At 46.7% G+C, this 288,358-nt stretch overlaps 1 protein-coding gene across 2 annotated transcripts; it reads right to left on the bottom strand.

The window, feature by feature from the left end:
• Positions 1-86,639: 86,639 nt before the first annotated feature.
• FHDC1 (FH2 domain containing 1) lies at positions 86,640-264,899 on the bottom strand. Of its 2 annotated transcripts, none has more exons than XM_069631292.1 (12): positions 264,643-264,899; positions 210,699-211,239; positions 183,202-183,263; positions 182,358-182,460; positions 124,838-124,923; positions 124,637-124,737; positions 123,689-123,759; positions 123,488-123,595; positions 117,668-117,738; positions 109,670-109,787; positions 98,976-99,140; positions 86,640-91,124 (listed from the first exon to the last, which is right to left on the bottom strand). In XM_069631292.1, exons 2-12 carry the CDS (start codon positions 211,167-211,169, stop codon positions 89,106-89,108), a joined length of 3,375 nt encoding a protein of 1,124 aa, XP_069487393.1. In that variant the 5' UTR covers positions 211,170-211,239; positions 264,643-264,899; the 3' UTR covers positions 86,640-89,105. The 2 variants fall into 2 exon arrangements, with proteins under 2 accessions (XP_069487393.1, XP_069487394.1); XM_069631293.1 differs by lacking the exon at positions 264,643-264,899 and adding an exon at positions 262,366-262,489.
• Positions 264,900-288,358: the final 23,459 nt, after the last annotated feature.

Here is a 288,358-nt window from a genome sequence, read left to right as displayed (position 1 = left end):
ACACGGGTAAGCCACTCACGATAAAGCAAATGCAGAGCTTTTTGGGCCTGTGCAATTATGTTAGAGCATGGGTTTTCGATTACAGCACATATACCAAACCCTTGCTCCAGGCTCTAAAGAAGGCCCAGGTGACAAGGGAAAAGATTGAATGGACTGAGGCAATGGAAAAAGGATTTGCAGAACTCAAGAGAGCGATTTGTATGGCTCCAGTTCTTGGGATTCCTAATTATGCAGAGGAATTCTACCTGTTCTCACACACAGATGGCAGCGTTATGACGGCAGTGCTCGCTCAAAGAACCTTGTTGGGGTACAAGCCCCTGGCACATTACAGTGGGAACCTGGACCCAGTAATGAGAGGCCACTTCCCATGCGAACAAAGTCTAGCTGCCGCAGCGTTCGCCATAGAGAAGGCGACAACCATTGTGATGGGATGTTCTATGACGTTATACGTCGAGCACTCACTATTCGCTATTTTAGAGAAACCTAAAGGCACATTGACGACTCAGAGATCTTCTGCATATGAAGTGATCATATCTAATCCATCAATCAAGGTAGTTTGATGTAAAACAGTGAATCCAGCTACATTCATAGCAGAGCCAGTCACTGAAGGAGAGCCGATACATGACTGTGCAAACTACGAAGAATTCTATGATGAAATCCCCAGGGTGAAGGAAAATGCCCTGGCGCAAGGAGAGATCGTTTTTATTGACGGTTCTTCAAGAATTGACCAAGAAGATGGACAAAGATATACAGGCTTTGCCGTAATGAAGCACATAGCAAACAGAGAATTTCAAGTACTCGTCAGTGCGCGAATACATCTCATTATTCAGCACAGGCTGCAGAATTATTGGCGTTGATACTCGCCATTGAGAATCACGCAGACCAGGAAGTGACGGTGTACAGTGACTCCGCCTATGTGACGTCAACAGTGCACGCAGGCTTAGCGTGCTGGAAAAGGAGGGTCTACCTCCGAGCGAAAGGCATGCCAGTGCAGCATGCAGCCTTATTGGACAGGCTGATTAAGGCACTACAGCTCCCAGTGGGCATAGCAGGCGTGGAATCCGCCGCCCACATGAAAGGGACGGATTTCGTGTCACGTGGAACCCACGCAGCAGACACAGAAGCCAAGCGAATGGCATCCAAAAGTGAGACGATGGTGGAAGTGGCATGTACATATGAGAGAATGATGGTGGCACGAACCACACCTGAAGCTTATAGCGATATGGGGCAGACACAACTAATGGAGCGTCAAGGGGAGGCCCCCCCAGGATGAAAAGAACCTATGGAAACATCGAGGGTGTTCCTTAAAGCCCTCTGATGGATTGTGGTGGCAAGACAGCACTGGTAAACCAGTAATGCCTGTAGCCCTACTAAAAATAGCATTGGAGCAATTGCATTACCCCATACACATGTCAAAAGAAAATTTAGCAGGAACGCTCGCAGAAGACTGGTTCATACCGAATTTAGCTGAGCATGTTGCATTCTTTATGGTGAACTGCATAGACTGCCAGCAATTCACCGCTGGGCACACATTAAAAGTAGTGAGAGGAGTCATCCCCCGGCCAAATGGGCCTTTTCAGCACTTACATATCGACTATGTCGACATGATTCAAGTGTGTAACGGGTACAGGTACTTAATTGTAGTGGTGTGTCCATTCTCTAGGTGGATAGAGGCAGGTCCTTGTACACACCCAGACTCAACCTATGCAGCCAAATTCCTGGTGAGGGAAGTGTTCCCTAGATGGGGGGGGTGTGTGAGGTGATGAGATCAGACAATGGGGCTCACTTTGTAAATGCAGTTTTTGAACAGATTAGCTTGTTGCTTGGTATAAAGCACAAGTTCTCGTCGGCGTATTATCTGGAAGGTAATGGTATTTGTGAGAGGCTCAACGGCTTGTTAAAGGAAAGGATAGCCAAATTGAAGCTTACTCTAAAGAGGGGATGGTTGCACTGCCTTCCACTGGCATTGTATGCTCTATGGAACCAACCAGGCTCCGACCATCATTTTACGCCGCACAAGATAGTCACAGGAAGGAGAATGAATACTTCCCTAACCCCTCGAGAAAGAGCTAGATGTGATGCCCAGCCAACCCGAGAGGTCCTAGGATCCGAGTTACAAAAATATCTGAACTGCATGGCATCTAGTCTTACTGTAATTTCAGACCAACTGCAGCGACGACAAAAAGGATGCAGCGCGGCACAAAACACAGCTGAAGACACTGAAACAGACGCTGTTCAAGGTCTACGTGTACCACTCATCTTTCCTGGAGATGTGGCGTTAGTTAAAAAACCACACGAGGAAAAGGTGGGACGAGCCAATATTCAATGACCCATTCATCGTGGAGGACTGCACTCCGTCAGTTGTGAAACTACAAGGCAGGAGAGCATGGATTTTTCTCAATGACATTAAACCCTATATCGGAGAAAGCCCTCTAGTTGGGGCACTTACATTCTCCACCTTGTTTTGCTTGCGTGATGTGGAACTTAAAAGGTCCGGTCTGTTTCTTTCTTGACTTTTATTTTTGGCCACTACAAGTAGATCAGTTTTGTAACCTCTTTTCAAAATAAATTCTTTGGCTAATTTCAAATGCTTTTGCATTTCCTCTTTTTCTGTACAATTTCTTTTAATCCTCAAAAATTCCCCATACGGGATATTATTTTTGATGTGGGGTGGATGGTAGCTTCCTGCATGCAAGATGCTGTTCCCTGCTGTTGGTTTCGTATATAAAGTTGTATAGATTTTGTTGTTAAATATGTACAATTCTAAATCCAAATACAAAGTGGGGAAACACGTGTCGAGGATAAAAACATGTGAAAATCACTTTTTCTAATTCTGTGAAGATAACAGATATTTTCGAAATAACTAAAATCAAATAAATATTCATTCTGGAGCGCCTGTCAAACAGTGTTTGAAATTTTTTTTTCAAGACAAAAAGAACCCTTTTGCAAGTTGTGGCTTAAATTGGACATTTCCTCTGAGCAAAAAGGATAAGGACATAAAGCGGACATTCTGTGCATCCTAGTTGCAGGGTGAAGAAGAAAATTGTGCATGTAAGCCACAACACATTTGTTGACACGAACTTGTAAACCAAGCCACAATTAAGCATTGTTGAGAAACAAGACTCTAACAGACAGCGATCAAGGACTTTTTACTTTAAGAACAAATTACAGCACCCTGAATCATCCAATAGCAAGACTTTGTTTTGCAGCACTTATTGGTGTCTCCCAGCAGAAATATCACAAGGGATGTGCTAACCTACTGTCAGTTAGTATTGGAATCATATCCATCACTAGTAGGGAGGGTCACCAGTGTCTCAGACTTTATCCAAGACCCTGCCAACAAGAAGGCAATCTGGCAGCTACTCACCGTCATCGCGGAAACCTTCACTGTACTGCCTGAGTACAGCGAGAAGGACACAAATGCTTCCACCACAGGCAATTATAGATGAACTCGTCAATACGCTTTTCTTTCGCATCATAGAGGAGTGCCCACGTATTGTCGGGAGAACCACAGACACTCTCGCATTCATTCGAGATCCAGCAAACTCTGAACATTTGAACCAGCTGTGGACTAAACTAAGTTACTTAGTCGCAATCCACGCAGCAGGAAAGTGCAAGGACTGTTCACGTCAAGGGAAGGGCCGGTGATCCAGAAACCAGCAACGCAGGACAAATGTCCCTGTCACCCGAGGACAGCCGACTGGCACACAACGTCCTCTTTTGCCTAGTCACTGACTTTCCAGAAATGGTGGGGAGACCTATCAAGGTTGACGTCATCACCTTCATCAGAGATCCAGCTAATGTCGCACATATGGGAACGCTCCTCCATGGGATCATGCTCCAAGTAGAGCTATCCAACTTTCAGAGAGATTATATGAGGAGATTCCAGTGAAACTTTCCGCTGAGGGACAGATCGAAGAGACAGAGTCAAAACACTCCATCTTTCCACCGAAGGGACAGATCGAGGAAGCAGAGACAAGAACTTCACCTTTTATTTTTTTTAAATTTTGATTGTTTGCCATTTCTCCTTACGTCTCCACATTGACCAGACTCCAGCATGTCCTCTGAACTGAAGCTGATTCGGGGGATGGACTTGGAATTCGTCTACTTTGAGCATGCACAGTAAAAGTGACTCACCAAAGCATTAGTCTAATCTATTTTTCCAGGACACTGCTTCCTGTATCAAGAGACAATCGTCACCCACAAGAGGGGGGACACTTGTGAAGCACCAGACTCTTTATGATACAAACTATTTGAGAACAATAGTGAAGTGGGGGGGGAATAAAACATTGACATTTCTGTTATGAGCAGGATGGGGGCCCAGAACAGTAACCTGGTCCTCCCACAAGCAGAGGGGCACCCCCACTTCTCTGGAAGGAAATGCTGCCGTATAATTTACCGTACTATAATGTATCTATGCATTGTGTTTATCATTATTTTGCTATCTTTAACAATCAGAACTGCATTTTTCATTGGTGCGCGAAGTGTTCCAATTTCAGTGCACCCACCTGATGATGTGCGCAAAAGGCCCACAAAGGCACCCAGACCCTATATAGTTTTCCAGTCCTGAGGAAATCAGATGGTAAGACAAACAAACTGAAAATGAATGTAATTAGCAGTGATACATACACACTTGTGGTAGCGAATGAAGAGAAAAGCTGGAGACAGGGTCAGCACGGAATGAATGAAAACATAGCGCTGACAACTACACGCACCCACACACTGAATGCACGCAAACCAGGGCGAGTGTCAATGGCCGCAGAACCTCAAGCGAAGGAAACAGAGAGCACAAGACTGCCTACCGAACAACCTGTCCCAGCAAATGAGGAAAGAGACCGAAAAGAATCAAGTGAAAAGCCAACTAAAGAAGGCATAGCAAAATTCCTCAAGAAGACAGAAGTGGCTACGACAGAATTCACTGCAAGGACACAAATGTTGATAGATCATTTATTTCCCTTTATAGCCAGAGCGAAGAAACGGCAGGAGGAACCGAAAAATAAAACCGCAGAGACTGTATTGACAAGCACAAAAGGTCCAACACAGGGAACAAGTACCGGGCCCACGATGCAGCCATACACTGGGCCGATGACAGACGGGTGGTTGATAAAGGGACTTATAGAGGGCAGGAGAAGAATGCAAGAGGAGAAGAAGAGAATTATAAAACCTCCACCTACCACATCGATGCAGATAAAGAAACCTACTCCTCCGACCAGCATGCCCGAGAGACCCCCAGAAAGGAAAAGTCACACAGATGCGTTTAGAGATGTAGTTATAGCTAACTACAGGAAGACACTAAGAATCAAGAGAAGCCCACATGAAGATAACAATGAACTGAATGACTACCTGGACAACACAGCACATCTAGGAAACAACATTTGGTACCAACGCATGAAAGAAGTCGGACGAAGCCAGTCAGAAGGAGAATGCTTCGTTTGTGCACTCCTACCATACAGCATGGGAAAATCCAAGATCTTCATGGCTGTAGAGATTGATGTCCCAACAGCACACTGTCTGTCGCACGTAGCAATGTGCAACACCAGAGGAGAGTTTATGGGGAGGGATGCCTCGTTGATATGGGCAACTGAAACGGATTACCCCAATGAAGATGGCTACGTCCAGGACATTAAGACGAGAAATAGAGCTCATACTAGGAATCACGTGATCAGGTATGAAAAACCTGAAGTCAAAGGAACAGAAATAAGATGGGAAATAAACCCGAGACTGAACGTCCAGGGAAAGACTCCAGAAGAAGCTCAAATTTGGAAAAACAGAGGCCAAATGCAGATTTGGGGGACAGTGGTTTTCGCCAAATGGATGGGAAGAAGGAGTGGTGATCTGCCGAGCTTGGATGGTCCTTGGAGCCTGCAAGGAAGTAATAGAAAACTCAAAAGCTGTGCAAACCTTTATGGCCAAAACTCACAGAATTACTAACATGGGTCGAAGACAGAGGAGGACCCTTGCAGATAGTGCCACTGGAAAGCCCAAAATTGTGCTTCAGGAACAATGGCACGAGGAAGATGGGAGAGAATCAGAACTGCGGACGAATCTTTAAAGCTCCAGGAATTACTCATGGAACCGCAGTAATTATGGATCACTACTGGGCGTGTGGATCCAAAGCATACATAAGACTGCCAAAAAACTAGGGAGGCATATGCACAATAGTGAATGTCCATGTTCCTGCACTGGTGATCCCGAAAAGTGACCTGAATATTGACAGTTTCCCAAAAGCAGATGCCCACCTGAGGAAAAGGAGATCAGTGGAGCTGATATCCAGAATGAAGAGAGAAAATTATTTTTCTGCCAAATCAGAAGAAGCATTCCATGCAATCCCCTATGAGCACAGGCTTTTCAGCCTCACCTCATCTGTGTTCACAATGGTCTTCATGTCAAGAATCCAAGTAGGAGTAAATACCAAATGGTTGCAGATAACCAGATGGGAGTTATTGCAGACCATCAATACCACCATAAAAGGATTCAATGCAATTAAGGAAGAACTAAGAGCAATCTGATTGATGACTCTCCAGAACAGATATGTACTTGACATGATCACAGCGATGGATGGAGGTGTTTGTGCAAAAATCGGAGAATCATGTTGCACATTTATTCCTTTGCATGATGAAGAAAATGGAACTTTAACAGAGACCATAAGTATGCTGACAAATCTACAGAACCAGATGATCAATGAAACTGACGAAGTTCATGACGACAGCTGGTTTGGAACACTATTGTCATGGGTCCCACAATGGATGGCAGACATATTCAAGTTTCTGGGAGCCCCGCTACTGATGATACTACTAGGATTTTGTGTTATCAAGATAATCATCTCACAGTGCCAGAAAACTGCGAATAAAGCCATAGGGATGAAGATCATGATCGATGTCAAACCAGGATGGAAGCCCAGAGACCTGACTGATGAAGAAATAAGAGACTTTGTGAAGGCCAGCGAATATGCGCCAGAAGGAACAAAGTTTTTGTATCCCAGAAAACGAAGAAAGTATGAAGGAAAATGGATCTATGGCAGCCCGAATGGACAGTGCCAGCTAATGACCTGGAGCAAAGATGAACATGTAAAAACAGCAGGAAGTTTGAAAGGAGTGATACAAATATGGACTCCAAAGACACACTCCTTCGCACCATCGTGTACAAACCCAGAAGACGATGAACAAGATACAGAAGAACCAAGTAAGATGAATCCAAAGAAGGAAGCAGAAGTGGTAGATGAACCGACCAGAGAGGGGAGTGTAGAGGAGGTCCCAGATATGGCCTGCATGCCAGCCACCCATTTTGAAATACCAGGAACACACTCACCGAGATATGGGACGTATGAGGAACAAATAAACCAATAGAGAGCCACCCTAGGGCTCTGTCCAGTGTCCATCACAAGAGCAATACCTGTTGAAGTGCCGATAACCAGACAACCATGGACAGCACGGTACCCATTGAGACAACCCTAACAGCAGCTGGCACGAAATGAAGACTACTTACAAACTGTCCCTGAAGAGACCCAAAGGGCCTTAATGAAAGATGAATGGTGACGACACAAGAGCCCGGACAGGCGTACAGATGAACATAAACGACAATCGAAAGATAACACACAAGGAGGAAATGTAAAGAATAATGATGTAATGGACTTGGAAGAAGAAACGATGTTGACATATAAAGAAACGTTACCATGAAGTAAGATGAAAATATGCAACTAACGACTGTAAATAGGCTTGGAACGCAAGAAGCTAAGAAAAGAGTACGGCTTGCTATGCTTAGTAGAAGAATAGAGTGGCAAGCGCCAACTATATATATCTACCTCAATGAAGCATATTATACAAGTGTGACTCCATTTTACAAAAGCAGAATTAAGCCCAGGATGGTCAGGGTCAAATAGGCCTAGATTCATACTCCTGCTAAGCTAGAAGAAACAGTAGAATCGAAACTTAGCAAGATGCAGCCCATTCCTGGGAATTCGAGGCCAACCCCAGGAAGGGAGGAGAGCGGCAACTTCGAAGAAACAAAACTTTAGAGCATAGCAGCCTGCCCTGTGAAGGTCGAGATAAAGAGGGCCAGGCAGGTGGCGAGGCCAAAAGGAGAATCAAATACCCGAATAGAGGGAAAATGAAGCAGATTCACGGTGTACTAACACGTGACCAACCAAGCGCGAAGAGATACCAACGTCTGATGTCACCCGAACCAGAGGATGCCATAACTTTTCCTGATAAGAAGCTACAGTTTCGAGGCCAACCCCGGCCAACTAATTGACACATAGCCCTAAAGTACTGATTGATGGAAGGGAGGCAGGGTGAATCGTGGGGCACGCTGCATCTGGGTGAACATTCTGCATGCTGCTAATTAAAGTGGAGATTTATGCCTAGGGGTTTAACCGACCCAATCACAATGGACCAAATAATCTCAGGTCCTATAGCTAGTAGAACCAATGAGACATTGTACTTATAGTGACATCTTGCACGAGTGATGTAGAGGGATGGGCATAGACGCCCACCCGATAAGAGTTATCCAATCCTCACACTCTGTTACCATATACAGATATAGCACCTATACTTAAGTTTTCTCTGTAACCAATAGAATTGCATGACAAACTTTTGAGTGTTACACGTCAATGATGACGATAATGTACTATGACTATTGCTGTCTGAATGAAGAATTTGGGAGTTGCAGCAAGACGGACTTCGCACCACTGTTGATTTCCATTGTTTCCCCGTTTTTTTGTACTTGTCATTAAACGGACTCCCCTTTGCCAAACCATTGAGTTGTCCTTATTTCATTGGTGTTGGAGTAAGAGAATCCCGCACCCCATCCACCTCAAGGTGCAGCTATCTCGTCTTAAATTACTTGAGGGCGAGCTCTGATCCTACGGGCCCGTCAGAGGTCGCTCCGCCCTCCTGTACACTACTCGATCTCTCTTGTGCCTTTGACACGGTCAACCATACCATCCTGCTCAACCGTCTCCGTGATAACCTGGGTATCGCTGATCAGCCACTGGCCTGGCTGACCTCTTTCCTCTCTGATCGACCCTCCCAGGTTCAACTTGGGTCCTTCCCATCATCGATCTTCCTCTCTACCTGTGGTGTTCCCCAGGGGTCTAACCTCTCGCCCTGGCTTTTCAACCAATACCTGGCAACTCTCGCCCACTGCATTGCCATTTTCTGCTCAAACTTCCAGTGCTATGCTAACGATACTCAACTCATTTTCAGGCTTCCCTCGGCCACCTCCTCTCCCTCTCTCATCTATGATTGCCTAACTGCCATTCAAGATTGGTTTGCCGCTAATGATCTCTGTCTGAACGCCAGCAAGACGGAGATCCTTCTTATCTGCACACCTTCACCATCCTTTCCCCTCACTCTCTGGCCGGCCTCCCTTGGCCCGCCTCCTACCCCCACCTGCGAGGCTAAGAACCTCGGGGTCATTTTTGACTCCACACTTTCCTTCTCCGCCCACATCTCTGAGGTCTCTAAAAAGTCAAATTACCTACTGCACCTCCTCGGAGGTACTCTGTCTTTCCTCTCCTTCCCCCAGAAGCTCACTGTCTCCCAAGCTCTGGTTCTCTCTAGGCTAGACTATTGTAACAGCCTCTTTCTAAATCTACCTGCCTCTACTCTCCACCCTCTGCAACTATTCCAGAACAGGACTGCGAGACTTGTCCTTGGCCTCAAGCCCTGGGATCGTATCTTCCAGCTCTGAAATCTCTCCACCGGCTCCCAGTGGACGCTAGGATTAAATTCAAAACCCTCTGCATCGTCCACAAGGGTTCTGGGGCCTGGGTCCAAAATGCCTTCAGCTATCCCTGCACAAATACCTCCCCACTCGAGCTCTTCGCTCATCTACTTCTAACTCCCTCAGGGTCAGTCGTTTTTCAAAGAAACAAGCTGGGGGTAGATCTCTGTCTTCGGCTGGGGCTTCCCTCTGGAACAGCCTCCCTGCCACTCTAAAACTGGAGTGGAACAGGAGAACCATCTCCGGTTCCGGAAGCTCCTCAAGACCTTCCTCTTTGCTTCCGCTTTCACTCTCCCTCTCCCTGCTGAACTGCTCTCATGGCACCGTGCACCTGGCCACCCTCTGTCCCCTGGGCCCAGGTACCTGTTCACCTTGCCACCCTCATGCACTGCCTCCTGACCACCCCTTGCACTGGTGGACTGTATCTGTACCCATACAGTTCCCCACACCCCCCATTTTCTTCTTTTTTTCTGCACTTATCAGACTTACACAGTCTGCTGCCTTAAACACGGCACTTTCTGACTGCACTACCACTGTTTATTGCCTCTACTATCTATTTTATTTATTATTATTTATATGTTCTTCTCTGCTCCGCACTTCCCACTCTCCCCCTTCCTTGCCTTTCCCTTTCCCATGCACTTGCACGTTCTCAATGTCACTGGGCCTAGTAAGATCGTTTTGTTCTCCCCTGTTCCCCTCCCTTGCCTGGTCCCACTCTGAAACACTTGTGTACGAGCGCGATATAAATAAATGATCATATCATATCATTTCGCTTAGCATATTGTCAATTTGGATGAGGGAAAAACGAAAATGACATTCTTGAATTTATTTCACATGAAATACTCTGTTTCACTTTAGCTGCTTGGCGCACCATTCTAGTACCCCATAGAAGATACGGAGCACTGCTGTTTCTTTATATGTCAGTGCAGCTCTCCATGGATTGTCAGCCACATGTCTTCCTTTTCTTTCCTGAAATGCATTGTGCATATCTTCGCACCTTTGATTTTAAAGCACACTTTCTTTCCTTTTGATGTTAGGTTGCATAGGCCTTTTGTGAAACATTATTTCTGTGCTGGCCTTATATTTCGGTGAGCATTCACAAATGCCTCTGGCCTTATATTTCTGGCCTTCAGGGGCTACATTTCACCCGACAAATTCCACACTGGGTCTCTTCCCTGCTTCTTAAACTGTGGCTCTGCCTGGGGTCTTCCACACGGCCTGCCCCATTTTGGCCTGCCTCCCCCTTCAACAGTACCCTGCATGAGGGCTGAAGTGAGGAGATTTTACCGTCATCAACACAGGTATTCATTTCTTGCAATGTTTCCGAATTTTACATCTGGTATATTTTATCTACTTCTTCTTGATCCAGTTTATAAAGCTTAGTTTGGCCATACCATTTCTCTTTTTTTGGGTTTATTCCAGCAACAGCTTACAGTTAGTGTTCCGAGTTAGGTTGGATTGTTTTAGAGGCCTTGTGTATGTCTCTCTGGATGATTACATGTGTTGTGGCCTTATGTCCTAGTTCAGGTGCCCCGATTTAGGCAGGTTTGAGTGGCCTAGTGCATAGGGTTTTTATGTGCTGCTATGGCACGGGTGAGCCTGTCTGTGTTGTGGCCCAAAGAAGGATTGGGCAGATGTGTCTGTGAAGTTGTGTCTAGAAGTCAGGCAGTATTTCTCATTTTTAGCTTGGTGATCATTGGGCTACTTAAAGGTTTCTAGGGAAGTGGAGGGCCATGTTATAGCATTGAACTTGATATATGTCCATGTTTATGATCACGTTAACTCTACTACATTCTTTTCATGTGTATGTCATGCTGATGAATAGCTATGCTAGCACTGCTTTTTAAGCACTTTGGGTTGCCAGGATTACACTAGGTGGAGTTTTGCATTAGAGTTGTTAGGGCACCTGGTGCATTTATGTTTGTCTCAGGTGTTGGATTGTGCAGTTGGTGTAGATGCACTGTGATAATAGTCAACATTTTATGCAATTTTGTATGAGTGAGTAAGGCGCAGTGACTGGAGTGTGAGGCTGCTCGAATATTTGAGTTCTTGCCTCTGCGTTGCTGCTGTTGTGCTGCAGGTACAGAGGTGTTTTTGTGTTCCTCTGGGTTGCATAGCATGGCTTATTCTTGGGTGTGGCAGGCCTCGGCAAAATAAGGCATGTTCACATGTAGTAAGGTCATGGGGTGTTGACATATTTGCTCCTTGTTGTAGAGTGTGGGAATGGTATGCTCGACATAGGTATTGTCCCAGGTGAGAGGGTCAGTCACTGAGGTGTTTGTTCTCCAGTTCCACAGGTGGTACAAGGGTGACTGGGAGGCTGCACTCATTTCCCATTTTCCTATCGTGTGCTGGGTGCTTGGTTTTGTTGTCTCATGTTTGAATGTGTGTTGTACGCGTGGAGGCCACCTCAACATTGACCTTAAGCATGGATCTTCCGTCTCCCCTATCCACCTGATTTGTGACGTGACCATTCTTTGACTGAGAAGGCATGGTTGCAGACTCTTGGGATGCGCGTGGATGTCCTGCTGGGTGTGTAACTGGTTGCAGGAACTTTGCGTGAGAAATAGGTATTGTGTCCAGCCTTTTGTCCTGCTGGTTGAAGGTAGAATGTTAATGAATGCTCAGAGAATATTGAAAGAGTGCTTGAAAGAATGTTCCCTGGGAGTGTCATTAGTGGCTGAGCTGAGTGAGGTGGCCAGTGGCATAAGCCTGTAAGTCACAAATGACAGGAGTCACAGTGTCCATCCTTGAAACGTATGAATAAAGCCGATGTCAAGCTCTCACTGAAGGATCTGTCATGTTACAAACAATATATACCTTAGCTGCTAGTGCCACTATAAACATGGATTTAGACATTAGAACTATAGATGTAACAATTGCACTTGAGTGCCATCCCGTGGTACTTATAGACTGCTGACATTATAAAGAGATTTACATTCGAGGCAGGAGAGTACTGAAAGTCCTCCATTTCAAAGGGGATGTTTTATTCTGATACAGTCTCCACTTCCAATGGTGGGGAAGGATGGGCATTAATCTGATACTCACCCCTTCAACAGGAGAGGCTATTCTGATACTGTCGCTCATCCAGGGAGACTTATTACAGTATTTGAATACAGTGACTCAGTGGCATAACACCATTGAGCTGATCTACCTCTAGCCCCCTCCACCCCCGAAATTGTGGACAATGTTGACTCGACCTGGTTGACATCCGACAGAGCGGGACACAGGCATTAAACGGCGCCTGGGCTTCACTGTTGATGCAAGGCCCTGCAATTAATAGCATAACGCATTTCACTATCAGCACCTGCATTCATATGCATAAGCAATTGTGATGTGGGGTTAGCACCTGCATGCCAGAGGAGTGATTGGATAGATAGAGGGGACAGGAGACCACTCATTCTCACAGTGTAAAGAAGTTAGATGCCCCCACACAAGTAGGTTTGCACCTCCCCCACTTTCTCTGAAGTTAGTGCCCACCCCAACATTTGAAGGGTTAGCCCCTCCACCCCCTAAATCTTAACCTAGATGCATCCCTGGAAGAGGCTGATGTGCATACTTTCTGTTGGAAGAGAGGTAACAAGGGAAGCCTTTCCTGAAATGGGTGGCATTAAAGTTTTATTGTAGTTGTGCAGAATCAGAAAAATGTACTTGCTCAAATGCTTTGAAACTTTTAAGCTGCTACTTTCAAGACTTCCATCGCTCCTCTGCCTCAACAAAATCAAATGGTCACATCAGCCCCCTCCCAACAGATGCGAGCCAACTTATAACCACATTATGTGTACTTTGGCATCCAAAGGTAGGGGGCTCATGTGCACACTTTCTTTTTCTTTGGCATATGTGTTATGTGGCTAGAATAGCATTTTGGTACAGTCAGTCTAGTGACTTACAACTGTGGCATAACCATATACATTTCTTTTACTTTTTGTTTTTTAATGGGCATCCATAATAATGTAGGCATGGCATCTGCTATTACATGGCTACACTGGCATTTTGGTGCAGCCAGTCTAGTCATTTATCACTCTGTAATGACCTTACATGTACAAGTGTTATGGTGTACAATTTACTTTATCTCAAGAATATTTTTCAAACGTTGCTGTCCATGGCATACACAAATTATCAAAGTAAGTAAATGTGTATGTGGTCTTTACAACCATTAACATTTTCATTCTTACCTGCATATTGTGCTTTAAAATGTACCATTTGATGCTTGCTTCTTTCTCTTCGTCGTATTATCGAAGCTTCTCTCCCATCCGATGCATCACCCCCTCCCATGTCTATTCCTCATGCCTTCATCTTCCACTTTGCTCCAGTTGCCAATGTTGATGTCCTTCTTTTACTAGCCAAAGCCCACCCTACTGCTTCTTCTACTGACCCAATTCCTTCTGCACTAATCCCCAAGGTCTATCTTCTTCTTGTACTGTATCTCGTCTCCTTCTTTAACATCTGTCTTTCTACTTCCATTTTTTCTGCATCTTTTAAACACGCATCTATTATTCCTATCTTAAAGGAATACTGCACTCAAAAATCTTATTGTCCCAACAGATTGGCAATAATGAAAAACATGCATTTAAACATAATTTAAATGAAAGTTCCCATGTAAACCTTTGAGCAAACGAGGCTCAAAGCATTTACATGGGAGCATCCATTTTGCCATTTCAGGCAGCCTCCTCAGCTCATGTTAAGCTCTGCCCTGGCGACACTAAACAAGCAGCAAAAGCCCCCTACTGGGAGCTTTTGCTTACTGCAGCCAGAGCAGAGCTGTACATGAGCTTGGGAGGCTGTCTTCACTTTCATTTTACATTGTCGGTGCTCCCCAAGCCCAGGGAAGCACAGAACACGTAAAATGAAAGGCAAAATGCAAAGGCGCAGCAATAATTGGAAACCGCAGCAATAATTGGAAACCACAGCAATCACAAATACAACAACATTGTATTTCTGACTGCGGGGGCTTTCACTTTGAGTCTCCTGGGCTCCCACTGGTCAGGGGAGTCCAGGAGACTCGAAGCGAAAGCCGCCGCAGTCAGAAATACAACTTTGTTGTATTTCTAAATTCTGCGGTTTTCTTTCTATGTGTCCCGGGCTCCCAGAAACATAGAAAGAAAATTGCAGCATTTTTAAATACAACAACGTTGTATTTAGGTTTGCTGTGGCTTCAGCTTTGAGTCTCCTGGGCTCCCCCGAGCCAGAGCCCGGGGGAGCCCTGAAGACTCATAGCTGAAGCGGTCGCAGTCAGAAATACAACTTTGTTGTATTTCTAAATGCTGCGGTTTTCTTTCGACGTTTCTCGGTCTCCGGGAGACGTAGAAAGAAAACCGCAGCATTTTCAAATACAACAAGGTTGTATTTAGGTTTGCTGTGGCTTCAGCTTTGAGTCTCCTGGGCTCCCAGGAGACTCAAAGCTGAAGCCACAGCAAATATAAATACAACGTTATGAATGCTGCGGTTTTCTTTGTAAGTTAGAAAGAAAACCGCAGCATTTATTTTGCAGTGCTTTAAAAAAAGAATTAAATTTAAAGCACTTACAAGCAGCAGGTTGTGTTAATCTCTGCTCTCTGGCAATAATGAAGCAAGAGCCAACTGCTGGTAGCTTTTGTGTATTACAGCTGGCTGGCTTTTGCTTCATTAGTGCCGCAAGGGCAGAAATTAACACGAACACAGGAGGCTCATCCATTTCACTAAATGGATGCCTCCTAGTGCTTGAAATTTTTGAGTTGAGCCTCATTTGCTCAAAACTTTACATAGGAACTTTGTTTAAACATATTTTTGTATATATTTTTTTGATTATGGGCCATCTTTGTAGCCAATAAAATTACAGAGTGAACTATCCCTTTAATGAAACCCACTGCCGATCATCTGACTGTTTCTAACTTTCTCCCTATTTCTTTTCGATCATACCTTTCTAAATTCTTTCAACTTCTTGTTTACTCGTAGATTTCTTCATTTGTTGCTGACTCCTCTTCTTCCTCAATTTCAGTCCAGCTTTTATCCCTTTCACTCTACAGAAACTGTTTTGGTCTCTGTGCTACACCCTCTTCTCTCAGCCCGCTATTCTAAGCACTCCTATTTTGTCATTCTTCTTGACCTATCCGCTGCTTTCGACACTGTGGATCACTCTTTACTTTTGGCGTCACTCTCTTCATTCAGTCTCACAGGTCCTGTTCTGTCTTGGTTGGACTCAAATTTGTTGAACCGAACCTTTTCCGTCTCCTCGGCAGGCAAGTCCTCCACATCTTTCTCGCTCACCCATGGGGTACCTCAATGGTCAGTTCTAGGCCCCTTTCTCTTTTCCCTGTACACATCACATCTCGCAGCCATTATCTCCTCTTTTGGTCTCATCACGTCTACGCTGATGACACAACTGTTCCTATCCCTTTCTTCCTTTTGTCCAAACATCATCACACCCTTTCAGCTTGCCTTGTCACTATTAAATCCTGGATGTCCTCCCACTTTCTTACTCTCAACGCAGGGAAGACTGAGGGACTGTTTTTCCCTGCGAACACTCTTCCTCCTCATCTTCCACCTACCGTCATATCTTTTCCCCTTCCAAGCTCCCAATTTCAACTACAGCCTGCAATCTTGGTCTCCACTTTGATTCAAATCTCTCATTTTCCAATCACATTTCTCTAACCTCTCATTCCTGCCGATTTTATCTCCAGAAAATCATTAAGGACCGCCGGTTTCTCACTTTCCAAGCATACAAACGTTTAAATTCCTCTCTAGACTTTTACTAATTCTTCTATTGTTCTAACACTCTGCTTAGGCTTCCTAATTTTCATCTTGTTCCTTCAAGATCAGTCTTTAATTCTTCTATTCGTCTATTGTGTCTTCTCGCCTATCAGGATTCTATTTCTTCTTCTCTTGCAGCATTTGGTTGGCAGCCCTTTCACTATCAAATGAAAACTTTTTGTCTTGTCTTCAAATCTCTTTACGGTCTTGCCCCCAGCTATCTTGCTGCACTTATATCCTTCTACATTCCCTCTCGCTCTCTTCGGTCTTCCTCTCACTTTAGACTTCTGGTTCCTCGACCCCCATGTGCTCAGTCGCATTTTCGATCTTTTGAACTTCTTGCTTGCCTCCACTGGAATGCCCTCCCACTTTCTCTTCATTCCATCACTGTCTACTCTCCCTTCTGTGGTTCTCTAAATTTGCACTTACTTCAACACCCTTCAGCGAGCGCCTTCTGGACCCAATTGTTTATTCACTTTAATTGTACTGTGGTTCATTTTTATTTTCAGCGCTTTGGCTTAGAGCGTTCACAAAAGACAAATAGAATACAAATACAAAATACTTGGTCACCACACGAGATGACCCTTGGGGGTAAGAACAGATGGGGTGGAGCCTTCAAGTGCCCCCCCCCCCCAAATTTTTTAAACACCCCTCCCATCCCCATTTAGCTCCCCTGAAATGTGGATTTTGTTGCACCCCTGCAGTCACTTCCCTCACTGACTAGACTGGTCTAAAAGCTACAATGGAAGGGATGAAACTGTAAAAAATAAAACAAAATAAAAAGTGTCAGCTGGAGGATATAAAAAAGGGTGGAGATTAAGTTCTTGCCATGGGCGACAAGAGATATTTTGCAGGGGAACACTCATTCTGAAATAAAAGCAGAGCGGGCTGAGGGACGATTTAATGCAGGGGAGGTTAGATTTCCTGTCACCAACCCAAAGGTTTTAAACGCACTACACAAAGGTTTCCAAACGCACTACACAAAGGTTTCCAGGTGCACTCCACAAGCGGACGTTCTCCTCACCAAATAGCTCCACTGGTGGCGGAGGAGATAGACTACACCACAAATGCAGCCCTTTGCCATCATCTGTTTTTGTCGTTTCTTTAACTGTCCAGTCTTTCTTCACTCCCAGCACTTTTCTTCCTTTTATTTTTTATTTGTACCTGCTGCATTTTTCCTTTTAGTGTTTTAGATTTCTCTCTCGTTTGCATGCTAATGCGCTCTCGTCTGAGTTACTAACACTCAGGGCCTAATTCATGGAACTTTTTGCGTAGCCACTTTGCACTGCAAAAATACACACTGCTCTGTGAATCAGGGTGTTTGTTGGCAGTGCAGAGACGCATTGCACTGTGCTAAAAGTTCCATGCATCAGGCCCTCAGTCTCCACCACCCACCAATCCACAGCAGTAGCAGGCCAATAATGTATGGCTCAAGGGGGACAGAGTTAATGGAAGAATTGCCAACACTTCAAGCTTTGAGGCAGAGGTTCTAATTTCTGGAGGTGCTGACATTTTGTTCGTTTTCTTTGGCAATTCCTGTGCCACACCCACCTCTCAACCCCAGGGAAAAATCTGAATGTGCCCAGGTACAGGGGTGGGAATGCCTATTCTAAATAAAAATCTGTTTGTCTTTCTTTTGTGTAGCGCGTCAATGCCTGTATGGGGGTAATTGTTTGTGCTACGCATGAATACACACATTTATTAAAGAGCGTGCACCCGAGACCAAATTTGATCAAGCAGAAATGGATTTCAGATGCTGGGAAGGAGTGTATAGCCTGCAGCAAGTGCCAGTCATGGGTAAGGGTACATCAAAGCCAGCACATTCACTTCAATTTCCAAGATGTTCCGACCAGTGTGACCTCTTATATTTGCAGCAGTTGTTGAGATTATCAAGTACTCCAAAGCAATAATCTCTGCTCCTTTAACAGCAGGTTTGTACCCAAGACTCCACATTCCAGCATATCCTGCGTCATCTCTGATAAAGAGGTAACCATCTAGGTCCTAGTAGCCAGGGGGAAGCATGGATCACCCTGCGGAAAATTGCTTGTGTAAACCAGACCTACACTCTCTTTCCAAGTGTCATAGTGAGAATGCACTCCAAAAACCTAGGCCTCAAAAGTATTTGTGAAACATCAGAAGTAGAACATGTGGGGGGAAAATCCACCTTGCTTATTTGCCTAGGATGGGGCCTGCAACCTTTGGCTTTCCAGATGCTTTCGACTACAAGTCCCATCAGCCCGAGCCAACATAGTCAATGGTAAAGGGTCATGGGAATCTTAGTCCAAAACATCTGAAGAGCCAAAGGTTGCAGACACCTGGTCATGTCTACCAAAATACAGGCATCAACCTCAAGCATCTCCTCTGCACGACGTTCAGCAAAGCCAGGATAGGTATTATGTAGCGAAGGGGCCAACCATGTAGTCCACACTGCGTTGAACGTCTGGAAGAGGCTTAGGTACTACTGTAGCTAACTGTTGAAGTGTTCGAGGACATTTACAAAACGGTAAGAAGCCAACTCTATCCAGAGAATAAGTTAAACCATGGCTCTCACGCTCAACCGTACTCGGATTCGCCATCCTCCAGCTTTGATACAACATGCGAAGTAGGCGGAGCATCAGACTGTTTACATCTCTAGTGGAACCATTGGTTCTTCCCAGTACCTGATAAAGGAGGAGGGAAGCAGTCACTGGCGACTTCTTGTGACTGCTCTGTACAGAGGGACATCTGTTTCAATACTGCTAAGTCAAATTAAAAGATGGAGGTTATTGATCTCATCTGAGCCAATCGGAATGTTCAGAATGTAGTCAATGACTAAATGGTATGAACTCAATTCTAAGCATTTTGACTTCAGGGGCAGACTGGGGAACAGCAGAAAGATTCTCTACATTCAAGAAACCACAATTCAATTTCCCAGCAAAATTTCTTTGAAAATGACAATTTAACAAAAGTGAAAGACAACACATGGATCGCTTTGCCTTTCATATAGCAAAACCAATCACTTTTCCATTACACCTAATGCATGCTCAACTGATCCGGTTCAACCCACTTTACAATTAAAATGCTTGCCCTATGAAAATGCATTTATTTATTTATTTTGACATTTATATATCACACCAAACCATCAGGCGTCGGGGCGCTACAGGCAGACCAGACTGCCCAAAGTCAGATTTGATCATTGCAGGCAGGTTAAATGCCTATGCAATGATAGGTGCCAATCGTTTAAAGATCTATGCAGCGCAGGCTGCAGAAAGTCAAAACCAATAGTTACGGGCAGGTAAAATACATGTGCAGTGCAGGCTGCAGAAAGTGGAATCCGATAGCTGGATATAGGTTGAATATATACGTAGTGTACGCTGCAGGGTGTTAAATGCAATGGTTGCCAATGGGTACACAGCAGGAGCAACAATGGCTGCACTAGTGCCTCCTGCGGGGAGAAAGGTACATGATATAACTTGCCATTTATCGCGATGAGGTGTAGTGGGTGGCGTGAGGTACTGGATCCAGATAAGTGTGGGACATACCAGACGCTTGCGTGGTAGCTATGCCCTAACAGGCGAGAAGGTACTGACTGGGCGGTCTATGGTTGGTTAGTGAAAAGAGGTTGGGTGAAAGGCGTGAGGAAAGACACCAGAGGGTATAAAGGTACATGGTAGGGAGCCACCTGAGGTTAATTTACCTTACACTGCCTTTTGTTGTCGGATCCAGCAGTTGTGTGAGGGGATCTCCAGGAGGTAAATCATGGACGGAGCCAACGATAAGTAGGGACTCTCTGCATGGAATTGTAGCAAGATGTGCCGTACGCGTGCGGACAGACCCAGACAGGGGGAGAAGCCTTACATTTGTTAAATATACATAATAAATCCACATAACTAACACATTTCATGTAAATACTTACTAAAAAAACTACAATATTATCACCAGCATGTGCCAATAGTCTCACAGACGCGGAAGTGGGTCATTGTTGCTTGACAAAATCAGATTTCCCTCAACGCACGGTCGTCTGCTTTGCCTCAGGTCATCCATTGAGGCAAACAGGATACTGGCCCCTCCCTGATTTTATACAGCTAAATGATCCTCTTCGGACTCAACTAAGCCAAAAGGCAGCAATACCTTGACCTTATGCAGGGTTTAAACGTCAAAGAGAAGCCAACAGCAGTGCCCCTCTGCCTACCCACACCCGACGTAGGAAGCGAAGAAATGATCACCAGGGAATTCTCGTTTCTAAATACCGTCCAAGAAACAAAGGTCTATCTACGCTTTTTTTCCCTGCTATTCGGACCCCAGCGGCCACGTTAAGTGCATCTGTTTCTACGTTGTTTGTACACGTGTTGCAGTGATTGGCAGATGACAAAACACAGGCTGTTGTTGACAGGGCCTCCGTGTGTTGAATTGATTGGATTCATGTCTGTCATGTTCATCGAACACTCCCAACACATGAAGTTCCTTTGAGGATTGAGCCAGTAACTTTGAATTTAAAAAGCACATGCTTAGCAAGTGTGTCGTCGGAATTAATCTCTTTACCAGGAGCCTCGCGCTTTGCCCCCCAGCAGTCTCTGCAAAGTACAGAAGGGGCGAATCCGGTTACCACGCCAACAGACCCAGAATAGGTTTTCCCAGACAGTGAACAGGATGTAAACCAATGACGCCCCTTCGATGGAAGGAGTAGGCGTTACCAGTATTGGAGATTGGCTTGCCAACACAAGAAGGTGGAATGAATCGGCCAGGCGATTGGATTTCCACCGCACCTTTAATGCCGATATACAATGACCCAATCATGAAATCACAAACGGTGATAAATGCAAAAAATAACATAATAATCCAATCATTGTTTTTCAGCAACTATCCCAGAAACCCAAACTGGGCGTCATCAAGCAACTCGCAGTCGCCACCTCTTCAGCGACAGAAACGTGATGATTTAAATAAGACTTCAGTGCAAGGAACAGATGCAATCTGACATAATAGATTACTTGCAAATCAAATGGCTGAGTGAAAACTTGGCTACTTGTGTGTATGAACAGTGGTGGAAATGGAAAAAATGTGGTGAGGGATCCCACAAGTGCCGGGTGGGGGAGGAGTTGGTTGGGGGAGGAGGGGCAGAGGGGGCGTGGTGTAGAGGGGGCGGAGTTGGTAGTGGACATCGGATCAGACAAAAAATTTAAAAAAGAAAGAAAGAAAAAGCGCCCACCACAGCAACATTGCCTTTTACCACCGACCAGGGCTTTAATTGGGCAGGCTCCGAAATTTCTTTTTGAGGCGGAGCCCATTAATCTCCCCTGCCAGCCCCGGCCACTACACGAAAAGGATTTTTTTCTGAAGCCTGAAGCTCTCGCTCGTGTGCGAAAGCTTCAGGCTCCAGAAAAAAATGCCTTTCGGCCATAATGGTGGCGCCGCACCTGCGAGGCATCCCTTTGAGCAGGAGATACCCGTGGGCCGGCGCCACCATTATGGAGAAAATTTGAGGCCGCTGGAAGCTGAGGCCGTTTTCCTGAAGACTGAAACTCGTGGGAGTTTCAGTCTTCAGGAAAACGGCCTCAGCTTCCAGTGGCCTCACCCTTTCAGTCTTAATGGTGACGCTGCCCCTACCCAGCTGGCAAGGGGCAGCGCCACCATTAAGGCTGAATAGGCGAGGCCCTGTCCCCTGCCAGGCAAGCCTATAGAAAATAAATGCAGAGATCAACACCCTCTCCCCTATGGGGAGAGGGTGTTGATAACTAGAAAGGGGTGCCAGTGGCCCATTGAGCCGGGGCTCCTCGGGGGAGCGTGGCCTAATGGGCCAGCAGGACCCCTGCAGTTAGGCCACGTCCCCTTGATGAGCCCTGGCTCATTTTGTAGTGGCAAAAAAAGAAAGAAAAAAAAAAACGCCCGCGACAGCAGCATTGCCGTTTACCCGGCTTTGGTGTAATGCACAATGCTCGCTATATGTACAACTGATTCTTTTCAGTTGCACATGTAGCAAGCATTGTGCATTACACATCAGTGCCAAAGCCGGCGGTAAACAGCAATGCTGCCGTCGCTGGCGTTTTTTTTTCTTTTTTTTTTTTTACAGCGTGGTTCATGGGCTTGGGTGGCTGACTCTGGCCGGATCCCGAGATCCAGCTACACATCTGGTGCCGGACCTCGGATCCGCCGAGAGCCGGCCCAATGACCAGCACTGTGTATGAACTCATCTACAGCAGCTGTGTGCCCCTCCTCGCATTCCGTGCCCCTCCTAGCGGCACTACGCTGTGTTATTTCTGGTTTATAGTTGGCACTAAAGCACCACCGAATAGGCAAAACTAAAAAAGAAAAAAATTAACTCCCAACCCCTAAACGGCAGTGGGTCCCTTTTAGTCACATCCTATTGTTTTCAGGCAATGTTCAGTGAGATTAAATTATATGCCAAGGATCACACACTTTGGTAAAGCAGTGTATCTGCGATTCTGTCACACAAACTTCCAGTTTGTTATTCATTTTGTTAAGAGCGTTTGAATATCTGTATTAAATCAGACTTTCTTTTTTGTGTATTAAACTAGCAGCTACAGCTGTAAACTAAGCTTTAGAAGGGGAGTTTTATTATTGCTCGCTTTCATTGCCTAATAAGAAATTCGCTAGCTAAGGAGCTCTGTGCGTTTCAGTCAACAACGTCCCATCACAACTCCAATTACTTCAACATTTACATATTCATATTAGAATAGGCACTGCTAATAACTAAGAAACATCTTTAAAAAGTAATTTCTCAAGCTTTCCCAATCAATCCCTGCTCCATCAAAGGACACCAATGGTAACCGGGTAAGTCCACCTAGTGAAACAGTGTTTCACGCCTCGTGTGCTGAGACCACAGCAGATGCAGGTTTGTTTCTACTTTTGTTCTGCAGGGAGGGCCCTGAAGGAGACTATATGGTCTCAGTGGGTGGGGAGAGGATGAGGAAGAGGACGCTGTTTCCCTAGCAAAGGCTGCAGAAGCTTAATCCTTTAAGTTGCAATAACCTGAAATGAAACACTTTCATTTTCACCTTGCAGCATAGCGGAGTACCGGTACTCCCTTTCAGGCGTTGAGAAGTGCAGGTGCTCAAATGCTAAAAATTAAGAAGTGCAGAGGTACTGAGGGTACTGCGGTAGGACTAGTACATTTAAAGCACTGCTTAAGGGGTTAGGGGCCGATTAAGTCCTGTGCCCCCCACTGCCTGTTACCTGAAGCACCACCACTGGCAAGCACCCAACATCACAAACCGAGCGACCTTTACTGTTTTCCAATTGCACAACAACAAATAAAGCCGACTGCTTTTATATCGCTCTGAGTCCCAATATCTCCCCATCTGGTGGTCGCTCCAACAATATCGCTCTGAGTCCCAGTATCTCGCTCTGAGTCCCAATATCTCCCCATCTACAAGATGGTCGCCCCTTCTCCAACGGTATCGCTCTGAGTCCCAATATCTCCCCATCTACGAGGTGGTCGCCCCTTCTCCGACGGTATCGCTCTGAGTCCCAATATCTCCCCATCTACGAGGTGGTCGCCCCTTCTCCAACGGTATCGCTCTGAGTCCCAATATCTCCCCATCTACGAGGTGGTCGCCCCTTCTCCAACGGTATCACTCTGAGTCCCAATATCTCCCCATCTACGAGGTGGTCGCCTCTGTGCAGTCTTACACAATAGGGCAGAAGCTCGATTCGTTGCCATAGACACCGGGTTGGACTGCCAAAGGCTCAGCTCCAGTTAAACCGGGACAGAAAATAGATCCGAGCACCAAAAGGAAAGTTGCCCACCTGCACGTGGCAGTTGGGTAGTGCCCAGAAAAGAACTTGTTTGGAAAAAAAAACCGAATTGTGGTAAACTGTGCGCTTTTTAAAGCACACGGGTCTAGGAACATGGCTTAAAATTAAATTCCAGTGAAATAAGTCAACAGAACGACCCACATTAATCAAACCGGCCAAAACTAGTCCATTGTGATGACCCTTGCACCATTACATTGCTGGTCCAATGACGAGAAGGTGCAATGGGAGACCAATGGGTGTGCTTGGATGCAAGTATTTATTACGCTTCCTAAATAAGGGGACCGTTTCCACAGCAACTCATCTGTGCTCTGAGCAGCAGCAAGCACGTTTTCTCAAACGTAATACACTGGCAGGAAGCCCAGAATTACTGGTGGAAAAACGTTATGACAGGGAAGACACCCTCTTAGTAAAGCAAGGCCAGCAGTCCAACCAGCGACGAACTTACGCCCAACAACACACAAGGCCAAGGTTTGAAACCTTGTTATGGTCCGATTTCAACAGAAATTCAGCTAAATGCTTTAAGCAGTAGAATACTTTGTAGGGCAGAACCTAAGAGTTCCGGCGCATGCGCAGTTTTGGATTTACCTTAACACTGCACCAACAGTCTTGAAATGGGAGCAGAAGAGCAGGCAAGGTCTATGGGCGACCTCTACAATAGACAAAATGAACCAACAAACAGGAACCAGCCCTGCAATACCCACATCTCCTCTCACCTCTGTCCACAAACACCCATGCATAAAGAAGGGGTCATGGACTAATCTTGGCTAGTGCATCTAGGGCCCAATGTCTCCAGTGCGACACGCGGGGATCGGTCATTGACGGAAGCAACAAGGCAACTAACTCACTACATGGTGTGTGACTGGTGACGGTTATTTGCCCACCACTTCAAAATCCCTCCGCACAGCTGCTCTCTTAGAAATGGCAATGGTTGAAGGACCAGTGGGCTAGTGGCAGGGAGATCAGCAGAAATGAATGTAGCATCACAGAGCAGACAGTATGAAGGACAGACATGCATATGTTTGGCTGGCCCGGCTCATGCATATCAATGAGCCAGCGCGGATGAGCGCAACATGCACGTGCATTCGGCTGCGGCCTTGCTCAAACAGCCACAAGCACACATTGTGGTTTGACAGTGGATTTGAAAACTAGACCACACTACTGAACTCAAAACCAGCCTGAACACTGATCTGTCATCTTCAGGCTTTGGTCAAAGGCATGCTACGCCAGTCGGACCCTGGCCCTAATGTGCACAAATACGCACCCAAATCTGCGGCATCTCCCACACACCGGAGTCCTGAGCCTCATTAGCAAAGAGCTCTGCACTCTGGTGTAATGCAATGAGCAGCAGAGCACAGATTTACCCCCACCCCCTGCAAAAACTAGAAGGTTGGCTTCAGCGCCCCAACATGATCGGCAACACCTACCTACAAACAGACAATTTTGTCTCTGTGTAAGGAATGCTAGCCATGATAGACAACACAAGCGGGTGCAGGGTTGTTGGAGCTGCAATAGGTGTCCGGCACACGGAGGGGAATAGGGGATTGTGACTGTTGGCATGGAAACAGTGATGAGAAGATGCAAACATTCTGGCAGAGCTTTTAAGGCCAAGAGAGTTCAGACCGGGACACAGGGGTTGGTGCTGTGCACTGCCATAAAGCAGGAAAAAATATAACGACCCCAGACATAAGAGCATTGGGCAGCCCGCACACTGGGCCTGAAGACAGAGAGCCCCCACACAAGCCATTAGCGCAAGATCATTTTCATGGTTTCTTGGTACTAAGGGCTCTGAAAAGGAGGGCCTAGATTCGGTTAGCAGAGAGAAGGAACATGCAAGATAACTGAGGCTCGGTCGATGCATGCTGGTCAGAAGAAGAGAGGTAGCCTCTACAGGTCTGTTTCTAGGTGGTGAATCTGTTTTTGGCCCAGGTTACCTTGCGCTTAAGAACAGTAAAGAGTCTCGATATTGCGTTTTACAGTGGTTAGTTAAGTTTTAATATTATTGTGGTTAGCCATCACGTGCTTATGGCTCTTAAGTAACGTGCATGCAATGGATGGGATTGCAGATTAATTCTGAGTCCAGAAAGGATGAGGTGTGCCAACTGGCGGTGGCGCTCGAGCAATGATAACAGAAGATTGGATGATATTAAGGAACGGACACAAGCTGCTGCATGGTAGTGGAACTGGTAGGTGCCTCGGGCCTACTAGGTGAACAGGAAAAACAGGAGGGTATTTAGTTCCACTAATTCAATGTGCTGCTAGTTCAAAACTTCACAAGAAAACAGCAAACATATGGCAGTACAGAAGTGACTCAATCAACTGGCTACAAAATAGGACATTTTCAAAGAGTTCTTGTATTCTTGTTCTCAGAAGATTCAACAGTCTGCCGACACGTGTTTCAACCTAAAAACAGTCTTTTTCAAGGCAAGACTTTACATTTCACAAACAACGTATAGCCACAACCAATATGGTAATATACAAAACATAAATGAAATGCATGTGTGAAAGTGCCCAAGCATACATGAAATGAGATCAACATAAAAGGGAAGTCAAGGGCGCAGAAAACAGAGTTGGCATCAAACACATTTTCAGAACCAAAAAGAAACCAACACATTACCAAATGTAAAGTGACATTGCAAGTGAATGCATCCTGGAGTACGTCATCATGTGTCCACGTTGTAAAATGCCAAAGCAGGGAGCAAACAACAGAAAGCAAGGAATAAACAGAGAAGGCGCCATAAGCCTCATTAATGATGGACACCATGTCGCAAATGCAATTTAAAATGCTTGTAATTCAACTAACCAATAACAATCTATGTATACCAAATGGACCATGTACTGTCCTGAATGTGTTCAATAAATGTATTTTACGTGATTCATGCATGTGTGGATACACTGTGTACATAAATAACAAGACCCCGTGCAAAGGCCTGTTGCGCAGACCCATTTGCCTGTTTGAAAGACACGTTGAGTGGAGAAACCAGATAACAATTTAGGCTGACTGTAAATGGAAGTGATCCTTATACGAAGCAAGTGTATCAATAATAGAAAGATTGCACCCCGTGTTCGTGCCACCCAATAGTTCAACGGGTTATTACCAGATAAATAGTCTTAGTATCCAAAATCCTCATTGGAAACTACTACTATTCGTAGTGCTGGGTATCGATTGGTGGTCAGGTTCTCCTGCGGTAGGTAATGAAAAATATTAGTGCCAATAAATTTGGTCTGGAGTGTGGATACGAAAGATAATAGTGAGGACGTGCAAGTACAGTTAACTGATGCTAAATCCTTTAATCCCTATTGGACTCAGTATATCAATGCGGAACAAACGTCTCCCTTAACAATATGGTTTTCAGTCATTGTAACGATCTGACGGGTTAAAGAGAAAAAGAGAAAACAGAGGGTAATGCGGTAACTGCAATAAAGATACCGCATGTGTTGTAGAATCATATGGTTCTCCAACCCTCGTTGAGGCTGCGCATCCATATTCAGACCAGAGTTACCTGTAATATGCTCGATCAGACCAATCTAGACGAATACACCGAGACAGCGGATCAAGAGGTCAGATACTTCGATCGACCTGCTGCAGCTCGTAGATATGGGGAAGGGGAACGCCCGGGGAAGTTATTAGCAAGAACGATACGTGGAGAGAACGGCCCCACAACTATACCCTGCATACAGTTGCCTGAGGGCACGATGTCCACAGATCAGGACATGCTGAAGGGAACTATAAAGACCTATACTCCCCGCAATGCGCTGTCACAGATGCTGAGATTGAGAGCTCTCTCGCCCAGATACCTACAACCCTTTTAGCAGATGTCACTAGGGAATCATTGGAGGCACCCATCACCAAGCCCAAAATACTTGAAGCGATAAAAGCACTCTCTAACAGGAAAGTGCCAGGCGCGGACGGGCTGGGTGCTGAGTTTTATAAGGAGTTCAGTAGTGAACTGGCTCCCAGGCTTCACGCTGTATGGATAGAAGCACTAGACACGGGTGAACTCCCCGAAACCACCAGGGAAGCTATAATTACAGTCCTGCTGAAATCAGGGAAGCCTCCTGAGGAATGTGGGTCATACCGGCCTCTGTCCTTAATAAACACGGATGCCAAGATCCTAGCCAAGATGATAGCAACCAGGCTCACACCACTGATGCCATATATGATACATGAGGACCAGGCTGGGTTTATATTGGGCAGGTCTATGGCAACAAATATAAGGCGATGTCACCAAATCATTGCCACAACACCCCCCAGAGACCCAAGGAATAGCAGTCTCCCTAAACATGCGGAAAGCATTTGACACTGTCTCATGGCCTTTCCTTTTCGGAGTGCAATGGAACTATGGATTTGGCCCAAACTTTATAAAGTGGATCCAAATTCTATAAACACGGCCACATGCCAAGATTAGAATTAATGGGTCCTTCACAGACATACTTGAACTACTGGGTGGTACCAGACAGGGCTGCCCACTCTCCCCGCTACTCTTCGCCCTAGTTATTGAACCCCTTGCGGACATTCTCAGAGCCCGTTATAGTACATTCGGGATATGGCTTGAGGGTAAATCGCATATTATAACGCTATATGCGGATGATATTCTGTTATATCTGAAGAACCCGGACCGCACATTGGGCAAGGTGCTGGCTGAAGTGAAAAAGTTTGGCAAATATTCAGGTCTACATCTGAACCCCAATAAGTCTGAGATATTCCCGCTCACAGACGCCACCACGCAGCTCCAAAACCTACACTGTCTCATATGGAGCCCAGTACACATTGTTTACCTAGGCGCTGCTGTTGCCAGGTCCGGTCAGCTGTCCCGAACATTGAACTACATTTCATTGGCAGACACACTTTGCACCAAGATGAAGCGCTGGAACGCCTTACCAATATCAATGATGGGGAGGATAGCATTAATTAAAATGATCATTTTGCCTAAGCTTTTCTATCTTTTCAGCAAAGTGCCGGTGTGGCCAGGTCGCGCTCTATTCTCCAGAATCAACAGGGCATGCATAGCGTTTGTATGGGGAGGCCACTCGAGACTGAGCTGGAGGGTACTAACTGACACATATCCCAGAGGAGGCCAAATGGCCCCCAACATGGAATTGTATTACCTGGCAGCGTAGGCGCAATATGCTGCCGGCTGGGCAATATGCTTCCTCAATCCTGGCCCCCCACACCACCCTGCGAGAGAGCGGGAGGCGACACTGGCTCTACAGAGAATCACTAGAACCACACACTGAAACAATACAACACTATACACCCATCCAATGTCACAATCACTGCATGGGCCAAAATCGCTGATATATTTGGAGCCAGTAAATTATACCACCCGAGCATGCCAATATGGGGCGACCCCCACACACCCTTCCCCATAGACAGTGCAGTGGCGTTGCACTGGAGTGCCAGAGGCATTACACAATGGAGGCAGTTGTTCCGGGATAAATGCTTTCTGAAGTGGGAAGAGATCAAAGACACGGTGGGAAATACACACACGCACAAACAGCAGTTTGATAGGGTTGTAGCAATTACACAACGGATTTACCCATCATTCCCGAATGAACCCGAAATAAACATGGGACTAGGTTACATATTCACAGGGGGGACCCAGAAAGTCACGGCCTCCGCTCTCTACAAAGCCATAATGCAAACACGCCCGAAGGTACCTCACACGGCAAAGGCCGTTTGGGAGCGAGATCTGGACCAACCGATAGAAGACCAAGATTGGTCCCAGATTTGTGCACTGACCAAGCTGATATCATGCAACTCTAGATTCAAGCTGATCCACTATAAAATTATCCATAGAACCCACTACACGCCGGTGAACCTCAATCAACTATACCCCGCTCTCTCGGGCAATTGCCCAAGATGTAATAATGAAAATGCTAATATATACCATATGTCGTGGGACTGTGTAGAATTGAGACAATATTGGGCTGAGGTCTGTGAAGCTCTGGATAAGATGGCAGACCAACTGGTCGAATGGACACTGCAGTTGTGTATGCTAGGTGCGATTGGGAAAATGAACCCAACTTGGCGAAAACTGCTCAATTTAAGTCTACTGTTAGCAAAAAGGGTCATATTGATGAGGTGGAAGAACGCTTGACCGCCAACAATAGAGGACTGGAACAGGGACATGTTGTGGGCCAGCAACACCGAAGAACTGTACATAGATTCAGTGATGGCCCCCTCTAAACCCAGAAATATATGGGCACGGTACAGGCAATATCTGGTGGATTTATCTGCCCTTGATGACTCAAATGCAACGCAAAACTAACCTGTATATGTTATATGCTCACTGAAATTGAATGTCTCGAATGTATCTGTGTACAATGTTAAATAAAGTTGGAAAAAAATAAAAATAAATGTCAAATGAATAAAACTTGGCACTCTGTGTTCTTTCCTTGCACCTTAACAAGAGATAATTCATCCTTTGTATGTTCGCTCCTTTCAAGAATAGATAACTGACGTTGGCTGCTTCAGTTTTGATACCAGGCCAGACAGCCTCGCCACATAACTCCACAATTTTCAGTGTACTCTTGCTGCAACACAATTCTCGCCTTTTCTCTTATTGGATCCTGGCTTACTAAAATTCATGACACCGATGTCCAGCTTCTATACAATGGTGGCTTTGCCTGCATTCTATTCACTACGTATAGCCAGCTTCTATAGTAACTTAATCTAGCTTGTGTTACAGCATCGGTACAATTATTGAACGGTTTATTCTCTGCAACAGTTCATGCACATGCAATCTTTTTGCATATGAACGTTTGCTCGATTCTTTACTTCATTAGCTTCTGTAGGATCCATGCATTCACTTTAGCCAACATCCTGGGACCTCGCACATATTTCGTGACGTCACAAGCGACTTTCCTTGCTCTTTTTCATTTTCCTTCAGGGTGTTTCTCCCTCAGATTGTCATCTCTTCGGGGATGCATTCGATAGATCTGTCTCAATGGGCATCTTCTTTCGAATATACGCTGCGGTATTGGCACAACTGCTGGTGTCAGACATGGCACAATCTCCGCTTTCCAACATTTAGGAGGTAGGGGGTGGGACTTCCTGCAGAGGCATGCAGCTGCTCCTCTACATTCCCCCTCTGGTCAAGTCCTCAAGCACCTCCTCAATTGTATCCACATTCTGATATTTTTTCTTGAAGTACTTCCTCCACGTCCATATCTACATCACCACCCTGAGGTGCCGGCTGATTTGACATGTTCATCTACACTCCAAGTCATGCAGTTGCATTGTCAATTTGGATTACAATAGACCCATTTTCCCACATACGTTTTGATTCTTTGGATGCAGGAACTGTGTTCCTTAAGGTGGTATTATGCTGGCCTCTATGTATTTTCTGACAGCTTCATCAGTCAGCTCTTTGGGTTTGAATCCTGATTCAACATCAATCGTGATCTTCATTCCTATCACCTTCTTTGTGGTTTTCTTGCATTGGGCAATAACTATCCTGATGACACAAAATCCGAACATCACCAATACTAATATAGCTCCAAGAATCTTGAATATGTTTGCTAACCACTGAGGAATCAATGAGAAAAGGGAGGCAAGCCAACTGTCATCCTCAATATCATCTGTCTCATCCTCCATCTTGTTATGCAGGTCTGCCAACGACATTATGGTCTTGGTCTAGGTCCCATTCTCTTCATCATGAGAATGTGCAACACGATGGCACGATTTTGGCACAAACTCCTCCTTCCATTGCTGCGATCATGTCAAGGACATATTTGTTCTGGAGGGTAATTAGTCTTATGGCCCTCAGCTCTTCTTTGATCATGGTGAATCCCTTTATGGTAGCATTGATTGCCTGCAGAAACTCCTACTTTGTAATCTGCAGCCACTTGGCATTGGCCATTGTTTGGATCCCAGGCATGCATATAGTCGTAAATATTGAGGCAGTCTTGCTGAACAACCCGTGTTCATCAGGAATGGAATCGTATGCTTTTATTCGATTTGGCTGAGAAGTAATTCTCTCCTCGGGGCGATTGAGAAGTTCGAGCAATCTTTCTCAAATGGGCATCCACCTTTGGAAAATCACCAATGTTATATGATATGGCATTTATAATACGCCTATACACAAGTGTTTCAAGGCACGATAAGGGAAGGGGAACAAAGGGAAGACAGACAACGGTCCTACTAGGCCAGGTGTCATTCAGATTGTGCCAAGTCGCTTTGTGGAATCACTAATGCTGGAACATGGATGAGCACTAAAGAACATATTCCGCCCCAGTCTTTGGGCAATCTTAAATATGCCTGAGATCCAGAAGCCCAATATCATTCCAAGAGGACGGCTGACCCATCTCCCATCATTGGAACTTCAACTGTAGTTCTGCATTCTTTGTTGTATCCCACATGATTCTTTCCATGTCTTGGAAACACAGTGTCGCATTAGCCAATAAAATTACAACTACTGGGCCTGATAAATCCTCTACCCATTTCAGTAGTTTGGCATGTTTAGCCCATGACTTCAAACACCCCTCATTCACCCTCTGTACTTCTTGTACATATTTGGTCTTCAGCAGGTGAGATGCACAGGACACCATTCCGTCTTCCCATCCATTCTTGGACCTTACTCATCCATGGATCAGCAACTGAGTTCATTCCCAACATCCAGGTGATCCAGCGATTTCTATTTTATCAGGGCAATTCATTCTCCATCTCATCAATGACCACTTCATCCTGTCCTGCAGCAGGATACACACACATGTTACTCTTCCATCCAGGCTCCTTCTACATTTGTGTGGTCTTAAAATAACCATCCTGATATGGGAATGACCATTTCAATCTACACCGCAAGTATGCCAAACTTCCCTGGAATTGTCCTTGAGTTGTAGAGGTGGCAAGACTGGAACTTCTCTGGCAATGTAAGTTCATACTGTACTCATGGCATAGGGTATGAGAGAGCAAACGTCGCAACCCTCCTTAGATGCCTTCTCCCCCACCTTTTTCATGTGTTGGTACCACATGTTATTTCCCCAAATGTGCTGTTTTGTCTAGACAGGTATTTACCCCCTCAATATCTTCATCTGCAACTCTTGTGTTTTTTTAGAAGCCATGTACCATTCATGAAGTAGATCAAAAGAAGTTCCCATAGTGAAGAGAACCATAGGTACTTCTTCAGAAGAAGTACTAACATGATAAAGACTGTGAAAGATGAGGAACAGAAAGACAAAACAATCAAGCAAGCATATATTATGCATAAGAACATAAGCATCCATTTCACGCGCCATCCTACTGCTCATTGCACTTGCTCCTCTAGAAGCATGCAATTTTCTTCTTAAATATTTTTAATACAACCATCAAACTTCTATATGTTTGTAACTGTAAATATGCTCAATTTTAGCAGTAGGAAGTCTCCTTATCACTGGGCCATTTCTAGGATCCTGGAAGAAAGTGTGAATATTAACTTCTCTTCTAACAAGAGCAGAGTAAAATCTAAGTATGAACACAAAGACAGCTAGCACAAGTCGATGAACATCACTATTGGTATGTATCGTATGTTTAACCAAACAGGAATTCTCAACAAAATGAATCCTGATACTGATCTAATTTCCAATTTCTCATCAAGAACTGATGTTTAGGCATAACTCTGATGTTTCAATAGGTACTTCTAAACGTTTATTTCAAATTACCGGAATCCTCCATAAGTCTTTTCACTCTCTGCTAAAATATCTATAAAGGAGTGTTCATTTGAATTCCAGTCCAATAGAAAATCTGTATGAATCAATCGTGGCATTATATTCCTTCTTCGTCATTGATCGAGTCTGCACACGCTACAATTCTTCTCGTCTGGCTTCTGGATTGGTAACATTGGGAGGGCAGGCCTTTCCTTTATAGATCTTCACATCACCCAGGTGCAGCCAAGCTCTTCTACCTGATATTTTGACAGCAGAAGGGAACACCTCCTCAACACAGAAAGGGCCATTGAAACACTGCTCATGCTACTTTCTTGTAACATTTTTAACTAGGAATCCAACATACAACTTTAGTGGTGATAATAGTTCATTCATATTGGTTGTCATATTATCTTCTTCTGTGTTCTTAGACCAACCCCCCTAATGCTTGACTTGATCTGAAATGGAAGAAATGCTAAGGGGTCATACAAGTCAAATAGCCGTGCATCTCATCACCTAAAGTTTTTGCTACACTCTGGGCATCACTTCTACTCCTAGACGAAGGTGTAAGGGACGTTCTCATACGACACCCGGTAACTAGCTTGTGCAGGTTGAGGTGGTGGTCTGATCCTGGCTGATTCTGAAGGGCTTATAAGGCTAGGGGCAGGCAATACAACCATCCCTTCTTCAAAGTTAACTTGATTTTGGCAATCCTTTCCTTGAGGCCATTGAGTCTCTCAAATATTCCGTTCACTTGTGGGTGACAAGCAGAAGAAAACTTGTGCTTTATACTCAATAGAAGTCCCATCTGTTTGAAATGTTTGATTGGCAAAATGCGGACCATTGTCGGATCTCAGCACTTCACGCACACCCGACCTCAGGAAAACTTCACGCACTAAAAACTTCACTGCGCAAGTGACATTAGGGTGTGTACACGGACCTGCCTCGATCCACCTGGAGAACGGACACACCACCAATAGATAGCTATATCCATTACATACCTGCAGCATATCAACATAGTCGATATGTAAATGCTGAAACAGACCATTTGGTCAAGGAATAACTCCCCTAATCCTTCTCAGTGTATGCCCAGCAATAAACATTTGACAAACGATGCAGTTTACCATAAATAGTGCAACATATTTTAACAAATTAGGAATGAACCAGTCTTCTGCAATTGGAGCAGCAAGACCCTCTCTAGTTGTATGCGCAGGGTAATGCAGCTGTTCAAGAGTGACCTTCAATAAAGTTACTGGCATCACTGGCTTTCCAGTGCTGTCTTGTCGCCATAATGCTTCTGTGGGCGATAAAGAACACCCCCTTGAATCTATATTAGTTGTGTAATTGCACTCATTAATCCCCTCTTGTACTTACATGGTTGTAACTAACTTTTCCTTAATACTCCCAGTAGCAAAACTCGAAATCTCTGGAGAATATGCAACGCTTATGGCCTCTACATCTGTGGCTTCATTCCTGCAAGAGATAAAATCTGTTTGCTTAGTATGCGCTGCACATTTAATGACTGCTATGGCCACTTGGAGTTAAGCCTTAATGAGCCTATCCAATTAGGATGCATGTTGCACTGGAGATCTATATGCAGAGAGGTAGCCCCTCTTCCAGCATGCAAACCCTGCTTGTACGGTTGACGTCCCATAGGCGGAGTCACTGTACACTGTCAATTCCAGTCCTTTGAGTTTCTCGAGCACAACAATAAGCGCTACTAATTCTGCTGCTTGTGCTGAAAAGTGAGACGTAGTCTTGCACTCGCTACTTCTTCAAATTTTCCATTAAACATGCGTCTTATCACTGCGGAACCTGAATGCCTTTCCCCACTGGTCTGATCAATTTTCGAAGAACTATCAATAAAGAGAATATCCCCTCCCGCTAAAGCATTCTCTTTCACATGGAGTATATCATCATAAAATTCAACATAATTAGCACAGTCATGTAAATTATCGACTTCTTCTACTGGCTCAGTTATGAACGTGTCAGGATTCACTATTTCACATCTTACAATTTTAATCGCTGGGCTAAAAATCATTACCTCGTAAGCTGAAGCTTTTTGAGATGTCAATGTGCCCCTCGAGTTTCTCCAAAATAGCAAATAGAGCATGCTCCACGAAGAGAGTCATAGAGCAGCCCGACAATTCTTGTAGAACTCGATTGCGAACGTAGCAGCTGCCAAAGACTGTTTGCAAGGGAAGTGTCCTTGCATAACCGGGTCTAAAATCCCACCATAATATGCCAAAGGTGTGTACCCCAATGTGGTTCTCTCTGTAAGCACTGCTGTCATGACTGCCCATTTGTATGCAAAAACAAAGAAAAGTACTCTGCATAATTGGGAATTCCTAAAACAGGGGCTTTTTTCAGCTCCTCAAATCCTTCCTCCATTTCTTCAGTCCATTTTATTTTTGTGTTACTCACTTGCACTTTCTTTAATGCTTGCAGAAGTGTGCTATAATCAAACAACCAGGCTCTAAAATAGTTGCATAAGCCCAAAAACCGTTGCATCTTCTTCACTGTGTTTGGTTTTGAGGTTTTCATGATCACCTCAGCTCTTTCAGGCGTCACTTTCTTTCCTTCATGCGAAATCAACTGACCTATGTATAACACTTCTTGACAATAATGTAATTTCTCCTGGTCTACCTTATATCCTTTGTCTGCTAAAATAGAATCCTGTCTGCACTCATCTTCTGTAGTGCTACAAATTAAAATGGCATCTACGTATTGTATCGCTGCGCTTTTGAGACCAATATTGCCTAGATCCAGCTGTAGGACTCCATTAAAGATCGATGGGGACTCAGAGCCCTTGAGGCATGGAGTATGTTTCAGTCGGGTTTGGCAGAACGTAAATGAAGTCCAGTCTTGTGAATCCTTGTGCAACAAGATTGAGAAAAATGCATTTTTCAAATCAGTCACCATAAATTATCGAGCTTCCACCAGGATACTACATAGTATCGCCAGATTAGGAACTAGAGGAAAAATTGCATCTACATCTGGTTAATCGGTCTCATATCTTGTATAAATCTCCACGACCATCCTTTAGATTTTTTGATCGTATACACCGCAGTATTGCACAATGATTCTGATGGCACCAGAATCCCTTGTTTCATCAGTGCTGAAATAGTCTGGAATATAGCTTCATCAGCTTCGAGAAATGGGGTATTGTTTTGCTTGAGGTAAAGGCGCTCCAGTTTAAGCTTTATTATAACCTCTCCTATCCCTTTTAATAATCCTACATCGTAAGGGCCTGTGGTCCATACGGTATTTGGCACCTTTTGCAAGTCTTCCTGAAAAAATGCTGGTCGTTGCTGCATTATCGCCATTCGCTGTGGGACTTCCCTTTTCTCTATTCTTATCCAGTATGTAATGCTCATGAAGAATATTACTTCATCAACTGGTCCTCCCTGAACATATCATCATCGGTTATGTCAGTCAATCTATACCCTTCCTCAAACAAGCGCTATCACTGTCCTCTATGGTCTACACTGATCATCTACTCCTTTGAGCATTGCTATTTCTCTTCATACTATGGCTACCTCCAATTCTATAGGAATGGTTTGTCCACCCTTCTCATCCATAGGTATTCATGGTCTAAACAAAAATTAATCCAGTATTCTCACAATTTTACCCACCAAGCCAGGTAGCCACATCAGTAAAATACACACTCCATATAGAAAAATGTCGGGATCTACCGGAACACCTTGTAGAGCCACTTGCCCTGCGAACATGAATATAAACTCTCCCACATTTAAATAGTGTATTCCTGGAGTGGAGCATACTATCACTTGATCAGTAAACTAAATGATCATGTTAGTTTTGTCATTAAGTCTCTTCCCAAAATATTGACTGATGTCTGTCGTGAAGAGAACAAGGGAACAGACATATCACATTCTCCTATGGAGACTGGTAATTTATCAGTAAAAGGAACTCAGCTCGTAGCTCCAGAGAACCCTTGAGAATTCATGGCAATTCCTGACATTGGATATTTTCCCTCTCGCATACACAAACAAGTTGCTCCAGTGTCCACAAGAAAAGAAAAGGATTTGCCTCCCATTGTCACATCAACCCTTGGTTCCTCTTGGCCTTCTGGTGTCACAGATAGTAGTGAACAAATCAAGTTACCTTGTGAGCTGTTCTATTGTGGATACAGGCTCACCCCCGTCCCTGTGAAAGGATTTCCTCCTACCATAGTGACACCTCTGTTAAGCAGAATTACATGCAGTACCCTTTGGGAACACTACACACAATGAATATTACAGGTGTAAGCACAATCTCACCTTTGGTACAAGCCTGTACTACAAAGTTATGTGGTAGCAGTAGCTGAGCAGCCAGACTTATCTCAAGAGGGATATGAGCAGTACAAGATGTTACACAAAGGACTTGCAATTACAGCAGTTCAAACAAACACTTACTCAAGGTTTCTTGGTAAAAGAATATACATTTATTTACACATTTAGTTAGAAAACATTCTACTAGCAAGAAGTAGCTCAATATCACACTATAATACACTACAGCACACAACCAAAACATTTCTGAACAATTTAGGCTCCCCTGAAGTGGGAGCAAAATAGCACTTCAGTAACTTTCAAAAGGGGTAGAAAGACAAAGGTTATAAGAATCAAAACACAATTACTTTCAGAGGCAGGGCAAATAGTTTCAGTTCAATACAAGAGGCAAATCGATTCAATAGGCCTGGGCCAAAGTCAATGGTTCAGTGTCTTGGATAGGATAGAACAGTTCTGGTAGTAAACGGTTAAGTCTTTGCCAATGTTCTTAGAAGTAGTTTGCCAGAAAAAGAGTTATATGTTGGATTAGGCACGAACAAGACTCCACAGTTGGGAAAGTTTCACAAACTTTCACCGCGTCAGAAAGTATTTCCACACCACGTTTATACAGTACCTTATGGATGAAGAAAAGCTGTAGCTGAGGCAGTTGTTCCTGCCAGTTGCTGCAGATCTCACTGTTCCTGAGCGTCTTGCGTGGGGACAAGGACGTCGGGAGGTTCCTGCATTGCCCAGGGAAGAAGCCACAAGCTTGGCTAAATGTCGGTTTTAAGATGCAAGTGCCTTAAAGTCCACAAACTGGTATCCTTCTCACTGGGTCTCCGGTTTTCAGCAGCACTCTGAAGAATATTCAACCAGTATGGAGACAGTGTCCAGGTGGCTTGTGAGTTGGTTGTTCCCACCAGCTCAAGGGAAGAAGTCGTCCTTGAAGGGGCTTCTCTGTCGAGGGAGTTTCAGGCAATTCGGACCTGCAGCAGTGCTTCACCAGGCAAACCAACGGTCTAGGAGTTGCAACAGTCTTCCTTCAGCTTGTCTTCAGTTCTTTTGTTCCAGTGGTCGACTCAGCCTTCCAAGTCCCAGAGACCTGCTTTTAAACTGTTTTTTTCTCCCATTATTTCCAGCCTAGCTGTCACTCACCCAGTCCTTGCCAGACAGTCAGCCAGCCAATCACGCCAGAGTGCATTCAAGTTTCCTAGGAGACTGAGCACAGGGAGTTTCAGGCACCTCCCTCACATCCTGTCCCCTCCAGACACCCTGGCACCAGAGGAGGGCTTCAGCACTGAAGCCTGCCAAAGACCATCGAACAAAGGGACCAAACCTGGTTTGGCGCGCAGAGACAAACACTAGAAGGACCTTTCCTAAAGGAAACAGCAAAAAAAGATGACCAGAGTTTGTTTTTACAGAGGGGTCTTGGGTGCCATATTGAAAAACATGGCTGACCCGATTTTTAGCTACCAGTGTTCGCGGTCGGGAAAAACCATAGTAGTTTGTTGTAAAACCACCCACCAGCCATTTCAAGAGGAAAGGGTAAAATGTGACTGTTACATGAGTGTTTAGACCAAGGTGATGCTAGGCAACCCCTCCAGAACTCTATGGGAAGATAGTGTGTGCTGGGTCTATGAATTTAAAAAGACTAGCAAAGTCAATTTAACTTGACATGCTCTGGGAGACAGTAGTCAGTCCCAGAGAAGTTGTTTAAACCATGGGAAGTCTGAAAGGCATCCCTGTGCCACTGCACTGAAGGTGCTGTGTGACACAAAAAAAAGGATGATGCCTATGGAGTTGTCTAAAACTCCATATCCAAAGAACAAAAAGTAAAACACACATCAAAATATATGAAAGAGGGGGGGGAAAAAAGGCTTGCACGCTTTCCAGGAGAAAATAAAAATCTTAGAAATCCAGAAAAGTTGCTGGGGGTCTCAAAAGTTAGGGAAATTAGCACATTCCTGAGAATTCTCCCCAACAACCTCCCATTCTGAGCGTCAGTACTTGTCCAGTGTTTGCAGATCGCTGTGTCTGCATAGGGGCTTCTTGCGACTGCCCTTGTGGAGGATTCATTTGTACTCGTTCTTGCGGCACTTGTGTCTGATAAGATGCATGATCCTGGCAAAGCCCTCTCTAATTTGTGTAGTATATGGTAGAGGATAAACTGTCCCCCTTCTTGAGAACTGTCCATATTGTACATTCCCTTGGCTCCCACATACGCACGCAATGTGTCCCGTCATCTGACAAGTCCAACATACTGGGGGTGTCCTAACAAGCCACCCTTGGTTAAATCTTCCCTGCGTACTCTGGTTCTCATTCTGTGTACCCTGAAACCCATCTCGATTATTTTGAAATCCACCTCCTCTTTCTCTGTAACCCTAACCTCTGCCTCGTGGGATGAACCCATATTCTCCTTGATCCATCGGGCGCAGATTGCTCGCCTGTGATGTACCCATTGCTTCCTGCATTGCCAATCCTTCTCTGCTGGTCAATACCGCCCCTTCTATGGCAAATTTTGACAATGTTTTCTGTACTAACCTGGCTTCCTCTATTTTCCTATTCTCATCTTTCTTTTTGTTCTTCTCTTGTAACAACCGACAATGATGTACTATCGTCAGCTGTATCTCAGCCCATGGCTTTGCTTCCATTCCTACTTGTTTTTTCATCTGCCTCTGTACTGGCTCAAGCAACCCCCGACAAAATGTGGTAAAATAATTCCACTATGTTTTCGCACTGCTCGCAAGTTACAAGCTGCAATTTCTCCTGAATGTAAGCAATAGGTTCTTCATCTTCCGTGTAATAATTGCACCCATATCTGATGTGTCAGGATACTGTACCCAGAGTGCCCTCCAAACATCTGCTCTACAATTATTAAACAGTGCTCCATCATGCGCCTTGTTTTGTGCGGTCACACTTGAATATCCCGCTCTCCTCCATATGTCATCCGCCCTTTCTCCAAGAATAGCTGCCAGGAGACCTTTTATGTCCCTGTTCTGTGGCCAGCGTATTTCCCCCTGTCATTTTTTCAAATTCATATATCCATTTCCCAATGCCCAAAGTAAAAGTCGGTGCTTGCACCTTAACTTAGCCTTGTCCATCTGTGGCCATGGAATAAATTGCGGTCTTGCTCCCCCCTTTTTCTAACAAGGGAAATTGCATAAGACCTGCCCCATAGTCAGATCCCATTATTAATCTATCCATGGCCGGGATGATCGTCCTCGTTCGTCTCCTTGTGGGGAACAACCTTAACCTGCTTAAATATGGCAGCGACTCTCCCTTCTCACTGTGCAATTGTCCTTGGGGATGCTCAGGATACGCTATAAGATCTGGTGTTCCATCTTTAGATTGTTCCAGATCAGACCATCTTGCTTCTTTATCCAATTGCAGGCTTCCTTCAGGGGCACACGCGTGCCCACCTTCTACCCCGAAAACCGGACTCTTTCCTCGTCTGACAGGTCTTGTCCCCAACTAGTGACCATCATCCCCTTCACCCTTATCCAAATTCAGTCTGCTTAAAGACAATGCTCTACGTCTGTTAAACTGATTTTCTTCTTCACTTGTAATTGAAATATGGGGATTGATCACTATTCTCTCGAATTCCATACTTGCTACCTTGCTTTAACTGTTGATAGACCTTGTCGATCATTTCTCCAATGCTTTCCGCATCAAATCTTTCTTCTTCTTCCAATACTACTCTCGATGCCGCTGGCGTTGCTTCCTTTATCGGAATTCTATCCTATCGTATTTCTGGGCTTGGCCCTACTGGTTCCTTCCGAATGAGACTGGCATCAAGACCTCATTGTCTCCTTTTCCATTCTATTTCTTCATCTACTTCTCCCCACTTTCGCACATCCCTTTTAATTCTTTCTTCCTCTTGCCTTCATTCTTCCCCTCCTCCTCTCCACCTCTAATCTTTTATCCCTTAATCTTGGTGCCTCTTCCTTTTCCTCCCCTTTCTTTCTGGTCTATCCCTTTCTTCTATCGCTCTGTTTATTATCGTACTCTTTGTACTTCTGCCTGTTCTTTTCTCTCTTGCTCCCAATATATCTGCTCTCATCGCTCCCTGCTCTTCCTTTTCTGCTATCTGTCCTCCCATCCATTTGTTCTGAACGAGTGAGCTCCTCAGCCTTATCCTTCATCTCCCTGTCTATTTCCGTCGACAATTTCAACCAGTCACTCTTCTCTTCCTTGTCTATGGATTGTATACATTTCTTCCTTTCTCTTATTCTCCTCCAGACTATCGTCAATGCTGTAAGCGGGGGGTTCATACATCGGATTACTATACCTAGTCGCTGCGTTCAACTCCTTTAAAGGATACACCCCTATTTCATCTGTGGCAACACCCTTTGCTTCTGGTGAGGTAAGGGGAGCTGAGGGCTCAACACCTTCCTCCTTATGCTGACTAAGCATCCACTCCACAGGTGTTGAGTGTTCTTTCTTCTTGGTACATTTTCCAGAGCTGTAGAAACGCTAACCTTTTCTCCAATTTCTTCTGCATGCAAGTATGTGGTCATATGTTGCAATACCGCCTTTGAAAATGATCCCCCTTGTGGCCACGGCATGAACATTTTATCTGCCGTGCCTTTTACCCTTTCAGCACTACACTGCTTGGGCATATGTTTTGGTAGTGTTTTGCATAGGTGCATGAAAGGAGCATCTCCCATAATAACAAGTCTTAATTGACTGTCAATACTTACCAGATTGTTTAAAATAAACTTTATACCTTTGCTTCAATCACTACTTTTCAACATCTTATGAGCACCCACCAGCAACCGCTGCTCAAGCTTCTAATTTTAATAGCCTAACTATTCTCTTACTTGATACACCTCTTCTTGATTTGCGCCAATCACTTACCTATGCTCAATCACTATTGCTCCTCAAGCTTTTCAATTATTTCACAACTTCTATCGCTCTTCGATAGTTTTACTCGACAAACATTTAGGGCCTCATTACACAGTAGGCGGTAGGAATTTAACGTTACCGGTAATGGAATACCGGTAACGTTAAATCCCCATTGAATTACGACCCGGCTCACCGCTGTTAGCGGCACCGCTAAGTACGGTGCCACTAATAGCGGGCAGTCCGTGTGCGCGCGACCCTCCATCCCGTAAATGACGCCATGCCGCTAATAGCACACCATCACAAGCCGAGCGGACATGCCAATAGCGGCATGGTAAAGCCCCCCTAATCCCTTACCGCCATGGCGCTAATACCGGCATTGCGAATCACCCGTTAAGAGAACAGAGCAGTGTTCTCACCTGCCACAGGTGGACACAATCCGCACAGGTGGAGGCAATGGAGACTCTGGCAGCACAAAAGGAGAACACCACACCCCTTCCCACACCAAGATGGTCCCAATACTAGCATCATTACATGGGCTGGAGGACTTGACTGCAGTGCAGCAGCAACTACAACAGGCAGCACAGAGGAGGCACAGGAGGAGGAGTAGTAGGGCAAGACAGGCACAGCAAGCACCACCACGGCACCTAGTTATACCACAGAGGCAGCCACCAATGCATCCCCAGGATCAGAGTCAGTCCATTTAACCTAACCCCTGAGCAGATACACACCCTGTACCGTCTGGACCGGGATACCAGCATCGTGGACATGATACATGACGACATCGTGAGCCTCAGACATCAGAACTGCCTTTCCCCCCCCCTACTAAAGGTGGTGACCGTGCTCCACTTCCTGGCCACAGGCACCTACCAGCATACAGTGGGGCACATGCATGGCATCTCACAACCAGTATTCGCACACAAGCTGAATCAGGTACTGGATGCCCTCCTGAGGCATGCACCTGAACACATTCATGCCACGGACTGCCCAGGAGATTGCAAACACCAAAGTTGGCTTCTATGCACTGGCAGGCATCCCAAGTTGCATTGGGGCCATCGACTGTACCCATGTGGAATTGGTGGTCCCACATCACAATGAAGTTGCCTACCGAAACAGGAAGCAATTCCACGCCATCAATGTCCAAATGGTATGTGACGCCAACAAGATAATCACACATTGTTGTGCCCGTTTCCCAGGATCAACCCATGATTCCATGGTCCTGCGGAACTCAACCATCCCACGCTACATGGAGCGACAAGCCGGACAACGTTCATGGCTACTTGGTGAGTAGCAGGGCAAGCACATGTCAGTGGGTGGGGGGGGGAAGAGATAAATACTCCAACTGGGTGTAGCTTGTCGTCCGTAGGACAAATGGACATACACATGTAGGCCCATGTACATCTAGGAAGGCCGCAATCTACCTGAGATGAACCCACATGCAAGTATAAGCTACACAACATACCGATAAATCTAGGCCTAGAAACATTAAGCAACCATCCACATCCACATTGCACAACATTCAACACCACAAAATACACCAATCTCCTACATGCCGTCCAGACAGTCATACAGAATCTGCGCTGCACAACCACAATAATGCAATGTGCCCTTGAGTGCATGCAAAGGGATCACCCCTACCCATGGCATTGTACCACGCACCTATAGCACCACTGAGGTGACGCCTCTCAGCATGGCAACATAAATTTATGAATGGCACTACACTAGCAGTGTGGTAACAATTCTACCTGGGCCCAAGGACATGTAAGACCTGGCCTGAATTCTGCCTGGGCCCCAGGACATGTCAATTACTTTAGGAGGCATTAATGGGGCATGTTCACTTGCATGGTCGAGCTCAACTTTGCACATTGCAGTCACACAGACCGTCTGCATGCATGCTGCCAATTGTGGACTACAATCACAATGCAAAGTCAATTTGTGTGATATGAACAGGCCGCTCTTGATGTGAACATTAACAAGAACCCATTCGTCCCCCCCATACAGGTGATGCTGGCTATCCCCTGAAGAGGTGGCTGCTTACCCCTGTACGGAACCCACAGAACAGGCATGAAGAGGACTACAATCGTGCACATACCCGTTCCTGCATCGTGATCGGGCAGACTTTTGGCCATTTGAAGACACGGTTTAGGTGCATTAGCAGGTCTGGTGGCTCTCTCCTGTATGGCCATGAGAAGGTTGCCAAGATCACCATGGCATGTGTCATACTGCACAATATGTGTATCAGACAATGTGCCACTGCCCCCAGACGTAGAAATAGAAGCACCTGACGAGGATGATGGTGATGAGTACAGAGTTGACAGGGATGCAGGTCATGCAAGATGGGATGGCCAGGAGGGACGTGCTGTGAGACAGCATCTGATCAACCAAATATTCTGAGTTACAATTTTTCTTTTTGTGGGAATGGATATGGGCAGTTATGCACTGGTGTCTGTTTGGAAGCGCACAATGGACCCTGTCGCCAATATAACACACATACACAATGAAGAAGTCCAAGCCTGTGTTTGGATCAAACACCAGTGTATTGAGAAATGTAAAGATGTAAAAGTGCATGTCCCCAAACATCTCACCAGCCTTCCCCCCACAACAGTGCAAAAACACCCTTCCCCCCACAACAGTTCAAAAACACCCTTCCCCCCCCCCAACAACAGTGCAAAAACACCCTCCCCCCACAACAGTCCAAAAACACCCTTCGCCCCACCCCCCAAAACAGTTCCTCATGTGTCTGCCACAATGTTTTCATCCAGCCATACACGCGGAAGCTTGACCATGCACTCCCTATTCGCCATTGCCACCACCAGCATTGGGAGGCTGCCTAGACGTGCGCCTGGTGGTGTGTGAGGAGCAGCATAGGGGGCTTGTCTGCCTCGAACTGGCAGTTGAGGAAGTGGCCGACTGTCCAGGTGGTGGTGGTGGTGGGAACTGGTGGTCCATTGCGTCCGCTATCCGTGTGAGGACCTCCCTAAGTCGGACAATCTCCCCACACAGCCTGTCTGTACAGGCCTCCATCCCCTCCCTGGAGTGCCTTGCTGTCTCCGCAATGTCCGCCCTGAGACGGGCAGCCTCCTCCACATGCTGCCCAACCAGCACAGTTATTTCCTGTTGTCGCTGGCTGATGCTGGCCAAGTCGAGGGCAGTGTTGCGTTCTGGTGGTGTGGCTGCTGTGCCCTCTGATGCAACCAGGTCAACAGGTGAAGCCACCGGAGGGCTACTAAAACCTCCCATGTTGTCCTCACCAGTGACACTAGACCCAGGTGTCTGCTGTGGTAATGCCTCGGGGGCTCCAGGGGGGGTTGGGGTGTGCATCCCCATGTGGTAATCGGTCGTATCCTCCACATCCGAGAGTGGTGCAGTGGCTGCCACCTCTCCTGCGGCACTAGTTGCAGCTGAGGGTGGGCCCTCTGTGGTTGGGATCGGTGGTGGTGGGTTCACCTCCGGAGGTGGGGCAGTTGGTGGTGTGGACACTTGCATCTTGGCAGTGGCGCTCCACCGATGTTTGCCACTCTGCATGTGGACCCTTCTACCTTTGCCCCTTGATGTCGTGGGGGTGTCCTCTGTGTCCTGTGCCCTTGATTTTTTACTCGCAGGGGGTGCCTGAGATGCAGTGGCAGCATCCTCACTGTCTGTATGTGAGCCTGTCGGGGACAAAGAGGGGGATGGCATTGGCTACGGTTATATGTACTTCATGCAGTATACATCAATAATGCAGTTGTGGGCATTTTGACTTCATTGTTAAGGATGCAGGTTATGTGTCAGTTCAGTGGCTCATCCATGCATGGTTGTGTGTGGCACTTGTCTCTGGTGATGTGTGTATGTGTTTGGGTTTGACACCGACATAGCCAGGGTTACATGCATCTGTGAGTGTTTGGCCATGCATGAGGTGATTCTGGCCTCACATTTAGGGGGGGCGGGGGGGACAGTAGATTCACATTGCATACTTTCATGTGTACACTCACCTCCATCTGAAGTGGTTGCCACGCCATGCTCCATTGTCCCGACTCCCTCTATGGATTCCACTCCAATGGGGTTGGCACAGGTCTCTTGCCATTCCTTCAATTTTATAGGGGAATCAGATCCAGCTGATGTGGCAATGTTGTGGTTTGCTGATAGGATGCTTCTAACCCGTAGTCGGAGATCATCCCACTGCTTTCTGCACTCACGCACATTGCGGGTGGTGGTGCCCACGGCACTGACTTTCAAGGCAACCTCAGCCCAGATTGCCTTCTTTCTGATTAGTGTCTCCCGACGCATGTCGCTGGCAAAGACCACGGCGGCATTGGCAGCAAGGGTCTGGAGGAGCATAATTAGCTCCTCTGTGGTGAATTTTTCCTTCCGCTGCCGGTCGGTAGTTTTTTTTTTACAGCCTTCGGCATGTCGTGGGTGTCCCTGTGGATTTACTACAAACTACTCAGAACAGGTCCAGGGGGCAGAGGATGGCAATGGATTGTGTTTTTAAAGATGGCCGCCGTGCTCTTTCCCGTTCCTGTGCGATGACGCTATATCCGGTTCCGGTATTTAACGGTCACCGCTAATAGCAGTGGCCGCTATTTGCATGCAGCTTGAGGGCGGAGGTGCTATCTGCACTTTCGTCAAAGCCGGTAAGGGACTTTTTGGGGACTTTGGCGGCATAGCAGTGAGGTCATTACCGGCATGGCGCTATGCTCGTGTCCGCGTACTCGTAATGGTACGCTATTAGCGCCCTTTTGCGAGGGCAGACACGTAAATAGCACCATGCCAGTAATTTGCGATTTTTACCGCACGTGTAATGAGGCCCTTAGACTTGTAAAACATTATACATTTATAAACACAGTGATCACCTTATTTCTCGCCTTTACTTTATACCCAATACCGGGTTTGAGACGTCACCTTACATAATCCTGATTATGTGTTATATATTTCACTCTACCCACACTGGGATTTGAGACGTCTCCTAACTCCCTTGAGCCAAGACTTCTAGGCGCTGCCTCTTCACAATATTTCCAGTTACTCAAATTATTACAATTTCATCCCCTTATTTGCCATTCCCCTTAGTCTACTCACCATTTGTTAACTGACTCAAGGGCTTCGGTATAGACTCTTCCTTCAATCCAACCACGTCACCTTCCGTCCGTTGAACGCCCATGGAAACCGGGCAGGAATTTCATCAAAAGGGAACATGCCCACCCACCCAGTTCTTCATGCAAGTGTAAACCCGCATTTGTGTGTGAATGGGCAGTGTGTCCATTTTTTGTGGGCATTTTTTTCTTTCTCCTCGTTCTCTCCTTTCACATTGATTTGTGCTCCCAGTGTGAAGAGATTGCCTAGCAGACATGGTATGCTCCACCAGCAGGGGGAAGCAGGCCTGTCTGAGGTGTTTTCATCTCAGCGATGATGGGAGCTCCCCTGCCAACAAATGCAGGTAGAAGGACCCCTGAGGCACAAAGCCCCGAGGGGATCCTCGTGAGAGACAGCACCGGGAGATACAAGAGGGAGAGAGCGCTCTGGAGAATCACAGAGGGCAGCCAGGCCCTCTGCCGTGTTGGGACATCCCCAGAGGCTGTCCACTTTCCGGCCCGGCATTTCTCTCTCCCCTACCCAGGTTTGAGAGGGTGTGCTGGGGTCGGGAGCTGTAAGAGAAAGTTGGCAGGTGCTGTACTAAACTAAGCACTGGCAGCGCTCTGTGAGGAACACAGCAGTCTCTCTCTCTCCTCGCCATGTGTTAGCTGCCAGGTAGGAGTGGGGAAGGGGCACCGCATATCACGTGTGCAGTATATTGTTATTGTTATTTTGCATTTATATAGTGCCTTATATACCATTGGTATGGTCTGAAGGCACTGGTAGGTTGAACGCCCTTGGGAACCGAAGTTCATATCAGTAGAGAGTCCAAAGGGTGCATGTGGGCACTGGGTATGTGTGCAGCTCATGCGGTATCCGTGTAATAGCTGCATTCTAGTGGTAGGTGTGCTGGTTGAGAGGACAGGAGTATGTGTTCGTTCTGGCAGGATTTATCCAGAGCGGATATGGCTGTGTTAGGCCTCAGGAGAACGCCTGGCTGGGGGGTGTGTTACCAGCAGTGATTACTTAGAATGACGTGGAGTGAGCGGCAAGTGTTGGTATGAGAACAGTTATACCGAATGGTGTCATAGTATCACTGTGTTCTAGTTGAGTGGTGATGTAAGGAGAGAGTAAGCTTGGTGGTGGGATAAGATGGGTTATATACCCTTTCAGATATTCTCCGCATTCCAAATCATACTATATTTGTTGCATGCTCCAGTCCGTTCCATGCACTCCTATCCACTCCATGCATCCCAGTCTGTTCCGCCGCGTGCGTTCGAGTTCGTTCTGTGCGCTCTAGTTCACCATGTGTACTCCAGTCGTTGTGGGTTAGATGCTCTTTAAGCGTTATCTGCGTTCCAAACCTTACATTGTACGTTACGCAATTCTATGCGCTTCTGTCAGTTCCATGCCCCCCTATCCACTTTGTTTGCCCCACACATGCACTCTTGTCGGCCTCATGCATGTACCGACTCATCCCCTCTAGCCCCTCACCCCCCTCTACCCACTCACCCGTTCTGCGCACTCACCCCTTCTGCGCACTCACCCCTTCTGCGCACTCACCCCTTCTGCGCACTCACCCCTTCTGCGCACTCACCCCTTCTGCGCACTCACCCCTTCTGCGCACTCACCCCTTCTGCGCACTCACCCCTTCTGCGCACTCACCCTCTCTACACATTCTTCCTCTAAGGGCTCAACCCCTCTACGCAATTCAACCCCCTTTACGCACTCATCCCCATTACGCACTCATCCCTCTACGCATTCATCCCTTCGACGGACTTATCTGATGCCTGCACTCACCTGTTCCCCACACTCATCTACTCCCCGCACTCATCTGCTCCCCACACTCATGTCTTTCATGCATTCAACATCAGTATCCTGTCCCATATATTCATCTCTACACTCATGTTCTATACCTTCATCCGTTCTGTACACTCATTCACTCTATACACTCATTCACTCTGTACACTTATCCGCTCATATGCTCTAACACTCATCCGCTTTATCCACTCATCCACTCTATTCACTCATCTGCCCAATCCACTCATTCTCTCATCCATTCTATTCTCATCTACTCATTCTCTCATCCGTTCTATCCACTTGTCCGTTCTATCCTCTCATCTACTCATTCTCTTGTCCGTTCTATCCTCTCATCCACTCATTCTCTCATCCGTTTTATCCACTTGTCCATTCTATCTTCTCATCCACTCTATTCACTCATCCGCCCTATCCATTCATTCATCCGTTCTATCCACTCATTCTCTCATCCGTTCTATCCACTTGTCCTCTCTGTCCACTCATCCGCTCTATTCGCTCATCCCTTCTACGCACTCACCCCCTCGGCGCACTCGCCCCCTCGGCGCACTCACTTCTACGTACTCATCCTCTACACATTCTTCCTCTCTACGCACTCATCCCTCTACACGATTCAACACTTTTACTTACTTATCCCCACTTCGCACTCATCCCTCTATGTATTCATCCATTCTACGCACTTATCTGATCTCCGTGCTCATTTGCTCCCCGCACTCATCTGCTCCTCAGTCATCTGCTTTACAGACTCGTGCCTTTCACGCATTCAGCAACGATATTCTGTCTTATATGTTCATCTCTACACTCATCTGTTCTGTACAGTCATTCACTTTGTACACTTTTCCACTCATACGCTCTATCTACTCATCCGCTTTATCCACTCATCCAGTCTGTACACTTATCCATTCATACGTTCTAACACTCCTCCGCGTTATCCAGTCTATTCACTCATCTGCCCCATCTACTCATCCGCCTTATCCACTCACTCTCATCTGTTCTATCCACTTGTCCATTCTATCCTCTCATCCATTCTATTCGCTCTTTCCATTTGTTCGCCCTATCCACTCATTCTCTCATCCGTTCAATCCTCTCATCCACACTTTTCGCTCATCCGTTCTATCCTCTCATCCACTCTTTTCGCTCATCCATTCATCCGCCTTATCCGTTCAATCCTCTCTTCCACAGTCACTCCTCCGCTCTATACTCTCCTCTCTATACGGTCCTCTGCTCTAAACACTCCTGCGCTCTATACACTCCTGCGCTCTATACACTCCTCCGCTCTATACATTCGCTAGGTCTACCCACTCTTCACACTTCCATATTCATGTGTTGTCCATATTGATTTGATTTGCTCTACGTACTCATCAGGTTCACATACTCGTCTTTTCGACACACTTATCCCATATACGCTCATCCGTTCTGGACATTCGTCTGTTTTACGCACTTCTGCGTTCTACTCGCTTCTCTGTATTACGCACTTATCCGCTCTACACGCTTGTCCATTCTATACATCCAGCCGCTCTACACACTCATCCACTCAACATGTTCATCCATTCCATACACTCATCCGGTCTACATATTCATTCGATTCCCACATTCATTCGGACTATATAGTTATCTGTTCTAAGTAATTTATCTATGCCATTCACTTTGTTTACTCTGCATGCATTCTATCCATTTCGGGAGTTTAAATCTCTTAGCTGTTCCCGTATGATTCATTCTTATTAACCATTTCACTGTTTTGATCTACTTTGTTAATTTAGTTCTGTTTGCCTTTCTAGATTACATTGGGGGGACGTTAGCTGTCAGTTTCTCGCCTCAGGAGGTTTGATGGATTGGTGTCATTGAGTTGCTGTTGGTCTGTTTGGTACAGGTTGTTTTAGGTGAAGAGCCAGGTTTTCAGCAGTTTGCGGAAAGCCATTAAATCCTCAGTCTGGCGGATGTGGGGTGGGAGTGAGTTCCATAGCGTGGGGGCCAAGGCTGAGAAGGATGATCCACCTAACCTATGAGTTTGTCTTCGGAATGACTAGGAGGCCGGCTGAGCTTGATCTTAAGGTGCGTGGAGGGGGGGAGGGGGGGTTGTAGGGTTTTAGCTTGTCTTGAAGATATTGAGGTCTGGTTTTATGCAGTGCTCGATGGGAGATGCACAAGGTTTTGAAAGTCACCCTGCGGGCTACTGGAAGCCAGTGCAGCGTCTTAAGGGCTGGGGAGAAGTGGTCTCTTGGGCCAAGCGCGAGAAGTAATTTGGCTGCAGCGTTTTGTGCCCTTTGGAGTTTATTCAATTGGTATGCGTGGACACCGAGTTATATGGGGTTTGCGTAGTCAAGTCTTGATATAACGATTGATTGGACCGCGGAGAGTCTGTTGGGAAAGGAGAGATATGGAAAGATGCACCTAAGGGTTTTAAGGTGGTAGTGGCAGGACTTTGAGTCGTTGTTGACTTGGCGCGAGAGTGTTAGGTCAGAGTCAAGGGTGCATCCAAGATTTTTCACCGAGTTGGAGGGGGTCGGTGAGTTGCCCATGGCGGATGGCCAGGGTAGTGGGTGTGGAAGAAGTTTGGGGTTGCCACATACCATGATTTCCATTTTGGAGGGGTTTAACAGGAGGTGGCTTTGGGTCATCCAGAGTTCTATATCAAGGAGGCAGGAGGTCAGGTCGGCAGTTGGGTTTTGAGTTCAGGAGTTTTAGAATTAGTTGAGTGTCGTCGGCGTAGTTGTAGCACATGATGTTGTGCGAACGAATTATTGGCGGGAGGGTGATCAAGTAGAGATTGAACAGGAGAGCGGATAGGCATGCTCCTTGTGGGTCTCCCGTGTCGACTGGTCGGGCTTGGGAGGTATAGGTGGAGAGTATTGTTATTTGGTACCAATCTTTCAGGAATTAAGCTATCCATTTAAGAGCGGTTCCACGAATTCCTAGGGAGTGGAGGTGGCCTAGGAGGATTGAGTAATTGATTGTGTCAAAGCAGCGGATAGGTCAAGAAGGATTAGTGCCGCGCATCCTGCAGAGTCTGCAGTCATTTTAAGGTCATCCCAAATTGAGGTTAGGGTGGTTTCAGTTCCGTGACGAGCTCTGAAACCTGATTGAACAGGGTATAGAAGATTGTTGGCTTCGACAAAGGCATTTAGTTGGGAGTAGGCAGTTCGGTCTATGAGTTTGCCAAGGAATCTGGTGTCTGAGATGGGGCGGTAGTTTTTGGGCTCGAGCGAAGGCTTTTTAATTAGAGGTTTGACATGAATCATTTTGAATGACTCGCAAAATATACCAGAGGAAAGAGGCATTTATGATGGATCTTGCGTGTTCACCTGCACAGGTGGAAGCGAAAATTTCTTTGAGGGTTGTGGCTGGGCAGGGGTCCAGTGGCGAGCCAGATGGTTTACGGGCAGATAGAAGTTTGAGAAATTGCTCCGGTGATTATTGGACTAAAGGATTCAAACGTTGGTTGCGTAGTGGTTGCAGCTGGTGCGGTGGCCGGTAGGGGGGGGGCAATTGCTTGGAGGACGTAAGATAGCCAGTTTGGTGGCTAGAGTATTTGTTCTTTCGAGAGCCGTGGTGAAAAAGTGGAAGGAGAGTGAGTCGCACAGTGATTGTGAGGGAGTCGGGACGGTCGTGTTGCAAGCTGGCTTGGTGAATTCGGAGATGATTTTGTGGAGTTCTTTGCTTGGATTTTTGCAGTTTAGGAATCTGGAGTTGTAATGGGCTTTTTTTGCTTTCCGGATTTCAGCCTTGTACTGATAAAGCTGTCGGGCCAAGGTGGCCCTATTCTCCTTGGTTTTGTCTTTTTGCCATTTGCGTTCTAGGTATTTATATAGTTGTTTAGTGTTCTTCAACTCAGGAGTGAACCATCTGGGGAAGAAGCCACGACGGGCTGACGGTTTGCAAGGGGGTGTGAGCCGCATCAGGGATGTGTTGAGCCATGAGTCAAAGGTGTCAGGGGTTAGTTGTTTGTTGAGTTGGCAGGTAAGTGGTGGATAATGGAGGAGTGCGTTGGCTAGGTCCGGAACGATTATTAGTTTTTTCCAGCATTTGCGTAGAATCGGAGGTTCAGATTCGAGTACGGGAAAGGGGTGGGAGGGGGGGTGGGAGGGGGGGTTATGGTCGGGCGAGCGAATGGTTAACGAGAGAATGAAGTGATCGGACAAGAGGGTGGGGGGCTTTAAATGAATCAGGGTGTTGGAGCTAAAGATGACATCAAGAGTGTGTCCTTTATAGTGCGTTGGGCCGTTTATGTGGTGTTGGAGGTTAATTGCCTCCAAACCGTCAACCAGAGAGTGTCATAGGGTTGGTGGGGATGTCGAGCCATATGTTGAAGTCTCCGAGAAGGGTGAGGTTGGGATGGTTTAGTTGAAGGGTGGCAATAGAGTCACAGAGGTTGTTTGCAAATTGTCTATTGTATCCAGGGGGCCTGTAGATTATTAGGAAGCTGTGTGAGAGCGACGGGGAGAGAGATAGTCTAACGAGGAGAGATTCGCAGGAAGGAATGGAAGGTTGGCTGTCAGTGATTGATGCGTGGAAGAGAGACTTGAAGACGAATGCTACTCCCCCTCCTCTGGAGGGACGGTTCAGTGGGATGGGTTAGCCTCACGGAGAGTGGTGCTGAGGTATAGTACCTCAGGCAAGCAGTGGGTGCCCATTCAGCGGACGAGGTGGAAGGCCCCAGTGGTATGTAGAGGGTGCTACTAACCCCGTTGTGGAGGTGTTCCTCCACCCTCCAGGGGCCCTGGTTTGGCCCTGCGTTGTTAGCAGTGCTCTGCCGGTTTGTTTTTTCCCCCCTCGTGTGGGGCAGATCAGCCCAATGTGGCATTTCACAGTCACGCACGTGTCTAGTGCAGCGGTATGGGCAGGGAAAACTGATGTGGGGAAATGGACGGTTCACCCGAGCAATACTGGTTTCATGGTGAAACAGGACTTTGTCTGCCTTTCTCCGGTTATATCAGCCCAGTTGGAAGGTGATATACCCATTTCGGACCTAAGAAAATAGGCGGCACTGTGGGGAAATTGGAGATTCTCTTTAGGACATATCAGGGAGCTCGGCTGTCTACAGATGGTGGTTGGTTACGTCCAGGTGTTTTGTCTGGTTGATTTGTGGGTCTGGTTCTAGGTATTGTGCGACCAGGTGGTAGACTGCAGCTACCAGAAGTATAGGCATTCTTGTGTGGGCTCAGGTTACCACCATTGCAAAGGGAGGTCAGCCCCCATCCTCACAGGGAACTAAATTAATACCATTTCATTATTTATTTGCCAAATGTGTATGAACCTGCTCCCAGGTGACCCAATGGATGCTGTTTATTTACCAAATGTGAATGAACTTGCTCCCAGGTGACCCGACTGAGGCTATTTAATTAGTTAATACCAGAGGTAATGGAAGGAGGACCTTTAAGTATGTATTGATTTTATTTACTAACCGAGAGTGCCTCAGCTAGGGGCCCAGTGGTGTAATATTACTCATGTATACCAAGGATCTGTTTTACAAATTCAGTTATATCAAAAGGCTGTCAAGCTATATCAAATTAAATAAGACCATAGGGGAGGGCCAATTCTCCCTCAGGGCAGCCAGCAAATATACAGAGGTCTGACATAGGCTTTCAGTGGAGGGTCCATCAATTATCCCCCTGGGTTTTCATTTGCAGGTGTGAAGTAAGGTGTAAGTATCCCAGCTCAGGTCTCCTACAGGTGGCTGCACACCCCTTCGTACAGAATCATAGGGAGCCACACCTTGCACAAGTTTATTTCCATCAGCCACTCTACACAGGAATCCCTGCGATCTTCCGACTAATGGCGGAGGACGCCCTATCGTCCGAAAACTCTGGAGCAGAACTAGTTTGGATCTTTTTGAACCATCTGCACCGCTACCACGCAAGCTTATAGCCCTTAAGTAAAGTCTATGTAATGGATAGGATCCCAGAGTAATTCGGAGTCCAAATAACCAAAACAACTCAGGAAGATTGCAAAGATACTGTTTTATTAACAATTTTCTAAAACAAGGAGTTTACAACGATCAACGGACATTTGCTCAGCCTCTCAATGATTTCTTCACAAAACAAACCTTATAGTAAAAATAAGTCAGAGGTGATGTCATACTACATGGCAAAGTACACAGTTTTCAATTGGTCTTCAAACTAGAAGGACCTTTATTTTATGGCCTTCTACAATTGGTTGGCATGCTAGCGCCATGTCTGGAACATTCGGTTCACTTAGCAGCATGCAAGTCCAGACCCAGGCGCAAGGAGGTGGACTTGACTACCTACCCACCCAATTAGCCCATCATCACCCAAGCCTTCTGCCATGAAGATTGTCTTTGAACTTGGCCTTGCAAAGTAGCCTTGTCTCTGGGAATATGTGGGAGTGCAGGCACTCGCTATCATTGTTCTAGGACTCCAATTTCAACTCTATTTTCATCCTTGGCTCACAAGACCACGATTTGGTCCATTTCACAAGGTTTTAAATGTCAAATGAATAAAACTTGGCACTCTGTGTTCTTTCTTTGCACCTTAACAAGAGACTATTCATCCTTTGTATGTTCCCTCCTTTCAAGAATAGATCTGGCTGCTTCAGTTTTGATACCAGGCAAGACAGCCTCACCATGCAACTCCACGATTTTCTGCTTATTCCTGCTGCAACACAATTCTCGCCTTTCCTGGGTCCTGGCGTACTTAAATTCATGACACGGATGTCCAGCTTCGTCTGCATTTTATTCACTACGTATTGCCAGCTTCTATGATAACTGACTCTACCTTGCGTTACAGCATCTATACAATTATTGAACCGTTGATTCTCTGCAACACTTCGTGTGCATGAAATCTTTTCGCATATAAAAGTTTACTCAATTCTTAACTTCATTAGCTTCTCTAGGATCCATGCATTCTCTTTAGCAAACACCTCAGAATATCACACGTCTCTTGTGATGTCACCAGCTCCGTTCCTTGCCCCTTCATATTCCTCAGGAAGTTCCTCCCTCAGATTGTCATCTCTTCAGGAATACATTTGATAGGGCATCTTTCGAATATATGCTGCAGCATTGGCACAACCACTGGTGTCAAGCATGCCACAATCTCCACTTTCCAACATACAGGAAGTAGGGGGGCAGGACTTCCTGCAGAGGCATGCAGCCGTTTCTTTACAGGTTGAAACGTGTCAGCGGACCACAATAATGATATTAAAACATAACTAACCACTGTAAAACGCAATATCATGACTTTACTGTTCTTAAGCACAAGGTAACCAGCCAAAAACAAACCCTCACACGAGGTGTGGGCAACACCTCAATCACCGGCAACCTCGCAGCTCAATTAAACACTCAACCCATGAAAACCCCAAGTGCAGCGCAAGTTGAGTCAGAATGTAGTGCCCAACCTACTTCTAGGTGGTTTGTGTCAAAAGCACCCAAGGCTAGTGCAATATGATGTTACATGGCTAGGCTTTTTTTTGTTGCTGAAATTGTTCCGCTGAAAAAACCACATGGGGCAGGTAGGGGAATACAAGGGGTAGCGGAGTGTGGGGAATAGGGACTAGATAATGAGCTGTGGGGGGGAATCCCCAACCAAATGAAAAAGTTGTTTTTACAACTTAAATATTTTGCCAGAAACTCCACAAAAGAAAACCTGCCGGTCTAAGAACATAGAACACTTAGTGCAAAGGTGCATTGGTCATGACTGATCGAGAAGGTGGTTGAAGAGGTTTAGTGTTCAGATTTTTTAAGTGTGTTGTGAGGGAGCGGCCAACTGCCATGTTTGATGGTTTAGGTATTAGCTGCAGAGCCGTGGTGGAGCCCTGTGTGACATGCCAGCAGTGTTGTGTGATGTCTTCTGCCATGAAAGCCGAGACTCTCATGGAGTCCATGAAAGCCGAGACTCCATGCCATGCCAGCAGTGTTGTGTGATGTCTTCTGCCATGGCATGGAGTCTCGGCTTTCATGGGTGCCCCGCTAGTAGAGCAACAGTGTTTTGTGGTTGGGCTGTGTTTCAGTGAGGATTGCAGAGTGAGTGGGTCACTCCAGTCTGCTTCAGCGTCTTATGGCTGAACATATTCATGCAGATAGGTGCAGCAGTAGTGGCTGGATGGGGTACCACTGTTGACGTCCAATGCTTGAATTGTAAAAAGAAAAACGAAGGCCCAAAGATTTTCTAGCACACTTCTTACTCATAATTCCAGTTAGCGCTCTGCCACTTTTGCCGCCACTCACGGCTGCTTCCCACAGTGACAACATATTTGGGGCTAAAGCTGCAACTACCACCGACTCATTGCTGGTGATGGAAGTACTTATTATGGAATATGTGATTTACAAATATCAAATCAACATAACATTTCTTACTAGTAGTCTTAAAATGAGACAAATGTTTAACTATTTCTTTAGTTACATAATCAAACCTTTTGCTCTGAATCTACAGATTGGAAGTGGAACTTATTAACCATCTAGCAACCAGCAAATAAACATGCGTCCCTTAGATGGTAAATTGATGGACAGATACAGGCAAAAATCAATGCCAAACTGATGAACTTCCTTGCTCAACATTACAAGATCTATTCACGAAAGATGCTCCTCCTTAGAAGTGTTCTTTTCCCCGACCTTACCCCTGTGTTGGTGCTGATAGCTGTGCCAATTTCAACCCACCCTGCAGTAGCACTGCTGCCAGATCTTACACTAGTGGAGCTGCACCAATGTCATGCAGCAGGAAGACTAGATCAGTGTGTGGGCATGGCCAGTACTAGTAACCAGCACTGTCACTTTCCAACTCATTGTTATTCATGTAAATGGGTAACTAACACTGCTGTGCCAGTGTGGGTTATCAGGTTCATGGCTTACAACGAGCTGTCCCAGGATGCAGAGACTCATGGGCAATGCACACTGGTGCTGGCTGTTGTGTAAAAATAATACAATGTCCAAAACACTAAATAATAATGAAACAGTCTGAGAAAATAAGTGCCAGGGCTGAGCTCTGGCAAACACCCCTAAAAATTAACTAAGCACTGGTGATGTCCTGTTAACTCATGGCCTTGATAACTGGTTGGGCTACTTGGTATGGCTCCTGTTTTGAATGCCGGCGGGACAGCAGTATTTTTGGGTGCTTGCTGCCTTGCATTGTCTGGATGCAGAGGGAAGAAATTAAGGCAACCCAAGTCGCCTAAACAGGAGGATCATTTAAGAAGAAAAAAAAAAACTGAACATGCGGAATTATGCATCAAAATCGCCATAGGAAGTTGATAGACTCCTAAATTAGATAACTGTAGATCTCGTTTACAAAATCTGATTGTAGCTCGTTCATGCCTTTCATGTATTCAGTTCATTAAGTTGAAGAAATGTGTGAACAACAAACCGATGCACATGGGTGCTTGTGTTTTTAAATGTGCTCAGACGTTTTCGATATAAACCATTACGGAACAAATATTTCAAAAAAGGTAGCAGGCGCTCCTCTCCAGAAAGAACATGGCATGATAACCTGTTCTGTGGTGCTCAGAGGCACAGCTCCACTTCACTGATGAGGCCCAACAAGGCTGAAACACGTGCATGGGGTTGCTGTTGGTACTCTTGTTCAGAAGGGAATTGCCATAGCATTTCAGTGCTGGACTGCCCATGTGGGCGCGGGACAAAGACTGATATGCAAATGAATATTTCCCATCTGTGAAAGTTACAGCGAGCAAAAAGCGTGTGCTGCAAACTCATCTCAAAGTGGGGAAAAAAAAAAACAAGTTTATCATGCCATGTTCTTTCTGGAGAGGAGCGCCTGCTACCTTTTTTGAAACATTACAGAACAAATATCCCAAAGAGGTCTGGTATTGCACTGGATTAAAAAAAAAAAAAAACTGTATTTTTCTAATAGCGGACTACTGAATGTATGGTTGTGATCAATGCATTATGCTAGAGATCCTTTTATTATAAACTTTTAAAGTTGAGAGCAACTCAATTTTCAACTGGTAAGTAGAATTGTGTCATGGTAACCTGGGGCAAGGTCGCTGAAGGCCCCAAGGGGCATTTGGAGAAACTTCCCATGTGGCTGTGCTAGTGTCCATGCAGTGGTGCAACTCAGATCGGGCCATTGTGCAGAGAAGTCCTGAAGCCTTTGAGTGGGACGGTACACCTGGCATTGATGGAGACCAGCAGTAGCAGCAGCATTCAGAATTACCTGGAGACACTAGACCCAAAGAATGTCACGTTGAACCAGTCCTGCTCAATTCCTACGATAGCCCTGCCAATGGTGATGCAAGTGTTTTGTGAGAGAGGAGGTCTAATTTGCAGCGTAATATGAGGTAATAGCCAGATGAAGCTATAGCATTAACCTGGACCTCAATGTAAGCGAGGAGCCAAAAAGAAATCCTCAGGGTTGCACAGCACTTTGCAGTTGCAATTATCTTCAATTGAGAAATACTATTAAGCCTTGACATCCGAGCATAGCCCATACCACAAGAAAGTAATACAAAATTGGTTTACAAAAAAACAATGCTGTGCCAAAATCACCAGATAGCCCCAAGACAGTTTGGATGCCATCCACATAATTCTGGACCAGTGCTTGTTGAGTAGACTAATCATCATATAGGGGATTTGTGTACACATTAAACAGTGGTGGCCGACAGGATTCTCCCCCTCCCGAGCCACGTCACATTCGGCAGGCAACTTGACTGACTGAAAAGACAATTGTAATATTTTGTTGATTGGCCCATCAACACAAACCAAAAAGGAGGAGAGCCAGATAGTCACTATGGGGTATAGGTTTAATATAACATTGACCACAGAGAGCTAAAGGCTGCGATCAGTAGGATCAAAGGCTGCCAATATCACCAGCCCCAGAGTTTAGTGTGCATTGGCAGGCCCTAAATAACTGAAGGAGGGTGAAGTAGCCAGAAAAAGAATGCAGAAGATGCCAGGTCATGAGGGACCTGTAGATAACAGGGTAGGGCCTCAGAGTAACCAGCAGTGTGAAACAGCACCGTGGAGCGATAGAACCATGGCAAACACACGAGATTATACAGCAATGGTAGTCCTAGTGGGGCAAACCGCAAAGACATCTAGGGTGGGCAACAGTGGCCATCAGGGCATTAGGTCACAGCACAATGTTGGCAAGATGACCAGTGAAGCAAAATACAGCAGCAGAACTTGCAATAGACACTAGAGGTTGCTCAAGTGGGAATCATTGGTGTGAAATGGGAAATCCAATCCATGGTGGGGCATGCGTGAGCTAGGGACAATGGGTCCCCCAGGAGTAGAGTCGAGGTGGACATCTAGGATCAAGCACACCAACATGGCCCCAAGTCCATATTCAAAGCCTCGAGAAGGCTGGCATAGGAGCCTAGGATTCTCTGAGGTCTTAATAGCCTTCAGGCTTTGCTAGAACGGACAGAGGGCAAGGCACGTCCACAATGAACTTCAACAGAGACTGAAGAGATTAGTTAATAAAGGAATATGAACAAAACCCAGCTGGATTAATCTAGATCAATTATATGTGGAAGCCAATTATATGTGGGAAGCCCTGTGGCAGGTACGATACCCAGAGTGCAACAGCACCTCGTTTCAGTGTCTTCAAGCCCCCTAAAACAACATGTGTGCATTGAAGACACATTGCAGAGGCAGAATGAATTGCATAATGTGATGTTCGTTAGAGACTGGCAAGCATCCCAAATAACAGACTCATCCAATTGTGCATGGAACAGTGTTTTGCCAATATGGATCTCTAAATTAACCTGCAGCAGCTGTGAACATGACACTAAATACAAAAATAATATATGCAAAAGCAAATTGTTTTTCTATGCTACCAGAAGCACGCAAGGCTTAGCTGGAGGCTCTACCACCTCACTCGATTTTCTGTGCAGTGATAAGAGGTTCATTGAAGAGCACACCCCCAAAATTCAAGTCTAATAGTGGCCGATCACTCATACTCGCACATACAAAAACATAGGTCTGCTATTGTTCAGTACAAAAATATAAAGCACAATTTCAATAAAAATAAAAAAAAATCACTAAAACATCCTTACACATAGAATTGATCCAAGGGTATTAGTAAGTGCACACTAATACACATTATTCTCTACCAAAGAATGTGTGCAAGATTTTTCAAACAATGACAGTCTGCATACATCTAGTAGCGATTAATAACCATGCATCACCTACACATCGGTTAGATAACTACACAGTGCAGGCAATCATTCCAACTCAATCCCAACTGCTTTGGACAAAGACACCATTGAACTTCTTCCCCTAATAACAGGTTTGACAAAATCCCATATGCCATTTTTTCTTTACATTTGCTCAAATAATTGTCAGCACTGTAGCAATATAAATGAATCCCCCATGACTTGTGTTGACACTACTAGAAAGGTCTAGATATCATGAATCCACAAAATGAACAGTTCACAGAATCCAGCTGGGATGAGTATTTGAGAGCTGTGCGCTCCCCGCTCCATTTTAAAAGAAACAAACATTTAGTGGCCTTTGCCACATCGTGGCTTATGGACCTTCCTTCCAGTCTTCTTCCTTGTTCCCTCCCACCCCACCCCCAAACTCTGATTGGTTGCGCTTTTTCTTTTATGGGAGCACAGTAGGACTGCCCGTTGCAGCCCCCTGCTGCTAAGGGCCCCAAGGCAAAGGGTACCTCCAGAAGAAGCAGCTCCAGACCATGTTAGCCTGTGGAGCCTGCAGCAGTCAATCAGCAGTGACTGACAAGGTAGGCAAGGTCTTGACAGGGGGACCAGCAATTACTGCTCCTCATTAGACTGACCGACACATCTTATTATCCCATTATCATATTACCAAACAGCCTGTAGTTTGTTGCACATTAGTGTATGGCGATTATGTTAGTCAGCCATATGTTGCATTCAGGCAGATTGGATGGCAAATTGTCCACTGTTGCACTCACAGCAAAGACATTTACCCCTCCACACCCTTATCCCAAACCTTGTAGCTACTTCCAGCATTGTTATACCCTCATCCAGGCATCTCTCCCGCTATCCAGCTGTCCCAAATCAAGGTGCTACTGTGTTTTGCAGTCTAATGTGGTTGCCCCCCCCCTTTTGGGCACCCCACCCCTCTAACCAGGTGCCCCAAAACCCACTCCTACTTACCCCACCTTAAACACTCCTCCCCCTTACCAGGTGCCCCAAGCTCAGGTGAGTGCACATCTACTGTTGTACCCCAGTTGGACGTGCCCCCCTCTACTCAGTCACACAATCCAATGTACCTTTCCACAGGCCAGACACCATGCCACATACTAACCAAATAAGCGCTGCATGCTGGTGCACCAGTAGGCCCGACTAGATCCACCACACCCTAACCCAGCCATCCCCAATGCATAGCCCATCATTGCAACCCTCGACCTCATCTCACAGTCACCCCCACCCACCCTCCAAAACTCAAGGTATACATCCCTCCTCTCTTGTTCAACCCCCCCCCCCCTCCCCAACTGCTACACCCTCCACGTAGAGGTCACTCTGCTCAATCAATAGCGACAAGATGGAGTGGGAGCTGAAAACAGGACCGCTCAGTGACCCAGTTAAAAATCCTTCCCACCCCACCAGATAGCTACTCACCTGCACCCTCTGCTTGCACCTCTCCCAAACAGCCTAGCACCGCCCCCCCCAAACTCACACCACTTCTCTTAGTACAGCAAGAGCAGCCCTGGCCAACCCCCCCCCCCCCCCACAGCCCCTCCGTCTACTCTCACCCACACCCCATGGGCTGCCCCAAAGTACAGAAAAGGCCCAGACCAAGGCTACCTCGGGCTCCTAGCATCACCAGTTCTGTAACCCAGATCCCAAACCCTGCCACCTCACTATAGGGCTCAAACCTCCCCACCAGCATTCATCCTGGCCCTAGCCCTATTCCCCCCTTTGCCTAATCCCCCTCCTCCTTGTCTTAAAACTCCCACCCCGACCAACCCCTGCCCACCCCCAACACAGGTTACACCCTCCCCCAACCACACCACTCCACTCCACTCCTACCATTCCCAACCCGACCAACACTTGCAAGCATACCCCACCAACTCTATTTCACCCTCAACACCACCACCAGGTCAGTCTCCAAAAATCAATTTCACATCTTTGACCTCATCACAGAAGAAAATCCAGATGTCCTTTTCATCACAGAGACCTGGTTTGCTGAGGATTACGAGCCCATTGCACACAAGGCCTTCAGACCCGGGTACGACCTTACTGTTTGTAACAGATCATGAATGGGCGGAGGACTTGCGATACTACATAAAAATTCCCATTAATAATGAAAGGACACCTCAGCCAACACCACAGACTACGAATCCCTTCTGGTACACTCAGCCTCGCACAGCTTCCTACTCATCTACAGACCCCCTGGGTGCAAAAACTTTGCAGACACTCAACCTAACATCTCCACAACCACCCACACTGGAGGTCAAACCGTCAATGCAATCTTCAGCTCCACAAACATATCCCCACTCCCCCCCCCCCCCCACGCTGCCCCCACATCATGGGCATATCACTCAGCAATCTTCTCCGTACCACTGACCACCACAGCCCTTGCCCAAGACCATGCCTGACCACCATTAACCCCCACACCTCTCACTCCGCTATGGAATAAAGTCATCACCCCAGATCTAGCCAACTCCCTCCTCACCTCTCTCCCAACACTCACTCCAGGAAGGGCCTCCCCCATCAGATTTTGACCTTGTTCTCCAGAGACCTTATACCCCTCATTCCAACAAAACAAACCTCTCAGATCAGGACCCACACCCAGGTGGTACACCACCAACCTCAAATCACTAAAAACCGGCAAGCACCGTCTGGAAAAGACCTGGAAAACCATACCTATGGCCCAGAACAAACCACCCTAGTAAGACTAACCAGAGCATACAGATTGGAAATCAGAAAAATCAAGCAAGCATTCTAGGGGAACAGAAACTTACACTCTGGCAACCCCAGCAAGGAACTGCACAGAATCATTTCTGAATTCAACTCCCCTGCCTGCATCCCATCTCCCAATCCCTATGTTTCAGCAGGACATCCATAGTCTTGGAACTTTTGGCACTGCACTGGGGTCAAGTGAGGAAGCAGGGGTGCTGGGTGGCAAAGAGGGGGTGCCGTTTCGCCCACCAGCCTTCGCCCCTGCCAAAGACAGTGGGGGGAAAACAGGCGAGGTTGGGTCTGTTGTGCTGGAGGACAGCAGCCGCTGGTTTAGAGCAGAGCAGACTAGCCTTTGAGCCAGCTAAGTGCTCTCAATGCCAACACAGCATCTAGGTACTGCAGTAGGATTTGTTTGAAGCAGAAAACCAGACAGGCTATGACGAGTTAGGGATTGTAGAAGCCTGGGCACGGCTCGGATGAGGAGCATCCTCAATAAGCGTTGTGGTGGGGTCTAGAGTCAATGTCAAGAAGTAACCAGTAGTTCCATTGCAGCAGCCTGGATGCATCAAAGCTGCCCAAATTGGCTTCTAGGCAGTATGGAGCTACAGGAAGAGCCAGGGGGTGCTCGGTGTGTTCTGTGGTTGCTGGCAAACAGTCCAGGGTCTCAGAGGCGTTGTGGGGGGCAAGGAGAGGCCTTTCTTCTGTCCATCCCAACCAAGATACTTTGTAGAGAGCACTTGGGTTCTGACACCACCAGTGTGGGTCCTGGGTACCAGTGTCTCAGTTGCAGAAGGCCCTGTGCAGCCAGTTGGTCATCCCCCAAATAGGCTCTTTGGAAAAATGGGGGAGTGACCTTTGCACTCGTGGTCTTTCCCTCTCTGGTAGAGGACATTGAATAATTCCCTGGAACCTGTTTGGAGTTCAAAGATGAATCAACTTAGGAGAGGGTGGAAGTCTCCCCACCCCCCCCCCCACAGCCCCACTAGTGTAGGCAAAATATTACAATAGATTGGGCTAGACCAAGCCTGTTTAAAGGTGCAATGCAGGCTGCTGGAAAAACGTGCCCTTTCCTGTTGAGGCCATACCCAGAGTGCCTAGTCTTTATGAAGTTGGGCAAGGGACTGGAGTCTTTGCATTAACCAAACGATAAGACCCTACCGTGCTCTTCTTTTATGCACTGGTAGCTCCCAGGGAGAGTTGCTGTTCCGTGGAGGAAGGGGACAGCCTCTTTCAGGAGGCTGAAAGTAGGCTTCCTCGACTGGACCTACCATGGTTGTTGTGGGTGCACCCATCCCAGAGAGGTCAAACCACATCAGGCACTATTCTGAATAAATCAGTGTCCACAAAGTGGACAATGAAATTATAGCTACCATGTCAAAACAGTGAAAACAAGACATGGTTTATTTAGATGTTAATCTGCCATCAGGTTTTCTGGGTACAAATATATTTTGAACTCGAGGTGCAGACTGTTCAAGGCCACTTCTGCCTATTGGCACCTGGTGCCCCAGCAGCTGTGCTCAGGAATGCACATGGCCTTTGAACCCGTTTAGTTGCCACTGCAGGGTAGCTGCTGGGGAGGGAGGTAGGTGTTCACAGTTGCATTGGGCCTTTGCTTGGGAGCATAGCCTGCCTCCTAGACACGGCTTTCAGAAACAATTACTTGCATCATTTTATTCAGAAAAATCAAAGCTCAAGATTTCCCACTCTCCAAGAGGGGCGGATACCTGTGGCAGAAATGTTACTGTTTTTCAGTCCCAAACACCGTGAATATTGTTTTAGGCCAGAAAATTCAGAGAGGGCCAGTGAATGATCTGGTTCAGAAACTAAAAAGGTCAGAGTGAAGTTCAGCCATGGATGTTTGACCTAAAGGCACTGAAGATCAAGCAAGGGCAGGCCCTTTTCTGAACAATCATAACCATGTGACTTTGAAAACAGGCTGGGAGCAAGACTGAAGTGGGATGGGAAAAATCTGGCGAGCTATGAAGCAATCCGGAAGAGCCCAGAGGGGTGCTTTGCTTCTTGTAAATGAGTAAATCAAGAAATTTTCAGTTTCCTGGCCCGAGTTGCTGGGACATGCCCAAAATATCGAGGATGGAGTAACTGCATGAAACCAATGCACAATTATGACCTGTTATGCAGCCAAACTCAAAACACAGCTAATTTGTGTGTGCTGGTCCATACACAGCAAGGGGAACACTGGACTGGCATATTTAGTCAACCTCATTTTAAACAAATAAACACCTGCCATTTAGAAGGATGCAGAATGGAAAATGATGGAGTGAAGGCAGTTTAGAACAAAGACTAGAATGTAAGCCTTTTATGCAGCGCACTCCAAGTGCACGAGTATGCTCCACACATGGGACCATAATTTGATGTGCATGGAACTCCAATTGCAATGTACCACTGACGCCCAATTAGGGCCAAAGACAGCTGTGTTTGATTGTGTTCTTGTGTCAAAGGGCTGCGACTTAGCAGTTCGAGTTGACATGCCACTTTTCCTGTAGTTTCCTCATCTGAAATGACAACACATTGGAAAACGAGGACCTAGATGTCGCCACAAAGCAATTCACATTGACAACGATGAACTGAAGTATTTCTAGCCATCGCTCTTCAGTGATGGAAACTGATATGCCGTGACTGAGAACGCCCATTCACTCCATGCTGTGCTCGTCACTGGCAATAAGGAGTTGGGGGCGTGCAAGAGATCATATAGTACTGACACTCTGCAACAATATAAACTCTTGGTGCCCACTTACCTATTCCATTGTGTTATGCCACTGAAACTCTTGAGCCTTATTAATACAATACGTTTTAAAGTAACAATGCACACCAGGTCATGAATTTTGATGAAGGTATCAAATCTAAACCGCATATGCAACTGACTTGCAGGTGTCTAGCACATGTTGCTTTTTAAGGCAACAGGACTGCAATTATAGTTCTGTGGTCAAGTGAATCTTGGTGATAGAAGTGTACCGAAAAAGTAGTGGAACTAGTCTCGGCAGGTGAGAGGGTCGGGCGAAGCATAGTGCGACATGCTCCTATTACCACTTTACACTTGCAAAATGACATGAAAGAAAAATCCTCTGTATAGAAAGGTGAAATAAAAGTAGTGTAGCACCGCATCCGCTCACTTCGATCACTGGTGATATAACATGCATTCGGTTTCAATGCAAACAGCAGTTTAAGTTCTTTGTGTGCCTTCTACTAAGAACATAAGTGCCATAAGAGAATTATAAAGTAACATGTATCCTCTTTTCTCATTACATCATTGGCATCATCCAGAAGCCTGCATGCCATGTCTGCCCCAAGCTGTTAAACAATCCTAGCTACTGACTGCACATGCACCTTCCGCCTGATCTACTGACCAGCCCAAATCAACAAGCCCTTACTAAATAAGTTACCACCACAAATGATCAAATCATAGAGCCAACCATCAAAGGCAACATGGCATTTAAACATCTCCAGACATCAAATCTCTTCCTCTCCCCAGTCTCTCCCCCATCTTTGGGGTGGCTAGACCACATAGCTATATCATCCCATCCTGCTCTACCATAACTCTTTCCCACACTAGGGAAAGCAAACTAACCAATACAACCATACCCTCCATTGAGTTCATGGGAAATGTCTTGAAAGAAACCTAATCACCTTGGCTTATGCATCCAACTGCTCAGAAAATGACAAAGCCGAGCTCATTCAGTCCACCGCACCCTAGCAGACCACCAACTACCATGCAACGCAAACATTCAACCAAACACTAGTCCTCCGCTTCTACTTCAATAAGGCAACACTCAATGTACCTTACTCAATTGAAAAGGTTGACAGATCCTCCCCCTCTGAAGGAACCTGGCCAACTATCACCCCATCACACATCCCCTTTCTAAAAATTGAGAAGACTCACCATCCAGTCGCATGAAAATTACTCAGGATAATCTCCAGCAGTACTACTAATCCAAATTGACCAAAATGCAGTACAGAGACCAACACCCATCGGGCTATTGTCAACACTGGACAAATGAGATCACTAAACTGTTCCTGTTCATATTCTACATCTCAGCAGTCTTCTATGCCACCCACTATGAAGCCCTCCTCAATGTTGCCTTTACATGAAATGTCTCAGTATACTTCGAGAACATGCACCAATACATAGATGCAGTATTGCCTAAAGATAAAAGTGCATCAATGACCTGCATCTACACGCACGGTTCATCCCCTCATGTAAGCCTGAATATCCAGTGCCCTTCTGGAGCTCAACAGCCAGATAGTCAAATTCATTGTCCTAGGAAACTTCACTAAGCATTCCAAGTACAGAGTTGGTTGACAAGAAGCTCAAGGTAGTCCCACCCAAACTCTCACCCAGCGCAAAAAAGGACAGACTGCTCCTTCAAAACACACATTGTGGGACCATGCCGTTTGGGTCTTGTCAGTTTGCACTCCTGCAAAGTAAAGCCTTTCATCGAAGTTCCAAACTCTGGGCTCAGTAATCTCCTGCCTGGTGGGAGGCAGCAAACTACTCACAGGTGTCCCATCCCCCTCCCCCCCCCCCCAAAGCCACTAACTTTACTACAGCACAACTTCACAGGATTAAGAAAGTTAGACCCTGCCACATCCATCCTCAAGTAGGTGCACTGGCTACACCTTTAAGCACACACCACGTACAAGAGAAGCTGCATCATCTACAAAGCAGTCACCCCAAACACTGGAAACCACAAGATCACCCAACATTAAAAATAAAAAAAAAAAAAAAAAAAAAAATGGAAGATGGGGGGGTGGGGTGGAGGGGGATTCGCTAGGAAACTGCCCTTCGCTGCTGCACACTCAATCACTACAACACGTTCCTCATACAGATGAGACTGGTCCCCTCCATCCTGAAAGCACCAACTTCAGAACAACTCATCAATCGCTTAACACTTCACGCCATTGGAGCTTTCCCTCCCCCGCAGCATTCCAGCTACCTATGCACCCTACATATTACTCCATGGATGCATTTCCTATGTGCAGCATTCTGTTGCTGCCCACTGGATGAAGATATACAAATGTCCAACAAGCAGAAAAGTTCAAAAACTCAAAGTGGTTCATCTAGTTTGCCACATAGCAAGAAACATTACAAACGACCCCCCCCCCCCCACCCCCTCCTCACCCGTCCCAACCAAGAGGCAGCACAAAAACCTTCTTTGCTCTCATTTAACACACCTTCACTTTAACTACTGAGGAGAGGAAGGACAATGGGAATATCCACTTATGATAACACCAAGGATGGATGAACACTTCAATTGGCATTAATAGACAAACAAAACACCAATGCCCTTTTACACTTCCAATGCATTACTAAAACCTCCAGACCACAACCACGGGTAACCTGGTTATTTGTTTGTTTATTTTATTTATATAGAGCGCCTTACTTGTGGGTATCTGGGCGCTAGTAGAGAAGAGTGGTTAATGTTACAGTCCTTTTGAAAAGTACAGCGGTCACTTAATATATGTTACAATCATTTTAAGAGTACAGAGATCACTTAATGTGGAACATACAGGATAGTACAATTACATCGTATACAAGGCATTAAATTCAATCCGTGCTGTGGTGCAAGCATAGGTAAAGTCATACATGAAGCAGGCTAAGTACAAGAGGCTAGGATGGAGATAAGGTTAGTTCTTATTGAGTAGCCAGGTGATGGCACAGCTGCTGAATTTTACGAATACTTGGATAGTTTATGTCCTGTAGGAGGGTGAACCACAGTTGGGCGGCCAGGACAGGGAAGATGGAGCCGCCAGCTCTTTTGAGTTTAAATCTACTCAGTAACCTCCCACCTCTATATCTTCAAGAACTGGATGCCACCTTTCAGAGCTGTGCATGGTAGGACAAGATAAACCTTCGTTTTGCTTGACCTTAATGTTTCCAAGCATTATCTGTTGCTGCACTGTTGCGCCCAGCTTTCAACCAGCCTCCCGAACGCACTATTCATTTTAGAAGACCTCATTTAAACACCACCCACTGGAGTCTTTCAAAGTCACTACTGCTCAAGAACTTTGTGCTATCACAAGCCAACATTCCAGTACTCCATTCTAGCAGCTGCATGGTCTGATTTAATGTCAAGGTGGGAACCATTGTAAGTGGTTACTCCAAGCATTCCTACACCATGGCTCACAGATTACCTCCTTAAGGACATGCAATAGGATTTTAGCCTAGTATACCAGTGCCATAGATAGCGGACATGTTTCCTTATACAATTTGACGCCATCTACATCTGGTGGGATTAAGTTGTTTCCATTTCTTTTTACTCGATTACTATTCAGAATGAACAAGGAGCCTTAGGACCCTCCAGAACCTCGGTAAGACCTGTAACCCCTTGGGAATCCAATACCCTTCCCAGGTATCTTTCCAGACCCAAAACCACCATCCACGCTCCATAGGGCCGGCCCTTGCCCTGCTCCTCACACCTCCACACACTCACTGATTGGCTGCCATGACCAGGAAGAGGTCTTGACAGAGAGGCAAAGGGGATCAGGCAAATAGCTCCTTCCATCCCCTTGTGCTTGTTCACCCTAGTGCACCAGCCATGCAAGGTAAAGCCGTTTCCATCAGCAGCAACACCAAGGTAGGACACTTGTTGTAGTACTGCATTTTGATTTTTGCTAGGGTTGAAGTACACCACATTGCATTTTCCTTCCACAGCGCCCTTTAAGTATCAAAATGAAGCTAAACCCCAGTTGCTAGTAATGTGTTAGACCAAATCACATTTTCCTTCCAAAGTGTCCCTAATTTGGTTTTGGTTTCCATCGATCTTGCCACAGTGCTTCGGGGTTGGGTTTGCATTTGAATCTTGCTGTTGCTTTGTTCCTCCACATTGCATTCCTTCCCGCAGTGCCTCCCAATGGCATTTGCTACTGCCCTTTCCTGCCACACGCCTTTTCTCTCGGGAAGGGTTGTGTGGGTCTCACATCTGTATCCTGCTACTGCCTTTCTCCAAAGTCACACTTGTTTGTTCTTCCCTCAGGGTTCAAGGTGTGGGTTTTGGAGCAGTGCTTTACCACTGGTTTCCTCTGCCACACGGTCTTCCTATAAGGACCCAGGCTGTAAGCTTCCCCATTGTGAATAGTGTTTCAGCTACACCGCACCTGCTCCCCATCAGCTCCATGATCAAAGGCACCAACTGGCCCTCCAGAAGAACAAGTTACTTACCATATCTGGTAACGTTCTTTCGATGGGATGTTCCTCCGACGTATTCCACATCTATGACCGGTAATCTCCACAGCTGTGCTACTTTGGAACATTTTCAGCAGAGGGTGCCCTGCGTCAATCCGTTGTCCCTCAAGGGCCTCCGTCGAGGGTCGACGTCACCGCATGTCATAGGACTCAAGGCGCCCGTAGCCTCAGTTATATTTTTTCCCCAGAATGTGTGGCACCAATCTCCTACCAGTATGACGGCAGAAAGCCTTGCGGAAACGTAAGCTGCAATCGCATAGGAAATTACGGAGGAACATCCCATCGAAAGAACGTTACCAGATATGGTAAGTAACTTGTTCTTTGAGGGGATTGTGTCCTCCGACGTATTCCACATCTATGACAGACTCCCAAAGCAGTACCAACTTATGGAGGTGGGGAAAGAATTTACAATTTTAGAATTTTAGAAAGCCCAATCAAACGGCTGAATAGAGGACTGCCTTCCCAAAGGCCAAATTCTGCCCATGGATGGAGTCCAAGGAATAGTGTCTCACAAAAGTACGAACAGAGGCCCATGTGGCTGCTTTGCAAATATTGCAAATAGGAACGCCCCTCTGTAGAGCAGTGGAGGCAGCCACACCCCTAGTAGAGTGAGCCTGTAAGCCTACTGGAGGGTCCTTTCCTGCCAAACGGTAAAACTCAGATCATCAAAATGATCGATCTAGACACGGTCTGTTCGGAAACTGCCTGGCCCAAGCGCCTTCCAGCATAACCAACAAAGAGCTGATCGTCCACTCTGACCCGGGACATCTGTGAGAGATAGAAACTCAAAGCTCTTCTAGGATCCAACTCATGGAGCCTCTCCTTTTCCTTACCAGGATGTGGAGGAGGATAAAACGCCGGAAGACTCACCTTCTGGCTCAAATGGAATTCTGACAACCTTCGGAAGAAAAGAAGGCAGCACCAGCAGGACAGCCCTGTCCTTATGGAACACAGTAAAGGGTGGCTTGGCAGAAAGTGCCTGCAACTCACTCTACGTGCGGAAGTAACCGCAAATAAAAACACAGTTTTAAAGGACAATAGTTGCAACGGACAAGAATGTAAGGGCTCAAACGGAGCTCCCATTAGGAACTTTAAAACCAAATTCAAATCCCATCCCGGCACCTGGAAAGGAGACAGTGGAAACACATTAGTTAGCCCCTTTTAGAAACGGAGACATCAAAGGGATCTTAAAATAAGAACATTCCTCAGACGAGCGCTTAAATAGGGACAGCGCTGCCAGGTAACACTAATGGTACCCATTTGCAGGCCCTTGTGGGCGAAAGAAAGCAAAAAAGACAAAACTAAATGGAATAGAACATTGGAAAGGATCCACATTCTCTACCCTGCACCAGTCACAGAACTTTCTCCAACGGCAACGGTACAGGGATTTCGTTGCGGGCCTACTGGCCGAAAGCAACACCTCCATCACGTCTTCGGGGAGGTCCCAATCCTTATACCTCAACCTTTCAAATACCAAGCATGAAGGCTGAGAGACTTGGCCTCTGGATGGAGAACCAGACCCCCCCCCCCCCTCTGCCCCCCTCCCATGAGAGGGGATTGTCTCTGTAGGGAAGATGGCATGGAGGGAAGATGGACATGTCTAGAAGGGACGGGTACCACGCTCTCCTGGCCCATGCCGGAGCAATGAGGATGATTCGGGAATCAAACCTCCGTAACCTCTGCAACACTTGCAGAATGACGTGGACTGGAGGAAACCCGTACAGCAGTGGGAAGGACTACTCCACTACGAATGCGTCCCCCAAGGCTCCTCTTGGAGGAAATTCCCGTGAGCAGAATCTCTTGCACTTCCGGTTGACACTGGTGGCGAAGAGATCCACTTGTTGGGTTCCCCAAAGGGCGAAGAACTCCAAAAGGACTTCCTGAGCCAGCTCCCACTCGTGAGAGACCGTGCTCTGCCTGCTCAGAGCATCCACCGCTGCGTTTTCATCTCCGGCCAGATGAACTGCCGAGATCGAAATGTCCTGCTGGATGTCCCAGACCAGAGCTGCATCGCCTCCCTGCCCCCCCCCCTTTTTGTTGAGGTAGTGCATCGCCACTGTATTGTATGTCATAATCAGGACATTCTTCCCCCGCACAGATGGCAGAAAAGCCTTCAGGGCTAGCCCGACAGCCCTCAGCTCTAACAGATTGATGTGGAGTCTGGACTCCGACAGAGACCAATGTCCGCTAGCTGTCAACTTATTGTCATGAGCTCCCCAACCTGTGAGGGATGCATCCGTCATGATAGTCACCTCCGGCCATGGCTGCCAAAATGGTGCTCCCTTCGTCAGATTGTCTTCGTCGGCCCACCATAGAAGATCCTGGACAACAGAGGTTGGAATCTGAACGGGATCAGACATCCTGCCGGAGAACTGCGACCACTGCATCTTGAGAGCCCACTGCAGATATCTCATCCGCAGCCTGGCCTCTGGCACCAGGAAAATGCAGGATGCCATGAGGCCGAGCAACCTCAAGAATTCAAACGCCGGGAGACTGAGCACGTTGAAACTTGTCCACCATCTGCAGAATGTGATGAGCCCACACCTAGGGAGGGTAACACTGCCCCAGGGATGTGTTGAGCACTGCTCCGATGTACTGGAGCCGCTGGGTAGGTGTCAAATGGGACATCTTTAAATTGAGGGAGAAGCCCAGCTTGTGAGGAGTGGCAGGTGATGGACAGATGATCCAGGGCTTGCTCGGGAGAACGCGCCCTGATCAACAAATTGTCCAGGTAGGGGTAGACATGATCCCCTTTTCCTGAGGTCCATCAGCTTGGTGAAGACCCTCGGGGCGGAGGTCAATCCGAAAGGCAGGACCCGAAACTGAAAATGCGAGTCGCCAACCGCGAACCTCAGGTACTTCCTGTGCTTTGGATGAATCGGCACATGAAAGTAAGAATCCTTGAGGTCCAGAGACATCAACCAATCCTGAAGTTGAAGGGCCTGGAGGATTAGAGAAAGAGCTTTTAAATTTTGCATTTATTTTATTGGAATCATTTTTTATTTTGAACTTGTCCTTCCTGAGGAGCTTGTTCAATCAACGCAAGTCCATGATGGGTCTCAATCCCCAATCTTTTTTCGGGATCAAAAAATAAGGGGAATATCACTTGTTCCTCTCCACTACAGGCACCAGTTCTATGGCACCTTTCTCCAGCAGGGATAGGATTTCCTGCGCAAGGAGCAGATCTGGATGCTTCAAAGAGCTTCCCCGGCGGATTGTCATGAGGCCTCTGCCAGAAGGGACGACAGTAGCCGTGGGCTATGATCTCCAGAACCCACACATCTGAAGTATTGGCTCACCATTCTCCAAGATGCTGCGCAAGTCTGCTCCCAACCGGCGAACCATGGGACATGGCCTCATGACTGAGTGGACACGGCTGCGGCAGTGCCCGAGGGCAAAGAGGCAACTGGCCGATCGGCTTTGGCACCCCGAGTACCTTGCTTTCCACCCTGGGTACTCCTACGCTGGCCCCTTTGACTGGCAGCTCCTCTCGATCGACCGAAGGAAGAGTAGTACCGAAAGGAACCTCCCCTCCATTGCGGTCCCCTCGGACAAAAAGGCAGAGGTTGACATACTGCAGTGCTCAAAGACTTTGCTGCAGCTTTTGAGGTCTGCAACCTCTCAAGGCTCTCATCAGCCTTGCTGCCAAACAGATGGAAAACCATCAAAGGGCATGTTCAGAAGACGGGATTGCACATCAGGAGCAAATCCTGACTTCCGCAACCACGCAGACCTGTGCATCACAGTGCTCGCAGCCATGAACCGGCTGACACAGTCTGCCGTGTCCAAACCCAACTGAACAGACACATGGCATCCGTGCCGTCTTGCACAAGGGCTAGAAAACCATCCTGTTCCTCCCCTTCGGGAATATGCTCAGCCGCCAAAGATGCACAGTTCCACAGAGTGTATGTAAATCTCACTAAGGCACAAGTGGAGTTGGCCGCCTTCAACGCCATACCCCCAGCTGAAAATACCTTCCTTGCCCAACCATCAAAGCGCTTATCGTCTCTATCAGGAGGGATGGTAGGGCATGCAGCCTGCTTCGAGGAGGCCGTAGCCGCCTGCACCACCAAACTCTCCAGAGTAGGGTGCATCGTAGTAGGGGTCACTACTAGATGTGCAGTATTTTTTTCGGAAGCTACTTATTAACTGCCGGTAGACTCTCGGGAGCAGTCCAAGCCGCCGCCGCCACCCTCCTTTGCAAAGCCATATGAAACAGCAACACTGAGTCAGTGGGTGGACCTTGATCCAGGATGTCAGTCAAATTGTCCTGAGCAAAATCAACAGGTGGAGCAGACCACACCAAGTTTTGTCACCCTTGACATGAGACGCCGATAGGAGGAATCCGCATGCGCCCTAGGAGGTGTCAAGGCCACTAGCGTCATGCAATGACTGACGGAGTTCCTCCATCTGACTATGCTCCGACAAAAGATCATCAAGGACATCAGGAGGCACAACCATCTCCTCAGACAGTTCCTCAACCTGTGAAATATCTTGTAAAGGTTGGAAAAACTCCGATCTAGGAAGAGGAACAGAATAGGGCCCGAAAACAGGCCTCACAGAAACAGAGAGCCTTCCTTGGAGGTTCCACAGCCCTCAGGAGCACCTCCGGCAAATCCTCCACAAACAGCGGCGAGGGAATCAGCATCGACCGAGGTGCCGACAACTTTGAGGGCGGAGCCTCGAGAGAGGCCCTCGATGGAGACAGCACCAATGGCATTGACGCCTTCTTCGAAGGCTTCACAGGTTCCGACGGTCTCGATGGCTTCGAGGACCGGGACCTGGATCTGGCACGGCTATGGTGATCTCCCTTGTCCGATTAGGACCTCGACAGCTCCCGATTATCGTGCCGACCGCCCGAGCCCAAAGGCGTGCGAGTGGTGGACCGAGCCCATTCCTTGCCGGCTTCTTTCGAAGGCGCGGACAGAACTGTGCCTTGCGACTCGAAAATCACCAACATCTGCTGGTGGAATGAATCCCATTCGTCCGGCGACGAAGACTTGGTGGGACAAGTCAACCGTCTGGCGGAGTCCTCCTCCGACGAGGAAGGTGACCAGTGACGGCACTTCCCTCAATTTGTTCTTACGTTCCCGCAAGGCCTTAGATGTCAGGGACTGGCAATCCTCGCAGTCAGTAGCGTGGCTTTTGCCGAGGCACCAGAGGCAGATGTCGTGCGGGTCCGTGATGGACATCTTTGAACAGCAGTCCCGACATTTTTTAAAGCCCGACTTCGGGGTAGTAGAAGAAAATGAAAACATCGCTTTAGCAGAGAAGAATCGATTGCGCCGAAATTCCGAAGCAAACACATTTGTGGAAAAAAACAGAACTGAGGCTACGGGTGCCGAGCGTCCTATATATAACATCCGGTGACGTCAGCCCTCCCTGATAAACCCTACACCTACCTCTACCCAAGGGCCTTCCACCACCCCAGGCCCATTCACACACCCCAACAACAATGCATAAAGCCACCAGCAGACCACCACAACATTTCCGGCACTGGTTCTTCCAATACTTCTGCCACATTGCACATGAAGCCTTCCCTCCAGGCTATAACCTCATTGTACATAACAGGACAAGCAGGGCAGCTGGCATTGCCTTCCTCCACAAACACCTCCTCTCGTACCTGCAACACAGACGGAAAATCACTCCTGGTAAAATTTCAGTTCACACCCACACATCCACAGCTTCATGCCCATATATAGACCCCGGGATACAATAGACTTTACAGAATTCCTTAGTGACGCCTTAGCAGCCATAATGGTCTCCACCCCTCCTCACAATACTAGGGGTACTTCAAAAATCGGGTTCCACATCCCACACAGCCCCATGACACAATCCCTAGTGGACAACCTGGATACCCTACATCGTGTCAGGTCCTACACACTTGCAGGTCACATCCTCTATGCACTCTTTAGCTCATCAGACCTCATCACTGCACTGCCACTCCACCCAGTCATCTGGACTGACCATGCAGCCATCGTCAAGGTTTCCACTGTGAAACCCCTCCACCCTCCCTCCAGCAGCTCCAGTGATTCTTGCCTATGGAAGAAAATCCTGATCTTAAAGACTCCCACTGTCCTCCCTAACCTCACCCCTCCACTCCGCTCAGATTGTCATCACCCACTTCTATCACTGGCTCTCTGAAGCATTCAGCCCCCCCACCCTCGCCCCTCCCAGATCCTTCTCTAATAAAGCCTCACCCCCAAATGGTTTACCACTACCTTCAAAACACTCAAATCGTAGAACCGCATCCTAGTACCCAGATGGCGTGCCAACCCTTCGCCCTCAAAAAGGCTAGCAGACATAGTTTTGGGGTTACTGGGCAGAAATACGCAAGCCCAAAATAAGACATTACCGGGATAGAATAGATGCATATAAGCCTTCCAGGGAACTCCACAAGTTTAACTCTGAATTCTATTCACCAGCATGCACTGCATCCAACCGCATGCCCTCTGGGACTGCCACTCGGACCACTTCCACAATATAGCACTAGAAAGAAACACCATTGCCTTGAAAATAGCTTTTCTCACCCCTCCGTCAAATGGGACACCAGTACCGCCTTCCATTTTCCCCCCCCCCTTGCGCCCCTCCCACCCTGAATTTACCAAGCTACTAACAGCCATGCCTTAGGATCCCCCACAAACCCCTTATCCACTGTCCTCCCACTCTACTTAAAGAACTCCTAACTTCCACCAGTGCTGGAGAGTTTGCAAGAACCAATGTTAACACATTTCATCTCTGGCATTTTCCCAGCAGAATTCAAAACCTGCTACATCAAGCCTCTCCTCAAAAAGCCCACTCACACCCTCATCACAACCAATTACAGACCCATCACCAAACACCGATTCCTAGCTAAACTAGCTGACCGAGCAGCATATTAACTATGCCAGTTCACAGAATCAAACCAGATCATCGGCCCAGCCCAATTTGGCTTCCTACCCAAACAAGGAAATTAATCTGGCCTAGTTTCCATCTGGGATGATCTTAAAAGAGACTCAGAAGGTTGCTCTGCCCTAATCCTACTTTACTTCTCAGCAGCCTTCGACACCATTGCCCCACCCACCTGCCCTCCACCCCCCCCCCCACTCATGGACAGACTTCACTCTTATGCAAAACAAAAGAGCTGATGGCTGGCATTGCTCTGGGCAACCCTGCAGACCATACTACTTTGCATGCCAAGCCATTACAAAAGGGGAAAGAATATGCAAATCAGGATTAGTCCCACCGCAAAAGGGGCAGTCCACCTCAAACTGCTTGGTAACATCCCTTCTGCTCGAGACCACAAGCATCCCCAAACATGTTTTGGTCTCATCAGTGAGTAGCAGCTTGGTTCTCTAGGCCCAGCAGGCATGTGACCCACGTCTGGGAATACCTGTCCTACTCTGGGTGACTTGCGCAAAAGAAGAGGTGATGGCTGTAAGGTTTGCAATTAATCCCAAACCTCTGGCATTGCCCTAAGCAACTATCCAGACCATCGGTCTTCACCTGCCAAGCCATTACAAAAGGGGAACGACCATATGCAAATCAGGCTTGGTTCACCCCAAAAGGGGCAGTCCAGCCCAAACTGCTTGGTCACAGGGACTCCACTCTGAAGCGGATAACCTTCTGCAACAGAGCTCAATTAATACACCTGCCTCCTTTCTCCTCTACCCCCGCCCCCCTGCTGAGTTGCCTACAGTGTGCATCAGGGGGCCCCCTCTCTCCTCACTGCTCCTTAAGCTCTACCTGAGCCCCCTTCCTGCACTCATCCGATCCATGGCCTTACCTGCTGCAACTAGACAGACAACTCCCAAATCTTCAAAATCCCAAGGACCCCTCCACCATTCCCACCAATCTCACAACATGCATCAAAGAAATTGAGCACTGGATGACTGTCAACCATCTCTAATCTCGACCTAGGCAAAAAAGATCAATCTGAAGAGGGATGGGGAATTCTGCCATCCCCGACCCCCCTACTAAATTCATAAGGAAGACAACCCTGCAATCACTCATTCTATTTCGGACAAATTCCTAATGGACCTATGATTGACCAGTACATCGAGAGGTATCCCCTCAGCCAGCCATACCTACCAAGGGACATACAGATCTATCCATACGTGGATAGAAGTGCCACAGGCCATGACATGATCAGAGACACCTGTATGGACAGCTTGGATTAAAACACCAAGAAGCCAAGTTGCTGACGTCATTAGAGACACCACGACATAGCTGCGTTAGACATGAAGCACAGGTGCCATCCACACTAGGGACACAAACACGCACTCAAATACATAAACACGAAAGGACAGATACATACTGTCATTGCTTTTATTAGTTTTGCCATCAGCCAAACTTTGTCATCAGCAACGCAGAACCGCAAGGCTCAAAAGATCCTGTGCAAAGCTTGCAGATGCTTACACGTGAATAACCATATGGAGCTGCAGGAGCACCTATGGGACCTCACTGAGCCAAGCGTGGCTCACCTATGGAAATGTAAAACAGCATGGACCCTCTAGAAACCGCATTAGGTTCATGAAAATTACAGCAGGCCTCTGAGGAAGAGGCGAGCTGAGCCATTTCAGGCTGAACAGAGCAAGACATGTGAAACAGAACCCGCAGTCAATGTCAAGAGATACGTACAACATTCCAATCCCCAGACAATAAAGGGACCAGCTGCAGAAAATAGAAATCAATCCTCATAATTCAGAGCTGCACAGCTCAAATTCGTGATCTCTTAACGCGTGACGCCACCAAAGCAGACAATGGACAGCGTACAGTGGTGGGAAATTAGAGCTGGTCCCAGGCAGCCAGACATGGACTGCAACAATATGTAACCAGTTTTGGGCCGGACAGGAGAGCACTCTCAGAAAGCAGGTTGGTACACATAAGTTACAGACACAATTGTTCTCATTGCATTCAAAAAGCACACAGCGAGCAGAGAATCCTTGCAGATCCCATGCCTGGGGATGTCGGCCCTAGCCAATCACAGTTCATTACCCTAGATAGAGGTGGGTAGCAATGGCCAAGAACCAATGTTAAGTCCACAACAATACAAAAATGTTATTGTTAGTGACTTGGGGATGGAACAGGCCAGCCACCTGACATGCGAGGGCCAGTAGAACAACATCAATAATGTCCTATATAGGTAATAGAATACTCACTTGGCACGATAGCACTTGGGCCCCTCTCCAGAAAATCTGACACCATCTGGGAGTAAAACCAGCCTGCAAGTCGAGGAAGAGCGAGACGTGCATGAATATTTTCAGTTCCTGTGCTGATCCCTGTTGGTTTTGTCTGTAATAAAATGCAGTTTGAACTTGCCGCTGACTGGGTCCTCTTTGTATCCTGGGGGAGGGTGTTGCATGACCACCTTGTGGAAGTTTTTCCAAACACATGTAGCAATCACTACTGACACACATACAGGTTACGCGTGGTCATATTTGACTTGTGGGGCATGCTTCAGGATGCTGAGTGTACGCTGAGAGGTGTCCATGGATGCTGAACCAGCAGCAGGTGAAGGAGCCAGGCGCTCATCCCTCTGCCCCTCCCAAAGTTCCTCCGAGTGTAGTATCCGATGACCCAGGTGAGCAAAGGATGACCCAATATGAGAATTAAGGGCACTCAAATCCGACATAAGACACCACCATATACTAAAGAGGAGAGGCAAAAAGGTGCAGGACAGCCAGCTACGGATGAAGAGGTGAGCAGCGAGGTGCAGAAGGGCAGGAGGGAGGGGCTCGAGAGCATAGGCACAAACAAATGGATAGGCAACATACTCCTGAAGCTGGAAGGGAAAACTGATGGAGGCAGAAGGGGCGACTAAGAGGGGCTGAAGAGAAGCAGCAAAGCATCAGACTGGGTGGAGATAATGGATGAGGACAGGGGGGGGGGGAAAGGAACAGAAGGATAAAAATTAGAACGAGACTATAGGGTGAGGAGAGAAGTGAAGTTGGAGAGGGAGGATAGGGAAGGAATGAGGAGAAGGAGCGCATGGGAAGGAGAGGATTGAACGAGACCTCAAGGAACAGAGCAGAATGAGAGCAGTGGTATAGTAAGACAAGGAAAGTGGAAGAGATCGAGAGGTGAAGGGAAGTAGCAGAGCGGGAAAAATGCAAGTTGCTGGAGCCGGAACAGAGAGGGCAGATGAGGGCAATAAGGGCTGTAAGGACACAATGGACAGAGGACAAAGGGAAAGGTAAAGTTGAGGACAGACAAACAGAAACAGCACAGGCTCACAGGGCGGGAGCACAACAGACGGAGCAGGCCAAGGACCTCGGGCGGGGGTGGTCCGGGGGGTGCCTGTGTGGAGGAAGCAGGAACAACTTCAGGGACATTGACCTCAGCATGAAATCCAACATGGACTTGACATCGAGGAGGCCGAGTTTCGCAGACAATCTGTAGTAACATGGACACAGGGTCTGATAATGAGAACAGGGACAGTGGAGGCAAGAAGTGGGAGCAATATCAATCCCAATCAACGGGGGCAGGGCAGACAAGTGAGTGTCATGGGAGTTTAGGACACAGGGAGAAGTAGGGGGCAGCTCAGAGGAGCAGGCACGGCAGGCGAACGACTTGCACACCCTACATGACACCAGTAGATACATTGAAAGGCTTAGAAAACTCCCAGGATGAAGGAAAGGGGAGACAGCAATGGCTTGTTCAAGGGGATGATTGACAAGGAGATAGGACGACAGCACCAGAGTACCCATACTAGAGCCAATAGATGTATGCGCAGGCATTGAGAGCAAGAGAGCACCGACAAGTTAGGCAGACTAGAAGAACGCATGAGTAGGAGGGGTTCACACAGATGCCCTTATTAGAGAGAGGAGGGGTGCAACAGTCTATAACATGGAAGCATGCGGACAAGGAGAATGTGAAGTGTAGGCTACCATCGTTGAGTGCTGGGGCTGGAAAGTGGATCTATGAGATGGAAACAATAACAGCGGGACGTAGGTTAGCAGTGGGAGATGTAAAGGGACTATTAGGGACGATTTTAGGGGATGCAGATGACATATGGAAAAGGACGGGGTTCCTGGGGGTGATGACAAAACACAGCACACGATGGTTCACCATTTGCAAACTGCAGGGCAGCAGTATGGCAAGCACACAATACCCAGACACATCAGACATTAGGGTGATTAAGTCTCGGAAACGAGGGAAGATGAAGACCCTGTGCAGTACATTCAGGATATTGAAGAGCGTTAGCGCATTGAAACTTAAGAGCCTTGGGACAAAACAGTAGCAATATTCTATCACATACCAGTACAGTTTAAGGCAATTGGTGGGAATCGAAGCAAAGGGGTGGCCAGAAATACAACTTGTGATAGTTCACCATTGTAAGCTATGGCAGGAGAAGATTAAGAAAAAGGCAGACGACAGGAAGATAGTTTTCTCTGTACTAGTTTCACATCACCTATCAAAGTATGCAATGGAAGGGCAGTCTTGACCAGTCCCACCCCACAGGGACAGCAGCCAAAACCAAAGCAGTTTGCACCGCCCATTGGTGGAGGGTTCATGGGGGCTAGTGGCCCACAGATAGGGTTTTGAGGAAGGGGGGCCAACAGAGGCCGTAGATTTGGACCACAGATGCATCACAACCAAGGGGCATTCCAGGAGGGTTTCGAGGATATGGGCAACAGGTGCAGCAGAACCCAGGTTATTTTTCAGGTGGTTTGCAAGGGCAAGGGAGGGAGCCCCCACAGTGTTCGATGTGGGGGCAGTTAGGACCCATTTCGAGAGTGTAGGTACAGGGTGATGCAGCAAAACTGGGGGGTGGGGTGCAGGGCCAACAGCCCTATCCAGGGGACCAGGATGATAACTAGCAACAGCAAGGACAGGTGCAGGACACAAACAGATTCCACAAGTACAAGCCCCACAAACATAAATGCAGGTACCACAGATGCTGGTACTGCAGTATGTACAAGCACCACATATTCAAGGGAATAAACAGCAATTAGCACAGATATAGAACAATGACGCAGCGGCACACATGGACTCAATGGTGACAGTTCCCATCAGACAACTGGAAGGAGTATGGTATGGAACAACCTTTAACAGGAAATGTGATGTACAATAGGACAGCCCACAGATTAACTTGATGTGTCCCATCCTGTTGATTACAACCAACCCTGCAGAGGAACCTCGCATAGGGGTGGCAATAGGTGAGAAAACTTTCCATTGTCGACACAAGGGCAATTAGGCCTAGCATTCGGGAAGGAGCATTTACATTGTCAAGCGATGCCATGAACACTCAAGGATTCTCTGGGGCTTGGGAAGTGGTTCCTTTTATGGACAACATCTCACTTTCTATGGGAGATCACAATCTATCACTGCCTTGACTTTACTCTCGACAGACACCTGTAAACATATTGGGATGAAACATTATGAGCAGACTGAACATGACCATCTAATTCACAGACAGGGAATAGTGTGCTCCATAGGAATACACATGTTCCACGTAAGAACGATTGTTCAAGCCTATTGCAGACGCAAGATGCAGAAAGGTGGGGGGGTGGCGGTGCCAGTGGACGCAGAAATGCTCCAGTATGGAACCGCCATTGCATGGCTTCCAGAATATCTGCAGCACAAACTCACACAATACAGGCCTAACGAACGTCCCAGGCACAGCCGCTCGTCAAACGGATGACAACAAGCAACATGAATAGGGTGTTCATGCTTCTCAGTTCAAGCACCCAACATCTGGAACTTGCTCCCTTTAACCATCCATACCATAGAATATCACCTAGCCTCTAGAAAGGCTCTCAAAACCTGGCTCTTCCCTTCTTCCCTCCAACAGCATGACCAACTCAGCACAACTCCTGGAAGAAACTCAAGCCTTAAAGGTAATGTCGGGGCACCAGAGGCGTTGAGATGGGGTGGACAGACATCACTTCCCCCAACACCCCCCAGTCAAGCCTTTATGACATGCTTGGCAAGATCCAAACAGGTATCGGTCTCTGGAACAAAACGCGCATCCACAACAAAATATATCCACATCAGCATGGGCTCGACCCACTCCCCCTGCAAACCCATCAAACTATACTCGATCACACACACACCAATAACACGCATTACCTTACCCCATCCTATAGAATACAGTAGAGACATGCGGAAATTCATACCACTTAGCATAATCTGACCCTTTAGACTATCCGACTCCTCTGGCAACTTGCCATAGCACTCATTCCCTCACAGGATAACTACAGGTAGAGCCGCCAGGGACCTAGCCACCCAGACCCACCTTCAAGCTGGCTAAAGAATGCACACACATTTTAGAAATCTTTCCTTCACCTCTTACATCTCTGACTGCAGTATTCCGAGGGGCGTTCAACCCCACAGCTCTTTGAGGCCATACCAATGGCAGTAGTCGCTATACAAGCGACATAATATTCATATAAGCCTAGTAGAGAAAGTAACAATCAACCCCTTTACTCCAGTGATACACAATTGTATCTCTCTCGTGAACCATTCTGTATCAATGAGCAAGGTCCAAAAAAGTCGACAAACTATTGCATACAAGTAGAAACCGGTGTGTTTTTAGTTAACTGTTTTCGTGTCTCGATTGAATGCGATTACACATTCATATTCTTGCTTCATCTTTACATTTTCAATACATTACTTTTGCATCCTAGGTTTGAAGTGACATTCATTCCAAAAATCAAGACCAATGTGATTCTTGATTTGAATCTAGTGTCAAATGGACAAGTATGAATATCCTGAGAAGTCAAAAGCCGACATTTTCAAAATGTGCTCACCCCACAACATGCTCATTGGCACAGCTATTATAGCTCAGTGGCAATGCGCTCGTCTTGAAAGCCGGGTCCATGCTTAGAAACCTCTTCGGTATTAAGCGAGTTATAAAAAAACTATTAGCATTATAATTTTGTACTCTAGAGCTAGCCTCTTGCACCATCAAGTACCCATATTCACAATGTACATCGTCTCGTTTCAAGATTACGGCATGCAACCTTCCATTTGGTCTATGCTGTGTGAGTATGCCCAATAGGTATGAGCAGTGCAGCAGTAACTATCAAGAGACGTTAAGGCGGTGTGGCATGTCAAATAGAGCATAACGAAATTATAGGTAGGCTCCTGCATAAACTAAGCACGTTTCACATTCATGAAAATCACTATATGTGTGGCTGGGTGGACAGCCATCACTGTGGAACTGAGTGGCTTTCTTCGTTTGAAGGGGTGCGGACTGATGGGTCACCTCCTAGGTGGACATGTCCACTGAACTAATGTAGACTCCAAGGATGTACACCAAGAAGCCAGTCTTTCCATTTGCTCCAATAAGCATGTATTGACCTCTATTTGGCATTTTAGCAAGTTCTATCAAACTCAGACAATGGACCACTGCAAAACTCCCTTTCAATGGATCACAAACAATATACTAGGAACTGTGTCCACTGTTCAAAAGGACACTTCCCACCAGAGTCATGCCACCATAGAGTGGTGACACATCTGGTTACTATCAACCGCTCTGAGCATCTCCTTTACGAGACATCAGAAGAGTGCCCTCCTTCTGGAGTGGTGTCGGACTCGAAGAGGGCCAGCGACCATGCCTCTTGAACTTCTTTGCTGGCCTTTTGGGGGCAGGAGGACTGTTTTTAAAAACTGAAGTAATTAGAAGGCAAATTCTCCCCAATCCTCTACTCCAGTTTAGTGGATTTTCAAATTGCAGACCATGCCATGACCTTGTCTAAATAGCCAACTTTGCGTATCCAGAATTTGAGAAGTCGTCAAAATGGTCTTTGCCAGTGAACAACTTTTAATTATTTAACTATTTCCACGTAGCACTTGGGTAGACTGAAGCTGGATCTCCACTGCCAGAGGAAAAGAAATCAGAGGCGAAGGCAAGAAACCTCCCTGCAAATAGGAACTTTATTAACAAAGGGCCAGATATACTGACACGTCAAAGGTATGTTAAATACATTCAGTTCATATTTACAGAGCATCTTGTGTACAAAATTTATTTACATGTTCCAACACATTTATGTACGTTTTTCAACGCCGTTATTTTTTCCAGTCTTTTACCAATAAAAAGGTAATACATTCAAGCACCTGTTCTCACAGATGAGCACAAATATTAGTGTACAACAATAAACAAAGTACCATAGAAATCCCACAAATAAATAGCTAGGATTGGGGCGGGAGCGCGCATGTGCTGGCTCACCCCAATAAGTCAAGGGCTCTTTCAGCAAGTGGGTTAAATAGCAACTCATGTTAGCGCATCATGTGGGCGAGTCAAAGTAGGCTCCTGGGAATGGCTGCTTTAAAAAGAACATGCTCTCCTTCTCTCCTACTGCGCATCCATTTTAGAATTTAAAAAGCCATTAGTGCGATTATCTGTTATGCAGGAATAATTCCCCAGACACCCCAAAATAAATACTCCCATCTTTCTCAGATTTCTGTACCTCCCAAATCCCACCTGAAGTGTGGAGCTTCGGGTCTTCATTAGCCCCAAACACTGTATTCATCTTTCCAGGAAGATGGAATGTGGCGGGACCACCATTTCTTTTGACCACTTCTGCAACCTAATTTACTAGGCTTCAAATACTCCTATTTTCAGAGGATTCTAATGTGGAGTGGAAGAGCACGGCTCTTCCACGTTTAGTAACAGGATCACTACCTACACATGATCATTTCTCAACAGTGCATTTCTTCTCATCACTGAAGACAAACTGGAATAACGCGAATGATGCTGAAAAGGTCCACCAGACGAGTGATACGTTCGCCACATGGGTCCTCCCCCCACGTAGGTAGCTTTGGACGTCACACCAAGGCAGTCGCATGGGCGAACCAAATGGGCTGTGTCAGCAAACACTGCACTTGCCCAAATCTATTCCAGCTACAGCCACTCTAGCATCACCACTCAAACAAGTGAGTAGGAGACAACTTGTGCAGGGCTTTAGTATACAAGCCTCTGAAAAAAAATGGAAGCGGTAGACCAGTGCCCAAACGCACTTTTTACCAGTTGATTCAACCAATAGGATCCAGCCACAGATGCGTGGCCTCGCGCCAGTTTGGGTAGCATCCAGATTGCTTAACGTCACTCTACAAGACTTACAAAAAAGGGCGGCAAGAGCGTACTACTTTAAAACTATCTGTGAACACAAACACCTTGTATAAACGTGTGACAAAATATAAAGGCTTTCTAAAACCAAAAATAGAAACTTTCCCTACAGTCCCCAGAACCTCAAACCAGAGGCTTTACGAGTAGTCAAGCAGGATTAAAAAAGTCTTCAGTGGAGGCGGTGGGCGGTGGGTGGAGGCAGGGTGAGAAGGTAGCGTTCTAGAGCAGTCATTCCTAGTTTGCCATCTTCTTCGCAAACCTTGGTAAAGAACAATAATGCATATTATAAAAAAACAAAATCGAAAACTGCAGAAAAAAAAATGTCTCCAAAACCTGGAGACCCTTAATGGTGGTACACTAAGCTTGAAACAGGTTAGTTGCTGTTATACAGTGGGGTGGGGATAGCGCGCTCCTACAAACCGGAGGTTGTACAAACATGCATAGCAGCATTCATGTAAACATTGTGGCAAGGGAATGTGACAGTACGAATGGGAATGGTAGAATGACTCGTTGCATGGATTCGACACCAGCGCAGAGCAGTAACATTGATATGTAATATATGGCACTTTTGTATTACAGAAATGGCCATTAAAGCGAGACCTATAAGACAAAACCGGGCTCTCTCACACTCTTCCTGCGGGGGTCTTCCAGTTACAGCATGAAGCCAAGATGTGCCAGTTCGTTCCTGGCTTGGAGAGCAGTTTTTTTTGACTACGTAGAAGAGGATACACTGTCCCAGAACACAATTCCTAATGCACTCATCTAGGATCTATAAGATCACATAACAAAACACACATCGCTGCAGAGAGGAACCATTCTAAGCAGAGTGGTTGCCACCAAAACACGTCATTGATAAACAGGTAAGCAGCTACATCAATGATTTAGAATCTTTAAGTCAAAAAACTAAACTGGCCAAAAAAAAAAAAAAAAAAACAATCGCTGGTTACAAAACTGAAATCCTGAATGGTAATTTACCAAGGAGTGTTTACCTGTGGTGCCACCTTAGAAGCATTTCCCAGAGAGCACAGACATTTCATTAAAGTTTAGCTGCGCTATGGAAGCTTTAAAGTCTTCTTTCCAAAGGATGGCAAGTGCTGGCAGGATTAAGACAAGAAATAAACTTTTTCTGATGTACCGTAACACGCGTCTAGAGTTGACCAGCAACATTCTTGTTCCGCACTGCTCCAGTGCAAGCAACATTTGTAAATATATATTTAATAATTTGTATAAAAAAATAAGTCCATTTGCACACCCTTTACTTCAGCAGCGGTTTTAATATTTTTCCTAGTGTGGCTTTGCTGGTGTCTTTCAGCTTAATGGAGGACTTTTCCATTATACCCTTTTCCTTTGGGGCAGTCAATGTTTTAACTCTGGGGTTTGGGCTTGGCTCAATTTTCTTTCCACTCACCCTTAGACTACTTGCCCGTCTTAGAGGGGTCATACTGCCATTGTCTTTGGTGGTTGGGCTCCTGATCAAGGGATCAGGTTTCCCTTTAGGTTGTGGGTGAGCAGGCAGTCTGGTGAGAGCCGTAGCTTTTGTGGGGGTAGAAGGCTCTACCTTGGTGTGCCTAGATGAAGAGGCCACAGTGTTCCTTGCAAAGCTTGGCGTATGAGCAGGGGTCTTTGGACTAGCAGCTGCTGGGATCTTGTTAACATCTGAATATGCCAGGGCTTTCATAGAGGTGCGGCAGATCTTTGTTTCTTCCGGTTTTTGCCTTGGAATGTTCCGGACAGGTTTAGCACTTGGCTTTTTGGCTGAACTCTTACGCTGAACCTGATCTCTGGTGAAATGGGAGCTACTGGAAGCCTGACTCCCTCGTCGCTGTGCCGGGAGCTCCTCGGCTGGCAAGCTGCGTTTATATGGACTTCTTGGCAGTGTGTCAGTCTTGTTCCCAACAGAGTTTCGGTGCACTGGCCTTCTCTCTGGGCTACTGGTTTCTTTGACATTTGTCCTTTTCAAACTACTAGCTGTACGGTTGAACTTAGAAATGGGAACTACCTTTCTCATGTTCTCGTGCTCCGAATCATTCAACATCCGCACTGGTTTGGAGGCCAGTGTGCTGCTGTTTCGAGTGCTGGCATACCTATAGGAACTGACTGCTTTATCCTTCATGGAATCGTTTCGATTTGTGTTCGGCTGTGCTTTACTTTTTGCTGGCTTGTCCCTTTGTAGGTTTGCCTTTTTGCTGGCATCTACCGATTTTGCGCCAGAGGCAGAAGGAATAGACCTAGTTGGCGATCCAGAATTCAATCTGGAAGAGCTTGTACTGCTCTGATCTCGCAAACTGGAGTCCACAGCAGAGCTTCCACTTTTGTTTTCATCCATCACCATTTTCAGGTCATTACTGTCTGAACAGTCCAACGTTAAAGAGCAGTCTGTGGCATCAGTTATGTAGAACAGTGGATCATGCTCCTTGATGTCAGAGATGTAGCTATCGGTAGCAGCGACAGGGTCTGAAATGCAGGGCCCAGTTTTGTTAGGTGGGCAGTCCGTTGCAAGACGCACAGCCGTGGGGCTTTTGCCGAATGGTATTGTATTGTCATCTGTAATGCTAAGGGACTGTAAACTCAAGTCATCGGACATCTCCACATCCATGAGAATAATATCTTCAACATTTATGAGCGGCACCTCTTGCGTGTTGGCTCCCTGTGAATCAAATTGGTGCAGTCCCATTATCAGTTCATGAGCTTCAATGTCAACCGCCAAAGGGCTTAAGCCAGACGGCTTGCGGTGGCGATGTTCTACCTTATTATTATTCTTGTCTGGTATCTCCTGGTTGGATGCAGAGAGAACAGCAGGGATGGTGCGAGTTGCCTCTTCATTTTGTAAATAACTTGTTTGGGAACTGGGTTTGACGTCAGTGCTCAGATTTAAGTGCAAATTATTGAAACTCGTTTCTCTGCCGTCTTTGGCCTCCATCCATGCCACACTGGGCCTTGGTTGTCGTGTGTTAACACGTGGGAGGCTGTTGAATTTGTTGGATTCCTCCACATTGGGAGTATCTAGGAATGTCCTGAGCTCTCGGTCTGTTGCAACCCCCAAGGAATGTCGTGAACGCCTAGAGCTGGGTGCTCTGCAAGAAGGACTTTGAGGTCTTTGCTGTAGGAAAGGCAGGAAGTCTTCAATACCATTTGTTGCTAGAAGAACTACATCATTCTCGCTGCTGCTACGCCCAAAGCCATGCTCTCCTGCTGTCCAGGAGTGGCGTTTCTCCTCTAGCTCCTTCAATCGCTGCTTCTGGCGGAGGTCTTTAATTTCCCTTTCTCGATTCTCCTAAAATGAGTAGAAAAAAAATAAATTTAACTCATCTACATCAATAAATTGCACAATATTCGTAAGTAGCCGAAATCGCATTAGTAAATAAAACCTGGTCAAAGTACTTTGATATGTAATTGCTCCACAAACAAGCTGGTAGAATAATTAAGCAGTAGGTTTGTGAGTGCTCTTCAATCTGCATATCCAGGAGATATATTTGCATAACCAATGTGATGGTTTGTGTCCATCAAAATTGGAAAACTAGGTCCCTGCAGAAAAACCTACTTCTAGCCCTCAGCCTTGGTCATTGCAATTGTTGGGAACACAGTGACTGCACTACAACATTTCAAATGGCTAATGGGCTTTGCATGCACGTTTAGCAGCAGGTCATAACTCTGGGGGCCTTAATGTACTTTCCTTTATAGCAGCTTGGTAGATGGGGCATACAAAATGGAGCCGAGGAAACAGTAGTGGATTGTAAAATAGGACAAGCTAGAACATACTATAGTGATCATCTTCTCTTTCTCCATCTTCATCTGTATTGTAAAACTAACCCAGTATCAGAAGAGGCACTCTAATCCTTGCTTTATATGATAATCCTACGATAGCGAGACATAAGCGCTGGTTGTGGTCACCTTTGCAAATTAAACTAAAGAAAGGGACAACGGTGGAGCAGCATAGGATCCAACCAAGGTTTAGAGAATTATTAAAAAACAGCCTACAGAACACAGCAACTCTGGAAGTGGATAAGAGAATAATGCCTACATATTGGCCGCAAAGTATCCCTGGGCTACCTGGTCAATCTAGATCACTAAACCGTACACATAATGAGACCCCAGGGATTTAAACCAAGTGGGTGCCACTGGAAAATGAATGAACAAACGATTCACTTGAAAATGTAATCTCAATTAGTATATGTATTAATTTTAGTACATTTTTATGGTTTCATGTCACTTAATACTTAAGGAAGATTTCCCTGGCAACACATCAACTTGTCAATATTTTTTTATTCAATTATTTTTTATAAAATTCATTTAAATTAGAAAAACATTCCAATTCACAAACTATTCCTATTCTGCACATGCTCACCAATCATACCGATCATAACTCATTCAATAAAACCCATGTAATAATTTACTTTTACTATAGGAAAAGAGGTAATTAAACTTCTGCCGGTCCTACATGTTTCGTTATGATTGGCACGTGAAAAAGCCACCAGAACTACTTCAGGGGCTAAACAAAGGTATAATGTCAGGTCTACATGCTTCCCAAAGCCCAGATTTGTTAAACAGAAAATTCCTCTGTGCTCAGTTTTTGTATAATCTTCTAAAACATTTCTGAATTGCAAGTCAAACTCTTCAACTGAGCAATTACAGCCTTACACAGTGCCAACATGTTGAAGTCTTTGCAACGAAGCGTCACATTTGGTCGAAGTTTAGCAACAAAACGTTTCTGCTGACATTCCAAGTAGGTTCAGAAATTCCCACCCTGCTCGATTTCTAAAGCAACCCATACAACAAGCCATTAGTCTAATACCATGTAGTTCAAATATTACATAGCTTCAATCTAACAATTATTGTTGAGACGCCTCACAGTGGTAGAAACAGTTCTGATCAATCCAAATTTCAAGTGACCGCTACATTTACAAGCGAGCATGGGGAGACAACCACAGAGCCGTCCACATAAGTTACGACCAACTTGAAAAACAGTATTTTATTTCTAAACTATCCACTTACTTGGTATTTACACCATTTAATTTTGCACCAATGTGCGGACTATCAATCAAGCAGTCCAATGCCCCATCACAACATCAGTGATGTTATGCTGTGAACAGAAACACCACTATTAGTACCATTTCCCCCATTTGGATCAATTTGATCCTCCAGTGTTGAACACCCTCCAAATCCTTTGAATGATCTTCACGCCATTCGAGAGATTCGAGAAAGTACTCCTAGCACTAATCTAGCCGAATTTCTATTCTTTAGGTGTATATTCTAAGAGTGCCTCCCGGTTATTGTTAAACCCTCTTACAAGCCTATTTGACCAAATTCATGGGGTACCATGGGGTACATTTCGAACGCCCAATCCATTTAAGTGCGACATATTAATGTCGCAACAATCCATTTAGGTGCGCTGCATTTCCTACCCCCGATAATAAGTGAGGTACATGGCCTACCTCTAACAATCCATGGTGTAGCGATACAGAAGCTACACCATGCCCATCTCAAGGCGCTGAAGGGAGCATAAGGCTAGCCCATACAGATGGGCCAGATGCTGAACATGGCTAATCTGCAGAACGTGGCTAATCTAGGCAAACAGGTTAAGTGCACATAGGGCTAATTTACACCACAAGGCTAAATGCAAGATCAAGCAGACCTAAATGCAAATAGGTAGAAGATATTAGGTAATAAGAGTGGTAGGGTTTTAGTGGAGTACAGTTTTCATCCTAGAAATGTGCACAATAATTAGCCTTTTGGTCAATTATAAAGGTTAAGGAGGAACAGCTCCAGCACACAACTGTTTCGTGACGTAGCTTCGCAGTTCAGGAAATTGATTCAACGATGTATGAGATGCTTTTACATTTAATTTTGTTTTCTTGAACAATTTTTTTCACTGCGTCACCGGTTGTGGTGAAGGTATTCATAGTGTGTGCAAGTAAAATGAGTGTTTCAATTAATGATGCATCTTAGACCAAGCTGGAGGTATTTGATATAGAATTGTGCAAAGGGACTACGCATTTTAATTACACATTGAGGGGATTCTTCTACAGTTTTGTGGTTCATTCCCATGTAATCTGCCAATATTCGGGATCACTTATTGAATTTTCGTTTTATGAACCATGCCAAGAATGAGAAATGCACCCCCACAGTTGATACCCTACCACTTCCCTTCCCCAATAGCCAAAACTGAAAGAAGGGACATGGCAGTACTTATTGCCATCTCTAAGGAAGGCATGGTATCAAACAGTGACGACAGACGCGCGATCACAGTTTAAGGGTGTTTTTTGAACTTTAAATGGGTTGGTTGAACGCCTATCTAAACCTAAAGCCAAGAATGGAAGCAAGCTACGACAATCAAATAATAACAGTCCTAGTCAAGTCTGTCAAATAAAAGGGCCTATACTAATGAACCTATTGCCAATCCTTACTTTAACTACAAGGGTGTATCCAAAAAAAAATAAAGTGCTCAAGAAATATGTAAGAACGTTGGAGCAGGTGGCTTCCCCCTTCCTCATGTTTTAAGCACGGGGCAAGGCGTCACGTTAGCGCTTGACACACACTGTCTTCTCGGCCACAGACATCGGGGCCTTCTGCTAAAGCTTGTTTTCCAGAAACAGTCTTACTGCAGAGGGTCTGTTGTAACAAAGTCTCAAAGTTGCATTCCTATCAGGATTTTCACATGTACAAGTCTTGTTCATCATGGGTCTCCCTCTTCAGGCTGAGACACCCTTTTTATCATAATGTTCATACTTGGTCTCCCTCATTCGGGCTCAGATCCCCTTGATAACTAAAATCAAATACTCAAATGTGTGATGTGTTTTGCTTAAACCCGTCGCAGGACCACTTCAATTCACAAAATTGTTCTCATCAATCTTGAGCTTACGTTTCTCTTGGCGGGATACTTCACAGAGACCTTCGATTGAGCACATTTACGATGCCGGACCATTGTCAACGGCATCCCTTGTCCATCCTCTTCAAGAAACCCACAGCTGATCCTTCTTGTCCAGCTAACCATCAGCCAATTTCCATTACTCCCTTTCTGGGCAAACGCCTGGAAAAGTTGGCCATCGCAACTTAACCTTCATTCTAATTCTGTTGGCTGTCTCCATGACCACCAGTCTGGCTTCAGAGCTGCCAGAAACACAAACTGCTCTCCTGAGCATCTGCATTCCAACCTTGACTAACATTCCCTCTGTCCTCATCCTCCTCGATCTTTCTTCTGCCTTTGACACGGTCAACCATACCATCCCTGCTCAACCGTCTCCGTGATAACCTGGGCATCACTGATCAGGCTCTGGCCTGGCTGACCTCTTTCCTCTCCGATCGACCCACTCAGGTCCAACTTGGGTCCTTCCTATCATCCATCTTCCTCTCTACCTGTGGTGTTCCCCAGGGGTCTTACCTCTCGCTCTGGCTTGTCAACCAATACCTGGCAACTCTCGCCCACTGCATTGCCATTTTCTGCTCAAATTTCCAGTGCTACGCTGACAACTCATTCTCAGGCTGCCCTCGGCCACCTCCTCTCCCTCGCTCATTGCCTAACTTGCATTCAAGATTGGTGTGCCGCCAATGATCTTTGTCTGAATGCCAGCAAGACAGAGATCCTCATCGGCACACCTTCACCATCCTTTCCTCTCACTCTGGCCAGCCGCCCTAGGCCCTCCTCCGACCCCCACCCACGAAGCTAAGAACTTCAAGGTCATCTTTGACTCCACACTTTCCTTCTCCGCCCACATCTCTGATTTCTCTAAAAGTAAAACTTCCTACTGCACCGCCTCAGGAGGTACTCTGCCTTTCCTCTCTTTCTCCCAGAACAGAAGCTCATGGCCTCCCAAGCTCTGGTTCTCTCTAGGTTGGACTATTGTAACAGCCGCTTTGTAAATCTACCTGCCTCTACTCTCCGCCCTCTGCAACTAATACAGAACAGGACTGCAAGACTTGTCCTTGGCCTCAAGCCCTGGGATTGTAGCTCTCCAGCTCTGAAATCCCTCCATTGGCTCCCAGTGGATGCAAGGCTTAAATTCAAAACCCTCTGCATTGTCAACAAGGCTTTCTGGGGCCTGAGTTTCAGCTATCCCTCCGCAAATGCCCCCCCCCCCTTTGGAGCTCCTCTAACTCCCTCAGAGTCAGTTGTTTTTCAAAGAAACGAGCTGGGGTAGATCTTGGTCTTCGGCTGGGGCCTCCCTCAGGAACAGCCTCCCTGCCACTCAAAGTTGAGGAGAACCACTTCAGGTTCCGGAAGCACCTCAAGACCTTCCTCTTTTCTTCTGCCTTCGCTCTCCCTCTCCTCTGCTGATCTGTTCTCTCTTGGCACCGTGCACCTGGCCACCCTGTCCTCCAGACCCGGTACCTGCTCACCTTGCCACCGACCCGCATAGCCTCCAGGCCACCCCTTGCACTGGGGTCTGCATCTGTACCCATACAGCCCCCCCCCCTTTTTTTCTTCCTGCACTTATCAGAACTACCCTGTCTGCTGCCTTAAACCTAGGACTTGCAAATTGCTGGCTGCACCACCATGGTTTGTTGCCTTAATATTTATTATGTGTCTGTTTCTCCTTTGCTTCGCACTTTCCACTTCTCCCCCTTCCATGCACTTTTCCCCCTCCCCCTTGCACTTGCGTGCTCTCAAGTCCTAGTAAGATTGTTTTGTCCTCCCCTGTTCCCTTTCCTGGTCATGCTCTGAAACACTTGTGTACGAGCGAGATAGCAATAAAATAACAAATCTTTCCTCCTCCTCTTCCCCCCCCCCCCCCGGAGGGCCTTCAGTATCTCCTACACAATGCAGGATTCTTCAGTCCGATTTCCTTGCCTTACACTTTCTGCCTCGATAGTTTCTTGAAAATAACAGTATCTTGCTGAAAAAGTCAAGGGTAATTCCCTTCTTGCTTTGCTGTCTTTCTCCCCACGTGCAGTTGCAGACTTGAAACTGCTGTATCTTTGTGTGATTTGGCTCGCTTAGAGTGTGCTTTTGTTCTCCACCTTTTATCAGTGTGGTAAGTTTAACAGAATCAGGTGTGAGCGGTTTTCAGCAATTGCCGGACCATAGTAGCAGGACACGTCAAATACACTGTTCAGGTGTGAGTCTAGCAGGCTGTCCATGTGAAAGTGCTGGAAAAGGGAAGGCGGGATAAGGTTCCCACGTATCCTACCTTGTAGGATGGGGTAAAGGTGTGCAGGGGAGGGATACTGCATCTCGCCATCTGGTGTCCCACTCCCTGAACACCCCTCACCCAGGTAATCCTCCCACACTGGTTAGACCCCCCCCCTCCCGAGGTCTGTATCAAATGGGGATGGCCATGCCCTGGCCACCTGAGAGATCTGCAGAGACTAGCGGGGAAGACACCTTCTGGTTTCTCAAACATCCCAATGGGTCATGAAATCTCCCATGTTGGTACACCTTCACGTTTGGCTGAACACTAATGGATTACCACAAAGGACTTCACATTCAAAAGGAAGGGCAAAACGCTTTAGCCCGTTACCCTCACAAATCCTGTAGATCACTTGAGAGCGAAGCCATGCTACAGTGGTTAAGGCATACCACCAACCCCAGCAGAGTTATTTCAAGTCACCAAGCTTTCTTTGCACACCTGATTGGTTTAGATATTAATATTGGACTTCACAAGCAAGTTCAGATAACATTGCTTGGGATGGTGGGTCTGCCACAGCACTCAGCAGAAGCAGTTACTTGGCTGCCTGAGTGCCCTCTCAAAGACTCTAATCTTCTGTCCCAGGAGTCTATAGAGTTAGTCATGGGATTAACATTTCAAACACAAGACCTCCATGAGTATCAGCAGAAGGTGTTGGCAGGCATGTCAGTACCTTTCATAGAATCTCCCAAGATATACCGGCTCCCGAGAAACACTTGTGTATAGGTGCGTTACAAATGCCATATCATCTCATGGCTTTGTTCTGGAAGACCAGGTCTGAGAAAGACTTTCCTTCTACTCAAGGGCAGAAGACTATATTAAAATGAGAAATGAGGGGCCGCCTAAACGGTTACATCTTTGGTGATTTCCAACTCAAGTCTCCCAGACAGAAAAGGCCCTTTGAGATTTTCAAAGCAAGTAACAATACTAGCCTCTTTTTACAGCATACAAACTGCTCGGCACATCCAGGAGAGCACATGCTGTGCTTATGCTGCACATACCTTGGTTACTTGAGCTAAGGGACTGAGCATTACTCACTAACAGTATTACACCATAGTCAGATCAACTGGTTCCTCCTCTTCCTTTTCTACTTAGGGGGTGGTTACTCCAATAGTGGGATGGGGGTGTCCTAACTGTAGACTGAAGTCTATGGTAAAAACTGACAAAGTGAAGTGCCACATTCACACACATTAGGACTATGACTGCATTTGAACATTGCATTTGTATTATTTTGAGCATTTGGACTTGAGAACGCTCTCAATACCCCAGCGACTTCTTGAACTTATGATGGTTCTATTCTATCAAGCCATTTGTGTAGATTTGCCCTTTGCTAGTGCGCTGCCTTTTCCTTTCCAATCTGAAAAACAGTAGGACTGCAGTGATTAATTGCTTTTTCGATTTGCAACCAAATCAAATGTTCACCTTTAGACTAGCAAACTAGAGGAGTGCAGCCACCTATTCAGCTACTCCCCCGATTTTGAAGTATGTGTATATAGTTCAACTCCACGTGCATGCATGGACATCCATGGAATCTAAGTCTCATACAAGCTTTTTTCTATATGGAGCCTTTTTATTTACATGGTCTTCTGTGGTTACTACCTTCAGCTTTGCAAATTTTAAGAGGCTAGATCCCCTCTAGAACATTCAGAAGTAATGCCTAATCGCCGGAGCACAATCTACAACTTCAGCCAGGTCTGAATCTGTGGCATGAACTACCCGCCATACAGCCGATGCCCCTAACTCACTGTTGATCTATACTGCAATACTGAATCCAAAACCAATTTATTATTTGTGGAATTTCAGCCAGCGACCGGAATAGCTTTAATTACCAACTTACTTTCCCCGGTCCACCTCAAATCTTCTCAAGTCTTCTCAAGTCTTCCAAATAAGCACAGAGAGTGCAGGAAAAGTAGCGAATGGTCGACATGCTGTAAAGCATATGGTCACAGGCCCATGCCAAAGTAGTCACATAGCATGCAGACTGCACACGTGTCCGTCCTTACCTTAACAGCCTTGTTGAATTTATCACAGAAATCCCGAAATATCTGGAAGCATTCATCCAGCTTCATGGTCCCCTTATCCTCACAGAAAAAGTCAATCAGCGCATGGCTCTCTTTCTTCAGCTCCACTTGCAGCCTTTCCAGTTCATTCACTTCCTTCAAAGCCAACTGAGGTGGAAGATTCAGAAAAGAGCAGGTGCGTAAATACACCATCGCACCAAAAAGCAACATGAAGACACAACGGGCTTAAGACTTCATTTCTCAGTTTACGGAACCATCAACCAAACACCCGACCACCTTATTCACCCTTTTCAGGTTGGACACAACGAGAAGGAGCAGAATATATGGACAACCAAATACATTTGCAAATAGGCGTTACGGCAATATTTGGCATGTGAAGAAAAGGGTGCAACACCATTTGATTGAGCAGTTAACATCTTCATCGAGGCCTTGATTGAGCAGGTGTCCTGAGAACCGATTAGTTTACAGTTTTCAGACCGTCTGCACAAGCGTCATTAGGTCTATACCACATCAAAACCAAAAAGGAACGTACACCTTCCATGAAGGGGTAAAGCAGTTCTTTTAACCGATTACAAAATGCACTACAACACAGGCAGGTTGCATGACTAATAAGCAATAGTGTAGAAAACAAATAATTCTATACATTCTTAAACAATGAAACTCAAAGTTGGGCCTTCAACCCTGCATCCCAAAGCCTGCAGGAGGTGTGGTTCTTAGTGAAGTAGGGCGAAACCTTATTTAAAAAAGGAATAGAGAAAAAAAATGGGGTTGCTGCCAATTTGAAAATGGAAGCGGTACATGAACAGGCAGACCGTGCAATAGGGAGGGATCGGCGCGCCACCTCCTACATGTCAACTTGGATTATGAGACGGTCATGAATGGAAATGTGAAACAGTCGCCATCAGACGGAGTCAGATTTGTGGGGCTGTAGGGAGGGTGCTGGGTTGGGGTCAGGAAAGGTAATTCACAGACTTGTTTTTATAATGGAAGTAACTCATGAAATTACCAGACTTTGCTGCCTAGCAGGAGATCAGGTTGAAGAACTACACTGCATCTAATTTTCCATAATGCAATCCTATTGGAAGTTTGATTTCGTTATAGCCAAATAATTTTTAGAGATGTGCACGAAAGTATTGGGCATGGTTTATCTGAAAAAGGTAGTAGGTCATTTATATAGTGCCTTTATCACATTAATATGGCCTAAACGAGCTGGCAGTGGGAACGCCCTCGGGGGGACCAAAGTCCAAGGTATGGAAAAAATGGCAGAGTTATTATAATGCATGTGAATTTCGCCAGGTTAGGGACATGGTTGGGTGAACAAGCTCATGGTTATACCTGGAATTGTAAAAAAAATAAATCTGCTATTGGGGATTTCAAGATGGCCACTGTAGGGAGAACACAGTGAGCAATGCTCTCCTGAACCTCTGGGCCTCCAGTTCTACAATTGAGTGTTGAGCCCTCCCCGGGCAGCAAACTTGGAACGTGGAGAGCCCATACAGACGGGGAACAATCTATTTAATTCAGTGAAGTGGAACAGGCTCCCTCAGAGTACAGTCGGTGCGGCTCCTCCCAAGCTTAGAGAGGAGGTGCATCATAAGCAATAATACTGCGCGGGCATTGACAGTGGAAGCCTCGGAGAAGATAGGAGAGAAACGAGAAAGGGAAGACCGCCCAGGCGATTTGTAGCTAATCAGGAGCCCAGCACGGAGAGAAGCCCCTGGGATTACCAGAGCAGGACAAGATAGTGCCGAAATAGCAGCGACGCAGGAGACGCAGAGATAGGAGGAGGCAACCTTGAAGGAGAAATCAATGCGGTAAGCAGAACCGGGAGAGGAGCCCCCAATCAAATGTATGCCTCGGAAGGGGCACAGCTGAGGTACCGAGGGAAAGAGGCATAAAGAAAAACCCCCAGAGGCGACCGGGGAAGGACTCGGGGGGACCCCTCAGAGACACCAAGACAAAACTCTGCTTTTCAAGTAGGTGGGGGGTAAGTGGGGAGCAGACCCAGATGCAGAGAAGGGGGAGAATGGCACAACCAAGGACATACCATGGTGGAGAGCGAGAGAATGAGACGTACAGGCCTGCATTAGGGCACAGAGCTTGGCCTGGAAATAACAGGGCAGAGGAGGATCTCACACTACAGAAAAGGTAGACCTGGGTTGAGCAATTGGCAACTGCAACTCACAATCTAGAGCTTCAGACCGCAGAAAAGCCAGAGGTGACAATAGACCGAATTCATAGAGTCGCCCCCTGAAAGAGCGGAACCAGGGGCAAGGCCCAGAGATGTTCTGGCTGCATTGTAAGACTAAAATCAAGGAGAAGATATTGCATCTATCGAGGAAGGCCAAACAAATAACTTAAAATGGTACTGAATTGATGCTTTTAAGACCTGTCCCAGATAACCTTGGCCAAAAGGAGGAAGACGGCCTCCAGCAACACAAGGATATTAGATACATGTGGACGTTTCCATTTGGTCTAGTGTTTGAATGGCAGGGGAAGCAATTTCGGATTCCTTCATACGAAGGTGGCTTGAGGATTTTGGGGATCGAGGAAGACGATCAGGTCACAAGGCCCTTCCAATCAAAGGTACAAACAGGGCTCAAGAGCTGGGAACAGTGGCAAAACCGAACCAAAATCAGAAGGGGGTACCAGCCCCAACTGAAAGGCCCAGCTACCGGAGGGGAGTGGGGGAAGAGGTCACCCTCAGAGAAGGGCCAAGTAAAACATAAGCCTGGGGAGGATGAACATTTGGAGGAATGCAAGAGGCTCCGAGGAGGTGGGGGGAGAGGAGGGGGTTGTAACCCGGAATAGGTTGGGGGGCGGGGGGCCCGCTGATGCGCAGGCAAAGAGGTGCAAGGGGCTCAATTCCAGAGGAGGCGGTTCGGGTGGGCTAGAGGTCAGTTGAGCCCGCCCAGCCTGGGGGAGGGGACAGGGGAAGGAAGGGGGAAAGGTAGAAGGGGGGAGGGGGTGTCCGACCACAAAAGAGGTGGTGGCACAGGAAAGCTAAACATGCCCTCGAAAATAGAAAGCCTAATTTCTTTGACTAAAAAGGGCCTAAACTCCCCACTGAAGAGGAACAAAATTGGAAAATTACATACAAAGGGGGAGCGGGGGTGGAGGCTACACAATAGCAACCCTTTACGCCCCTAATATGGGTCAAGACGCCTTCATTCAACATGCCCTGGTCAGACTAGAAAAATGTATAAAGGGCCCCATAATTTTAACAGGAGACTTCAATTTGGCTTGGGAGCCAGAAAAGCACCGATCCACGAAAGAAAAAGGGGGTCCATGGGAAACCATCAAAATAATTAGAGAAAGTGGAGAGGCTAGCCTTAGTTGACATATGGAGGGGAAGGATACACTTTCTTCTCTCATGCCTGCCAATCATGATGCAAAGACTGTGGCCATCCCTGAGGCTTTTGGGGTGGGTAAGGGCTATGGAGGTGGGGCAATAACCCTCTCAGACCATGCTCCCTGGTCATTGGAATTAGGTAGAAAGCCAGGGCACTAAGGACTCTGGAAATAGAGGTACCCAGGATTTCTGTTTAGGGATGAGTTGAGTAAGGGGGATGAAAAGCTTTGTCGAGGCCAATAATATAGAGATACATCAGAGTAGATGAGGTGGGACGCCTTCAAGGCTACAAGGAGGGGGAAAATAATTGCAATAAAACCCTGCAGAGATAGGGAATTGACTGGTAGAAAGATTTGGAGGAAAAACTAACACGCCTAATATCCAAGATGGGAGTGGGAGCGAGATCAGAAAGGAGTATAGAGCTATAAAAAGGTCAATTGGAAATGATGCAGAAAATTCATCATTTCTAAAACAGAAGTATTATATCAAGGCTAATAAAATCAGATGGACTTCTGGCCAGAATGTTGAGAAAGGAAGAGAAGGCCAAAACAATCACAAAAATAAAAGGAGGGGAGGGGGGGTAAATCAGAACAGACATTAAAGACATAATATCCGGGAGTTTGAGATTCTACGCAGAGCTGTACAGCTCTGCAAACCATGGAGAACATTGTTAACAAGAATATATAGGAGCAAGAGAAATCCCTCAAATATCCAACCATAAAGAGAAACATTAAAAGGAGAAATTACATCCAACGAGGTGCGAAGTGTCATTATGAACCTACCCACCAATGAATCCCCTGGCCCAGATGGTTTTAAAGCAGAATTTTATAGATCTTTCAGGGAAACCTATTGGTAAAAAAAGGGAAGAAATAACAGCAACAAGGCTAATGTAGTCCTACTGCCAAAAGATGGCAAAAGACCCGACCATATGTGGATCTTACAGGCAGATAGCCCTAATCAATGTGGACGCAAGATTTTTACAAAGGTCCTGCCGAATTGCCAAGACCAAAACCTACCAAACAATTGTCTCAGACCAGATGGGGTTCATCAGGGGCAGGCAGAAGCGTGATAATACAAGGATAGCTCACCTTATAGAAAAGGCCAACAAAAGAAAAACGCATCGATTTTAGTAGCTATAGATGCAAAAAGGCCTTTGCAGGGTGGAGTGGAGGTTTGTTCATTGCAATGCAGCAAATGGGTTTTGGGGGAAAAGGGTCTAAGGGTCAAAGCCAGAACCCATCTTTGAGATTAGCAATAAATGGCCAGCTATCCAAGCCCATTAAGTTCCAGAGGGATAGTAAGCACAGCTGACCCGTTTCCCCCATGCTCTATGTCATTTACTTGGAACCACTCTTGGTGGCAATAAGAGCAAATGGAGAGATAGAAGGGATACCATTTGGGGGGCAAGGTCAATAAGATACCTGATTTCGCAGAGGACATACTGCTGACTTTGATGAACCTGGAGGGCTCTCTTAGGGCAATGGAAAGTGAGATCTTACGGTTCAGGTCAGTAGCCAGCCTGAAAATAAACTCCCAAAAATCTGGCATTTTGAATCTCACAATACCAAGAGAGATAAAGGAAGGGCATAAGGCGATGCTCCTGTACAAATGCGTTGAGAAGTCCATAACCTACTTAGGAATAAAGTTAACTATAACCTTGAATGAGCTCTACCGGGCCAAATGCCTACCCTTGCTGGAAGTAGTAAGACCAAACTAATCAACTGGGGTCCCCCAACGATAATCTGGATGGGCAGAATCAATGTTATAAAGATAGTAATTTTACCACAGCTGCTTTATTACTTTATGGCCCTCCCCATCCAGATTGCCAACCTTTGTCCAGACAGTCCAAAAATATAGAAGATTTGTCTGGAACAACAAAAGACCAAGGCTAGCTAGAAGGGTTATGATGCCTAGAAGCAGAGAAGCAGAGGTAGAATGGGGAACCAGACATTAAATGCCTGCGGGTTGGGTGTGCTTTACAAATTGCAAAATAAATAACCTAAAATGACATTATAATCTAGCGTCCTGTGAATATTTATCATGTCTTTGTAGATGCGCAACTATGGAACCATTGTGCTCGTCTACTAAGACTAGCGCCCAGATGCCTGCGGGTTGGGTGCGCTTTACAAATTGCAAAATAAATCATACCTTATGGCAATACAAATAAGGATAATGAGGGAATGGCAGAAAGACTAGAGGGAAAGGTAATGGAGGGCAATGGATAAGGCCGTTATAGGGTACATCTAGAGGAGGTACTTTTGAAACCAAGGGGAGACCGATCAAAAAAAGATGTACTTCAGCAAGATATTGATGGTGCAAGGGGACTCCTGGAATGAGGCAATAGGCGGGCCCAAATCACGTTTCCATCTTCATTATACCAATTTTTGGCACCCCAAGTTTTACCCCTGGGTGTAGCGGAAAGAGCTTTGGGGGTGTGGAGGGAAGGAGGTTGCCAAGGATCTGGGACATGTTTGTAGGTCCGGACAAAAATCCCCCTTTGCAAGGCAGACTTAAGAGACCAAGAGGTTTTGATACTTCCAAATAAGGCACTGGCTAATGCAGCCAGCCATGAAGGAAGCAGGGACATGTTGCTTAAACCACTTCGAGAAATAGTTTGTCTCTGAATCTGGACATAAACAGGATATGATTGGTTATTTATAGCACGCTTAATACCCAGAGGTTTCCAAGTGCGGGCACGGGGATCGAACCTGTGTTGCTCTGTGTCTTGCTTGCAAGGTGAGCACCTTTCCCCCCGAGCTATCCTCCTAACATCTAGTGGGGGCTCTTTATAGTCTTATCAAACAGGCAAAGGAACCAGGGGAAGGAGATCCGACATCCCGGCAAGGAATCACGGGCCAAGGATTGAGGAAAGGAAGCAACTGTGGGCGAATATAACCAGGTTAACAAGATAGTTACAGATTCAGGAAATATGGGTTAAATTCATGCTGCAATGGCACCTAACACCAAATAAAATACACACATTGTATCCCTCAGCATTTACTTTATGCTGGAGGCAATGTGGAATGGTGGGAACCTGGAACCATACCTGGTGGGATTGCCCTTTAATTCAGGACTTTTGGAAGGTAACATGGGAAGCTCTGGGAGAAGCACTGGGCCTGAAGGAAGGCGGCAACAGAGGACTTTCTACATTGGGTATAGGGGGACAATTGGATGAGCTGCCCTCCAGAACAGAGTGTAAAATAAGTAATTTTGATTATGGCTGGGGCGCTGGGGGTTTGATGGAGCAAAAAATTTAAATCAAAGGATCCGCCAACTGATCATGAATGGGTTGGAAAAGTCTGGAATTTTGCAGGACTGGAATGGGCTACCTACTCGCTACAAGGGCATTACCAAGGTTTTTTGGAGGACTGGACCTGGACTCTGGAGTTTCTTCATAAAGGGGCAAGGGCAACCTGGTGCCCTAGGAGGATGAGACTTCTTGGCTTGGTGGAATGAGAGCCAGGCTATGTGACTGTACGAGGCAAAGTAAATTGGAGGGACGGCAAAATAAGGAGGTTCGGACTCTCGGGGGATATGCTGTGTTGGAAAATTGTGAAAATGCCAATAAAAAGTTAAAGAAATCAGCCATTTATAACATAGAAATTTAAGTGGTTAACGTACAAATGGTGGCCCCATTGAAACCTTACAACACACATGTATGGTAGACCCCTTTGAATAAAAATTGCAAATATGCTGGAGGTTGTTCATTCTGTCGCTATAAATGGTTCCTACTTCACTCGCCCATTGTCTTTGCAGGTCTAATTAAACTGGACCGCCCTGGGCAGTTAACCCTCTCCCAATTCACCAGCATTTTGAAATGTCACACCAGTCTGCCTTACCAAGAACAAAACAGAGTGGGGATCTACTGCTTTTTCATTCTGCAGAATATTATTGGGGTAAAAAAGGGTAACTTTCCTTTCTCCAAAAACAGATTTTCCAACAAGGAAAATGCATCGTAAAATTACTGAAGCCTGGAAAGGCAGCCAAACGAGTGTGCTCTCTAGTGACACCACAGTAAACCCAAACTTCCCCAACAAAAGCTGGCACCAGGCCATGTCTGGACAACACACGTAAATCTGCAATGCAAAATATGCTCTGGGAATGGACTATATGGAGTCCATTAACTGTTCTAAGGTTTCACTTCTCCGATATTAAAAGGCACCTCATCGGGTATCTACAATTTGCCACAGACACGGGGAAGCCCTAGAACTAAAACACGAACTGGCGCGTTTTACAAGTGATGGAAAAGAGCCAGATTAATTTCCAGCACTTCCTGAGATCCATGAATGAAAGCAGCAGGATTGCTTTACAAAAAGGAATTTCTACATGAACGCAAATTCCGATCACTCACAGTAAAACAGGACCAAGGGGAGGACATGTTGGCACACATGCCTGCCAATATCCTACAGAACCAAACCTTTGAGAGAAGTTAACCCCTAGAGAATTAAAATTAGAGACATTTTTAACCAAAAGGGAAATAGAGCAGTCAGATTGCCACTACGTCGTATACTGCCTGGTGGGGCTGCTCTCTAAGACGTTGAGGGATATTCACTATGCAGCGTACTCCAGAACATGTGGGTCAATGGAGAGCATCCGACCAAAGAATCTGCATTTTGGTAAAAATAAAAAAAAAAAATAAAAAAAAATAAAAAAGGAATTGGCCTTATGCAAGTTTCAGTGTCCCTGTACTCGAGGTGGACTTTAGGATGCAGAGAAAATCACAAATGGATCTCAGAGAAATGGTGTGCGTATAAGCAGTCCAAGCAAGCACCATCTTGATTCAAGAGGCAGAGGTCCACTGTGGTACTGTTGCTTAGGTGTCACAGCGGTCTAGGAAGGCAATAAACCAAAACGGTTGGTGACATTAGCATCTTCCAATGTCAATTCGCAGTAAATGGCGATCGAATGTGCTAAACGAATGCAAAAATTCAAGCAGTAGCCAGTCTAAAGCATGCGACTAGAATGCACATTAGTTCAGATTATATTTGCTGGCCATGCAGAAATTCAATAGGGACCTGCTCAAGAACGTCAAACGTGCTAAATCACAATGGAGAACTCTATAACAATGGGTAGCGGGTCTTTCTGTGCTGTAGCAGGTTCAAGCATGGTTACTGGAACACCCATGTCCATAATGCCAAACACGAAGGAAGACATCCATCTGCTTCAATCCTAACAACCTAATCTGTGCATTTATCATGGCAAGGGGTGATTATAGGACTTTGTTTTGAGGAAGGAGAGTAGGTAGGTTAAAAACTGCAGCAAGGCTCAGTAGCAAGACTCGAGAGGGATCTGTAGAACAGCAGCACATTGCTGGGGCATGGTCTAATGCAGGATGGCAGCTCAAGGCCATGAACATCCATTTCAATTTGCCACTAATTACACATTTGTTGAGGTGCATGCGCCTTGATAAATATGTACCATATGGCAAGAGCACATGCCTTCAGATGCACTGCACTCGAATCAAATCTAAGACTTCATTAGAGCAGGACCTGCTGGGGAGAGGAAGCTGGTCAAAGTGAACACGGTCCGTTTTTGGATTTTAAAAATATAGATCTTGTTAGCACAAATATTTGATGATACCAACAAACTTGCCCAGGAAAGATTTCCAAAAAAAGCATATACATTGAGGCAACCACTATGAAGAATGAACAGAACACCCATTTTAATGATTAGCGATAGCGCAGATCAACGCTTGTTGAAATCAGTATAATGGATGCGCTCAAGTGCTTTTTGTTGCAAGAACCGCACAGGTCAGTTCTCGTATAATAGAGGGCTGCTGTGAATGAGGTGTATTTGTTCAGGCTTTGTATTGTGTACGGAGGTAAATCCATTAGTACTGTAGTTTGTTCAGCAGGGTGGAGCACTACCACTGAAGGAGGGCACGCAATTCCCAGGCATGACCTAATGCAATGGCCCTGGTACGTAGCACGGCATACCCCGATGATTAGGTTCATGCAATAAGTCCTGCCACATCACAACTATGGACACACATGCAGCTTTCCTAGAGTAAGCAGAATGCGCCGGAAAGCTGAGCATTTGATAGTATGTGGACAAATCCTCCAAAGTGATACTACCAATTGTGCAGAGGCTGAAGGATAAGATTCAACCCTACTACCCTGGTAACATTTGTAGGTCAGAAAAAGAATCGCATTACTTCCTTGGGACGCATTAGATACATTACATTCTTACGGACCAAACGTATAAAACAAAACGTATAAAACACTTGCAAGTATGCTATTTTATTGATCATTGCATGGATAACCGACTTGGCATAATGCTGCAGTCATAACCTGGGCGCATTTATGAAGTCAGACTACTTAAATAAGGCTGGAAAGGTTTCAATACTTGCAACACTGTTCCAACTCAAACCTCAATGGAAAAAAGCTGGAGGGCGAGATTTTCTAGTCTTGAATTTCAATGTTTCCACATATGGTGGCAAATTCCGACATCCCTCCATCCTGGTGGGTTTCTGCTCCCATTATAGCCCACAAACAAAAGTCCATCCAAAAAAAGCAAGATGTCGTCTTATAAAACACAAGATATGCTGGTAAAATGAAGTAGATGTGACGTTAACGAGAAGTAAAAGGTCGCCATTTCTAACAGCAGTCGGTTGAGGTCAAAATTCAAGCAGTATCTAAAATACAGATGAAATAAATACCTTTCTAGAAACAATATATTTATTCCCATTTGCTCCCCAACCACCATCCAGCACTTTTCACAATTATAGGACTGAAGTAGATCAGTAAATGAACACATCCTAGAATAGGTGGGATTTTTCTTTTGGGGGCAGGAAATGCTATTTATTCCAGCAATATTATCACATAAGCCAACACTGAACAGTACTGCATTCACACAGACGTCTCCCAACTAAGCCTGTGGTGAAGGTAATTAAGCAAGGGTGCCCTTGGCTGAACACACAAGAAAAAATTTAAAAATATATATATAACAATTGGATAAATGAGACGACCACTCCAAATACAGCTAGCCATACTGATCTAATGCTTCTGGTGTGCGTAGGTAAGGAGGTTAGCAAACCACATAGCCGGGATGTTCGGGATATAAAATGGTTTCCTCCACAAGCCATTTGCACACACTTGTTAAAGGATAAGCAAAAGTGCAATCTGATTCTAGGAATGGCATGTCAGAAAGGGAACGATTGAGATAACCCTATTCACCAAGGAAAAAAAAAAATCCGCCATTCTGAGCCACGGATTTTACATTTAGTAACTATAAATCCCAGAACAGAAAATGAAAATATAACAAAAACGAAATATTAATATTAAGGACTATTTAAATAGTGTTTCAGTCCATCAGGTTTCTGTACCTGGAGAAACTCTTCCATTTGCTGCAAGAGTTCAGGATCCTTCCGGACGCTGTCCCTGAGCGAGGTGGTCTTCGTGGACAGTGTACTGAACTCCAACTCAAAGTTATCGATCGACAATCTAAAAGAGAACAGTGACAGGGACATGTTACAGCAACTTGAAGGAGCAGTGTGCGCTGGTGTGGCCTGCGGTGCTTCACAATACAGTCATCATTGGATGCAGACCAAGTCAAACAAGAGCACTCCTCCTTGGTAAACCTTGAAGCAAGGGACGCGAGCAAGCTCGAAGCTGAGATGAAAATACTGCACACAGAATACAGGACAAAACTTGTCCCATCCCGCTTTGTCTCCATCTATAGTGGCCAGTCACACAGTCTATCCCCTTGACTGGCACTATTGTCAGGACCAGAATTACTATGTTGGAGTTTGTTTTATGGGAGCAATTAAAAACATGCCCAGAGCAAGCAGAGCAGATCTGAAGTCCACCACACAGCCAAACACTTTTTAATAAGGCCTATTTAATCTCTGATAATGCCCGTACATAAATATTCCCCTTCTTCAGAGAAATGTACGACCTATGGCCTGACCAGTCTGGTCAGGGGTGCTATACTCACACAAGCCTCTGCAATTGGAAAGCGCTATGGTCGCGATTTGGTGTAGTGTGAAAGATTTTTAAGAACGCAAAAATGGCAGTTAGCAACACAGACTCCAATCTGATTTCACCAGCAACCTAGACCACCACCTCAAATTTTAAAAAAAGAACCCAAGATTGTTCTGGTAATCATTGTAGAGTATTTGTGAACAAATTACCACAAAATAGAATTAATGCTCATTGAATACTCGTTTATAAATCACGCTCATTAAACACTGGCAGTTTTTTATTATTCTGAAGCTTAGGTTATGGAGCAGCTGCAAAGCCAGGTGAGGGGTGGAACGTGGGACGGGAGTTGGAGGCTTGCGGGAGACACAGGGAAAGACTTAGAGAAACCATCAGAGATTCAGTCCCAGTCAGATAGCCTGACACACTGTTTTATGCAGACTTCCAAAAGCCCCCACTGAGCAGAACGCCTGAGCAAATAGTCAGGTTTGAGACAGCACTCGCCCATCCTACCTACATACCAAGGAAGGTGAAAGGGGTGCTTGGTGGGCTGCATATCAAAAGTAGCAGTTTCTCTAAAACAAAATCTGTTGGCATCTAAAACTCGGACCACCTATCTCATGGTAATGAGTAGGGGCTCCAGACTACCCTCTTTGCACATCTGCCATTTCCAAGATCCTTGGGACACAGGTGGTATACCAAGTCAAGGTCCGACAGGAACAATGAGAAAGTGAAATGGAACCCACGGGACCCATATACAAGAAGCTTGTGCTAGCAGAATGTTAAGGCCACAATACAGCCTTTTGCAGGAGTTGACTAAAGCATGTTGATTACATGTTTGTCTGTTCATCAGGGTCGCCAACTGCTCCCTGCACTAATCTGCTCAAATTCTGCATCCCAAAACAAAATATGCATACCAACAGAGTCAACCGCACATGGCTCCTGAACACCTCTACAACCAACTTGCATATCACACCTTAAGACAATGCCTACTAGCACCATAGGTGAGCAAGGCTCCCCTCCTAACAAAAATGTCTATGCTCTTGAAACAGAACAGCTAGAAACTGCCCTTCCCACAATGTTGAAGGCACTTCTGGCCTGCATGGATCAACGGCAACGTTAACTTGCATGTTCCCCTCTCCCCAACTAACTCCATCCCCTTGGCAGAGCCACCAGAGTGCCTTAACACCATGCCAAAGGCAGCAGAGTGATAGAAATCCCAATAACATACTAGAAATATAAATAGCTGTATGTACTTGTCGAAGGGAAATTGTGGTCAAACACTGTAGTAGTGGAAACTAATAGGACAATACATGCTTGACTAAGCAAGATATGAAAGAGCGAGACATCTGAATTGGCATTGGCCTTACAGTCAAAGAAAAGCCTAGTTTCCAAAATTGACCAATACATTACAAAACAACTTATTATGCTTTCTACATACCAGTGTAACTATCAATACTGTCACACGAGTGTGCGGTCCCCTGGCCACACCTCAAGGCTGCATACAGAAAGTCACCTCCCATACCTAGGTTTGTAGGCGGCACAGCCTGGTAGGAAGCTGGGAGACTGTGCAAGAGGACAGCAGGTAAGCCAGGGGAGGCACAGAGCAGGAGGAGGGGTGTGGTGGGAAACCTGCACAGTGAAAGGGTCTGGAACAAAAGGCCAACCATGAAGATGCAGCCTGCTGGGCCCAGGAATCTGCATGGTTTGACTTGTTCCTAGCCTTCATTCCTGTAACAGTCAGTTGCGATGGTTGAGTGATTACTACAAGAGGATTTAATGAGCAGCAAACAAGATTTGTCCAAGCCCGTGACAGTCACTCCTACCGATTTCCTGCACCTGCTGCACTATCAAACAATCGTGGCAATCGTACAGCCAGTCCACCAGCCACTGGTGCCAAGGTAATTTAGTTTCAGATGCTTTTGTGCAGAACTGTAGTCACTTATCCTGCTTTCCAGAAAAAACTCTTAGATCATGCTCTCGGAAAGAGGTTTAAAGGGGGCCGTTTCAAATGTGGTGTAGGGACGTAAAGCAAAATTTGCCACCTCACCAGGTTGAAAGGTTCGGCCTACGAGTACCAGACAAAGCTGAAGAGCCCAATGGATTAACTCAAAGTTAGACCGGAAGTCATTTTATAAATTGCATTATGAAGAACTTTCACCAAGTTGAATTCAATGGTTAAAATTATGTGAAGAAACTTGAGGAAGTACAGTTGGGAAATTACGCTATAAAGGACAATGTTCAATGTCATTTCATCAACCCCTGTTTTTATGACCGGTGTTTTTCTGCAGAATTTTTGCCGACATTTTTTTCCCAATTTTTTAATTCTTTTTGACTGACCAGAAGAAAACGATCACTAACTTTATAAGCCAGATAAAGGCTGCGTTTGGCATGCAGTATGTACTATAAAGCCAAGCTTGAGCCTGTTAAACCGAGCCTTGGTTCTTCATGTGCATGACATCAGTGGGAACCTCCAGGTACGGATCATACAATGGCAACTTGCCATATATTGTCAAGGTTGCAAGATGTTTTTATATGGCACTGCTGCCATGAACAGACATTTTACACTGCCAATTCCAAAATGTATTGTGCGCAGCCAGCATACAAATATTTTTGGACAGTGGAATGCTAGCATTTATTGGGCAATGTGGCACTGCATAGCCTGGCATGGATCACCACTCCTTTAACACACCCTAGTGCCAATTACTCACAAACTGGTTTCGGCTTCCTTGTGGGGATTCAGAGAAAGGTTTTACGCACACCTCCTTTAGAGAATTTCACCAGCAATCACTGGAAGGATAGCATTGGGAACATAAAAGGGGCAAACCATACGAGTTTGGCACTTGAGACTAGTAGTCAGTACGGTTATTGGGAGATTGACCAGACTAACTATGGCACTCTTCAGATACCCCACTGGTAGTAAATCAATAGATAGTTGTGTTTGGCGGCGAGACAAGCAGCTGATCAATTGAAAATTCTCTTAAGAATATTTGTACCCTACTGTGTCATTGCTGACAGAAGCAAGTTTATAACTCAAATGACGCATACCAGCAGCCCATCTGTTCACAGAAATAGGCTACATGCGTGCCACATCTTTGGTATAAATTCTGCCCCCGTGTTTGTGCCACTACACAAACACTAAACAAAAACTAAACTTCACATTCCACTTCCCCGGCAACAGTAAGTTACTTTGAATAAACATGCCTTCATTAGCAGACGCAACAAAATGACTGCTGAATCACAGGAATACATCCCTTCCCTCTCCCCAGCACACCCCTGTGAGGCTAGTGAGGTGAGCCCACTCTGCAACACCCTCTACAGGTCGAGGCAAGTAGGACCTCACCAGGAGAGCCTCTCCCTGTGGGGACAAGGACTCCCGTTCCTCCAAGGAACTCCCTGCAGAACCTTTCTACAGTACATCTTCAAAACCATCCAAGTATATGAAGAAAATGATATACACACACACACACACACACACACACACACACACACACACACACACACACATCTGAATAAATAAAATGTGGCAAAAAGCCCACACAAATGCACTCCTTCAATCCACACAAAAAAAAGGCAAATCCAATCCATAGGTTGGTAAACTAGGAACTTAAATGCCCTGTGAAGAAGCCAGAAAGGAGAAGGACTATGGGACTGCGCCAAGTCCCATGACTATGTAATTTGTGAGGGGAGAAGCAGAGAAAACCGGCAAGTTACGAATTAACTAGCCAACTTGGACGCACAGCATCCTGTGGTTGAGAGAAGGGAAGCAGCAGAAATAGACATAGCTGAAAAGGAGAGAGAGGGATAAGACGTCCGGCACAGGGTATTCCAAGAGCGGAATTAGACATTGACCGTCTTGAAGTTGAACAGCATAGAGAACCCTAGTGGTGTATGGGGCATCCCAGAAGAGGGAGAGAGACGGCAGAGTGGTGCCATCACCATTAGTCACGGCTTCCCTAATCTTAAATTGGCTGGATTACTATTAATTACTATTGTAATTCCTTGCTTTTGGCTCAGTCCCTTTATCTCTTTCATCGCCTGCAGCTCCTTCAAAAATGTATTTATTTAATTTATTTTATTTTTTTGTATAGCGCTAAAGCCTGCAGGCATCAGAGCGCATTCCAAAGAGACAGGACAGGTTATTACAAAAAAACGGGACAACAATAGACACACAAAAGATCATATCTTGGGGCGCTGAGAGAGGTCGCTAATCCTGTTTATTTAAAAGAGTAGGGTCTTTAACTTCTTTTTGAAGAGTATGTAGTTGGCTTCTAATTTCAAAGATGCGGGCAGTTCATTCCATTTATGGATGCTTCTGTTTGGAAAGGCCTTGCCCAAGCCGTTTTGCTTTTTAGCTGGGGTTGTCTGGAGAAGTCTTTTGTTGGAGGATCTTAAATTTCTAGATGGTTCATGCCACTTGAAGTGTTTTTACAAGTGCGCTGGGGCTTTGCCATACCAACATCGGTGGACCATTGTGAGGGATTTAAAAGTAATTCTCTCCCCCATGGCCAGCCAGTGTAGGTCTTTCCTATTGCCTGTGATGTGTTCCCTTCTTGGCTTACCCACGGTTGTCCTAACGGCATTATTCTGAATTACCTGGCATTGCTTCAGGCATTCTATATTTGCTCCCAGAAGCAAGGAGTTGCCGTAGTCCAGTCTAGACAATATAGTTGCTCTGGCTATGGCAATGCGATTATTTTGGTTGAGCAGGGGTCTAATTTTTCTCAGGAGTTTTTGGTGGTATTGACAGTTCCTTTTTAAATATGCTGTATGGGCCTCTGCTCCTAGTGAGGCTTGTAAGTAGACTCCCAGTGTCTTTACTTTCTCGGATATTGGAATTAGGGCATTTTTTAAACTGAATGCGGAGTATGAAGGTGGTAGTTTTTTTCCCGGCGTCAGTGGAACCAAAGATCATTAGTTCCGTTTTGGTCCCATTTAAACACATCCAGTTGTCTTTCATCCAGCCCTTGACGATGTTGTATATGGTCGTAAGTTTTTCACTGTCTTGTTTATAGTCTCCACTAAGCTCGAAGACCAATTGAGTATCGTCGGCGAAATTAGTGAAGAATATTCCCAGTTGCGTTAACATGGTACATAGGCATTGCATACACAGGTTAAACAGTAGGCACTGCTTATGGTGCCTGTGCATCCCTGATCCTCATGTCTTTGCACTGGCTTCCTGTCCTCCAGTGGGTCTGTTTCAAATCATTAGTGATTATTCACCGGGCCTTTTACAGCTCAGGTGCTGGGTAGCTACAAGATCAATTTCAACCTTACTCACCCGCTCGGGATTTACAGTGAAAGGGCTTTTGCCTTTTGGTTGTTCTCAGTTATCAGTTTGAGCGGAAGGGGGCTGCTCCTTTTCAGTGGTGGCCGCCAAATTGTGGAACTCTTTGCCTCTGCAGTTGAGGGCTACTAATAATCTTTTGACATTCCGACGCTTGCTAAAAACCTAGTTCTAGTTCCCTTCTGGATATTGATTAGCTCTTAATCCCTCCAGTTTTCCTCTTAGCGCCAAGATGCTTCAGCGAGCGCGCTCTACAAAAATAATTAACATAACCAGACCCCTGGTGGACCTTTAACACTGGTACCACTCCACTACAACAAACGCAGAACTTACCGTTAGGTGAAGTACTTAAGCGCCAGCTTGAGCAATGGAACAAAGGAAAGAAAAGAACGAGCATGAGAAGACAACCCGCCAAACCGGAGAGAAGATCTCATACGAATCACAAGCACAGTGATGTTATCCCTAACATCAAAAGGTAACAGGGAAAACGTGAGACCAGGGAGGGGGAACGAAAAATCAGTATTTGAAAAGCTCATACCCAGTCAAGATAAAATCTTTTACAGAAGTGAAATAATCGTTATTGGAACACTTACTTTTCCCAGTCAGGGAGTTGTTGATATACTGCAATATAAAAGAGTAAACCAGCATCAATATTGGAATGCTTATACAGATAACAGACAAGCTAAGGAAGGTCCAATTAAAGAGGAGAGACATCAAAGGAAAAGCCTGACGAGAAGGTTAAATCAGAGAATAAAAGTGAAGATAAGTTTCAGAGAAACCAAAGGCTGTGAACTACATGCCAAAGGCCAGAGAATTTGGGGCGAGAGTTGTATTTTACTGTGGAAAGAGGAGAACAATCATAAGTAAAATAGCTCAAGAGAAGAGCAAGAAAGGAACGGACCGGTGATATCAAAGAGAAGATACAGAAGTTACTATGAATGCACTGTATGACCTGATAAAAACAGTCATAAAGTACTTTAAGATCAGTCTATTGAACTGAAATGTGTGAGAAACAAGTCCTCAGGAAAAGGGAAACATTTCTACCGTCTTTAGTTATTATAATAGTGGTAGGGTCAGAAAGTGTACGTTCAGATGGTGCACAGGTTCTGTTGAGACTTTTCACCGACGAGCACCGCAGCTAGTTTTGTTAGGTAGGGAAGTACCATAGTATAGAGAAAGATGGGCATTGAATAATGTGTTTAATAAACAGTTCAGTGATATGGATAAACAGAGTCCACGTCCTTCGTCTGACTCACCACAGTACCTTTGCTCAGACAAACTGCCCAAATCGAGAGCTAATTGCTTGGAGGCAGAACACTGGCAGCATGTCTCCAGACGCTAGATTCACCTGGCAGCTTTTCGAACACAAATGCAGGCCCAATGTCAGCACAAGGTCTGGACTTGCATAAAAACACACACACCACCAAACGTGAGGAGAAAGGTCTGCCAGTCCGAAATTCCAAGACAAAGTCAAAATCAGCGAAAAAAGGAAATCGGAGCACAAGATTAGCCAAATTTACAGCAAATTTCAACTTCGATCTTTTTACAAAAATAGAATAAAAATGTTCATTTCTGAAATGCAATACTAAAACTAGAATTCCCTTTAGTGCAGTAAAAAAAAAAAAAAAAAAAAAAAAAAGATGCTCGATGCCAGCTTAATAGGTCAGAGTACTCCCTGCACACTGCTGTCCTCGGAAATGGGACAGCATCAATGTAAAGCAGCCAAGGCTGGCTCCGCCGGCCCCTCGCACCCAAGGCTGCGAGCTTTTACAATTGAATCAGCCCCAGAACCCTCCCCCCAGCTCGGAAGTGCAAGTGTTTGGCGCATCACCCTGGCCTTGAAAAGAAACGCCTGTGACGCCAGCCGGAAAATCTCCACCAATGTACTTCCTGCCAGGGAAGCGTTTTACAGAGCTCCAAGATTTTTACAGAAGGAATGTCTGAAGTAGCGCACTGGTTCTTTAATGCCTACTAAGTGTCCACAAATGTGCCCTGTGCCATAGCTTTGCAAATAAAGAGGAGTGCATGGGTACAGCGGTGTAGGTGCGGCAGTGAGGTGGTGATGGTTGGCAAGTGCAGAGGAATGAGTGTTCAGTAGCAGGGTTTGCTTGCTTACCTAGCCGCATCGTGGACATGTTGCAACTTCTCGGAAAAGCTTAGAAGAGCTGCATCTTTCTTTTGGGCCTCCTGCAACAAGAACAAGCATTTTATGAACAGCGAGTGCAGCATGAAAGCATTTTATAACAAGGGACAGCATCTGAAGACTTAGGCATGCGTGCAAAGCAGTGGCGCGTGCCCCTATGCAGCCAGAAATGTACAGTGCATGCGTGAACAGCGCCAGTTTTCTAATGGGAGAGGGTTCCAGCACTGCCAACTACATTAGTATCTAAAAGTATTTCCTGTTCTCAATGTATGCCTGAAACCAAAGACAACAATGGAATTCTAAATACTTGCTCTGGCTGCAAGACTACCCACACTATGCACTATCCGTTTCAAAATCCATGTCTCGCATCGAAACTGGAAAACGTTAATATGTGACAACTTCATGCACCTTTGTCAGAATTGGCGTGGTTTCTCTACACACACACTTCGCTTTACCCAGACCTCAATACTCTTAGTGGGCTTCGATACCTGGAATAGTTACTAAATTATATGCCTGTTTGATCCATGGCGTAAAAGGCTCAGACTTGCTATCCCTTGGGTAACTGATCACTCCTGTGAGGAATTCGACATTCCACACGGGGAGTATGCACTCGCCTGGGCTTTTTTCGAATTTTGTTTTTTTAAATGGATGGGAGATCCACCTCCAAATAGATGTGAGACCATTCTACACACATTTTCCTTTCTCACTGCACGAAACGCATAGTCACGTGTACTCCAGGAAGACACAGCGTACAGGCGCCGTCCTACCCCCCCCCCCATCATGTTCAGCTGGAATGTGACAGCCACAGGTACATCAAAGCATCTCAAGAAGGGGGGGTGCTCCTTCCTCCAGCCATGGGCAGCCTAATTAAAATATCAAATGCTCCATGGATCAGCCTTCCTATTGTCTCAACTTCTGGTGGCAGAGTTAATTTAGACAAGCCATTTAAAAGGGGCTTGTTTGCAAAACAAACATGAAGGTGGGGCCAACACCTCTTTGACGTGCAATGTGTCAACTTGAAGCCAATTCCCACCCCTCTGTATGAAGGCCAGTGAATAGCATGTCCGGGTCCACTATTTACTGTAGGCAACCCCTGCACAACCGACCACTTTCAGAGGGAGAAGTATGATTTAAGGGAGACAGTCTGCTCTTGTCACAAACTTCGAGGGAGACCTGTGCTTTGATCAAGAATTGCATAGGGCTCAGTTAACCAGAGACACTTTGATCTACAACAGACAGGAAGATGGGTGGGACTTAGGAGTACATGGTGTCACCCCCTCACCTTTCCTCTTGCAAAGCACTCTGGTCCTCACCGCACGCATTACACAAGATTAATGTTGGGGACCCCGGAGTGGTTCCTTAAGGTAGGCTTAGCCTGCACCAGTCATTCACTTACCCCATTTCGCTGTAAAAGAGGACTGAGCCCCTCACTTAGCAGATCATTCGATGACTTTGAAAGTAGTAAGACGACTCTGGCTGAGTGTACAGTCTGCCTTACATCTTCCACCAGTAAAGGAAGGCCATAATTTCCAAGAAGGAAGCAAGATCCCCTCCCCTACACATCTCCCAGGGACCAGAGGGAGATACCAGGACCGGTCCAGCAGATCCAGAACTGGAACACAGCCAGCACACAGGGTGCCCTGCTAGGTTCTGGTGGGAAGTGCGAGAGAGTCTCTGAACAAAGGAAAAGGCCATTGCCTGCAAGCACTCTCCTCAGCTTTGGGCTGTCTGCCTTGAAAGAATGCCACAAGCCCTGCGAAGAAGCTAGGAGTGCCACACAAGGATCAGCCAGCACCCATCTTTTAAATACATTTGAAGCAGTCGCGCCCTCGAACGACTGGCTGCACCACTGACTGTTGTCACTCTGCAGTCACTAAAGCTGTCCGAGGAGGCTCGACCAACGTTCCAGATCCGCCAACCAACACAGAGACCAAGATTGACCCTGAGCCGCCATGTAGTCCAGCTAGAACTGCCTGCCTCCTGATCACCGCAGCGGTCTCCAGTCTTGAACTCTGTCGCAGGAGCTGCAAAGCATTCTGGAAATGACCTGACGCTGTCTAGCATCAAGAACATCTCAAGCACTATGGGATATTATGGATCTGTCCCACTGGTCCTCCTCCGAAGGCCGCTAGGGACATTTATGAACCCTTGCTCCCTTAACCTTGAACAGTTAAGACTGATTGATACTGAGAGAAGGGTAGTCGGTAAAGCAGAGTGCATCCCTTTCCTTCGTGAAACGGTCCGCTGTGCTCCTTTACAGGGTGGGTTTTATTTTGTAGTGTGCTAGAACTCCCTCTTGTGGTAATAATAAAGTATATATTTTTATACAACCTTGACTGGACAGTCCCTTTTATCATTGGGTAATAATTGTATTTTCGTGTGTTGCAACAAACCAATGATCCACGACCTTGCAGAGATGAGCCTGCCGTTCTGCCACGTTACCAAAATTGGACAAGGTGGTTTATGATTTACTTGTGTTCCAATCTGTTCGGATCCCTTCTGGTGTACTAGAGGTGTGAGGCTGATTTATGGTTTAGAAACTGAAATTCATCCTTGAACCACTAGTGCCCTGGAAGTTGATGCGTCACAACACCAGTACTGCCTACATTTATCAGACCAATCTACAATCTTTTCAGCCTTCCAGAAAGCACGTTTTGTGACGCCCCCATTTGCGTTTTTTTTCCAAATTGTTTCAAATTCAAAAACTCATGGTTGTAATGGCTGTGCATGCGAGTGCAGGGAATTGAGGGATTGTGCAGATTGCGGTGGGGGGGGGGGGGGTAGTAAGAGGACAGTCTTATATGCTGGTATAGCCTCTCTCCAGATATTATGTACCTACAAAATGCCCTACCTTCGACGGCTTCAACAGATTTTACAGTCTTGGCCTGGTATAAGAGTCTGCCAGAGGACTATTGCCAGGAGAGGCCCAAAATCATCTGCTCCCATAGGGATCTAAATAACTGGCCACGGGTCCACTCCTGCTTAACTTGGGTATCTTAACAGACTATTACATCTCTTCCGGTTAGGGAGCCGGAAAGTAAAGCCGGCCCCCCTCAAAGGCCCTGCCATTACCCCTATCTGGGCCCGGAAGTCCTCAAATAGAACTGTGTGCCGTGTCTTTCTCCCGTGCATCAGGACATGTGTTCCATTAGCCTAATAGTATCTGCCTAGACCTGGCTAGTGTTTACAATGTCGCACTCAGACTTACATTCATCGTATTCAATGCTGACATAGCCCTAACCGCTTGGGTACGGCTTTTCCAGCCTGTGACTCAAATTGTTACGATTTTACCTGGTTGTATCCTTGCTACACCTCCATTCTTTATGGATTCATGTGGCTAGGGCCTGCCCTACTTTCCTTACTTGAGAAGCTAGCACAACTTCCTGCAGCTTTGTCCATCAGTGTTTTACATGCATTTGCTGTTTGGATCGGTGTACCATAGTTCTGCTCCTTAACCATGCAACGTGTAACCGACTCCTGCATCCATAGTATTCGCATCCTTGGATTTACAGGTTTTGGAATGACTACCTATATGGTCATGTTCTGTAACCGTGCAACTGATGGTGCATCACCCCACTGCGTCTCCTGCATCCATCGTATGCACCGCTGATGTAGCCCCCCCAACCGCCTGGGTGCAGCTTCTCCAATTGATTAGCATTATTTGTAGCTCGGGAGGATAGCTCAGTGGCAACGTGCTCGCCTTGGAAGTAAAACGACACAGAGCAACAGGTTCAAACCCCGCGTCCGCACCTAGAAACCTCTGGGTATTAAGCACGCTATAAATAGCCATGGTATTTTATTTTCTTATATTTGCCTTGCTGTGCTTTTGCTACACATCTGTACTTTGCTGGTTTTAGCAGAAAAGGCTGGTCTTACTTTCCTTCTAAATAAGATAGCACAATGTCCTGCAACTATCCACCACATTTCGTGTCCTGCATCGTGTTCTGCAACCGTGTCTCTTGCAACCGATTGACAATGAAAACATCCTAAAAACTCACTTTTCTTTCTATTCCCTACATTTAACCATTACGTCCCCACCAGACCACTGCACGTCAACTGGAAACTGAAGGTAGGGCTTGTCCGAGTCTCCTTCCAAGAGACACCACTAATGTCCTACACTTTACCACATCTTGATACTGAGGCTCTCTTGAACGACAGCCACATTTTCTACCTGTAACCTTACTACGTGTACTTCCCTGTAACTAGCGCCCAGATGCCCCAGGGCTTGGTGCCCCGCTATAAATGAAAGAAAAAAAATATATTACCTGGCTCCAATACACGGGGTGCTGCATACATCCACACGTGAAATTACACCCATGTGGGTCATTTGGGATGCCCACAAATGCGCATCTTCCTCAGTAATTGAATAGAAGCAAGGCAACATTTTGCAAGATAAACATGCCCGTGTGCTTTCTGGAATGTACAAAACCAGATACTTCTCCCTGCTGTCCATGAGTAGCTCCCACTCCATGGCTGACAGCAGATCGCCAGGGACTACTTTTAGCTGCTGCTTATTCTGAATGTTATTCCATATCTCGCATGATTAAAATGTGATGGTGGGGGGAAACAAACACTGGAAGGCATCCTAGAAACCTTGACTTTTCAATTCAATGTTGGTCCGTTCTGTGTGATTTCATTTAATATTATAAGCTCAGGCAGCCACATTCCAAGACCACTGGAAGAAGTGGCCGGGCCCCTTGGCAGGTCAGACTTTGGTGTACCTCAAAGATTCTTCAACAGAGGATGACGGGTCTGGAATGTGAGGTTCCAACAGCCCAAGTCCCCGATGAGGCAGAGCATGGATGTCTCCTGAGAAGCCACACGAGAGCACGGCATCCAAAGAGGAAAACTAAGGAAGGGGACCAGCATGCTTTAAGGAAGCCCTCAGCAGAGCCGCGCATCTACAGGTTACCCAACTTGGCCCCAGCAAACCTCCATTTCATTGTGCGCAAATACCACTGTGGGTCAATTGTGAAAACAACCGTCTACAATAGGAACAATTGCATACATAGTGGCAGGAGTACATTGAATGATGTTGCAAGGGAGGGCGTCCAGTCGGAACAGGAGCTAGCCATGCGAAGGGCATAGGTGAAGCCTCTGTTTAGGGGTTAGTATTTTAAGTAATGGAACACGGTCAGAGCACACACCCCATGTGGAATTGCAACTTGAAGGGAAGTACTTTATGTGGCATGCAGTTACAGCCTTTTCAGTTTGTGATCAGTTGCACTCGGCATGCTCTGAAAGGAAACCTCCACCCACCGGTTGCGCTGAATGTGCGCAGGCCTTTGTATCGCTTTTTTGGGTACAAAGCCATTCCTGCGGTTTGGAGACTAAGACCAGGGAGTTTGTATTCCCTCCAATCACTGCAGTTTATTTCAACTTTGCACTACGAGTAAGAACATCCAACAGAAAGAAAAACCAAATACGCAGAAACTGTTCCTGGACTAAAGTCTTAACTTTGTGACAAAATCGGTTACAATGTGCCCGGGTATACAGCAACTAGATAGCCACCTCCTGGCCCACATCTCAGAGCTTTGGAGTGCCAGCTACCAGAATGTGCGGAACTGATGCCAAGCAGACCACTCGGTGCATGCGCCATAGTGAGCAAACTCTGCTGTTCTAGACCCAAGGGACAGGGGAACCAGGCTGCACACTAGATGTTCGGTAACCACCCCTCCCCCCCACTCCTTCCCAAGCCCCCAGGTTACTAGAACATTAAGGAGAATGGGTCATCCACCGCTTCCTGGCACTACTATCCTATCCGCACTGCATATTCTTGCGGCATGTACCTACCAAAGCAACAAAATGCAGTAGGTTCATCCCGGGCTTGTTTGCCTTTGTGTCGGCCAGCTTCAGCAAGGACGACAACTTGAAGCCAACAGCATTGCCAGCATACCCGCCCTAGGGGGAAGACAGACAGGGATCACTTACAGGGTGACCGGAGGAACAAGTGTGGGACCAGCCCACCCCCATGCAACCTCAATAGATACTCACTGCATTCATAATGTTCCCAGCCTGGAGAACGAGGTATAAAATGGAATGTAGCTGCTCACACGTCATCAGCTCTAGGGGCAGCAAGAGTCAAAAACATAACATTTGTAAAAAAGACCTTTCATTTCATGAAACAGCACATTGACCATTTTATTATTCGGACAAAAAGGAACAGCAAAGCAAGCGAGGAAGAAAAAAAACGATGTATGGCGTGCTTTAAAAGGCAAGAGTGCCTGGGCTTCGTGTTCTTGCCAATGAAAGAAACCGTATTTCCAGGGCAACCAGCATTAGCTTAATAAACGCTTGATGACGCCAGCTCAAAGTTATAAAAAAAAGAAAAGGAATTGTCTGAATGAAGATGGTGCTATTTTCCAAGCACCAAAGCCCTCACTCGGGAATTGAAAGGCTCATCGGATTTCTGCATATAGACTCATTAAAGAACACTCACAATGCCGAACGAAAGGGCTGTGCTAAATGAGCTTTTCAAAACATGAGGGGTTTGGGGGTTTTAGCCTCCCTATGCTTCCACATTCCTTGCCACCCACACACACACATACCCGGTTTGTATTGCACCCCCGCCGCAACAGCACCACCGATTTTCACTGGCAGCATAAAACAGAGTGATGGGTAAAGGCAAAGTTAGAAAAGCAGCAGGGTTGTTGCTAGATTTGGTAGATGGCTTTTGCATAGTGCTTTAATAGTCAAGTGTGTGCACTCAATTCACCGAAGCAAATTAGCAATAGCGGGTGAAGATTTGCCGGTCTCCAAGTTAGATGCTATGGCAAGGGAATACTGGCGATTGCTAGAAGACCCCCAACCGCACCAGAGCCTCAAATTGGCCCTAGAAAACGCAACCCTTGCCCCATTACCAGGGAGGAAGCTAGAGAAGAGGGAATTCACCGAAGACAGCATAGCTCAGTAAAATCCCTGCCAGCAACGTCATACACTTACCTTTCATGGCAACCCGGATCACCGACACCTGCTTATTCAGGGAGGATAAGGAAGGTAAGAACTCCTTCTTAAGCACCATAGCTTCGATACGAAGGGAATAGCTGGAAGGAAGAAAACGCAAGTCAGACAACCCTACTACAAGCCCACTGGACACACCTTATCATCCGTCTCAAGAGACCAGCAGAAGATCATCTTCCTTACTTTGGCACCTGGATGAGCAAGCACATGAAGGAATCAGCTTGAGACAATTTCAACACATCTCCGACAAAGGCTTTCAGTTTCTTGACCTACAGAAGTTGGGGGAAAAGAAGGTGTTAAGAGCAGTTTACAGATCAATCGACGCACACAACAGCCAGCCATGGTCATCGACGTAACTGGGTAGGTTGAAACAGCATAGGAGTGTAAATAGGCAAGGGTCAACTACACAGCAGACATGTTACTGCTGACCCCGTAGTGTACATGTCCTGGAGATACAGCGTGGAGGAGGAATGTGCCAACATTGGGCAGAAGTAGGGATTCAACATAGTTTCTCGTTAATAGACCAGCATACTTGGCCTGCTTTAGAAGACAGGAGCAATATAAACCCACATATCTGGTAAAGGTTAGTCTCCTAGTTTCCCTCAATGAACCCCTTGAGTAAGGCAGTAAACAGAGCCCACGAGGTTTGTAAAAGAGCAGCACCACACAGGCCTGCTATTCAGCAGCAAAATCTACCATTAAATCGCAGCATGCCAAGCTACAGTTTCAGGCTTTTCACTCAAGGAGAGGCCCAGCAGAGGAGGGAGCCCAAGGATGGTGCCAAAATATAGAAATCCATGAGCCAAAGAACCTCAGCTACATTAACTTGTTAAAGGAGTTCTCGCTCATCGCAGAGCTAGACTGTATATCAAACCAAGCAAGCGTACCTTAGTAAGGACAGTTCATGGACACCAATAGGGAAGACTGCTGTAATCTCCAAGCGGGTCACATGTGCCTCAAAGGTCACCCCAAACAAGCCATTAGGCCTTCAAGAAGGTGGCCTTTCCTTCCAAACCACCATAATCAGAAACAGAAATATGATGTTCTCTTAGCAAATCGGTTTTCCTGACAAACTCCTGGAAAATCCGGCCATCTCCCATCTTAATCTTCACACTGAACTGGTTGTCTCCATGACCATCAGTCTGGCATCAGAGCTACCAGAAGCACGGAAACTGCTCTCCTGAACATTCATAAAGACCTGCTCAAACCTTGACTCCAATATGTCCTCATCTTACTTGATTTCTCGTCTTCTTTTGACACGGTCATCCATGACATCCTGCTCAACCGTCTGTGATAACCGATGAGGCCCTGGCTAGGCTGACCTCTTTCCTCCGTGAGCGACCCTCCCAGGTCCAACTTGGGTCCTTCCTCTCCTCTATCTCTTCCTGTGGTGTGTGTTCCCCAGTTTAACCTCTCTCCCTGGTTGTTCAACCAATACCTGGCACTTCTTGTCCACCGCATTGCCGCCGTCTGCCCAAACTTCCAGTGCTATGCAGATGACAGCTCATTTTCAGGCTCCCTTCTGCCACCTCTTCTCTCATTTCTGACTGTGTCCGCTATCCAGGAGTGGTGTGCCACCAATGATCTCTGCCTTAATGCCAGCAATACTGAGATTTTCCTCATCAGCACGCCTGCTCCCTCCTTTCCTATTGCTCTCTAGATGGCCCCTCTTGGTCCTCTTCCTTCTCCCACCTGTGAGGCTAAAAACCTTGGGGTCATGTTCGACTCCACACACTCCTTCTCTCCGCACATCTCCGTCTCTAAGAAGTCACACTACCAGCTGCACCTCCTCTGAGGTATTCTTTCCTCTCCTTCCCCCAGAAGCTCACAGTCTCCAGCCTAGAGAGAACCAGAGCTCTGGACTACTGCAACAGCCTCCTTCTAAATCTCCCTCATACTCTCCGTACTCTGCAACTCATCCGGAATAGGACTGCAAGACTTTTGGCCTCAAGCCCAGAGATCGTATCTCTCCAGGACTGAAATCTCTGCACTGGCTCGCAGTGGCAGCGAGGATCAAGTTCAAAACCCTCTGCATTGTCCACAAGGCCTTCTGGGGCCTGGGGCCTCAAAACCTTCAACTCTTTCTTCCCAAATATCTTCCCTCTCAAGTTCTTCGCTCATCCTCCTCCATCTCCCTCCAGATCAGTCGCTTCTCCAAGCAATGAGTAGGTGGTAACTATCTTTCTTCGGCTTGGGCCTCCCTCTGGAACAGCCTCCCTGCAACTTAAGAACCATCTCCGGAAGCACCTCAAAACCTTGCTCTTTGCTTCTGCTTTCTCTCCTTCTCTCCGCTGCTGAACTCACTGAAACTGCACTAGTCACCTGGCTACCCTCTGTTCTCAGGCCCAGGTCCCCTCCTCCGCCAGCTGCACACCTGCACTGCCTCCCGGGCAACCCACGCACTTGGGGGCTGTTTCTGTATCCCTACAGCCCCCCCACCAGCTCACTTGATGTCTGCACTTGCCACAAACTGGCTGCAGGTTTACCTATGGTTTTATTTATTACTGTTGATCCTATGTACTGCACTACCCCCTTTCCACCCCCCCCCCGCACTTTTCCCCCTCCCACCTCCCCTGCACTTGCACAATCTTAATGTCACCTGGCCTAGTAAGATAGTGCCCCTGACCAAGCAAATGTTTCACGCATGGCAAAAATGCTTTCCTGAAAAAGATACATCCGCTCCGCACCATGCCATTCTGCCCAAAAAAGGTACAAAGTGTCAAAATAACATATATGGCATGAAGCGAGAACTAGCCAGGTTTGTAAAAATCATAACCTAAGAAAGGTGGACATGTCAAACCCAAACTGCCAGGGAAAGGACAGTTCCAATTCAGTCCAAGTGATTTCTGATGGCCAATTGTCTGAAAGCACTGGCTTTCCAAAGGTTTTGGACTGGGACTCAAGTGATCCTTCACCATGGACTTGGACTATGCTAGTGGAGGTTGACGGGCGTTGTAGTCCAAAACATCTTCAGAGCCAAATGATGCAGACCCATGTTTAAGAGCAAGATTAGTAGCAATAGCCCTCCAACTCAAGAGCGGGTGTGGTGGGCGCCAGCACCAGGAGGTAACCCAAAGCACAGCAGTGACTTTACAGTAAAATTGGTCTTTAAAAAACATTTTAAAAGCCATGCCTAAACAAAAACTTCTAAATCTAGACAACTACACTTTCCTTATCAACAGAAAAGTTATAGATGCTTCATTCCAGTTTATAACAAATATTGGGAAGCAAACTGAGTAACAGCTTTACACTCTTGACGCAGTAGTAAAATTTCTACACTATTCTCTTTGCTTGTACTGCTGGCAGGGTTAGGCCTTGAGGGGAATCGCCCACACATTTTCTTGCTTCGACACGAAGGCATACCAAAAACATTGTTTAGACATTAAAAAAAACTTCACTTCAAACAGAGCAAAGTATGCTGCAGTTAGTAAAAGGTTAAATTGGCAACATATTAGAGTTGTGAACCCTGTCAAGTCAGATCTTTTAACCTTTGCCCATTGTGGTGGCATATTCTGTTGTAGTGACAAGCTGATCATGAGGGAGAAGAAACAGACGGCAGGAAGGGATACACCCTTGGCCACAGCAGTGGCACATAAGGGTTGGCCAGAGGTGGCAGAGCAGAATCATGCCCCAAGCCTGTGCTTATAATAGAGGGAGCTAGAACCTTCACACGGGAGCTGGTAATGCCTGAATTGGAGAGAAGGATATTGAGCATTCAGAGAGAAAACCAGGCCACGTCTCAATGATGTGAGGAGATTGAAACAGAGCTCTGGGAATTGAGAGAAGGAACACAAACTTTAATGTTCCGGGGCCTGAAAGTAAAATGGCCTAAAAGCATTAGTAAGAGCAATTCTCGAAACCTACATACATTCCTAGGAAGAGAACACTGTCCACGAGAGGGCTTCTGCAGAGCAGTTCTAACAGGGTATGCCCCAAAGAGATGGGCAGGCTTGAAGATTGAGGTGCCAAACGCATGCCTGCTTCAGTATGAAGATGTTGTGCCCAGAGGGAACAATCTGTAGCATCTCCAATCTGGGAAGCAGAGGCCGCAGTGCAATCCCATGATTAGTGTATATACCGCCAGCAACCAAGGTTGCATAACGAGACACTTACGAAAACACATAATCCTTGCCTGTTACTATACCAGGGCACCCGCCTCCCCCAGTTCGGAGAAGTCTTCCAATATGAGATGCTTATACAGAAGCACAGCGGGATATCCCTCACATACAACATGTATGGGTTATGTACAGCCATCACTTTTTCTTACTATCCTTGCATCTAACATGAAAAAGGGGCTTCCGACACCTGCACTCCGATGACGTGTGCAAAACAACAGCGACCACAAATCCGACTCCAGACATAGGGCCCTCATGCAGAAACAGATATGTTGAGAAACTGTTAGATGAGCTGGATGTGTAGCACTGGTTTCAAGTCACCTGGAGAAGAAACACTACACAAGGCCAACGATAAAGTGTCCACAATACATCATAGCTGCTCACCCCAAAGCACTACTGGCTGGCAGAAGCCCAGAAGTGAGTGGGTAGCTAAGCAATGCTAAACCCTCCTGAGTGAAGGGCAAACAATGAACTCTTCTACAAAAGGTCTGACTTCGGTCAAGCCACTAGTATACTCCTATATGACTGATTGGAACCTGGGGGTACTAGGGAGAACAATTACATTGTGTATGACGGAAAAGTGCAATATTAAAGACAAGGTAGGACTCTGCTCCCTATTACTACAAGAAAGTGATTGGGTGCACATAAGTAATTTAAAAACAATAGGGGAGGCCCACATCTTATGTAGAAGCTAACCTCATGTATGAATCTAGAATGCCGCGTAATCAGAACCCCACTAATCATTTTCCCAAATAGGCACTTCGAAGATAATTTTCTGAATAATTTCATATATTTGACTAAACATTCTTGACAACGCGTCTAGATTCAGCGAGTAGACTTTAAACCCTGCAAGACCTCGTTCACAAAACTATGCAGGACTAACCTTGCCTGCAGTCAGACCAACACAAGCTACAGAGCTGCCGAACAACTGACCCCGTCAAAAGGCCATGCAGAATCATCATGCCTTGTAACAACTGGTCTCTACTTGGTCTATCCCTTCAGGTAGTACTACTGACCAGGAAATCAGAAGGATGTCCAAGACATTTACAAACAGAGGACAATTAGAAAATAAAGGGCCTCAGGCTTTTACGCTCGTGTTCTGCTGGTTGAGGACAATCAAAGCAGCGTGATATGGGAACCCATGTTATTTCCTTAATTGGGCGCTTCACAATGGATTCTCTGGGCTGCGTTTGCATTTCCACTATGTCCAAGTGCAAGCTTGCTGCCTAGCGTAATTGGCTATTGGGCTCATCAGTAGCGCCATGGAGTAGATCCTTTTTAATTCTGCAGGCAGCAATTACTGTTACGTCCACTATGCTCCAGCAGTGGTGGACATCCTGGACAGTTGTTTGGAATGCTGGACGCAAGCTTCCACTACCTGCAGTGCATGGTATGGTATGGTATGGTACACACTGGAAAGCAAAAACATGTTGGTGGGCTAGAAAGAGATACATGGCTGTAGGATCACTACTACTGTTCCGTTTCAAATGCACAGAAGGGTCATTTGTATCCCATTTGGGTTCCCTCAGCAAATTTTTGTACAAGTTGAAGGGATGCATGTGGTATTTCACTGAAATATCGTATAAGATGAATACCTCATGACTTATAATAAGGTGGGCACAAATAGGTGGTGTTTGACCTACTACCTCTTAGCCGCTAGCACCAGATTCATCTGAAGCGTTGGATTGTTTGGATGGGAATAGTGTGGCAAGAAGCTTTCTTTTCCATGTTCTGCTAATGTCAAAGTTTAAATAGAAATAACAGACCGTGATGAAGATCAGGTGCTTGCACGTCAAGATTCGTATTCCTGCTAAGCACCAAGTGGTCAATGCACAGTCCCATACAAAAAACAGGCTACATTAATGCATACACTTAGCCACAGTTGCGATATCGCTTTAACAATGGGCAAAAGTTATTCTGTACTTCCACGGCCAGGATCACTAAAGTTAAATAGGTTTGGCATTGCACAACTACAGAAAAAAGTGGAAATTTGAATTAAGCACAGGACGAATTTTTTGTCCCCATAAAAATGGTAAGAAATGTGCCACGCCTCTGTGAAGAATGGATCACCACCATACATAGGCCATCTTGATGAAGGGAGTTTCTTACATCACCATTCAATTAACAACAATATTTCCAATGGCCTAATCCTGTAATTAGGAAGACTTCTAGCACATGCAACAATGTCTGGCGGTGCTAGTACATGTTCCTGGCAAGTGGAGCACTCCGTATTCATCCAAAATATTCACAAAAGCCTGCTGTGCTAGGATAGGTTTTCCAAACAGCTTCACTTCAAAAATGAGTACCATCTTGTATCCAGAAAGGAAAACTCCACATTATATGAATCATGTCATCCCCAGTGATCTAGTAGGATGGCATTCGTTCTGGCACAAGCAGTGCATGGCCCATTCACCTGTGCGCTACTCGCACTTCAATCTTGATTAAATGGCATTCTGATTAAATTATGCATATGCTGGTCAAGTCACCGAGCCTGAACCCCCTCCCCCCACCCTTCCCCACACACCCCGCTTTATCAGGCAAAGAAGGCAGCCAGAGACTTGAGGACAGCCTGCAGTGTGCTGCAATAAATAAAAGCTGCAGGTCGGTCTGTTGCCACCCTCTCTGCAAAGGACTTCAATCAAGACCGTCGTGCAGAGCCACGTGACATGGTTCCAGAATTCAGTAGCCCCCTCTTTGGGCCCCTTTCTACCTCTACAGCCACCTCCTGCTCTGCAGTGCCTGGTTCAGCGGAGGGCGAGGCTGCGTCCGAGGTCACGGTTCTGCCTCGACCAGCTCCCAGAATATGAACTCGGAAAGGTTGCAAAGACCGAAAATACTGCAATAGGTGCTTAAGAGCCAAGGCACAGGAGATTGCCAAATTCACTCTTGGCAGCGATACATTGGCGAAAACGTAAGCCGCGTAGCAATGCCGGGGCGTGACTGCCTTTCCAGATTATAAAACTATATCCACGCGACAATTATAAACGAGTCTATGCATAAACGTACGGGCAGCCACCTTTTAACAACAGTTATTTAGATGAGTAAGATGCCATTTAAGGAAGGTTGGTATCCACCCTCTTACCCAATGCCACTACCTACACCCCAATGGGAGGCAAATAGCAATAACCAACTCAGGAAAGCATCCCGCCACAACACAGCTGCGCACCATCAGCCCACACACACACACACACACACACACACCATGATCCGTCAGTTTCACGGTACACAAAATACATTTAGATTGAAGCCAAGCAAAAAGACTAAGCATACCATCAGGCACAAAAGAAGGCTCGAAAGCCAGCGCATAGAGGTCATCTTGTGTCCAAGACACAACTTGTTTTACATGCACATTTACAAGTCGGTGCACTAGTTAAATCGAATACACACCATCAGTGTGTTGCTTCATTGGTAAGGGACAGTAAGCATTGCAATTATTGTGCAAACGCAATCGAGGGTTACATTGCGAGGGCCTCAGTGTGAGCCCAGGTCTCATGCATTTCAGGGTCCTAGTTCATTTCGAGAGTGGGAATTGCACACAGGGGTTTTGTACGGGTGTGGCAAAGCAAAGGCACATTATTGCAAATAAAGTCGCTATCGAAGCGATTACTACCCCTAGAGTGAATGCTCAGAGTACTTTGGTCTATATTACATTGGCAATGAGTTGTGATAACGCCAATACGCGAAGAAAGCAAGGTAGCTACCATCATGCAAGGAGTCCTACCACCCCTCATTTTTACCGAGGCCAGAAATACAATGGCTACTCAGTGGTCGAAGTGAGCAGGAACGGTCAGGAGTGGAGTTCCACTGCTAATTTTTACGTTTAACAGTGCCACCACTTTTTGCAACCATTTTCACCATTCCGGAGCCGTTCTTTGTTAAAGCACATTTCTCCACTTTACAGCCAATAGCAGTTACAGCTAAACTGAAGTCCGCTTCAACTCGCTGTGAAGCAGCATGGCTGCACGCCTTGAAAAATGCGTTGCACCTTGCTCCTGGCCAGGTCAGAGTTCTACTTTTTTTGGTACACTTCCACCACTGGGCTACCTCCATAACAGCAATTGGAGCATCTAAATATGCTCCAGCAGGAAGGCAAGCAATGTTATATGCACTGGGAGTAGGACAGTCATTGCAGGACTAAAACCTGACCCTCACCACCAGCAGAGGATGACCATGTATTTGAGAATGTAACCAGAAGGTCGGCCAAAACAAAGAAAACCGCACTGCCTACACTTCTATACAAGTAAATATAGAATCATCCACAGGTTCGCACAACCTGTGGATTACAAGATGGAGGGTAAATGGCTCCACTATGAAATGGCTCCACTATACGATTTTGGTAACCACATAGAAAGCATCACGATACGAGACATGCAACCATCAAATATCCACAATAAGTACACAATCATGTAATTGGCACTGGACAAGGCAAGCCTGATTGCCAGGCCGTTAGAAGAAACCAATACAGATGCAAAGAAATGCGGAAATGCCAATGCAATACAGACACGGATAAGACGACTCTGCACCAAGCAAACGAGTGCATATAGAAGACCAATGAGAAACCTTTAAAACTTTACCACTGCGTAGGTACTAAGCACCTTGCTAAAGACATAGCAGAGGCTAAAGCAACATGGAAACTATAACAAATATTTTGCAAACTCTGCGAACAGCTACAAATGGCAGATATTTGTAGTGACCAATACAAAACAGAGCTCCCCGGGCAAAGAGGACCAGAGTATTTACAGTGCAATCAATGGCCCTAGAAGAAATATGGTAGGATGCCAAGGAACGTAGAAAAATGGCAGACTCTGGATCTGACCAGAATTACTATCGAAACCATGAATATTTGGGGGAACCACCATAGGTCTACTGGGCTAACATGTTGCATAGAATTCAAAATATTGACCCGTAAGGACAAGTGTGCAGAAAAAAGCCCATCCGTTCTGGGGGTGGATGAAGCTTCCCCTCACCACCCTACCCCCACAGTGAGGAGCAGAGGTGTAAATTAAAAAGCAACTTGCCCTCTTGTTCTAAAACACTAGCATGTCCGAATAAAAGTCAACTATACACTATACAACTAAAGGCTGGGGCAAATCTTGGGAATAAAGGTCCGCCAAGCACAGGCTAGCAACAGAAAAACCATACGACATCCCCTCAGTAAACTACTAACAGATGGGACAAGTGAAACCATAGAATCCTCGGAATGGCTGAACCCGGTTATGGAGAAGAAAAAAAAAAAACTCAAACGAAAGTTATGCATCAGGGTAGGGAGCCTGAACCCCTGATCGAGAGAGGACGGATAGTTACCCACTGCCCAGTACTGCCAAACGGATTTTGATATTAAATGAAGCCAAAGTGTTCTCAAAACCCTGGCACGCTTGATGCAGATCCTGAAAGGATCACTCCAAGGCCCTCCTAGCATTGATCACACCATATGGAGCCCATCCATTCATCCGCGTGCCACTTTGCTTTTCCGCCAATGCATCGCTCTGTCAAAGAACGAGCCCTACTGAGGAAAGAATTAAATAGGATTCACTTTCAGGGTAACATTTTGATTGATGGCAAGAATGATAAACACAACTAGGCACTGAAGAGAGCATTACAGAAATGTGAGCAAGCAGGCGTCACCGAAACAATGGAGCAAGATAGCCCAATTACTGGTAGGGTAAAGCTCCCTTGGCGTTATTACTATTAGTACCTCAGCACGTTATACCAGTGTACAGAGCCATTTTCGAGTTGAGATGGTGTTGCAACAGTTTCTTAACTTGAGAAAGAAATGGAAAAGAAATTGCCGCCAGGTATCGGGAGAAGGGACTACCTTCTCCCTTTCCATGAGAGCCAGACAGAGAAAGCAAAGGAACAGCGAGGGATGCAGCATTCGTCCCTCGCACAGGTCAGTCCTACCCTGCCAGGTGACGACCCATCAGATTGATCGTTACAATCAGGATTGTCCCTCGCTGGGTACTAATGAAGCATGAAAAGTGAGTCTTCAAAACTGATGCATGTACTTTGTGTGAGGAATTAGACCATGTGTGTGGCAGGTGTGCACTTGGCTGGGCTTTTGATATTTTTTCAAGAAATTGAACAATGGGATAAAAACCTCGGAAAAAGTGTGGGTCTAATCCACACACATTTTCCTATGCTTACAGCTCAATAAACACATAGGTACGTGTACTCTGGGTGGACACAGCCTACAGGCACAGTCCCCCGGTCATGTTCAGTTGGAATGCGACAGCCAGGAGTACATGAAAGCAGCAAGGGGAGGGCAACACCTTCCTCCTACCATGGCCAGCCTAATTAAATATCAAAGGCCCAGGATCTGTCCGATCCTTTGTCCACCTGCTGGTGGCAGTGTATACAGAGGAGTTAACTGAAGCAGGCCTGCGGGAGGCCTGGTCAAAGGGCTGACAAACGACAGGATAACCAACACCCTTTTGATATTCATCTGTGTCAACTTGAAGTCAGCTCCTGCCCCTTAGTATAAAGGGCAGTGGCGGTCATGTGTGGGACAACCATTACAGTGGTAATCTCCGCAGAGGGACCCCATTCAGGAAGGTGCGAGAATGTGATTTGATGGAGAGAACGTCTGTTCTCGCCATAACTTCGAGTGAGACCTGCACTTTGATCAGGGACCACAGAGAGCTCAATTAACCAGAGAATCTTTGATCCACGAAAGGATGATGGGTGGGACTTCGTAGTACATGTTTTGACCCGTTTACCTTTCCTGTTGCAAAGCACTCTGGTTGTAACAGAAGATTGTTGGTGGGGACCTAGGATTGGTTCATTAAGATAGGTTTAGCCTGCACCAATCACTGGGGCCCATTTGGCTTTAAAAAAGGCTGTGCCCCTCTCTTCGAGAATCTGCAAGGAGTAAGAAGGTGGACTCATTTGGCCCCTGGCTAAAGGTATAGTTTGCCTTACAGCTTCTGCCAGTAAAAGAAGGCCAGGCTTTCCGAGAAGGAAGCAAGATCCCCCCCCCCCTAAACATCTCCCAGGGAACACAGGGAGATACCACACTCTGAGGACCCGTCCAACAGCTCCAGAAACGGTACCCAGCGAGCACATATGCCCTGCTAGGTTCTGGCAGCAAGTTTCCTAGGTGGAAGTGCCAGAGAGTCTCTGAACTGAAGGAGGACAAGGCTGTTGCCTGCAACACTCAGCTTTGGGCCATTCACCTTACCTTAAGGACGACACGCGCCCAGCGAAGAAGGTAGGAGGAGTGCACCGACAAGCATCAACCAGCATCCTCTTAAGGACATTTGAGGCAGTCGAGCAACCAACTGCACTGCCGACTTGTCACGCCGCAGTCACTCACGCTATCCGAGACATCTCAACCAGTGCTTCCGACCAGCACAGAGACAATCCAGTCGCCAAACTGCCTGCTGCCCGATACCTGCAGCTGTCTCTCGTCTTGAACTCTGTCACAGAAGCTGCAAAGGGCCCTGAAACTGACTTGATGCCGTCAAGCACCAAGAACTTCAAGCACAAGGTACATTTTGGTTCTGTCCCCCTGGTCCTTTTGCGAAGGCCCCTAGTGACATTTACAACCCATTGCTCCCTTTAAGCTGAAACCAAGTATCCTTTAACATTGCGATTAATTACTTTACCGACTAGCCTCCTGTCAGCATCCAGAGTGCATCCCCATTCCTGTTTTAAACTAACTGTCCTCTACATTCCTTTACAGGGTGGGTTGTATTTTGTAGTGTGCTAGAACTGTCTGTTGAATAATAATAAAGTAGATATTTGTATACAACCTTGACTGGGCAGTCCCTTTTATCATTGGGTCCTAATTGCATTTTTGCTGTGTTGCAACCAACCAACGATCCACGACTTTGCAGAGATAAGCCTGCCGTTCGGTCTACGTTACCAAAATTGAACAAGGTTTATAAATTGATTTGTGTTTCCAATCTGTTTGGATCTCCTCTGGTATACTAGAGGTGTGGGGCTGATTGATAGAAACAGATATTCATCCCTAGACCACTGGTGCCCCGGAAGTTGATTTGTCACAAACAAATCAGTTATGCAAATACTTGCAGGGCATTGTACTGAAGCTGAACTTACAAGTGCAGATGTACACATCACGGGACCCAGGGACACCAAAATATTACAAAGTTTGTGGCAACCTTTTCAGAAAAAAACAACAGACATGAGAGCTTTGCTTAGTAAAAGGGTCAGTATGGACGACCTTGCAACATGAATTTGAGAAAATCAAGAGAATGCGCCAAAGTCCCATGCCTCAAGCCATTCAATCCTGTAGGGGAGACCTCCATCACCACAGACTTATGGCTTTGGGCTGGGAACAAAGCTAGCACAAAGGGACAGGACATGAGAATACTGTGGTGTTTGTGCCAATAGTCTTAACCCAAGATGAAAAAAGGAATTACTCTAATAGAAAAAGATTCTTGCCTGGGCAACAGAACACTTTCGAACACTTGTAGGGCACAAAGTTCTTCCTTGGAACAGATCAGAAGCCCACGATATATCTTCTGAACCCAGAAGGTGCACATACTGCCGCACAAAGGAGGCCATCAAAACTTCAAGATTATGCCTTTACCATACTGCCTATGCGGGAAACTCTGCAAGCCAATCGCAAGTCAGGGATGCCCTAAAAGAGAAAGTGAAGACATTCCGAAAAATAATGCATTGTGGCTTGATTGGAGGAATTGTGGCGAGGAGAATACCAACCACAGCATAGCTCCTGGAATTTCAGAAAAAAAACTCTGATGCAACTATGCAGAGACTAGAAAAATGGATCATGGCCAGTTAACGGGATGAGAAGTCTTTCCTCGAAATCCTGCATTTGAAATGGAAAATGTCTAAAGAATTGTTTTTAGAAGTAGGATCTTCAGTGAGTAAGCAAAAACTAAGACTTACTTTTGTCCAAAAACGGACAGAAATCAGCACAGCATTGATGATTTTTAACAAATACCTGACCAGTGACAAGCCCCTTTGATAAATACTGAAATATTGCCTGCTGCATGAGGCAATGGGTTCAGCCAAAAATACAATAGGAAGACACGGCAACGTGATTGGTCCCCAATTACTAGCATGCGAAAGCTTCTAGACTTCAGAATCGCGTTGCCTCCATGCTGTGGTCCCTTAAGGAGGAGAACAAGACGGAATCATGTATGCTCCCACATTAGCAACAGCAATGGGTCCAGAACACAAGTATGGCATTGTCATTTTAGACTACCTGTCAAAGTGGCCAGTACTGCATTTTGTCCATGATATCACCACAGCAACAATCAATGGAAGAGAAAGCAGGAGCCATGCAACTCCAACACATCTAAGGCAATAACATCCTTCAGTCCAACTAATCTGGCTTCAGTCTCGGTTGCAGCAAGGAAACAGCTGCCATCAAGGTGACGACTATGCCCTTCAAATCCTCAATGATGGCCATACTTGCCCCCTAGTTCTCCTTGACAGTAGACCACCAGACACTCACCGACAACCTACCTTGCTGCATGGGGGAAAATCAGCGAGATTGTCCTCCACTGGTTCAAATCCGACCTTTCCGAATCACCAACAGTTCGTACAAATGGTCAGAGTATCCCAAAACACCAACTCTACCCATCACCAGTGGAGTCTCACAATGATCCATCCTGTCCCCCCCATAATCTTTACATTGACCTGCTCGGAACCCTCCTCACTCCAAACATCCACAGTCGCTGACATGCAGATCAACCTTAAGATAGCCTCCATTAAAAACAGGAACATGCTTACGGCCTGCCTCACATTGATCCAATCCCGTATGTCCCTTTTGCTTACCTGAAGGTCAACCCCCTCCAAGACTGAATATCTACCACTGACCAACAACATGAACACCCTGATATCCAGACCTGGCTCTCCACGTTGAGGGCTTCACACCCCAGCTGGTCAACTGTGCCAAGTCCCTTGGGATCGACAAACGCCTCAATGTCCAAAAGCACATAATGAAGACACAAACGGCCATATAGCAACTTCTCCTGCAGACAATCAAGCCCTTCATCCCAGAAAAACTACAGATCCGCTGTCCAAGCATTTGTCCATTTTCACCTAGATGGTGGCAATGCCCTTGTGGAAGGCCTTCCAGGGACTACCCTGCTACCCCTGAGATGTATGCTTCAGCAAGACTCATTAAAGGATTCCGCAAACCACACCATCTAGAGCCTCATCAAACTAATGGCTCCCACTGTAAGCCTGCATCATCTGTCACTCTGAAGTCCCCAAGCTACCTCACTCAGAAACCCAGCTTCTCTGTAGGCGTGCGATTCACCAGTAGTAAGGAAATCAGCAGACTGACGGTGCAGGAAGGAAAGGACCAAAAGCCCGGCCATCTCGGTCCAGTCTACACTCAAGACTCTGGCACCACTTCTCCATCCACATCAGATTTGCCCCATCACTGCTACAGTTCAGGATCGTGCTAAAGCCCTTCCTCTTGAAGGAATGGCTCCTCCTGAACACCTAGGTCTACAAACCCTGCACTCCGCACTCCCCACCCTACCCGAGACTCTGATCTGCTGCCCACTGTTCTCCCCCCAGACCCCCACGCGGTGGCTTGTACATCCCTTGCTGCCAACTGCCCACCCTCACCAGTTATCTCCCCACTCATTTTTCTCTGCTTCCCTCACTGTGTTCTCCCCCCCACATGATAGCTCTCAGTTGCTTCTGGAAGCTAGGCCTGTGCGCAATACACTGAAAAATATTAAAGCAAGAAGCATTACCCAAGTAAATACTAAGTGATAACTGTTCTGCAGTGATGCAAAAGTGTTGCAATCACAGTAACATCAAGCAGGTCACAATGTACCACCATCCACAAGCCGATGGCCAAGTTGTGTGCCAATGGTTTATAGAAGGTAGCATTCAGCTACCGTCTGCATTGGGTTCAGACCCCTTATGACCGCTTTGGAAGCTATGGCTGCACATTGTGTGTCGGGAGGATATCTCAGCGGCCACTTGCTCGCCTTGGAAGCAAGACGCGGAGCAACACAGGATCGATACCCGGGTCTACGGTTAGAAACCTCTGGGTATTAAGCGCATTATAAATAACCGATCATATCATAACTGACCATATATCACCCGATGCCAAAAGCTGCAACAGGAAAACCCTGGTTTCAATTGAGGAGAAGTTGATGGGCTGCATCCACACTCGTTTCCAGGTGGTTACAAAGGAAAGGGAAGATACTCTGAAGAAAATGAAATACATACAGTGGTGAATGAAAAAAGGATCAAAACAAAAGACGGACAGTTTCAGTACAAAACCCTGGTTAAAATAAAATTGAATCACAAAGACCCAGTCATGGGATCCAATTTCAGTACACCAGTGAAGGTAGTACACAAACGCCCGCCGCGTTTGTACTGAAGATGGGCAAAAGTGGAACATGCGACGGCATTTTTTAAGAGTTGGTACAGGGACATCAGCACTGGAGAGAGCAGAATAGAAGATATGACTGTACAAGATGTACCTGTGGACATCACCACCCCCTGAAGAACGAAGATATTGAAGGAATGCTTGCTAGTGACCTGGGGGTCCAGAGGTCTGCTCAGACAGGTGTAAAGGAACCTTGTGCCAGAGTTAGCCAAAACAGAAGCCCCTCAGAACAGCAGCAGTTCCAGGCCCAAAGAATGCAGACCAACCTAAAGCAAGAAGAGACCTAAAAGGTTTAAGGTCATTGTAAGTGGAGGATTAATTCTCTTTAAAGTAGAAGTGTATGCAGTGTCCAGATGGCGTGGGATTAACTGGATGTTGCCAGGGATTCGCCCAATTTGACCTTGTATGTTACCCACAGTTTAACTGATAGTCATAGCTTTGGTTTTAAGCAACCTAGCACTGCTCAGAACCAGTGACTGGCACGGTCAGGGGAAACTACTGAAAACTGGTCAGGTCACTGCACTGCAGAAAGTGGAGGCATGCAAGGTAGAGCTTTCTCTGGATTGCAGTAGTGCTGCGATGATGTATGCGTGTTTGTTCCACTGTTGGCCTAGCACTGCCCATTAGTCATAGCAAATAAAAGTAAAATGCAAACACTGGCCCAGGACATACCCCCGCCATGGACTCTGAACATCCTGAAACTGCGTGCACGCTGCACATGAAGGGCGTGCCCGATTATTCGCAAAGGGAGGCACGGGCAGGTGCACTGGTGACTGGAACGGCACTATTTTTAGATGGAGAAGCGGGAGGATCTATGTTTGCCCACCATGTTTCCTGCCAACACATCACGATTACCAGGCATATAGCAAACTTGGTAGCAGTCAACAATATTGTATTGTTTTAATGCTACAATTCCCAAACGCATTTTATCATCAGGTGTCCACTTAAGCCACCTGCCCTACTTTAGAGCTTTGGCATCACCCTACCCCCCCCCCGACCCCCAAAAAAAAGTTGCTCATACTTGGTGGAAACATCGAGCTGCAATGGTTGCCAAGGTGCAGCAGAAATAAGAGGCATCTCTGACACTGGTTTTGCATAAGTGGAGCTGCAGCACTGAAAAGAGACAAAAAAAGCCTACTCCTGGATACAGAGAAAGCAGTGGGTCGGGGTTGGATTTCTAGACTTCATCCGTGGAGCAAGTAAATGGAAATGGGGTCCCACAAGGCACTCCTCCCTATGTCAGACACCGGCAGGTTTACACTGTAAGACCTCTGGGGTGAAAGGTCACCACACGCAAGGTGCATACACAAACAAAACGCAAATCGTGGCAATGCCTAGTTCGCAACAGTTACACTGATGCATTAAAACCAAAACAGGGGGTGTGAGTGGCAAAAAGAAAAGGGAAAAACAAAAGTTGATAGATTCATTACAAAGAGAGACTATACGAATCTTTGAAACGAAAAGAAACATTCTATTCAACTGGTACGCATGCATCTCTTTTCCACTTCCGGGAGATCCGCATTTGGTCGAAAAGTGATAGATGTTCTTACACTCGCAACCAGATCAATAATCCATTATAATCCCACCAGACCCTGTCCAATTACACACTGGTGGCCAAAGAGTCCTGGGCATATTGTCCAAATAGGGAAATGGGGCTGTGCTCTCGCGATGGATAGGTTTTGAAAGCTGGGTGATCACAACTATCCAATTCACAGCATGAGATCGGGGTTTAAAAAGAACCACTCCACCACAGAACCGCAAACTACCAATAGTTTAGCGGTCTCGGAAATCCCCGCTTTGTAGGTGCTAATAAATCACTTTGGTAAAGCTACACTGCACTAAACGGGTCCACTCGTCAGTGGAAAGTTTGCCAAGCAAGATTTGCACTAAACAAAAAGAATTTCGAGCTAGTTGCCAAGAACAACTGTTGTGCTTGCTAATGACCAAAACACGGGTGTCCCCCAACTTTTAGCAGACAGGCTGGCAGAGTCGCCAAATGGAACATGCATGCTTGCCTGCATGCACGAATAATCAAGGCATCCAACATTCTAGAGGCAAAATATCTACTTTCATTTGTGAAACCTTTCAATATGCCGACACGTCCAAACACAGTGGAAGGTGGGAGTTTGTGGTGGGGGGAAGGGAATCAAAAAGGAGGGTGAGAGAGACCGGCCCATTGGTTGTAGTGCCCACCTTCCTACACAGTTGTAACAAGACACTCCAACTCTACCAGCTGACCATAACTACCTGCAGATTGCCTGGCCCCTTCTAGGATGGACCACTGCAGGCACCCATTCCCTCCGCCGTACGCACAGGAAGATGCTTGGCTGGCAACCGACTGGGTCAAGCGCTGCCAGCCAGAGTCTGATAAAGACTGTTATCCTATCTGAAGGCTGATCGACCGTCTTCCACCAGGCTTGCCAAAATACCACCCAACTTGCCTACTCATGCACCTACTCTTTTACAACCTACAGTCAAAGTGAGAGAGGGAACTAGAGTGCTGTCTTCCAATGCTCACGAGTAGCCTCACAGACTACATTTGGATGATCAATTCGGGGTGCGCATCACCTGGTAGCCAGTTTGAGGATCAGCCCAAGTTCACCCTTTGCCAAGATCCCTGGCATGACTGTCCCCAAGCTACAGCCTCAGATTAGTGAAACCCTCACCCACTCTGCTCCCTCGTCCTCTCAAATGCTCAATGCTGGGGTAATCTGAAAAAGACGTCGGCATGAAGCGTCAGCAATCGGTCAGTTGGATACTATGAGGCTACCCATTACAGCATTTCATTTCCTAATGCCAGTTGGATACACCACATGAAAAAGTAAGGGGTAATCTAAACAAACCATGCACAGAAAATTTAAATTAAGCACAGTTGCCTGTACAATTTATGGCAAACTGATGGGGGCATGCTCCTCTACAGAGCAGGTTGTGATGGCCTTAAAATGAGGCCAAAAATAAGTAAAGGGTCTGAATACTTCGTAAGAAATTGTCAACCTCCCTCAACCCTACTAGGAGGATTTATACAGGGGTTAAGACTACCTAGAGTTGTCATCAAAGGTTGAACTACCCAGAACTACAGTCCCCCACACAGCATGTTTGCTTCATTCAGCTTACCTGGCAAGACGGACATCCAGCATTTTACCAACTTCCCCAACCTGTACAAAGCCAATGAATGTAGCAGACCGAGTGCTTTCCAGTTTTACTAGTGCCTATAGTTGGAGGCGTTTGACACAAAAGCAAGATATTTGTGCATTTCAAATGCCTTGGCAACCAGCAATCATTCTAGGAAAGCCTTATGTTGTCCTATAATGAAGGGTATTTTATCTACCCCTTCCTAATACCCATCCCGATCATCCCATCCCTTTGCATCAAAGCCATTTATTAAACCGAGCCAATTGCCGCAGAGTTTACATTAACAGATTAATGTGGTTGCTCGTGCAGTCAAACTTCAGCTCAAAACCTGTGCCCAATGTTCAAGCAGGCACCTATGCAAGCGCCCAAATTCAAAGTGCAGTTGTTCCTAGTGTTATGCACCACTGCACTACCCAAACATGTGTCATGACAAGGAACGGGGCGTGTAAGGTTGCTATTTGGTTTGCTGCCTGTCAAAACGAAGCACCCCAATGGCAAACATTTGATAAGCTGCAAAATGACACTTTCGGGCAGTGAACGCAGATGCGGAAATAAGGCGGCGCAGGAAGTGTACGGAATATATTCCAATCCAGGCTCGAGCGCAAACAGGACCACCTCAGAGGAATGTTAACTACGACATTTCCTTTCAGAAGCTCTGATGCGCAGCGCCTTGTGAAAGGCTTACAATCCAAAAGTAAGCAGCGCAGGGAAACAGTGTCGTCCTAGTCCCGGCTACAGATAAGCGCTCAACCTCCAACACAGAAGTATCAGAACAAGCCTGCCAACTATGCCCGAAAAGGTGACAAAAAAAAGGGAATCCATCCCTTGCAAAGCGCACCCCCCCCAACCCCCACGCACTAACCAACACCGCCCAATGGGAAACGATCTGCTGGGTCCGTCAGGCAGCTGAGCAACTACAGCAAACATGTTCCTCAACGCAGTGCACCGTGTTGCTTGCAAAATAAAGCTTTGATGGTCCATGTGCAACCTCCAAACGCAAGAAGTCAAATTACGCCACTAACTGGTGAATGCAAACAAAAAAGTATCCAAAAACAGGTAAATCCATTTTATCCATTTTGTGTGTGGTTGTGGTGCCTACTACAATGCCCCCATCCCATGTATATGTAATTGATCTATTCGACCAAAAGTGCACGACCAGCCTTTCTTTTTAGAGTCTTACAGCATTTCAATTTGTGGTGGATTAGGTATAACCGATCTGGGTTAACTGGTTAGCAAAACTTCCATTTTAAAAGTGCCCAGGTCAAATTTTTACATTTACTGCCCAATTCACTTGGAAAAATAAATCCCATAGGTCACGTGGTTATGATTTTTGGTTAGTGTTCTGTAGAGGAGCGGCGTGTGGGTCACTGATGGACACCGCTCCCTCACCTCCGTCATACTGGAAAGACAGGAATGCATGACACCAGGTATCGCATCAAGTGATTGAGAGACGTTATTCACTCAGACCACCTTACCGTATGTACCCCCTTACAGAGGGGGTAGCAGGAGATTTGCAGACACCATTGAATATCGAAGAGCTGCAAAGAAAATCGGGGTTTCGTTTTGCTTACGCACTGCTAGCGAGCAGAGTGTCACAGGCTGGGAGAGGATGCCAACCCCATCAGAAGGGCCCATGCAATGAATATATAATGTTGCAGGGGCCAATCTGCTGCTGTTAAACTGCGATACTCTGTATTATACGTAGTCGAGGGATGTTCGAGGCTTGCCTACCAGATGAGGGCCAGCCAATGGTCTTACCAACACATACTCTAAGCAGATATGTTCCCCTCCGTCCGATAGGTTTTATTATTTGCCACATAGGATTAAGTCATAGCTGACGTGTATTGAGGTATAAAGCCTTTGTGGGCCCGAAATGTAACTGTGTACAATTTGTTCGCCAGATCTCCCTACTTTATTGAACTGATAAGGTAGGACTTTGACATATTCTTGAGTCTGTACAGTTATTTGGGTCCAAGATTGTTTATTATAGTAATCCAATTTTGTGCATAGACACCCCCAAAAAGCACTACCGGACAGTTCAAGGTATAATTTTCATCTTGGACACCAAGACAGAAATTCAAACTTAGCATTTTAAAGTAACATTAACTGACGCTAGCTCAGGGTTGCAAGATGACGAGCAGCATTGGTTCGAATCCTGAACCCGCGCTCGGAGGCTGAACTGCAGCATGAAGCGTGATATTTTTGTTTTTACTGCTGAGAGTTGGGTGTGGGGAGTGGTGGGTGCTCCATAAACAGAAGTACACCCTGCTATTTCATGGCAGTCAGGTTAACTTCCCCAGGCCACAAATACTAACAAACATGAAATGAGCAACCGGGAGTGGGGGCAGGGGGCAGGTGATGAGACAACAGCTCAAACAGGCTAAAACCCTACAAGGAAAAGCCCGCTTATTCCCACAGAATCCCCTCTACTGTGGGCCCGGACGACAAGACCCATGAACATGTGCTACAATTTTGACAACAGTATTTCTAAGTGGAGGGATCAAGTGCACAGGATAGTGACTGAGGAATACTGGAATGACGACCCACCCCGCCCTCAAAGGCCATGGTGGTGAACATCCCATCGTGGAAGTGCATCTAGTTCATTTCTGCCTTTAGTATAGGAGCTAGGGCAATTCCAAAAAGGTGAAACTCCTGTATTCGAGTTGCTTGAATATCATTTGAGCATGTGTGCACTCCTCATTCAGAAGTTTCTGTGCAGCGTATACTGATCAGTTAGTTTCTAATGGTGGCCTTCTACAGTAAGCCCTGTGCAAGGTGTAGAGCACCCTGAAATTAGTTCTGGACTCCACAAGGAGTCCATTTTATAGAACTGAAGAGGAAGGAATATTGCAGAGGTGGTATTAGGACAGTCCTCACAATGGCCATTTACTTGTACATTTAAAACAAAACAAAAAAAAAAACAGTATTCCAAAGAGCGGTGAAAGGGTTCTGTGGACGGTTTCAAGGCCGCTCCAAAATTATCAAATGTTGACAACCAGCAGATTGCTAATAGATTAGTGGACCCTCCCGCCAGCCCTAGACATAAGGGGTGCATTGGCTACTTTTACTTGTAAAAATAGGTAGATACTCCCAAAACAAAAATAGGGTTCCTAACAAAAAATAGGTAACAGACAACATAGAACATTCTGCCCCCCCTTTCAACCACACATCTCCATGGATATGTTTGGGCCAGTAGTGCACGTAGTACCACAACTACTAATATTACGGTTTGATCAGAAGTAAACATGCATCTTTAGATGTGCATGAATAACTAATCATTATTACGAAAACATTTCTGATTTCCAGTTAAAACATAAATTTTACTTGCTGATTTTATTTGTTAGGCGCCTATTCAACCAAGTGGTGTTTCCAGGAGCCACAAGGAAAAAGTGAGGGAGCAAGGGGAGTAAATACCAGTGGCAAGAACAGTAAATATACAATTCTGGTCCTATTAGGCCTTGTGACATTCAGATATGCAGGGAAGAGAGTGCAGGAATGGGAATGAGGGGCACGTTGGCAAGTGCGGAGTCCAGGAAGTGCAAAGGGGTTGGAGGCCACTATGTGCTAGGGCAGAGGAGTCCCGAGGGTGGGATGCACACCCTTCTCCAGCAGAGTAGGGGACGAGTCTGAGAGGAGCGGAGGGCTCTAGCAAGGAGGTATTTAGGAAAGAAAAAGTCAGATAGTGTGGTCCGAGGACCCAAAAAGCCTTGTCGATGATGCATAGAGTCTTGAATTTGATACTCACTGCCACTGGGACGCCAGTGGTGAGATCTTAGGGTTGGAGACACACAGTCCCTGGGCCTGAGGCCAAGGATAAGTCTTGATTAGCTGAAGGGGATGTAGGGAGGAGAGGAAGAGGTTGCTGCAGTAGTCCAACCTAGAGAGGACCAGAGAAGTTACAGCAGGCCTCAAATCATTGAGCAAGAGACAAGCTGAGCCGATTCAGGCTGGACAAAGAGCAAGACACTTGAGACGAGACCCACAGCCAAGGACAAGAGATGGAGACATTCCAATCCTCAGACAAAGGGATCAGCTGCAGAGAAATGGAAAGAATCCTCATAATTCAGAGCTGCAGAGCTCAATTTTGTGGTCTCTAAACATGTGATGCAGCTGAAGCAGACAATGGGCAGTGATAGGTGGCGAGAAAGGACAGACGATCCCAGGCAGCCAGACACGGACTGCAACAAACATCCAACAAGTGTTGCGACGAGCGGGACATGGTCGCATAAGCAAAGGTGGTGCACACAAGCTACAACACAGACAATCATTCACACCACCTCGAAAAGGTGCACAGTGAACCGAGAACCATTTTGGGTGTCAACTCTAGCCAATCACAGTTTAGTACCCTACAGATGGGTAACCAGGGACATCATTTCACCAAAATGCCTGGGGTAGCGGAAGTGACATCACAATGCCACGCTTCCACCCCAATACGTGACATCACAGGGAGTGGCATCATGAAGCATTAGCCCTCAGTACAATAAGAAAAATATGGTTACGATATCACTATATTGTGACATTTCATACAAGAATGGATCATCATATGTAGCAGTGTGTCAAAGCCCATATTGCCATGGGAAGTGTATGAACTCAAATCCCCTCTTTATGTATATGCGCCCTGGTATTTCAACAGGACTACAGAACAGAGGCTTATAGAATGATAGCTCTCCAACATAGAGGCAAGCATAATAAATAAGAGGGAGGGTAACTCATTTCATAACCTGCCTGGGAGCCAGTTTGTCTTGACACAGCATTGCACATGTTCTTACACTGTGGTTCAGGCACTGAGCATCGCAGTGGGGTCTGTACTGTACACCTTCTGTTGCACGTAGCAAGCAGAAGCGTACAGGTAGGTCAGTTTCTGAGGGAAATGCAGCATGGCTGTCACTTCCGAGCGCTATACAAACAAGAATTGCACATCCACATACTAATCAAATCAAATGGGTATATATACATATATGCGTCATAGTTTACAGGCCTGTTAGAGTGAGCAGTTTGACAAATGAAAAGAACACGCTCAGTGCGAATTACTTTAGCACCGACCCAGATGGTGAAGACCAACAGCTATCCCTCACGGCTAGACCCTGGAAGGCGGATGATGTAAAACGGCTTTACCTGTGTAGTTCAGTTCATAAGGTAACAAAGAAGCCCAGCTTCAATACACGTGCAGGATCCAAGTGAAGCACTATACGGCCTGCCCCATTACTGCTGTCAGCCGAGAGGCCAAGGATCCCTTGCAGTCAATCCTGTTCCATGGGTGCAACGCTCCCCCCCCCCTCATATCTCCCGCTAAATGTTTTTCTTCAATAATACACTCCGATCCACACCCTTTGACGGTCTCAATCGCGCATGCTCATCAGACCGTGTTCAACTCAGGCTGCAAAATATCCGGCCTGCTGTGCATGCGCATTGGCCAATTGGGTACAATGGGAGACAGACAGTTATGTGATGCTCAGTATTGGTCGACTTCGATGTAGTCTGCAGTGCTGTTATACAAGGATCGACATATACCTGCCTGTGTTCCATTTCCTTGCTAAAAAAAATTGTTGTGGCTTCCGCCAGTCCAGTCATGTACACCGCTGTACTGCCAACTCATTTTTGCCATACAGTAGGAAACATATTTTAATCTGCATTTAGCCTTTTTTGCCTTGGGAATTACTTCGCATAAACCGGCAGACCTTTTGTGCTCTGACATCACAGCGACCCGGGTTTTAGAGGAGAAAATAAGCCTTCTGTTAATTCAGCAATAAGACGAGGAACGGCGGTAACAATATGGAAGCGAAGTGTTGAACAGGTACAGAAATAAACACTATTGCACTCCAGGGGTTGAAAGGAATATGCATCAAAATGCTTGGTATTTGGCTAAATTCCCAAAGAGGACATTATTTTAGTGTCTCAGGCCTGCGTGTGTTCTTCTGCAATGGTCTCGATCAATCAGATTTGCATAACTAAACTGTGGGCAAGCCCGCTCGGTTGCCCAGGTGCAGGGACATTTGCACATAGAACAGTGAGAAGGTCCCAGGAGTCACTTCAGACTCCAGTGACTGCAGAGCCCGCAGTCCACATGGCACTGCAAATGAAAATGGAATGACTAAAAAAAAAAGTAGTGCGAGCCTGGAAGGTTAAATATGCACTAGTGTTCCAAAGGTTATACGCAGGGTGCACGCGAGGGGAGAGCGAGCCAAGGCAGCCTAGCCTCCTAAACAGGGCGCACACGTGAACCCCACTGAAAAACAAAATGCAGTTTTGGACTCCTTGTTTCTGCCCACACGACACTCGTTTACACGCAGAGCTGTATATGCCATCGAGCCCGCCATTCCACAGTGCCACAGCTCGCCGAAAGCATGCAGAGATTCCAACATGTATTTTTCAATTGCAGGGTATTGTATCGACAGAATAATCTTTCCCTTGATCTGTGCTTCGGTTAACTTTCCCATAAGGCCCCGGCCTTGCACATGTTGGTACTTACGGTCACGGCGGATATTCTGGGCGAGTCTGCTCTTCCTGGCTTCAGACACGGTGCCTGCCACCTCTCTAAACTCTTGTAAACACTTCCAAAAACAGTAGCTGTGTCGCACTGCCCGCGCCGCGGTCTGTTTTTTATAAACCCCGCCCATACCGGTTCCTCATTGGTCAGAAAACGGGAGTGCTTCTTCCAGCTCTTCCATTGGGTACAACTTTAATCTCATCTCTTTTGCCAAAAGGAGGAGTTAAGCACACATTGGATTGGGCAGGAGCAGGATTAGTTGCTTTTCAGAATAAGAGGAATCATTGCACGGCACTGTGCTTGGTTGCTGTAGACACACCCCCTCAGAGGTCGCAAGAGATTGGCAGAGGTCACCAACCAATCAACAGAGGTCACTCTTGCGACATCTGGCGACCGCCAAATGACGTCCCTGGTAGTAACATGCAAGAACCAAATGGTAGGCCCACCACTCTGCAACAGTTAGATTTTGGGGAAGGGACAGGCCAGCCACCTGACATGTAAGAGCCAGTAGAACAACATGTATATGTACCCATATAGATTTGTATGCTCCCGACGGCCAATCCCACGCTCAGATACGCTTTGAGAGAGGCCCAAGTGATGACGGAGCAGTGACATGTTTTCTAGACAAAGCTGGCCTGCGTGCCCTTTACTGTGTGACATGCTGGAATTTTCCCGAGTTCTTGTATCAATCCATGTTGGTTTTGGCTGTAATAAACTGCAGTTTGAACTTGCCATTGGAGTCCTCCGTGTATACTGGCGGAGGGAGTTGGGCCATCCAAGTCTGCCAACTTCCAGCAACGCTCTGGCATACCTGGGAGTTACCCCCAAAAGTTGGTAGCCGAGGATGGTTTGCTGCATCAGCCCGGCATGTGGTCGTCTCCCCCGCCAAAGAACCTGAGAAGTTGCAGGACCCTCACCTATTTTGAGAAGACGGGACACGTACCCTTGGAAAGGCTGTTAGGAGCCAGCTTGGAAATCATCCTGCCCGAAGTCAGCGAGAAGTCCAGGCAGACCAGGATGGGGAAGGGAGCACCTTCTGGGGGATACGGCAGCCGAGCAGCACCAGCAGACATAGGTGCAAGTATTAACCCAGTCGAACGGCAACTGTGGGTGTGAGGGAGGGTATTGAATATTGTGGAGTATTGTTTAGTAGTGACTTGTATTGTCAAAGTATTGTATAGCATTGCCAAAGTCAGCACAGCCGGGATCGAAGGTAGAATTCCTTTTTCTACGTTTAGGTCACATTTGTGTTTAGAGGTAAACGGTTCTGGTGAATAACCTAGACAATTGACTGGAGGGCACCAATGACAGAAATTATGTAAATTGTGGGTTGGGCGTTTTAGCTCGGTCAAAGAGGAGTATCCCCATAAGGATTAGCAAGGGAGCTGGCCTAGATTGTGCGAGGTGAGTCGACTGGTTTAAGTCTCCTGGAGGGAGACATTTTGCACGCTAGGTAACACAGCAGTTACAGTTTGATCACAAGAGAACATTGGTATACTCTGCCTGGAGGTGGAAAGACAGCTTTGGGGTTTTTGTGTGTTTGGGAGTAGGTGGACATAACGGTGTGCGCATGGTATTCGATTTGTCAGCACAACCATGGTTAGTAATTGGCGACGCCACCCATAGGTTTACAAATAGGACACAGAGCATGAGATGGGGAGGAGCTAGTATTGGAAACTTGGATTGGCAGACGAGGAGAAGCAGTGGCGGTGCATGGAAGGCGCATGCGCAAGATTGTGAGCGTGCCCCAGGAGGCAGTGACATTTTGTAAAGAGGCGGTGCATGGAGCACGCCTGATAAGTTGTGGTGCGAGAGAGGATCGTAGTAACCTAAAAAGTATTATTACACTGCACCTTCCTCCCAAAACAGCAGATTGTTTAAACCCTTGACTTGAGGTCAGGTAAAGGCACGAAAAAAATTTATCAGGGTGAAGTGCAGGGGTGCCACGCCCATAGAGCACCTGTGTAAGACTCCCACCTTACAGGGAAAAGATATGCAACTATGCCATAGAATGGCCCAAAAGCACAGAGGGGGAAGTTTAAACCACTGCCACCTTGTTCTCCAAAGACGTGCAGCAATCACTACCGACACCCATACAGGGTGCCTATAAAAAGGCAAGAAGTTAGCAAAGTGCATGACCTTATTCGAACTGTGGCACATGTTCCAAGAAGGTGAGGAGGACGCAGCGAGGCGTCAGTGAATGCTGAGCCAGCAGGAAGTGAAGGAGCCAGAGGCTCACCCCTCCACTCCTCCCAATGTCCACCCCCCCTCCCGAGTGTTGCATCAGACGACAGACTACGAGCAAGGTATGCACCCGTTGCAGCAAATATGAGCGTTAAGGGAATCGAGATTAGTATTCAAATCTGACATAAGCCATCACCACAAAGGAGGAAGGGCCGAGAGGTACAGGGGAGCCAGCTACTGAAACAAAGACAAGCAGCAGGGCGCAGAAGGGCATGAAGGAGGGGCTTGGGAGCATAGCAACTATAGAGTGGCTAGGGGGGACAGATACTATTGAAGCTGCAAGGGAACCAGACGGGGAGGCAGAAGGGGCAGCTAAGGCAATGGAAGGTCTGAAGGGAAGCCGCGAAGCATCAGACTGGGCTGAGATAATGTAGGAAGACAGCTGGGAGTGAGAGGGATTGGGAGGAGGAACTAGAAAGGGAGGACAGGGAAAGAAGAGAAGAAAATTTGGGGAGAGAAGATAGGGCAGGAAGGAGGAGATGGAACAAAAGGGAGAGAAGAACTCGATAGGGATCGCAAGGAGATAAAGAGCGGAATGAGAGCAATGGGACAGAAAGATAAAGGAAGTGGAAGAGAGTGGATTGAGAGGCGAAGGGGGGTAGCAGGGTAGGAAAGACGCTAGTTGGTTGAGAGGGAGCACAGGTGGACAGACTGGCAAGGGAACATGCGTGCAGGGAGGAGTGAGCAATAAGGGCAGTAAAGACTCAAGGGACAAGGGACAGATTGTGACAGACGCAAGGAGGACAGGCGAGCAGAACCAGATAGCACAAGCTCAAGGGATAGGAGCACAATGGAAGGAGATGGAACAGGCCTGGGAGCCTGGGGGGCTGGAGGTGGGGTGCCGGGAGTAGATATGACTTGAGGGATATTTATCTTAAAATGAAAACCAACACGAACTTGACAAAGTGTCTACGTTTTGCAGACGATTTCTGCAGTAACATGGGCTCAGGGTCAGACAACGATGACAGGAACAGTGGGGAGGGGAGCAATATTGATCCCAGTCGACTGGGAGAGGGACAGAAAAGTGGGTGACATGGGAGCACAGGAGAACAGGGGGGCAGCTCAGATGAGCAGGCGTGCAGCTGGCGAACGACTTGCACACCCTACATGACTCCACTACACATGTCTAAGCGAGAGAGGGGGCAGACGTCAGACTAGGAGCACACATGGGGAGGAGGGGTTCACACAGATGCCATTATTAGAGAGGGAAGGGGTGCGACCTCAGTATATACATTGGAAACCTGCAGACAAAGAATGTGAAGTGTAGGCTGCCTTCGTTGAGTGTGGGGGCTGGGAAATGAATTTTTATGAGATGGAAAGGATGACAGTGGGAAACAGGTAAACTGTTGGGAGACATAAAGGGACTACTAGTGGCCATCTTTGGGGACGCTGCCAATGATGTATGGAAAAGGGCCAGGTTCCCTGGAGTGACAACACAAAACACAGCGCACAATGATTCGCCATTTGCAAATTCCAACTGCTGCATGGATGGCAAGCATTAAGGACACAGACACCTCAGATATTGGAGGCAATTATGACCCGGGAAAATGAGGGAAGAGGACCCCCTTGCAGTATAATTAGGAGATTCAAGAGCTTTGAGGTCCTTGAAACTAGAGAACCGTGGGACACAAAAGTAACAATATTCTATCACATACTAATGCAGGGGCTGCCAGAGCCCACCTGGAAGCAAGAGGATGGCCAGAAATACAACTCATGATAGTTTACCATTGTAGGCTATGGAAGTAGAAGCTTAAGAAAAAGGCTGAGGACAGGAAGATAGACGAAGCGAAACTGGTGCAGAAAAAACAATTTAAGTAAGCGATGGAGGGGGCGATATTAACAATTCCCACCACACATGTTTCCCAGGACAAGGGAGGGAGCCACCACAGTGTTTGAAGTGTGGGCAATCGGGACACATTTCAAGAGTGTGTAGGAGCAGGGGGATGCAGCAGAACTGGCGAGTACAAGGGGACCAGGATGACTACTAGACACAACCAACAGCAAGGACAGATACAGGGCACATACCAGCAGCTGCCACAAGTGCAAGCACCACAGATGCAAGCCCCATGACCACAATATTAACAAGCACCATAGGCCTGCGGAAACGCAGAGCAATTGGCACAGATACAGAACAATGATGCAGCAGCGCACGTGGACTCCATGGCAATTGTTCCTGTTAGACAACTGGGAGGAGTTCTCATGGTGGGGGAACAACCCCTTTACAGGGAATGGGATGTCCTTATATGCTCAATGAACTTGATATCCCATCTGTCAATCACACCCAACCCTGCGGCGGAACTTCACATAGTGGTGGTGATAGGAGACAACACTTTCCTTTGTGGACATTGGGGTGACTAGGTCTTGCATTCAGGAAGGAGCATTTTAGTTGTTAGGCGATGCCATGAACACTGAGGATTCTCTGGGGCTCGGGAAGTGGTTCCTTTCACAGACATTTCACTTTCTATAGGAGATCACGATCTACCTCGGCCTTTACTCTCAGACACCTGTAAATATACTAAGCTGAGACATTATGAGCCGACTGAACATGACCATTAGGAAATAGTGCGCTCCACACCAGGAATGCACATGCTCAATTTTAGAGAGATCGTTAAAGCTTATTGTGGACACAAGGTCCAGAGGGGGTGTCAATGGACGAGGAGCTGCTCCAGTACGGCACTGACATTGCTATTGCATGGCTTCCAGGCATCGCAGAGAAAAAGTGGCGGGTTCCAAACACGTACCTTTTCAGGCCCGAGTTACCATTGACTAGGAAGAGGGAACCATAGTGCCAATAGAAATAGAGGCAGTGGTAGCGAGATAGGACTGGATATCGGTGCATGGGATGGACTACACAGGTCTAGTATTGAGAGCAGTGATCACAGTGGCAGAGGGGTACAGGTTGACCACAGTGACAGACTAAGAACTACTCAGGCAAGAGAGGTTAGATGTAGAGATGGTGTTCGAGATGAGTGATTTACTGGTTAAGGATCCACAACAGGGAGTTACCACAGAGGATGGCAATGGCGCTGGAGGCGCCACCCTCATTCTGTGAAAGGGACCTAGCCAAGGTGCCCAGCACCCCATGGACAAACCGTCCCTATGATGTGGGGCTCTTGAAGAGCCTAGAGGGACTGAAAATTAATCCGAAACCAGGAGCAATTGTACCAAGAGTGAACCAATACCCACAAACCAAACAGGCAGATTAGGGCATTTTTGAGACAATCACAGCATTGATACAGAGGCATTCTGGTACCAGAGTCACCATGTAACACTGCAGTGTACCCAGTGAGAAAGGCAAAGGAAGGAGGTGTGTGTGGAGGGGAATGGGGGAGATCATGGCGTTTCATACAGGATTTAAGGCCTGTTAATCACATTGTAGTATCAGAGCATCCTTTGGTTGCAAATTAAGTAACAATTTTGTGCAGCTTTCTGGCGGAAGCTGCCTGCTTCATGGTCATTGACTTCAAGAATGCATTCTTCTCAGTACCACTACACCCAGATTCACAAGATCAGGTAACTTCCTTTATGTATAGAAACCGGAAGTGGAAACATACAATACTTCCTCAGGGGTACTGCGAGTCACCATCTATCTTTTAACAGTGATACAGATGGACTTGTGCAACATACAGATGTGAGCATAGTTTTACAGTACGTAGACATTTTGAATTGCGGCACAACAGAAGATAAGTGTAGGGAAGTCTGTGCATATGTTGACAGTGCTAGCGGACAAAGGCAAACAGCAGTATTGTCAGAAAGTAGTGTCATACATTGGACAGACAATATCCCAAAATGGCCAACAGATTACCCCAGAAAGCACAGAGGCAATATGCAAGACAGCCAAGCCCACGACAGTGAGAAATACAGCAGTTCTTAGGGTTGTGCAACTACTACAGAGCATGGGTTTTTGACTACAGCACATACGCAAAGCCTCTACTGGGCGCGATGAAAGAAGCGCAGAAGGGACACAAAACATAGACATACACAGAGATGACTGATGAATTTGACATGTTGAAGAAGGAAATATGCACAGCACCAGTGCTAGGGATCCCAGATTACAAAAAGAAATTCCTGTTCTCACACACGGACAGTGCAGTGATGAAAGCAGTATCAACACAGGAGACTAGCATGGCACACAAACCAATAGCCTACTACATTGGGAAGCTTGACCCAGTAATGAGAGGACACTACCAGTGCGAACAAGGTATAGCCGCTGCTGCCTTTGCAGTGGAAAAGTCAGCAGCAATAGCCATGGGGTGCACTACCACTCTTTACGTGAAGCACAGCCTCTTTGCGATACTGCAGAAGCCAAAGAGCACATAGACAACACAAAGAGCATCAGGGTACAAAGTGATACTATGAAACGCTTCACTTAAGATAGTGAGGTGCAGACAGGCCAACCCCACTATTTTTCAAGCAAATGTCCTACAAGAAGGTGACTATGTACAATAATGAGCAGAAAACATACAGGGTTTGAGTGACACTCGCAAGGTATACGAGGACATTTGAGGGGAGGGAGGGCGGGGGATACGTGCTGTACATTGACGGGTCATCAACTATTGACCAGACAGATGGGGTCAGACATACAGGAACTGCAATAGTGAGGTTGAAAGAAGACAACCAGTGAGGTAGTAGCCTGTGCGCGATTACCATTCCATTACTCCGCAAAAGCAGCAGAACTAGTGGCCCTCATACTAGCATTAGAGCACAGCAGAGACCAGGAAGTGCCAGCATACTCTGACTCACCTTATGTCACATCAAAAGTACACGCAGGACTGACACAGTGGATCAGGAGAGGATTCCGAAGGGCAGACGGGAGACCAGTACAGCATGCACTTTTATTGGGCAAACTGATCGAAGTAATTGATCACCCAGCACAGATAGCCATGGTGAAGTGCCAAGCACACACTAGAGGGGAAGATCCCATTTCAGGGGGGTGGGGGGGGTTGAGGTCAAATGTAAAACTTTGAAAAAATGTGCAGCATATTTTGGGGAACTACTAGAAATGGACGCACCTGTGCACCAGGAACATGGTACGAAGGGTACAATGCACTTCCAGAAGCTTAGACTATGGAACTGCAAGGAGCTGCACCCAGGGAGGAAAAGGAAATCTGGATTAAAAAGGGGGTGTACAATGTCTCCAACAGATGCCCTATGGCGACAGAATAGCAGGGAAAGTGGTCATGCCACTAACATTATTGAACACTGCACTGACACAATTGCACCACCCCACACACAGAAAGAGGTAATTGCTGCCCGCATTGGAGAAACATGGTTCTGTCCTAATTTGGCAGAACACATGGCTGAATTTGTAAGTAATTGTTTGACGTGTAAACAGTTTATAGCTGGGCATACATTGAGAGGAGTCATACCTCGGCCAGTAGACCCATTCCAGCATTTTACATGTTAACATGATCCAAGTGTGTCAAGGCTACCGCTATGTGATCTGGTCATATGCCCCTTTTCCAGGTGGATTGAGCATGTCCCTATTCACATGTTGACGCTTTCCAAGCAGCCATGTTCCTGGTCAGAGAAGCATTCCCAAGATGGGGTGTGTGTGAGGTCCTGTGGTCTGACAATGGACCTCATGTCGCCAATGAAATGTTCCAGCACATCACCATGTTGTTGGGCATTCATCACAAGTTCGCCTGTGCATACCACCCACAAGCAAATATCAGTCTCCTGAAGGAGGCCATAGCCAAAACACAGCAGAGCACAAAGCTAAACTGGCTGCACTGCTTACCTGCCGCCTTGTTTGCATTGCGCAATAAGCCTGGTCTGACCACCATTTAACACCCCATCAGGTGGTGACAGGGCGGTGCATCCATCTCCCACTGGCTCCTCCCATAAGGGCACTGAATGACTGAGAATAATGCAGATTTGTTAGGACTAAGAGTACATTATTTCCTTGATAGTGACGCTTTTCTCTCTGCTTTCTTCTCTCGCCAGTGAATGTAGGTGACATGGTACTCCTAAGGAAATTCGTTAAGCGCTGGAAAGTGCCACGATTTACAGGTCCTCACATTGTAGAATAGGTGGCAGACCGTGCTGTCAAGCTAGAGGGGGTGTCAGTCTGGAACAACCTCGCTGACATCAAGCCCTACAAAGCAGCGGCCTCACCTGGCAACGAGTACAACAGGGCCAACATTCAACAGGTAGAAGAGCTACAAGCAATGTCGGAACTTGCACTGCCAAGTGGAGCACACCGAATGGTTACTCTCTCACGGGCAGCAGAGTTAGGGACTGGACAGCTCATCAATTAAGCGGGAGGATACACTGTCCATTTGTTATTTTATTCTTTAGACACCCTCAACGAGTAAGCCGATGTAACTCGTGATGACTGTTCATGTTGCCCATCACCCAGATACTTTCTCAAACCAATTTGTCCACACTAAGACCCAGTACATTCAGAGCACGATCCCCCGGAGTATATCATCTTGCCTTTATAAAGTATTGGACCCAAACATAGCCACAGCTTCCTCCAATTCTCGCCACATTAAGAGGCCCATCAGCAAGGAAAGAGTGGGAACAAGTTTTTGTGTTTGCCATAAATGACACTTTGATTCGCAGGGCTTAAAGAGTTGCTTACAATACTAAAACAATAACACTTTTCTTCACTCATTTCAGGCAGGCAACTACATCTTCAAGCTGTAGAAAAATCTGCAGCACAGGTAGCAATTAGTTAAATAATAAAGAATATAGCTATCCTGTTCATGATTATTCCTAGCAGTATTGTGTTAATATTTTGGAGAATTACCCTTGTTGCTAGTGCTACCGCTGTCTCCTCTACTAACAATCTCCCAACCCAAGCAGGTGGAATGACCATGTCAGGTGGAAAGGAGAGAACTGCAGACATGGTAAGGAGAGGTAAGTGCAGTGTTGACACAGACACGAAAGGGGTAGACATGTATCTCACCGACACGGCTGGTCATGTGTTTGTACCGCAGGTTATTAAAGTAGGTATGGAAACCACCATGGAGAGCGGTTATGTCTGCTCATTAATCCCCTCTGCCATGAATGCACCCAGAATGTTCATAACTGAAATACCAGCAGCTAGAGCACAATGCTTAATGTATCATCAACGGTGACAACTCAAGGAAGGTTCCAGCAACACTGAGCTCAATATACAGGGCAACGTTCCTGTATGAAGATAATTATATAAAGACATTAGACATGATAAACAATTATTGGCAGTTAGATGAAGCCATACAGTACATTACAGATGGGTCGGAGAAGGGAGAGACAAAAATGGTCACCCTAAAGTAATTGCTGTGTCCATGGACGAGAGTGAAAGAAACCAGAGGAGAACCTGGATGCTGGGAAAGACCGCAGATGGTGTATGGCCAAGTATACACAGAAGAGGAATGGAAGAATGGAGTGGTGGGGAGCAAAGCACTGACACTAGCGCAATCACCAGTGAATAAGGTACAAGAAGAAAATAGTGCCTAAAGGAGTGAGAAGCGCAACATTTCTGACATGGGTGGAGAATGAAGCTGGACCGATGCAAATAATACCCCTGAAGACAACAGCACTGTGTTATTAGAATAACAGCTAAGTAGAAGTTGGCAAGAATGTTGGGTGCAGAAGCATAGAAAAGCATGCAGCAATGAATGCAGGAACAGCCGTATTGATGGACCACTCCTGGGCGTGAGGATTGAAGGCATATGAGAACCTGCCACCCAACTGGGGAGGAGTTTGCTCAATGGTGCATATCAACATGCCATCATTGGCTGTGCCACAGAAAGAGGTTAAGCTAGAGGAGATCCCGAAGATGATCACCAACAAAAGGAAGAAGAGATCGGCACCAGAGGAACTACCAAGCAAAGAAAAGAAGCCAGCTGAACTGAGTAGATTAAAGGGAGGTGGAAATTACTTCTCTGAAGCATCAGAAACCGCACTGGATGAAGTGCAAGCAGAGGACAGACTGTTAAGCAGGACACAGATGTTCTTTGAATCAATACCACCATCCGTACAGACATACACATATGCGAAATGGCTACAGATTACCCGTTGGGAGCCGATGGTGACAATCGGCTCCACAGTGAAAGGGTACAACGCAATAAAGGAAGAGCTCCGAGCAGTAAGGGTGGTGGCACTACATAATAGATACGTTCTGGACCTGCTTAAAGAAAAGCAAGGAGTTAGCGCAATAATTGGGAGTTCCTGTTGCACGTTCATACCTGCCGCTGATCGACAGTACTCTGTCGGAAGCAGTGTTCCAACCATCCCAGATGCATGCCAAAACGGAAAAAGCAAAGATGACTGGAAAGGAAAGAGCTGGATAGCATACATATGGACATGGATGCCATCATGAATGTCAGATGGACTAGAGGTGATAAGAGCACTAGTACTGGCAGCAATATCAATGTGTGGGATAAAACTTTGCATGGTGAAGTGGGAGAAGATGGCAGTGGAAGCCATCTGCATGCAGGTCCCGATGGATGTGAACATAGGGGAAGCGAAAAACAAGATTGTGGCCAAAAGAAGCAAGATAAGAAATAGCAACATGTGAATTTTTTTCACTTAGTGTGATGAAGTTGGATAACCCATTCGACATGAAGTTTTATGAAGGGAAATAGGTGTGGTGCAACACCGAAGGAGCATGCTACTATATGAAGTGGTCTTTCGATGATCATACAAACTACTACGGACACAGGAATAACGAAGATATGGCAGCCAAGAGCAAAAGGATTGATGTATAAGGATGTGGTCGACAAGCCCACCATAGGTGGTCTGAAGAGAGTCTGGATCCTGCCCCCCCCCAATCGGATGTCAAATTCATGACAAGACTAAAAGCCAGAACACACTGGAATCATCCATTCTATTATGGATGAATTCCAAATGCACCCATGATCGACAAGTACAGAGCTACCCCCTCAGCCATTCATACAGACCAAGTGTAGTGCAAACATATCCATGCGAGAGTGAAGAGTCGCAAGCCATGACCAGAGACACATATGGACAGCTGGCATAAGCACCAAGAAGCCACGTTCCCGACATCATTCGAGACACCACCACATGGCAGGCTTACACATGAAACACACGTGTAATCCGCACTGTGAGACACCACACACTTGAATGCATGAAGAACATGAGCATACAGTTTTATAATTAGAGGAAAGATACATATACATACTGTCATTGTTTTTATTATTTTTGCCATTAGACAAATGCAGCACGGCAGATCCTGAGCAAAGCTAGCAGATGATTAAATGCAAATAACTATGGAACTGGAGGAGCACCTATAGGACCTGACTAACATATGGAGAACATAGTATAATGTGGACAATGTAGAAACCGCATATGGTTTAGGAAAGTTACAGCAGGCCTCAAATCATTGAGCAGGAGACAAGCTGAGCAGATTCAGACAGGACAGAGAGCAAGACATGTGAGACGAGACCCACAGTCAAGGACAAGAGATAGAGACATTCCAATCCTCACACGACAAAGGGACCAGCTGCAGAGAAATGGAATAAATCCTCATAATTCGGAACTGCAGAGCTCAATTTTGCAGTCTCTAAACACGTGATGCAGCTGAAGCAGACAATGGACAGTGATCGATGGTGAGAAAGGGAAGCAGATACCTAGGCCACCAGACGCGGACTGCAGCAAATATGCAACAGGTGTTGCGACGAGCGGGACATGGTCTCATAGGCAAAGGTGGTGCACGCAAGCTACAGTACAGACACAATCTTTCACATCACCTTGAAAAGGTGCACAGTGAGCTGAGAACCGTTACGGGTCCCAGGCCTGGGGACATCAGCTCTAGCCAATCACAGTTAGTATCCTAGGGGTGGGTAGCAATGGGCAAGAACCAATGGAAGGCCCACCACTCTGCAACAATTTATTAAGTTAGATTTTGGGGAAGGGACAGGCCAGCCACCTGATAAGAGCCAGTAGAACAACATGTATATGTACCCATATAGGTTATTATGCTCCTGACGGCCAGGTCCACGCTCCAATAGGTTTTTGGAGAGCGACCCAAATGATGACGGAGCAGTGACTGGTTTTCTAGACAAAAGTGGCCTGCGCACCATTTACTGTGTGACATGCTGGAATGTCTGAGTTCTTGTATTGATCCCTGTTGGTTTTGGCTATAATAAAGTTTGAACTTGCCGTTGACCGAGTCCTCCGTGCACACTGGGGAGGGAGTTGGGCCTGTCTGCGAACTTCCAGCATTGCTCTGGCATACCTGAGAGTTACCCCCAACACCTAATTATTTCCCATGTGACCGATGACTAATGCAGCATCACCAACGTGGAAGATGGACGGGCGGGGCTCGGACCAATGGCATGGGATCCACTATGGAGCAGGTGGCCTATGGGAAGGGTCTCACCAACCAGCTGCACGGGTTGCCACTGTATGTAATCAAGTCACCGATGATGCGATGGCTTCTGTACCGCTCATGTAGATTTTGTCAGAATGTTCCACGGCAGCAGAGTTCTTTGTTGGCACTTTCATTTGTGTGGAAATAAACTTTTTGTCCTCGAAAGAGGTGTATTCGGCCTTTTTTCCCCTCCCTCTTCTGCTAAACCCCACAGTTGCTGAGATTGGTGACCAGGCCCTGTGTGTCCACCTGGGTCCTGGCATCCCACACCCAATCGCCTTCAGCACCAGCCTGCTCCCAGCACTTGCCGTGGCACCCACTGGCATGCACTCACAGGCCTGCACTTACCCAGTTGACTACTCTCCCCCAAGTCACTTAACATCCCCTAACCCTACGCCCCCCCCCACCACCCCCAGCACTTCCCTGCGGGGGACTCCTAGCACTTAACCCCAACTCCCTGATCCTTTCTCTCTGCACTTGCACGTTATGAAGGGTCACAAGGCCTAGTAGGACCTTTAATTGTTATATTTGCATTTCATTCCCATGTTCCCTCCGTTGCCCTGTGGGTGCTTTGAAACAATTTACTTGATGTACAAGCGCCTTACAAATGCACAATAAAATAAATTAGAAAAACTATTTGCTTTAATGTTACGAAATTCTAATGCTTCCATCTAAACAGGAATCTTGTTGAGATGTTGACATGCAGGAAATCAAACTCTGAATTAAAGTCAAGTCTAGAATTGCTACATTTTAACAAGTGTCCCACCACACCCATAATCCTCACAAAACAAGGTGTGGCGCAACAGTATTCCTACAGAAAACAACTGGAGGGGTTTAGGGTAATTGAAATCTTACACAATCCTGTTGTACCTTAGAAAACAGCAGCAACTATGTTTAAGAAGCATGCCTTAAGAGTAGGAGTGACACTTTAATGGCAACCATATACAATTTTGAACATTTCAGCCAAGAATTAAAAGTGGCATGTGTAATTTCATGAAGTGTCGGTGTCAACTTTATTTCTCCAATTTAATAGGGAATTCTTGAACTTCTAGATCAAGCTGGAAGGGGGCGACACACCAACTCATCCCACCCCCAGTGAGGAGACTGATGCAGGGATTGAAAGAGTGCTTCAACCTCGCTCGCCAACCCTGCCTTTCCGCCTCCAATGGGTGAAGAGTCCACATTGACCTCGTGGCATGCACTGTAAGTGAACATCTATGAATGCCCCCCCTGTGAAGGTTTGTCCCCTTTCCATCAAGTGGCGGAAAGACACTTTCCATTTTAAGGGCCACCTCTTGCCTTGTGGATGCATGCCCAGCAGGCATTCATGAGTCTGAGGCCTTTATTCCGTGGATCACAGGGCTAATCAATGCATCCTTTGCTGAAGCCTTGGTCCCTGCAGTATTAAAAAAAGGCCTGGATATTGCAGCTCAAAAAAGGACATGCTTGATCATGCTATACCAGCAAACGATCGCCCTACAACCAATGTTCCCTTTATGTTAAACATTTTGACTAAAGTGCGTACTCCCAAATGTTAGAGTTTTGTGAAACCCAGGAGCGGTTAGGGACTCGCAAGTCAGGCTTTCAGCCTAGATATGGTACCGAAACGGCCCTTCTGAAACGTAAAACAAACATTATCAACATCATTGATCAAGGTCATATTGCTTTACTGAGGCTTCTTGTTCCATTGGCAGCTTTGGACCTTGTTGACCATGCTCTGCGCATCAAGAGATTTATGTCGAAAGATGTTCAGTGTCTGCTACTAATATCTTTTTTGGGCCTCCAGAACGCCAAAGTGGTAGAAGGCGGCAGAAGGTGATTTCCAGACCCCCCCTCACCCCCCGACCGAGCTGACCTGTGGTGTCCATCCAGAATCCCATCTTTCCCCATGCGGTTTAATAGCTATATCAGGTCTTTGTTTCATCAACTGGATAGCATGGGGGTCTGCTATACCAACTACGCAGATGACAAGTCCTTTTGAAGTTGACCGGCAATTGCACTGTGGACAATGTGGCTATGAACAACACCTATGCCTCCATTCAGTCTTGGATGACTTTACAGTTATTTTTCCATTGCAAAGGTGTTCTATCAAAGTGCCCCCACACACGAAGACCCTGGGGGTGTATTTTGATGCCCACATGACCTTCAATAGGCACATACCTTGTTTGAGCTCATCGTGTGCCCATTTCACCAATCTGCTGTGGCAAGTTACACTTTCTCTTGAGACTAGAGCAGTTATTGCCTCAGTCTAAATCTCCTCCTAGCTGGACTATGGTAACAGCCTACTGGATGGAGCCTCTGCCCCTAACATCAACAAGCTCAAGGTTATTCAAAACAGAACAGTTGGAGCCGTTCATGGGCTTAAGAAGCATCAACATGTGACTGAGGCAAGGTGCAATCTGCACTGGCTGCCTGTTTCACAAAGAATTCAATACAAAGTTAGTACTCCATGTCATGGATGGACCCCGGGCTATCTAGCAGATCGTCTGAAGCCCACCCCATTGGGAGGTTCCTCCGTTCCAACGAGCTCCAACTCCTCCCTGTACCACCATACAAACTATAGCAATGTGGCGGCATCCGTTTTGCCCATCCCAGATGCTCATACCTGGCTCATTTAAAAAAATGAAAGGATCAAGTCTTTTTTAAAAGGGGGGTAGCTTGCTCTGGCTCCTGCATTTACTCTTGTTGTCTGTCCTGTGCCTTGTTTGTGCACACTGAGGCCAAGGGGCATCAATGAAGATTGCTCTGGACAAGCCAAATAATGATCCCCTTGAAGGGCATTGGGTTGGACGGCGCAAGACCCTCCAAACGATGGTGGCAGAGGCAAAACCTGTGTTTTAGACCGCCTCCAAATCTTTCAAATGTGGGTCAAGGTTGGATGCCCTCCAAAAAATAAAAATCAAGGTTACGTGGAAGGCATGCATGTTACAGCCTCTTGAGAGAACTGGATTAAGCTGCCTAAATACCCTCAAAATGAGGGTCGAGGGCCATGATACAAGTCAGCCAGGAATCCCTCAAGTAGGTCCCTTTTAGGCAAGGATGATTCAGTTGGGCTCTAGAATGTTCAAATTAAGGACACATGAACGCCATACGGTACAGCACCAAGACCTTCTAAATTAGGGTTGAGTACTGGAAGAGACCGTCACAGACTAGTCCATAGGAGGACCACTGAAAGGTTATGGTATGTGCTGCCTTAGGACCTCCCAATGGAGGGTATTTACATGAAGCAATTGAAGCAAGCGTCTTTGTCGATCTTGCCTCATGGGGGGGAAAACATTTCTGCACTAGTCATGTGTGTGGGAAGGAAAAGTGGGAGAAGCCCCTCCTCCCCCCCGTTCCCCACTCTGCGGCGTCACTTGGCTAAAGCATGAAGGGGGCGGGGGACAGTGCAAGGATAAGCGGGTCTAATGCAGCATGGCAGATGCACGCAGTTCTAGACTGTGGGAAAGGCACACATCATTTGAGGGTTTTGAGGTTTCCAACTTCTGCGACTGTACAAACTGAAAAACGTAGCATCTCCAATGTCAGAGGAAGCCATTTTTGGGACAAATCAAGCCAGCTGATGGCATTTTATAGTCTTTTCCACAAGTAACAGAACAGCCGTCACATCGAGAATTTAAATGCCATTTCTTTTGATGGCTCGGCTCGTGTTTTGGTTAACAGAGCCAAACTAGTCCACTGGCGCTATCCCAGATTGGCTGCCTCCCCAAAGAAACGCCCGTCTTGCACATCTCCAGTAAACACCAATGTGAGCCAAAAGAACTGAAAAAATGCACATGCTGTGAAGTCTTATCCTCGCATCATAACGTCATCCGAGCCAGTCTACACTGCTCCAGCGACCCCCTCAAGACTAGGGCGGGAGGTGTGCCATGACGTGTACTCGATTACATTAACAAAGGCCTATCTAGCGACCGAAAGTTCCCTGAAGCAAGTTTCAGGCCGTCACAATAGTGCCCCTCGCATAAAACGCCCAATGCGCTTTACGCACCAATCCCCAGGGAACTAGGAGAAAAACAATCAGCGAGCATTTCTATGAAGAGCATAATGGACACCTTCGAGCAGGTGGCACGGGGGGGGGGGTGGACGTCACATTCAAGCAGAACAGAGTGTTTGTGATGGTAAAGTGCTTTCCATGGATGGTTTGCAATTTAATCAAACGGCAACACTGGTCAAAATGAGAGGCCGCTTCCCAGGAAATAAGAATTACCAAGGCAGAGGCTAACCGACTCATGCAAGCGGGATCCATCAGGCAGAGAAACCCATAGCCTACTGAAGAGGCTGCCCGCCCAGCGTAACCGTCTGGGAGCAGGTGTTTCAGAACGGAGCAGTGCACGCCACGCTTCATGGTGTCAAGTAACCCAGCCGACATTGTTACAAGGCTTCATAATAGCATCGCACAGCTAGCTCCCATCGTGATAGCCACTTTCCAGCCGCCTCACAAGAGGCAGGTTTCAATGGCAATGCTGTTCTCCTCCGCTTGAATTACACACCTCGAGCCATGCATTTTACTGAGCATTCCTACAACTAAATTCGCCAAGGGCGAACACTGCTGTGAAAATAACAAAGGCCTACCCATCAAATTTGTATAGAATATGGATCAATGCCAGTCTCCTTCCAACCTCCTATGAAAATTAACCACATTATAAGTCCGTGTCCTGCCCCCAACCACCCACTTCGCCTCATGGAGATTCATCCCACCACCCAGGATGTGGCGCGAGCGGTACCGACATCACCATTGCCTCTGTACATCGCCTGCTCCCCCTGCCGTGCTCTTCCTCCAATTCACCCTCAGCGCTTTGAAACGGCCTAACAGCGGCTTCAAATGTACACACGGAAGGGGGGGTGGGGCAACAGCTTGACGCCCCCCAAAGCCTCAGAAGGGCGATGATAGTAAGAAAGTGGGAACAGTGCATTAGTTTGGGTCACAGACTGCGCAATCCAGCAGTGTCCCACTTATTCAGGGAAGGGAAAAGGGATCTGGGGAGAGCAGGAAGGAGGATGTGGGTTTGATGTCTTCCATATATGAAAATACCAAATAGAAAAGGAATGTACCCGAAACATGGACGCATCGACTTAAGGGACATTTTTGTCACTACAGCCACACTAGCCATACATACATTTTGGAAATCAAAATGCAGATCATTTTAGACTATTACCACTTGCTACATGTAGCATACCATAACGCATTGCACAACAGCCATGCACGTTCATTTCAGAAGCATTAAAGACTGTAAAAGCAACATTACTAAAAAAAAAAAAACTCATAGCTGTGAACATGGCAGTTCTCCCGCTTGGCTAGCTGACCTACCACTTTCACTAGATAGTACGGTGCCACAAACCTCCAAGCTTCTCAGTGTAATGAGCATTAAAATCACCGTTTGACTGGTGTGCGGAGTAGCCATGTCTAACGTGCCCTTCATGGCAGCCATCATTTTGCCGAACCTGAAGCACACCTTTGCACCCGTTCTACAGGCAACTGTGCAGCTGCAACACTCGCATGGTTGGATAGGTTTTGCCGCACATTCTTCAACCTTAGAGAGTTTTCCACCAATATCTATTAAGGGGATATGAACACTATTATGACAAGTTTTTCCACCTAAGTTAGGTTAAAAAAAAATAAGTAACTTGTCAACTATGTTTTGAACCTACACCCATTAGGGAGGATCTTCGGTTTTATTCTCCCAGGATGTGTATGGGGTGCTCAGCAATAACTGGACTGGTCTGTTCAATACCATCTTTTTGCATAAACTCACCTCAAGCCTTTCATATGGGACAACCTTCCTGTGAGGATGTCCACTCTATACTAAAGGTTACTGGCCCTGCCTCACAATAAGCCCTTCGCTTTAGAAAACCCGTTCAACCAGAAGGGCGACATGGAGGCAGCTTTTAATGCCCCATTGACAATTTGCTGACACTCCCTCGCCCAATCAACTGATTAGAAATGAAAAGAAATTGGAAGCTTTGGTACCCCCTTAGAGGGCTAAACAAATGAACGTAAAAGGGTGGTTAGAAAAACCATGGTGTATATCGAAATCACAAACGTCTTTTCAATCTCTGTGTGGTCCATTCAACAACCGTCATCAGCTTAACCTTCCAGTTCCACTCCTCTAGTCTCTACCGCGTGCTGCCAAATGAAAAGCCTTTCTATTACTGTCAAATATGGTCTTAATACCCTTCTAGTACTTGGACTTAAACACTCGGGGATAAACTATTCGATTTACACTCCCTTTATGGAAAGCATGCATTGAAATGTAACAAATGTCTCCACAACCCCCTTGCAATTCCATCATGGGAATGTTAAGTTTCTCCCCAAAGAGTTGGCACTGGTCTCGACTACCCTAAAACGACGTTGGTATGCAGATGTCGTTCCACCCAAACCTCTGAGGCACATTTCTAGTGAAGCGCTTCCAACCCCTCTGTATGCTCATTAGGCCCTCTCTCACCCAAGCAATATTCCCTTCTGGCTTTAAGACTGGTCTGATTACACCCCTTCTGAAGAAACACTTAACCCAGAGGCCCCGAGCAACCTATGAGCCATCACCGACTTAAAGATCTGTGGCGATATGACAGAAAAGGTTTCCAATCAACTACTCACCCATGTAGATCAATGCCACCCCCCTGCACCCATCAGCCCGGATTCTGTCAGCGCCACGGCACGGAATCATCTACACTGCAAGTGTTGGACGATATTTTCCAAAGTACATACTCGGTGTGCACACATACAAAGTGCCTGCCTCCTAGTGCGGTTCGATCGATCAGCGACACAAAAAGGATATGGTCAGTAACTAAGTTACTTGATCCATTCGTATTCGGCAGTGAGGAACAGGGGCCGAATTGCATTTGCTCCTTCATAACAGATCTCATGCTAGCCAGGTGGGCTCAGTCCACTTTCCCGCCCTTCCCGTTTTTTCGTAGTGCTCACCAAAGCGCTGTTCTCTCACCCCTTGTTTAGGTTTATTATTTGTAGTGCGCACCTAACCCAAGGGTAGCAGGGCGCAGAAGCAGTAAGAGGATTGTAAAGCTTAGTTTAATCTATATGTCGAGCCATTGGGTACCCTTGGGTACCCAAAATTGAAATTCGCCAATATGCAAACAAAACATTACATGGCAGTATTGTCAATGGGGGGCATGAAAAGTCTTACTTGCCAGAAATTGAGGGTTGGATGAAGGGCCTAAAATGTAACTAGCAAAAGCACATTTATTTTGTTTGCCCTTCATAGCAAGGAAGAGTTCATTGGTTTTCATTGTTAACGAAAGATCCCACAGTGCCAAATCCTTGGCGTTTGGATAAAAACCACATGGCTCAAAAAAGGCATAAAGTGGCAACTTTCAGCTTCCTCTGCTTAAGAGAAGTAAGCCATGGTCACCATCAGACAGTAGTCCGGTCATTGATGTAGTCCCACATTGATGGAGGCCGCATCATTCTTACAGGGGCTTCTAAATGGGTCTTGCACCCCGTCGGCCCACCCACAGATCTGCACAAAAATGGAGTACAACTCCTTGTGGGTTTTCTTTGTTGCAGATTTATGGTGCGACCACCATGTGATTAAGAGGTCTCTGGCTAATCTAACACGCATTGCAGCAGAAGAACAAGTTACTCTCTTACCAACGTTCTTTTGATGGGATGGTCTGACGACGTATTCCATATCTATGACGTATTCCATATGTATGACAGTAATCACCACAGCTGTGCTGCTTTGGAAAATCTTCGGCGTCTGCGTTGATGTTGACATGCCGCCCTGGAGGACCTCCTCCGACGGCCGACGTCACTGGATGTTATAAGTAGGACGCACGATGCCCGTAGCCTCACTTGTAGTTTTTTCCCAGAACGTGTGCCACCAGTCTTCTGCCAGTCTGACACACAAAGCCTTGCAGAAACGGAAGCTGCAATCGCATAAGAAATTCTGAAGCGGGGAAGGTAGGGAGGGAGCGATATGGAATACGTCGTCTGCCCATCCCATCGAAAGGACGTTACCAGGTAAGAGAGTAACTTGTCCTTCGAGAGGATTGGGTCCTCCGATGTATTCCATATCTATGACAAGCTCCCAAAGCAGTACCAATGCAAGGTGGTGGGAAAAGAATTTAGAAACCAGAAATTTAGCATGCCCAATCAAATTGCGGAGTAAAGGACCGCCTTGCCAAAGGCCAGTTCCCGCCCCCGGATGGAATCGAGGGAATAGTGACGTACAAAAGTATGTACCGAAGCCCAGGTGGCTGCATCACAGATGTTGCGAATAGGAACACCCCTCTGCAGGGCAGTAGAGGCAGCTATACCCCTGGTAGAATGGGCCCGTAAACTGACCGGTGGGTCCTAACCTGCCAAGTGGTAACACTCAGATAGCCAAAATAATCCAGTGAGACAAAGTCTGTTTCGTCACAGCCTGTCCCAAACGCTTACCAGCGTAACCAATAAAGAGCCGATTGTCCACTCTGACCCAGGACATGCGTGAAATATAAAAGCTCAACGCTCTCCTAGGATCAAGCCTATGGAGCCTCTCCTCTTCCTTACCAGGATATGGAGGAGGATAAAATGCCAGAAGAACAACCTTCTGGCCTAAATGAAATTCCAACACCACCTTTGGCAGAAAAGAAGGACGAACTCTAAGGACAACCCTGTCCTTATGAAATACAGTGAAGGGTAGCTTAACTGAAAGTGCCTGTAACGCACTCTGCGAGCGGAAGTGACCGCAACTAAAAATACAGTTTGCAGAGTTAACAGTCTCAAAGGGCATGAATACAAAGGCTCAAACGGAGCACCCATCAGAAACTTGAGAACAAGGTTCAAATCCCAACCGGGCACCTGGAAAGGTGACGAGGTAACACATTAGTAAGCCCTTTCAGAAACTGAGAAATTAAAGGAGTTTTAAAATAGGAACACTCTTCAGACGAGCGCTTAAATATGGACAGCGCCGCCAGGTAACCTTTAATGGTACCCACTTGAAGGCCCCTGTGGGCCAAAGAAAGCAAAAAAGACAGAACCATGGGAATTTCACATGCAAAAGGATCCCCATTCTTAACCCTGCACCAGTCACAGAACATCCTCCAACTGCAACGGTACAGGGACTTTGTTGCAGGCCTTCTGGCTGAAAGCAACACCTCCATCACGTCTTCAGGGAGGTCCCAATCCTTATACCTCAACCTTTCAGAAACCAAGCATGAAGGTTGAGGCACCTGACCTCTGGATGGAGAACCTGAGCCCCCCTCCCGTGAGAGCAGATCGTCTCGGTAGGGAAGACGACGTGGAGGGCAGATGGACAAGTCGAGAAGGTCTGGGTACCACGTCCTCTGGGCCCACGCCGGAGCAATGAGCATCATTCGGGAACCGAACCTCCGTAGCACTTGCGGGATGACGGGGACTGGAGGAAACGCGTACAGCAGTCTCCACCACGAACGCTTCTCCTAAGGCTCCGTTTGGAGGAAATTCCCACGAGCAGAACCTCTTGCACTTCCGGTTGACACTGGAGGCGAAGAGATACACTTGAGGGGTCCCCCAAAGGGCGAAGATCTCCAGGAGAATCTCCTGAGCCAACTCCCACTCGTGAGAGATCGCGCTCTGCCTGCTCAGAGCGTCCGCCGTCTCGTTTTTGTCTCCTGCCAAATGAACTGCCGAGATCGAAACTTCCTGCTGGATTGCCCAGAACTAGAGCTGCATCGCCTCCCTGCACAGAGGAAATGACCCTGCCCCCCCCCCTTTTTGTTGAGGTAGTGCATGGCCACCGTGTTGTCCGTCAGGAGCAGGACATTCTTTCCTCGCACAGTCGGCAGAAAAGCCTTCAGGGCTAGCCTGACGGCCCTCAGCTCCAACAGATTGATATGGAGTCTGGACTCCGGAGACGACCGCTGACTGTCAACTCGTTGGCATAAGCTCCCCATCCCATGAGGGATGCGTCCGTCACAATCGTCACCTCCGGCAAGGGCAGCCAAAATGGAGCCCACCTCATCAGATTGCCTACTTCAGCCTACCACAGAAGGTCCTGGGTGACCAAAGACGGCACCTGAACAGGGTCCGACATCCAGCCGGAGGACTGAGACCACTGGAGTGCCCATTGCAAAGATCTCATCCGCAACCTGGCCTCTGGCAACAGAAGAATGCAGGATGCCATGAGGCCGAGCAGTCTCAAGAACTCGAACGCTGGGAGAGTCTGGGCAAGTTGAAACTTGTGCACCATCTGCTGAATGTGATGAGCCCTCACCTGGGAAGGAAAACACTGCCCCAGGGACGTGTCTAGCACTGCTTCGATGTACTGGAGCCTCCGAGTTGGTGTCAAATGGGACAAGTTGAGGGCAGGTGACTGACGGATGATCCAGGACTTGCTCGGGAGAGCGCGCCCTGATCAACCAATCGTCCAGGTAGGGGTAGACGTGAATCCCCTTTCCTGAGGTGCACTGCCACCACTACCATGAGCTTGGTGAAGACCCTCGGGGCGGAGGTCAATCCAAACGGCAGGACCCGAAACTGAAAGTGCGAGTCGCCAACCGCAAACCTCAGGTACTTCTTGTGCTTTGGATGGATCGGCACATGAAAATAAGCATCCTTGAGGTTGAGAGACACCAACCAGTCCTGAAGTTGAAGGGCCTGGAGGACTTGAGAGTAACCATCTTCAACTTGTCCTTCCTGAGGAGTTTTTTCAAACCGTGCAAGTCCATGATGGGTCTCAATCCCCCGTCTTTCTTGGAAATCAAAAAATAAGGGGAATACCATCCCTTGTTCCTCTCCGCTACAGGCACCAGTTCTATGGCACCTTTCTCCAGCAGGGATTGAATTTCCTGCGCAAGGAGCAGATCCGGACTCTTCAAAGAGATTCCCCGGTGGATTGTCTTGAGGCCTCTGCCGGAAAGGAAGACAGTAGCCGTGGGTTATGATCTCCAGAACCCACACATCTGAAGTAATGGCGCGCCACTCTGCAAGATGCTGCGCCAGCCTTCCCCCAACCGGCGAACCATGGAACATGGCCTCATGACTGAGCTGAAGAGGCTGCGGCGTTGCCCAAGGGCAAAGAGGCAACAGCCCGAGCGGCCTTGGCACCTCAAGTACCTTGTTTTCCACCTCTGGCACTCCTACGGTGGCCCCTTTGACTGGCAGCTCCTCTCGCTTTACCAAAGGATGAGTAATAACGAAAGGAACCTCCCCTCCATTGCCATCCCCTAGGACGAAAAGGCGGCGGTTGTCGAACTGCAGCGTCCAACGACTTTGCTGCAGCTTTGGAGGTCTGCAACCTCTCAAGGCTCTCGTCAGCCTTGCTGCCAAAAAGAGGTTCCCCATCAAACGGCATGTTGAGGAGCCGGACCTGCACATCAGGAGCAAACCCCGACTGCCGCAACCACGCAAACCTGTGCATCATGGTGCTCGCCACCATGGACCGGCTGACGCAATCTGCCATGTCCAAACCCGACTAAACATCCTCACACATAGCATCCTTGCCATCCTGAAACATGGCAAGGAAACCATCCCGTTCGTCCCCTTCGGGATGATGTTCAGCCGCCAAGGAAACAGTCCCACAGAGTGTGCGTGAAACGAGACAAGGCACAAATGGAGTTGGCCGCTTGAAGCACCATACCCCCTGCAGAAAACACTTTCTTGGCCCAGCCATCAAAACGCTTGTCGTCCCTATCAGGAGGGATGGTAGGTTACGACGCCTGCTTTGCCGGGGCCGTAGCCGCCTGCACCACCAAACTCTCCAGATTCGGGTGCTTGGACAAGTAGCAGGGGTCACTACTGGCTGGGCGGTATTTTCACGGCAAGGACTCTCCGGAGCAGTCCAAGCCGCTGCCACCCTTCTTTGCAGAGCCATATGGAATGGCAGTACCGGGTCAGTTGGCGGACCAATGTCGAGGATATCCGTAAGGTCATCCTGAACAAACTCCCCTGGGGGTGCAGACCATCATAAGTACTCGGTGACCCGTGACATAAGTCGCCGTTACGAAGAATCGGCATGAGTGCCAAGCTCAGGCCTACAAAACTCCACCTCCGGAGAGGTGTCCAGCCCACTAGCATCATGCAGGGACAGCCTCAGGTCCTCAAACTGGCTATGGCCCGAGAGAATCTCGTCAGGCACCGTGTCAGGCACCATGCCATCATCAGAGCCCTCATCCACCTCTGAAATGAATTCCAGGCGGCGGTAAGAAGGCACAGAATTGGAACCAAAGCCATGCTTGACCTTGGCCAGAGCCCTCCTAGGTGGTTCCCCAAGCCACGGGGTACCCCCGTTGACACAGCCCCGAAAGGCTGAGAAAGAATCGGCGTCGACGACAGACGCAGCGCCGACAGCCTAGACGGCGTCGGCACAGGCCTCCAGGGAGGTGCCCTGAGCGTGTCCCTCGACATCCTGGGCACCGACTGCTTCCTCGGAGGCAGAGCCTCGAGAGAGTTTGTCGACTACCTTGGCGCTACAGGCGTCACCGTCTTCTTTGAAGACTCACAGGTTCACTCTGTCTCGAGGACCGGTACCTGGACCGGGCATGCCGAGAACGATTCCCCTTGTCCGAGCCGGACCTTTACCGCGAATTGTGACGACCACCCGAGCACGAAGGCGCCCATTCCTCCGGTGTCGCATGCTTGGTGGGGTAAGCGACCAGCTAACGGGCGGAGTCCTCGGATGAGGACGGGGAAGGCGACCGATGACGGCGCTTCCGGGAGTGCCTCAAAGAGGCAGAGGAGTGGCGAGACCCGACTCCGGGACCGAGACCCTCTGGACTTCCAACGCGGAGTCTCGCCCCTCGAGTCGTCCGACGAAGGCTTTCGACTTCCGGGGCTTGGACACCTTACCTACCGATAACTTCTTGCGCTCCTGCACGGCTTTCGACGTGAGTGACTGGCAGTCGACACAGTCATCCGTGTCATGGGCCTCCCCGAGGCACCAGAGGCAGGCATCGTGCAAGTCCGTGACCGACATCTTGGACTCACAGTCCCCGCACTTCTTAAGCCCGGACGCAGTGTGGAAAACAAGGTAGACATCTTCACAAAGAATAACTTCACAAACGAACAGGTTCGAAGAACTGAGATGAGCAACAAACTCCAAAGAGTCGAGGCATACCGAGATTCACGAAGCGAACACGTTCGCGGAAAAAACGGAACTGAGGCTACGGGCATCGTGCGTCCTATATCTATAACATCCAGTGACATAGGCGGAGGTCCTCGAGGGCGGCATGTCGACGTCATCGAAGCAGGACGCAGATGCCGAAGATTTTCCAAAGCAGCACAGCTATAGTGATTACCGTCATATATATGGAATATGTCGGAGGACCCAATCCCCTCGAATAGTTTTATTTACTTATATCGCACAATTAAATCAAATTCAAGTTGCGATACCTTTTTATTTAAGCAAGTGAAAAACGCACCTAATCCCCACCCTTCCCTCCCTCCATTTCCACAAAGGAATGCTACAAAACCATTATATTAAAAAAGACAGTCACAAGGGGGCACGGATGGGGTGGTGTTCAAACAGTTAGGATGCATACTGAGCAGTCGAAAAGGCCATGTTAAGCCTTTAAAAGGTGGGATGAAAAAAAGCCATTAGGGTGAAGCCAAATGTTGAACCATTCAGTTTCAGGAGTCCACTTCCTTGGGTTTAATTTGACATTTTCAGGAGTACCGAAGAGTCCACTGGAGTACTGGTAACCAATCCACGGACATTTGCAAACAATATCAGAGCAATAAAAAATAAAAGATCTATGCATTTGAAAATCAACAAGCCAACATCATGTGTGGCATGAATCACCAACCAGTGGACTATGTAACGCATCAAAGCTCTTGCTTGCTCGAGGTAACAAGGATTGAGGAAAATGGCTAGCAGAGTCATCTAGCACACGGGGAGCCTGGATTTAAGTAACCACAAGCCAAACCTTGAAGGCAGAGCACACAGTGCTTGGAAATCCAGGTGCCTACTTCATTTGAAGAGAACACTGTAACCCGCCCTCCCATCAAACTCCCTTTTCATTGGGCTCAGAGAAAGCTGTGCACAGCCTGCAGTGGGGGGTACCCATTGTTCCAAAAGGGGAGGCTCCCCGGGTTATTCCAGAAGGTGCCCTAGGCATCTTCACGGTAGTTCAAAAAAATGAACCTGCTCATTTTGGAGGACGGGGAATAAGGGTGTTTCTAGGTGTGGAATAGATCTGGGGCTACGCCAATATCGGGAGTCCCAGCAAGCTAGGCTTTTAGTTGTGGCCCCCAAGCTTCTATCTGGGGTTAGAACTAAAGGACCCGAGGCTATATAGCCCCCTCGGCCACCACCCCTCCCCTTCACCCCCCCGCCCCCTAGCAAAGCCTCTGAAGTCTGGGAAACAGTGGCAGAACCATTCTGGTAAGAAAAATACGCCCATTTCAAGAATCTAAAAATATCAAATAAATATACAACTGCAACCATTCAAAACTCCCTCATGGCACCAGGATGTGTAACAAGGGGGAATATGTAGGGGGGGAGGGGGCCGGGAGGGCACCATTCATCACGCAGTTGGCGACAGCACACTTTACACTTGTATGATGGGATGCAATATGCCACATTCAAACGAGGCGATGGTTTACTCGGCCTGCTACCGTTACATTTTAGATCCAAAGGACACTCAGGGCCATCTTAAGATTTTTGGGGCCCTGGGTATGAACATCTTTAGGGCCCCCTCCACCAAACCAAAGGAATTAAATGATCAAGAATATCTGGTTGCACCCCCCGCACCACCACCATGATCATGACTTTTAGGTTGATATACTGCCTCGCAGAATTCAAAATATGCATGATTACTCCCTTTAAGTCCCCTTACCCTCTTCATTCTTGCTCTAATCAAAATGATAAACATGGTACATTCTCCAATTATAATATTAATGTTACAAAGACTTAGACACAGGAAATGTGGTCTGATTCGGTTCTTAATTATTTGGGTATTCATGTAAACAGAGATATTGAATCTTTAATACATTTACCAACCGCCTGAAAATTAAGGAAATAGATAGACTCTGCTGTAAATTGGAGAAGTTAAAATAGTCCTTATAGGGTAAAGTAAATGAGGTGAAGATGTGCCTTCTTCCAAAATTTTAATATGTTTTTAGTATGCTCTATGCCACTCTGGAAAAATCTATTGTCGTGTATGAATAGGTCCATGAATAAATATCAGTGGGGTGGGGGGGCAGGCCATGCAGGAATCCCAAAGGATGTACTTCATAAATCTGTGCATTTGGGTGGTTTTGGTTATCCCGACATAAAATGTTATCATACTGCATTTACGTTATGCACATTACACCATTGGTTGGCAGCTGATCAAGTTAACTGTGCAGGTTTGATTCAAATTGAGAAAATCTATTTCCCCCACCCCTCTAGATGTTCTTTTGTTCATGGACAACATTTTGTTGGTTGGTGCAACTCCACGTTTTATAAAACATGTGAAAGAATGGCATAAACGTAATGAGGTTCGGGATGAGAAATATTTGCTGTGTGAAGAGTCTAGTCTATGGAAAAACCAGGCTATGAAGCAGAATAACCGTTTTATCGTGGACTTCATGGCAAAGGGCAGGTATCTGGAGAATTGGACAGGGGCATGATGGTCAGAATATGGTTGATTTTGAATTCCTGCACTTTAAATATAAGCTGAAAGCAACTGAATTTCCTCGTTATAATGCATTACAGGAACTTTTGATGTACCCTTTTCATCATTGAATGCTACAATGCACACAACACCTGCAATATTACTTCTCTCCAAGACAATGCCCTTGTCTGCATCTTCTTTTGTACACATGGATTGCACCTTCTACATCTCAACATCGCAATGTGGTAGAGGGAATTAGGATTCAGATCTGGGTTACTCGTCAGATATTGAATGGAACTGCATATGTACAGGTCCAGTTAAATACAACGTAGACTTAGGTCTGAGGTAAACACAACAAAGAATTAATCACCATCTATACTGGTATCCATGGAGGAGGAGATTGTGCAAGTTGTGTAATGTCGATGTTTGTGGGAATTGTAAAAGAGGAGTGGTCACCACGCGCCATATGTTCCGATTATGTGGAAAGATAGCACCATCCCAGAACAGTGTTATCAGAGAATGGAACTGGTTATGGATTTATCGCTATCTAGAGATCCGCTTTTTGGTGTGTTAGGTTTAAAAGCTTTAAATATTGTATTGTCTAGTAGTAAAATGTTCTGGGCATATAGAGCTCTCCTACTAGCTAAGAAGCAAATTCAGAAATTCTGGAAAAGGGACACTTCCCCTTATGTTGATTGGTTGCAGAGTCTCTTTTGTCTAGGAGAGAAAATATCCTTTAATGGCAAGGATCAACTCGATAAATATTAAACGATTTGGGGTGCGTTTAATGATCTTTATGCTTGGCTATTTATTTGCGTTCTATGATTCTTATTTTCTCTTGATTTTATATTTCCCTCCTTTTTTTCCCCTCTCTCCTCCTCTTTTCTTTTGCTCTCTTGTTCACCTGGATTTCTATCTTTCTCTGTTGCTCTTTTTAAAATTGGGCTATTATGTTGCAATTGTATATGCATTACATTTACATTATTGTATGTTTTTATTGTTTATGTAAATTGTTAAATTAATAACTACAATAAATATATATTTTGTTTTGAGAGGGAAAAAAAAAGAATGATAAACAAGTAGCATTTGAAGCCAACATTAGCAATCTACGAAGAGGTTACTTCTCTTCTAGTATAGAAACAGAATTATTTTTAAAATCAATGCAGCCTGTAGTATTAATGCAGGACCATATGTTAAAAGGTGCCTGTAACCCAGAATAGGCAGATAACTTACATTAGCTGCCTCAGAGAATGCAAAAGTGCTCAAGCATGGATACAGTAGACCAATTGTAAGGAAGGAGAAAGCTACACATAGCATGGATGGTGAATGCAGATTAGAAGCTACCAGGAAGGTGTCTCTATCCAGACAGACTGAGATTAGAAGTGGGACATGGTTTTCAAGTAGTGTTGCCATTAGAGATCAAGGTGTGCAGTATATCAATGCCCACTATTATAGTGGAAGCAACCCTGGAGCCAGTGAAACCATGAGTGAGGCTTTTATGCCGATACCCTGAGAAGGAAATCACTCTGAATGGCTGACCATTTTGAAAGATTTAGGGACTAGCAATTCTCAGAGGTTAGGAAATAAAAGATAAAATGAGATGCCCAGGATCACACATTGCTTAAGGGGTGTAGCTGGGATTTGTTCCAACAATGCGATTTTTGCATTTCAACACTTTCTTTTCCAGCTCTTACCATGTACTAAAACAATCTCATTTTATAAAACTGAAGTACACAAAAATCACAATTCCAAACCTGACAATTTTTAAAACCAGAATATTACAGAAGGGTGTTATGTAAAATGGGAACAATTACATCTTCATTCTCTCCATAATCAACAGAAGTATCTAAGTACCACCATACCAAACGATGTGATTTAACAGATTTAATCTAGGTATGTCTTTTGTACTTTTAAGCTTGAAATACTTCCAAAACAATGGCTTGTAAAATTGTCATTCATAAACATGCAGAAAAACCTTTGACTTATAGAAAAAGCAAAACGTTTTTTGTGCCAAACGAGCAGACCTTAAAATATGCTTGCTCAAGGCCTACAACATCTAGTCCGCTCGCTCCCATCTACCACCCCTTCCACTCAAATGGCCTACATAAGAAATATCAAGTAATGAGCTAAACGATGCCACCAGCATGCAAGAAGGGAAACCTCACAGAAGACAGCAAAGTAATGCATGTGATATATGATTTGACCAGGATCACGGTATCGTCTGCTGGCAAAGCCAGGATACAAGCTTGAGCACTTTGGTTCCACAGTCTTGAATTTGGATACTTATTCACCACTTGGACTAATAGTTTATGCTCATCTTTGGAGGGGATTGCCTAGGTTTGAGAATGCACAATCTGAACAAACCAATGTCTAGACCTTCACTGTACGAATGACATGTTAGTTTTTATAGCAACCCCTATCTGGTGCAGGAACATTGCTGATAATAGCACCTCTTAGCCTGAAAAACCAAGTACATATGCAGGTATGTTTATAAACTTCAGACACAGGATAGGTGCAGCCGGCCTTGCTGGAATGTGCTCTTCTAATCTTTCTGATGAACACATCTCTGCAATGAGTGCTTAACACACAGAGCTAACTTCTGAACCATTGTGGCACTCAATTTATCAATATGGATTTCAACTTTGGCTATTGCACATAATCAACACAATTCCCACAGGAAGGAAAGTATCCTACAGAAGTCGTGCCGTACGGAACACACAAACTACGTATTCCACAGTGAACACAAATCATTACATGATTAATTGATCGAGGCAGAATGTACTTGTCAAAACAGACAGGCAATAGGTTTAGCGCCTCAGCAGCATACCATAAAATCTCCTGGCATGTGCCATTTAAGTCTGGTGAACAATGGAATCTTTCTTTAGATCAGGCAGCCTTGTGGGGGGGGGGGCCTCCAAGGTGGGGGCCCTGGGCCAGTGCCCCTTTCGCCCTCCCATAAAGACGTCTCTGAGGACACGCATAACAGACAATCCAGACTTTCCCTACAGCACCCATTAGTTTCATAGAGTAGATCGGGAAAAAAAGGCTTTAGATTATTTTCATGTACATCGAGTGGCCTTGGGAAAGAATTGCTAAAAAGCAAACATGGTATTATTGAGCAGATTAATGCCCATGGATTGAGGGTTGGATGCAAAGGTGCAGTGTAATCACATTTCTTGCCATCTGTCTACACACAGCAAGCGTCCACAGTTTACACAAAAAGAACGAGGTCAACAATAGGAGACCAGGCATCAGGGATTTCCGCACCCTTACCCATTACTGGGGACACAGTAAAGGGGAAGGACCTTGGTCTTTATAGCTGCGTTTGATGCTCTAGCCCACCCTAATGATACCTTAACAAGTAACCTCTGGGACCAGTCTCAATTTTTACAGCAAATAAAATCAGGCTCAATTGCACAAATAAAAGAGCTTTAGATTGTAGGAGCAGTGCCCCTGTAGTATAGGTCAGTCCATCATTCGACCATGAGTCCTGTATGTCACAAGGTAGTGATGACTTATTGGACTACTAGAACAAGCTCAGGCAACAGCTCATCAACTCTAAGGTCACTCGGGAGCCATCAACGCTTAAAGGAGCTTGCATATGGAGAAAAGAGTTAGGCTCTTGCAAAGAAGCCTACTGTAAAGGAAACTGCTCTGCAGCCATTTCAAGTTGACCCACTGCCCAATGTCAACTAAAAACAAACTTAAATCCTCAGATGAATAGGAACGCTGCGATTTTTGTTTTCCTTCACTTGTACCACGAAAAGCATACAGGCTAATCGAACAAGATCATGCACCAAAAGTAAACCAAAGAACACAAGTAGGCGTGGACATCAGTTGACAGCGAGTCTTGCCCAAGAGCAGACAGACGATAGAAACTGCACGCACGTTGAGTGAGCGTCTTATCTGCGCTGGGGGGCGGTCCGGCTAAAGGTTGCCTTGAGTCAGAGTCCACCAGTGGATCATGCACTAAATCAGCATAAGCCGACACCTGGAAACAGGAGTTATCATGCCCATTGCCTTGGATGCACGAGTTTCCAAATGGAGGTCATAGACCAAGCTTGAGGCGAAAGGTGGAGCCAAGAAGCCGTGGGGAGGAGAGATAGATAACATCCAGCAACAGCAAGGCTTCCAACAGGAAGGTGAGGTAACAAGTGTCACCTCGTCACGTCAACAAGGGTTTCTCACAAGAGCGGCCATGCAGGTGATCGATAAGATTACACAAGATCACAAAAAGCCAGATGACAGCAGAGCAATATTTATTCCAAATATTAACACATCGCACTGCAAACTATCTTCTGGCAACACAAACTTCTAGATTTTATCTGTCGGATTGTGTTTGGCGTGGACGGATAGCATGAAGGTGAACGGTAGAGAGGATAGCAAAAGCAACGTCACCCGTGAGAAAGGCAATGGGGCCATTGTTTGCATAGCAGCTTGAAAAAGGGACTGTTTGTATTTGACTAGTGCAGGTGACAAATTAACAATTTCCATAAGGATGCAAGGCAGCCACTGCGGCACAGCAACACATTAACCCTTACCTCCTCAGTGTCTGGTAGCAACTTTAGGAATTCCTGCAGCGAGTCCGATTCATAAAGATCACACCTTCCCATGCGAATATCTTCAACAATATCCTCTGCAGACCTTGGGACACATGGCACTGGAATTAGCATCACACCATCCATACCCAGTGCCCCACCCTCCCCCTTCACAATGCTAGACAGAATAGTGACTTTATTCATTAGGTGACAGCTTGACTGATACAACCACGTGCACGAAGAGTGCTTATAAATAGTAAATTTTTACTACCAGGCTCCTCCAAAGCTTTACAAGTCATGCACCAAAAACTGGGTATACGCAACACCTTCAAAAGAACCATTCAACAAGCATGACATTTATGCTGATCTCACAAACGCAGTCACTAGTTCCAGTTCATCAAAGATTCATGCTGTGTAATCCTGTCAGAAAAAAAAAGATAACCCAACTACCTGGCAGCCCAGCATCAGGTGCCAGTCTCAAAATAGTGCCCCGACTGGGGAAAGTACCGAGTGCCCATCTTGTAGAGGCCATGCACACAATTCTCTTACCACAAGGCATTTATTTTCTTATGGGAAAGCTCAGGACCCACAGAATCTTCCACAAACACCAACAGATAATACATAAAAGGCTAGCCTTCACACCAATATCAAGGGGGCAGCAAATGAAAATAGGGTTCAGCTACAGCAATGCTCGTGCACACCGCGGGCCACCATGGTGGTAAAGTAAACCCACGTACAGACATAAAAAGGCACCAATGTAAGAGCATCAAAGCAGAAGAGTCTCTCTAGGGCAAATCAAGTACCCAGAGCACCCACAATGAGCCACTGCAGATAAAGAAAATCTTACTTTTTGAATTGCTTCAGGAATATTCCAATATTCATACTTCGTTTTGCATCCAACAGAGAAATCTGGAGGGAAAAAAACAAAGTTAAAAGATGAACACTCTGCCTTTTCAGATTAAACCTTTACTGTGTCCGAAACTTCGTGGAAGGCATCAATTATTGACTCGAATGTCAGTGATCGGGGTAAGGTGATCCAGTAACGAAACGCTACCGGCTGTGAGCCATTCAGTACCTTTAGGTGAAGTAAGGCGTCGGAGCAACCAAGCCAAGCCAGCTACACATTTTAAATTAAAAAGGAAAAGCTACAAACAATGGCTCAAGAGATTCGCAGAGCCAAAAACAAAACCTGGAGCGATCAATATGGCCAGCATTAATTGATGTCTCAAATGCAAAATAATGCGTCCAAACGAAATACCTAGTCTTCAAAATTGCACCTCATGAAATAATGAGCAGCACTGCAGATATATGGCTTACAAGACATGTTCACTCCCCAATAAGAAAACAAAAATGAGAAAGCAATCATTACACCCGTGGTGTTTATATTGTTTTTTGAAATATTTCAAGAGACTTTCTGGTGGATAAGGATACGACCCTTTGCCTCGAGTCCTACTAACCAGGTAATCCTCATTCAGTCTAAATGGGGCGATTGCCCCTAAAAATGGAGCTTATTATAATTTCACTCCATTAAACATATATGCCATGATTGTATTCTTCATAAAGCCTGTTTAATGTTAGCTTTTTGCAGTATTTCTCCATCACCAAATTCATGCAAGAGGCAAGATAAACATGAACCTATAATCCAATGTTCCACAATTTTCATGCAGATCTCACCAATGTCATCATTGTCAACTCAAAATACATAGTATAATGTTCAAAGTATAAATTATTATAATTAAAATTGAAATTCCAGTTATTCCACAATTTCAACCAATTTCCAGATCAATGGCTATTTTACAACAAAAATCATAGCGGACGTGTTTTGGATATTGTATCCTCCTTCCAGGGCTAACTGATGAATGTTCATGTTGTACAATTCCATAAAAATATTGTGATCTACAATATGAAATAATAACCAGTCTTAAAATCTGATTTCCTGTGTTGTTCAAGTGTAGAAACACATCTATTTACAAATGCATAGGTGACACCCACCTCGAGGTCTCACTGCTCTGTCTCCTTCAGCATTTCTAAAAATTAAATCAAAACCAAACCTTACTACTAAACATTTAACTTGTGGATGGAGCGCTAATGCACTCGATTTAGACTTCAGGTCGGTTTGCACTTGAATGGTTGCTGTGGCAACTGTATGTAGCGTAGTCAAACTGCTAAGGAGTTCCGTATATTACGGGACAAAAGGTCCGATCATTATGGGGCCGATCAGAATGACATACTAAGTAACGTTATGCATCTACCCCTTCGGTACTTACAGTGTGCTAGTCACTTCTTCGTAGCGGAACGTGAGGCATCCAACCGGCAAACTGGTCAGGTGCCTCATGCCCGCTTTTATGTTTACATGGGACTGGGTGCATCCCTGACTAAAACGGCGGCCATCTTGGCATGGTGTGGGAGTCATCGCATGCCCACTCCTCTAAACTTAGGTTAGTGGTGTCACCAATTACTGATACGATTCCTACAATAGCATTCATTACGAGCATTTCTTATTAATAGAACTAAATAAATTCAAAGTAAATACCTTAATGATTTCACAGGCAACACATATTGATTAAACACTTTGTCCTCAGATATTCTCCATTTGGACAAGTAGAACTATTTTTCGATCCTTAAATACATTAGTACACGCGTACTTACTGATAATGCATGCATAATATTCAGATGCCTCGGTTTGGGCATGAGGCGGGTGACAAAAACCCTCCCCTAGCACCTCTCCCCAGAGTGTGAGATGCTTCACTACTGCCTTAAATTGCCTGGAGAGTTAATCGATGCAATGTTCAAATATCTCGACTCATGCACATTCCGAGGCAGATCGCACTCACAGTCCCCTAAGCATGAGGGAAAACAAGTTGCTACCTTACGATGCATGTAGGCTAAAATGTTTTCTTCATTAATACCCTTAGTCTCCATCCCTGTCAGTCTCGATATAGGAACAGTGCGCTGAAGACCCCAAGTGTGCTCAATACTCTCAAACACCACTTTTTAGACAGTGATTCATGTGGGGCTGTAATGGCAGATTCATTAATACCTCGTATTCTGCCCATCACAATACCACCACGCCTCTTTCACAATGAAACCAATCAAGTAAGTGCTGATAGGTATTCACAGATAATTCTAGTTCTCCCGAACCAGATGACTATCACTAAAAGTTGCATTGAAATACAATGTGTGCGCATTCTGTTATTACCTCCAGGCAGTCCATTCACAATCTAATTCATGGTATAGTAGCCTACAGGGAGCATGATAGATTCCCCACCCTATATTCATACCTCATGGCTTACAAGAAGCACAATAGATCCCATTCTATAGTCATAACTTGTGGCTTCAGGGATTCTAGATGGTCTATCCAATTCATCTTTCTTCCCGTCAAACTCTCTTTTGCATATCACCAGCTCTTTTTGACAACACTACTCTCTCCAAAATCACAAATTGTACTTGTGTGATATGGTGTCTTGCCTCTAGAAAATGGCGGGCTACTGAGTACTTCAATTCTTTGCTCGAATGTTTGACTTGTGCTCAGTCCTCCGGCTTTTGGCCTTACATGTGGTCATTCCTATGTAATAAAAGCCACATGGGCATTTAAGGCCATACACCAGGCTTGCTAAGTCACAAGTAGTCTAATGTTTGAGGATTGTTTTGCCTGTATAGGAATTTCATAGTCACATTTTAGAATGTGTGCTGGCCTGTATATTTCACCTTGTTCTAATGTTCCTTAAATGTGGCCCTTACCAAATGTTCCATAATGCCATGCTTTTTTGTAGGCAAATACTGTTATGGCTGGAAATAATCTCTAGGGTACTATCCAATTTCACAATTTCCCAGTTCCGTTTGATTATTCCTTTGATCTTTTGGCTTTGTAGCGAGAATGTAGTGATATACACCAGTGGTGGATTTTCCTTCATCGATTTGAGCAAGTCTTCGCTTGAGATCTGTTCCACCTTATTGGATATCGTTTACAATTTTCGGATCATGGTTCCATTTAATTAATTTTTGATATTTTACCTGAATTTGATATTCGGCAGATGAGATTGCGTATATACCTCATAAATTGGCTAATTGGGACACTTTCTAGTGTTCGTTTCAGATGGAAACTTGTTGCTAGGAGTAGACTGTTCCTATCTAAATTTTTTAAAAAATGTGTTGGTTTATTCAAACCTTTAAAAAAAACAAGACAACGTTTTTTTTCTCTCCCTCCCTCTTCACAAATAGGACTGCTCTGTTAGACCCCTCAAAGAGGGCTTTCCACCATTCTTCAGCGCACATATACTGGTGCTCGTTGATCGGCCCAAAGTGGATTCCTCTTGGAGGCTGGAGTGCCTGACAAGACATCGTCAGATGTTTTAGAGTCTCCTTGTCCTTACTGCAGAATCTGCACGTGTGGTCAAAGTCGGCGTGCTTCGACCAAGTACCCAGTCGTTCTTTCGTTGCCAACATGTTTAGCCTGAAACGCATTTACAGTAATCTTGCATGTTGGTGCAGAAGGCGAGTTAGATAAGTATGTCGCTGGCCAAAGGCTTTGGCTACTCCTGGGAATTCGTGCATCAGTTTCAATTTCCCTTAGGTTGCAGGTGTTGATCCATCCTGCTCGCCAGATCTGGGACTTTGCCAGATCTGGATTTTCCATTAGCGTTAGAAGGGAGATGTTGTATTCCTTTAAGAGGTCTTGACAAAGGAGATTCCATTTGAAAAGGATGGTATATGCTTTGTCACTGTCGAGCTTGTGCAATATTTGGAATTGGGCCGCTGGAGCTTTCAACATTGTTTTTCTGAACAAGCTCAATAGGTTCCATGTGACTCTTGCATAGATTGAGAGAAGGCCCAGTTCGTACCGTAGGCAGGTAGTTGAAGTGCCCTTAGGAAGCTGTAGCACTCGTATCCAGAATGTGTTTGAGTGAATTCCACAGATCACTTGAGCATCCAAACACATTTTCACCGCCATAGATCCAGGGGTGGAACAACTTTTTGCTGAAAAAAAAAGTGAATTGGTTTTAGTGAGAATTTCCCAAATTTTTTTATTGATCAAGGATGCTTGGCATGCCAGCTGCCGGCACTTACTTTTCGCAACTTTGGCCCATGGCGCATCGTTTCCGCTTGGGCCGATGCTCATACTTAGGTATGTGGTGTTTTTTACAGGCCGCAGTTGGTCGTTAGTGAGGCACCAACTGAACTTCTTTCTTCGTCCACTGATTCCTTGTAGTTTCCCCAAGAATTAAGATTTCTCATTTTTGTTTGTGGATCTGGAGCCCATTGGTTGTTATATAGGTGTCAAGAAGGTTCAGTTTGCGCTGGAGACCTATGGGAGTCAAATCTATCGGAATAAGATAGTCCGCATAGACCAGGTAGTCTATGGGCGAACCGTGAAGTTTTGGAGGAAATGTGGCTGCATCATTAAATGCCTCATTTACATCAAATATGAAGAGATGGATGATGGCTGCCAAAGGACATCCTTGTTTCACACCCCTATGTGTACTGATAGGAGCCGACAGCGTGCCGTTCGCGTCCAAATGGATCTTGATGGAAGTGTCGTGTGTAGTTCACGGATTGCGTCCACTATGCTGGGAGGACAGTTCCAACTGGTATGTTTTTTCCATAGCATCTCTCTGTTTATGCTGTCGAACACGTGTGGCAGGTCTATCAGGGCCAGGTAGATTTTAGAGTTGGATCTAATTGCTTCCATCTTTAGTAAGTTCTGCAGTAGCAAGTTTAGACTGCATCCAACCTCTTTTACAAACCAAGCTTGTCTAGGGTCTACGTGATAGGATTCTTTAGACCATTTTGAGAGGTTTTTGTTGGAGAAGGGTGGCATAAATCTTCCCCAAGACGTCAAGGAGCTCTATTGATCTGTAGTTTTTTGGGTTGGTTCGGTCCACTTTTTTAAATATTGGGACCACTGCGGCACTTTTCCATGTCTTGGGGGTAGATCGACTCTTGATGACTCTGGACAGACTTCTGTGTAAGCTTGTTTGACAAAGTTGTGTGTTTCTCTTGATCGTATAGTTTGTTAATCCATCGGGCCCAGGAGCTCTGGATTCGCACACGTTTTTAATTGCGTGTAGTATGTCATCTGGCTCAAACACAAAGTACCATTGGTTTACCACTGTTGGTTCCCAAGCTGTAGTTAATGTGTCTCTACAAAATAGATTTGTGTAGAACTCGGCCGATTGCTTCTGTGACTGTTGGCCTGTAGAGCATATTGCAGAGCCAAGGTGTTGTTCAGTCTCCAGTAGTCGGTTGAGTTTTTGCCAGCCATTTTTAGCAGGTCTTCAAGTCATTTTGCAGCATAGTGGATGGGTTTGTTTTGAGCCAGTTCTTGTATTTGTGTTTGATCACTCTTTTGCTCTCTCTTTTGCAATTAGATCCAACTCTCGCGTAGAGGCGTTGCTGGGCCCTTTTAGTTTCCTTAGTTCTTGACCCATGGATCTTTTACGTTGGAGAATGCTCGCATCAAATTTGGGTTTTGGCTGGAACTTGACGTGTTTCAAGTTGTGTTTGCGTTCTTCAAAGTTGAAGAGGTGTTGGTATTTCAAGGACTCTGATGTTTGCTGGAAGGTGCTTGTAATAGCAGCTACTTCTGCATCCAAGAGATTTAGTCGGATCCTACAAGAACCCGTGCTCACCGCAAACAGCCATCGTGCCTGAACACAGGGGGTCTGTTAGTAGAGTGAAAGTTGTACCATGTCGTGGTCACCATGCTTCATTTTTAGGACTTCTAATTTCGTCGACCTCTTGTGGATGTTTTCAGATACGAATATGTAGTCGAGCACCGATTTTTGGTCAAGTCGTCTCCACGAAGGGTAGGCCGGGATGTCGCCTGCTGTGTTGCCGTTAAGCATTGTCAACCCATGAAGGTCCATTTCCAGACACCATTGGGACGCAGCCTGTTCACGTTTGCTCCTGCCCCTGGTCTTGCCATCAGTTTGTTCTGTGATTGGTTTCAGGCAATGTTTAGGTCTCCACATAGGATTAAGTCCATCGGCTGCTCCTTTATGAGTAATTCATCGATCAATGCCGTTACTTGGTCGGTGAATGCCAACTCATCGTTGGACAGATAATTCCAATATAAGTTGATAGTGGAGACCTGAATGAATGGTGATGGATTGCGGGAATTCAGGATCCGGAGTCCAGACTTTTTTTTTTTTTTTACAGCCAAGAGTAGTCAAGCCATAGGCCTACCCTTTGGCTGCTTGGTCACTGGGTTGATTGCTACTTCGAACCCTTCCAAAAGCGAACTTTGGGTTAGCCAAGTTTCTTGTAAACACAAGAGGTCTAGATCTGTGGCCCACGCTGTTTCGAACAGGTGCATGAAGCCTCTGGTGTTCCAAGAGCCCATAGTGCAGACGCTGTTGCCCCTTATAATTTTCTAGCTCTTTTACCAAACCTTTCTAAATATCAAATAGGTCTATATACCTGGTGTAAAACCCCAGGTTCTTTTGCCATCTTGTTTCCTTCAAGACACACTTAGTCTCTAGATAAAGCATGTAGGTATTTGCATAGCTATGTGCCATCGCTGCCCCCCATGCTTGCACCCAAAATCTGAACGAAACATCAATCTTCACATTTTAAAAACAATGTTAGTCAGTACTAATTTCAGTATCGTCATGAGAAATACTTTGTCTGCCTTGCACGTGTCCGTGGAAAGTGAAAGCCATTCCATGGCTTGCATCCCTGCTGCATGTCCAATGTTTGTATATAGTGACGCAACGTCCATGGTGAAAAACACATCCGCGTCCTTGGACGAAGTCCACCATTTCTAGTTTTAATAAGATCACTGGTGTCCATGTGGCACTGTTCGTATTAATGGCTCCCTAATAATAGGCAACTACTGACAACAAAGCCAATAAAATTGGAAACTGCCTTCACACTGGAGCCTGCCTCCTAGATTTCCCCCTCCCCTCTGCCCCCAAATATCCTCTGCAGACACAGGCATTCACAGATATCTTGGGATCAGTGGTACCAACAAACAGAGCAGCACCACAGGAAGGAGCACCTCCTGCCTGCTCAGTGGAGGAATATGCCAAAACATTCAGTTTCAGGGATGACTCGGTGCAAGGAGGTATGGACTGAAAAAAGAAAAATCCGTTTAGCCAAATCCTTAGCTGAAGCCCTGGTAAGGAGTACCCAATCTACAAGCATCAGTGTCACAAGAACGCATTTCACTATACAAACGCCAAGCTACACGTTTCAGTGGATGAAACCTTGCCTATACACATGCTCAGCAAATACAATTGGAGTTCTATTTCAAATCTACAAGACTCAAAGCATTCTTTCAAAAATAGACAAAATGGCAAAACATTTTAAAATCAGAAGCATTGTCCCTTCATCGCAATTTAACAAGACTGAACATGAGCACACGCTCCTCTGAAGCAAAACATCCAATTCAAGAGAAGGTTCATCAGGGAGAGTCTTGACCCTGGGTGTAGGGAATAGTTGCAAAAATAAACTGAAGAGTTTTGCCCATTCTTCTGAGGAAAATGAACATCCACCTTCATTGAATTATTGGCATCCTAGGGACCATAGTGGCAGTGCAATACTACGCTGTCACACCTGCAGTCCCAGCTTTGGCTTTCTGCGACTAGTTTAGCAAACACCTGGCCATCAGGGGTTTCATGCAAACGATATTGATTGGGATTGGTGACATGGAAAGGTGGCAGGATTAGAACTGCCCCATGACACTTTTAAAAGAACATTCAGCCAGGCTTACTGGAATAATAACCTGGCGTTTTGCTTGCCTTTGCTCGTTCCACTAGGACAGGTGCCTGCACCCTGTGGTTCTCCATGGGGTTTGTAAAACTCCCATGATTACCTCACCAATGACTGTGCTGGCCAGCCAAAGACTGCAGGCCCAAACTCTCGGAGGTTAAGATAGCTATGCAGCTACTTTGAACGTTTATACTAAGGGTCCTGGCAAGCTCGGATTCCAGTCTTGTCCGCGTGACTGTGGCCTGGGGTGCTACGGTGGCAGTGCAGAATCCAACCTGTATGAGGATACCATTTTCGGGTGGAGTTTGGCTACATGGGCTCGGAGGGAACCTGCAATCCCTCAAGTGGCCATCGTTACTTTTCTGTGATCATTCAACAACAGGGATTTGTGTGATCATAATTTAAATACATAAACTACGCCATGCAGTCCAATCTGTAGTCATCCCAAAAACAAGTTGGATTCCATCCTTGGTTTTTCCAATGTTCACTTAGAGCTTGTTCGCCCTGCAATACTCGGATGTGGTGTCCACCTGTTTTTGAAGGCCATTGCCTCTTTGTTCAAAGAATATGGTGTTGTGGCTAGGACCTGCTAGCTTTTTGGATGCAAATAGCCTGTGCATATCCATTGTAATTGTTTGTAGGGACAGCATTCACCTTTAATAAGTAGATAACCGTTAACCGATGCACGCGTTAAGCAATATAACTGCAATAGGCTAGTTTACGGGAATGCAGTGGTATGCAGTAATTAGCAGGGCAATGCAGGAAAAGCTTTAAGAGTGCAGACATTTAGCAGAAGCGTTTGCTAGATCACATCTCCTAAGCTTTTGTGGGAACTACTGGACACCACTGCCTAAATAAAGTGGCAACGAGCACATTAGAGATTGCATCGAGTAAGAAAGTCCAATATGCAGCACCACAGTTCTTTGTGCATTTATTTTAGAGAACGTGGATATTGAATCTGGATTTATAGAGGAACTCCCAGGGACTACTTGCACTATGCACACCTTCTGTGCCCCCCCCACGTCCTTTTTCGGAAAAGCCAGTCTCAAAGATCACTCTAGGTTATTGGTTAGTGCTGTAGCATGACAAACCTCACACAACACAGAGAATAGGTCTGTAAAGTCGCCAGTATTAAGAAAAGTGAAGCTCTAGAATTATAAAGGAATCTTAAAAGCAAATCGGGCTTCGGACCAACTGCAAGTCATAATGTCAGGTATGGGTCAAAGGAAACACTTGGGGGTGAAGCGTGGAGTCCCACACACCCTCGTTTAGGTAGGTGTTCCTTGGAGGTCCCAGCATCGAGTGACAGGAATTTAAAATGCTTAATAGCAAGTTTGCTCGACAGGAAAGTCGGTAAGTGTGCTGCTGTATATATCTGTTGTGCTACAAAGGAGTCATTCACCAAACACCACAAGAAAACAGGATGCAAACGGCACAAGTAAATCATTCTCTCACTATGGTTTAATCAAAAGCTTTGTGCCATGCCATAGGAATGGTTACGAAAAATATTCAAGCAAAAGAAACATAGCGCCCCCTCTTCAGATCAAGCAAGCAATACAAAATCGACAGATAAAACATTTGTACTGGTCTATGGGGCGCGCAATTCAGAAATCCTTGCGTATGTAAACCCGAAAAGGGTCAGCAAGAATGGAACTGAAGGTTCGGGACATGCCTTGGGATTTCCCGGTTTTTCAAGATGGGAGTCATTTTTGGCCAGGTCCCAGGTCTTTAAAAAGTGATGGTGCCAGTCAGTCGAGGGGTTCCAATGTCTGAACTCGCATAAGAAATTAAAATCCCTCGTGGGTGTGAGAAGTGGCCATCATTCCAGTGAAAATGTTATTCTCCATAAAGGCATGGAGCACAGAGAAGGCTTGCAGTGTCACTCGTGATTGGCAAAGACTTCAAATACAGTGTACCATTTCCAGAGCTTGAGGCTCAGCTTTCCAATAAGCAGACCTGATACACAGCCAGGTGGCGGCTTGAAAGACGTGGTGGAAGGTCAAGAGGGCGAGACAGCAGGGTGTGTCAAGTTGTGAAGAATGAGTCCAGCCTCACGGCGGGTGCACGCTAGCCTGGGCTTTTTTGAAATTTTAAATGAAATTGAATGATAGATCCACCTCCAGAAAATGTGTGGGGCTAATCCGTACATATTTTCCTATGTTCGCTGCACGACATAGACCTGTGTACTCTGGGTGGACACAGCCTATAGACTATGTGCCCCTGCCATTTAGTTGGAATATGACAGCCAGGAGAACATCAAGGCATCTGAGAAGGAGATGCCAACATCTTCCTCCTGCCATGGACAGCATACTTAACTAACAAAGGCTCCATGGATCTGCCCTTTCTTTTGCTAGCTGCTAGTGGCAGCCTTGCTGGCTGCTGGTGGCAGCCTTGCACACTAATCAGAGTTCATTCAAACAGGCCCATGGGAGGCCTTGTTGCAGGACTAACAATGCACAAGAAAACCAACAACCTTCGATATGCACTGTGTCAACCTGAAACCAGCTCCCGCCTCTCAGCATCAAGTATCACTGTCATATCTGGAACTATGTATTTAAATTAGTCATCCCCACAGGGGAGCCCCATTCAGAAGGTATAAGTATGTGGTTTTGGGGCCGTGGCCAAGCAGCCATGGAGTAGGCTGCGATTCCTTGGAGCTCCGTGATCCGACTTATTGATTTGAAGCAAAACGCATGTGTTGACTGCTGATTCCAGCGACAAAAGATACTGTATCTGGGTGAATACTTCAGGCAGCAGATGAGCGTATCGGCGAGATAAAGTGGATACAGCAGATTGAATTAGGACACAGTCCTGATCCGAGAGCGGTGCAATGGATACTAAGATGGCGGCTTGCCAACACAAAGGGACCCCCGGTGGCACTTGAAATCTGGTGCCAGGCGGGCAGTGAACGGACTGCAGGCGTGCAGCGCGGATGGAACAGTGAGTGGCTGACTACTGGAGAGAAACCCACGAATAGCCGGAGAGGATGTACACAGCGTTGGACCACTGGGCCATGGGATGGACGGCACATCCTTGGTGCTCCCACTAGACCAGGACGATGTATACACGAAACGTACAAGGAGGACAGCGTTCGCACAATAAGGTGGAAGCGTCGAGCACGCAGGGATTACATCCCGAAGCCGCACCGAGGAGTGGATGAGCAAATACAGACACAATAAGTGGCGCCGAGATCTGTATGCCCGAAATGGCGACCGATCCTGAACAAAGGATTACACTGGTGGACCGTGAGGCGGCCTCGTAAGGGTTGGGACACAGCAAATGGGTATATGCATCTTGTAAGTACCATCGGCCTTTGCAGGGTTGCATCATGTCGATGAAAAGTCTGAGAACCAAGACCAGACAACCCACAATGGAGGTCTTCGCAAAAGCGCAGAGGACCCCCACCCCCACAACATCGGAGCAGAGCGCGTCCACGACTACTGCCGAAGAAGCCTCAGAAGGAGATAAGCACCAAATCCTGGTGGCTATATCGGAGCTGAGCACCAAGTGGGGCGCAGCAATGGTGGACTTACGAACAGCCCTGGAGGGCAAAATCGATGCGGTTGGGACTGAACTTGACCTGTTACGGCAAGATGTCAGGGGACTGGCAGAGAGAACAAGTGGGCTGGAGAGTGCAGTAAAAACCAATACTGAGGTCAGCACAACTAATGCAAAGGAAGTTCATGTGCTCAAACAGCAGGTTGCCAACCTCGAAAATCGGGTGGAAGAAGCGGAGGGAAGAGCGAGGAGAATTAACATACGGGTGGTCGGCCTGCCGGAGGGGGAGGAGGGTCAAGACCCTACTTGAAAACATGATCCTACAAGAAATAGGAGCAGATATGCTTTCGCAGGGATTCACGGTGGAGGGGGCACACCAGGCCTTGATGAGGAAACCGCGAACTGGGGCTCCGCCGCGACCTATTATCGCGAGGATCTTGAACTATAGAGATAGGGAGAAGATCCTGGAATATTTTCGTAAAGGTGGGACTATACAGAGAGCATCCGCCAACATTACAGCATACCCGGCTTATACGATGCTGGTGCAGAGACTGAGATACAGCTACGTGGCAGTGAAGAGGAGGCTGCGAGCAGCAGGCATCAAGTACATGCTCTTGAACCCAGCAAAGTTGAAGATATTACTTAAGAGCAGAGCGCTCTTTTTTGATACTCCCGAAGAGGTGGTAACGTGGTTGGATCTGCAGGGCTGCCCGGAACAAGAAGTGGACCGTGACCGGCAGGAACAGGATGGCTGAAAAACTGGTGCCACGGACATTGGGGGTACCGGATTATACCGGGAAGCGAGACTGGTCGAACACTGGATAGCATTCGGGCCTGGTGCCCATCATGGACTGGAATACAGTAGGTAAATTGCAATTGGAAGCTGCATAGGGTTAACACAATGCGTAATATATTTGTTAATAGGAGCAATAGGATGGAGGCAACCCACCCCCGAAATACTAATAGTTAAGTGGCCATTAGGGCGACTTTACCCTACTGATCCCTGAGCATAAGTTAGTGCTGGATGGGGCTAGATGTGGGGGTGCCTGAGATCCAGGGATGGAGCTAGGCAACAGTTGGATGGGGCGTTGTTGGGAAGGGGTTGGGTAGGGGGAGGGAAGGGAGGTGGGAAGTTTGGGGTGTACATAGTTTTGGGGAGTTGAAGTCTGAACACGAGCCTACATGGAAGAGTTGAAGGGTTGTATCTGCATAGCATGACCGGGAGGGTTCGGTTGGAAATGAGGGAGGAAGATATCAAAGCGCTATGGGAGATCTCAGGATAGTGACGTGGAATGTCAGGGGATTTAACAGTTATATGAAGAGGAATAAGGTCATGCTGTATTTGAAAAGGCAAAAGATAGATGTTGCATTGTTACAGGAGACGCATTTGACGCGAGAGAAGTTGGGGCTAGTTGGGAAAAAACGGAAAGGGATTGTGGTGGGTTCGTCGTACTCTGCTTAGGCTAGGGGAGTGCTGGTCTGGGTGGCACCTCATGTCCCGTTTCAGCTACTGCAGGAAATGGCAGAAACTGACGGGAGATGGTTATATTGAGAGGGCTGTTGGAGAATAAAGAAGTATGCATTGTGAATACGTATGCTCCTAACCATAACACGGCGGCATACTTCAGGACCCTGTGCACCACTCTTAGTAAGTGTGTGGGAAGCGTGGTTATTTGGGGCAGGGATTTCAATTGTGTAATGAACCCCAAGGTGGATAGATCCGACAGCAAGAGTGATAGGCCCACCCCAGCGGCCAAAGCATTGCAGGTGTTACTAGATGATTTCGGCTTGGTAGATGTATGGAGAGCAAAACATCCTAACGATAGGCAATATTCGCATTATTCTGCCCCGCAGCAGCTACACACGAGACTGGACTATGTCTTTGCCACGCCGGATGTGGTGGTAGACAGCACTCAAATAGAACATAAGGCGAGGGTCCTCTCGGATCACTCGCCCCTGATTCTTGGGTGGCAATATTGTATTTTTTTTTTAGATTTTTGTCTTTCGACCTTTTGTATTCGAGATTTTGACTGACCACCGGGTGGGACTTCACCCCTTTACCTTTTCTGTTGCAAACCACTCTGGTTATGACCTCATGCATACAGGATATGGTTGGTGGGGACCCAGGATTGGTTCATTAAGGTAGTCTTTGCCTACACCAATCACTGTGGCCCATTTGGCTTTAAAAAGGAGGGCAGAGCGCCTCTTTTAGGCAGATATGAAAACTTTGCAGGGAGTAACAAGAACAACTTATTTGAACCCTGGCTGAAGGTACAGTGTGCCTTACAGCTTCCGCTAGTGAAAGGCGGCCAGGATTTCAAAGATGGAAGCAATATTCCTCCTCTAAACATCTCCAAGGGAACAGAGGGAAATACTAAATCCAGAGAACGCTCCAAGCTGCTCCAGAACTGGTAACCAGCCAGCACACAGCGTGTCCTACGCTCTGCAGCAAGCTTCCTTGGTGGGGACGTGCCAGAGTCTCTGAACTGAACAAAACCCAGGACAAGGCCGGTGCCTGCAACGCCCCTCAGCTATGGGCCATCCGCCTTAAAAGATGACAAGCCCAGTGAAGAAGCTAGGAGTGCATCGACAAGCATCTAGCGATGTCCACCTTAAAGGACATTTTCAAGACAGTCGAGCCCCTCAAGCTGCAACCGACTGCACCAGTGACTATTGTCATGCCATCCAAGATGCCTCAACCAATGCTTCAGAACTACCAACCAGTACTGACACGATTCCAGACTCCTGAGCCACCTTGTACACCAGCCTGCAGCAGTCTGTCCTGCGTTTATCGACTGCCTGCCGCCTTATACCCGCAGCTGTCTCTGGTTTTTGTTGCAAGAGCTGCAAAGCCCCCTGAAACAGACTTGACCCTGTCGAGCACCAAGAACTTCTAAAAGCACATGTTTTTCTGTCCCCTGGTCCTTCTCCGAAGGCCCCTAGTGAAATTCGAAGTCCCATTGCTCCTCGTGTTGAAACCAAGTATCCTTGAACTATTGTGGTTAATTACTACAGACTACCCTCCCGTCAGAGTGCATCCAATTTCCTTCTTGAAACGGTCTGTCCTCTGCATTGCTTTATGGGGTGGGTTGTATTATGTAGTGTACTAGAACGGTCATTTAAAGTAGATATTTTTATACAACCTTGTTTGGATAGTATCATTGGGTAATAATTGTATTTTTGCAACGAACCAACAATCCATGACCTTGCAGAGAGAAGCCCGCCGTTCCATCCACATTACCAACATTGGGCACAGTGGTTTATAATTTGTGTTTTCAATCTTTTCGGATCCCTTCTGGTGTTCTAGATGTGTGGGGTGGATTGATGGCTTAGAAACAAACAGATATGTATCCCTGGACCACGCGTGCCCCGGAAGTCAATTAAGCAGCGCAAGGATGTCATTTTCATGCATCACCACCCAGCGTTGGTCCAAGGGTTCTCGGGCAGGGTATAAAGAGGTGAGAGGGAGGTACTTTCCCTCGCTTTTGCCCCACATGAGACCGGTAGATCTGCAGAGTTTTGAGCCCTAGCTCCCTGTAGATTGGAGTCGTGGAGGTGTTTTGGAGGTATGTTGGGGCACATACGATATTTATAACTCATTTAATACCCAGAGGTTTCTAAGCGTGGACCCCGGGATCGAACCTGTGGTGCTCTGTGTCATCTTGCTTCCAAGGCGAGCACGTTGCCCCGGAGCTATCCTGCCTAGACAAGCATCGAATTAAGTTATGGGATCTACAAGTGGAGTCACTGGAAGGGAGATTTATTGCCGATTTGTTTTATGGTCCGAGGTATGGCGCGACACAGTGAGGCGTCATGCCAGGCATCATTAAGCAGTCTTCACCGGTCTATGCAATGTGACCGGGGGTATGGTCGGTTTCCAGGGTCACCCATTAGACCCTGGCCCGTTCCCCGCAGAGTGGGGGTGATGGACAAGACCATGCCCCCACTTTGTCGTTAGCGATTGATGACGTAACAGCTCATATGAGGTCATTCATACATGGCGTTGCATTTTGGTGATCAAAAAATATAAATCCAGCTAAGGATTTCCAAACAGTCTGGTGTCGCTCACTGGCCCTGCCGCCTAATTCTCACATATGCAGAGGGAAGGAACAGAGCGAGCACCCCGAGAAGTAGTTGTGGATCATGCATCACGTTGAATAGGCCTAACCTATGGTCAAACCCAAAATATAAACGAGCAAACCTCCCTTAATATCTGCAGTTGCTTCGGTTCACAGGAGGGACTCAGCATTTCCAGTCTCAGACCCTGGGAGCAAGGAGGAGGGTTGGGAGGGATGGGAAGGATGGGGCACAGGGGGGCCAGAGCAACCTTTGTGCACCAGCCCAGAAGAGTAGTCACTGGTTAGTGGGAAATAAGGAACAGAAGGGGAGATCTGCAAGCAAGGCTGGGAAATTGACTATAGATGGCAGGCATGAACCACTAGCTCACAACAGCACATGCCTGTGCCATACATTCCTGCCATCTGAGAGAAGCTGGGGGTGTGAGAACCTACATGGAGACTCATGACACCAAGGACACTAGACATTTGGTTTTTAGAGGTTTGGCCATGGAGAAAGTAGAGTAAACACACAAGGAAAAGAAAATCGCGCTGTACACTCACTGCCAGGAGTTCGCTACACTAGATAAATGCAACCAAACACATACGTCAAACCAGAATACTCAAGGCTGTAGCCAACCCATATATGGAGGCGTAGGACACTTAAAGGACCAAGATGATGCTAACCCGAACGAGGTGGAAGGGCAGTGATGAATACATGGCTAATACACACCCAATCTTCACACTTTCGAAACCAATGGGACTGTTGGATCTCATAGGCATTGAAAGAGGTTGCATGCCGTCTAGAAACATCTGTCCAGCTGCTCATCAATAAGTCCACCTTGCCAGCTTAGTCACACTCCTGTCATCTTTCAGGCAGCAGCAACATAGTACTTTACTAAAGGCAACATCGGGGTCGACTGCTGGTCACACGGTTATAAGAATGCCTATTCCAATGTAGCAGAAGGTGAGCAGAAGTGACTGCTTCACAAGCAGAATGTTGCAAAGCACCAAGCAGGTGAATAGTAACTCCCAGCAGTTACCAGTCTATGCAACAGGGGTCGAGGGTTAGAAAAGGCTGGGAGCCGTCCATCGACTGCTTGCAACCTACAAGCGTGCTTTTAGCTACACATCGACAGCTACCAGGAGAAACTACGGCCATTCAAAAATGCATATGGCAACAAATCTGTGCATTTGGCGAGGTGTATAGAAGAACATTAAAAACACCGCTATAAAACATTTAAAGTAGAATAGGTCATAAAATAAATTAACAAAATGTTAAAGTTTGCATCTCTTTTAGGAGCTAGAGAGATGCAGCTCGCTGTGTAGTAGCTTCTAGTTTCACAGAGGTCATTCCTTACTGGTTGATGCCCAATACTCGGGAGCTTCTTTAAGCTGCAGCTGATCAAATCTTTACTCCAATACCTCCAGTCTATTGTGCAGAAACGTAATATGGTAATTTCACATTTATGCACATTTTTAGCCCATCTAGTGTTCCTCGTGTGTCTGCGTCCCCGCCTCCCTCCCACCGAGTACCCGATAGCCCCTTGCAGCCTACTGACCATCTAGCAAGGGTCTTTACCCCTCGACTCCTGCTTTAGAAGCCATTTTTGCTCCGGCTTGCAACAGTTAACTCTGCAAGGCCAACATGAGCTTTATGTTTGTGCTTTTGGATAATTTCTGCACATTTCCAGCCCATCTTGGGTTCCTGTTGCGTGTACTTCTTGAGTGGCCGTGTCTCCCTCAAAAGGGTATCTGATAGGCCTACCCTTCCAGGTTAGCCCTCAGCTAAGGGCTGGGAGGCAAAGGGCAGCTCCCAAAGAAGCATCTCCAGTCCGGGTTTGACCGTGTTTGCCTTGGAGGTCTGCCGCCATCAACCAGCAGCAACTGATAAGTGTGATTCGAGTCAGGACTACAGCAGTTTCTGTGTTCCAGTAAAGCCATACCACTCATTATCCTACATTACATAGCACACCCTTGTTAGTCAGCTTGTATTTTCCAATCATGTATCACAACTTCGGTGTTCCACCATGTATGGTTGAATCTCAAATTTAGGCGGTTTCTCCCCAAATCTAGGTGGTTCGGCATTTATTGCAGTCTCTTTTTTGGGCGCGTTTCCATTTCCTGTTTGTCTCAGATTTGGGCATTTCTCACGCTACTCTAGTGTCTCAGATCTAGGTGGTCATCCATTTTCTGCTGTCTGATACTTTGGTGTTCTTCCACTTGCTGCTGTGCCTCATATATAGGCATCTCTGCTACTGCTCAAGTTCTCAAATCTAGGGAGTTCCCAGTTTGCAAAACCAGCCAATCGTTTTGGACCTGGGAAAGTGACACTGAAGATGAACTCCAGAGTTTATGGTATGTATAAATCACACCACGTATGTGGACACGTGCCGCAGGCACAGCTCCCATCCATGCAATCTAGAATTCAGCTACAGCATTCGATCGAGCTGCACGCATAGATGTCTGCACTGAAACCCCTGATGTTCGACAACACCTCTGCCATTAGTATGCAACAAACTGACAAATTTCAGCCTAGCTGGGCACACAGATTCTCCTGCACTAGCACTACCTCAACCACCACCGCATATGTGCCCGACCTCTGGGTTGCTTACTGTAGCCTAGCCAGCCCTCCAATCCTGACAGAATGCACACACGCATCTTCAACTAAACTTCCCATACCTGGACTTTGGCGTCCCTGAGGGCGTTCCAACCACAAACCGCATCAAGGTCATACAAATGGGGAAATGGTTCCATATACATGACTACAATAAAATGCACCTCTGCAACAGCACCTGGCAGTGCCAGATGGAATTACCAATAAATGATCTCAGACCCAAATAACTGGACAGACTCAAATAATTTGGCAAAATAGAACTATCAGCTGAATAAAGTAGGGAAACCTGGTGAACAAAAAGATTGCAGCTCACGCAAACTCATTTCAATTACACAAAAGGTTTATACCTCGATGTAAGTCAGCTATGACATCATCCTGCATGGCAAACAGTAATAACCTATTGGGCGTAGGGATTGCTTAAGGGAACATAGATACTTTGTTGAGGTTTGGCTGCCGCTTATCTGGTGATCACACCTTGGAACTACCTTCGACTACGTCCAGTACAGATTAATAGCAGAACAGCAGCAGTGGATTGGCTTCTGCAACAATGCATATCTATTGCTGCATAGGCCCTCATGATTGGTTGGCATTCTCCCTCAACCTTTGACATTTGGCTTGCAACACAAGCAAAACGAAAACCAGGTGCAGGGAACCACATCAGACCGCTACCCACTTGGCCAATTAGGCTACCATCTCTAAGCACTAAGGCAAGGCTTTTTTGTAGTTGACCGGGCCGACTGTTCTTTCTCAGGACCTTTTAGAGAGTGAAGGTACATCGCCATCTTCATCTGGAGCTCAATGGATAGGCGTTATAGTGCCATTTGATTCAATTATACTGGACGCTATTACGCCACTGGATACTTGGTTGCTCCGTCTTTCCGCATCTTTGATTGTTCAATACCTGGCGCTTGCAAATGTTAACCTTTGCTTAAACGAAGAGAAAAATCTTGCGCATATGTAGCTGATCCTCTTCAAATACGCGAGCCTTTCTTGCTATGGCATCCTTTATCATGAGCCAAGCAAATACCCTTTGTTCCTTGCACGAAGCTGTTTTCCAGCACCTGTCAGCTTTGCAACTTGATCTCTCTCCTTGGGGCCTTCTCGCTTACCATTATACGAAACTGACGTCCATCTTTTCATCATGGCTGTGTTTTTTCTGCGTTATATTTTCTACTGCAGCAAGCTTCTATGTGCCTCACCTACCTTGCGTTTCTGCATATGTACTTACTTCAGCCACATCTTTCTTGAAGTATTTGCAAATGGTGTCCTTATATCTTCTCATCATGACATCATATCTCTTCTATGTTCAATGGTGTATGCAGACATCCTTCTACCACATCGGTTTGAGGGTACATGCGATATGGTAGTGCATAACGTCTTTCCTATCTTCAATGAGGTATTGGGACCATACCAGGTGTCACTCGAGAGTGCTTTCTTGGTCTTCCAATAGGACGGAGGTGAGGGGGCAGGCACTAGCGATGACGTGTAAATCTGCCTCTCTACACAGCTAAACCACAAACTTGTCATGCATAACATGAATCATGATCTTGTTTGTTTAACAAGAGCACCCTGGGGTGAATTCACTGGTATATGCCCGCTGTTTGTCATCTGCCCAGTCTTGCACGCCCCTTCTCCTCGCTAACACTTCCCCTGCAACACCCTCGCCATCTTCAGAAGCCACGATACTCGGTGGGAGCTGAAGCCAGGATCAACTCAAAAATATGAAAAGAAACACTGCTTCCTGCAATGCCACCCTTCCGTCAGATGGAGTCAGTTTTCACACTCAGCACTGAAACAGACTCCATCTGAGAGAAGCCCTATGCCACATGAATAAAGGCACTTTTGTTTTTTAAATATATTCTACAACACAAGTTCTAATGTGGTTATTACCCATGACGACGGGCCATTACAGGCTGGGTCAGTCTACCGCTGCATATCAGGGTGCCTCATTCCAACCTTAGGTTTAGAGAACTTGATTAAAAACAATGCATCCCCGCCCCCTCGCTCCCGCTCCCATGGACCTGTGCCCATTTTACATATTGCACACCCAAAGTCCCAGAAGAAGGCCGTTTCACCTTTAGTTCTGGCAGGTCCACAGGATTCTAGAAAGGCACGCTTGTAAGAATGCCGTGGACGATAGTATCCAACGCCTGCAGTTAGGTTGTGGGAACCATCTTATATTGGTTGCGTATGATCCTCAAACTATGAACAGAATCTTTGAGGCACATCCTCCAAGGCAGGAGTGGGGGTATGGGTGGCAAAGTGGGCAGTTAACGGGGTTAGAGAGGCAACTTCTTGCCAATCTATCCCCTGCTACTGCTGAAAAAGACTGCAGCTCCTCCCACAACAGTACCCGCATATACTCATGGGCTTCCCCATTTAATAGATACACCGGGTTCGAAATGGAGGTGAGCTGGGAGCTATTAACCTCCCGCTTCCATTCTAGAAGAGCACGTTTATCTTGAAACCAACAGCAACCAGGAGCTACCTTTAGCTGCCCAGGTGAATTGGTGCCTTACAAACATACATATGTGACAATAACTGAGTATTTGAGAATGGTAGTGAAGAATAATCCGGACACATTTAGTACACACTAACTTTTTTTCCATTAAGTGTGCATCGCATGCGGATGTTTGACTTGCTCTGCGTGGGGGTACTCTCTCCTGGTTCCAACAGTAGTTCCTGCCCACTCAGTGATGCCCGTCACCCAGGAGCTGGTTTTATCTCCTGCACATTAATCTTAATTTCTAAACCTGGATACATTTATTAACAGAGTACAGTGGCAGATGTAAAGTTAAAGGCAGAGGTTCGTGGGGTGGTGGAATGGGGAAATAACACCTCACAACCCTCCGGAGTTCGAGAGCACAAGAATGGGGGAGAAACGTCCTCATGGTACTTTTCTAGCAAGCTAGGGCTAGCCTAGGTTTTCAAAGTTGCGACACCCCTTAAGCTGCATTAGTTAGAAACTTCTTTTGAGCACACTGCTTTAAGCTTTGCAGTTATCAGGGCCATCCAGCCATCTGATGCAGGGCAAGGTTAGGACTCACGGCCAACAGTTAAACACTTTGCTTTGTATTATCCACCATAAATGTTTTCATTTTGCCATGGAGGTCTCTCCAAAGCAAAAGGTTAAGATTCCCTTCGACATTAAGTCCCCTCGCATGTGCCCATTTAAAACTGAAGCGAAGGGCCACCAGACCAGCCTTTTACATGTTCACCCTTCCAGCTATTACAATTCAGCTAAAAAAAAAAATAAGTATTATAATTGCGGTTACCGACACCATGAAGCAGAATTGCCCATTCATCTTTGTTCACCAGACTAGATGTACAGTAGTTGCCTCCATTACCACAGAATCTGATTGTCGAGATCTTAACTACAGTTCAGCCAGCAGCTGCCCTTGCAATGTCGGCAACAAACGTCTAGTGACGGGTGATCCTGTCACACATGCCAAGCATCCGGGCCTAGGATCCCCATGTTTGGGGGCGGGGGGTGGAAGGGGGCAGATTTTTCAGCACAGGGCTACGTTCGCATGAACTGCTGCTCCTGGCGCGGCCAACCTGGGGTACTATACACCGAACCTCCTAGTCAGATGCTGCATAAAACACTCTGCCCGCAGTCCCCAAAATGTCTCGACATGATCCATGTTCACGTGCAATCCACTACAAAGCTGTGTCTCCTGGGTCACGTGGTGCAATGCCAACTTAAGAGCTCTTCAGAGCACCCTTTGGAGGGACCTACTTATGCAGTTCAAGAAACGAAGCTGTGCAAATGGGAATATTCAATGGTGCAAACAGATGATCCCCACCCATTTGTCCATGGTTTACGTATTTTCATGGTACCAAGACCACCAACATACAGACATAGCCACGCGTGTGCAGGCTGTTCAAACCACCGCCACCTCCTCTCCCATAAGGGAGCCAGACACCCTCTGTTTGTTTACGAAACGGCGTGGCTGTCGCCAAGCAACATCGTTAAAGCTTCTTTATGGCGAGCAGCTGCAGAAGATCAAGATACTGCCAGCTCACCAAGCAACTGAACCATGACCTTGAGCTCCGGCGGGAAGGCCCAACGCGGCTTTAATAGGTGCGTGGGCGAAATCCAAGAACGGGGTCACTTGTGTAGCCAGAACACGAGCATTTCCCTTTGTGTGATCATTGGATTCTACACGTATTTCCAGAGAATCAGGGCACGGTTCTGCAAGTATCAGGTCTGTAGACTTCTTAAGGGTCCTTGTGAGAGCGCTTGCAAGTTTAATTGATCACCTTATTGTGATCATGGAGGAAGATAGCTGAGGGGCAAAGCAGCGTTCGTTACAAATGAAAAATACGTGTGACTGTACCTGGGCATGCAATACCACCCCACCAAGCACGGGATGGCATTATTGGAGATTTGTCTGATGCACTTGGCTGGTCAGACAATATGCATTGGCTTGGTCAGTGCGGGTTTCTATCACCCAGCTGCTCATAGTCGTATCGTCACCCTCATCAGCAAAAATATTGCCAGCTGTGAAACAGGCTGAGGGTCCACTAGGTACAGCCAGATACAAGATGGCTGCTGATTTCCTTCAGCTTCTCGGCTCTGTGCTTTTGCACAAGTAGTCAGAGCATGGAGAGAATGCAAACCCTGCTGCTAGTATCAGGGGTGTTGCTAGGTCTGGAAATTATCCAGGTGGCGCTAATGTCGGGACTGTCAAGATGCGGGGCTAGCCAGCCTTTTGGTTGTAACCCCCCCCCAAAAAAAAAAGCTTCCATCTGGGACTACAACCAAAAACAATTGGTCTATAGCCCCGTCAGCTATCCCCCTCCCACACCCCGCCAAGCAACGCCTGTGGCTAGAATCCTGGATGTGGTTTTCAGTCCCGTTACACTTGGCACACAAGGGACAAGGGCTTAATGGCCTCAAGGAGTTTTCCGCTAGGCCTATTCAGATTGCGAGAGACTTTGTATTCATTTTACACTAGAGGCAGCAACAGTAGGTTTTACAATCTATGCAGTCGCCCTGGGAGCTTGGCAGACAAAGCACTGACTACATACACCCCACAGGAAGTATAGAAGTCACCCGGTGCAGAACATAAAATGGTGCACTGAAATGACCCCCAGTTGAAAGAGCAGTGTTTCTTGTTCTGCAGTCAGACTACCAAAAAAGAAAAAAGAAAAGAAAAATAGCACCAAGGAAGGGAAGTCAGGCTGGGGAGGCTTGGAGCCGGTGTCTGGTATAAAGCCTTTGCTTGGTGTAACAGCGAGAAGAAGCAAGGATGAAGAGATAACTCCCGCCAGAATAAAACCAGAGCAATGTTACGACGAGCAGAGTGGGAAACAAGGGAGGGATGCTGGAACAAAGGACCCAGAGGGAGCGCAGTAGTGTGGTGACTGTTGCACGTTCAGTCCATTTGTGCATATTCATCCATCTACTGCAATCAAGCACGATTTAAAGTTGGCAATCTCGTGGTCTTTGTTCCTCTACTCTAGACATACGATAATTTGAGTATCCTCTGCATAAGTAAAAAATGGCTTTCTGTAACACTCCATCAGGACCACAAGTGGGGCAACAAAGATGAAATGTCAGTAGTGCTGATCCCAGATCTAAAGAGGCACAAAGGTTCGGTTTGTTGCCATTCATCCAGTAGCATTTAGTCAGGTTACTCAGATTCTTTGGTACTCACTGAGATGATCCAAGAGGCTGCCATGGGCAACCATCCAACGTGGCGGATCCAAAAGGAGCCAAGGCCGACTAGTCCCCCCCCCCCCCCATCCTCACCCGAGCAATGCAGATCTACCAGAACCACAGAGCGGCTTTCTGTGCCCATACCAGATCAAACGTTACCCTGCTGTGTGTGCAGCAGTTGGCGCTTCTTGACATTTTGCAAAGGGTCGACATTTCTCTCCAATGGATTTTATCATGTTTGGCAGATGAGAAATGGACCTCAAGTTTGATGGAACATGTTTTAAGTTTCTTGGGTGCCAAGCTGGAAATCAGAAGTAGGGGTTAAAGGTCAATGACAATCAGCCAGGATCACTGCACCGTTATTGCATATTGCTGGGAGTTGTTAATTGAAGGCCAGATCGAGGATAAAACGGTCAAGGGAAAAGAGTAACAAATATGTTCGTCAAAGGTGGATTCGTAGGTTTCCATATCAACACAACATAAGAATTTAGGAGAGAACCCCAGCAAGCGAGTCAGAGCGCATATACTTGTATGGGAAGCAATGTGGGAGCTGTAGTTATGGCAGAGGCAAGGCACCGAAGTCCCTTCAATAAACGGAAGGCTTCTTGCATTGGATAGTCGGACAATGAAGTTCTCCCGATATAGCCTGGGGAAAGCGCACGTGTGCAAGAATTCAAGGATTTTCGATGTGGTGCTTTCTGCCAATCAGAAGGACGAAGGCATTTGCATTCTTGTTTTAATCCCGCTTGGAGTTTGCTCAGTTTCTTCCCGGTCTGTAGCCAGGTGGCAGCATCCGGTTGTGGCTCAGAGAGAGGACTGGGATTTAAAAACTGGTTAATATTCCCTGCAAAACAGCCCCACAACGAATTACAACAAACACCTCTCGAATGGCAAAGCCCTAAATTCAGCCTAACTTTGGTTTCAAGTTGCAGACTGGCTGGCAGCCTTCAGTGGCCGAATTCAGTATTTGCAGCCTTTTTCTTTTCATCAGATCCTTAAAACCTTTCCAACTAGTAACAAAGGGAACTTTTGTCAGCTATTAAGGAACGAGAAGACAGCGGCGACTGCCTTTGTATCCGGGCCCACGGTCTGTGTCATCTCTGCTTTAATGTGCCAGTGCTCCAGCTGTCAGAGGACCTCACTTAGAAACCGCAGAATGCCCGATACCGGTGTGGGCTTCTAACTGGAATGGACTTCAAAGGGCATCCCAGAAAGAACAAACCTGCAAGCAGCCCGGCGCGAGCCACTAAAAGATAAAAGTAAAGCAAACGATGGGATCCCAGCTCCGCAGCTAGGCTTTCATGGGAAGCGGGAGAATGGAAAAATCAAGGCGTTTCGTGATCTAGGGCAAGCATTACAAATGTACAAAAAAAAAAAAACACAAGCCGTTGTTGGAGAGGTCGGGGCTTGGTTGTACTAATTAAGTATTTGTAATGATCCCGATGGCCAAACCACTTCTCTAAAGGCCCCTCCCCCTATTAGAAGCGAGCGCACACACTTTTGCATGTGTACGGGCAAACCACCAACCAGTCCATACTCAGAACAGGCCTTGCTGATGCTGCACAGGGAGTTCTACTGGTGATTCGTGCTCTACTACCCCTCCCCGCCACCCCCCACTGTGCCAACAGAAGCAAGGCACAGCCACAAGCATATGCAGGTCCGGGGTGCAGCAGACGACCACACACACCCCTTGCAAACGGGAGGGGGTCGGGTCGGAAAAGGGCAATCGAGGCATTATAGATTCGGTGAATGTCGCCATGTACCCCAGGACTCGGCACAACTGCAAGGCACGGGGGATGTGGGACACAACATTCGAGCCCCATCCATCCCCAGTCCCAGATTAACCAGTGGGGGTGGGTTTGTGGGAGAGATCTATGTGGGGAGCCTAGGCTGCAACACCAAGGACAGCAGGTGGGTGGGGGGGGGGGGGGGTGAGAGGTATCAGATTTTACTTCCCTCCCCACCCCCCTGCACTGCTCAGGAAGACCATAAGGTGCTCTTACCAAGGACATCTCTCTAAGCAGGACATAAATCTACATTGTGGACATCCCTGCAGCAGGATGGCCCCCTCCATATACATTCCAGTCACTGGACTTTTCTGCTTGTTCCATTACATACACATTCCTAATTAAATACCAACCGAAACCCAAACTTGATGGCTCGTTTGCCTCTATTCCACAACAGCAACCCCCTCCCACCCCCTTCCCCCTGTCCCGAGACCCTCCCATTGGCTTTCAGTTTCTGCCTCTGTAGGAGAGCACCAACATCTATCTAAGGCACACCATCAGGACGAAGATTGGGAAAACCAAACCCCAGCCTCTGGAAGGAAAAGGCAGGACTCAAATCCAAACAGCTCACTGGTGAGGTCTTACACGCTGCTCATATTTAATAGCGTGTGGAGCCACACAGTTAGGTTTAGGTTTTGCTACTTTTCACCCCAGTAGTAATTTGTCAGTCCATACAACAGTGGTCTGTGGGGGTACACGGCAGTGTTCCTTCGCAGGTAACTAGACCTGCGGCCTACTCCATACCCCAAACTTCCGTGCCCAAGATCTTCTCTCCAGAACAAGTGAAACACCCTTACCTACAAGGCGTACTACGCAAGGAAGTTCTCTCACCATACAACCCAATGGCCTTGAATTTCATTCCGACTCAAGTGACTTAATAGGTGTGGTACAGTGCACCGCACGCTGCCATTTTAATTACAGGGACTGGGTAGTACTCAGCAGACCTCTAAACACCAGCCAGACTGCACCCAAACAATATTTTAATGGTTTGTGGTGGCTCATATGAGAAAACATTTCAGACTAATGTACACAGGGGTAAAGTACACATTTTTGACTGGGTGGCATCACATTTCATGAGCCTAGATGTAATTCTGCTCGTAATGACTTGGAGCAGTTTGGAAGCGGCGCCATTGAATGCTATGCTCGAGGAAGTAAGGACTTAAAGTCAAATCTCTCACGCGCTCACTTTGATCCCATGAACAGCATTATCCAAAAATTAGGGAGTAGGTTTGAAGCTCAAGATGGATGGGGCGTGGGCATGCAAGACAGCAGAGAAAGCGGTCAAAAGGGGCTGCGCGTCACCATGCACTCTCCTGCCCATCGCTGATGCGGTGGGGTTCCTGTGCACAGAGCATATCGTCACAAGCCATAAGGAAGTGTTGCTATAGAGTAATACGCAAACTCATATTTTATCAAATAATAAATAAAAAAAGGGGGGGGGGGGGGAGAGCACACAAGCCAATCGCTCCAGAAGCCATGGCATGGCCTCCAACTTAGGCAGCATTACAATTACTTGGGGATTTTAACCAAAGCATCCAACTTAGAAAGACTGTCCACAATGACTTTGGGCCCAGCACACGAGAGGGACAAATTCCTTCCGATGCCTCCTCCGCGTCATTAAGTGCAGTAAGTGATCAAAGAGAGCCTGGGGGAGAGATTGGCAGGCATGAAATTGGTACATTGCTGAAGGTATCCATTACATCTTTAATGTGGCAGACTGGCTGCACAGATGAGGTTTACTCGATTAGGTAAACATGGTCAGTGTAAAACATTCCTACATACAGCACCTGCTCAATTCAAGAGCAATAAAAACACAGGTCACGGAAATGTATGAAGATGGCATACCTACACACTCCAGGGTCCGCACAACTTTCCTGCAATAGGAATGTGTGATGGGTGTGGGGGGTGGGGGGTAGGGGGGTAGCGGTGTGTGAGAAAAGCACCACATCCATGGTGAACCAAATACTGGAACCATACACAAAATGCCACTGCCGCTGAACCAGTTCTTACCTCATCTTTGGCCTCTCTGAAAGAGGACCGCGGACTCCTCGTTTTCGTCACTATCGCGTTCTTGGCCTCCTCTTGCTGTCCAAAGAGCTCCTCGATAGTCTTTGTATCAATTTGATACTGATGCTTCCTCGCAGCCATGGTCCAAAGGTTGGCTTTTCCCCGAACCTGCTCCTCGGGAATAGTTTTCCAAAAAAAACTTCGCATTCTCTTCTTTTTCGAATGCCCGTTTAGTCCGCTGGTTAGAAAGGGAGGTGGGGGCGGTGCTCCCGGCGGTGGCGGTGGCGGAAAACCTGAAGCTGGAAATGGACATGGCGGAGGAGGTGGGGGTGGTGGGGGTGCAGTTGGTCCAAGCATTAACCCAGCTGTGACAGAAAGATCCCCATTTTCCTTCTCATTCGCAAGGGAGACGCAGTTCATAACATGCATTGTACTGTCCTCTTGGAAGGAGGCGAGTCGCTCGTTGAGAACCATAGAACAGAAGTGTGGCTGTGCTCGTCGCACCCGTTTAATCCATCTAGATGTGCGGGTGCAGCTTCATCACCTAAGAGAAAGATACAAAAAGAGAATTAGAGGGGAAAGCAGATTAGGCGCAGTACAGCGTGGACCTACGTGCTGTCCCATGGCTGCTTCCAGAGTGCTACCACTGGAAAGATCTTGCACCACTTTCTCCAATTCCCTTTAAAAAAAAACGGCATCCCAGTCACGCAATGTGTGGCATTTTCGAACACATTTCAAAGTGACTGCAACAGTGCATCCAAGGGGTGGCCGAACATGGTATTTTTGGGGACGGGTGTTTGGGGAGGGAGGAGGGGGCACATTGATGGGTGACCTTGCAAAGAATCAGCTGAGCGTTGCCAGTGATTAATGTCACCCAGAGAAATTCAAAGTCAAGCGAGGGACAGTAGTGGTATCCCCCCCCACCCCCTCAACCACCTACAAACCAGGGACTCCACACTATACTCCTGCTAAGGTTTAGGTCTACACACTGTTGGGGCTTTGAGCCACATGTTCTGCTCCACTGCACCCTTTTGGATCGGGTCAGATTCCTATTAACATTATCTTCACCCCCCCATTACTAGGATTAAACCACAGCATTGCCTGGAGCAATGGATGCTTCATACTGCTTTCTAAGAGGGGCTATGCTGCACAGCTATATAACTAGGTTAAGAAATGGGGCAAGGATGACTGGACAGGGGTGCATTTTTGGGAGTTCCCTGATGTGAAGATAACTAGAAGGTTTGCCTCAAGTGGTTAGCCTACGCTAAATTATGTTGAGGGGCTGTGGGTTGAACACCCTCGGGCCCTCAGTCCAGGTCAGTGGAGAGTAATGTAGTAAAAAGTGCACTTGGTATGCGTGCAGTCAGTGTGCATTAAGTGGTGTGTAGCTGCATACTAATGCAGGTGTGATGCAGTGATTTTGCGAGATCAATAGAATGTGTGCAGCAAAACCAATGGACTTGGGTATCTGCATTCTAGCAGCGCTGTGTTCGAGGATGAGACTCTGTGCAACCAGGCCGATAGCTGTGTTTAGGCCGATTTAATCAAGGGGTGTAGCTGCATTCTATTGTTTGTTGGTGCAGAGGAAAGAGTTAACAGTGGTGCGTTGGAGCGTCTGTGTGCCTTTCAGGGGGGACCTTGTTCCTGTTGAGATTGCAGTGCCTGTCGAGGGGGCGGTAGCCCCTTTGCGTTTAGGCTGTTAGGCTAAGGTCTTCCCTGTGTTATTGGGTGAAATGTTTTGCCGGAGACAGACGGGTGGCGATGGGCAGATCTGTCCCAGAACTGTTACTGTATAGGAGCTAGCAACATCCTTGGTCAGTAGTTCTGCTAAATAGATTCCCAATAGGTAGTTCTACTAAAACATTCCCAGATGGTATATAATTCTGCTCAGGATTTCCAGATGTGTAGGATTAGCAAGCAAGGGCTTTTCCTGGACTTCTAGCTGTTGGGAAAACCACAGCCCCAGAGTGACGGATGGAGAGGCCATGCTAGGCCCCATTGTGAGTGAAGCTGGCAAAATGTGGAGTTCTATTGAAATATAAAAGCCAGTACAAAACAGTTATTTAAACATGAGGCCTAGTGAATGAGCGAAAATGGGCCCCCCTCCATGTGCAAGTACTACAGCGGAAGAAATGAGAGACTCTCTGTACTAACATTGTCCAATGGATTCCAAAAAGACATGTGGCATTGCAGATGCAGACTTCATGTAAAAAGGGAAAATGCACACTTTGACACTCAAAACTGCAACAGTGCACATGGACAGAGAACATTGTAAACGCTGGGCGTTAGAAGCTAAAATGGAGGACCAATGCCTTACATTTAAGGACAAAAGTGAATGACCGACTGCACTTTCAGGAATAAAGAGTAATTTCAGCATAGGGAAAGGCCCATTTCATTGTGTGTAAACCTGATTTCTTATGTAAATTGGACAATACTCATGTAGGCATTGCTTAGAGGCTAGAAGAAGAAATGTACACAGATCAAATGCATTAATTGAAAGAGGACTAATCCAGATCAACATCCAGCTCCTCTCAAAACCAATGCTACACGAGATGACAATCCGAGTGTGTGCTCTTCAAAAGTCATCTAGAAAATCGTGTACTGTGGTCATTGCAGATGCCTTGGAGAATGCTTCCTACTCCCAGTCAGCAGAAGACTTTGGCGATTACTTTTGCAATGACAACAAAATTTGCATTTTTGATGTATTGCGCTTCAAACAGAAGACTTGTACAGCAGATCCCAGATTGGGCAAAGCAATCCCACAGCAGGTTGCTTTTGAAGAGAAGTATTCACAGGAACCTCGGTAGAGGGAGCATCGACCGGAGAAGACGAAGAAAAAATGTACATCCCAGTTGTCCATTGTACACAGAAAACCCTATGCACGCAAAATAAACATGCATTTAAATCTTTCTAAACCACAATGAGAAATAAGACTACAAAACCCAAATGCTTTGGATCCCCTCTTTCTCTACCTGAAGCCCTGCAATCCCCAATTCATCTTTTGTGCAGGAGATAAAACAACCACGGAAACTAGAAGGTGGGGTCAACTCAGGGCTTCATTTATGCTCACCTGATTAGCAGATCCGATTTAGGTAGACCCTCCCATCCCGCCCCTACCCCCACTACCGCATGGCATTCTATGGGTTCATGAGCGTAGACTGGGAAAGTTGGGTGGGGTCTTGGGGGAATAAAGCACCCCGATCAACATTCAGTAACAGAATTTGCTGCTCCATCACGGTCTACATTGCAGCGAGCGTGAAAATGGACTGACAAGTAGGTGGATGTTCATGCGAGTTTTTAAGAACAAGCTAGTCGCTGGAGAATGCCTTGGACTCACTGGTCACACTGGTAACTGCAGTTCTTGCCAGTGGCAAAGGTTTTTGTATGGTACGAAAATGTGTTTTTTTACCCAGAACTGGACCCCTTTAGAGCAGCATTTAGGGGCCTGCAAAGCAAGGCTATGCTGTTCTTTCTGCCAGTCAAGTCTTCGGCACCTGACCACACAAAACCCAAAAATGAAACAATCCACACCCGTCACACCACTTCCTCTGCCACTTTTAAAAAGCTCAAATACGCAGTTTGTACTTCAAGGACACTTCATAATATAAAAACAAGCATTGACAACGCCAACAGTTTGGCCTTTTGGGTAGGCAGGGGAAATGGACTTGCCAGGCACTGCCATAGTGGTATTAAAGGATAGTTCCGGGACTTTTTTTTTATTGTCCCTACGGGTCGGCCATGTGTTTGTAAGCATAAATCGGTAGATCGTAGGAAACTTTCCTATGGACCTTACCCGACTTTTCGCCCATTATCGCACTCGAAATCAGCCTCCATTTTGTGATAATCCTATCATTCCGCCGCATCGACCTGGCTCACCTGCCTTTGCGGCACTAAATCAAATCCCCCGCCCCTGAAACAGACTTTATCAAAACATTCATATTCCCCGCCTCTATCCGTGACGTGACTGAGCTGCGTAGGCAAACGCGCCCAGGCGTCTTCTACGCGACTCCACACAGACCCCGGAAATCAACACAGATCAGCTCACAATACAGCGCACCACAATTCGGAATATGAAACTGTACTTTGAAATCAAACCGCAAGATTGTAAATGTGGTAAAGTACATTTATTTGACATCAAATGTTTAGAGAATATTCAGCGATTTGCATTTTTATTTGCTCATGTTCCAAAAAGTTCGTATTGAGGAACGCGATGGTCCTTTGCTGTACACAGGGTCTTAGAGCATCTCACAATACAGCACCACAATTCGGAATGTGAAACCGTGGTTTAAAAGCAAACGGCAAGATTGTACATTTGGCAAAGTACGTTTATTGGACATCAAATGTTTAGAGAATATTCAGCGATTTGCATTTTTCTTTGCTCTCGATCCAAATTAGTTCGTCTTGAGGGAAGCGATGTTCGTGTGCAGTACACAGGGTGTTGGTTTACGATAAAAATAAGCTCTTCTGTCGCACTGATAATCGCATGGCTGTTCCAACAACGAGGCACTAGGCCACCACAACGGTAGGTATGTTGCATCTAACCGTTAGTACCGCGTAAGGGCATACTTGTACTTAGCGATCGTCCCATAAAATGGTCAGGGTGGTAACGTTGTTCACGCGGAGAAGCAACTGGCGGCTGTAGAAGCCGTCCGCCGGTGTCTGGTACTCGTGACACAGACAGTAGTGAATGATGTACCTAAAAACATAAAAAATGAAATTAGTCTCACCATCAGATCCTTATTAAAATTATTCATTTCATAGCGAGGACAGCGCTACTGGGTGTACACAAGTGTTTAAAGGCGTGGCGAGGCATGGAGGGGGGGGAGTGGAGTACAAGGTAAGTAGCATAAAATAATAAATAAATAGGGCCAGCTGGTGGCAAGTGCAAGGTAAGTGCAGAACAAGTGCTGGGAAGGGGGGGCTGTAGGATACTGAGACAGTCCCCCAGTGCAGGGGTTGACAGGGAGGCAGTGCAGGTGGAGAGTGGAAGGGCCCAGGACCGAGGTCGCAGACAGTGGACCAGTTGTAGCAGGGGAGAGGGAGAGAGAAAGCAGAAGCAAAGAGGAAGGTTTTGAGGTGCTTCAGTAAAAGAAGATGGTTCTCCTCCAGATAGTGCGCGGTAGAAAACACTATGCCACATAGAACGAACAAGTACAACTGAACCCGTCTTTAAAGCCACTGTATAGTAATGAAATTGCGGTATAAACTCATCAAAAGTTACTTACATTATATTTGCATTTTCCATTGTGTCTCTGTGTAGGGCAGACCCGAAACACCACTCCTTCTTTGCCGACGTTACTTCTTCTAATGAACGTGGCTCATCGTTTCGTTTCTGAAATTTTATTCATTATCTTTTCTTAGTCTTTCAGGATGGTCCCGGCCTGTCAAGGTCAAATCACAATAGAACCTTATATTGGGTCGTGGGCCTTTCCGCCACCCGAGCAAAACATCAAAGCAGCTGACCTTCACTTTGAGCGAGCACACATTTCTAGTTAGCTCCAGTTAGTGTAAGGGCATCTTGTCTGCGTGCCTTTTTTTTTATTGTCCCTATGGGTCGGCCATGTGTTTGTAATACGGAAACATTCTATAATTTTTGTAAAAATGATTTATATTACTGTTTGGTTTAATTGCAATGGGCCTGCAACATGAGGAGACTCGAGAGAACAGACAATCGAATTACAATCATTTAAACCGTGATGTGTATTTCTCAATGAGCTCTGCTTTAGGTGGACATGGAACAGAGGCAATGTTGGGTGGCAATGCAGTTGTCCCCTGCATAGGTTCGTTCACCACTCCATGTATGTGCCTATCGAGGACATCTACGATAAGTCTCTCAATAAACTCATATTGCATATCCTCAAACACTGGTTTGATCACCCATTGTTTACTTCTTTTAGTGAAGGCCTTATTGTAGCGAAGCGTCCCTAAAGTTCCGGTCGTCCTACTTTGTTGACGGCCAACATTATGGTTATGTGCCAAGACCGCTAGAAGAGTCCGATTTTTCATGCCTTCCATGCCAAAATGCAATCTTTTGGGCCTGTACTTTAGGCACATATTGTGGAACACCTCCAAATCTCCTGTGTGGCAGAATTCCGTGAGTCCCCTCAAATCTCTTGTTATAGTTTTATCAAATACAATCTTTTCAATGGCCTTGTGAGTGGGTGATGAAGGAATCAACCACTTCTTCTTCCGTGCCTCCTCTGTGGACAAATGGCCATGTTCACATTTGTGGAAATGCTCATTTGTCGACCATCGATGTACGTTGCTACAGTGCAACATTACTGACCGCCATTTTTCCAGTAGAATTTCCAACGACCCTTCACATGTTTTTGAGCTCCACCAAAGATGGTTGCTGATTGACTTGGACCACTGTGAAATACCTTGCATATCTTTTTTTTTCCTGCAGCCGACAATTTTTTATTGATTGTTTTTGCAAGATGCCATACGTCAAATTGGTGATTTATATTTTTGTACTCTTCTCTCATTGTCTTGGCAATTGAAACGTGTCTGTCCGTGGCTATCAGGTCGATCACCATTCCCCGCGATTGTAGTTCTTGCAATGATGCTACAAAGCCAACTTTCTCCATGGCCACTGAGGATGTACTTTGTGACACCTGCACGACCACCGAACTCACAATTTTCTTACTTTCCATGTCCTGAAAGTGGTAGGTGCAGTACTTGGCTGAAAATCCTGGACTGTCGCATTGTCCATCACCGGCTAGCCTGAAGCGTTTGCCCGCGAATGTACTTTCCATTGACATTTTTTCCATTCTCCAAGCTTCGCTGATGGCTGGAAATAGATAATCGGTTTGGTATTTGTAGAACTGACTTTTCGCAATGAAATGGATTCCCACAAACTGAAAGAAATACTGTAACTTTTTAAAACTTGAACCACTAAAAAGTGCGGCCGCTGCACAAAGTAGATTGCCTGCCGGCAGTTGCCCCAGCATGGGTTGTGCAGACCATGCGAACGGATGATATTGTGTACAGGTGGCATGTATTTTAAGGTTAGTGCCTCGAATTGCACGAGTCACATTAATCAATGGCTCCCCACATACTTCCCCACCAACCCAATGCCCACATTTCATCATCATAATAATATCCATCAAACAGCTATCGAATACAATGAATTTGGCCTCTTTCCTTATACTGTCACTCTGCATCCCAGCTGGTTCGGCCTGTAACGTTGAGGACATGTCACTCGCATGAAAGGTACAATCTCTGATATCGTCTTCCGCTATGCTGAGTGATATTGATGGTGTTTCATTGTCGTCCACTTCATTCTCTTCCATTGCAACATCTGTTCCTTGTCCGGAGATGGGAGAAAAAAACAATGTCTTCAACTTTCGCGTGCTCTTATTTTTTGCGGGTGTGGATTCTGTGAATTGATCTACGACTGCATCCAAACTACCAGGAGGACATTCACTATCAATGGCTGGTGGTGGTATAGCTCCGTTGTCAATCACTTCATATTCTTCCCATTGGCACGATGCATCTCCAGTCTCAAGTCCCTGCCAAAAGGTTTGACAAGCAACATCTCTCGTTCGCTTCACTGTCTGTGTAGATCTAGTTCTTACACCCACTCGCAACTAGAGGACAGATTAGAAAAGGGATGTTCAGTTTAAACACAACTTACAGTATTGAACTATTGACAGTGAAAGACAACATAATATAGTGAACAGGACACTAACCTTCTTTTGCTTTCTTTTCTTTGAAACTTTCTTTCCTCGAACTTCAACATCTGGACGCTGTTGCTCCGACTCGTGTGTGCATGTCTCCACTTCCTCTCGCGCTGCAACGACTATACTTTCATGATAAGCACATCCATCACTCACTGAGGCTCCATCGACTCGCTGAAACATAGAACTTTCATTAGTATGTATAATAATATTGAAAACACAAAATGTACTTGGGGACCAATACCCATACGTACATCTCAATAGCAAAACACGAATGAACGCATTGTGTAGAACATTCAAACGACAATAGTTCACGCATTGTTGATCTAGTTAGATTGAACTGTCAAGATCCATACCTCGGGCTCCGCATAGACTTCCATTGATGATATTATTGAAGATGACGCTTCAGCAACTCCCTGAAACACAGTAATTGCATTAGTATGGTTTTCTATTTTGTTAAAAAGAACATAAACTTTGTGCAGGCGTCAACAGCTCATCTAAATAGACCTGCACAATCTTTGATCAGTTGTCTAAAATAAATAATGGATATCTAAATATGATTCGATTTGCTCCATCGTTAGAAGTGTCACCACCCAGAGATCTGCATCAACTACTAGGGGTGATGTTCTTGTTGAAGAAGCTCCGTCAGCTCCCTGAAACATAGTACTTGCGTTAATAAAGAAGGAAGTATAGCGGATGTAATCACGTCATTTGATCTCGCTTGATCGATCTGTCAGTATCCATACCTCGAAATGCATAAGAACATCAAGGGACGCTGTAACTGCGGTGCACACTTCTGCAAGCTGTTGCGCCGACCCGTAACTGCACGCTCCCCCTTCTTCTTGGACTAATGCTCCATCGACTCCCTGAAACATAGGACTTTCATTAGTAATGAACACAATATTGAAAAAAGAAGACACATACGAGGGCGACGACAGAAGGACATATCAATGGCTAAAAACGAAAGAAACATTGTGTGTAACAATCACGCTACAAGAATGCAAGATCTGATGATCTCCATCGATGGAACTGTCCTGAAACGTACCTCGAGCATCTGAGTGACATCTACGGTTGTCGTCAATGCGTTGGACTCCTCAGCATCTCCCTGAAAGACAGTACTTGCATTATTTTGGATAACAATAATTATAACTGAAAACAAAGACTAGAGGACGAGTACTGTGGTGTACCATTAGGTAAAATAATTACACGATCAATTAAAACTATTGATTTACATGCCTAAAACAAGTCAGTGTCAGAATAGCTAAGTAAGATTACCCGATAGGCGCTTGAAGTGGCTGATGACTGCAATAACGACACGGATGGAGAATCTTCAGCCTTCATATTGAGTGGGTACATAAATGGGGAAATTATTGTTAGCTAATGCTACACACTACCGCAATGCCGAGAGATAAATACGTAAACTTGACTCACCAGTGGAGGGATGTGGACGAATAGAGTGGGAATAGCGGTTGAGAGCAATTTTCGCCTCGCTCGCGGTGTTTTCGTCCTTATTAGCAATGATGTGGAGTACATGTCTGGGCTAAAGTGCCTGCTGCAGATGCGGTATCGATCACCCCTCTTGTCCGCAAAGACTTCTAGGACTCTACTTTCTATCTCAGAGGCTGGATATCCGCAATATCGGACCCATTCTCTTATCTGATCTATTGTCTTAGGGAAAACATGCATTATAGTACCTTCAGATTTGTTATGGGTCTTCGAAGGGCAACCGCCAATGGAACAGGCAGGCATTATGGAAAGTTCTGAAAAGTAAAGATCAACAATTCTCTATGAATACCAATGTGTTAAAACATTAAATGACACATAAAAGGTTCAATGCAAGGTCCGTTTTGGTTCTTGGAACTATACATGTTATTCACATGCGGATAAGTATTTCAATAACTTTCAAAAAATAGAAAAAGTAATTTGACTAAACTCAGAACATGTGACTAGTTCCTTGCATGTACTGTCGTGAACGAAAAGAAAACATGGATGCAATTTGATGACTACTAGCAAATAGATATAAATTAAAAAATTGGACGCAAAATGATTATGGTACATGGACTTACCTTGACGAACAAACAGTTAGATGCAGGGATCAGAGTAGTTTCTTGTCGTAGAACAGGGAGCAGTTCACAGGTTGCAAACTGACGAGTTTGCTCAAAGTGGTCACGGAAGTTCACAGAGACGAAGAGCAGATAACCAGCACCTTCACGGGTTGACTAGCAAAGCGCAAAGAAGTTCTCATTAGAAATATGAAGTGGGTTATAAAGAATTCGAAACAGGGGTGTGTTTGTGAATGAATGACGTGTATATGTCGTGGCATTATGCGGTCTGCAGGGGGCCGTCCAGCGTGAGGGGGGATGCTTGGCAGGAGACACGGGGTCTGGAGGTAGACCTGGGAACAACAACCCATGCTCTATAGACCACTTTGAAGTGTACATGGTCTTTGGCACCTCTTGGCCTTTATCGCTCCCTGACAGCTCCACTTGCCAGCACAAGTACCCCGGTGCGAACTGCCTTTGATAGGGCGGGGGGGTGGATCGGGGCGGTGGTCGTGCAGACAAGACACAGGAAGACTCGTGAATGGAGACACACTTATGTGGATTGCAGGGGGCCGTCCAGCGTGAGGGGGGATGCTTGGCAGGAGACACGGGGTCTGGAGGTAGACATGGGAACAACAACCCATGCTCTATAGACCACTTTGAAGTGTACATGGTCTTTGGCACCTCTTGGCCTTTATCGCTCCCTGACAGCTCCACTTGCTAGCACAAGTACCCCGGTGCGAACTGCCTTTGATAGGGCGGGGGGGTGGATCGGGGCGGTGGTCGTGCAGACAAGACCCGTTTGCCGCAGGGCCTCACCAAGGAGAGGCCATCTAACTGAATGTAAGAGGATGGCTGCAGGATCTACTACATGGAATGCAGGGGGGTGAGTTTATAAATACCTCACCCTCCCAGGAGAATATACACTAGATTCATTTAAAAAATCAAAACAACCATTGTTAAAATATATGTTGGGCTTTATTTTAGATTTTAATTAAACATAAATAATAAACATTACACATTGTAAAGTTGAGGTTGCAGCACATCGAGGGAAAATCCGCGGTATTGTCCACTGTCACTGGGGAAATGTTGTCTAATGGCAAGTACCGCACAGGCAGGTATTACTCTCCGAACGCGGTGTCCGAGCCTCCCGTGAAGCCACCAAGTGAAGCAACGATAGGCCACCAGCCTGTACCACCTGTGAAAAAAAAAGATGCAAACTGTATTAAACTGACCAAACTTTCTTATCAATGTCGATTCAGGTAACACATGTCATTTTTCTTAGAAAAAAATTATATCTAGAAAATGCACTATATGGAACAAATTTACATGCGTTCGAATGATATGTAAATGTAATTTTATATGTGGGAGACGACCATGAAATAGTGGTGGCATCACTGACATCACAAACAGAGTATACTTACTCGTTACTCGGATTACGCGGACGAACAGTGCCGCGAAGTTCGTGCATAAGCACCATCATCATCCTCAACACGGTCCGTGAGAGGCAGGCTTCCCTGAACTCTGGCAGCTCGGTGATGCATTGCGGACTTTGCTCGCCTTCCTGCAGACTTTGCTCGCTTTCCGAAATGTAGGCCAAGCACCCGGAATTTTCACGGCAGCAGCAGTTCTCCTCCTCAGTTGGCATTAGCTCGCACCGATTGCACGTGCACCAGGTGGAGACGCCGTCCATGCGACATGGTCCAGGCTCTTCATCCGTTGACTGGTCCTCCCAACTGCCGTCCGAATCCCCATCGTTTTCGCGTGCTTGACTTTCCAGTAGTTCTTCCTCGGTGTACTCGGGCTCGTACATATACGGCATTATTGTGGCCATTGTGCGGTAAAGATAGTAAAATAATTTTCAGAGATGGTACAGGTGTTCACACGGGCTACAAGCGGCGAAGGTAGCTGACCAGAGCACTGAAACGAGTCACAGAATACTCAAAGTAACACAGAGAGAGGAATGGAATCGAAAATCTGCTGCTGTGTGTTGTGAAACGGTCTGTTTATACTTATTGGGGAAAGAGGCGTCCTGCCATTTCCATGGCAACACGTCAATAGCTGAGGCGCAGCGATTGTTGACACGAGACGTGCTTGAAATGGGCAGTACGCGTCTGCTGATGTCAGGCTCAGGGGCGGGGGATTTGATTTAGTGCCGCAAAGGCAGGTGAGCCAGGTCGATGCGGCGGAATGATAGGATTATCACAAAATGGAGGCTGATTTCGAGTGCGATAATGGGCGAAAAGTCGGGTAAGGTCCATAGGAAAGTTTCCTACGATCTACCGATTTATGCTTACAAACACATGGCCGACCCGTAGGGACAATAAAAAAAAAGTCCCGGAACTCTCCTTTAACTAACCATTGATAGTAGCAGGTGCAAAAGAGTGCCAATACCGGGGCATATTATAGCAGTGCCCAGAAACAAACTAGTACTTCTACACATGCAAAAGTGCTGGCTATGCCAATGCTTGTTTTCAACACGACTTCAGTGAAGGACACAATGCTTATAGATAGTGTCTGAAGGAAGACCTGGTCAAGACATTTTTATTACACCAGTAGCACATTTACAGCTCCAATTAAGTCATTACCTGTCAGAAGACTGCTTTGAAAAAACACACTGGCAGGCACTTCAAGCGCAAAGTTTGATGGTAAGCCTTGATTAAAGTGGACTCAGAGTTGCCATGAGGAAGGGTGTTGGAACTGGGTGGGAATGGCCATGGCCAGACAATGGGTGGGCAAATAACCAAACGCGTACAAGCTGTGCGTCTACATTCAATGCAATGTAGTGCTGCTAGTTGTGGGGTACATTTATCTGCCCAGCAGAACTAAGCTAGATCACCAAATCACATCTCAGCAGTCCCCGGCAGAATGGCTGTGCTGGCTCTGATGAGCACTATCGCCTTGCATTATAAATGCGCTTTGCAGTCACCAAAATAATGGCTGCGATGTCTTACCAGCCGCACATGGGGCCAGATGAAACCGAACACCAAGAATTGCTGCCAGTATTTTCTTCATTTTCACCAGAGAAAATAAGTCAAAGGCAGCGTTGCTATGCTGCTAGCTCAAAAACTTTTCACTGAAAAAGAAAATATTCTGCCTTTTAAAATGACTGTGCCCTGATGCCCTTCTTTCATCTGTTCAACAGTACAAAGTTCTGATCCAGTAAGACCCAGCTAGGTCCATCCATAATCAGTTTGTGCTCCAGAAAAAAGGGAGCATTTCTCATTGAATCACAGGCTGTGCCACGAAAGATCTGTGAAATAAAGAACGTACTTTTGCAACATAATATCACAGATAAACTCTTTACAGAAAGACTTCTCCCTCTCCTAGCTCATGTCAGTTTCAAAGGACTTTTATTTGAAAAGATGCCTGTGCATTAGAAACATGACTGGGGCTTTGGAACGGTTCAGAACATGGAGAGGAAGGCCGCATTGTAAAGTGACAGGTGTAAAATGGTGCTTTTTACAAACAAGAAAATATCTGTTTAAAGTTAAATGTTGAATTAAGGCCCCGTCCTTGCATAGAAATGTGATGGGGGATTAAAACATATATAGGATATTTAATTCCAACAGTCTTGCTTTCTGAATCAGGAATAAAAAAAAAAAATAAAAAAAAAAAAAAAGGGGCTGTGAAGAAAGCAAGAAACAGGTTTGACAGGTCCTGGCTTCAGAGAGCCCTGCCTTTCCCCCGACTACATGATCTACCCCCCCTCCCCCCCAAGTGGACCAGCATCTGGGGCATATGAATAGACAAGGGTTAAGCATCTCGCATCCTCAGACATTGCGGAAGTGCTCCAGCCTGGGATAAACGATTTCCAGGACACAGGTGTGGCTTTCTGGTAGCACCTCCCCTCAAATGCAACTCCATGGGAATACTGGACTCGGGGTGGCTAGAGCCCGACATCTGGCTGTGGGTTGGGAACAATGCCATTATTTGGAAGGCAAAGCCGGCCCATTTGGGGCAAAAGACTGTTCTTATTGAAAAAAAATGTAGGACTTATTTCTGCAACCGGACAACCCAGTAGTGCAAAAGTTTAAATGTAATTTTTGTGCCATCAAAACAAGACATTGGAGCTTTCCCTCGCATGTAGGGATGCAAACGGCAGGAAAATGTAATTGGGGAAAGTATACTTGGTGCAACTTTGAAATGTTATGCAAACATGCTCTATGATAATATGTACACATTTAAAAAAATGTAGAATTTTAGTTGAAATATTTACCACCAAAAATTGTGAAAGATTATTAGAACTAAAGAACATAGTATAAACGTGGGAATTGGAATGACAGGTTCAGGGTAAAATATGGAATCTGCCTAAGTGATTTTCAAAAGTGCCACAACTGTAAAAATGTGCAATTTATGTCATAACTGATTTTGGCAAAAATAACTGTGGGAGGGGCCCTGGGCATTTTAAGCATACACCATAAAACTGATGTCATGTCCCTGAAGTCCAGCTGGCTGACAGGAAGGTAGTGACTGCCACCCCTGACCAATCCAGTTGTTAGAGGCATGTTCCACCAGAGCCTGCCCCCATAGTATAATCATGTGATGTCATCCGTCTTACATAAAAAAGCTATATAACCCGACGGACTCTCCTGACATGCGCTGCAACATCTCCAGAGATCCAGACATTACTACTCACCCTGCAGATTCCACTTCCAGGAAAGGGATAGCTGATCCAGACCTTCCTATCCAGGCAGAACCACCCTTCAGAACTAAACCCCACAAGAAAATCCCACTAATACAGGGAGAAAGGGGAAAGGTGGCTGAATCCTCACTGGGATTATCTAGCGCCATCTGCTCGCCCGGCTATCTGCTTTATCCAGGTGATGCACCTTGTTATTGAGACCAGACCGCGGTGGCCAGCTGTCCCCTTCTAAGAGAGACCGCCGCTATGCCGTGACCAGAAACCCGGTTGGCGGTCCCAACTTAAGTGCTGATATCACCCCATAGCAAAACATAGCATATCCCATTCTGATACTTTGCCCTTGTTCCACCAGATCATTATTAATCGTGAAAATACTGTGGCAACTTATTAAAATAGTCAGAATCCTCTGCGCATCCCGTTTTTGATCTCCATGTGTTAGCGTAATTCCCCCCCCCACCCATTTTACAATCCATTGTATAAATCCTTAGTCATATTTTGAATAACTTAATCCCCATATAGAGCTGAATGCTGTTTGAACAGGTTAACTTTGCAAATTAACCTTAGAGCGTATTGTGTCTTTCCTTAACAATCTAGTCACTAAAATATAGTTTAAGTGAAACGTTTCCTTTCCAAATCGATTTTCCTTGTCCACTTCTTTCATTTTTAAAATGAAAAAATGTCCTTTCATGTTAAGAATCTCATCCAGTCATTCAGAGTTACCCTTTCACTTTCATACTATCCTGGTGATGTGCCTTTGTCCCTCAGCATAAAAACCGCATTCCGGTTTTGTCTGTTTCACCTGTTTTTAAAGCTGTTTTGACATTTAAACCCTTGAAAATTAGCAAATGCATTTTCTCCACGTGTGATTTTGCTGCACTGTGTGTTCCTTCCAAAACATTTTTCTGAATCATATGACCGTTGCTAGTACATTGTTTTGTAGTTTACAAGTGTTCTGACTTCTTTGGTACAGCCATACTAATTTCTACTTTATGCATTCAACTGCACATGTAAAACAAAATGTACTAATTCTGAGTGCTATTTTGTGCAATTGCAAAGGTGTTGCCCTCCCATTTCGTGGAGGAAGGTCGGATTTTACTTCCGTTTGCTGCCCATCATACCCGACTCCTTGCTACTCCTTTCTATTCACCCAAAGTTCAGTTAATCAGAGTTTGAGGGAGCGTTGCAGGGGGGTTGAGGAGGGGGGGGGGATCTTAACTGCGGTGCCATCTACTCAAAAGTAATACTGCTCCCATTCATTTGTGCTTTGTATAGGTTATATATACGGAGGTCAAACTAAGTGCATTCCATCATTTTACAGTGTAAATGATCACCCCACTGGTGATTGCTGCCCAATATTAAATGTGGGATTTTGATGGAAATTTAAAAATAAATATTGTATTACCACCCGCCGGCCTGGTTCATGGACCATTGAGGCCCGGGGTATTGGCAACAGGGGTGTGGAACGGGTTAGGTGCCATCTCAATCTGCATTCTTAGTAAATAAAGTTAAAGTGTTTTAATTGTGTGCTGTAGCCTAGGCCGGTATCAAGAATCCTGGTCTGGTGTGTGACGCCCCATTAGAATCCTTTAAGTACCACCCAATACCCCAAACTCAAAATCCAAATACATGGAAATGTCTATGGGCGGAAGGAATGTGCCAGCAAACCATGGGCTGCATTCTCAGCAGGGAATTTACTGACAGCCTGCCACTGTCAGACAGGGGAGGTCTGCCTCAGGTGTGGTATGATGCAGCAACATAAAACATACCTGTGCATCACACAACGCTTGTGTACAGGCGGAGCATGCATGCAGAGATTATGGACCAAAAAAATTAAGTGCATAAATAAACTACGCTGTGTACGCGTGGAGCAACGTCCATTTCAAAAAAAGGGTAGAAAAAGAGGCAGCTGCCATGGGAATTTGTATTGGCAGGTAGACTCCGCTTTTGCGGCGAGGCAAGTATACATCATTCCTATAAAACCAAGGAATTATTGCGAGTGGTCAGGGGTGTTGTGCTCCACCCTAAAGGGTTTCCGCGCACGCTAGCGCTCTGAATGATACGCGGGAGCCGGGGTCATATGCAACCTTCTTTATTAACATGTCGGGGGGGGGAACTGCCGAAACCCTTGCCTCGTCCCTCCCCTTAGGTCACATCCGGGACGTCGTGTCCTTGGGCCTCAATGGAGACCCGCCCACACAACGATGTGGGCTATCTGACATCCCCCCCCCCCTTTTTAACATGCGAGTCCCATGGCTTTTACTCTCACCCCATTTCCTCCATGAGTCGAGTTGGCTTCATGCGGCTCCTCTGGGGTCGCCTCGCCTTACTTGGGGGTTGGTCTGTCCATGGCGGCGGGGGGGGGGGTAGGGTGTGTGCTTCACCTCCTCACTCTTCCCCATCTCCTTGGTACACTTCTTCTTGTGGCCCGTTATCTTAGCTGTCTGTCCATAGACCGTTAATCTCCCTGTGTCGGTATGACACGCTTAAAGTGCGAGCTGTTCCTGGTCACCACTGAGCAGTCATTCCTTTGTGAGTTATGAGGGGGGTGGAGGCGAAAGTGGCTTCTTCCTTCCGATTCTTTGGTTGCCTGAGCCACACTTCGTCACCTGGTTGCATTATGCTTTCGCGAGCTCTTCTTTTCCTGTCTGTGACCTCCTTTGTCTTTGCTTTCCTCGCGGTGTCATTTGCTTTCGCTTCTTGTTCCAGCGGCGTCAGTTCTTGGGGCCTTGGGTCCTCAGGCAGCCTCGTGGTGATTGGCCTCCGGAACAGCAGGTCTGCTGGGCACACTCCTGTCGTGCTGTGGGGCGTGTGCCTGTACTCAGAGTAGTTGATTGAGGGCCTGCTCAAAGGGCTTGTTTTGAACATAGGCGATTTGTAAAGTTCTCTTTATGTTGGCCATGAACCTTTCGACCATGCCGTTGGCCTGGGGCCATCGGGGGGCGGGGGTTATTCGTCGATGTTGGAACCCCATGTACTCTGCAAATTTCTGGAAGTCCTGGCTTATGAATGTAGGGCCGCTATCCGACTTTATGATCTTGGGGATGCCATAAGCAGAGAGCATCCTTTTGAGTGCTGGGATGACACTCGATGTTGCACTGCTTTCCACTATCTGAGCATCCGGGTATCTCGAGTGTTCATCCATGAGTATGACCACGTGTGTCCCGTTGCTCAGTGGTCCAAACAGGTCTAGCGCTAGCTCCTCCCACACTTTGTTCGGCAGCGGTGATGTCTGTAAGGTGTTTGGATGTGGCAGTGGCGCCACTTGTGCACAGAAGTGGCAGCTTCCTACGATGGTATCTACCAGGCGGTCAAGCTGCAGGAACCAGGCTTTCTGGCGAAGGAGGCGCTTCGTGGCGACTCCTCCTGTGTCCTTCGTGGGCCAGGTGTACTATCCTCTCCCGGAGTGTTCTCGGGATGATGACTTTGCAGCCCTTTAGTATTACATTGTCCTCTACCACCGTTAGTTCCTCCTGGACTTGGTCAAGCGACTTGACGTCCTCTCGTGTTTTCTCCGATTCTCCTCTGGCCTGTTGCCTCATGAGGGTTGTCTTGTCTGTTTTTAAGCAGTGTCTTGTGATTCGAAGTGCCGGATCCACCTCCGACTGCACCGACAGTTCAGTCCATCCTACTGGTAGCGGTTGTAGGTGATGTATGATGTAGTTTATGTATGCGTCCGCTATGGATGGTTGAGACGCGGTAGTGGATATGGGGTGGCGGGAGAGATAATCTGCGGGCGGTGTAGTGTTCGGAATCTGTAGTCCTGCAGGCGCAGACCCCATCTGGCTATTCTAGGCGACATCCTGGCTTTCGGGCTCCCATATATGGCGAGTAATACCTGGTGATCGGTGATAATGGTGAATTCCTTGCCGAACAGAAAGAGATGGAAGTATTCGCAAGCCCAGACTACCGCCAGGCTTTCTTTTTCTGCTTGCGAGTATGCCTGCTCCGCGATTGTCAAGCTTCGGCTGGCATACGCCACTATGTGGGTGATGTGTGGTTCTCTGGGGTCTTTTTTTTGTCAGTATGGCGCCGAGTCCCACAGGGCTGGCGTCTACGATCAGCTCAGCGTCGCGGCTGGCATCAAAGTATGCCATGTCTTCAGCTTGTGATATGGCTTTCCGTATGGCCTCAAATGCATTTTGGCACTCCTCCGACCATATGAATGGTGAGTCCTTGCGAGTGAGAAGGCGTAATGGGTTACGGACTGTGGCGTAGTCTTTCAGGTATCTGGAGCAGTAACTGGCTAGGCCTAGAAATGACCTCAGGTCCGTGGTGTTCACGGGGTGCGTGGCTGAATTGAGAGCCTCTACTTTTTCCCATAACAGGTCTCATGCCTTTGTCCGAGAAGATGTGTCCGAAAAATCGCAGAGAGCCTTTCGAAAATTCGCACTTCGATTTATTCAATGTTAACCCTGCGTCATTCAGACCCCGACACACCCTGTGGAGTGCTAAATCATGTTCTTCCTGTGACTTGCCATACACTAAGACGTCATCTGAATAATTTAAACAGTTAGGCACGTGTCTGATCACCTTGTGAATCTCCTCCTGGAAAATTTCGGCAGCGGAGGATATGCCAAAACTGAGTCTTTTGTACTGAAAAAAGCCCGAGGTAGGTAACAAACCTGATATCAGGATTCAGGCGCAATTTCAATCTGGTGATAGACTTTTGTAAGGTCCAATTTTGAGAAAACCCTTGCATCGTGAAGAAGATGGATCATATCAGTGATCCTGGGCGCCTGATGCCTCTCTTTCAAAGGCGGTGTTGGCTCTGCGCATGTCTACGCACAGGCGTATGGATCCCTCAGGTGATTTCTTGGGGACGATCGGGGATACCCATGGTGTGGGACCCAACACGGGTTCGATGACGTTCATTTTGATGAGTTTATCCAGTTCCTCTTCCACCTGGCTCTGGATATTGAATGGAATCCCTCGATAATGTTGGGCCACCGGTTTAACATGAGGATTTATGTGAAGATGTACCTTTCTGTCCCACAGTTTGCCGAGGCCAGTGAAGAGCTTTGGGAATGATTGTTCAATTGTGTCCGGTTTGGCAAGTACTTGTGCGCCATCAGCTGGTATAAGATGTGCACCAGTCCCATGTCTACCGTGGTCCAGAAGCTCAGTATGCATCCGCTGTTAGCTTCAGTTTTCAGGATATATAAAAAGGGACCTTTGCTGTGTGTTCTTAGTGAGTGCACCAGGCTGTGATCATGCCTTTGCACGGCAGAGGGGTCGTGGAGCCATAGGGATATAGGTCTACTGTGGCTTTCTTGATCTTGGGCTGCGGTGCCAGGGATTGGTATGCTCTTTTCGCTGATATTGACCGTCGCTCCGGTGTCTATCAGAAACTTTAGTGGGGTGTCGTTCACCTGAAGTGTTAGTATGGGACTGTGTTGGGTGGCAGCCGTGTTGTCTTTTAAAGCCCACACATACCCTTTTCTCCTTTGATCATCCTCTGATGATGGGGTGTCACTGCTGGTGGGGGACCAGGTTTCAACGTACCTTATAAACCTCCTTCTGTGTGAGCGTCTTGTATCTTCCGACGAGCGTTTATCTTCACAAGTGTATCGGCTTTTGCGGTCACTATCCTCTTTTCTGGTGCGTCTCCTTTCGCTGTCCCCCAGGGATCTAGGCGGACTCTGGCGAGCGTATCGGCGCCTGTCTTGATTACGATGTTTGGTTGACTTGTGTGTTGGTGCGTTCTTGCACATGGCCCATTCCTCCACATGCAGCGCATTTTTGTCCTATGGCTGGGCATTCCCCCATGTGTGGGTACTCGTATCCGCATTTGTAGCACGTGGCTTTGAGGTGTTTATTTCCTTGAGTGGGGTGCGAGTACAATTTGTTGACCGAGTCAGTGTTTTCACTGGGTTGTTGTATAGACTCCTTTCCCAGACTGTCCAGTTGGGAGTCAACTGCAGCACCCATGCGGGCTAGAGCTAAGATTTCTTCCAGGGACTTTTGTTTCTGTAGGAGTTGCTTACGAAATGGTTGCGAGAGGCACCCTGCAATTACTTGTGACCTGAGCGCCTCTTCATTAGAGTATCTATGGAATTCACAGTGTTTCAGTTTGATGCGGAGGCGCATCACAAAATTGTTTGACTCGCCCTTTTCTGGTCTGGTTGTATGAAATGTGGCGTTCATAGTCTACGTTAGTATGCGGTGGAAAATATTCTGATAGGTTGGCGTGCAGTTTCCCGTATGTGACTGTGTCCACGTTTAGTAATTCCCCCGCAATGTCTCTTACGGTCGGTCCCACTGCCATGAATAATGTGTTTTTCAGTCTCGTGTCATCTGTTAGTCCTACGGCACCAGTGTAGAACTTGAAGTCTCGGAGCCATATGTTCCATATGGGTCCTAAATTTGAGGTATCACGTATTTGAAAGGGGTTTGGCATGTGCATGACTTGGGATGCACCTCCCTCGTTTTGTGTATGTTGGTTGTTGTCGTCGTGTGCTGCGTCGACTCCTGACGATGCTGTTGCCGCCATTCCCGCCCCTCCTGAGGATGAGGCTGTGGTGCTCGCCGAATCCGACATGTCTGACGATGTCGTGGGCCTGTGTGCAGGTGGGTGGCTGTGATGCTGGAAAGCGTATTCCTGTGAGGCGTGTGATGGCACTTGATGCTCGAGGTTTATTTCCACCTCCTGATCACACGTGGGGCGAAATGTCCGCGATTTTAGAGCTCCAACTTGAGCGTTGTACAGGGGGATGCTTACCCTCGCACTGCTGTCAGGCTTTGGTGTGGCCCCAGTTCCTGGAGCCCGCCCTGCGCCGCGTCGTACTGGGGCGTGGGCGCCGTACTCCTCGACGTGGAAGTTAGGGTGGGGTACTCCAGAGCCCTTCCTCTGGGCTCTGTGTCTCCTCGCTGGGTCCCCCGGGTGCGTGAGCTCCACCTCCACTGTCAGGGAGGCAGGCGCGAGACTCCTAGGCACCTTTCCAGGGTCCGCTGCCTCGCCGGAGGCGGGGCAGCGCTCTTGCAGCTTTCCATGTCCGAGGCACGCCGACGCGCTATACTGCTCGGCTGCAGACCTCGTCACGGAGTCAGCGGGGCCCGTACCCGCTCTTCGCCAATGTTGTGCTCCACCCTAAAGGGTTTCCACGCGCGCACGCTAGCGCTCTGAATGATACGCGGGAGCCGGGGTCATATGCAACCTTCTTTATTAACATGTCGGCGGGAACTGCCGAAACCCTTGCCTCGTCCCTCCCCTTACGCCACGTCCGGGACGTCGTGTCCTTGGGCCTCAACGGAGAGCCGCCCACACAACGATGTGGGCTATCTGACAAGGGTTTGCTTGAAAACAAGTTGTAAGACACAAGCAAGGACGATACGGTCTGCATTGCTTTGTCCGTGTAGCAATGAAAGCAAAACAGAGTTATTCTGGCCCACACCATTCACAGCAGGACCAGGCAAAAGCATAACTCAAGAGCGTGTGGAATCTTTGACAGCGTCATACGGTCGACGCGTCCATGGCTATGATACTGGACATTTCATATCGCAATTTTGCGTATGAAATACGAGCCAGGAATTGAATGCTGTAATTATAAAAAAATAAATAAATAATTGTACAAAAATTGTCTAAAACGTAGAAGGGTGAAATACAACTGCAGAAGTTAGGGCACACCCAACTTATACAGGACTAAAGTGGGAGCCCCCGTGCGAACCCCCTCAGTCGCCATCTATTTGCTAAACACATGCAGACTGCTCTTGGTTGTAGAACGGGCAGGCACACTTATTTGCCTGGCTTATTTTCAAATTTGCTTGCAGTGCATAGGTCGAGAATCCTGGCAAACAAAGGGCAACATAAAAACTAACAGTAAAAGGCAGCTATTGCTCTGGCAAACTTCTGGTTTATCAATCACATAACTATGCCTTACTCAAACTCTGCTCCAAAACAGAATCCGGTTGGCATCTCCCACATCACCCGTTCGACCAGCATCTTAGAATCTCAAAGGAAAATCCTGAGCACGCCCGCTACTCTACACCCATATTCAACCGAAATGGCTTAAAACACCATAGCAACAAAAGTGTGTAGATTATTATGGATAACTTCGTGCCGAAACCCATCCAGTTGCTAAGCACCAACTACAAAGGGGCTTTGTGGTGTTGACATTAAAGTCTGCCACTTGCACACCCTCCAACTTTATTGAAGTATTCATTTTTATACACACTCTTGACCAGGGAGCTCTTGGCACAGCTTTGGCAGTCGAAGAATTAACATATGCAGAGCCCAATCAATAGTTGCGACTGCTGTCGCTGTTGGAATATGGGAAGAAACGTAAAAGAAAATGGAGATGAGGCGAATACGATTTGCAGTAATAGGAAAATCCTTTAATCCAATAAAAGGTATTGATGGAATGTCATATGAAAAGTTTTATATATGCAAGTTTATACATTCGAGAAATGTCTCCTTTAAAAAAATCTTTATGTGCTTAGAGTTTTTTTAAATTAAACTAAATGCACAATATCGGTTTTGGCCTAGGTAACAGCGTACAGAGATGCACGGGTAAATACGCCACCAAGGTTCCAGGATTGGGCAACCTCAAGCCCCTAAGGCATCCAACATTACTTGGAGTACCAACTCACAATTACCATTACCTGCCATGAAATAAAACCCAACATTCAAAACACCTTAGGGCACATCAGTCTCTCCCCTTCTGCAGGACTATCCCCCTAACACGAGTGAGATCACAAACACTCTTCCACTGCTACACATCCCTTCCAGTGTTCATAGCATCGCCGTCCCGTTTTCCCATCCAGCAGGTGGTCTGGACAACCCTGGCGGGGCACAGTATGCCAGTCCACGGGTATATGCAAGCCCAGGTTGCACCCATAGCGAGCACAAACTGGGAGGGGCTGCACATCCTAGTTGTAGCTCAGCAGAGCCCCACTTTCAGTGTTGTTTAAAGAGCAGCTGCTGGAAATTAGGCCAGCCAGAAGGAAGCAGAACCTGGTGAATTTAAAGGGGGAGACATCACTCCTTTGTCTCATTCCTCAAGCAGTAGGACACAGCATGTGCAGCAGGAGCCAGCCACGAGTTATAGGGCAATCACAAGTGAATAGACTGATTGGTCCAACACCCTGTATTCATATTAGGGCCGGTACGGTGGCCTGCAGGTTAAAACACCACTGCGCTCAAACCCATAGAGGGGGCCGTTGAGAGCCACTGATCAACTGCCGAAATGGTCCGCTACCAGGGCATGATTGGTCACATGGACTACAAGCGACCTATGAGATGGAAACAAATAACACAAGTAGCCCGTACGCGAAGGCCTTCACCCAGAAGCAATTTGTGGCATAATCGGCTTCTCTTAAAGAATCCAGCACGAATTATGAATGGAACGCCCATAAGACCACTGTAGCCACCGTTTGCCAGCCTGGTCAGTGCAAAGGTGTAGTCTTCCCTTCCCCAAAGCAGAGACAGTTTATGTAAACACCACCTCCACCCCCCCGTCCCACTGGGTACAAGGGGCAATGCCGTTGCTAAATAAAAAGGTCTGATCGCAGGAGATCAGTAGCTCCCAGAGTACTTAGATTATCAACTGGACAGACACCAGAGTGAATTTTATGGGGATCCAACAGGGACCCCTCATTTATAAGACCACTTCTTTAAACCTTTCCTAGGATTCCCCTGGCGTCCTGCTACGTAATTTCACCCTTACATGAAGGGGTCTCAGAGACCCTCATGGTGAATGAGGGAACAGACCCCTTACCTACCTACACTCGGGTACCACCCACATGAAAGGCCAGAGGATGGCCTCTGTTGGGGGGGGGTCCCATCTCAAGGAGGCTGCCACTATCTCACTACTTCGCCCCAGGGTACCTCCCCCCTCTAGCCTCGATATCTAGTTAGTGTTATTAAGAATATCCTACCTATTACATGTGTTACAACTAAGGTCTCGGCAGTCCGACAGCATTATGTTGGCGATTAGGCGCAGTATAAGGCCATGGTCGGCTCTAGGGCACTAGAAATAAGCGTCCAACAAAAGTGCATTGGCCTTTTCATCTCCTCCACAAGCACTGCATGAAACACCTGCAGAAGTAAAGAAAAGCATGCATTTCCCTAAGCGACTGGGTTACATCTCTCGCCGTGGTGCATTTGACCCTATTTGCAGCTCTGTGTGCAAGTTTAGAGACGCTGCCAACCTCTGGATTATCCGAGCTGAAGTACAATAGTGGTTACTTTGAATCGGAGGAAATCGAGCACGCCCCCTCTGCACCTTCAGAAACGTTCCCATTGCCAGGGACAGAAAGGTAAATATTTACCAACGAGGAATGGCGCACTCGCCCAACACTGGCTTTTCGTCCGCCTCATGCCTTTAGTTAAAGCACATCTCCTATAGCCCCTCAATTCCAAAGTGTTGATCTTTGCAAATACAGGTTACGGTTTGCTTCTGGATCCGGGAGGTAAACTAGACACTAAAAAGTTGAGGTTGTAACTTCTTTAAAAGGGTGCATCTCCCACCGTTTTAAGAAAGGCGCTGGGCAGGAAGCCAGGGCGTCAGAATTTCTATGGGGCAGACGACAGACTGGACAAGCCACCCCATTAGTCTGCCATCCGCCTCCCCTTGCCACAGCTCCCAGACAGCTGAGCAAACTCAGGGATTGTTAGGTAAAGAGACATGACGGGGTCACACGGACAGTAAATCACTGCGAATTAGATGGCACTGGTGAACTCCTGACTCCCACGGCTGAGCACAACCCAAACGTCCCTCAAAGTATCACCATTGTTGGGTATATTTCAGTCAGACTCGGAAGTGGGCCAATAACTATGAACCCGATTATGTGCCCGCAGCATAGTGGGCACAAGGTGGCGATAGGCACATAGCTGCGGCCCAGCGTGTCCGCAGCAGAGCCAAAAATAGGACAACGCTAGAAGAGACTGCAGGGAATTTAAGCAAGGAATTATTCCTGCTGTGCGCAGAGACAGCTTCGCTCCCCAACACGGACCTGCAAGGCAGCGGCGAAGAACATCCAATCTCCGACCATTGCTTCCCCAAGCAGATGGGCTAATGCACTCGTGTTACCAATTAACAGGGGAGGGCCCAGTCGCTTCCCTCCGACACAAAAGAGTAAACAATAATTAAAGGGGTCACGTCTTTTATGGCCTGCTCATTTACTGACACTGCAGGCTTAAAGGGATGGGTATGTGTGTATGTTGGGGAGGGGAGATGTAATAGGGTGACATGTTCTTTGAATGTTAACCTCAACTCAAACAAGACTGACACAAATGCAGTGAAGGGAGTTTAAGGCGGTGCAAACAGAAGATCCGGCTCGCCCTTCTGAACAGACTACACCTGTTATGGGTGACCCTCCCGTGAGGCAGAACGGCTGCAGACCCCAGAAGAGGACGGTCTGAGCCCGTGTCTCATTTAATGATGTAGGCCGCAGGCCTACACGTGGTAGGTACAGGCCTGCAGACCCCGATGCTGTGGGACTCTCGTGCCAGGACAGTGGCAGAGATCTGCATGGTCAAGGGCCTGGCCGGCTGTGCCCCCCACCCCTGATGGCGCCAATGTTCCATAGCGCCAAGGGGCCTGCCGGATGTCCAGGGCAGGCCCCTGACCCCCACAGGCACTGGGCCTGTCGTGTGCTGAAGGTATCAGCACCCGGGGGCGCCTGCCGGATGTCCATGGCAGGCAACACCCAACAACTGCACACACCTCCCACTGCGGCCCGAAGCATCGCCCATGATCCAGTTTCAGTACTCCTGGATCTGAAAAGTTTGGGCAACACGTCAGACTTACTGAAGGGAATGGCCTACCTCGATTCCAAAAGGCAGCTAACCCAAGAGGCCAGGGTATCCAGCTCCAGGCGCCATCTGATCTGCCTGTTGGGCTTGCTTAAGTGTGCTCACTTCACCCTCTTCTTCGATTCAGCAACCAAAACAGCCGCCACACACCCGGACAACTCCTCAAGCGTAGTAGGAAAAAAAAAAACAAAAACAAAAAAAAAAAAGAAAGCGATGGAAGATGGTGGTGTACACCTTCAAGCAGTGCTGGAGGGGGTGGCCCAGGCCGGATCGCAACACAGTAGCTATTCGCAGCCTGGTAATTTGTATAAAAGCAAAGAGCATTATGGGAAGATAATGCCCACATTTCAAGAAAACCTTTTGAGCAAATATTGAAGTTAAGACTATGGTTTTCATTGGTCACAACACTCACCCTAATCCAAAAGGTCTGTAAATTAAAGGATAACAGTTTGGAAAGCTGCAACACGTACATCTGAAAATCTCCCGCTTGTTGAAACGTGGCTTGCTCGTGCATGCAATAATTGTGCTACGGCACAGATCTCGCCGAGTGTGTCCTACGCTAGCCCCGGGGCCAGATGTTCTGGAGCAGAGTTATCACATGGACGAGCAACCTGCTCTTCGACGAGCAGGCCCTTTCAGCAGACTGGTAGAAGAGAGGTCTGCTCAATGAAGTGCAGATTGAAGCAGGTATCGCACGGGTGCGAGCAAACAGATCCGGGAATGTCCTGCACTGCCTCGGGGTCTGGGTACAGGGCAGTGCTCCAACAAGGAGAGAGGCGCCCAGTCGTTTTCCTGCGCTGTACACAAGAGACCCTACCACTTCTATGCTAGGAAAATCGGACCCCCGTAAGATTTGATGAAGGAAAACTGATGAATTGTCCAAACTGACGTTTCAAATCAGTTCTTGTAGCCAGCTTCTTTCCGAGTGCTGCCTCCTCTCCATTAGAGACGCGGCGTTCTCCGTGTTCGAGCAGAGGATGGCACAGACGCATAGCCAGGATGGTCTACAGTGGGGCATGAAGATCATGTAGTTGAGCCCACCGCACTGACGATTAATATCTGTAAAGACCCACAGAGCGCTGAGTATTTACAGACTTTTGGGTGGGCATTGCCCGCTCAGGCCCAGCCCTGTCTACACCTCAGGGATGCCATCCCGTGAACGGACTGTAGAAGCCATGCTGGCATAGCTGGTGAGCTATGATCAAGGGACACCGTTACTCCAGGGACGTCATCGCTCCCTTGCTACCCCTATTATTTTTTTTTTAAATAAAAAATGTATTGATTCTGGGCTGTGGTCAGCAGCAGCATGTGGCTCTTTGTTTCTGGAGTGGCTGGTTTTCTGGGAGCTATAACCGGTAAGATAGCTCAGTGGGTATAGCGCTGAATGCTGCATTGTGTGCGCGATCTGCTGGTGCAGGTTCGACTCCAGGTAAAGGCAACTCAGCCTTTCTTCCTGGAGAGGTTAATAATGAGTACCAACACAGGTTGGGTAATATTGTATGTATATTTGTTCTATATGAAGCGCTTAAGTGCTATATAATACCACATTATCGTTTGGCCTTGGACGTCTGCTGGCATTCACAGTAATTTGGTAATATGGGCCTATACGCACAGATATTAACGAAACATACGATGATCCATTCTCATATGCAATGTATATCACTTTACAGTGACAGTAAGCATATTTTCATAGTGTCAAAGGGGTGAAAGGTAGGGTTTCATCGCTTCCTGTGATGTCACTTCAGTGTGGGATCAGAGGACATCACTTCCTGTGATTTCAGAGGTCAAGGATCGTGTGATGTCCCTTCCGCTACCCCTGGCTATTTGGTGAAATGACGTTCCCGACTACAGTGTAAACGAATGCTCAGAACCACATCCAATGGTCAGCCCAAAAAATAAATACAGAAAAAGAGCGGCCTATAAATGTCAGCACACCAGGACGCAAAGCAAACTGTCCAAATGTGATACCATACCCTCCGTCAGGCCAGACAACTGTCTGAACTAAATGTTATGCAATCAGCCCCCACGGGGTCACCTCAAAATCCCACTCCTGATTCTATAGTGCCCAGACGTACCATTTGTAGTTATTTGACTGACAGCAAGCCAGGAGGGAAAAAAAAAAAAACATTCCTGGCTCCCCAGTGTACCATTTCACACATGTTCTGCCTCAGTTGGAGAGGGATAGCGTTTTTAAGTCCTCGATACTAAATGTACTACCAGGTGGTCAAAAATGCTCTTAATAAAAAAAAAAAAAAATCCTACACAGCCATGAATACATTGCGATGGACCATCCCAAATCTCCCAGGCAGGGGTCTCATGTCCCGACATACTTGACATCTGGGAGCTGCATTAAAACCAGCGGGGAAAGGCGTGGCTACACCGCACCACGTGGAGCAGGTTACTGAAGCATACAACCAAACAGGTTTTGGAGTATCTACTACCAAACGTCACAACACATTCCATGGTGAAAACAGGGGCAGCTAGACCTCCCCAACCAGCATCTGTCCTTCTCCACCGGTCAAAAAGTGCATCGCCCCCTTTCAATAATTCATGTACTTACACCAAAAAACAAAAAGACCCTTCAAATAAAGTGCTATAGTTGTCTGCTGCAGTGTTGCCGCCGTTGTTCTGCTGGCCCTTCACGTTGCTTGTGGAATAGATCGAGTTAGGATATGTAGTTCATGAAGCCTCGCATTTAGACTAGAGTATTGCTGGGAGTGCTTATGTCCGAATGAGAGGCTGGAGGCCTGAGATCTTCTCACAACCTTCCCAGTCAAAGGAGAGCCAACACCACTCCTATGGCTTCCCGGGTTTGCACACTTTACAATAGGGGTGCAATGAGTCACTAGGCGGTTGTACGCCTGTAGTCCACATTCCATTTGAACTGATATTTGCTCCTCCGAGGCAGGCGCATTCCAAAGCTGTCGTCGCGGTGGGTGTCCTCATGAACAGCACCCAGACAATCGGCGGGAGCTACGCTGCTGAAAGATTTACACGAGCCCACACACAGGACTGAAAGCATTCTAAAAACAGGCAGACTTCTTTCACCCCCAGAGGCCTCCAAGGGGACTATTCGAGATTGTAGGAGCTACTGGACGATTGCGTTTTAGTTTTTGTGTTCCTGTATACAACATTCACAGTGGAGTGAAACTAAGGAGTATGGTTTAGCCAGCAAGGAACACAGTCACAAACTGTCACATCTGCAAAATAACCAGTGGAAAAAAAGGCAACAATTTTGGATTTTGTGGGGTAGGGCAGTGCTGAACGGCACGAGTTGCCCAAAACGGTGAGCATTCCCGGCATACAGTGCCAATGCACGGCAAATGCCTACTCAAAGCCCATAACTGATGGATTTGCGAATGCTCACTTTTACAGTACTTCAGTGCAAGGAACATCTCAATCAAGTGGTTGAAGGCAAGCTTGGTTGGGGGTTGCATAGTGAATACGCCAATGTACGCATGCGGGATCGAGGCTCGCGCATGCGCAGTTGATAAGACGGCTCGCTGGCAGTTGCCGCCGGGGACCCGAGCAAGTCACACGTCTCCGGCGTGACTCATGCGAGTGTGTGAGCGCACGTGTGAAAGACGGCTGGGGCCCCAGGCACCCCCTGACAACACAACATTGGCGACAAAGACGACTCCGGAGCGATTCTCCACTCCGACAGCGTTGGAAGGAAAATCGTTGCTCCGTGTCAGCACGGACCCATGCGCACGGCCGGCCGCCATTTTGCTTCACTTGCAGTTCGCAGTGGTTGCGGCCCGCGAGGGTGCTCGTGCGCCAGCTGCATTTCGTCTATCTCTTGGAGACCAAGTTGTAGAACTTACACAGCCCATGCGGCCACTGGACCGTCGCATTGAAGAAAACTGAACCAGCCGAGAAGGTGTGTCGGAAAAGGATAGCGTCGCATGTAGGCCCACCTGGCCTGACCACCTCGACACCCACGAAGGACCACATTCCCCTGCGAGTACCACCCTCCACAATGGGCGAGGAGGGAGAGCAAGAGGGTGCCATGGCCCTGACCCACGCAGAATGCACAGTACTTTGGATACCATGCCCGAATTCGACACCACGGCCCTCCGTCCAAATTAGGACCGAAATGGCTCCTATGGGTCAAAAAAAATTAGAAATGTTCTTCAGGGCCTCAGGGGAAACGGAGGATGAGGCGAAGATAACCATCATGGTATACTCGTATGTTGGCCGGTGTGGCGCACCAGGACACTACGCTAGGGTGTGCAGGGCAGCGACACCAGTAGCGGCGTCGAGGGGGCCAGAGAGAGCGGGCAGGAGCAACACTCGGAGAGTGAGGGGTGTATCGGCTGTTGATCAGGGTATACAAGACCTCAACATCGCAGAAGAGGAAGAAGGACATTTTTTTCATCTCCAGCATTGCCAAGGGCCCTGGAGAAATTCGACAACCAAAATGTACAGTACTCATTGGAGAAGTCCCTACTCCGGTCCTCATAGACACCGGGGCATCTGTGTGTGTTAGCTACCGAACACTACAATGCACTCCCAGGCCTGCCAAGTCCACAGCAAGGACATACGCTTTTGGAGGAGATGCACCCCCTTCCCATCCAAGGAGTGTTCGTGGCTCCAGTATCTCATGGACAGAAAAGAATTAAAGCACGGTTCTTCGTCACCAGCGTAAGCCCACATTACCTTTTAAGTGGTGCCGCGTCAGAAGCGCTGAACATTGTGCACTTCACATTAGCGGTATATCATGCCGATCTGGAATGCCTGCTACAACGCTTTGAGATGATCTTCGACGGCATAGGGAAACTAAAGGCCGACCCCATACGCTTGCACACCGATTGATCAGTGAGACCGACAGCGCTCAAGCACTGCCGCATCCCATTCCATCTGCGGGCTCAGGTAGAAAAAGAGCTAGTCACTGGTTGACTTAGATATTATCGAAAGGGTGGAAGGACCTACCCCATGGGTCTCCCCAATTGTGGTGGCCCCAAAGCCCAAACAGCCGGGCGCTGTACGCATATGCGTGGACATGAGGCTACCTATGTAGCCATCAAGAGGGAACGCCACCTTACACCCACCCTAGACGACATTGTGGCGAACTTCAGGGAGCAAAGATCTTCTCGAAACTGGACTTGAGATCTGGTTATCACCAGCTAGAGCTCCACCCTGAGTCGAGTTATATTACCACTTTCACAACTCACGAGGGGCTCTACCAGTACAAAAGGCTCAGTTTCGGATCTCGTCCGCAGCAGAGGTCTTCCAAAATACCATCACGGGGTTCCTCGTCAGGACTCAAGGGAGTCAAAAACATGTCGGACGACATTCTGGTCTTTGCACGCTCAGAGGCAGAACATCTAAAGCGCCTGGAAAACGCCCTCGAGAGACTCGCAGCCTCGGTCTGACCCTGCACAAAGAAAAGTGCGAAATCTTGAATAACAAGCTGGAGTTTTTCGGATTCATATTCCACGCTGGGGGCATCCCCCCGGATCCCGAAAAGGTGAAAGACATTCGAGAGGCAGCACCGCCAACGTCCCCAGCAGAAATCAGAAGCTTTCTGGGGATGGTCAACTATTGCGGACGTTTCATTCATGACCTAGCCTCCATGTTGGAAACCCTGAGAGCTCTAACCAGAAACAACATTGCGTGGACCTGGACCGGAAATGAACAGAGGGTGTTCACAGCCATCAAGAATGCCCTGGCCGGACAAGAGACCATGGCCTATTTCAACCCGGACTGCGAGTCGGAGATCATGGTCGATGCCAGCCCGGTGGGGCTGGGCGCAGTCCTCATGCAGGCAGACCATCAGGGGACCATGCAACCGATCGCCTACGCAAGGCACTCAACGAGACAGAGAGGAGATATTCTCAGATTGAACTTGAGGCCTTGGCCATATTGTGGGGGTGCAAACACTTCCGGATCTACACCTAGGGAAGCCAGTTGTCGTGGTGACAGATCACAAGCCTCTCATCCCAATTCTGTCAGGTACATCGTCCAAACCTCCACCGCGCATAGAAAGATGGATGCTCTCTCGCTCATGGAATATGGGGTCCGGCTACTCTACCGCCCAGGGACACACAACCCGGCAGACTATTTGTCCCGCCATCGGGTACCGGACGACCCAGAGACTCGCAGGAAGTGGCTGACTGCACAGAGGCTGTACACCTGGTGGTGGAGTCGGCACTGCCTGTTGCCCTAGCGCGCCACGAGATTGCAGACTAATCTAACACTGACGAGGCATTCATCGTCATAAAAGAAGCTGTAGCCAGTGGAGAGTGGCGGGAAGTCCTCCAGAACAACTCCCGGAGGAATGTAGGAGCGCAGAAGGACCTACAAGCGCTCTGGAAGGCGTGCCATGAGCTGTCGGTTGCAGACGATGGGCTCCTGCTGAGGGGCCACCAGATCGTGATACCCAGAACACTGGTGAACAAAGTCCTGCAGCTCGCCCACAAAGGCCACCAGGGGATGGCTAAGACGAAAGCCCGGCTAAGGCTGAAGGTCTGGTTTCCTGATCTGGAAAGAAGGGTTGAAGAATTTGTGAGGGCCTGCATTCCCCTGCCAGGCAGCAAGTCCCGTGGAGAGGGGGCCACCTATTCAGGCGATGGAACGGAGTGACCGCCCATGGGGGACGGTGCACGCCGATTTCGGATCCACAGGCAGAGGAACACACTTCCTGGTGGTGACAGACCAGTGGTCGCGATATCCAGAGGTGGATCTGGTCGCATCCACGGCCAGTGACCACACCATCTTAGCCATGGAAAAGATGTTCGCCACCCAAGGGTTTCCCCTGGAGATATGCTCGGACAATGGAGCACCGTTCAAAGGACAGCAATTTGCTTGCTACTGTGAGCGAAAGGGGGATTAACACATCGCAAAGTCACCCCCCTTTGGCCAAGGGCGAACGGAGAAGTCCAACACTTTATGCGGAACACTTTGTTGAGCGTTCGCATTTCGATGAACGGGGGGGGTGGGAGGACGAGCTCCGACGCAACCTATTTGACTTTCTCCGAGAATACCGCACGACTCCGCACCAGTCCACAGGAGTCACTCCTGCGGAGGCCCTCTTCAGCCGGGTACCAAGAGGGCTGTTACCCGAAGTGGAAGGGCGACGTCCGGGGGAGATCGACAACAACCACGTGCAAACGGAGAGGGCTGCTCAGAACGAGAGAGAGACAATACGGCGAGGATTACCCGAGAAGGAAATTGCGGTGGGAGACATCGTGCTGGTGTGGAACCGGAGACCTGAAGGAAAGCCGTCACTGCCCTACGAAACACAACTTCTGGGAGTGACGCACGTCAAGGGGTCTATGGTCACGGCCGCCAACACACGAGGGACAGTCACCCGGAACGTATCATTCTTCAAGCGAATAGGGTCGGCGAACACGGAAGAAATCGTCACGCAAGGCCCAGATGCAGACATGCCACAAGGAAACGATGGACCGCCAGAGACTCCTGGGGCACCAGAGACGCAGAATGTTGAGGCACGCAGGTACCTGAGCCGGGCGGGGCACAAGCCGCCGAAGAGGTTCCAAGACTTTATCATGGACCCTGCCTCGTAACCAGTGATACACTGTCCGTTGCAGTTTGAATAGAACACTGTTAATTCTAGTGTTTGATAATGTTTGTTGTTCAAGGGAAAAAGGGGGGGGGGGTGTACGCCAATGTACGCATGCACGGGCGGGATCGAGGCTCGCGCATGCGCAGTTAATAATAAAGACGGCCCGCTAGCAGTTGCCGCCAGGGACCCGTGCAAATCACACGTCTCCGGCGGGACTCATTGTGCGAGTGCACGTGTGAATGACGGCTAGGGCCCCAGGCACCCCCTGACAACACAACAGTTGGGACCCCTTAATTATTACACATGTAGTGGATTTACAATTGCAGTGAAGCCTTTAACTCTGAGAAAACTGATGAGAAATTACAATTCCAGACCAAACCGTGATGCTATTGCTTGATAGGAGTAGTTCAGAGTCAGCTTTTGCTGTGGTATACATTCCAGTGTGCAGGACACTGTTCCCAAATCACAGTGTGCTGCACTCACCCCATGAGGTCTGTCCCGAATCAAAGCTCAACATTCAGAAAAATCTTTTCTAGGCACCGAAGTCTAGCACAATTGCACATTCCCTCCCCATGACATGCTTCACATCACAGTCCCTGCAGCACTTCACCAGATTATTGCAGCGCAGAAGCAAGACCCCAAACTCAAGCTCTGTATAAGCACAAACCCATATTGTCCATATACATGCAATGTCCCATTAAATAGGGGACAGGGATATCAGTCTTTTTTCCCCGGTGGATGTGTGACTGATCTGGTCACATATGTGCGATAGCCGTCATACCTACAGAAAACTGGAACTTGATTGGCCAGTACCATGAACCTCTACAGAATGCTCCATAAAAGACACCCCCACACGATAATTTAGAAACTACACCCCAGCATGCAGCCATCGAGGCGTCCAACGCAAGCACGGTGCAGGCAGAAGCTGCAGGATATCCTGCCCAGGAGCAGGCATCACCTGCTAGGATCTAGTCCAATCCCGTCTCTCTAAAGAGCGCAGAACCTGGAATATCGTGGGAAAGAGGCCTACCTCTGCGTATCGCCATACATCACTGCACCACTCTCAGGTGGCCTTTCCTTTACACATGCACCATGGCCCAGCGGCCTCAATCGGCACAAATCTACCTCCCTCTGTTCGAAGCCTCGCCAACATCCGCCCCCCCCCCCCCCCTGTGGTACGCTCTTCCTACTCCATAATCATAAGGAACTCTTCCACCTCAGTAGAGCAGGACCACTCAAATGGCTCTGCCCTAGACTGGGTAACAGTCCCTCCATTTATTGGACTGCACTCCCATAGCCCTACCCCGATCCCCATCCCCCCCGCCCCCTTTACTCCGTTCAGAATGCCTTTCTTTCAATAAAATGTCTCAGCGCTGGTAAATGTTTCTTTCGGCTTTAAAAATTCTATTTTGTGGGTCTCGTTTTCGAAAAGCTATTCATTCAATTTTAACAACGAATTAAAAAAACAACGACATAATGTACGATGTGAAGGGAATTTTTTTCTGTCAAACTATCAGTATTTGTATTAAAACCACTTGAAGACAAGTCTTACAATAGCAAGCTCGTTGAGGACATCTAATCAATCCAGACACTGGCTGCATATTGGCTTCCAAGTGTGTCCTTGCTATGGATAGGAACCGCAGGACCGAACACTAGTTGACAGGACACCCCGTGCATCAGTGAACAAACACCTTTGCAAACACAATTTAGTCCATCACACACTGCCTGCCTCAAGTGTCAACCAGAACCCAGTGAGCGGTCTGCAGTTATACGATTTGTGGGACAATGGGGGCGGGGGGTGCTGCATATCGCGTTCAGTGGGCCTGAGAGAAGGGTGCACAGGCTCTAGTCTAGGCGGTGCCAATCTGGTGGCGACCATAGTGCATGGGCAGGGCCCAATCCATGGCCGGTGGAGCAGAGGGAAGGGAACGCAGCACGGGAGAGGACGCCTGGAAGAACAAGCTGCAACACGGCCTACCACATTCGGAGACCCTGGCGTTGCTAGGGCGGAAAAGGAGCAGTAGCCCTGTGATCTGCATTTGGTCACAAGACAGTGTATATTCGCGTACAGCATAGAGAGTGCCTTTAAATCGGCTAACGTGTTTAAATAAATAACCACATTGCTATAACCCGCTATGTTTATGGCACTTTCACAAAAGCTGTATAAATGCATCAAAACATGATATGTAGCATATCACGAAATACAAACCGGCTTCACAATAGGCGGAAATCCACACAATTCTGGTTGGAGGCAGTGTGATGAAACTGGGGGTAACATGACACGGATAACATTTACTTTCAATGTTTTGAACTGAACAGGGACATTTTCCATGACCACGAAGGGAGGGCGGGAAAAGGTCCCTGCATAGGGATTGGGATAACTTCTCTCTGAATGATAAGCAAAGGTGCATCCTGTGGAAAGAGCCACCAGCTGGGGACAGATTAGAACACTCATGGGAGGCCAGGCACAAGGACTTGGGAAGTGAAACCAAGCAGCACGAGTTGCCTCGAGGCGCTGGATTGGGGTGTGGCAGCAGAGCTGAAGTTGATGGCACACAAGAAAAGCACACGTTACCAAACTGCGCCAGAAAAAAAAATATATTTGCAAATTACGTCAACATCTATTTGTTTATTCCAACAGATCGCAATATCACCATTCCGAATGCATCACACCTAATGAAAGACCCCTCCATAACAACTATCATACAAAGCCAGGAGGGGGGCAGGGAAGTAGATCATGCACAAACGAATAACTAATGTCAGGGTGCCCTCAGGAACACCCCAGCCGGTGTAGAAAGAGAACGTATCCTGAAGATGGACTTTGCGCACACACCAAAAAAAGATAGAATGTATGTGGGCTTCCAGAGAAGTCAGCCAGCAGAAGCTACCGATGCAAGTCTAACAAGTGACATCAAGTGACACGGGAAGAGTGATGTGCCTCAGGAGAGCGCGGATCGCACTACATTGAAACGCTGCTGGCAACGACTTGAGAACGTTTGCTGCGTCTTCCATAGCGTGAAGCTAGCTGCGAACCAGCGGGTGATATGGTTATCATTAAAAGGACAGACTGTGCCATGGATACACTTGGAAGTTATGGAGAGCAGGAGTGCCGAGGGCTTGGGAGAGGAAGCCCCCTTCTTTATTAATTTGTGGGAGGCTGCGGGGGGGGGGGGGGGGGGGGGGGGTCTGCAGTTGTGCTCTGCTAAAGCGATTTTCTTGAAATGGGAACTCTCGAACCGGTACCTCCTCTCATTCCTTCCCCCTTTGCTAATCTAAACGTCTCCGCCCCCCCAAACCCAGACAGGCCCCTCCCGCCAGTAAAAACATACCTGCTGGGCCTCCCTAGGGTTAATTTCTGCTAATATCAGTCAGCCGGCCCCACAGCGTGACTGCTCTACCTGGAACTGCTCCTGCAAGTGAGGGCACATCCATGAGCGCAGGGGCGGAATATGCAAGGCCAGAAAACATGGGCAGTATGGGGGGTGGGGGGTTCTGGAGCCACAGTCCGGGCTCTGTTGCTTTGCAGGCTGCACCCGGGGATCTGTCAAGGCATCTGCAGGAGGAGGAGGGGCCCCCTCACGGCACAGCTGTGCGCACTGACTCCCGACTGCCGCACCTGCTGTGCGTGTGGATAGATTTATGACAGGATAGTTGGAAGTGCAGAACAACCAGTGTAGCTTCTGAAAAGGCGTGGCAGTGCCGCGTGCGCTCACAGCCGATTCTCGGCACCCGGAAATGTGGCGGCTCGATTGGCAGTTTACCTGCTTTTGGGGGGGGGGGGGGGATGACAAATTCCCAACAAGGCCAGAAAAATCAAGAAAACACGCACCAGTCTGCTGGGTGGGATGGACAGAAACAGCCTATCGCAAGGTGACCTGGGCGGGGAGACAAGGGCAGGCCAAGAGGGGTTCCCTCTGTTGACAGAAACGCCACGAGTTAGTATAGGACTGCGGCCAAAACCAAAACACACGCGAATCATGTGGTGAGACTTCCATTAAGTTACTACAGTTTGAGTAATGGCATTTGAAAGTTTGTGGCGTCGCTGGTAAAACAATCAGCTGCATTTAGTCTCACCTGCAAAGTGCACCAGATCGTCCACGGTCCCACATTCACATAGTGTGGGACACACTGGTCGGATGGACCAGCCCAAGCTGCTGGAGAACTACCCAACCCACTTTCACGTTTGGAATTGGGGTACCCTAGAGGTTCTTCCCCATCCACCAGTTTTAACATTAGCTCAGGCTAACCACGTCTACACCCGCCCCAATGTCCTCATCCAGCAGCCAATAAAGACAAGTTCCGGCCTGGAAAGAAATTCCCCCCCCCCCGCCCACCACTGCGGCAGTTTGTTCTGTGGTTCGTATCTGGACCAGCCCTGTTCTAGGTTTAGAAGGTGCACGACCCAACATACCACTTTTGACTAAATATGAATTTGCCGACATGGCAGGTGGGGGAACAAGACATAATTCCGCCCCGCCACCTCCTAACCTGGTGATGACCTCCACTACCCCACCTTGTGAAACACGTAAAGGTTAGACTTGAAAACAAGCACTCTGGCCCGCAGGTTGCCTCCACTCCTCTAGGAGGGGAGGACGCAGCCCGTTAGGGGCATAGAGCTGTAAGGAACTCCTTCCAGTCCAAAGGGCCCCATTTCCCCCAGCGACAAACAGGCACTCCTATCAGTTTGGCAGCCCGGGATGGTTCAGGACACGCACAGAAGCCCTTAGCACTTAATAAAGCGCAGGTTGGTTATAAGTGGAAAGTTTCAGCAGGTTAATGAGGATGTATTGTATGCCTTCGAAAGTAAAGTTTTAGACTGAAATTACAAATATTTTATAGTTTTTGAAAAGACATGAATCAACAGCGCGCCACCGCCTTCTTTGTAGGTACAAATAGGTGTGGGGTATTAAGTTGCTGCAACATTAGCAACACGCCAAAACAGAGATGGAAACATATTGGTACAGCGAGAAGGGGCCACCAAATAGGGTGGGAAGATCAAAATTACTGCATCCTCAGTCATAGATGTTACCCCATCTTGGATATGGGGGTTCCCAAATTTTGATTAAACTAATGAGCAAACTGCATAGTTAAGATCTATGATAACAGCATTGTGAGGTTTTACAGGGTTTGAAATTGGCCGGAATGGTTTAGCTCCTGGTTATAGCCCAGGGGAGCCTGTTGGCTTCATACCAACAGCACAGGAGTAACATTTGGCTCCACCGGCCAACTGGTGCCATACAAATATATCCATACGACATTAAGCCTGTGCATTTAGGAATGCACATAAATGAGCATTAGGACACATCCCCAAGACATTTAAAGCATAATGGGAAATATAGAATTGACAAAAACAAAAGTCAATCAGCTCATGTGGGAATTAAATTTGACATGCTTTTTAATAACTCCGCATTACTTGGTTATGCTGGCTACCCATGGGTGATTTGACCCCCGTCTTAGCGGCAGAGGTCTTTGTTGCCACTCCAAGTAACATGTTGCTGTGGCAGCTTCCTTTTTAAAAGCAAGGTCCTAGGGAGCACACTCACAATTGTGAAGAGTAGTGCAAGAACATGTTTAGAATAGCATTCAATGTGGGAAAATAGCATGCAGTCGAAGAGATGGACTGAGTAAGCCAATGAACGACAATCATTTTCTTAAGGGCGTCCAGAAGCACCACCATGTCTTGGGTTTACAATGATCACACCCAGAAAGGGATATAAAAGAATGGTGACACAAAGGAACAGCCTAACAGAGCATCTGGGTGCCAATAAATGACTGTGCAACCAAGTTCATATGGGGAAGGGTCAGGTGATTTGGCCAATGACATAACGGGAGCCGGTAAAGAACAAACCTTAAGGAGCTCAAGTAGCACCTGTCATACAACATGAAGAGTGGAAAGCTAGCCTTTCAGGCTCACCCTGTCCGATGCTACTGAAAAGAGGGTCGCAGGAATGCCCCTCACACCCCCAGCCCCCAATGAACACGACAGGCCAAAGAGCCAGGAACGCAAAGTCATTCATCCGATTTCGGACAAACCCCCCCCCCCCCCCCCCAAGTGCACCACTGGCTTGCACGTATGCAGAAAGGTATCCCCTCAAACAGCCATTCCAACCATATACAATGCTGATCCAGAGAACCTGTTGGAGATCGTGGACCCAAACACTAATGAACTGCATCGATTAAGCACCAACAAGCCACTGTGCTTACGTCGCTAGTGACACCAAGACTTAGCAGCGCTAGTCATGAACCACATTCGCAGCCCTGCACCGCATTACAGGAACACACGTCGCATACACGAAGAACATGCTTACACAGTTCTGTAGATGGAGGATGGATACATACTGTCAAAGCTTTCATTATTTTTCTCATCAGCCAAATGCAGTAACGCAAGTCAACAAGAGATCCTGAGCAAGCTTGCAGATGCTTATGGCACTACAGGAGTATATTTGGAGCCCGGTAGGACCACGTATGACTAAATTATAGGTAGCATAGCACAGTAAGAGCATGTAGAAATCACATTACAAGTCTAAGGAAAATTACAGAAGGTATCAAGCCACAGAACACAAGACAAGAGGAGCCGACTCAGACTGCACAAAGCGCAACCAAGCTCACAGCCAAGCTCAGATATAAACAGTCACATTCCAAGGTCCAGGCGACGTGACCAGCTACAGAAAAATTGAATAAATCCTCATAACTTCAGACCCAAAGAGCTCAATTTTGTGGTCCACAACCAGGTGATGCAGCCAAACTAGACAGGCATTCACCCGTGGTGGGAAGATGAGCCACTCAGCAATCCATATGAGAAGTGAAACAAGTATTGCAATACGGAAACACACTCAGGCAAAAGGTGGTCTACTACCAGATACAATTCAGATAGTCATAGTCATTTCACATCACCTTGAAGAGGTGCACAGAGGGCTGAGAACCATTCTGGGTCCCAGGCCTGGGAAGATCAGCTCCAGCCAATCAAAAGACAGCAATCCAGGGGTGGATAGCAGAGGGCAAGCCCAATGGTAAGTCTACAAGCCTGCAACAATGTAATTGTTTTTGGAGAAAGGGCAGGTCAACCACCAGACATGCGAGGACCAGTAGAATAACCTCTATGGGGGATAGCTGTGTGTGCTAGTACTCATTTTTGGGGAAGGGCCCAGGTGACGACATGTAGCATCAAAACTGGGAAACGCACCATGGAAAATTGAGATGTATTGGAAAATCGTGATTGTCTCGTATAATCCCTGTTGGTTTTTTGTAATAAACCACAGTTCCAAGTTGCCATTGGCCAAGTCCTCTGTTCATTCTAAAGGGTTGTTGGGCCATTAAGAGTTGGACAAATCTCCAGATGACCTCTGGAATACCTGGTATTTATCCCAACACGACTCATACTGAGAAGGTTGCCAGGAGTGTAGATGAAGGAACAGAAGAGGTTTCCGGCACAGACTGAAGGATTTGTGCTAGGGGTGGGTATGAGGTTTTCATGGAATGCAGAATGCCATAAGAGTTTGCTCAATAAGATGTAGCCGGCACCCAAAGTAAATGATGTATGTGCAAGTAATTTAAGGAAAGACACAGACATTAATATAAGTATTAAAGTTTAATGCACAGTTGAAGGCACAGGTAAAATACACCAAATTCTCCAAGAGCTTTGGATAGGATATATAAAGATTTTAAGACTTGTTGAAAATGTCAACATAGGATAAAGAAAAGGAGGAGGGGGAGGGTGTAGTAGATAGAGGGGTGGACTGGCCTATAGGGAACTCTAGCGATTTCCCGGAAAGCCTCTGGTAACCAATTTTATTTCTATATTTCCAGATAGGAAAACAGTTGGCTTTGCTGAAAATGTCCAATATGGGCCACTTCGAAAATTATTTCCAGGGCCTCTTGTTTCCCAGTCACACCCTGAGTAGATACATAGTTACACCTGATTTCAAACATTGGGTGAATTGTTACCGCTCTCACCCTCCACCCCCCAATGGCTTCAATAAACATAACATTTTGAGGAAGCATAGATGGGTGCACATGAGTAGTTCAGTTTACAGGACCATAGGTTGGTTAAACGTGCTAGGGGGAGCAGGGAAAAGTAAAGTACGAAAGGATAGCGAGGCGGCATTAGGTCTACAAGAAACTACTTCACAGGTAGTTTGCTACTGCAAGGGTCAAAACTAAAGTGCAGGCAGAGCAGCACTATCCCAAAAAAATTAAACAAAAAAATAAAAAAGGAGACACGTGTAAAGTTGGATGGAAAAGACAAGGATACTAATTCCAAGACAGGAGCAAGTTTTCACAGAATTTAAAATTAACAGGTTATCTGGAACGATTAACCTCCTACTTGCAGCTTAGGAGAGCTCTGTTAGCTCATTACCAACAGCAACAGTCGACTGCCCAGGAAGGGGGCTCCCATGCGCGTGAGGGCCCAAAATAATAAGAATACAAGGTTTATTTGATTGTGTAGGATAGGATGAAGACACCAGCCCGCCAGAGGGAATACCAGTTGCTCAAACAGATGTAATGCACAAGATACAGTCACAATTGCTTTTGTTAAGGTATGGTGAACAAATAGCTGGTGGCAAAGTACAAAACGAGCTCTGCTGGGTCACGGTGAAGAAGGGGGCAATATTAAAGAAGGTAGTGATAGAAGCACCAACACATTAGGTGTTGCAACACTAAGCAAACATCGCAACACTAAGCCAACATCCAGGTGAGGGCCAACATCCAGGTGAGGGCAGAGGGCCACAAGCAACTTCATGAGTAGAACTTCCTCTGTGCCCCCCCCTCACAGGTGGGGTTGGATGCCAGCAGCCTCAGAAAAAAAACAAACACCATGCAGGAGGGTGGGGGGGAACGGAGGCCAACAAGATGCCGGAGTGGCAGCTCTAACTGGGATATTGCTTCCTTTAGGGGATGTATTGGATGTTTCTCTTTTCTTTGCTGAGCAGTGCATTAGTAGGTTTTCTCCTTTCTTTGCTTAGCATGCAAACGACGTAGGATACGTTTGCTGTAATTATGGATGTTGATTACCCTCAGCAGATGCAAAAGGTGGCCCATCAGGCATTCGCTGGCGGCACATACAGAGAGGAGTCCCGTTCAGTGTCATCAGAGGGGTATCATTGTTGGCTTAAAGGGAACAAGAATGGTTGGTCTCAGGGATGCAGTGAGCCACCCTGCTGCCTACAGTAAAACGCCTGAAGGTGGGCATGGTTCCAGAGGTTTAGTGCTTCAGCTGCAGGATAACAACAGTTGGGGAGGAATTAACTTCTACGTCAGATGCAGGAGACCACGAGGGCCTTAGCGCAACCGTCACCAGGAAATGAAAGTGTCATAATACCCAAGGGAGCATGACGAGGAGCCGCGTCAAGAAAAGCAGCAAGATCAAGGCAAAGGCTGTTTTGGGGGCACTTCCGAGAGCAGGATGTGCACTAGATTTATTATGGGGGCGGATCACTCCCCAAAGTGCGACAGAGTTACTGGGCAATTCGAGTTGAGGAGGAATCACGCTGCAGACCTTAGCGGCGAGCATACGCGCCAGATGCAGGAGCCAGGGTGAGTAAGGAGGGCCCTTCCCCCTTAGGACAGTTTGACTCCTCAACAACTGCAATGGCACCTGGGCTTCACTCCATTACGGGTTGGTGGGAGTAAACAGACTGTTCCTGGTAGAAAGGCTACCAGTGGCTGGTTCTTAACCTGAAGGATTGAACTGGAAGTGAGGTGTTCACCCGTAAGCAATTTAGAACCAAAGTGATGCGTTTGCCAGTTGGAAAGCACAGGAATGGCAGAAGGCTGCCCGTGGGTTATGCTTGGCCTGGTTTTCTAGGGGCTGTGCATTGCTGGGATCACCCATAAATTGACAATACAGTAGCCTATTTCGATATGACTGTGTGCTGTAAGGAACTCATGGCAGCAATAGTAAGACAGACAAGAGGGACCACAGTTCAAGGGTGTTTATTGAACTTTTGCATGTGTGATAAACGCTTATCTAATCCTAAATCTAAAGATGAGAGAAAGCTACGAGCATCCAATAATAAAGAAGGCAATTCTAGTGGAGTCGTATCATCATAAAAAGGGCCTATACTGAAACACATACAGCCAATCGTTACTAATAGTTACAAATAGTGTGGGGTGCAGCTCAAGTGTTAACAAAATGTTAAATCAGGATACTCGAGCCGTTGGCCTCCCTTTCCCACGTTTTCAGCACAGAACAAAGCAATTCACTTGAGCTAAGCACACACTCGGGCTTCTGTGGCACAAGGATACAGTTACAGTCTACAAAACTCGACTTTGTGTTCAAGTCTCTTTACTCTCACCATTCTCTTAACACAGAGGGCCTGCTGTTACAGAAACGACATGCAAGTGTTCTCCTTAATGTTCACAGTATTCACTCTGGGTATTCAGCCTGGATCCCCTTCTTCCGGGCTCAGATCCCTTTACCAAAACAAGGTTCAATTAATCTTGACAATCCGAGCTCGGACCAATAGGATTTCTTTTATACTGTCGAAGACTTTCAAATGGGCACAGGGTTTAGCAAGACCTGTTGCATGACCACTTCGATCTTAATATTTCCTTCACACTGAGCATCAGTTGGATACCTAGCAGAGACTTTCTAATGATCACTGACGTGGTGCCGGACCACTGTGTATGGTATCTTTTCTTGATTTCCCCAGAGTCCAATTCTGAAGTTCAAGTAATTCTTTCAATTACAGTCTTCGCTCATTCCAAACGATTCAAACAATGTTACTGCTTGCAACCTTGGTTTAAAACACAAGCTGGTTTGGCATAAGCCTCTGACTCACAGGCTATTGCTTTTTTGGACACTGCTTTGTTGTAGGAGCCAAGGACGGTACCACAGCAGCAATCGCTCCTCCCTGCCTTGGTTATCGATGCAGGAGAGACCCTGGTATCTCAAACACACTGTAGGTTTGATCATTCTTAGTTCCTGGTCTTCGGTTTCTTACTTCCCAAGGTTTGTGGAAGTAGGTCAAGCTTGCTTCCCTTCTTGCAACCCTGCGGTCTCGCAGTCTTCCTCCTAGTATTAAAAACTGCCATCTTGGAACAGCTGCATACTTGTGCATTTTTTTGCTCAGAGTATGCTTCGTGCTCCACCTTTTATCCTTGTCAAGGAAGCATGATGGAAGTCAGGTGTGTGTAATGATTCGTAATTGCCTGACCATGGTATTGGGGCATGTCAGGTATACGGCTCTGGTGTTAGTCCGTTGTCGTTCACGGCAAATTGTCCATGAGAAAGTGCTCATGTCAGGAAAGGGGGGCGGGGGGGAATGAGAGTTCCTAGGTATCCTACCTGGTAGGATGGGGAAAATATGTTTCTGGGAAGGGGATACTGCGTCTCACCGTCCGGTGTCCCACTTCCACTCCCCAGAGACCCCTTATCCAGGTGGTCCTCCCACACTGGTCCACCCCCAGAAGCGGGATCGAAAAGCAATGGCTGCGTCCTGGCCACCTGGAAGACAAAAACCCAGGACTAGCGGGTGTCTCACAGTTCTAGTTATTTTAAAAAGGTACACTACTCAAGGGACATTAGTAGTGGCTAGCCTTGCTATGAGACATTATATAACAAGTATTGGCAAAGCCAACAGTTTTTTTTTTTTTGTTGCAAGCATGGAAAAGGCACTTGCCAGTGTAAGGAATTAGACCATCGCATGGTCGGTGTACACTCACCTGTCCATTTTTTGAAACTTTAAATGAAAGTGAATGATGGTAGATCAACCTCCAGAAAATGTGTGGGGCTAATCTGCACACATGTTCTTATACTCACTGTACAACAGACTAGTGTACTCTCGGTGAACACAGCCTACAGGCGCCACCGCCTCCTCACCCTCCCCCCTGCCCCATCATATTTAGTTTAAATAAGACAGCCAAGAGTACAACAAGGCATCTCAGGAGGGGAAAGGCAAAGCCTGCTGCCGTGGCCAGCCTAATTAACAAGTGCTCCATGGCTACTCCCTTTTCTTTGTTAGTTGGGGTGGCAGCCTCACATACTAATCAGAGTTACTTCAAACAGGCCAACAGGAGGCCTGGTCGCAGGACCAACTAAGGACAGGAAAACCCCCTCAAACTTTGATATGCATTGTGTCAACCTGAAGCCAGCTCCCATCTCGGTCTCAAGGACAATAACCGGTCATGTCCGGGACAGCTATATACAGTAAACACCCCCGCAAGGGTAACCCATTCAAAAAGTAGAAGTGCGTAGTTTGGCAGCTACTGAAAGGCTGGTCTCACCGCAGCTTCAAGAGAGACCTGCTGCTTTAAACAGGACCGGCAGAGCTCAATTAACTAGAGGGACCATTTGATCCACAGACAGAAAGATGGATGGAAATTATGACAGGTTTTCACCGCCTTGACCTTTTCTGATGCAAAGCACTATGGTCTTGACCTCAGGCATACAGGAGATGGTTGGAGGGGGTCAAAGGATTGGTTCATTAAGGTAGGCTTAGTCTACATCAATCACTGTGGCCCATTTAGCTTTAAAAAGAAGGTTGAGCCACTCTTTTGGGCAGATTTGAAGACTTTAGAAAGAGTAACAAGAAGAACATTTGGACCCCGGCTGTCTGTCCTCTGCATTCCTTTACAGGGTGGGTTGTATTTTGTAGTGTGTACGTACTGTCTATTGAATAATAAAAAGGTAGATATTTGTATAAAACCTGGACTGGACAGTCCCCTTTATAATTGGGTAATTTGCTGTGTTCCAACTAACAAACGATCCACGACCTTGCGGAGATGAGCCTGTCTCTCCGTGTACGTTACCAAAATTAGACAAGCAGGTTTAGAATTTGCTTGTGGTCACAATCTGATCTGTTCAGATCCCTTCTGGTGTAGTAAAGGTGTGGAGCTGATTGATGGTTTAGAAACAGATATTCATGCCTGGACCACTCGTGCCCCAGAATTTGATTCATCACAGCGAGTTAGTCACAGTGGTATTAACTCGCCATTGATGGTAGCAGGTGATAAATGGTGCAAATACATGGGCATGTAATAGCAACATGACTTATACTAATACATATCAAACAAAAAAGAAATCCACATATAGAGCAATATTAATTTCATTGTCATTGATTTAGAAAGAAGGTAATGGATTTATGGAGAAGGATCGGTGCCCAAAGGGTCACTATGGAAAACAACAAAGTAAGGGGACACTCAGGTAGAATTAAAGTTTTAGTATATTTGAATTTAGAAAATGAAAACATCTAAACAACCACCAAAGACATGACACATATTCAAAAATCATACAATAGGTTATTAGTTAAAGTTATATACAAACAAAAGATATATATATTTACATAACTAAATTCTTGAACCAAACAACTCACAGGTGAAAGAAAATAGTTAAATTGGAGTAATCATTACATCTAAGCAGTGATTAACTTATATCGGAAAATAGGTTGAACAAATCCTGCTAAGCAAAAAATAAAAAAAGAGTCAGGATGTGGTTATGTATAAATCCTACGAGACTCTAGTTTTCAGGGCTGTAGACCTGCTTAATGTTCGGACAAGTCTTCAAATGTGTTACTAATACATAAGCCAACATTGTTGGCTTTACCAGTGCTTGTTTCTAACAGAACTTCAGTGAAGGACACATGCTTAGAAAATCGAGTGGCTGAAGGCAGACCTGGCAAGACATTTTATTACACCAGTAGCTGGTTTACAACTCCAATGAAATAATCTACTTTCGGAAGACAGCTTTCAAAAGACACTGGCAGGCATTTTGAGTTCAAAGTTTTGGGAAGTGACACCTAATAGTCCAAACTTAAAAAGGGTTCAACAGTGCTCAGATTAATACAAAGCAGAGTAAGGGAAAGCAAAGAAAAAGGAATTGCAGGAGACTTGCAATCTTTCAACAAACCACCACCTAAAGGTCAGTGCTAGGCACCCTGCTCAGCCTTTTTACAGCCATTTTAAAACCAAATAGCCAAAGACCACTGATGGAAGGTTCTAAAGATAAAAACGACACTGTATAAGAAGTACCAGGTCATTCAGAAGGGTCTTACTGCCGGGCACTTAATTGGGTAGTTTTGTTCATCCAAAAGAGCGTTTTAGAATTCAGTCATTTAACATCAGGCAAAATAGATTGCTGATGGGTTTAACTAGGGGGGAAAAATAGGGGCTTATTCAAATTTAAGACCCTTTGCTGAGCAGGAATCACAAGCTTCGAGAGAGTTTGACACACAATATGTTATGTTGATTTATACCACGCACCACTACCACCCCCAGGCAGTCCCCAGGTGCACGCATGGCTCTGCAAGACGGGGGTGGGGAGGTTAGCGAGGATAGGTTCAGAACCAGGAGGAACGTGCGGGAGGGAGGCCTTGTGTGTTGTATCCATATGGTTAAGATTTGGTGCGTTGGGTGGTGTTAGTGTGTTGAGTGGGGTTGTGCGCACTAGTGTCCATAAGCGATCCAGAGTCACGGGTGGCCGTAGCCGTAAGATTATCCATTGCCTTGGTGAGTAATATTGCAGCGGGTCTTCAGTTTGCTGGCTGCCCGAGCAACTTTACTCTCAAAACGTCTCCCCTGAATTTCTGGTAGATCCATCTCACAATCGTGCTCCGGGATATCGGACCAGAATTCACTCACCCACCCACCCTGTACTCAACTCGGCACACACAGCGGGCCCTCACAAACGCTCGGCACACACAGCGGGCCCTCACAAACGCTGCTGGTTCACCTCCAGCAGCATGAAACCCCATAATCAAGGCACTTCAGTATGGAACTATATTACTGAGCAAAAAGACACCTCGAACGATACATCCCAAAGACTGCTGAATGCCCATCTGCTCACCCTTCAAACGCGCACTAGCCTGAGAGACTATTCACCCTACTAGGCGCTCTGGTACGAGGACTAAGTTTTTGTCAAGAAATTACCTTTATAATGTGTGTAGCCAACAGAAACCCTACACTATCCCCGACTAAACAAGACCCCAGATAGTAGAAGCTTGGAGACTCGGCAGCAACGGGTTGGTGCACAGACTGAAAGGAGGCCGGCTAGGACAGTTGGAGCCTCTCCTGGAGAACAGAGCCTTTGACTAAAGCAGAGTTTTCCGCGATTAATACTCTGCACAATGGCACAGTGTATCGCCACTGTCCCCTCTGTAAAAAGTGTACGTGTTTTGACTTATGGAAGAAAGGTCTGGTGTGCCCTTGTTGCACAGCGCTCCAGATGTTTCCAGCACATACAGGAATGTTCTTGTTTAATCATTCAACAGAAACATTGCAAAGAAATTAAACTGAATTCAAATGAACAGATCAAGCTAAAAAGGACAGAAGGCCATTTTAAAATCAGGACTGCGGTCCTCCAGCCGTCAAGAGTACAAGGCCTATCCTATCCCCACCATTTATTGTTAAGGCCTCGTACTTTCAAACCAAGGAGGACCAAGTAATTTTTTGGGATAGGTCAAGTAAACTTCCAGGGGTCTGCAACCTGCAGCTATCCAGATGTGGACTACGACTCCCGTCATCCCTCTCCATAGAACATGCTGAGTAGTTATGATGTGAAATGTAGTCCAAAACATCTGAACAGTCAGTTATTAGGCATTATGTTACGCTGTGCAAGAGAATGCCCACCAAGTTTAACAGAATTGAAGGAATGCATTGGTTGTGATGTGAACACATAGCAGTCGAACGAGGCCACGAACCACAAGTGCTAGAAAATGTTCATTCCCGACAGCTGATGAGCTAAAACAGCTACTCGTGGCATGCAGGTCCTCAACACGAATGCAATAGACCCCTCAAAATACTAGTGCCACAAAAGCAGACAAACCATCCATCAGCGGACTGGGAACAATACACGTCTCTGTCAATGCAGGAAGCCCAGGCGGGGGAAGTGGCTCACGGACACAGGCGTGTAGAAGTTCCCTAGTTCTCCAACACGAGCCTCGCCCAGCTGGCATTGTGTGCCCAGACCCACGAACGAAGCGGAACTAGTAATTCCAGTTGTCAGACACTGAATTGAGGAGATCACGTTTTCCTTTCCCCAACTAGGACCCAATGCAACTCTATTGTGATGCAACAACTGCTATACAACAATGGCACACAAAAGACACGACAAAGTTCTGTCCTATCGCGAGTCAAACACCTGTTCGTCTGCGACAGCGCACTGCACAAAAAAAAAACCTCGTATGAAAGGTTATACGCCTAAGTAACGCATTGTAAGGAGGCAGCTTGCAGCCCTGGACCCAATGCAAACGCAGCCACGAGGGCAGACGCCTTATGCGGCATCTTTTTTATGTGGAGTTTTCCCGTGCAGGTAGAGACCAATAGCCTGAAGTACCTCGCGAGAGTGATAACCGGATGGAGGCCTGGGAGTGTAAATATAGACACAAAACTTAATGCTGCAGTGGTTTAGTTAAGGTTACAAGGCATGTGTGTACACACGGGAAAAAGAAGAGCCTTCTGTCCTCATCCGCGAGGCAACCGAGCTGGCCTCAAAGTTAAGCAAAACACGAGCAAGTGTAATTAACATGGTCATGCAGACAATTAACGTTGACTAAGAACTAAAACAAACCAACCATGGCTAGACCACTCACTTTCGAGAACCTACCCATATATTAACGCATGCGTGACACCAATACGCACAAACAAAACAGTGGCGAGGAATTGACGGATATGAACAGCAGACAACCATGCGATAAAAACAGGACAAAAACTGGAAAGAATGGGGGCGGGACCACACACACAGGAAGCATCCACGCCCAACGGTGGCCGGTATGTTTTCACAACAACACACAGTACAAGGGCAAATGTTTTTTAAAAGTTGCCTTCTTCCCAGAAATGGAAGAAAGTGTTGGGTACCCACTCGTTAGGGTACATACATTCAGCCCAATGAAGCATTGCCCTACAAGTGAAGCCCACCACACAACGGATTCAACTTCAATTCGCCACTCATTTACGACGCTCACTGCGAATGTGTTCACACCAATGCAATATTTCAAAAGGAGTGTTCTTAAAGTGATGTGTTGCGAATAAACCTCTCCCTTGCAATTTGATTTTTTTTTTTTTTTTTTAGAAATGGTTTGGACCGCTTGTTGTATCGCAACGCCGGAATCCCCAACCTGTCTGGAAAGCACTTGGCATGGTCCACGAAAACGTAACATCAATATAAAAAGGTATAGCGCTCAGAAAAGCAAAAGGTAGGAACATGCATTCAGTGACAGTCTGTTGCCTGAAACAACTGCAACTCTACTGCAGGGCTCATCTCAATGAGCACCGCAGCAAACGGCTACAGCTCGTACTGTAGAGGACAAAAATAAAAAGGCCTGCCCCCTGTGGACACGAAAACAACCCCTCCTCATGGGAAGCCTTCAAGCCATGCGAGCTGTCCCTTCCGAGCTAGCCCAAGGGAAACATTAACACAGCCAGAAAAACAGAGGGTGGCCACTGCTGCGGGCGGAGGTCAGCCTGTCGGACAAAGCCTACACACCATGCCCTGCAAGTGCCACTGGGCGTGACCTGCGTGCACAGGGACATAATTGTACGCAAACAACGAGCCCCAGTTCCATGTGCGTTTTACTGCTTGGGCGAATGTTTGCGGGAGGGACCATGTCTATATATACACCCCTGCCCTCCTGTGTTATTATCAGTGGTACGGTCAGTGCATTTCCTCCCTGTGAGGAGATTCCCCCCCCCCCCCCCAGGAGTGGCAACGCATCAGCAGCTTCACCCCAGATCACCAGAGGACGGTGGTGTGGCGCTAGGGGGCGCTGCGAGGTCACCGGATTCACCAGGGACTTGTATAGCTAGGCCAGATGCGACGTTACACCAGCTCAAGGGGGGCTTCTAGCTCCCTTCGAACATTTGGGAAGAGGTGCTGCGGGTCACCTGTGCCCTTCAAATGGGGGAAGTTTGCATCGTGGAAATAAAAAGCAAATTAATTGGGATTAGCTGGCAGATGCGTCGAGCATCCTCCAGTTTTTCCTAAAGGGACTGGGCGACTAGAGATTGGCCTCGGTTACCGTCCCGGTAATGGACGGAGGCTCCCTGCCTCTTCCCTGTGAATACGGAGGGAGGGCGAGGTAGATACCGCACCTTCTGCATGGACTCGCTTCCCTGCGCCCGGCCACGGTGCCCAACGGGTTACTCGGCGGATGCCCCGCAGGCAGTGAGGGAGGAATACGGCGCAGAGCTGCTCACCCTCGGCCTCTCCCTGTGCCGTCCCCCCGGGCCCGCCGTGGGAAGCAGCCCCGGGGGGACGCCGAGGCCCGCTGCCATGGCTACGGTGGGGGGCGGGCACGCATATCATCAATCACAGTGTGGGTAAAAGAAGAGTGGAGGGGGCGGGGAGCCGGACACAGAGGAACCCCATCACAAGCCATCAGTGAGGGTCATGGGCGGCTGCGTGCACAGTAGCGCCATCAATTCACTACAAAACGCAGAGCCGCTCCACGCCCCTCCAAACAAAAGTCCGGGGTACAATAAAGGCGGCCAGGCAGCCTGGGGGGGGGGGGACATTTAGAAAACGCTAGCCTGCCCCCCCACCTCACAAAATGAATCTCGCCCGTGTGTACAAACGTAAGCCCCAAACTGCATGAATGAAGTGCCATACAACACGTGCAGGTTAGTGCCCACTCCGGCTCTCAGTGCATGGCATCAGGAGGGGCACTTCCAGTCTGATGTGCGAGGACGACTCGGTTCCTAGGAGCGAGTCCAGCACGATGCCATCCGTGCCACCGACACGGCGCCATGCCACAGACCACACAACCTGCTCAATGCACAAGGCGCAGCTGTCCCCTAGTCACCCGCCTAAACACCGACACCAACCCTAAAATCAACTTTGGCACGCTGCTAAAAACGATGACTCGACACCCCACCTTTTTTTTTGCAATTGGCGCACTCTGAGGACAAGTCGGGGAGCGTAATACGCACATCGGCCACGAAATTACACACCACCACAGTGCCAGGCACACGCAGGGGGCCTCTCCCTTACCGCGTGATAGGGAGGGAAGGAAAGCAGGCATGCCCCTCTTAGCCGCGGTCCCATTTGTGCATATAAAAATAATGTATATTAATATGATGCGGGTGACAGGATGTGCGACCAGCGCGCCCAAGTGCATGCCCCCACCCAGGCAGTAGAGGGCGACTGGCATCAAAATTAGTATTTTGCCATTTCTCTGCCGCACCCCGTGTGTATATCCCCAGTGAATGCCATCAAAAGAGAATACAGCCGAATGGGCCGGGAAGCTGCAGCGCGAAACCGCCGCACTCAGCTACAAGCCCCGCGGCAGGCAGGCTCGGACTGGCATACAGGGCAATGATCGAACCAAACAAAATGCTAGCGTGGGCCAGTTGGGCCACTTTTTTTGGGCAATTTGATGAGTTAATTCACTATGCAGCTAGTAGTTTGGACCATTGTTGCCAAATAAAAATCCTTTAAACTGCACAATTTGCAGCACATTGTATCCATAAACTCCCCCCTTCGGTGCTATTCAAACAGTCGCTCACAAAGGGAATATATTGCCCTTTGCAACCGTGGGCCACTTTTTAATTGGCGCAAGAGGCAAGGTTATGCCCCAGTAGTCCGACCCTGGCAGCAGGAGAGTGCCCCCTGGAGTCCGTCACCTGCGTGTGCTGTTCCCGTTGCTTATAGCAGTCCCTTGGGTCAGGAAAACCAAGCAGTTGCTGACACCCCTTAAAAAAAAAGCCTAAAAAAAATAAATAAAACGACTCCACAACGAGCAGGTGCGAAACACTGCTATTCAGCTGCTCTGGCTTTAACCACACGGTACCACAGCACGCAAGTCTGCAACAGGAGCGCAATCGTGTGTGGCACTCTCCGAAGCGCCACCAAACGTGTCCCCTATTCTTCAGCCACCCCCCCCCCCCCATCACTGGACAGCCGCAGCCCCAGCACAACCCGCGCCATACAGCGATAGACAACGTGCCATTGACGGCGCGTACCCCTGCCAGCGTGCAGCCCCACACTTACTGCACCTGCACAGCACCATCCATTTACTGAACATCAGCGGCTGCACCTAAAACACCACCCCTGGGGGGCGGGCGGGGGGGTGCAAAGAGAGGCCCTAGAAATGAGTGGCCCCATATTACACATTTTCAGCAAGCCCAACTGTTTTTTCCATGGGAAAATGTGTAGATACCACACAAGAGGCCCAGGGTGCAGAGTCCTACCGGGAAATCTCCAGAGCTCCCTACAGGCCAGTCCAGAGCTCCCTACAGGCCAGTCCACCCGCCGGGAAATCTCCAGAGCTCCCTACAGGCCAGTCCACCCGCCGGGAAATCTCCAGAACTCCCTACAGGCCAGTCCACCCGCCTGTCCCCCGGAAAGTGAATCCTCCGGCGCGCGCTTACCTTGAGCTCAGCTACTGCCTACGGGCCGGTCCATGGTTCCCCAGCGCGGCTCGGCCGGTGCCTGGACCGCTGTCTCGCCGCTGCGTCCTGCCAGCGGGCTCGCAGCGCTCATCTCAGGGACCTGTCGCCGCCTCTGCGCGAGCCCAGTGCCGGAGCCAGAGCGCATGCGCACCCCCGCCTCCACCTCAGGTGATTGCACGGGGCCCCCGGGAGTAACGCGCAGCAACACCTCTGGCGCTCTCGCAGCCACACAATGCTCCTCCCTCAGCCCTTAGTGTTTCGCCTTTCATTACACGCAGACACCGCGCTTGTAGGATGTGCTCACACCTTTAAATGGTGAAAGATGATGTCACACAAAAATCCTCTCAATTTCAGCCATTCTCAAGCCTGCTGCCATCTTAATGGCCTCACTTGCGTGACATCATTACACTTCGAAAGTGGCTTCTGAAAGAGGCGTTTTCACACTAGCCTTTAGCAAACACCGAATGCGAGCAGCACTTCCAATAGAGCGGCCGTCCACACACATCAGAGGAAGTAATCATGAAATCCCCGGTAAACTCCTCAAAGTAGACCATATCACCTTCTCAGGGCTCTCAAGTCGACCCATGTGAGGTGTGAGTAGTTCATTGCAGCCTTGGCTTTTCTGGGCATTATGGTAGTGGTATCCAGTAGCCCACATGGAGAAACAAAACCACCAATACAAGAAATCAAAGGAAAAACGGTGCTGGATAAACTAATCACTCCTGATGTGAGGCCACTTTAGGTTGCTGATTTTTCATTACGTTTTTAGATGCTCTTAGAGGGTCGGGAGTTACAGGATGCAGTTTTTAGTTTTGGCTATTAGGCGGTGCATTAGCGCTGCCAAAAAGCCAAAACGAATGACAGTTGGGTGTACGGAATGTGTCACACAGCCTTTGTGTTTTTTCTTCCCACCGTTTGACAGCCCTGTTCATGCCATTTCTATGGCCATTCCCTCTAGCTATCTGTCCTCCCCCCACACTCCCGCTCTACCCCTTGCCCCTGTAAACCAGGGGAAAACGCACCATCCTAAAACCCGTTTCAGTTAGCTCTATCCTCAATCCAAACTCTATGTATGACACTCTACGGCTGTGGTCTTCAAACTGTGAGGGTGGCCCCGAAAGATACAGTAGAAAATATAAGTATTTAATAGAAAATATAAGCGTTTATGGCTCGTGGGGGGGCCTGCAAACAATATTTTTTGCTAAAGTTTTGAAGAACCCTGCTCTCGGGCATCTTCTTTCATGTTGTCTTTTCTGACAGACCTTTCTCACAGATGACGCATTCCACAGCCCTGGGCTTTCATGGGGCAAAGTGGTATGCTGGTTATGATGGCGTGGTCAAACATCACTTCTGAGGGAGAAAGAGCAATGCAGAATGTTCTGTTAGACCCCAAGTGGTTGATAAAGCTTGAGCTAGTGAACCTTTTCTGAGATGACAAATATGGAGGACATTCATCATGGTACTCATAAACCAGCCCAGGTGCCTGGGGCCCCAAGGCCTGACCCCTCCTGTGCTGACACCCAAGAGAATTCAGCAAAAGCAGTGAACTTCCAGTGACTGGCAGCCCACTGTCAGTCTTGACAATATCTTCTTAGGTGCAGACATGATTCACACTGCTGCCCTGGAAGCAATTTCTTGGATTTTCTAGATACCTAGAGAACTCATGCAGGGCCACCAGGTAGTAATTGCCAGCTGGAAGAGCACTATAGAAATCACAGTGGAATCAAAAGTTTATTTCGAAGAGAAACTTTCCATAAAAAAAACATTCTATCAGTGCAGCACTATTTCATTATCAGGACAATGGCCCTCATTACTGTTACTGGCGCCTAATCTGCCGGAATGGCGGCAGATTACAGGTGCCAGAGGGTTTGTGGGTATTACCAGTGCTGGTAATAGCAGCTGTGTTTTCTGGTGGGGTGCCTGAATTACCTTAAATTCTTGGCTGGAGGTAAATCAGGTCACCCCACCGGCAAACTTGTAGTTTGGCGGTGCAAGCAAAGTGGCGGTAACAGAATTACCGGCACTTTGTTTCCGCACCGCCAAACTTGTAATGAGGCCCAATATACATATTAAAGCTCCCACATTGCCATATCAAGTCATGAAATAAATCATTCAAAAATTCAAATAAATGGTAAAATAGTCAATAGCTACGCTAGATAAAACATAAAATCTCACTAAAATACAGGAATAAATACGGAAAATCATAAAATCACCTTATTCAGAAAATAAGAAGAAAACAAGGTACTCAGAACCACCTCTATTATTAGCGACTATGACACAGAATACGGTTGTGCTAATACAAATCTACCTTAATGGGAGTGTAAGAGCCTTCTTCTTGTTAATGCTTGCTTTAAACATTTTAAGAGGAACCAGCTAACTTTCTCAGTATCTGCCCACAACTACATCAGTGCAGGTCGACACTGGGTGAACCGTGTTTCTCTTAGTATGGCAACTACAGTCCTGGCTCGTGTATCTCTATACATTGGACAAAACAATACAAACTGCAAGAGGTCCTCCTCCACCCCCTGGTAAAAGAGGCAATACCTGCTCTCAGCATTGCCTAACCAAAGTGACAAAGCTGATTTTAGCGAAAAGCAGTTAAATCTTGTCCTGATAATAAGTATTCTTTCAGTCCGATTATTCACCCATAGCAAATGTCTTTGAATTGAATCCAACGCGATAATAGCACGACTTCTATTTGTGCCCTTCTGTATTACATGAGATTCCCGATCATCCTGAAATTTTGACAACTGCGTTCTCAGGTGAGAAGCCACAGAAGGAGTCAATATAATTGGCTGAGAAAAATGAGGCTGCATATTCACCTTTATCAGCTTTTTAAAAAAACATACAACAGCCAAGGTACTACAAATGCACCCCAATTACCTAAAATGTATGTAATTAAAATTTTGTTGAAATCACTTTAGAATTGGACCAGATCCTAAACCAGTGTAGGACTAGTTCCGCTGCCATGCCATCTGCCAAATAAGGCATACCCAATACAAGATGGCAACCATGGATGCCGGCAAGTACCCAGAAGGAACTGTCGCGCCGAGGCCTGGATGGACCGTGAGAGGGCCACAGTCAAGGGAGCATCACTGGTCGGTGCCCGCAGCAGGAGCTGAGGGCCACAGAAGAAATCCTATAGCTGTATGGTATCAGCGTCCGCCGGAGGAGAACAGAGCTGGCGGCAACCCACTGAGAGAGGAGCAAACTGCGAGTAGGGCTTGCAATCCAATGGGAACGTGTATGCGGAGTAGAGTAAGAGAAAGCAGGCGCCCGGAGGAGACGCCAGGGACCGGTGAGTGAGCAGAAGGGAACACTGGAACCGGGGTGCTCCTTTGGGCTGTTACATGGCAAAAGTGAATGCCGAATGAACGAAAGGCAGTGTGCAAGCTACAGCAAAACCAAAGGAAACAGTTGTAAAGAATAATACGAATAAGAGGAACTGTAAGCAAAAGAATAACATCTTTGAACTATTGGATACCAGATGAAAAGAACGTTTTTGACAATCATATGAAAGCCTTTGATAAACCTATAGATGACAAGTTTGTGTGAAGTACACATACCATATATATTGAAAGAAAAGAATGAATCTTATGAAATCCAATGAAAAGCAAGAATGGAACATTGCTGAGGAGAGTGAGAGCAATGTGGTCAAGATGTGAACTGTATGAAATAACTCACTGGGGTAAAGTCAAGAGACTGGCAAAGAGGAAAACACGTTGTGGCAAAGCCAAAAGGCTGGCACGGAGAAAGCCAAGTGAGTGTGAACCAGAACACATGTGCAGTTACAAAAGAACCTGGGTGGGCATGCAAGCCTAGGTTGACTGGTTGATGTGACCTGTGATGGGTGGACCGTGTGGTCCGACAACTGCCCCTAGACCAGGATACCCTGTCTATGAATGTCAAGGAAACATACAGAGAGCAAAGCCACGTGTATGAAAGAGATTGCTGAAGTGAAGCAGAAGAAAGCAATCTGTAAGAAATGTCAAGAAACCAAAAAGAGTGTAAAGTTAACCTGGAACTGGTTTTTGAATATTGAGAGACACGTTGGCTTGGGGAAACCTTATGAACTTTGTTGCTGCCTTGAGGAAAGGGACCTCGAGGACCCCTTTTTGGAACTGTGTTATCTTCTTGGGTAAGGGAACCCTGCAACTGTTTCGAACTTGGGGAAGGGGAGCTGGAAAGCAAGCCCAGAGCTGAAAGAAGCTCAGAATTTTATTTTAACACTATTGCTTTTATTGCTGACATCCCTGACATCCCTACACATTGTTTAGCTTTAGTTGTGAGGGCAAGGTAAGGTTTTGGACACAAGCAGACTTTTAAGTAGAGCTTGCTCAGACTTTCCTTAGTGTCTTTAGGTAGGGAAATCCCACCTTAGCATAGGGCAAGTTATGCCTTTAACCATCCTAAAATTTAAGTTAATAAACTACTTCTGTTTAAACTTTGAATCCATTTGTGACAAATCAACTTCTGGGGCACCTGTGGTCCAGGGATGAATATCGGTTTCTAAACCATCAATCAACCACACACCTCTCGTACACCAGAAGGGATCCGAATGGATTGGAATGCAAGTCAATTATAAGACCTCCTTGTCCAACTGTGGTAACGTGGACGGAACAGCAAGATTATCTCCTCAAGGTCGTGGATCATTTGTTAGTTTTAACACAGCGAAAATACGATTATTACCCAACGATAAAAGGGACTATCCAGTCAAGATTGTAAACGAATATGTACTTTATTATTACTACAACAGACAGTTGTAGCACACTACAATTACAACCCACACTGTAAAGGAACACAGAGGACAGACTAGACAGTTTCACAAGGGAAAGGAATGCACTCTGGATACTGACAGGAAGGTAGTTGGTAAAGTAATCAGTCTTATAGTTCAAGATTATTTGTTTTCAACACCAAAGGGGTAAAGGGCCGTAACTGTCGCTAGGGGCCTTCGGAGAAGAACCATGGGGCAGAACCACAATGTACCTGGTGCTGAAGAAGCTCTTGGTGCTTGACAGCATCACAGCGGTTCCATGGCGCTTCACAGCCCATGAGACAGAGTTAGTGGCGGAAGACAGCTGCGGGTACCAGGCGGCAGCAGTTTGGCAAGCGAGGCTGGACGGATGTCTGCAGGCTGTCCGGCGCAGTGGCTCGGGGCAAAGAATCGTTGTCTCTGTGCTGGTTGGCGGATCTGGAATGCTGGTCGAGGCGTCCCAGACAGATCTGGTGACTGCCGTGTGACAACAGTCAGCAGTGCAGCCAGATGCAGTTCGAGGACTTGACTGTCTCGAAATTGTGCTTAAAAAGATCAACCCTGGATCGACCCTGGATGAGCCTTGTGTGACACTCCTCCTAGCTTCTTCGCAGGGCTTGTGCCCAAAGCTCAGGAGGGTGTTTGCAGGCAACAGCCTTGTCCTTTGTCCAGAGACTCTCCAGCACTTCCCATCTAAGAAGTTTGCTGTCAGAACCTAGCAGAGTCCTTCTTCTTACTCTTTGTGAAGTCTTCAGATGAACTAATCAGTGAGGGGTTCAGCCCTCTTTTAAAGCCAGTGATTGGTGCAGGCTAACCCTACCTAAATTAACCAATCCTCGGTCCCTACCAACAATCTTCAGTGATGCTTCAGGTCAGAATCAGAGCGCTTGGTAACAGACATGGGAAGGATGACAACATATACTCTAAGTCCCACCCGTATTCCTGTCTGCTGTACATCAAAGTGTCTCCCTATTTAACTGAGCCCTATACAGCGCTTGGTCACAACATGGGCCTTCTTTGAAGTAGGGGGTTGCAGGCAGACTTTTGTCTCCTACAATTCACATACTTCCATGCTCTGAAAGGAGTGGTTCCAGACAGGACATTCACTGCCCTTTCAGACCAAGGAGCGTGCTACCAAGATGACACATTGCAGTACAAAGATGTGTCGGTCTCTGGTGTCCATTGTCACTTCCTGCACCCAGGCCTTCCCTGAGGCCTGCTAATTATCATTCTTCAGTATTCGCCACCACCAGCAAGGTGTAACAATGGAGATACAAATCCATGGGGCCTTGAAATGCTAATCATGCGGCCCATGGCCGAGGCTTTTGATGTACCCACAGCTGTCAGGTGTCAGCTACACATGATAGGGCAGGGCGGCGCTAGTAAGCTGTGTCCTCCCAGAGTACATGCCTAGTTGTCTGCTGTGCGGTGAGCGTGGAAAATATGTGCGGGAATGGCCCCACATATTTTCCAGAGGTTGATATCCCATCATTTATTCTTTTAAATAAACAAAAAATCAAATATCCCAGGCGAGCACACTCTCCCTGTGCGGATGGTCAAATTTCTCACATGCCCTCCAGCCTCAACATGTGAACCACCACCCTACTGAGGTTCTGGTTCATCATCAAGGTGAAAGTACCGGATGAGGCAATCTGCATTTCCATACTGGGAGCCTGGCTTGCGCTGCATGTCCATATCTAATCCCTATAGGGATATGGGCCACCGCAAAAGCTTAGGGTTCCCCCTTTGCATGGCCATTAACAATCACAGAGGCCTGTGGTCCGTCTGGTTCATAAAGTGAGATCCAAAGATGTAGGGTTTCAGCTTCTTTATGGCCCACACGACCGCATATGCCTCATTTTGTACGGCAGCCCAGTTCCTTTCCCTTTTTGTCAACCGCTTACTAATGTAGGCAACAGGTTGCTCTACCCCTTCAGAGTTCAGCTGCGCTAATGTTGCTGCAATCCCAAAATCACAGATGTCTGTCTGGATAATGAATTCCTGACCATAGTCTGGCTCTTTCAGAACTGAGGCCTTGCACAATCCACCCTTTAAAGCCTGAAAGAAGGTTTGACAGGCGGGGGTACAAGTTACCTTTTTTGGCATCTTTTTGGACTTTACATCATTCATGGGCATGGCAATGGTCCGATACCCTCTGATGAATGACCGGTAGTACCTGGTGAGACCTAGAAAGGCTCTCACCTTTGTCTGTGTGGTGGGGATGTCCCAATCCTTCACAGCCCGTACCTTCACTTCAAGAGGTTGTTTCTTACCTCCACTGACCAGGTGGCCTAGTTAAGCCATGGTACCCTGCACTATCTGGGACTTTGTGGCCTTGATAGTCAGGCCTGCATTCTGCATGTTTCAGGTGAGAAAGAGGATCCTCCCAGGTGTTGCTGACCACAGCAATGTCATCTAGATAGGCAACGCTGCTGTTTTCCAGTTCGGACAAAACCTGGTTAACCATCCTCTGAAAAGTGGCAGGGGCATGCTTCAATCCGAAGGGCATCACAGTGAACTGATCATGTCCTTCCGGGGATGAGAAAGTCAACCTCTCTTTCACTCCATCTGTCAAGCCGACCTGCCAATACCTCACTGTGAGGTCAAAGGTACTCGTGTACGTGGCAGCCCCAAGCTTGTCAGTGAGCTCATCTGCCTGAGAAATGGGGTGAGCATCTGTCTTTGTGACAGAATTCAGCCACTTGGAGTCCACACAAAAGTGAACTTCAGTCTACCCACTACTGGTCTTTTTAGGGACCAGTACCTCTGGGCTGGCCCAGGGGCTGTGGGATGGCTCTATCCCTCCTAGGGACAACATCTTTGAAACGTCCTCCTGGATGGTGTCCCTGACCTTATCGGACATCCAGTGAATTCTACTCTTCACCGGCTTACTGTCTCCAGTGTCCATATCATGGGTGCACCAATCTGCGCAATTGCGAGTCAGCAAGAACAGACCGGCAAACTGTCCTAGTTAACCGTGACAGTCTGTCAGTTGCTGTTCTGTCAGGTCAGTTGCAAGGTTGATACCTTCAACTGCCCCATCTGTGGCTTCAGTGTGCAGGACGTCTGGGAGGGGTCAGTCTCCTCCTCAGTCTTTTCATCAGTCACTAACGCCATGACGAAGTCATCCCAACTATAAAGGGGTTTGAGCCGGTTGACGTGAAAGACCCTGAACATCTGTTTAGGTCCTTTCACATCAATGAGATAATTCACCTCACTGACCTTTTCCAGCACACAGTACGGCCCAGTCACTTGTCCTGAAGGGCACTGGGTTTGACAGGCTCCATAATCCACACCCACTGGCCTGGACAATAGACTGTCACTGTCGCCTTTTGGTCGTGCCAGTGCTTCATCAGCTCCTGACTGGCCTTTAGATTCTTGGTTGACTATTCCATGTACTTTGCCATGCTAGACCAGAGTTCGGGTAAATAGTCCACCACATCTCATGACGGGGATGAGGGTTTGCTTTCCCATCCCTCCTTCACTAAACTGAGGGGGCTTCGTACAGGTATCCAAACAGAAGCTCAAAGGGGCTAAACCGTACTCCATCTGTGACACCTCTCTGTAGGTCGAACAGAAGGCATGCCAGGAGAATATCCCATTTTCTCCTCCAGTGCTCTTCCAAGCCACCTATCATGCCTTTCAGGGTCTTGTTGAACCGCTCAACAAGTCCATTGGTTTGTGGATGAAAGGAGGTAGAGAACCCATAGGTGACTCCACATTCAGTTTGATCCCCTGTCAGAAACAACTTCCTTGGGGAATACAACATGTGAGAATATCCTAATCAGAGCCTTCGCTACTACAGGGGCTTTGCTGCTCCTCAGAGGGACAGCCTTATGGTATCTTGTGGCGTGGTCCACCAACACCAAGATATATTCGTTCCCTAAGCTGGTTTGAAGATTCAAAGGACCACAATATCCATGCCTATTCTTTTGAAAGGCCGACCAACTACGGGTACTGGAATTAAGGGGGGTTTGTGGCACCACCTGACGTGCCAGAATCTTGACAAGTCGGGCAGGACCAGTCAGACAAATTCCTTAACTTTTATGCAAAGCTGCACCAGTAAAAGTGCACAGACAACTGCTCCAATGTCTTAGTCACTCCCAAGTGACCCGCTAAAGGAATTTGGTGAGCCAAATCCAAAAGGAAATTTCTGTGGAATTGGGGAGCCACCAACCTTCTGGTGTCCTCGCCCTCAGAATCCTTTGGCTCACTGTACAGGAGTCCATCATCCCAGTACACTTTGAACAGTCCAGGGGCCTCGCCCTTAGCCTGCTCCTCCGCCTGCTTCCGCAGACCCACCAGAGTCTGCCACTCCTTCTGTGCTGTGTAGCAGTCAGTCTGATCTGGGCACCCAACTGATGCAAACTCCTCCAGCTTGGGCAGACCCTTCAGATCTGCACCCACCTGTTCCTCCACCTCAGGCTCCTGCACTGCACCAGGCAACTCTGAGGTCACAGGGTCCCCTGCTACCAAAGTAGGGTCCTCCGTGGCAACTAGCCCTCTCCCACAAGAGTAGGCAACTCAGTAGGTTGTGGAACTGGACTAGGGGCTATAGGCCACGCCGGTCCATCCCACAACCCCTCTGGAAGTACTCCAGGCCTAAGGCTTTCAGAGCGTTCCATCTGGCATTCTCTTTAGCCCTCGATCGTGTAGCCACTGCATCTATTTCGGGATCAGGAAGATCATTACCTGACAGACATGGGACAGGGATGGAGTCTTTCACCGCTACATGGTGCTGGGTCATTACACCTCGTCAGCTGAACTCTACTGTCGCCACACTCTTACCATCAAGTCCACTTACGCACAACTCAGGGCCATCAATATACTGGTCTTGCTGTACCCACTGCCGGGTGACAGAGGTGATGCTAGACTGCAGGATGTTTGTGTCCATTGATACACATGTGCTCTAGATAGAGTTGAGTATTATTGGGAACTGGGGTCTCTTGTGGAGATCCGGTACCGTTCCCACTCAGTGTAACCAATCCACATTCGACCACTCCCTGGCCAAGTGGGAGATCCTCCTCTTAGAGGCCCACACTAATGATGGCCTCCTCCATGAGTCCAGCATTTACTATGGCTTGTTTGGGTAGGTCTTTGCAAGCAGGATCCCCTTTCCTATGGCCGAGCTCCTTACCCACAAAAAAACCTTTCGGTGGTGAGAACACAAGTGTCCCAGTGTTGGGGGTGCCCACGCTCTTCTTTTCGGTGTGCATGGCTGAACTAGAGTTTTGGGGTTTCCCTTCCCTCTTTTGGGGAGCTCACTTTGTATAGGATTGGGTTGGACCTTTGTCCTTCCCATTCTTGTTTACTTTTTTGTCTGCCGATTTCCCTTCCGGTTTGGGTGTGCTTGCCTGAGCCTTTTTCTGGACTCGAGTACTCACAAACCTGTCTGCAGCCTTTGCAAGCTTCTGAACCTGTAGGACCTTTTAAGCGAGGTAGAGCTCTATGGGATGGATGGGGGTGCAGAAGTTACTCATAAATCAGTGATAAGACCGACTCAGGAAGTTAGCAAATCTTTAGCTGTTTTATTAACAAGTATCTAAAACAGGGAGAACAACAGACTCAATGGACGTTCGCTCAAATCTCTCTCAAGAGTTCTCAAAACATTTAATTCAAAAGTACATTTATATAGTAAAACCTCATCATACGTGATGTCATACTATGTGGCAAAATAAGGAAACTTATGTGATGTCATGGTTGGTCTACGGGGAACATCTAAGTATACTTTCTATGGGGTATAGGATTGTGATTGGGTCTCTAAGGTCAGGTGGACAGCTATGCCCACCCTAGTGCAAGTCTTCTTCATGAAATACACAATGTTTCATTGGCTTTCAAACTATAGGGCTCTTTACTACATGGCCCTCTACAATTGGTTGGTACAGTTGTACCCTTCTGGAATATTCCACTCGCTAGCAGCACGCAAGCTGTACCCCAGGTGCTGGAGGGTTGGACTTGACCGTGCCTTCCTACCCAATTATCCCAACATCCATCATCACTCCTACGTCTGCTATTCGAATTAGTCTTTGAACTCGGCCTTGCAAGTATCACTGTGCCTGAGAATAGAAGGGAGTGTGAGCATGGTCTTATCTTCAAGTCGCGGTCTAGCTCGCTGTCATGGCCACTCAGGCAGGGACACAGTTGTTGCCCATCCGCCCTCGAATGGGGCACAACATGGAGCTAGGTGGGTTTTGTCCTGGCGCCTCTGGGGCGCCAGGCTCATGAAGAAGACCAGATCATTGGGAACGTTCCAGGCCCACTCTGCATGTGCATCTAGTATTAGGTGTGGCAGGGCGTGCCCAGCCATGCAGCTCAAGGGCGTGGCTAAACGGCCCAGGGCTAAATCAGCCCCGCCCTCACGCTGATCCATGCTTTGCGTTACTTTGCATCTTCATGCAACGTGATGTTCACCGCTGCTCGAACCATCTTACTTACCTTCTGGAAGCCAGCGTTCACCATCTCGCCGCATCTGCATACTCACCTTCTGAAAGCCAGCAATCACCATTTCATCGCATCTGCATACTCACCTTCAGGAAACCAGCGACCCTGATTCCGGCAACGCGCTTATCATCCAACGCTGCGCCCATCGTCCATGGAGTCGGGCCCTGTAAAGAACCAGAAAGACAAGGTTAGACAATTGAAACTCAGCAGCTGGGGGTTGCGCCGCATTGGAATCACGCGCGCATTCTCAGAAGTCACTCACCTGTTGCCAGGCCATCGTGAACTTTTTCCCTGTTCACTCCGGCTGCCATTTTCATCTTTGCAGCTGCCGGGTCACGACATCACCTACACGGTGAAAGAGCAAAAGAGAGACATTAAAGAAAGAAGGAACAAAATTGCCGGAACAGACGAAACAAACACCATAAAGCAGGTTGAAAGCAAAACGGACTATACAACAAAAAACACTCACCTAGAGAGAAGTGGATTAGTCGCAGCTGGACTGGACAGCCACACAGAGGGACCAGTGAAGGAACTCGGTCCTAGTTAAGCAAGTGCCCCTACCGGAAGTAGCAGGACGCAGAGTTCATCATTCAAGATAAGCAGGTGAGCCTTCTATGGGCAGCACAACCTAGGGGAACTACACCCTGGGTGGAAGGGGTCTGGAAGGGAACTCGAGTTACAGACTGGAATACATACGCCTCCTTTACATTTACATAGGAGCAGTCTTGAGCAGCACTACCGCAGTAGCTGTACAAGCGCAGATAGAGAAGCCAGATGACGGCGAACTAATCCCTTGTAGGGTTGCAACCATGCCCCAATGACCCTGCAGAGCCCAGGTGATCGTAACACTTGCCTAATGTCTATTTTCATCTCGACCATGTGACAGGAGACTGTGTTTTGAACTGCTTCTTCCCATTTAACACTATTAAATATATAAAACCTGGACCTTCTAGTGTTTTTCCACAACACTTCAATAGGAGCTTGTTTCGCTTCTCACGTTCTTTGTATCTTCTCGAATAGATAACCAGTTTCTTGGCTGCCCCAACCCTTGATACTGGGCCAGACAACTTTTCTCAAATCTTCGCTCATTGTCAGCTGTTTTCTTCTACTGTGCCACACTTTCAGCTCTTCTGTTCATGGGGTCCTAGTTTGCTAAAATACGTTGTGGAACATCCAAATTCTATACACGTATATATAATGGTGGCACCGCCAGCAGTCTATTCACTACGTATAGCCAGCCTTCATGATTACTTAGTCTACTTGCGTTTATGCATCTGTACAATCATAAAACGGCTTGCATTTTCTTCAGTGCTCTTTGCACGTGCAATCTTCATTTTGCACATTAAATGTTACTCAATTCTTTACTCGGCCATCAGATTCAATAAGGTCTACATACTCTCTTCATTGGCATTTCTTCTAGTGTGTCCTTTCTGCTTCATGTGACATCACCAGTCTTCTCTTTCATTCATCTTAACACTTCTTCCAGAACCTTCTTTAAAAGACTGTAATTTCTTAGTGGGTACATCATATAGGGATTTCTCAATGGGTACCTTGTTTTGAGGACTCTTCGCGGTATAGGGACCATTATTGGCGCTGTGCATGTCGCATTTTCTGGTTTCCGACATATAGACAAAATAGGGGCGGGACTTCCGGTAGAGGCACTTGGCTCCTCCTCTATACTCCCTTCTCTGGTTGATTCATCGGCCACTCTCCCATCAGTCTTCACATCTAGACATCCTCGTCTGAAAAAGTGCTTCTTCGGAGTCCATATCTTCATTACTCCTTTAAGAAATTCTGCTGATTTCACATGGCCATCAACACTCCGGGTCATGAGACTACATTGTCCATTCGGGCTGCAGTAGATCCATCTTCCCACATACTTCTTGTGGTTTCTAGGATACAGGAACTTTGTTCCCTCAGGTGCTAGAATACTTGCTTCTATATACTTTCTGATTTCTTCATCTGTCAGCTCTTTGGATCCAAACCCTGACTCGACATCGATCATGATCTTCATTCCTACTGCTTTCTTTGTTGTCTTCTTACACTGTGTGATTATTATTCTGATCACACAGAATCCAAACATGATCATCACCAACAATGCTCCGAGGAACTTGAAGATATTCCCCATCCATTGTGGAGCCCATGATAAGATTGACGCAAACCAGCTGTCATCTGCAATATCTTCTACTTCATCTTCGATCTTGATGTGCAAGTTTGTCAGCATTGTTATGGCCTCTGTCAAGGTCCCATTCTCTTCATCCTGAGAAGGTATGAATGTGCAACATGATTCTCAGATATCGGCACAAACACCTGCATCCATTTCTGTAATTATGTCCAGGACATATCTATTCTGAAGAGTCAGCAGTCTTATGGCTCTCAACTCTTCCTTGATAGCATTGAATCCTTTATGGTAGTGTTGATCGTCTGCAGGAGCTCCCATCTGGTAATCTGTAACAATTTGGCATTCGCCATCGTCTGGATCCTTGGCATGAAGATTGTCATGAATACTGCTGAAGTCTGACTCAAGAACCTATGTTCATACGGAATAGAATCAAAGGCTTCTATCAATTTAGTTGAAAAGTAGTACTCCCTCTTTGTTCGATTGAGAAATTCAACTGATCTCCTCTTTCTCAGGTGAGCATCCCTGCGCATGTACTACTGCTTTTGGAAACTCCCCAATATTCAGGACACTTTTCGGAATCACAAGTGCTGAAACATGGACTGTCACTATAGAACACAGCCCTCCCGAGTCCTTGGGCAACTTAATGTAAGCTCTGGATCCACAGGCCCAGTAGTGGTCCATTATCACTACTGTTCCATCCTTCATTCCTCATAAATCGAGAATTCGACTGCACTGCTGATTCATTCCAACCTTTCTTGTACCATTGTTTCTGAAACATAGTTCTGCACTGTTCTGAAACCCCAGAACAAAGAGTGAGACATAGATGTATGAAATACGCACCTACGGAGGCAAGAGCGTGTAATAAGCTCCCAAAATATCTAGAAAGATTCCCCTGTAACAACAAAAGGAAACAATTTCTTATGCTCCGACTGAACTTATTTCGAACAAAAGAAGTACTAAACTTGTGGAAAAGAGACTCAATACATGATGATCTGTGCCGCTTCTGTGTGAGTTTCGAAGAAACCCTGAAACATCTGATTTTAAATTGTCCATGATTCCACCAGCACCGAACCATCCACCTAGAGAAAGTGACGATTCCAAGGGCATGCAGAGACACTGAAGAAGCATGGAGTCTAATGAATGAAGGGGAGAATAATCAGTTAATCTTTGCCTTGACATGCTACTTCGAGGTAGTAGAAAAGAGTTTAAATGTGTGTGCTAAAAGCTTGAAAAACGAAGGACAATAAAAAATGGAATTGAGAGGATAGATTTTAAAACTTTATATTTCTGATGTTTAAATGGATGTAATTTGAGAAGTTGATAAAAGAAATGGATTTGATAATGTATTTTTAAAAGTTTGTAATGAACTAATAAAAAAAAAATAGTTCTGCACTGGCTAGAGGCACTATCTGCAGCGGGCCTCCTTTGTCATCAACTCATGTCAGCAATTTTGCAATCTCCAGCCACTGATGTTTGCATTCTTTCTCTGCAGTGTTTATAACTGGCTCATAGTATCCTGTAAGTGCTAATGCCATACACACAATAAGGCCTTCCTCCCATCCATCTGGAGAAAGTACTGTTGCCTTTATTTGCAGCTGTCCTCTCTCCTTGCATCTTCGTATTGCTTCATCATTTGTTCCTTGACAATTTAGCTTTTTGTTTATCACCCATCTGATTCCTGCTCATTCCAGGCTGTCCATATCTTAACACGTGATCTCTGGTGTGTGCTCTTGCTCGTTTCTTCAAATCTTGCACATAATCATCATCTTCTGGAGCAGTCCACTTGGTTACCCATACCAAGGATGATTTTCAACCTTGGAACTGACCTCTCGTATGGCAGAGTGCAAGGTGCTTCTAGAGGACCACTGTATCGACGTGGGATTACTTGCTAGTTTTACAGTTAATGTATTAACTCAAAAAGGTCTCATTGCAGACTACCCTCACCTAATGGGACAATAATAATAAAAGGGACAAGAAGGAAATGGAAAAATCCTGTCCCTGACTCTACAATATTCGCAGTTATAAAAACCTCTTGGTAAAGGTGAAGCAATGTCTCAAGAACTAGGGGCACATTTCTATGAGGAACTATTTTCTATGGGCAATGAACCCTTCATTCTTTATTCGACCACATTGGTACAGAGTTCTTGGAGAATCCGTTCTCCATTACAAGGGAATAAATTCTTGTTGGTATCCCTGCTTGTTCCTCGGGATATCCTGCTTAAAAGGGTCGACTGGTTTCGATGACTTTCTAATTTATCATCTTCTTCAGGACCGGTTAGTTATATTCTGTCTTGCATGAGATCAGCATTTCAGGTGGATCTGGGGAACCATCACACCATCAACCTAAAGAGAGACCAAATACTAAATTATGTACGTGAGTTAAGTATTTCTTCTTTTTTTGCTTAATTGCATACATCTGATTATTTACATAAAGTAATAACTTAGAATCTATTACGGAAGAACATAACAGGATTAGGTCAGTTGCCCACATGACCCCTACAATCTGCATTTTCATTCTCATAAGGCTTACCCCGCCATTTTTTGAAGATTACTTTATCCCACAGACCAGGTGGTGAAGGTCTGCGTGCTTTTCTGGCTATCCAGTCTTTTACTGATCTTCAGTGATCTGGACAAACCCCGTTTGGGTCATGGGATTCCTAGGGAATGAGAGATGTAAATTCTATCATTAGTCTGTCACGGTACCCACAATGCCAATTGTCGGGGGGAAATTCTGCCGGGGTCGGCCGGGCCGTCCGCAGACCTCCGGGCAGGGAGGCCCCAACTCCTCCCGTGTATCCCAAACGAGATAGAGTATGCAACACACACAAGAAGCAAGGTGACTTCTGCTGTTTATTAAACACAAACGGCAGGGATGGGTCAAGGAGCGTACGCGTCCGTCCTGACACACACACAATCGTGGGCTCGCAGGCCCTTTTTACTTTAGTATGACGCGCTACTTGCGTCATCTTACAAAGTTTAGCAAAAAACCTATTTCCACTCTGGATTGGTTGCTCGAGTGGTAGGGTTAGTATAGCATACGTATAGAGAATAATATTAGTGGGTAAAGTGGGTCAGGTGATATATCTGGGTTGTCCCTACAATTAGATACATGAGAATTGTTACATGAAGACTACTAATGATTGGTCAAGCTAATGGCGTCAGTGATAAGAGCCCCATGTTCTGATTGGTGCGTTCGCGAGCCTCCCAGTCTGGGAACATCGCTGTTCCCAGCTCGCGGTGCACCTGTTATTTGCAACAATGTTTCACTATGAGTACGTGTAGACAATGTGAAGGCTTATTCATGAGCTGGAAGGCCGACGACTCCCACTGTCGCAGATGCCCATTGAGCCTTTCAAGTGTATCTGCCTGTGTCTCGTACTGAGGGATCCAGACGCCTTCTTTCTTCTGGGCTTGGCATCCTGTCAGGTTCGGCTTGGTCACGTGAGGTGGGACCGTGTTTGAGGCAGACTTTTTACCATTAATATTGTTTTTCCATTGTGCGCTTAGTTTAATTTTGCAGGTGTGACCTTAACGTTGGTGTGCGGCATGCGGGGTTGCAACATCGTGCCTTTGATGGTCTGCTTTTGGAATGTGGGTTTGCAACATTACGACCTTGGCTGTCTGCTCTCGTCGGGCTCCTTCTGCAGGATCAGCAACTCGACTCTTGTTCTTTTCACGTTCATGGAAGCTCTTGCTTGCGGCCTACTTAGGCCTGGTGTATAGGTAGAACCATTTGGTGCACGGCGCCTTAGGTTATAGTAACATGTTGTCTTATGACCAGGATCATGTCTTCGTTATATTTCTCATTATTGAAAAGCGTAGCAAGCTCTTTAGGTGAGTTCGTGGTGCGTCTTGCGTTTCTGCATTTAAAAAGCCTATATGAAAAATAATAAAGATGCACGTCCGTGAGTATGTCTGTCGCCTACGTCATAGCACTGAGTATATTCTTCATGTAGATTGGTACGGGAGTGTCCAGCGTGTATATTTGCACAGGTGCGCTGATCGTTGGCTAGGTCGTCATGGCATCTCTAACGATGTGTTGGCTTTAATCTAGTTGATCCATGCCGCAGGTGTCAGCATGGGCAGGTCGTGCTGTCGGGCAGGCAGATGGACACATCCGTATGTTCCTGTACCAGGGTATTTGGTCGTCTGGTAGATGGGCAAACTCTTCTCGTGGCGGGTGCCTGGGCCGTGATCCTTTAGGCCAGGCGCGAGAGGACAGGGACGGGAGTCTGTTTTTCCATTCTCCCACTTCAGTCCCCCCTCTGGTCGACTTGTCGACCACAAACATATCCTTTTCGTTATCTCCTCTCACTCTCCATATTTTAGTTATCCCTCCTAGATGTCCATAGTGGTTAACATGATCTTCAAACGACCAGTACATATATTCACAGGTTCCTCAAGGAGTACAGTATACCCATTTCCCTTTGTAACTCCTGGGGTTCCTTGGGTTTTCGATCTTCACTGAAGGTGGGTCCAGATGGTTGGTGATGATCTGGTTTCGCAGCTTCTCCCTTTCTTGTATTATCATGCCTGTGTGTTGGCCGTCATCTACTGGCATCAAGGGGTGCATACCAACCATTTCAAGCAATTCGTCAGTGGTGCGTGCCTTCCGGCCTTCCAAAATCTTATTATGATCAGTATAGCTCCAGCCAAAATAGTACAACCCACTATTATTTTCAGTCCATCTGACAGCCAAGATGGCATCCATGACCATAATAACGAAAACCAGCTCTCATCCTTTTTTACGCCGTTGCTTTCATCCATCATTTTGGAGTGCATCTGGGCCAATTGTGAAACTGCTTCAGTCAGTGTGCCGTTGTCAGCATCGTTGGCAGGAATGAACGTGCAGCATGATTGTCCAATCTTTGCGCATACTCCTCCTTCCATGGCTGTGAGGAGGTCCAATACATATCTGTTCTGGAGTGCTACCATCCTTACAGCTCGCAACTCCTCTTTGATTGCGTTAAATCCATTCACTGTGGAATTGATGGTCATCATTAATTCCCATCTAGTTATCTGGAGCCATTTTGCGTTTGCGTAAGCCTGCAGTCCTGGGTGTATTATTGAGGAGAAGAACATTGCTGCCCTGCTGAATAGTCTATGTTCTGGCGGAATTGAAGTCAGTGCTGTTTCCGACCTTCCCCATAGATAATTTCCAGTCAGAGGTTCTCCTTGTCTTTTCCTTCTATTCAGGACGGTTTTGTTACCGTTGGTCCTGTTCCCTTGCTCCTCCTGGGGTGGTGCGGATCTCTTCTTTCTCCTGTCCCCTTCATCCATTGTGGGAAAGCTTGCCACATTCACATGCTTCTTGGGTACCACTAGTGATGGTACATTGACGTGCACCATTGTGCATACACCATTCCAAAGGGGGGGCAGTGTGTGGTATGCTTTTTCTCCGCAGGCCCAGTAATGGTCCATTATTACTGCTGTTCCTGCTCCCCCCTCAGGCAACTCCATCACGCTGGCACAATTGGTGTTATATCCTACGTCCACTTCCCGTTTATGTTGGTAGCATACCTTAGGCGCAGTCAGCGGCAGAATTGTTATTGGGTCTTCATCTGTCTCTACCCATGTAAGCATTGGAAAGTGACGATTCCAAGGGCATGCAGAGACACTGAAGAAGCATGGAGTCTAATGAATGAAGGGGAGAATAATCAGTTAATCTTTGCCTTGACATGCTACTTCGAGGTAGTAGAAAAGAGTTTAAATGTGTGTGCTAAAAGCTTGAAAAACGAAGGACAATAAAAAATGGAATTGAGAGGATAGATTTTAAAACTTTATATTTCTGATGTTTAAATGGATGTAATTTGAGAAGTTGATAAAAGAAATGGATTTGATAATGTATTTTTAAAAGTTTGTAATGAACTAATAAAAAAAAAATAGTTCTGCACTGGCTAGAGGCACTATCTGCAGCGGGCCTCCTTTGTCATCAACTCATGTCAGCAATTTTGCAATCTCCAGCCACTGATGTTTGCATTCTTTCTCTGCAGTGTTTATAACTGGCTCATAGTATCCTGTAAGTGCTAATGCCATACACACAATAAGGCCTTCCTCCCATCCATCTGGAGAAAGTACTGTTGCCTTTATTTGCAGCTGTCCTCTCTCCTTGCATCTTCGTATTGCTTCATCATTTGTTCCTTGACAATTTAGCTTTTTGTTTATCACCCATCTGATTCCTGCTCATTCCAGGCTGTCCATATCTTAACACGTGATCTCTGGTGTGTGCTCTTGCTCGTTTCTTCAAATCTTGCACATAATCATCATCTTCTGGAGCAGTCCACTTGGTTACCCATACCAAGGATGATTTTCAACCTTGGAACTGACCTCTCGTATGGCAGAGTGCAAGGTGCTTCTAGAGGACCACTGTATCGACGTGGGATTACTTGCTAGTTTTACAGTTAATGTATTAACTCAAAAAGGTCTCATTGCAGACTACCCTCACCTAATGGGACAATAATAATAAAAGGGACAAGAAGGAAATGGAAAAATCCTGTCCCTGACTCTACAATATTCGCAGTTATAAAAACCTCTTGGTAAAGGTGAAGCAATGTCTCAAGAACTAGGGGCACATTTCTATGAGGAACTATTTTCTATGGGCAATGAACCCTTCATTCTTTATTCGACCACATTGGTACAGAGTTCTTGGAGAATCCGTTCTCCATTACAAGGGAATAAATTCTTGTTGGTATCCCTGCTTGTTCCTCGGGATATCCTGCTTAAAAGGGTCGACTGGTTTCGATGACTTTCTAATTTATCATCTTCTTCAGGACCGGTTAGTTATATTCTGTCTTGCATGAGATCAGCATTTCAGGTGGATCTGGGGAACCATCACACCATCAACCTAAAGAGAGACCAAATACTAAATTATGTACGTGAGTTAAGTATTTCTTCTTTTTTTGCTTAATTGCATACATCTGATTATTTACATAAAGTAATAACTTAGAATCTATTACGGAAGAACATAACAGGATTAGGTCAGTTGCCCACATGACCCCTACAATCTGCATTTTCATTCTCATAAGGCTTACCCCGCCATTTTTTGAAGATTACTTTATCCCACAGACCAGGTGGTGAAGGTCTGCGTGCTTTTCTGGCTATCCAGTCTTTTACTGATCTTCAGTGATCTGGACAAACCCCGTTTGGGTCATGGGATTCCTAGGGAATGAGAGATGTAAATTCTATCATTAGTCTGTCACGGTACCCACAATGCCAATTGTCGGGGGGAAATTCTGCCGGGGTTGGCCGGGCCGTCCGCAGACCTCCGGGCAGGGAGGCCCCAACTCCTCCCGTGTATCCCAAACGAGATAGAGTATGCAACACACACAAGAAGCAAGGTGACTTCTGCTGTTTATTAAACACAAACGGCAGGGATGGGTCAAGGAGCGTACGCGTCCGTCCTGACACACACACAATCGTGGGCTCGCAGGCCCTTTTTACTTTAGTATGACGCGCTACTTGCGTCATCTTACAAAGTTTAGCAAAAAACCTATTTCCACTCTGGATTGGTTGCTCGAGTGGTAGGGTTAGTATAGCATACGTATAGAGAATAATATTAGTGGGTAAAGTGGGTCAGGTGATATATCTGGGTTGTCCCTACAATTAGATACATGAGAATTGTTACATGAAGACTACTAATGATTGGTCAAGCTAATGGCGTCAGTGATAAGAGCCCCATGTTCTGATTGGTGCGTTCGCGAGCCTCCCAGTCTGGGAACATCGCTGTTCCCAGCTCGCGGTGCACCTGTTATTTGCAACAATGTTTCACTATGAGTACGTGTAGACAATGTGAAGGCTTATTCATGAGCTGGAAGGCCGACGACTCCCACTGTCGCAGATGCCCATTGAGCCTTTCAAGTGTATCTGCCTGTGTCTCGTACTGAGGGATCCAGACGCCTTCTTTCTTCTGGGCTTGGCATCCTGTCAGGTTCGGCTTGGTCACGTGAGGTGGGACCGTGTTTGAGGCAGACTTTTCACCATTAATATTGTTTTTCCATTGTGCGCTTAGTTTAATTTTGCAGGTGTGACCTTAACGTTGGTGTGCGGCATGCGGGGTTGCAACATCGTGCCTTTGATGGTCTGCTTTTGGAATGTGGGTTTGCAACATTACGACCTTGGCTGTCTGCTCTCGTCGGGCTCCTTCTGCAGGATCAGCAACTCGACTCTTGTTCTTTTCACGTTCATGGAAGCTCTTGCTTGCGGCCTACTTAGGCCTGGTGTATAGGTAGAACCATTTGGTGCACGGCGCCTTAGGTTATAGTAACATGTTGTCTTATGACCAGGATCATGTCTTCGTTATATTTCTCATTATTGAAAAGCGTAGCAAGCTCTTTAGGTGAGTTTGTGGTGCGTCTTGCGTTTCTGCATTTAAAAAGCCTATATGAAAAATAATAAAGATGCACGTCCGTGAGTATGTCTGTCGCCTACGTCATAGCACTGAGTATATTCTTCATGTAGATTGGTACGGGAGTGTCCAGCGTGTATATTTGCACAGGTGCGCTGATCGTTGGCTAGGTCGTCATGGCATCTCTAACGATGTGTTGGCTTTAATCTAGTTGATCCATGCCGCAGGTGTCAGCATGGGCAGGTCGTGCTGTCGGGCAGGCAGATGGACACATCCGTATGTTCCTGTACCAGGGTATTTGGTCGTCTGGTAGATGGGCAAACTCTTCTCGTGGCGGGTGCCTGGGCCGTGATCCTTTAGGCCAGGCGCGAGAGGACAGGGACGGGAGTCTGTTTTTCCATTCTCCCACTTCAGTCCCCCCTCTGGTCGACTTGTCGACCACAAACATATCCTTTTCGTTATCTCCTCTCACTCTCCATATTTTAGTTATCCCTCCTAGATGTCCATAGTGGTTAACATGATCTTCAAACGACCAGTACATATATTCACAGGTTCCTCAAGGAGTACAGTATACCCATTTCCCTTTGTAACTCCTGGGGTTCCTTGGGTTTTCGATCTTCACTGAAGGTGGGTCCAGATGGTTGGTGATGATCTGGTTTCGCAGCTTCTCCCTTTCTTGTATTATCATGCCTGTGTGTTGGCCGTCATCTACTGGCATCAAGGGGTGCATACCAACCATTTCAAGCAATTCGTCAGTGGTGCGTGCCTTCCGGCCTTCCAAAATCTTATTATGATCAGTATAGCTCCAGCCAAAATAGTACAACCCACTATTATTTTCAGTCCATCTGACAGCCAAGATGGCATCCATGACCATAATAACGAAAACCAGCTCTCATCCTTTTTTACGCCGTTGCTTTCATCCATCATTTTGGAGTGCATCTGGGCCAATTGTGAAACTGCTTCAGTCAGTGTGCCGTTGTCAGCATCGTTGGCAGGAATGAACGTGCAGCATGATTGTCCAATCTTTGCGCATACTCCTCCTTCCATGGCTGTGAGGAGGTCCAATACATATCTGTTCTGGAGTGCTACCATCCTTACAGCTCGCAACTCCTCTTTGATTGCGTTAAATCCATTCACTGTGGAATTGATGGTCATCATTAATTCCCATCTAGTTATCTGGAGCCATTTTGCGTTTGCGTAAGCCTGCAGTCCTGGGTGTATTATTGAGGAGAAGAACATTGCTGCCCTGCTGAATAGTCTATGTTCTGGCGGAATTGAAGTCAGTGCTGTTTCCGACCTTCCCCATAGATAATTTCCAGTCAGAGGTTCTCCTTGTCTTTTCCTTCTATTCAGGACGGTTTTGTTACCGTTGGTCCTGTTCCCTTGCTCCTCCTGGGGTGGTGCGGATCTCTTCTTTCTCCTGTCCCCTTCATCCATTGTGGGAAAGCTTGCCACATTCACATGCTTCTTGGGTACCACTAGTGATGGTACATTGACGTGCACCATTGTGCATACACCATTCCAAAGGGGGGGCAGTGTGTGGTATGCTTTTTCTCCGCAGGCCCAGTAATGGTCCATTATTACTGCTGTTCCTGCTCCCCCCTCAGGCAACTCCATCACGCTGGCACAATTGGTGTTATATCCTACGTCCACTTCCCGTTTATGTTGGTAGCATACCTTAGGCGCAGTCAGCGGCAGAATTGTTATTGGGTCTTCATCTGTCTCTACCCATGTAAGCATTGGTACGTACTTGATCCAAGTTGTCCAACACCTTTGGTTGTGTGCCTCGATAGTTGAGATAGTTTCCTTTGTCACCATGTTGCTTCCAATCACTCCTATCTCCCAATTGTTATCCAAGTACACCTTCCCTGTTATCGTCACCAGTGGCCTCTCCCAGCATCCTAGTTTACCAGGAACTTCAGTTGCATACCAATCACATTGCAAATACTGCAATGTTACTTTCTTTGTTTCCCCTTTTGCAGGACCACTTGTTATGTATCTGAATGCTTCAGCATGTAAACTGCTTTTGTGATAA

This window comes from Ambystoma mexicanum, chromosome 6q, assembly GCF_040938575.1.
Source record: "Ambystoma mexicanum isolate Mex_15411 chromosome 6q, UKY_AmexF1_1, whole genome shotgun sequence".
Lineage (NCBI taxonomy): Eukaryota > Metazoa > Chordata > Amphibia > Caudata > Ambystomatidae > Ambystoma > Ambystoma mexicanum.
Note: the sequence above shows the minus strand (reverse complement) of the source record. Positions and strands in the feature narration are given on the sequence as shown.

What these genes read in the sequence shown, in the direction of transcription:
- FHDC1 (XM_069631292.1), bottom strand. Translation starts at nt 211,169, where the DNA reads ATGGTTCTCAACGAGCGACTCGCCTCCTTCCAAGAGGACAGTACAATG. An exon ending in TGCTACCAGACACTGAGGAG is followed by an intron (nt 124,924 to 182,357) that starts GTAAGGGTTAAT and finishes CAACTTCTGTAG; the next exon opens with GTCAAGAAACTGAAAGCCTT. An exon ending in CATGTCCACGATGCGGCTAG is followed by an intron (nt 109,788 to 117,667) that starts GTAAGCAAGCAA and finishes GTTCTCTTTTAG; the next exon opens with ATTGTCGATCGATAACTTTG.